This window comes from Entelurus aequoreus, linkage group LG03 (assembly GCF_033978785.1).
Source record: "Entelurus aequoreus isolate RoL-2023_Sb linkage group LG03, RoL_Eaeq_v1.1, whole genome shotgun sequence".
NCBI classification, from domain to species: domain Eukaryota; kingdom Metazoa; phylum Chordata; class Actinopteri; order Syngnathiformes; family Syngnathidae; genus Entelurus; species Entelurus aequoreus.
In genome coordinates this window covers 65,848,532-66,059,761 of record NC_084733.1, presented here as the reverse complement: position 1 = coordinate 66,059,761, position 211,230 = coordinate 65,848,532, and the positions used below count along the sequence as shown (strand labels likewise).

General features: G+C 43.1%; 8 protein-coding genes, 7 non-coding genes and 1 pseudogene across 21 annotated transcripts; 14 read left to right on the top strand and 2 right to left on the bottom strand.

The window, feature by feature from the left end:
- Nucleotides 1-1,519: 1,519 nt before the first annotated feature.
- Nucleotides 1,520-31,722, top strand: LOC133646762 (HEAT repeat-containing protein 5A-like). Its single transcript, XM_062042506.1, has 32 exons — nucleotides 1,520-1,667; nucleotides 1,730-1,980; nucleotides 2,045-2,156; nucleotides 4,596-4,748; nucleotides 4,847-4,946; nucleotides 8,773-8,882; nucleotides 10,842-11,011; nucleotides 11,070-11,224; nucleotides 11,296-11,401; nucleotides 11,466-11,656; nucleotides 12,360-12,519; nucleotides 12,581-12,770; nucleotides 12,839-13,008; nucleotides 19,156-19,300; nucleotides 19,360-19,800; nucleotides 19,871-20,049; nucleotides 20,119-20,187; nucleotides 20,247-20,426; nucleotides 20,483-20,669; nucleotides 21,993-22,097; nucleotides 23,611-23,745; nucleotides 23,813-23,940; nucleotides 23,997-24,144; nucleotides 24,208-24,381; nucleotides 24,440-24,541; nucleotides 24,610-24,696; nucleotides 24,775-24,984; nucleotides 25,309-25,454; nucleotides 29,236-29,343; nucleotides 29,414-29,516; nucleotides 29,592-29,745; nucleotides 31,290-31,722. The coding sequence occupies exons 1-32, from the start codon at nucleotides 1,538-1,540 to the stop codon at nucleotides 31,429-31,431; spliced, it is 4,941 nt and encodes a 1,646-aa protein (XP_061898490.1). The 5' UTR covers nucleotides 1,520-1,537; the 3' UTR covers nucleotides 31,432-31,722.
- A 329-nt stretch (nucleotides 31,723-32,051) lies between these two features.
- Nucleotides 32,052-82,225, top strand: LOC133646757 (E3 ubiquitin-protein ligase HECTD1-like). The gene is given in 43 exon segments (XM_062042496.1): nucleotides 32,052-32,219; nucleotides 44,935-45,071; nucleotides 46,067-46,216; nucleotides 46,272-46,506; nucleotides 46,579-46,806; nucleotides 46,865-47,146; nucleotides 47,206-47,476; nucleotides 67,666-67,742; nucleotides 67,803-67,901; nucleotides 67,970-68,084; nucleotides 68,325-68,499; nucleotides 68,574-68,712; nucleotides 68,779-68,949; nucleotides 69,024-69,246; nucleotides 69,314-69,577; nucleotides 69,651-69,862; nucleotides 69,937-70,083; nucleotides 70,150-70,244; nucleotides 71,625-71,730; nucleotides 71,789-71,923; nucleotides 71,990-72,129; nucleotides 72,191-72,403; nucleotides 73,369-73,479; nucleotides 73,546-73,712; nucleotides 73,775-73,951; nucleotides 75,235-76,167; nucleotides 76,228-76,449; nucleotides 78,245-78,598; nucleotides 78,665-78,735; nucleotides 78,798-78,949; nucleotides 79,024-79,076; nucleotides 79,079-79,342; nucleotides 79,410-79,486; nucleotides 79,551-79,678; nucleotides 79,746-79,947; nucleotides 80,017-80,154; nucleotides 80,230-80,684; nucleotides 80,743-80,901; nucleotides 80,979-81,057; nucleotides 81,121-81,214; nucleotides 81,343-81,493; nucleotides 81,587-81,731; nucleotides 81,787-82,225. Coding segments are annotated over 41 exon segments (7,737 nt in total). The 5' UTR covers nucleotides 32,052-32,219; nucleotides 44,935-45,071; nucleotides 46,067-46,076; the 3' UTR covers nucleotides 81,925-82,225.
- LOC133646761 (AP-4 complex subunit sigma-1-like) lies at nucleotides 82,113-88,666 on the bottom strand. Of its 5 annotated transcripts, none has more exons than XM_062042500.1 (6): nucleotides 88,599-88,666; nucleotides 83,198-83,389; nucleotides 83,040-83,126; nucleotides 82,906-82,974; nucleotides 82,824-82,835; nucleotides 82,113-82,747 (listed from the first exon to the last, which is right to left on the bottom strand). In XM_062042500.1, exons 1-6 carry the CDS (start codon nucleotides 88,662-88,664, stop codon nucleotides 82,619-82,621), a joined length of 555 nt encoding a protein of 184 aa, XP_061898484.1. In that variant the 5' UTR covers nucleotides 88,665-88,666; the 3' UTR covers nucleotides 82,113-82,618. The 5 variants fall into 5 exon arrangements, with proteins under 5 accessions (XP_061898484.1, XP_061898485.1, XP_061898486.1 ...); XM_062042501.1 differs by having other exon boundaries at nucleotides 83,040-83,160; nucleotides 83,283-83,389; XM_062042502.1 differs by lacking the exon at nucleotides 88,599-88,666 and adding an exon at nucleotides 87,118-87,261.
- On the top strand, nucleotides 87,524-96,732 carry LOC133646758 (striatin-3-like). The gene is made up of 16 exons (XM_062042497.1): nucleotides 87,524-87,945; nucleotides 90,633-90,736; nucleotides 90,896-90,969; nucleotides 91,043-91,121; nucleotides 91,187-91,348; nucleotides 91,404-91,530; nucleotides 91,589-91,724; nucleotides 91,782-91,921; nucleotides 91,984-92,162; nucleotides 92,234-92,281; nucleotides 95,092-95,213; nucleotides 95,286-95,453; nucleotides 95,511-95,651; nucleotides 95,735-95,842; nucleotides 95,904-95,990; nucleotides 96,049-96,732. The coding sequence occupies exons 1-16, from the start codon at nucleotides 87,697-87,699 to the stop codon at nucleotides 96,216-96,218; spliced, it is 2,094 nt and encodes a 697-aa protein (XP_061898481.1). The 5' UTR covers nucleotides 87,524-87,696; the 3' UTR covers nucleotides 96,219-96,732.
- LOC133646759 (dynein regulatory complex subunit 2-like) lies at nucleotides 96,501-101,702 on the bottom strand. Of its 2 annotated transcripts, XM_062042499.1 has the most exons (9): nucleotides 101,608-101,702; nucleotides 100,871-101,009; nucleotides 100,634-100,801; nucleotides 98,027-98,196; nucleotides 97,820-97,970; nucleotides 97,589-97,750; nucleotides 97,309-97,527; nucleotides 97,144-97,251; nucleotides 96,501-97,080 (listed from the first exon to the last, which is right to left on the bottom strand). In XM_062042499.1, exons 1-9 carry the CDS (start codon nucleotides 101,700-101,702, stop codon nucleotides 96,793-96,795), a joined length of 1,500 nt encoding a protein of 499 aa, XP_061898483.1. In that variant the 3' UTR covers nucleotides 96,501-96,792. The 2 variants fall into 2 exon arrangements, with proteins under 2 accessions (XP_061898483.1, XP_061898482.1); XM_062042498.1 differs by having other exon boundaries at nucleotides 96,501-97,251.
- Nucleotides 101,703-109,080: 7,378 nt separating this feature from the next.
- LOC133646756 (bromodomain adjacent to zinc finger domain protein 1A-like) lies at nucleotides 109,081-132,539 on the top strand. Its single transcript, XM_062042495.1, has 25 exons — nucleotides 109,081-109,909; nucleotides 110,421-110,699; nucleotides 110,758-110,997; nucleotides 111,062-111,149; nucleotides 111,205-111,327; nucleotides 119,811-119,933; nucleotides 120,987-121,082; nucleotides 121,161-121,299; nucleotides 121,377-121,502; nucleotides 121,590-121,910; nucleotides 121,979-122,144; nucleotides 122,211-122,317; nucleotides 122,381-122,478; nucleotides 122,654-122,892; nucleotides 128,815-129,035; nucleotides 129,103-129,233; nucleotides 129,304-129,607; nucleotides 129,681-129,752; nucleotides 129,835-130,082; nucleotides 130,149-130,312; nucleotides 130,385-130,468; nucleotides 130,538-130,659; nucleotides 130,723-130,904; nucleotides 130,979-131,066; nucleotides 131,927-132,539. Exons 1-25 carry the CDS (start codon nucleotides 109,797-109,799, stop codon nucleotides 132,100-132,102), a joined length of 4,050 nt encoding a protein of 1,349 aa, XP_061898479.1. The 5' UTR covers nucleotides 109,081-109,796; the 3' UTR covers nucleotides 132,103-132,539.
- Nucleotides 132,540-154,391: 21,852 nt separating this feature from the next.
- LOC133645756 (cofilin-2) lies at nucleotides 154,392-171,202 on the top strand. The gene is made up of 4 exons (XM_062040624.1): nucleotides 154,392-154,548; nucleotides 167,453-167,760; nucleotides 170,577-170,653; nucleotides 170,714-171,202. Exons 1-4 carry the CDS (start codon nucleotides 154,546-154,548, stop codon nucleotides 170,824-170,826), a joined length of 501 nt encoding a protein of 166 aa, XP_061896608.1. The 5' UTR covers nucleotides 154,392-154,545; the 3' UTR covers nucleotides 170,827-171,202.
- Nucleotides 171,203-176,912: 5,710 nt separating this feature from the next.
- LOC133646754 (sorting nexin-6) lies at nucleotides 176,913-187,195 on the top strand. Of its 2 annotated transcripts, none has more exons than XM_062042493.1 (14): nucleotides 176,913-177,001; nucleotides 177,191-177,241; nucleotides 180,535-180,639; nucleotides 180,711-180,821; nucleotides 180,886-181,007; nucleotides 181,072-181,195; nucleotides 182,931-183,026; nucleotides 183,099-183,204; nucleotides 185,188-185,263; nucleotides 185,337-185,376; nucleotides 185,447-185,533; nucleotides 186,044-186,203; nucleotides 186,264-186,349; nucleotides 186,409-187,195. In XM_062042493.1, the coding sequence occupies exons 1-14, from the start codon at nucleotides 176,996-176,998 to the stop codon at nucleotides 186,460-186,462; spliced, it is 1,224 nt and encodes a 407-aa protein (XP_061898477.1). In that variant the 5' UTR covers nucleotides 176,913-176,995; the 3' UTR covers nucleotides 186,463-187,195. The 2 variants fall into 2 exon arrangements, with proteins under 2 accessions (XP_061898477.1, XP_061898478.1); XM_062042494.1 differs by having other exon boundaries at nucleotides 176,971-177,001; nucleotides 177,194-177,241.
- Nucleotides 185,768-185,846, top strand: LOC133647552 (small nucleolar RNA SNORD53/SNORD92). The gene has a single exon (XR_009825734.1). It is a non-coding gene; the product is annotated as a small nucleolar RNA SNORD53/SNORD92 (small nucleolar RNA).
- A 137-nt stretch (nucleotides 187,196-187,332) lies between the features above and the next one.
- On the top strand, nucleotides 187,333-208,033 carry LOC133646755 (uncharacterized; annotated as a pseudogene).
- Nucleotides 194,960-195,038, top strand: LOC133647537 (small nucleolar RNA SNORD53/SNORD92). The gene has a single exon (XR_009825719.1). It is a non-coding gene; the product is annotated as a small nucleolar RNA SNORD53/SNORD92 (small nucleolar RNA).
- Nucleotides 198,458-198,536, top strand: LOC133647550 (small nucleolar RNA SNORD53/SNORD92). The gene has a single exon (XR_009825732.1). It is a non-coding gene; the product is annotated as a small nucleolar RNA SNORD53/SNORD92 (small nucleolar RNA).
- LOC133647543 (small nucleolar RNA SNORD53/SNORD92) lies at nucleotides 199,739-199,817 on the top strand. The gene has a single exon (XR_009825725.1). It is a non-coding gene; the product is annotated as a small nucleolar RNA SNORD53/SNORD92 (small nucleolar RNA).
- LOC133647545 (small nucleolar RNA SNORD53/SNORD92) lies at nucleotides 201,727-201,805 on the top strand. The gene has a single exon (XR_009825727.1). It is a non-coding gene; the product is annotated as a small nucleolar RNA SNORD53/SNORD92 (small nucleolar RNA).
- On the top strand, nucleotides 203,002-203,080 carry LOC133647541 (small nucleolar RNA SNORD53/SNORD92). Its single transcript, XR_009825723.1, has one exon. It is a non-coding gene; the product is annotated as a small nucleolar RNA SNORD53/SNORD92 (small nucleolar RNA).
- On the top strand, nucleotides 205,301-205,379 carry LOC133647549 (small nucleolar RNA SNORD53/SNORD92). The gene has a single exon (XR_009825731.1). It is a non-coding gene; the product is annotated as a small nucleolar RNA SNORD53/SNORD92 (small nucleolar RNA).
- Nucleotides 208,034-211,230: the final 3,197 nt, after the last annotated feature.

Here is a 211,230-nt window from a genome sequence, read left to right as displayed (position 1 = left end):
CACCTCAGCGTCAACCATTTTGCTACTTGGCGAATGCTACCATTTAGCATGCTTGTGTTAGCAGGCTAGCTTTTTGGCTAATTTTACAGGTAAATACCTCAGCATCAACTACAAAACCCAAAACCAGTGAAGTTGGCACATTGTGTAAATTATCAATAAAAACAGAATACAATGATTTTCAAATCCTTTTCAACTTATATTCAATTGAATAGACTGCAAAGACAAGATACTTAACGTTCAAATTGGTAAACTTTGTTATTTTTTGCAAATATTAGCTCATTTGGAATTTGATGCCTGCAACATGCTGGTACAAGTGGAAAAAAAGACTTGAGAAAGTTGAGGAATGCTCATCAAACACTTATTTTGAACATCTCACAGGTGAACAGGCTAATTGGGAACAGGTGGGTGCCATGATTGGGTATAAAAGCAGCTTCCATGAAATGCTCAGTCATTTACAAAAAAAGGACGGGGCGAGGGTCACCACTTTGTCAACAAATGCGTGAGCAAATTGTTTAAGAACAACATTTCTCAACCAGCTATTGCATGGAGTTTAGGGATTTCCCCATCTACAGTCCGTAATATCCGTAATATTAAGTTAATGATTTGCAAAAAAAAGAAGTTTCTCAGTTCGAACATTAAATATCTTGTCTTTGCAGTCTATTCAATTTAATATAAGTAGAAAAGGATTTGCAAGTCATTGTATTCTGTTTTTATTTACTATTTACACAATGTGCCAACTTCACTGGTTTTGGGTTTTGTATTTTGCTACTTGGCGAATGCTACCATTTAGCATTCTACTATTATCATGCTAGCTTTGTGCTAATTATACAGGCAAACACCTCAGCGTCAACTATTTTGTTACTTTGCTAATGATGCCATTCAGCATTCCACTATTAGCATGCTAGTTTTTGCGCTAATTTTACAGGTAAACACCTCAGTATCATATATTTTGCGACTTGGCGAATGCTACCACTTAGCATTCTACCATTAGCATACTAGCTTTTTTGCTAATTTTACAGGTAAACACCTTGGCGTCAAATATTTTGTTACTTGGTGAATACGACAACTCAGCATGCCAACGTTGGTATGGTGGCTTAGTTTAGCTAACTTTGTTTTGGTACTTGTATGCTAACATTTTAAACACATTTGCCAGAGTTGGACCTCAGAGCAATATATTTTGGTACTTGATGCATGTTACAGTTAGTATTTTAGCAAGCTTTTTTAGCCAATTTAGCCGGTATACATATGTTTTAGTACTTTACTAATGTTAACTGTTAGCATGCTAACCTTTTTAGCTCATTTCACTGGTATACACCAATGAGTGACATTTTTTGTGACTTGCCGCTGTTTGGCCAGCATGTTTGTTCAAATGATAAAATTGTGTGTGTGTGTGTGTGTGTGTGTGTGTGTGTGTGTGTGTGTGTGTGTGTGTGTGTGTGTGTGTGTGTGTGTGTGTGTGTGTGTGTGTGTGTGTGTGTGTGTGTGTGTGTGTGTGTGTGTGTGTGTGAGAGAAGACGCCGTGTGGACCGATGGAAAGATGGAGGGCAAAGTTGCTTCTGACATCACTTCCTGTCAACACGTGTTGGTCTGCTGCCTTCTGGAATTGGGAGCTCTGATCCAAGGACTGGGCTCCACTGTCGCCCCCCTGTTGAGTGACAGCAGCACAGGTCTGGCTCACACACACACGCACACACACACATCAGTAACGTGTGTGTGTGTGTGTGTGCAGGCGTCCTGGACTCGGTGGTCCCCGTCTTCCTTCACCCCGTTTCCTCAGCTCGTCTGGCCGCCGCCTGGTGCCTGCGCTGTGTTGCCATGGCGATGCCGTCCCTGTGCGCCCCGCTGCTGGATCGCTGCGCAGAGCGGCTGGCGGCGCTGAAGTCTTCCCCCGAGGCCGTGGCCGGCTACGGAGCTGCCGTCGCCGCCCTGGTGGCTGCCGTGCAGCACTGCCCCTTGGGAATACCACATGCCAAGGGCAAGGTGTGCTCACACACACACACACACACACACACACACTGTAACACTATGTTGTGTGTGTGTGTAGATGGTTTTGGATCTCGCTGAGGACTTGCTGCGCTCGGCCTCTCAGAACAGTCGCATCTCTCTACAGAGGACGCAGGCTGGCTGGCTGCTCATCTCCTCTCTCTTCACTCTAGGTACCAGCACGCCATTTTGAAAACACTATTACCAAAAAACCATGAGCTGTGATATAACCGGAAAATGTTACAATATTGACCCTAATAACACAAAGAGTTGTACTTTAAAGTTGCTCAAATAGTCATAAAGACTCATAATTGTTGGTTAGAGACTTATTTCAACACTTTTATGAGTGGGACCCTTTAATGTGATTTAGTGTGCTTTAATTTTTTGTTTTCAAACTCATTGATCAATGTTGTTAAGAATTATTATTGACTTATTTAAGGCTCCAATTACTTCACGTCAAATATTCCACTTTGTAAATGTTTTGGGGTAAACATATTGCAGATTTTGTGTTTTCTGCATTAAAAACAGGTTTTCTTTGAGCAAAAAGGGACAGAAAACATATCTGAAGTTGACTTATAGATATTTAAATCTTGAAAGTAAAGAAAATGTTAATGTATGACTTATTTTTAACACTTTAATGAGTGGGACCCTTTTGGATCCCCAAGACCTTAAGTGTATGTTTTTTAACTGTCATTGTTCAAAAATAAGAATGAATCAAAATCAATGTTATGATTTATTGATTGCCTCACATCAAATATTGCATTTTGAAAAATGTTTGGGGGAAAAATATTGCAGGGTTTGTGTTTTCTCCATTAAAAAACAGGGTTTTTTGGAAAAAGAGATCTGAAGTTGACCCATAAATAAGTGTTAAAAATAAATTTACTTATTTTTAACACTTTTATGAGTGGTACCTTTTTGGATGCCCATGTTTTTTTTAATTGTAATTGTTCAAAAAAAAGACTGAATCAAACTCAATGTTATGAATTATTGACTTATTTAAGGCTCCAATTTCTTCACATCAAATATTCCATTCTGAAATATATTTGGGGAAAATATTGCATATTTTGTGTTTTTGCCAAAAGAAAAAAATCTGTTTTTTTTCTGGGATAAAAGAGGGTATGAAACATTAAATCACTAAAAAAAAAAAACTTTATGGCAACGGCTAGATCTGAAGTTGATCTAAAAATATTTAGGTGTTGAAAGTAAAAAAATATATAATTTATGACTTATTTTTAACACTTATATGAGTAGGACCCTATTGGATCCCCAATACCTTTAGTGTATTTTTTAACTGTCAAAGTTCAAAAATAATAATGACTCAAAACCAATGTTGCTATGATTTACTGACCTATGTAAGGCTTCAATTACTTCAATTCAAACACTCCATTTTGAAAAATATATTTGGGAAAATATTGCATATTTTGTGTTTTTGCCAATAAAACATAGGTTTACTTTGTAAAGGGCATGAAACATAAAATACATTTTAAAAAACTTGATGACAACGGCTAGATCTGAAGTTGATCTATAAATATTTATGTGTTGAAAGTAAAAAAAGTATTAATTTATGACTTATTTTGAACATTTTTATGAGTGGGACCCTATTGGATCTCCTAGACCAGGGGGTGTCAAAGTCAAGTGAATTATCTATGGCCCCCGGGATGATATTTGATTAGTATTAGAATCGGCCCACAGGCCACAGCCGCCTGCTGCTTTTTTTTTGTCAAATTAGTTTTGCTTACAATTTCGTTGTACAATGACAATAAAGATATATTCTATTCTATTCTACTCTTTTGCACGCACCAAAACTCCATCAGTGTTGGCGCTAGGAATTTTCAATTTCCCGGGGACCCCATCAAGTCATAAAAATGGGGTCCCACTTTTTTGTAACCGTTCTGAAAACAAATGATAAATGTATGCATTATCCTTTTATATCTCACATTGTATAGTGTTTTGGAAAAAGGTTGTCATAAACGTTATTTAATTCATTTAAAAAAATAATACAAGAAAACATATTTTTATGCATATGTACATTTATTCAGTTATAATCATTAATTCACTTTCTTCTTTCCTTCATAGATCTAAACTTTACCGCTGCCGGTATTTTTTTCTATATTTTTATTGTAATATTTTCCGAATGTGTTTGTTCTATTTTTGGCCAAAGTAAGACAAAGAAAACAATCTGAAGTTGTCTTTATTTTTTTAGTTTTAATGCCATGATTTTAATAGTCCGGCCCGCATGTGCACCGATTTTCCTCCATGCAGCCCCGGAGCTAAAATGAGTTTGACACCCCTGCCCTAGACATATAGTGTATTTTTTCCTGTCATTGGTGTAAATATAATAATGACTCAAAAGAAACATTATGAAATATGTACCTAACGGTATATAAGGCTTCGACTACTTCACTGCAAATATTCCAATTTAAAAATGGTACATGTTATGTTAATGGTTGGGAAAAAAAACTTATTTTGAACACTATTATCATGTAGACCCTTTTAGGTCCCTGGGACCTTTAATGTTCACCATTTTTCAGTGGAGAAAGTTGGGATACTCTACTGTTGATTTGTCATCTGTTACTTTTTGTTCTGATGATTGTGTGTGTGTGTGTGTCCAGGTGCGACTGTCGTGGAGCAGCATCTGCCACGCCTCCTCCTCCTCTGGCGCTGTGTGTTTCCCGCCTCCCTCAGAGAGCAGGAGATGGAGCTGAGGCGAGGGGACTACTTTACATGGAAGGTTACCCTGGAGGGCCGCGCCGGGGCGCTCTATTGTCAGTGGCTACACTCACACACACACACACACACACACACACACACACACACACGCACACACACGTTGTCTCTGCTGAGTGTGTGTGTGTCCAAGCAGCGATGAGGATGCTGCTGCTGCACTGCAAGGATCTGGCCAGCGATGATGTAATCAAGCGTCTCCACACGCCCGTCTTGTGTGCCGTGGGCCTCCTCCCCAAGTCAGTTTCTCATTGCAAACATTCTCAGAAAAGTCTCAAAGCCCAACATTTGCAGAAAGTACTCCCACATTGGAGTGGGCGTGTGTGCTTAACCACACCTCTGGTCACGCCCTCTCCACGCCATATAAGGCAGGGGGGTCCAAAGTTTTTCCACTGAGGACCACGCACTGAAAAGTCAAAGCATGCGGTGGCCATTTTGATATTTAACATTTTCAAAACCAACACTATATATATATACAGTCGCGGTCAAAAGTTTACATACACTTGTGAAGGACATAATGTCATGGCTGTCTTGAGTTTCCAATAATTTCTACAACTCTTATTTTTTTGTGATAGAGTGATTGGAGCACATACTTGTTTGTCACAGAAAACATTCATGAAGTTTGGTTCTTTTATGAATTTATTATGGGTCTACTGAGAATGTGACCAAATCTGCTTGTTCAAAAGTATACATACAGCAACATACATTCAATTTTGGTGATGTAGAAAAGTTACAATCAAATCAAATTAGCTTCATGGCATGGCCTCTTAACTTCATGTGAGTGATTATGATTGACGGCACCTGTTGACTTCTCTGAGCCCATTTAAATAGGGCTCATGTGATGCAGTCATTAGACTCGGTTACAAATGTGACAATGGGAAAGTCAAAGAAACTCAGCACAGATCTGGAAAAACGAATCATTGACTTGAACAAGTCAGGAAAGTCACTTGGAGCCATTTCAAAGCAGCTTAAGGTCCCAAGAGCAACTGTGCAGACAATTGTTCGTAAGTATAAAGTGCATGGCACAGTTTTGTCACTGCCACGATCAGGAAGAAAACGCAAGCTATCACCTGCGGCTGAGAGAAAATTGGTCAGGATGATCAAGAGTCAACCGAGAACCACCCAAAAGCAGGTCTGCAATGAATTGGAAGCTGCTGGAACACAGGTGTCAGTGTCCACAGTCAAGCATATTTTGCATCTGCTTACCGTCAAGTAAAAAGTTAAAGTTAAAGTACCAATGATTGTCTCACACACACACTAGGTGTGGTAAAATTTGTCCTCTGCATTTGACCCATCCCCTTGTTCACCCCCTGGGAGGTGAGGGTAGCAGTGGGCAGCAGCAGTGCCGCGCCCGGAAATCATTTTTTGGTGATTTAACCCCCAATTCCAACCCTTGATGCTGAGTGCCAAGCAGGGAGGTAATGGGTCCCATTTTTATAGTCTTTGGTATGACTCGGCCAGGGTTTGAACTCACAACCTACGATCTCAGGGCGGACACTCTAACCACTACTGAGTAGCATGTTGGTGGTAGTATTATGCTCTGGGCCTGTTTTACTGCCAATGGAACTGGTGCAATGAAAAAGGAGGATTACCTCCAAATTCTTCAGGACAACCTAAAATCATCAGCCCGGAGGTTGGGTCTTGGGCGCAGTTGGGTGTTCCAACAGGACAATGACCCCAAACACACGTCAAAAGTGATAAAGGAATGGCTAAATCAGGCTAGCATTAAGGTTTTAGAATGGCCTTCCCAAAGTCCTGACTTAAACCCCATTGAGAACATGTGGACAATGCTGAAGAAACAAGTACATGTCAGAAAACCAACAAATTTAGCTGAACTGCACCAATTTTGTCAAGAGGAATGGTCAAAAATTCAACCAGAAGATTGCCAGAAGCTTGTGGATGGCTACCAAAAGTGCCTTATTGCAGTGAAACTTGCCAAGGGACATGTAACCAAATATTAACATTGCTGTATGTATACTTTTGACCCAGCAGATTTGGTCACATTTTCAGTAGACCCATAATAAATTCATAAAAGAACCAAACTTCATGAATGTTTTTTGTGACAAACAAGTATGTGCTCCAATCACTCTATCACAAAAAATAAGAGTTGTAGAAATTATTGGAAATTCAAGACAGCCTTGACATTATGTTCTTTACAAGTGTATGTAAACTTTTGACCACGACTGTATATGTATTTAAATGTGTATATACAGTATGTATATGTGTATGTATATATATATATATATATATATATATATATATATATATATATATATATATATATATATATATATACACATATATATATATATACAGTGGGGCAAAAAAGTATTTAGTCAGCCACCCATTGATTGTCAATGGGTGGCTGACTAAATACTTTTTTGCCCCACTGTGTATATATATATGTATATACATATACATATATATATATACATATACATATGTGTATACTGTATATGTATATATATGTGTATATATATGTATGTGTATATATATATATATATATATATACATACATATACATATGTGTATACTGTATATGTATATATATGTGTGTGTGTATATATATATATATAAATATGTATATGTATATATATGTGTGTGTGTATATATATATATATATATATATATATATATATATATATATATATATATATATATATATATATATGTATACTGTACATGTATATATATGTGTGTGTGTATATATATATATATATATGTATATGTATGTATATATATATATACATATATATATATATATATATATGTGTATACTGTATATGTATATATATGTGTGTGTGTATATATATGTATATATGTGTGTATATATATATGTATGTGTGTATATATATATATATATATATACATATGTGTATACTGTATATGTGTATATATATGTATATAACATATATGTGTGTGTGTATATATATATATATATATATATATATATATATATATATATATATATATATATATATATATATATATATATATATATATATATATATATATATATATATATATATATGTATGTATGTATGTATGTATGTATGTATGTATGTATGTATGTATGTATGTGATTTTTTTTTTAAACCTTTCGTGCTCTCCTCAGGTTTTGTCAGGGAAATCCAGATGGGTCTCATATATTAATTTTTTTAAAAAAAATTTTTCAACACTTCAAATCAACTTTACGTCTGTCGATATACTTTTGTTTTATTTATGTTTTATGCGCTTTTTGTCAAAACCATGTTTTTTTTTTGTCCAAAACCTAAAATGTGCAATATTTTTCGCAAAAAATATTTCAGATAGTGTAATATTTGATGTGAAGTATTTTTTATATTGTTTATTTATGCTCTTTTTGTCAAAGTAAACTTTCTTTTTTTTTTATGGCAAAAACACAAAATATGCAATATTTTCCCCCCTAAGTAAGTGTAATTTTTTGATGTAAAGTACCTTAAATAGATCAATAATTCACAACAAGATTGATTTTAAAATCATTATTATTGTTTTAACAATAACTGTTAAAAAAAATCATACCAAAGGTCTCGGGGATCCAAAAGTGTGTTGAAAATAAATCATATATATACATTTAAATATCTATAGATCAACTTCATATCTATTTGCTGCCATGAAGTATTTTTTATTTTCTTAATGGTTTACACCCTTTATTTTCCTTAGAAAACACAGTTTTCAAAAGCACAAAATATGCTGGAATTTTTCCCCAAATCCTTTCTAAAAATGGATTATTTTATGTGAAATGATTGGGGCCTTGAATATGTCAATCATTCAGAGCAACAATGATTTTGATTCATTATTATTTTTGAGCACTGACAGTTTTAAAGAGATAAACAGCCTGCATGGCAGCTCTGCAACTCTTTATCCTTCCATTTCACCTGTTTGCTCATCTATTCCACTTTTATGGAGTCCTATTTGGAGATGGCGTTAACAAATGAAGCTTGGAGGGGCGGAGCAATGCTGTTTGTTTGCTTCCAGTGCACGTCTGCAAAAAGACAATACACAATATTTTTCCTCGCCACTCATGGACTTTCCCGCCATCTGCAGACTTCCTGCTCTCACGGGGTCCTACGGCGCTTGTGTCGGGGCCTGGACGCTTACTTACCGCCTGCGAGTGTACGAGCTGCTTGCTGTGCTGCCGCCGCACACCTACCAAGGTAAACAACGCCATCAGTCACGTACAGCCACATATAAGACGGAGCTGCCTTTTTATTTACGATCTACGTAAAGGAATATGTGTTTTTTATTGTCATATAAATAAAGGAAAATGCATTTTTTAGATAAATAAAAGGGAAGCTGCATTTAAATTTAAAAAAAATAAAGTACAATGTTTTTTTCATTTAAAAAAAGTAAATAAATAAGGGAAGCTGCGTAATTAAAAAAAATAAAGAAATAGATCAATAAGGGAAGATGCATTTGTTTTTATTTTAAAAAATGAAATAAGGGAGAATGCTTTTTTTAATAATAAAAATAACTCAATAATATTAATATTTTAAAAATAATATATAAATGAGGCTGTTCTTTTTATGTTGAAATACACAAAGGAAGATTCATTTTTATTAAAAAATATAAAAAAGAAGCTGCTTTTTTTTTAATAAAGTAAGCTGCGTTGGTTTTTATTTAAAAATAAATGAATAAAGGAAACTGTTTTTGTTTTTTTAAATAAATATAAGCTGCGTTAAAAATTAAGAAATAGATCCATAAAAGAAGATGCATTTTTCTCATTACTAAAATAAAATAAAGGAAGCTGCTTTTTTAATTTATAAAAATAACTAATTATTTCAAAAATAATAAAGAAAGGTGACTTTTTTTATTAAAAAAATAAAGGAAGTTGTTTTTTTTAAGAAATAAATAAAGGAGGATGCTTTTTTTTTTATAAAGGAAGCTGAAGCTTCTTTTGTATTATTAAAATAAATAAAATAAGCTGCATTGTAAAATATTAAAAAAATTAAAGGAAACTGCGTTTTAATTGAAAATGAATAAGGGTGAACTACATTTTTATCGAAAATAAAAGTAAACAAATATAGTAAAAAATAATAAATGAAGCTGTTTTTTTATTTCTTAAAAAATAAATAGCATAAGATGCTTTTTTTGAATTGAGGAAAATAATAAAAGGAAGCTACATTTTTTTCAATAAAGAATGATGAATTAAAAAAAATAATATTAAAGGAAACTGTTTGATTAATAATAAAAGTAATAAAGAAAGCTGCATTTTTTATTAATGAAAAATATAAACATAAAAAATAAAGGATGGTGCCTTGAAATGCCAAAAATAAATGAAAGGAACTTCTGTAATTTTTTAAGTCCAAGAAAAAATGAATGCATGGATAAATAAAGCAAGCGGTGTTTTAATTGAAAATAAATAAGGGAAACTACATTTTTATTGAAAAAAAATTAAACAAACAAAAAAATATATAACATAAATGAATATGTGTTTTTTTCCAATAAATAAATGAATGATGAATTTTTAAAAATGTATATAAAAAAAAGAAAGAAAGCTGTTTGATTAATTATAAAAAAATAAAGAAAGGTAAATTTTTTATTATTGAAAAATGTAAACATAAAAAATAAAGGAAGGTGTGTTTGAAATGACAAAAATAAATGTATTCTTTAACTCCAAGAAGAAATGATAAATAAAGCAAGCTGTGTTTTAATTGAAAATACATAAGGGAAACTACATTTTTATAAAAAATAATAATAAAACGAACCAAATGAAAATATAATAAATGAAGCTGTTTTTTTTATTTCTTTAAAGAATAAATAGCAGAAGATTCTTTTTTACAATGAAAAATAGAAAAAGGAAGCTACATTTTTTTCCAATAAATAAATGAATGATGAATTTTTAAAAATGAATAAAAAAAGAAAGCTGTTTGATTAATTATAAAAAAATAAAGAAAGCTGCATTTTTTATTATTGAAAAATGTAAACATAAAAAATAAAGGAAGGTGTGTTTGAAATGACAAAAATAAATGTATTCTTTAACTTCAAGAAGAAATGAATGCATGGATAAATAAAGGAAGGTGCTTTATAAATGACAAAAATAAATGTATTGTTCCTAACTCCAAGAAGAAATTAATGCGTGTATAAATAAAGGAAGGTGTGTTTGTGTTTGTCAGAGAGTTTTGGTTTGCTAATGAACCAGCTGGTGTGGAACCTTCTGGCCCAGGAGAACCTCAGCCAGCCCTGCTCAGAGCCCGCCTTTCTGCTGCGCTTCTGTCACCGTGACGACGCGCTGCTGCTGGGCCCCGCCCCCCATGACGGCCAGCACACACACATTGAGGAGCAGGTGACTTGTCAGGTGTGACCTCAGGTGGAGCCTTTGATGACGCGATGGCGTGTCGCAGGTGTACGTGTCTGCCGGCTCGCTGGACAACGACCCCTTTGCCGTGTGCAAGAGGGGCCACCAAGTGCCCTCGCCGCTCCCTCCCGCCGCTGCCCTGACCAGTGCCGCTGCACACCTCTTTGGACTGGTCTTCCCTCACATCATCTCCGCTCAGAGGTCTGGGACCACGGCACAGGTGACTTTGTCCTGGAACTGCAGCTTCATCTCTTCATGGCTTTGTGTTCCAGAGCCAAGATCCTGGAACACTTTCTGGAGACCTTCAAGCAGCTGAAAGGCCAAAGGCAGAAGACGGTCCAGACCCACGTCTGTGCTGCCCTCTGTAGTTTGCTTAGGGTATGACACCTGTTTTCATCTCAGTACCTCCACTCTGGCTGCCAAACACTCCTTGCTCCCTCAGCACCCGCCCAGCAGCCACAGCCTTCTGGGCCCGGAGGAGGCTCGTCTGCCCGTAGTGTCCCTCCTGATGGCGGCGCTGGACAGCCCCAGTCCTCTTCTACGGTGCGTGGCGGCCGAGGGCCTGGCCCGTCTCGTGCAAGTGGTCGGAGACGCCGGCTTCACCGTCTCCGTCTCACTGCTCTGCTTGGACAGGTGGGAGGTCCTTCATGGACGTCACCAGAAACATGCACACAGAAGTCCATTTGGTGCCCTCACAAAAGATCAGCAATCACCAAAATCCCTGACTTAAACAAGCAGGTTGCTACAATAACAAACATGGAAAAAAGTAATGTGACTGTGGTGCGTGTCGACGTGACGGTGGTGCGTGTCGACCTGACGGTGGCGTGTGTCTAAGTGACGTTGGCATGTGTCTAAGTGACGTGGCGTCTGTGGATGTGACACAGCGTGGTGGCTGTGACGCGAAGTGTGTGACTGATGCGACGTGTGTGGCTGTGATGGCGCGCGTGTGGATGTGACGGTAGCGTGTGTGTCTAATTGACGACAGGGCGTGTCTAAGTGGCGGCAGCGCGTGTCTAAGTGACGGTGGCGTGTGTCTAAGTGACGGTGGCGTGTGTCTAAGTGACGGTGGCGTATGTCTAAGTGACGCGGCGCTGTGGATGTGACGGTGGGGCGTGTGGATGTGACGGTGTGGATGTGAGGGTGGCGCGTGTGGATGTGACGGCGGCGCGTGTGGATGTGACGGTGGCGCGTGTGGATGTGACGGCGGCGCGTGTGGATGTGACGGCGGCGCGTGTGGATGTGACGGCGGCGCGTGTCTAAATAATGGCGCTGCGTGTGTGGATGTGACGGCGGTGCGTGTGTGTACATGTAGTTCATGTCCATGTTTTGTATCTAGGCTGAAGACGGCTCGAGATGGCGCGTCCCGCAGTGGCTGCGCTCTGGCTCTAGGGGCGCTGCATCGCTACGTGGGCGGCATCAGCTCACCCCAACATCTGTCCACGTGTTTGGGAGTGCTCTTCACTCTGAGTCAGGACGGCACGTCGCCTGAGGTTCAGGTATGCATGCGCACTGTGTGCGTCACGTGACGTTGTCATGGCAACCAAGTGTTTGTTCCAGACCTGGTCCCTACACAGTCTGGCCCTGGTGGTGGACCTGTCCTGCGGCCTGTACCACGCCCATGCAGACCCGACTTTTGCGCTGGTGCTGCGCCTCTTGCTCCTGGCTCCGCCCACCCACCCCGAGGTTCATGGCAGCCTGGGTCGCTGCCTGCACGCCCTCATCACGTGCCTGGGCCCCGACCTGCAAGGTAGGACACACCCAGCCCACCCATGCCACGCGCAGGAACGTGACGTTGTTGTCGCTGCCTTGTGTCAGGGGAGGGGCCCGCCGTGACGGCGTTACGCTCCAGTTGCACGCTGGCCTGTAGCGCCATGCAGGCCACGCCCCACTGCTTGGTTCAAGCCTCCGCAATCTCCTGCCTGCAGCAGCTGCACATGTTCTGCCCGCAACATCTTCACCTGGTCGGCCTGGTCCCTGCACTATGTGTGAGCATGCACACACGCGTACGTACACGCACGCACGCACACACACACACACACGCACACATGCACACACACTCAAGCGGTAGAAAATGGATGGATGGAAATTTAAAAAATAAATTTTTATTGTTTTGTTGAATCACTTTTTGAAAATTAGGAATCGATTTAAAATCAGGATGAATAAGAATGTATTGATTTTTTTTTTGTGCACCCCAAGATGGCCTAAAAAATTTTTTTTAAAGCCTTATAGGATGGGGTAAAAAAGTCATTTAAAAAAATTAAATAATAGATTTTTAAAAACTCTCAACCCTTTTAAAATCAGGATGAATAGGAATCGTGATTCGGGTGCGAATTGATTTTTTTTGCGCACCTTGAGGAAGTACTGTGCAGTGAAAAACTCAACTAAAATCATGGTGTTGCCATGGAAACATGACTTCCATGTGTTAAAAAAGCCTGTGTGGTGTCTGGTAGGTCAGACTTTGGTGCACAACTTGCAACTAACTCTGCCAAGTACAACACGCTACTAACTCTGTGCCAAGTACAACACGCTACTAACTCTGTGCCAAGTACAACACGCCACTAACTCTGTGCCAAGTACAACACGCTACTAACTCTGTGCCAAGTACAACACACCATTCACTCACACAACTCACTCCGTGCCAAGTACAACACACAATTCACTCACACAACTAACTCTGTGCCAAATACAACACACAATTCACTCACACAACTCACTCTGTGCCAAGTACAACACACAACTCACTCATGTAACTCACTCTGCCAAGCACAACACGCAACTAACTCTGTGCCAAGTACAACACGCAACTAACTCTGTGCCAAGCACAACACACAACTCACTCACGCAACTTACTCTGTGCCAAATATAACATGCAACTAACTCACGCAACTATGTGCCAAGTACAACACACAACTAACTGTGTGCCAAGCACAACACACAACTAACTCACACAACTATCTCTGCCAAATACAACACACAACTAACTCTGTGCCAGGCACCTCACACAACTAACTCACTCAACTAACTATGCCAAGTACAACACACAACTAACTCTGTGCAAAGCACAATAGGCAACTAACTCACACAACTCACTCTGTGCCAAGTACAACACACAACTAACTCACGCAATTAATTAATAAAAATCAATATATAAAGAAAGTGGCATTTTTTAAATTAAAAAATAAAGGAAGCTGCATTTTTTTAAACTACAAACCCCGTTTCCATATGAGTTGGGAATTTGTGTTAGATGTAAATATAAACGGAATACAATAATTTGCAAATCCTTTTCAACCCACATTCAATTGAATGCACTACAAAGACAAGATATTTGATGTTCAAACTCATAAACTTTTTGCAAATAATAATTAACTTAGAATTTAATGGCTGCAACACATGCCAAAGTAGTTGGGAAAGGGCATGTTCACCACTGTGTTACATGGCCTTTCCTTTTAACAACACTCAGTGAACGTTTGGGAACTGAGGAGACACATTTTTTAAGCTTCTCATGTGGAATTCTTTCCCATTCTTGCTTGATGTACAGCTTAAGTTGTTCAACAGTCCGGGGGTCTCCGTTGTGGTATTTTAGGCTTCATAATGCGCCACACATTTTCAATGGGAGACAGGTCTGGACTACAGGCAGGCCAGTCTAGTACCCGCACTCTTTTACTATGAAGCCACGTTGATGTAACACGTGGCTTGGCATTGTCTCGCTGAAATAAGCAGGGGCGTCCATGGTAACGTTGCTTGGATGGCAACATATGTTGCTCCAAAACCTGTATGTACCTTTCAGCATTAATGGCGCCTTCACTTTACCCATGTCTTGGGCAGTAATACACCCCCATACCATCACAGATGCTGGCTTTTCAACTTTGCGCCAATAACAATCCGGATGGTTCTTTTCCTCTTTGGTCCCGGAGAACACAACATCCACAGTTTCCAAAATCAATTTGAAATGTGGACTCGTCAGACCACAGAACACTTTTCCACTTTGTATCAGCGAAGCCGACGGCGTTTCTGGGTGTTGTTGATAAACGGTTTTCGCCTTGCATAGGAGAGTTTTAACTTGCACTTACAGATGTAGCGACCAACTGTAGTTACTGACAGTGGGTTTCTGAAGTGTTCCTGAGCCCATGTGGTGATATCTTTTACACACTGATGTCACTTGGTGATGCAGTACAGCCTGAGGGATCGAAGGTCACGGGCTTAGCTGCTTATGTGCAGTGATTTCTCCAGATTCTCTGAACCCTTTGATGATATTGTGGACCGTAGATGGTGAAATCCCTAAATTCCTTGCAATAGCTGGTTGAGAAAGGTTTTTCTTAAACTGTTCAACAATTTGCTCACACATTTGTTGACAAAGTGGTGACCCTCGCCCCATCCTTGTTTGTGAATGACTGAGCATTTCATGGAATCTACTTTTATACCCAATCATGGCACCCACCTGTTCCCAATATGCCTGTTCACCTGTGGGATGTTCCAAATAAGTGTTTGATGAGCATTCCTCAACTTTATCAGTATTTATTGCCACCTTTCCCGACTTCTTTGTCACGTGTTGCTGGCATCAAATTCTAAAGTTAATGATTATTTGCAAAAAAAAAATGTTTATCAGTTTGAACATCAAATATGTTGTCTTTGTAACATATTCAACTGAATATGGGTTGAAAATGATTTGCAAATCATTGTATTCCGTTTATATTTAACACAATTTCCCAACTCATGTTAAAAGGGGTTTGTATTAAAAATAATAAAATAAAGGTAGCTAAAAAAATTTAACCTATTAAAAATAATAAAGTAAATAAAGAAAGCTGCATTTGTTAAACTATTAAAATAATGAAATAAAAGAAGTTGCATTTTTTGACTAATAAAATGATAAAAATATTTAAAGGAAGTTGCATTATTTTATATTGAAATAATACAATAAATAAAGGAAGCTACATTTTTTAACTATTAAAATAATAAAGTAAATAAAGGAAGCTGTATTTTCTAAACAATTTAAATAATAAAATATTTGGAGGAAGTTGCATTTCTTTAAACTATTACAATAATAAAATAAAGGAATCTGCATTTTTTTAAACTATTAAAATAATAAAATAAATAAAGGAAGCTGCCGTTTTAAAATAATCAAATAAATAAAGGAAGTTGCATTTTTTTAACTATTAAAATATTAAAGGAAGTTGCATTTTTTTGAACTATTAAAATAATAAGATATTTAAAGGAAGTTGCATTTTTCAAACTATTAGATTAAAATAAATAAAGGAAGTTGCATTTTTTAAACTATTAAAATAATAAAATAAATAAAAGAAGTTGCATTTATTTAACTATTAAAATAATAAAATAAAGGTAGTTGCATTTTTAGCCATTAAAATAATAAAATATTTAAAGGAAGTTGCATTTTTTTAACTATTAAAATAATAAAATAAAGGAAGCTGCATTTTATAACTATTAATAAAGTAAATAAAGGAACTTGCTTTTTTTTTAACTATTAAAATAATAAAATATTTAAAGGAAGTTGCTTTTTTTTTTGACTATTGAAATAATAAAATAAAGGAAGTTGCATTTTTTGACTATTAGAATAATACAATCTTTAAAGGAAGTTGCATTTTTTAAACTATTAAAGTAATAAAATAAAAGAAGCTTCATTTTTTTTAACAATTAATATAATAAAATGAATAAAGCAAGTTGCATTTTTTTTACCTATTAATATAATAAAATATATAAAGGATGCTGCATTTTAAACTACTAAAATAAAATAATAAAGGAAGTTGCATTTTTTTAACTATTAAAGTAATAAAATATTTAAAGGAAATTGCATTTTTTAAACTATTAGAATAATAAAATAAAGGAAGGTGCATTTTTTTAATTATTAAAATAATAAAATATAGAAAGCTGCATTTTTTTAAACTATTAAAATAATAAAATAAATAAAGGAAGCTGCATTTTTTTATGCTATTAAAATAATTAAATATTTAAAGGAAGGTGTGTGTTTTTAACTATTAAAATAATAAGATAAATAAAGGAAGCTGCATTTTTTTAACTATTCAAATAATAAAATAAACAAAGGAAGTTGCATTTTTTAACTATTAAAATTATAAAATAAAGAAAGTTGCATTTTTTAACTATTTAAATATTTAAAAGACGTTGCATTTTTTAAACTATTAAAATAAAATAATTAAAGGAAGTTGCATTTTTTAACTATTAAAATAATAAAATATTTAAAGGAAGTTGCGTTTTTTTTTTTAAAACTTTTTCAAATAATAGAATATCTAAAGGGTGTTGCATTTTTTGAACTATTAAAATAATAAAATATTGAAAGGAAGTTGCATTTTTGAACGACTAAAATAATAAAATGAATAAAGGAAGTTGCCTTTTTTAACTATTAAAATAATAAAATAAATAAAGGAAGCTGCATTTTTTAACTTTCAAAATAATAAAATAAATAAAGGAAGTTGCATTTTTTTATACTATTAAAATAATAAAATATATAAAGAAAGTTGGGTTTTTTAACTATTAAAATAATAAAATAAATATAGGAAGCTGCATTTTTTAAAACTCCTAAAATAATAAAATAAACAAAGGAAGTTGTATTTTTTTAACTATTAAAATAATAAAATATTTAAAACACTTTGCGTTTTTTGAACTATTCAATCCAATCCAATCCACTTTATTTATATAGCACATTTAAACAACAAAAATTTTTCCAAAGTGCTACACAACAATATTAAAAACAATATTAAAAACAATATTCAAATATTATCCTTAGCTCCACCAATGACTGAATAAAAACAAAAAATAAATAGATATAAAACCAATATAAAAACAATATAAAAATAAATATGATTAAAAACGATTTTAAAGGGTAAAACCAATTAAACCATTAAATAGAAATCAAAATTTATAAAAAAAACACAGAGGACAGAGGACCACACAACTCACGTAGTGAGTTCTGTGGGAGCAGTTTGAACGTGGAGGAGCAGAGTGTTCCAGAGCTTAGGGCCGACCACAGAGAAGGCCCTGTCTCCCCTGGATTTAAGTCTGGTCTTGAGCACCACGAGCTGAAGCTGGCTCTCGGACCTCAGAGCGTGCGCAGGAGTGTAAATTTGGATGAGGTCCGAGATATACTGAGGGGCCAGTCCATGTAAAGCTTTAAAAACAAACAGCAAGGTTTTAAAATAAAACTAATATTAAAATAATAAAATAAATATAGGAAGCTGCATTTTTCAAAACTACTAAAATAATAAAATAAACAAAGGAAGTTGCATTTTTTAACTATTAAAATAATAAAATATTTAAAAGACGTTGCGTTTTTTAAACTATTCAAATAAAATAAATAAAAGAAGTTGCTTTTCTTAATTATTAAAATAATAAAATAAAGGAAGTTGCATTTTAACTATTTAAAAAATTTAAAGGAAGTTGCATTTTTTTAACTATTAAAATAATAAAATAAATGAAGGAAGTTGCATTTTTAAACTATTAAAATGATAAAATAAATAAAGGAAGCTGCATTTTTAAACTATTAAAATAATAAAATAAATAAAGGAAGTTGCATTTTTTTATACTATTAAAATAATAAAATATTTAAAGGAAGTTGTGTTTTTTTAACTATTAATTAAATAAATAAAGGAAGCTGCAATTTTTTAAACTATTAAAATAATAAAATAAACAAAGGAAGTTGCATTTTTTTTAACTATTAAAATAATACAATATTTAAAAGACGTTGCGTTTTTTAAACTATTCAAACAAAATAAATAAAGGCAGTTGCTTTTTTTAAACTATTAAAATAGTAAAATAAAGGAAGTTGCATTTTAACTATTAAAATAATAAAATATTTAAAGGAAGTTGCTTTTTTTTAACTATTAAAATAAATAAATTAAGCTGCAATTTCTACTCCCACTGATTTGTGGTCATGACACAACGCTAACACTCATTATGTGTGAAAGAATGCACTCAATCCTCTGATCACTGCCACACACTTAGTCCTGTGTGTATGTGAGTGTATTTCTCTCCTGGTGGGACCATGAAAATGTAGACCCCACTACTCCAAATGGTCCTGTGGAGGTCTTCTCTCCAGACTGGAGTGTGTGAAGTGTCGGTCCCCACGAGGACAGTCTGACGTGCGTGTGTGTGTCCCGTGTCAGGCCAACCTGTGCAGCTCCCGTGTGAGTCTGCGGCGGGCGGTGGTGTCCTGTCTGAGGCAGCTGGTCCAGCGAGAGGCGCTGCAGGTGTGTGAGCTGGCTGTGACGCAGGTGAAAGAACTGCAGAGACCAAGCAACACACACCTGGGTGAGACACACACACACAATCCTTGTTTCCCGCAGCGTCAGCATGGTGTGTCCCTGCAGATGTCACCATCAAGGAGGTGGGCCTGGAAGGGGCGCTCGTCTCTCTGCTGGACCAGGAGTCGGATCCAGTGCTCCAGAGGGACATCCGGGAGACTCTGGTCCACATGATGGCATCCAGTGCCACCAGCGGCCGGCTGGCACACTGGCTCAAGCTCTGCAAAGACGTCCTGTCAGCGTCCAACAACTCGTGCACTCATGCAGACCGGGGCACTTTGTCCGGGGCGGACGGAGACGAGGAGGAGGTGGACAACGTCCAAGACGACGACTCGTCCGTCTTCAGTGCCCGACCAGAGTCTGCCGGCCCTTTCAAGGCGCTGCGCTGGTCCACGCGCCGCTTCGCCATGGAGTGTGTGTGTCGCATCGTGGCGCAGTGCCAGAAGGACGATCCCGCCCACTTTGACTTGGCGCTGGCTCAGGCACGCCGCGCCAACGCATCCACGGGTAGGACTGCCGCCTCGTTGGCGTGGTCTGGTCTGTGGACTCTCTTCACCACGCCTCTTTGTCCCCTCAGACTTCCTGGTCCTTCACCTGGGAGATCTGGTCCGCATGGCGTTCATGGCGGCGACAGACCACAGTGACCAGCTACGACTGGCGGGCCTGCACACCCTGCTGGTCATCATCCAACAGTTCTCGGCCATCGCGGAACCCGAGTTCCCCGGTCACGTGATCCTAGAGCAGTACCAGGCCAACGTAAGTAGCGTGCGGGACCGGGGGGCTATGTGACAAAGGGAACTAATGCAGGTGTGTGTGTGTGTGTAGGTGGGAGCTGCTCTCAGACCGGCCTTTGGTCCTGACGCACCTCCTGATGTCACAGCCAAGGCCTGTCAGGTGATCACCAACCTGCCCAGCAGCTAGGCTTTCCGTGCCTGACCTTTGACCCGCTGCAGGTCTGCAGCACCTGGATAGCGAGCGGTGTGGTCAGCGACCACCGTGACCTCAGGCGCGTCCACCAGCTCCTGGCCAGCTCCTTGGCCAAGGTCCAGACCGGCAGCGACCTGTGCAGTCAGGTGTACAATGAGGCCACCGTTACCATGGAAACCCTGGCTGTCCTCAAGGCCTGGGCACAGGTGATGCCACGTCATGTCTTTTGGATTGTGCCGTGCCTGACCTGTGCTCCTGTCAGGTCTACATCGTGGCCGTCCGCAGGAGTGGACGGGAGACGGGCCCGGGTAGGACCGACTCCGAGTCCGGAGGGCCGAGCCTACTGGCACTGGTCCAAGCCGACCTGGCCAAGTTGAGCCGCCTGTGGTTGGCGGCGCTGCAGGACTGCAGTGCCTTGATGCTCCCGCGGGACCACGTGTCTGATACAGGTCGGACGCTTTCCACTGCACGCACTTTGAATTGTCCCCATTCCATATTTTTTTGGCCCCAGATTCCACAGGTTTGCAAGTCAAATGTGTGATATAATGTACGATACGAGCAGTCCTACAGCGCATATACTTGTGTGTGTGATATCATGTGTGAAAAAGGTAGTCCTGCAACGCATTTACTTGTGTGATATCATGTACGATACAAGCAGTCCTGCAGCGTGTTTACTTGTGTGATATCATGTGCGATACAAGCAGTCCTGCAGAGTGTTTACATGTGTGTGATATCAAGTGCGATACAAGCAGTCCTGCAGCCTGTTTACGTGTGTGATATCATGTGCGATACAAATAGTCTTACGGCACCTTACTTGTGTGTGATATCATGTGCGATACAAGCAGTACTGCAGCGTGTTTAATTTGTGAGTAATATCATCGACAATACAAGCAGTCCTGCAGAGTGTTTACTTGTGTGTGATATGTGCGATTCAAGCAGTCCTGCAGCGTGTTTACTTGTGTGTGATATCATGTACGATACAAGCAGTCCTGCAGTGTGTTTACTTGTGTGAGATCATGTGCGATGCAAGCAGTCTTGGAGAGTGTTTGTGTGTGATATCATGTGCGATACAAGAAGATCTGCAGCATGTTTACTTGTGTGGGATATCGTGTGCCATACAAGCAGTCCTGCAGCGTCTTACATGTGTATGATATCATGTGCGATACAAGCACAGTATTTACTTCTGCAAAGCTAGACAGCCAGTAAACATCTAAATTACCTCCAATAAGCACACAATTTCTTCTATTGTACAAAAGTAATTTACAATAGGTAAACGTGCTAAGCTATCAACTATATAGTCATATAGTTTGTAAATGTATGTATATACAGTATATATATATTATTTATGTATTATAGATTTAGGATATACAGGATGTAGTGCGTGATATCATGTGTCATATACAATATAGATGTAGTGAGTGTTATGTACAGTATAGATGTAGTGAGTGATATGATGTACAGTATAGGTCTAGTGAATGATATCACACAGTATAGATGTAGTGAGTGATATCACAAACGGGTATAGATGTAGTGAGTGATATGTATGTCACATGTAATTGTGTATCAGCAGGAGGTTCCTTCTACTCTTCACAAACAGTATAAATGTAGTGAGTGATATCACATACAGTATAAATGTAGTGAGTGATATCATGTACAGTATAGATGTAGTGAGTGATATCATGTACAGTATAGGTGTAGTGAGTGATATCACAAATAGTATAGATGTAGTGAGTGATATCATGTATATGTCACATGTAATTGTGTATCAGCAGGAGGTTCCTTCTACTCTTCACAAACAGCCAACCAGACCAGGACTCACTTCTCCTCCTCATGGGCTACCATCTTGCACGCCACCTCACTCTGGCTCCAAAGCACAGGTCAGCTCTTGCCCCTCATCATCCTCCTTTGTCTCCTCCTCATCATCCTCCATCTTCTCCTCTTTTGTCTCCTCCATCTTCTCCTCCCATACTCCTCCTACTTGTTATTGGCCTTCCAATCCTCCTTCCTCTTCTTCTCCCATCCTCCTCCTCCTTCTTCTTCTTCTCCCATCCTCCTCTTTTTTCTTCTTCGCCACCCCATCCTCCTTCTTCTACTCCCATCCTCCTCCTCCTTCTCCTCCCATTCTCCTCCTTCTCATTTTTCTTCTCCTCCCATCGTCCTCCTCTTCCTTTTTCTCCTTTTTCTTCTACTCCCCGTCATCATCCTCCTCCTTCTTCTTCTCCTCCCACATCCTCCTCCCTATCATCCTATTTTTCCTCCTTCTTCTCCTCCTCATCGTCCTCTTCTTCTTCTCCTCCCCATCATCCTCCTCCTTTTCCTTCTTCTCCTCCTCCCATCTTCCTTCTTCTTCTCCGCCTCCTACCTTCCTCCTCCTTCTTCTCCTCCCATCCTCCTCCTTCTTCTTCTTCTCCCATCCTCCTCCTCTTTCTTCTCCTCCTCCATCCTTGTCCTTTTTCTCCTCCCCATCCTCATCCTTCTCCTCCCATCCCCCTCCTTCTTTTCCTCCCATCCTCTTCCTCCTCTTTCTTCTCTTCCCCATCCTCCCCCTTATTATTCTCCTCCTATCCTCCTTATTCACCACCCATCCCCCTCCTCCTCTTCCTCCTCCTTCTTCTCCTCCTCCCATCCTCCTTCTCCTCCCATCCTCCTCCTTCTCTTTCTTCTCCTCCTCCATCCTTCTCCTTTTTCTCCTCCCCATCCTCATCCTTCTCCTCCCATCCCCCTCCTTCTTTTCCTCCCATCCTCTTCCTCCTCTTTCTCTTTCTTCTCCTCCCCATCCTCCCCCTTATTATTCTCCTCCTATCCTCCTTCTTATTCGCCACCCATCCCCCTCCTCCTCCTCCTTCTTCTTCTCCTCCCATCCTCCTCCTCCTTCTTCCTCTTCTTCTCTACCCATCCCCTCCTCGTCCTCCCTCTTCTTCTCCTCCCATCCTCTTCCTCCTCCTTCTTCCTCTTCTCCACCCCATCCTCCTCTTTCTTCCTCTTCTCCACCCCATCCTCCTTCTCGTCCCTCTCCTTCTTTTCCTCCTCCCATCATCTTCCTCCTCCCCATCCTCCTCCTCCTTCCTCTTCTTCTCCAACCCATCCTCCTTCTTCTCCCCCTCCTTCTTTTCTCCTCACATCCTCCTTCTTCTTCTCCTCCCATCCTCCCCCTTCTCTTTCTTCTCCTCCTCCCACTCCTACTTCTTCTCCTCCCACCCTCCTCTTTCTCCTTCTTCTTTTCCTCCCCATCCTCCTCCTCCCATTATTCTCCTTTTTCTTCTCCACCCCATCCTCCTCCTCCTTCTTCTTCTCCTCTTTCCATCCTCCTCCCCCTGCTGCTCCTTGTCCTCATGCTCCTTGTCTTCCTCCATAGGGACAAGTATTACATGCGTGTCCGGTGTGTTCCAGGTTTCGTGATTTCTGACGACGGCCCCGCTAACCTGTCCAGACCGGTCACGCCTACCTCCATGGGCCACAGCGGCTCGTTGGGCAGGGCCAAGAGTGCGGAGGACATCAACGTGGAGCGCCTGCACCTCATCCTAGGTAAACGTGCCAGGACTTTGACGGGATCCTTTGTTGTCCCTGCTCACGTCGCCTGTGTGTGTGTCAGGTCTCAGCGTGCACTTCCTGTGTTCTCCTCACTCCGAGGAGCAGACAGAGAACATCGCTTCCTGTCTGCAAGGGCTGCAGACGCTGCTGGACGTCCCCTGGACTCGAGCCACGGTGGCCAGAGACCAGGTAGGACACACCTTCATCCACACACAAGAACCTGCTCTCAGTTGGACTTTGTGTAGGTTCTGAGCGTGGAGCTGCTCGGCGTGCTCCATAGGCTGATGGTCACCAGAGAGTCGGTGGCCATCCAGGCGGCCATGTTGGACTTGCTGAGTCAGATCGTGACGTCCACTCAGGAGCACATCAGAGAAAAGCGACACAGTGCAGAAGGTGAGACCTCCTCCATTGGTGTGTCCTTCTAGAAGACCTCATTCAGACAGTCTTGCTCCTCAGTGGATGACGGCGCTTCCGAGAAGGAGACCGTGCCAGAGTTTGGGGAGGGGAGGGACACGGGCGGTCTGATACCCGGACGCTCGCTGGTCTTCGGAGCGTTGGAGATCTGCCTCTGCGTGCTGGTCCGCAAGCTCCCGAGACTCAGTCCCAAACTGTCCGGAAGCCGACCGACAGGTGAGGCACGCCGCTTCTCACCTGTGAACCGTGACAGGATCTGTGAAGGTGTGTCCAGGTCCTGCCGGTACCCCGTGGAGTCTGGATGACGGCGATTGTCACCTGCTGGCGTCTGCCGTGTGTGTCCTGTCTCAGCTGCCGTCCATCTGCTCGCCAGAAGGTGACTACTATGCTGATGATGTCACCGTGCTGACCAGACAATCAAACGCTCTGATGCTTGTCCTGCAGGAAGTGTGTCCATCCTGCCGACCGTCCTCTACCTGCTGCTGGGAGTCCTGCGGGAGTTAGCGCTCCCACCCGCTGGCACGCGCTCCGGTAACAGCCACAGACCCCTTAAGGTGTCCGTCCGACCTGACCCGACCTGTCATGACCTGTAACCATGTCTTCTGCTAGCAGTCCACAGTACAGAAGCACACTTGTGCCCTTTGCCTGAGACCCTGGAGTTGGGCTCAAGGAGCGGACCCTGGCAAGTGGTCCGGGCGCTTCTGCAAGCACTGAAGACGGTGTTGACATCCTCCATGAGTCGCCAGGAGAAGAGCGGCGGGGCTTGGAAAGTGATGCTGCGCTCGGCTCTCAGCACCCTCCTAGACCTGTGGAACACTGGTACACACTCCAGGAGTCATCCAGGAAGACTGGGACTCCATTTGAGTCTTATTTGCATTGCAGTTGCACCTCCAAGACCTTAGATGGCAGTAGCTTTTTTTCATGAAGCTGAATGTGTTATGTTGCACCCTACAAAGTTGTTATACTGTAAGTATTGTGCTTATTAGACAGCCGCTGTTTGATTGTAACATCTGAGATGTAGTTTTCAGGTGTTGAAATCGTCATGTAAATTCACTAATGCTAATAGTAGCCTGTCTATGGCAAATGCTATGTAAATTAGCATCAAGCTAGCAATGAGTGTGTGTGTGTGTGTGTTGCATTCAGGGTCTAGCGGTGTGGATGGTGTCATCCTGCTCACAGCTCTGACTGTCTTCCTGCTGTCAGCTGGTCCAAGTGTTTGTGTGGTGCAGCCCCTGCACGCGCTCACTCTGCAACGCTTCTCCAGCAGCATGGACGCCAAGGACCCGGGGGTCAGTGACCGTGTGTGCACCCAACACCACCCAAGACCACCACCTGCAGCTCCTCCATCAAAACAAGATCTCAAAGGAATCAGCTGACAAGCCAGCTGTGTGCCGGGCTATTGATAGCCTCGGTCTCTGGGCCAGCAAGGCTAGCAAGGGACTCTGGGGACTGCTTGGTCTGTGACCCGGCTGAGGCATAGTCCTTTCTAAAAAACACAATTATCAGGCTGTAAAAGTTTCACAACACCTGATCTAGTCTTTGGCGACACTTAGTTGTTCAAGTCAACATTGCAAAGCCACGGGTCCTGTACTTGATCCCTATTGAACCTTCTCTCACAGGCACACTTCCACTTAAAACACTAGATCACATGGCCTGCACTGAGTTAGTAGATCACATGGCCTGCGCTAAGTTAGTAGATCACGTGACCTGTGTCTAGTTAGTAGATCACATGACCTACACTGAGTTAGTAGATCACATTACCTGTATTGAGTTAGTAGGACACATGACCTATGTTTAGTTAGTAGATCACATGGCCTGCACTGAGTTAGTAGATCACGTGGCCTGCATTGAGTTAGTAGATCACATGGCCTGCGCTGAGTTAGTAGATCACATGGCCTGCGCTGAGTTAGTAGATCACGTGACCTGTGTCGAGTTAGTAGATCACATGACCTACACTGAGTTAGTAGATCACATGACCTACACTGAGTTAGTAGATCACATTACCTGTATTGAGTTAGTAGGACACCTGGCCTAAGTTTAGTTAGTAGATCACATGGCCTGCACTAAGTTAGTAGATCACATTACCTGTGTCGAGTTAGTAGATCACATGACCTGCACTGAGTTAGTACATCACATGGCCTGCACTGAGTTAGTAGATCACATGGCCTGCACTAAGTTAGTAGATCACATGGCCTACACTGAGTTAGTAGATCACATTACCTGTATTGAGTTAGTAGGTCACATGGCCTATGTTTAGTTAGTAGATCATACGGCCTGCGCTAAGTTAGTAGATCACATTACCTGTGTCGAGTTAGTAGATCACATGACCTGCACTGAGTTAGTAGATCACATGACCTGGACTGAGTTAGTAGATCACATGACCTGCACTAAGTTAGTAGATCACATGGCCTGTGTTGAGTTAGTAGATCACATTGCCTGTGTCGAGTTACCTAATCACATGACCTGCACCGAGTTAGTAGATCACGTTGCCTGTGTCGAGTTACTTGATCACATGACCTGCACCGAGTTGGTACAAACCCCGTTTCCATATGAGTTGGGAAATTGTGTTAGATGTAAACATAAACGGAATACAATGATTTGCAAATCCTTTTTGACCCATATTCAATTGAATGCACTACAAAGACAAGATATTTTATGTTCAAACTCATAAACTTTTTTTTTTTTTTGCAAATAATAATTAACTTAGAATTTCATGGCTGCAACACGTGCCAAAGTAGTTGGGGAAGGGCATGTTCACCACTGTGTTACATGGCCTTTCCTTTTAACAACACTCAGTAAACGTTTGGGAACTGAGGAGACACATTTTTGAAGCTTCTCAGGTGGAATTCTTTCCCATTCTTGCTTCTTTCCCATTCTTGCTTGATGTACAGCTTAAGTTGTTCAACAGTCCTGGGGTCTCCGTTGTATTTTAGGCTTCATAACGTGCCACACATTTTCAATGTGAGACAGGTCTGGACTACAGGCAGGCCAGTCTAGTACCCGCACTCTTTTACTATGAAGCCACGTTGATGTAACACGTGGCTTGGCATTGTCTTGCTGAAATAAGCAGGGGCGTCCATGGTTACGTTGCTTGGATGGCAACATATGTTGCTCCAAAACCTGTGTGAACCTTTCAGCATTAATGGTGCCTTCACAGATGTGTAAGTTACCCATGTCTTGGGCACTAATACACCCCCATACCATCACAGATGCTGGCTTTTCAACTTTGCGCCTATAACAATCCGGATGGTTCTTTTCTTCTTTGGTCCGGAGGACACGACGTCCACAGTTTCCAAAAACAATTTGAAATGTGGACTCGTCAGACCACAGAACACTTTTCCACTTTGTATCAGTCCATCTTAGATGAGCTCAGGCCCAGCGAAGCCGACGGTGTTTCTGGGTGTTGTTGATAAACGGTTTTCGCCTTGCATAGGAGAGTTTTAACTTGCACTTACAGATGTAGCGACCAACTGTAGTTACTGACAGTGGGTTTCTAAAGTGTTCCTGAGCCCATGTGGTGATATCCTTTACACACTGATGTCGCTTGTTGATGCAGTACAGCCTGAGGGATTGAAGGTCACGGGTTTAGCTGCTTACGTGCAGTGATTTCTCCAGATTCTCTGAACCCTTTGATGATATTACGGACCGTAGATGGTGAAATCCCTAAATTCCTTGCAATAGCTGGTTGAGAAAGGTTTTTCTTAAACTGTTCAACAATTTGCTCACGCATTTGTTGACAAAGTGGTGACCCTCGCCCCATCCTTGTTTGTGAATGACTGAGCATTTCATGGAATCTACTTTTATACCCAATCATGGCACCCACATGTTCCCAATTGGCCTGTTCACCTGTGGGATGTTCCAAATAAGTGTTTGATGAGCATTCCTCAACTTTATCATTATTTATTGCCACCTTTCCCAACTTCTTTGTCACGTGTTGCTGGCATCAAATTCTAAAGTTAATGATTATTTGCACACACAAAAAAGTTTATCAGTTTGAACATCAAATATGTTGTCTTTGTAGCATATTCAACTGAATATGGGTTGAAAATGATTTGCAAATCATTGTATTCCGTTTATATTTACATCTAACACAATTTCCCAAATCATATGGAAACAGGGTTTGTAGATCACATGACCTGCACTGAGTTAGTATATCACATGACCTGTATTGAGTTAGTAGGTCACATGACCTACGTTTAGTTAGTAGATCACATGGCCTGTGTTGAGTTAGTTGATTACATGACCTGCACCGAGTTAGATCACATGGCCTGTGTCGAGTTAGTTGATCACATGACCTGCATTGAGTTAGTGGATCACATGGCCTGCACTAAGTTAAAACGGTAGATAAGTATTTTGACAAATACACACAAAATATTAGTACAAATGCACATATTTGTACAAAATACACACAATATTTGTACAAATACACACGGTATATGTATACAAACAATGTTAGTACAAATACACAGGGTATATGTTACTACAAATACACACAATATATACATAGTATTTGGTGGTAGTAGGTGTGGTGTGAGCAGAGTGTAGCACCATGAAAGTCTGATGTTCTTCAGGTATATGTTAGTACAAATACACACAATATTAGTACAAATACACACAATATGTGTAAAAATACATGCGGTATATGTTAGTACAAATACACACAAAATGTGTACAATTACACACAATATGTGTACAAATCCACATATGTTAGTACAAATACACACGGTATACGTTAGTACAAATACACACGTTTTGTGTACAAATACACACAATATTAGAAAGTACACACAATATTAGTACAAATACACATTGTGTACAAATACACACCATGTGTACAAATGCACACACTATTAGTACAAGTACACAGGGTATATGTTAGTATCAAAACACAATGTGTGTACAAATACACAAAAAACGTGTACAAATACACAAAATTAATACAAATACACACAATATGAGTAAAAATAAACAATATTAGTACAAATACACACATTGTTAGTACAAATATCCAAAGTATGTGTACAAATACACACAAAATGTGTAGCATCATGAAAGTCTGATGTTCTTCAGGAGGCCACTCGATGTTTCCAGCTGCTGGCGTCACTGTTTGGGGCCCCACAGGAGCAGAGTGTCCCTTACATCCGGGCCCTTGGACCTGGACTGCTGCGGTTTCTGCAGGTACACCACCTCACTGGCCCCTCAGTCAGGACCAGAGTTTGACTGACCGCTCTTCTCGCTTGCTGGCCAGAAGGTGGAGGGGCGGCGACCTGGGTGCCCAGAAGATCTGCAGGTGGTTCTGGAGGGCCTGAGAGCCATGGAGGTTCTGGTGCAGGCGGCCCAAGTGTCCCAGCGTAAGTGGGACCGCATGATCTCAAAGAAGCAGTCGTGGGCTTTTCGGTCCTAACGTGTCTCTGGGTGACCTTCAGGTCCCCCGCTGGTGGCCATTTTGTTTCCTCTACTCATCTCCTTCCTGCTGGATGAGAATGCGCTGTGTTCCGCTGACGCAGCGTCTCGCTCGCTACACCGTGCGGCGCTAAAGGACCTAATGCGCCTTGGACCCCAGCACTCGGACGTCTTCAGGTAAAACTGGATTAGTGTGAATGCTGACGAGACAGAAATGCTAACAGTTAGCACGCTGGCCAGATAGTGTCAAGTCACACATTTATTTAGCTAAACAAGCTAAAAAAGCTTGCATGCTCACAGTAATATGTTAACATGATTACAGTTAGCATTAGTGAAATACGTGAAACAGGCATATACATGCTATAAAGTTAGCATGCTAACTTTAACGTGCTAAAATGCTAACTGTAACATGCATCAAGTACCAAAATACTGTATATTACTCCGATGGCTAGCATTGAAAAGATGCTGTTCAAATGCTAGCCAGCTAATGTTAGCATGCATCAAATACTAAAATATGACAGAGGGCACAAAATTTGCTAAAGAAAAAAAAAGCAAGCATGCTAACAGGTATAATTTGTCAAGTCACAATATATTTGACGCTGCGGTGTATACCTGCAAAATTTGCAAAAAAGCATGCTCTTATTAGAATGCTTGTGATTGACTTAACACGTGTGTACTTGAGGTACACAGTTGTGTGAATGGCATGCTGGCCAGTTAGCGTCACATAACAAAAATAATTAACAAAAACGAGCTAAAAAAGCTAGCATGCTAACAGTATTATGTAAACATGCTAACAATAGCATGCATACAGTTAGCATTAGTGAAATAAGTGAAACTGAGGCATATACATGCTCTATAAAGCTAGTATGCTAACTTTAATGTCCTAAAATGCTAACTGTAACATGCATCAAGTACCAAAATATATTATTCGGATGTGTATATTTGAAAATATGCTTTTCAAATGCCAGCCTGCTAATATTAGCATGCATCAAATACTAAAATATGACTGAGGTGTTTACCTACAAAGTTAGTTTAAAAAAAACTAACAGGTGTAATTTGTCAAGTCACAATATATTTGACGCTGCGGTGTATGCCTGCAAAATTTGCAAAAAAAAGTTAGCATGCTCTTATTAGAATGCTTGCGATTGATTTAACATGTGTGCACTTGAGGTACAAAGTTGTGTGAATGTCAAACTGAAATGCTAACAGTTAGCACGCTGGCCATTTAGCGTCACGGAACAAAAATTATGAACAAAACGAGCTAAAAAAGCTAGCATGCCAACAGTACTATGTAAACATGCTAACAATAGTGTTAAGTTAGCTGCCGTGAAATACCAAAATACATGAATACCTGCTTAAAGTTAGCATGCTAAAATGCTAACTGTAACATGCATCAAGTACCACAATATTTTACTCTGAGGTTGTTTTTTTTTTAATGCTAGAATACTAACGTTAGCATGCAATAAATACCCACATATGTTTATGGTGTATACTTATGAAGTTACTAACAAAAGCTAGCATACTAATGTTAGCATGCTAGCAAGTAACACAATGTATGACGCTGACCTGCACAATAAGCAAAAACACTAGCGTGCTAATATTAGAATGCTAATGATTGTGTGTTCATGTGTCCAAAAAGTGTGTACTTGAAGTACGTTTTAGAGCTTTCTCCATCTTGTCAGCGTGTTTTGCTGTCCTGAGACTTTGTGTCCCTGTGCCAGGTCTCTGGTCTCCACCTATCCTCACCTCAAGTGTCGCCTGGAAGCGGCCCTCAAGGGAACCCAGGAGCGTGCCGCCGATGCTAAAGCTAGCAGCAGCACCAAGTCGTCTCCCAGCATCACCCTCAAAACCAACTTTCTGTAGGCTCATAAATACTTCCATCCATCCATCCATTTTCTACCGCTTATTCCCTTCGGGGTCGCGGGGGGCGCTGGAGCCTATCTCAGCTACAATCGGGCGGAAGGCGGGGTACACCCTGGACAAGTCGCCACCTCATTGCAGGGCCAACACAGATAGACAGACAACATACAACATGTTGTTAATTATGCAGAAATACAATAATATGTTATCTATTAATTATGTATTTGTCATTATGTATTGTACTAATTATGCATAATTACAAGTGTAAATAAAAACAGACATTGGAATTCCTGCAATAAATTGAAAAAGTAAATATTTGTCTTTTTCTTTTGGTTTCTGATCACGTGACAATCTTTCTTATCCGACGTCACGTCCAGACGCTGCCTTCAAGTGCAGTCGGAGAATTTCCCACAGTGTCATTTACATTTGCTGCCTTAAAAGTGAGAAGTTGTTTATATTTTCTTACAAAATCGCAGTCTGGTGAAGTCCGGCTCGTGTGTGGCAGTCTGGGGTATCAAAATGCTTTGAAACGAGGAAGTTGGTGTGTAGAACATTACTCGAGTTGTATGTTTGATATTTCCGGGCTGAAAGGCGGTCTTCGAACGTCACACACTCCATTTCAGGCCCGGTGTGTGTGTTGTTTTCTCCCCGCTGTCCACGCTCACCTTTTTGGACTCCCTCCGGAAAAAATGGACGCCAGCCCCGGTCGTCGGTGGTAGTCGTTGTGCCTTGCTAAGGACCGACATTATCCCGGCTCACACGCACCACACACAGCCTGCCAAACAAAGACGGTGAGTGCATGTTAAACCTGGGCCGCGGCTTGTTGGCGTCGGGCGTCCGGCGCCTGCGTCGAGGCCTCCCGGCTCTCTTGGAACTCGAGTCCCGAGGCTCCAGCAGGAGGCCTCGCGTCTTGTGGGTGGGATTCCGGGTGAAACGTCCATTTAGCACAAACAGGGCGAAAATGGCTCTTTTTATTCATGACTTAATTTATGTGAGATTATTTATGTCGCAGTTGCTAAAAGTGTTAAGTCAGCTTACTGCTAGCTGAGCTAGCATGGTGCTATCAGCAGCTAGCTAGTTTAAGCTATGTATACGTTCGCCACGCTTTTTGTGCCGGATAAAAACAATACAATTTGATAGTTGAGCGTGTTTGATGTGGTTTGTTCAGTCAAGGGTTTTTAAAAATGTCAGCGTGCTGGCGGCCCAGCAGCCTGAGATGCTAACTGCTAAGCGCTTGTGCTGATTATTAATCATAATTATAACAATCACGCTCACCACGTGACACGGACAATAAAAGTCTGCCCGTTTAGCTCGTGGGGTCCACAAAGTGCGTGGCCGCACAATAAAACATGTTTGCAAGTACTTGTTTTGGTTCGGCCGGGGGAGGTCAAAGGTCAACATGGACCTACTTTAATGATTCTTCGAAACAATATTTAGGGGAAAAACAGGGCAGCGTGGCAGTTGAACAACTTTATGTAGTTTGTGTACTAGAAATGTAACTATATGAAAATTAATTGTGTGGTATTGACCTGCCCATAACGTGTATTTATACACACAAACATCTTTTAACCAAGTTGTATTTAAAATAAAACTATACTAAATCAACACACAATATACTTTTTTGGCAGAAGAAACATTAAATATTATTCCCAATGCCTAAGAGCCATATAGGTAAATGTTTATTTTTTACCACTTTAATTTGTAAATGTTTTTTAGACTTAATGCGAGTTCACGTAATGTTAATAAAGTTGTACGCCACTGTTTTATATTACTTTTAGACTTCTTAGAGCACATTTCCCAAAGCAGATATAAACATCTTAAAAACTTTTGTCTCTCTCACTTTTTCTTCCTCTTTCTTTCTTTCTTTCTGTAGCAGCATAAACTTTTCTCCTCTGTACTCAGGGATCCCAAAATAAATCATTAAGTTTTATTTGGTGTTTTAGACAAGTTCATTTTGTTGTTTTTTTTTAATGTAGAGACTGTCTTGTATTCAAGTTAGCATTTAAGCGAGCTAGTGCTCGTCGGTCTGAGTTTATCAATCATGTTTTTTTTTAACCATTTTTATTTATAACGGTAATACTAATCGACAGTTTTACTGTGGGTAGTAATTAGAGATGTCAATAAATGCTTTAAAATGTAATATCGGAAATTATCGGTATCGTTTTTTAAAATTATTAAATCAACATAAAAATCACAAGACACTTACAATTAGTACACCAACCCGAAAAACCTCCCTCCCCCATTTACACTCATTCACAAAAAAGGGTTGTTTCTTTCTGTCATTAATATTCTGGTTCCTACCTCATATATGAATATATAACAATACAGTCTGCAAGGGATACAGTCCGTAAGCACACATGATTGTGCGTGCTGCTGGTCCACTAATAGTACTAACCTTTAACAGTTAATTTTACTCATTTTCATTAATTACTACTTTCTATGTAACTGTTTTTATATTGTTTTACTTTCTTTTTTATTCAAGAAAATGTTTTTAATTTATTTCTTATTTTATTTTATTAATTTAAAAAAAAAAAGGACCTTATCTTCACCATACCTGGTTGTCCAAATTAGGCATAATAATGTGTTAATTCCACGACTGTATATATAGCGGTATCGGTTGATATCGGTATCTGTAATTAAGAGTTGGACAATATCGGATATCGGCAAAAAGCCATTATCGGACATCCCTAGTATTAATACCATTTATTGTTATAGTGTACAACATTTAAAAATGAATTTATTCAGACAGGTCTTGTAAAGATGATTCCCATGATGTATTATTTTTCCTGTCATTTTAAAACCTGTAAAAATGCACAAATTTCCGGTCTGGTCAACTTCAATATTTCTATTTATTTTTTGTAATTGTATTAGTTGTTTTTTTGGCAATTTCTTCAGTACAAAGTAGAGTTTCTACGGGTCATTAAAAGTCATGAAATATTTTTCTTTTCCCTTCAAATTAAGGCTTTAATTTGCATTAAAAGGCATTAGATATTATCAATTGCAAACGGCAACAAAATAGACAACAAAACAAACCACCTGACCCAGTTTTTCAGGGGGGGGTTAAAACTGCTCTTCAAGATGTTCAATATTTATTGAAGTGCAGTTTTTGCAAACAAATATTGAGAGTATTTTATTGACCTGTTATTCACCTTCCAATTACAATAGGAAAGAAATTACAGGTTTATTGCGTTTTGAAAGGTTTACTCATGTAGTCTTTGTGGAGCAAGTACTTGTGGATGGTATTAAGGTCCCAAAACCACTTCTGTGCATCTAGTATTTAGTCTTAGTTCTCTACCTAGCTCAGTATTAAGGTCCCAAAACCACTTCTGTGCATCTAGTACTTAGTTGTAGTTCACTACTTAGTTCACTACTTTATATTATTAATACTGAGGTAGATGTGTTTTTTATATTATAATTAATAATATAAAAAAATAATTATTGCAGTACTAGTACATATATAATTTACATATATTGTACCATGTGTATTCTTGTGTGGTAAACATACTTAGTTATTGCAGTACTAGTACATATATTATTTACGTATATTTTAATATGTATTCTTGTGTGGTAAACAAACTGAGTTATTGCAGTACTAGTACATATATTATTTACATATATTTTACCATGTGTATTCTTGTATGGTAAACATACTTAGTTATTGCAGTACTAGTACATATATTCGGTTTTGGCGCTAGGAATTTTCAAAACTGGGTCCCAGAGACCCCATCAAGTCATAAAAATGGGGTCCCACAGTAAATGTTTGGGGTCCCACTTCTTATAACCGTTTTGAAAACAAATGATAAATGTATGAATCATCCTGTTATAACTCACATTCTATATTATTTTTTGGAAAAAGGTTGTCATAAACGTTATTGTTCATTAAAAAATAATACAAAAGAAAACACATTTTTATGCATACGTAAATTTATTCAGTAATAAACATTCATTCACTTTCTTCTTTCCTTCATGAATCTAAACTTTACCGCTGCCGGTAGTTTTTTCTATATTTGTATTTAATAAGTTGTAGGTGTATTTATTTCAGTATAAAAGTGTAAAACGTTTTTTGCTTCGGTCATCAAATGATGATAATCGTGTGCCAGGGCATACATACATTTATTTAACGCATAAATCTCTAGTGTCTACATCAGGGGTATCAAACGTACGGCCCGAGGGCCGGATCAGGCCCGCGAACAGGTTCAATCCGGCCCGGGAGATGAGTTTGCTAAGTGTAGGATTGAGCTGCATTTTTAAATTACAGAAACTGCTGTTCTAAAAGTGTCCATTGGATGTCACAATAGCAATTCTGTTAGGCAAGCAAATTGTTTATATCGGGGCAAACAAGTATACCAAGCGGTAAAGAGGGGCTGCGGCTCCTCCCCCTTGATCCAATGTAAAAGAAACAGGAGTAAAATTAACAATTGGTAACCTCACTTAAAATGCTGGATGATTACGGAGCCCCTAAAGGGACATGGAGGGAAAAAAATGTTTTGCGAGATCTCGCAAAAGGTTTTATTCCTATGTCAGTGAACCGGAAGTAAAACAGACACATCTGTGGTGAACCGGAGATGAAACCGACAAAGCGATGGAGGAGCCTACCCATCATCCGTGGGAGGAGTTTATTGATTTCTATTTTAGTATTGGCCTAAGACAGGGGTGCTCACACTTTTTCTGCAGGCAAGCTCCTTTTCAATTGATCAAGTCGCGGGGATCTACCTCATTCATATATATAATTTATATTTACTTATTTATGAAGTATATGTTTTTGTTAACAAGTTAAAGGTGTTTAATGATAATGCAAGCATGTTTAACACATATAGTTAATATTGTTAATAAATTAAAGGTGTTTAATGACAATAGAAGAATGTTTAATACATATAGTTAATATTGTTAACAAGTTAAAGGTGTTTAAAGATAATGCAAGCATGTTTAACACAAATAGTTAATAATGTTAACAAGTTAAAGGTGTTTGATGATAATACAAGCATGTTTAACACATATAGTTAATATTGTTAACAAGTTAAAGGTGTTTAAAGATAATACAAGCATGTTTAACACATATAGTTAATATTGTTAACAAGTTAAATGTGTTTAAAGATAATGCAAGCATGTTTAACACATATATATTTCTTTCTTTCATGAAGACAAGAATATAAGTTGGTGTATTACCTGATTCTGATGAATTGCATTGATAGGAATCAGACAGTGGTGCTGATAACGTCCGCATATTCAAATGGAGGAGAAAAAAAGTCCTCCTTTCTGTCCAATACCACATGGAAGTGGTTGGTTTTTGGCATCTTATTTGTCCAGCTTCCGTACTCCTTTGTATACACTTTACAAGAAATACATTGGCGGCAAACTCCGTAGCTTGCTAGCTTGTGCACGCCAGCTTTCTGAGACTCTTATTTTGTTAGCGCAGGCAGCATGAAGCAGAGCTTTTATTGTGCAACTGTGCAGTCGGTCTTTGGAGTTTTGACGACAGGTACGGCGCCAGTCTGTTGAAATAAAAAGAGTTTCTCGCCTTCCTGTCGGTAATTTTTTCTTAATAATGAGCTGGCAGCAGCGTCATCTCAAAAGACCCTCGGGTGCCGTGAATGTCAATCAAGTAACGAAAGTGACGTCATAGTGAAGATTTATGATCGCTCATTTTTAGGACTATTTTTTTTAATGCCTGGCTGCGATCGACTGGTAGATCGCGATCAACGTAATGAGCACCCCTGGCCTAGATATAAAGGCATCAAATCGTATAATGGTCCCACAACAGAGCACAGATGATGGGTAGGCTCCCGCATGCTCCCGCTCCTCCATTGCTGTGTCTGTTTTACTTCCGGTTCACTGACATAGGAAAAAAACATTTTGCGAGATCTCGCAAAAAGTATTGCGAGATCTCGCAAAACATCCATGTCCCTTTAGGGCAGACCTGGGCATTGTGCGGGCCGCATCCGGCCCTTTGCGCATCCCTGTCCGGCCCGCGTGAGGCCAATCATAAATTACAAAATAAATTTCAAAAAGTATCTATGTCGAGTGTGCAATACAACGGTGCTGCTTTTGTTTTGAAACGCGTTATTTGTACAACTTCCGTGTGGACGTATGCGTGTGTGCGATTGTGAGTGAATTGAACGGCGCAATTACAAATGACAAAATAAAGTTTAAAAAACATCTATGTCGTGCGCGCAATACAACTGTGCTGCTTTTATTTTGAAATGTGTTATTTATGCCGTATGTCCGGGGGGAACCTGTGAGTGAAGGTGCATAGAGACAAGTGATGAGACGCTAAAAAAAGAAAAGTTGATGAGGAATGGCGTGTTTCCAACAAGACATGGACTGCCAAGTATTTCTTTACATAAATTAATGGTAAAGCCGTGTGCTTAATGTGTGGTACACAGGTTGCTGTGTTTAAATATCATTTTAATCGCCACTACACGAAGAAACACGAGGGAAAATACCGGAATGTGTCTGATGAAGCGCGCGCAAGGGAGGCTGATGCGTTGATGGTAAAACTGCAAACCCCACAAGGACTTTGTGCCATATTTCACACCCCCAGAGATGCAGCCGTCAGGACAAGTTTCGTAATTTCTCACAAAAGCGCCAGAAAAAGTAAGGCGTTTTCTGACGGAGAGTTTATTAAGGAGTGCTTATTGGACTTTGTTGCGCTGATAATGCCCGGAGACATGGACTGTTTTTCGCTAACTTTGGATGAGAGCTCTGATGCAGTCAATTAAAGAGACAACCACAGGTAATGACTTGCTCACAGAGGTAAATGCGTGTTGGGACAAGCTGGCAGTTGTGACAATCCAATCCACTTTATTTATATAGCACATTTAAACCACAAAATGTTTCCAAAGTGCTGCACAACAATATTAAAAACAATATTCAAATATTATCCTTAGCTCTACCAATGACTGAATAAAAAGAAAAAACAATTACATATAAAACCAATATAAAAAACAATATAAAATAAATATGATTAAAAACTATTTTTAACAACAGATGGTTGTCCAAATCTGATGGGGAAAATGTTGGATAATGCAGGATAAAGTGACCATCAAAAGCAATCTGCTTTTGTATAAAGTTAAGTTAGGTTAAATTAAATTATTATTATTATTATCATCATTATTATTTATCTTACGGTATATCAAAAATAATATTGAGCAAAATCTAATTGAAATATTGTCGTGTGGCCCTCCAGCAGTGCTCGGGTTGCTTATGCGGCCCCCGGTGAAAATTAATTGCCCACCCCTGCTTTAGGGGCTCCGTAGGATGAGACACTGCACGATTGATATAGTTCTGTGAAAATTATTTTCTTCTGTGCAAATTTAAAGAAAGTCAACAATGGGAATGACAAATGAGGTAGTTAACACATAGAAGCGTTTTTATGTATGCTTCATTTTGTTTTTGTTCAATCATAGATGGGCTGCGACTTAAAGTTTAATTGGTTTGTAGAAACACTGAGCTTAAGTCTAATTTCATTGTGTTCTTAATGGTGTTTTTGAAACTGCACCAATGTTTTTCCTCAGAATTTTTGACTAACTTGAAGTGTTTTTTCAAGAGGATTATTGGTGATATGTACATTTTCCGAATGTCCTTGTTCTATTTTGGGCCAAAGTAAAACAAAGAAAACAATCTGAAGTTGTTATAGTTGTATTTTTAAGTTATTATGCCATGGTTTTACCCCTCCGGCCCACGTGGGAATAGATTTTCCTCCATGCGGCCCCTGAGCTAAAATGAGTTTGACACCCCTGGTCTACATCAACTTCAGATCTATCCGTCAATTCTAAGTTTTGGTTGTTGTTTTTTTATGTTGGTTTTGTCTGTTTGTTTTCTGCCCTTTTTGTCAAATAAAACTGTTTTTTATGGCAAACACACAAGATATGCAAAATCTTCCACAAAAAATATTTTTCAAAGTGGAATCTTTGATGTGAAGTAATCAGAGCTTTGGATAGGTCAATAATTCATAAAAACATTAATTTTGATTCAATATTATGTTTTGAGCAATGACAGTTTTAAAGAAAAAAAACAGCTTTGTTTTATTCAACATTGCAACTTTTTCTTAAATTACATTTCACATGTAAGCTTTTTTATTCCACTTTTATTTTTTTGTTTATTTTAATAGTATTTTTAGAATGTGCCAAGGGCCTTTAAAACATTAGCTGCGGGCTGCAAATGGCCTCCGGGCCACACATTTGACACCCCTGCTATAGATAATAAAAAAATAAAATCTGATAAGTCTATCGGTAAAAAGCAGAGCCTGGTGACGCATGCGCGTTTATCATAACGCACAGTCAGCATCTCTGCTTCAGTAAACAATGACGGTGATGACATCACTGTCAGCGATGCGAGCGACACTTGCTAAACTGTCAGCCACTTCTCCAAGAGACTCCTTTTGAACACTCCTCGTACATTAACACTTCAAAAGGCACATATTTGCCCGGTTTGTTGACCTGCAAAGTATGTTTTTGGAGTGGAGGGGTCTGGTCGGGTGCTGGTTAGCTTGAAGCTAACAGCTAGCCTGTCTCTATCCTCGAGTGATGTCGATCCAGCGAGAGATAAAATTGAAGTTTCCATTGACTCACAAAGACTAAAACAACTCATTTACTGGAGTCTTGGCACAGGATGAAGTTAAAAAGGTTGACTTTACACTCACCTTAGCGTTTACCATGAAGTCTTTCTTTTGACATCCCCTCACGGTAAAGTTGTCCCAGTGCAAACTGAGGCAGTATTTGTGATTGATAAACTTTTTGGCGAATCAAAATTTGAGAAATCATACCGGAAAGTAAATTACTTTGAAGACAACCAATAAAAACGGGGTGAAGGCAGGGTCGGTAAAAAAAACGTGCTGGGGACGCGCAGACTTTCAAAAATGTGCGTTCTTTCTGATTTCAGTGCGTAAAAAGATGCAAAAAGTGCATTGCCGCCAACAGTGTATGCTATTTACATATATTTTACCATGTTTTATTCTTGTGTGGTAAACATACTTAGTTATTGCAGTACTAGTACATATATTATTTACATCTTTTTTTCCATGTGTATTCTTGTGGTCTCACTGCTCCCCTCACCTCCCAGGAGGTGATCAAGGGTGATGGGTCAAATGCAGAGAATAATTTAGCCACACCTAGTGTGTGTGTGACAATCATGGTACTTTAATTTTCACTTTAAACATACTTAGTTCTTGCAGTACTAATACATATATTATTTACATATTTTACCATGTGTATCTTGTGTGGTAATCATACTTAGTTATTTCAGTACTAGGACATATATTATTTACATATATTTTACCATGTGTATTCTTGTGTGGTAAACCTACTCAGTTATTGCAGTACTAGTACATATATTATTTACTTATTTTACCATGTGTATTTTCGTGTGGTAAAGATACTTAGTTATTGCAGTACTAGTTAGGGCTGCAACTAACAACTAATTTGATAATCGATTAATCTGTTGATTATTACTTTGATTAATCGATTAATAATCATGTTCCATTCGTCTCCAACGTAATGGCATGTAATGCCAAGGTAGACTTCCGTGGCTACACTTGTCCACACAACAGTACTGAGAGCAATTTTGCTGTGGGTGGCTTCTATGTCAGTTTTCAATGCTTGGAATGTCTGCTTGTATTTCCTCTCCATCAGTTTGGTAAAATGGGTCCTCGAGGGAAGAGTGTAACCAGGGTTGAGGACGTAAATCATTTGTCTAAAACCTTCATCCTCCACCATTGATAGTGGCCTCATGTCAGTTAGCAACATATTCAGGATACCATCAGTCAATGCAGCCGCTTGCTGTGGTGCGCAGACCTTTCTTTGTACGAAGTCGCTAATGCTGGGTTGTTTCTTTCTGAAATGAGAGAAACCATATAATGAACGTACATAGTAGCATCATTTACATGTAACTCAATAGGGTTACATACAGCTGAAAAAATGGTTTGATACTAATAAGTTATCATTAAATGATAAGAAAACTAAATTTATGGTGTTTAGTGGTGCAAGGACAGATTGTGAAGCAAAATTAAAATTAAATATAGTGGAAATTGATAGAGTATGTGAAACTAAATTCTTGGGAATAATAATTGATCATAAATTATGTTGGAAACCGCATATTGAATATATAAAGGGAAAAATATCCAAATCCATTGCTATTCTTTATAAAGTAAGACACATGCTGAATAAGAAAGGTCTGCATATGTTATATTCTTTTATTTTTCCATATTTAACATATTGTGTTGAAGTTTGGGGAAATGTTTATAGAACAAACATAAACCCAATAATTAAACTTCAAAGAAGGGTCATTAGAATAATACACAAAGCGTGATACTATGAACATACCAATCCATTATTTATAAGTTCTAATGTGTTAAAATGTTCAGATATTGTGTTTTTAAAAACAATGGAAATTATGTTTCGAGTAAAGAACAGCCTTCCAGCTTGTGTTCTTAAAGGCCTACTGAAATGAATTTTTTTTATTTAAACGGGGATAGCAGATCCATTCTATGTGTCATACTTGATCATTTCGCGATATTGCCATATTTTTGCTGAAAGGATTTAGTATAGAACGACGGTAAAGTTCGCAACATTTGGTCGCTGATAAAAAAAGCCTTGCCTATACCGGAAGTAGCGTGACGTCACAGGAGGAAGGATTCCTCACAATTCCCCGTTGTTTACAATGGAGCGAGAGAGATTCGGACCGAGAAAGCGACGATTACCCCATTAATTTGAGCGAGGATGAAAGATTCGTGGATGAGGAACGTTAGAGTGAAGAACTAGAGAGGCAGTGCAGGGTGTATCTTTTTTCGCTCTGACCGTAACTTAGGTACAAGGTCTCATTGGATTCCACACACTCTCCTTTTTCTATTGTGGATCACGGATTTGTATTTTAAACCACCTCGGATACTATATCCTCTTGAAAATGAGAGTCGAGAACGCAAAATGGACATTCACAGTGACTTTTATCTCCACGACAATACATCAGCGAAGCTCTTTAGCTACTGAGCTAACGTGATAGCATCTGGCTCAAATGCAGATAGAAACAAAATAAATAAATCTCTGACTGGAAGGATAGACAGAAGATCAACAATACTATTAAACCATGGACATGCCAGCCCTCATCTGCTCATCAACACCCGTGCTCACCTGCGTTCCAGCGATCGACGGCGCGACGAAGGACTTCACCCGATCACAGATGCGGTTGGCGGCTAGCATCGGCTAGCGCGTCTGCTATCCAAGTAAGTACTCCTTGTTGTGTTGCTACATTCAGCCGCTAATACACCGATCCCACCTACAACTTTCTTCTTTGCAATCTCCATTGTTCATTAAACAAATTGCAAAAGATTCACCAACACAGATGTCCAGAATACTGTGGAATTGTTCGATGAAAACAGAGCAGTTTGTATGGTGACACATTGGGTACGAATACTTCCGTTGCCGTCGTGACGTCACGCGCATACATCGTCATACATAGACGTTTCCAACCGGAAGTTTAGCGGGAAATTTAAAATTGCACTTTATAAGTTAACCCGGCCGTATTGGCATGTGTTTCAATGTTAAGATTTCATCATTGATATATAAACTATCAGACTGCGTGGTCGGTAGTAGTGGGTTTCAGTAGGCCTTTAAGTTATTTCAATTAAGAGGAGAAAACTATAATTTACGGGGGATATTGATTTTTGAAATAGGTAAAGTAAGAACGAATATAAAATACAAATGTATTTCAGTTTTAGGAGTTAAATGGTGGAACAAGCTCAGTGATGAGTTGAAGACATGTAGTTCTTTGTTAAGGTTTAAGAAAACCTTGAAAGGTGAAATAATTGACAATTATAAAATATAGTAACAATTACTTTCATCCCATTGATTTTTTGATTTTTTTTTAACGTTGATGTTCCAGGCAATCTTATTTTCAGTGGAGGTATAGGATAGGCAAATATAAGCTTTGGCTTCTGCCTATTCCTTTTTCGGTCATTCTTTTTATTTTGTTTTCTTTTTGTGTGTAAATGTGTATGATTGTTAAAAATGTATAATCTGTACTGTTAAACTGGTCACACTAAATGGTTGATGGTTGATTATATGACCGAAATAAACTTATTTAATTCATTAAGTAATTCATTCATTCATTCAATACATAGCTAGTTGATTTAATTAATAATTTCTGACGTAAAAGGCAAATACGCCACGTTAAAAAATAAATAAATAAATGGACATTGGGGATGCAGCATACACCAATAATAACACAGAAATGTAACTCATCAGAACGCGATCAGATATTGTACATGTTTCTGTTGTGAATAATAAAGGATTCATTTTAGGCTGCCTCTGAATAATACCGTGAAATATTCCAGCACCTTTTATAACGTTTAGTTATACTAAGGCGTCACTCAAATCTAAATAGATTTATATAGCTTTATTGGGCCCGGCTACATTGATCCATTATGAAACCAACCTGAGATACGTTAGGTTTATTTCGAAATTGGTAACCGTGTGTTTTCTCTCTCAAAACGGGGTCAAATCTGCCAGAGACACCTTATCAGCCCCGCGTTGCAACAAAGGGATAACGTTAACGTTACTCACAAAAAAGAGCTGCCGTGCTGAACTCATGAATGCCTGTTGCGACTCAAAACAACACAGAAAAGGAAGTCGTCGCACTCTCCAAAAAGTTTGTAACACTCTGAAAGTTAATACACAACAGTTGCTGCTGCGCTTCCTTTAAGAAATCTCCACGTTAACCAAAGATTAAAAACACAAAGACAGACACAACGGATCAATGTACCCGGACTATGGACTTAAAAAGTTACGTTCCATGAGTTCCCTTCATCCATGGTTCCAACATGTTTCCTCTTCAGGTGCTCCCGACCCGAAGTGATGTTGTACTTCCGTGCCATGCGAGGTCCATGCTGCACATTTTGCAGGAATCGGTCTTCTTTGAAGTCTTTAAAGTAGAGTGTTCCCACACTTTTGACGACTTAGGTCGTACACTTTTCTCCATTGAAGCATTAACCTCCAGATGTTTCTCCGCTGAACTATCGGTACTGCTTTCCTCCGCCATTTTTCGGATGTTCCCAGGCAAAGGACACATCATTGGCTGGCTTACTGCCATCTCATGAGACGTAGCCGCAGCGCATAGATCCAACGAATCGATGACTAAATTAATCACCAACTATTTTTATAATCGATTTAATCGATTAGTTGTTGCAGCCCTAGTACTAGTACACATATTTTACCACGTTTTTATTCCTGTGTTTAATGATTGTTCAATCAACCTCAGATCTACAAATTGCTAATCAATGAAATAAATACAAATGTCAAATAATCAAACTAGGATGTAAATATTGACGGACTCACATGATTGGCTCTTCATTAGGCCAATGAAAAGACAGACTTTGACTTGCTAGAATCTTCTTCAGTGCAAAATCATGACTATGAACTCCTTCAAGGTGAATACATGTGTTGGTAGCATCACAGCTACGCCAGCTAGCCCTTAGCTAGCAGTGTGTGCTGGACTGACAGCGTGTGTCGTTGACAGCTGCTGGATCTTCATGTCCCACAATCCCCTGCAGGAGTGACTCGCCTTCCTGCTTGCTTGGATGAGTCCCACGCCGCCAGCCGAGAGTGAGCACTGATTGGCCGCCAGCCAGACCACGCAGCCCGCCGCCCTCCCAGGTGAGAAGTCTGCAGACCTTCGAGATTACAGGTGTCAAACTCAAGGCCCACGGCCCAGATCTGGCCCACCACGTAATTTTAATAGGCCCACGTCATTATTTAATGTGGTCTGCCATATCATTTTATGTGGCCCACCTCATTATTTATTGTGGTCTGCCAAGTCATTTTATGTGGCCCACCTCATTATTTAAAGTGGTCTGCTACGTCATTTGTATGGCCTACCTCAATACTCAATGTGGTCTGCCACGTCATTTTAGGTGACCCACCTCATTAATGTGGTCTGCTACGTCATTTGTATGGCCTACCTCAATATTCAATGTGGTCTGCCACGTCATTTTATGTGGCCCACGTCATTATTTAATGTGGTCTGCCACCTCATGTTAGGTGGCCCACTTCAATATTTAATGTGGTCTGGCACATCATTTTATGTGGCCCACCTCATTATTTAATGTGGTCTCCCACTTAATTTTAGCTGGCCCACCACGTCATTTTATGTGGCACACCTCATTATTTAATGTGGTCTGCCACATAATTTTATGTGGCCCACCTGCTCATTATTTTGAGTTCTGGCACTTTATTTAACGTGGCCCACCTCATTATTTTGAGTTCTGGCACTTTTATTTAAATTGGCCCACCTCCTTGTTTACTGTGGCCTTTCACATCATTCAATGTAGCCCGCCACGTCTTTCAATGTGGCATGCCACAATGTTTTATGTGGCCCACCACAGTTATTGTGTCCCGCATAGTTATTCTTTGTGGCCCTCGACGTGGCCCGCCACAGGATTTTTTTGTGGCCCGCCTCGTTATTCAACGTGGTCTGCCACACCATTTAATGTGGCCCTTCTAGGGCAGCCATAGTTGTGATGTGGCCCTCCAAAAGGAGTTTTGACACTGGCGTTCTGGAGGTCCTTATGTGTCAGTCTAGTGTACGGACTTTCATCATGTTGTGTAAATAGAGATGATGACGATAACAATTGCAATACTTGTGCGTGCAGGCGAGCCATCATGGCCGACGTGGACCCGGACACCCTGCTGGAGTGGCTCCAGATGGGTCAAGGCGACGAGCGTGATATGCAGCTCATCGCTCTGGAGCAGCTCTGCATGCTGTTGCTCATGTCTGACAACGTGGACCGCTGCTTCGAGACGTAAGTGCGCCTCCGCCTCCGCCTCGAGGTCTACTTCAACCTCGCCTTTTTGCAGGTGTCCTCCCCGGACCTTCCTGCCGGCACTGTGCAAGATCTTCCTGGACGAGAGCGCTCCAGACAACGTGCTGGAAGTGACGGCCCGCGCCATCACCTACTACCTGGACGTGTCTGCGGAATGCACCCGCAGAATCGTGGGCGTGGACGGCGCTATCAAAGCGCTCTGCAGCCGCCTGGTGGTGGTGGAGCTCAACAACAGGACCAGTAGAGACCTAGCCGAGCAGTGTGTCAAGGTTTGGTCGGCAAATGTCACACAATCCCTGCCGCTGCGGGCGGGGTAAGTCATATGACCGTCTTTGTCCTAGGTTCTGGAGTTGATTTGCACCCGTGAATCCGGCGCCGTCTTTGAGGCGGGTGGCCTGAACTGCGTGCTGAGCTTCATCCGAGACAGTGGCCATCTGGTGCACAAAGACACGCTGCATTCAGCCATGGCGGTGGTGTCACGCCTGTGCAGCAAGATGGAGCCCCAGGACTCATCTCTAGAGACCTGCGTGGAGTCTCTCTCCAGTCTCCTCAAGCACGAAGACCACCAGGTAGCCCACATATGACACGTGGCAGTGCGGTTCTTTACGTGCACCCCTTGTGTTTCAGGTGTCAGACGGGGCTCTGCGTTGCTTCGCCTCATTGGCCGACCGCTTCACCCGCCGGGGAGTGGACCCCGCCCCTTTGGCTAAACACGGCCTGGCAGAGGAGCTGCTGTCCCGCATGGCGGCCGCCGGTGGTGTTGCGTCTGGCCCCTCCTCGGCCTGTAAGCCCGGCCGCACGTTGACGGGCTCTGCCCCGTCAGCGCCTGACTCCAAAGTTAGCAACCAGGTGTCCACCATCGTCAGCCTCCTGTCCACACTGTGCAGAGGCTCGCCACTCGTCACGCACGTAGGTCACACACCTCTAAAGCGGTCGTTCCGCCGCTGATCTGTTCCTGCTGTCCGCAGGACCTGCTGCGCTCCGCTCTGCCCAACTCCATGGAGTCTGCTCTGGGAGGGGACGAGCGCTGCGTGCTGGACACCATGCGGCTGGTGGACCTGCTGCTGGTGCTGCTCTTCGAGGGCCGCAAAGCCCTGCCCAAATCCACAGCGGGCTCCTCCAGTCGCATCCCGTGTCTGCGGCGCCTGGACAGCTCGGGAGAAAGATCCCACCGACAGCTCATAGACTGTATCCGCAGCAAAGACACTGACGCCCTCATCGACGCCATCGACACAGGAGGTAAAAGCTGTCGTCATGGCGATGCACGTTGATGGCTAGTAGCTTGTAAACATTCATCACATAATTGTATTGATGTAACAACACAAGTTAATAATGCTACAAATGCTGTAGAGCAGGGCTAGTCAACCCGTGGCACTCGGGGTCGACACCGTAGTGGCCCCTGAGCTCTTGGAGAAATTTTTTTAGCAAGCTCCTGTTGTACAGAGGAACTTGGACCACTTGAAACACTTTGACATTTAACCCTTGCTAGCAAACACTGGGGTCATAATATATGTTAAATGAGGGTGAATAAACACGACGTCTATTCTGGTTCACAACTTTTAATCAACTCCCGCACAGAGGTAAAACCGGAAAACACTCGATCCCCTATTCCCGCCCACAAACACTGTGCATGCGTTAACCCAGTATATGGAGAAACATGTTAACAATCTCCCTATCTTTTATAAATAAAAAAAATTAAATAGCACATGTTTCTTGAGAACAAATACATGTCTTTTTAAACAACAGAAACAATAAAATCAACTTAGGTAAGAACCCATTTTCCTTCACTCAATGCTTTCAAAGGCATCAAGGGTGATACCCCTTTTTTCGTAAGACAGTCAGCCAGTTGAACTTTTTTTGCTGACTAAAGCACTTGTTGTATTTTTCTGTTGTGAATTAGTTCATTGATGCCACTTATATCCAACTGAAGCCTTTTCTCTGTGACCTGTTTTGTTGATCGAAGAGCATCGTAGAGGGAATGATTATCAAGTCACACAAACTAACGCTGGAGCATTTAGACCAGCGATGCCAGTAGTGAGCTCAAAATAAAGGGTGGCAAGAAATACAGCGTTGTCTATTCCATCCGACATGGCAAGAGTCTCTCCAGCAAGGGTGCATCGCACCACTCCTCCAATCCTCTTGGACTGCCAGTAAAGGGGGGAGAGTGTACCTCCTTTTCCCATTAGGGTGATTGTGGTGGATTGTCCGAAGCTTAAGCAGGCAACAAAAGTAGTTTAGTACAACAAATTTATTTACCCATTATCAGAAGTGCAGGTTGAATTAAGTTGTCCGTGCAAACAGACAAAATGTACTCCAGAGCACACAAGACACACACAAGCCAAAATCTCTCTCGAGTCCCGGTCTTCTGCCATTTTTTATATGTCTCTTGTGCGTCACTGTGTTTATCTTGTGCGTCATGATTGTTTTTGTAACATCCTTGGACTCCCCAATCATACCCAAACAACCAAAACATTCTGTAGACAGGTTGGCACGACTTAATATTCACTTTTGTCCCACACCCGGGGACACAGAATACAAGAGAAATCAAATGAGCATACATTCTTGACAGACATGAAATATAGGTCAAAGGTCAGAAATTCTACTACATACCCTCCTTCCAGGGTCCTAAGACCCTGGACCAAAACAATTTCTGACGTAGACCACTAACTTAAATCTCTACCGCAGATAGAGGCAATACGAGGCAAAATTCCGTCTATGACCCTCCTACAGAGCGATCGCTGTTACCAGCCTGCAGTAAAACCATCTCACAGAACACGATTAGTGGCCTACCCTTTGATTTAGTAAAGGAATAACAAATACTTTGATCATGAACATAATTAGATGAATGTATATAGACTTATGACTGTAAGACATTTGCAAAAATATTTTTTCCGGCATTTGCAATGAATGTAGTTACCAATATTGTTAATTACCAATTGATTTTGAACACACAACTGAATTTCGTATGAGTCCATGTTCGATTAGTGCTCGTATAGATGGCTCGGTGGTGCCTCAGGCTGGTGGCCTGCCGACACCTCGTTGGGCTTTTGGCTGCCTTGGTGAAGAAAGAGATCCACTCAAACAGTCTGTCTCTGTCACTAAGAGGGGTGTGGTTCAGTCCATTGGGCAGACTGTTTAATGGCATGTGCGCGCTGGCCGCTTTGGGGAAAATTGAGGTAGAGTTGGAGCTGTGGGGGCTTTGGTGAAGGCTGGGGCAGAGTATGGGGCGTGGGGCTTTGGTCCAGGCCCTCGGCTTGCTTCAAGGCCTCCTCGCTGCTTCGGCACTCCCGACACCTCTTTCCACAGCTGCTGGAGTCCCGACGGACACATTGGCTGGCAACCTTAGTCGTTCTCGTCATCGCTGGCAAGGTGTTGTCTCTCCTCTCGGTTCCTTCCAGTCATGTATCTGGTGTTGGCCCTGGATTGGCTTTGACCGTGCCCCTCTTAGCGAGTGCAAGGGAATCTGGAGTGGCTGCTTTCATCCTCAAATCTGCACAGAGGAACTGGCACACAAATTCTACATTTTGCAAACATACCATTTTGGTCTCATGGTCTTTCCGCCTTCCTAGGAAGCTGCTGGTCCTGGGACTGAGGATGATAGCCTGCTTCCTTAAAATGGGTGCCGTTGTTTGACCTACTCTTTTTGTGGAAACCATGTCGGGATATTAGATAATTCACAAAACATTTAATTACTGAATTGGCACCCTCCTTTGAGGTTGGGGTTGCTTCCGCCAACCACTACAATTGTCAATCTAAATCATTACGTTCCTTTATCCTTGTACCGGATTGATCATATCGATTAAATAAACCCTCAACACGCTCAAACTTGACCCAATCCAAACTCACCTCCCCCCTCTGTCCCTGAAACAGGGACAGTGTTAGTCGTAGTAATAGTAATAGTAATAGTAGTAGTAGTATTAGTAGTTTCAGAAACATCCAAGAAAAAGAAAAGGCAGCTGATAGTCAAGTGCAGCAAGAGAGGACAGGAGGACAGGTCATGTTTGAGGTCACTGTTCGCTTTTGCAATAGTACTTTGATATTTTACAACACCTAGTGAATTATTGTGGCCTCAATAATTCACTAAATAGTTGTATTTAATTTAGTCTATCTATGATAGGACAATGCACAGAAACATTAAGTTCAGAAACAGATATGTTCTGTACCAGATTATATTTAAATAGCTACTTTCCATCTGCAGTCCCTGGCTACCTAAATTAAAGGGATCCAAAAATCAAGCAATAAATTTATGACACTAATTAACCATAATTAATATATACATTCATAATAATCAATAATTAATCAAAAAATAATCATACTGTAGCATTTAATCAATTTTAAGAAAAGTCACCAAATGCCCGTTCATGGACACATACTTAACATACAATACAACCACATGTTATTTACATCATCACACAAAGACAATACATGCTCTTGTTCACATCTGTCATCATTCGTAAAAACAACCAAGATTTTAACAGCCATACCTCACAATTTACAACAAAAATGCTCTCATGGATAAATATACTACACATTAAGTTGATGTGTCAACATAATGCCCCTCTTAGCGACAGAGTGAGCAGCTTTGAATTCTCCAAAGCCACCTTTTAACTTCAAATTTTCTATTACTTTTGTTATAACGGGGAGAAGGCTAATTGGTCTGTACTTGTTGTCTTCTTTATTTCCTGCTTTATGGATTTAATTATAGTAGCAGTTTCTCGACGTGGTAGGGAAAGTGTTTTCCGTTATTGATTTATTTATCAATTGTTGTTATACGAGCAATAATACAATCCTTATACGTTTTTAGGAAGATAGTGTCCAACGCGTATATGTATCTCTAGATCGTGAGTCTGATAATGCAGCGAAGATTTTGTTTAACTTTGTTTCATTTGTTAATTCTAAAATTAGTCCATCCTGAATAAATGACAATTATTTGCACTGATTTTGAGGGACTTTTTATTCAGGGTTTGTACAGACTAGATGAAATGTTCATTAAAATTATTACTTATGTCCAGACTGTCTGCGATAGTAGCGCCATTTAATATCAATTAAATTTGATTGATATTTAATGTTATAGTGTTGTCTCTTGTTTGCGCTCTTCCCGTAAGTTTGTACATGATTTTCCATAACTGTTCTAATGTTCCCTTTTTCAGCTTAGATTAATTCTAAATGAAAGTCAGCCTTAGACTTCCGCATAAACATTGTAACTTTGTTCCTCAATACTTTTAAAATCATACGATCTGTATTTAGACCTGTTATAATTCCTCTTATGAGAGCTGAGTCCCGATGTCTTATTAGAATCCAAATTGTTTTATTAATCCAATGGTATTTTTATTTTAGCACTCTTCTTTCTGGTTTTGTATTAGTGTATTTACAGATGTTCTCTTTGATTTTTGTCATCCAATTGTAATTCTAGTAGGGCTGCTTATCCTTTGTATCATGTAGAAGCCGTTTATAATATCCTTAAGTTTCTTTCTACGTGTTTTATTTAACCAGTCCAGATTAACGTCCCCCATGACGTTACTTCTTTCATACTATGCTGTTTGAGGATGTCTGAAAATGAATCGAGAAAAATGTCTTTCGCTGTGGTCGGTCGGCATACTACAATTACCTTGAAATACATTTCTGAGGAAAATGTGATTTTAATTTCAACATACTCAAATTGATCTACTTTTAATGTTTTCCCTTTCATAAATCATAATTCCTCCCTCCTTTGTCACTCAATCTGTTTTTTCCTGTAATCTTGTACCCCGGGACATTAATTAGAACAAAAGGTGTTGTGGGTTTAAACCATGTCTCCGATAGACAATGTAACCCAGATTAGAGTCTGACAGTAACTGCTGGATTTGTTCAGTATGTTTGTTGTTGTGGAAAGTTTAATGATGCGGACACATTTGTTACTGAATACTTTCTACAGACTTCTGTCTCTAATCAACTTTGTGTATGTACTACAATTATTTGATATGCTTAAATTTTATTTTAGCTCAGCTGTTGTGTAGCTGCTAGCTCCTTGTAGCCTACAGCAGGAGTGTCCAAATTGCAGCAAATAGTTATGTTTTTAACAGACAACCGAAATAATTGAAAATGTGGTATTAGCGTATCGGTCCAATCAGCGGCAGCTAGGCCCTGTTTTAATCATTCGACCTAAATCTTTGGTTTCGTAGGCAGGACAGAGGACAAGGGAACAATGTGGGACAGCAATTGTCCATCTTATACCATGCTAATTGTTGTAAGGATAGTTCACATGAGCGGCCATACCTTGAGTCCCACCATATATAAGAGTCAAGAGGCTCCTATTATGAGTCGTCTAATTGGTGATCATACACTTTGGCGGTTTGGGTGGCAGGGCACACGGACGCACCTCAGTCAGCCAGTGCTAGGACAGTTGGAGCAGTCCCCGTCCTCCATTCGTTCCTGGGAGGCGTCCCCAGTAGTTGTCAGCTGATGTCGTGCTGTCAGGCAACATCAGGAAGTTCCTTCTGTGCGGTATTGAATTGTCAGGGCACAGTTCGTAAGCAGGTCATTACAAGGTGTGTGCAGGTTGACCACAAAGGAATGCTTCAAAGATTGTGTTGAACATTGTCCGTTGACACTTATGTCCAGCAGGGGTCTTTTTGTATCCTGCTGTGGGCGTCCTCTGTCACACCTGTATTTTTTGTGAGCATGTTCTGGCTACAACTTTGGAGCTTGTCTTGTTCAGAGAAGTTGGCAGTCCCCCGGCTGCATAACAGTTTCCACCCTAGCTTGACCTAGGACAACCGCGGCTACCACCCAAGTCCGTCTGTCTGGTTTTACGTTTTGTTGAGGTTTCTTCCCTCCAGAATTTGGAACTCAAAACATGTACACCCATTGTTTTCATATCCTCTCGGTTAGTTCAATTTTGCATATCACGTTTTAAAATCACAGTCTTAACTATCCCATTAAATGTTAATCAATAACCCTAATTCAAAGATTATACGTACTACTTCATGTGTATTTAAGTACCCTTTTAATTCACTTAAAGATTATCTATAAGTTAATTTAAACTATCATTTGTCAATCAGTAGGTTCGAGCAAGCTGTCATGCTTGCACTCTGACCTCCCGCTGTGCGTAATTTTCTCCAAAACAAAAGAATGTTTTTATTCACGTTTCTCCTTATCTTTCAGCTAAATCTTTTAATCTTTTAACTTTTAACGTCCGCACTGTTTATTTTTATTGTCTGCATTTTAATTTTGCTTTTATTTTCTTTCATTTCACTTTGTTGTCTGTGAAACACTTTGAGTCTGCCCTGTGCATGAAAAGCGCCACACAAACAAAGCTATTTATTCTGTCATGCCATTATCTTCTTTTAGCTCAACACCCAGAAGTATGGTGTACTGCAATGTCTAAATAAAAATAAATTACTCCAAATTAAAAATGTCAGACTACACTTTAAAGTTACCCGACTTAAACTTACTTTTATTAAATTAATTTCCAAACTCACCTCCACCACAGCAGACATCTTCCTCAATCCTATCTCAATACTCCCATAAATTAGAAAGGTGTTTCACAATAGTCGTTAAGTAGTTGTTTTGAGTAATAGATCTCAATATGGGGAAATTAATAAGACTAAATTTGCCCTAGTGTTTGAATGTTGTATGTCTATCTATCTGTGTTGGCCCTGTGATGAGGTGGCGACTTGTCCAGGGTGCAAAGTCAAATTGTGAAACAAAAATTAAAGTTGAATCAAGTGGAAATTGACATAGTATATGAACTACATTCTTGAGAATAATAATTGATCATTAATATGTTGGAAGCCGCATATTGAACATATTAAAGAAAAATATCCAAATCCATTGCCATTCGGTATAAAGTAAAACACATGCTGAATAAGAAATGTCTGCACATGTTATATTATTCATTTATTTTTCCATATGTAACATTGTTTTGAAGTTTGGGGAAATGTTTATAGAAGAAATATAGACCCAATACTTAAACTTAAAAGACTCATTTCAATAATACACAAAGCATTATTATTATGATCATACCAATCCATTTTTTCTAAGTCATAATGTGTTAAATGTTCAGATAATTTAATTTTAAAACAATGGCAATTATGTTTCAAGTAAAGAACAACAGCCTTCCAGTTTGTATTCTTAGCTTATTTACATTATGAGGAGACAACTATCATTTACGGGGCATATTGATTTTTGAAATAGGTCTAGTAAAATAAAAATAAAAATACAAATGTATTTCAGTTCTAGGAGTTAAATGATGGACCATCCTCAGTGATGAGCTGAACACTTGTAGTTTTTTGTTATGGTTTAAGAGACCCTTGAAAGTAATTGTTGAACATTATAAAATATAGTAACAATTACTTTTAACGTTGATGTTCCAGGTAATTTAATGTTCAGTGAATGTATAGGATAGGCCAATATAAGCTTTGGCTTCCGCCTATTCCTTTTTCGGTCATTCTTTTTCTTTTCTTTTCTTTCTGTGTGTAAATGTGTATGATTGTTAATATGTCTAATCTGTACTGTTAAACTGCTCACACAAAATGGTTGAAGGTTGATTATAATACCAAAATAAACTTATTTCATCTATTCATTCATTATAGTTTTATTCCATTTTGCATCTAATTATTCCTATTGATTTTATTCCCATTTCACTCAAACAACTAAACAAACAAACAAATAAACAAACTTGCAGCCAACCACAATCAACAGCATACCATTTACGAATACCTTCATTTGTCACTTTCTCATCTTTTCTTCACTTTCGTTTTCCTTTACAAACATCCTGTATCCATCTCTTCCTTACATTTCACACAATGTTTCTATTTTCTGTTCTCCTAGAAACCATTCACGTAACGTAAGGTTATAAACATCCTTTTCCCATATTTTCTCAAACCATCCTCTTCACCCTCAATCTTCCTTCACCTGCTCTCTCTTCCTCTCTCTCTCTCACTCTCTCTCCTTCTCTCACAATACAAACACAATAATCCAAAATAATCAGTCTTATAAAATAATTTTAGCTTTAGATATGATTTAGGGCAGTGGTTTTCAACCTTTTTTCCCAGTAAAATAAAAAAATAAAAAACAGCATAATGTCATCAATTTCTGATTTATTGAATTGTATAACAGTGCACCATATTGCTCATTTGTTGTGGTCTTACTTGACTTATTTGGACAACAACAAAAAAATATAAGAATAACTAAAATGTTTTAAAAATTAAACAAGTGATTAAATTATGATAAATATTTCTAAACGTATAATCAATCATCAACCTTCTTTGAATATTGTAATAGTGATCCATCTGGACTCGTGAACTTAATTCCAAATATTTATTTTGTTGAAGTGTTATTCTATAAATATATTTATAAGGGATTTTTGAATGGTTGCTATTTTTAGAATATTTAAAAATCTTAGGTACCCCCCTTTTTGTCCGAGCGGAAAACACCATACCCTCCTTTGAGAACTACTGATTTAGACTATAAAAAATCCTTTGTCCCACACATCATTAGACTGTACAACTCCTCTTTGGGGGGGCTAGGATGACAGGGAATGCAAAACAATAACAGTACAATACTTTTTCATAACACGGTCGCTAATGCCTAGTTTCTCTTGTTATATTCTTATTTTACTGTTCTGTTTCCATTTATACTCTTATTAGTTACTGTTTACTTTTTACTTCTTCTTCCTGAGGGAACTCTCCTGAAGGAATCAATAACGTGTTATCTGTCTATCTATCTTATCTATTGTTAACCCGAGCACAATTCATGACGTCACGCTCATCTTGCAGACAAGTTATTTCCATTTAGTTTTATTCTCTGGGGACGGCGTGGCGAAGTTGGTAGAGCGGCCGTGCCAGCAATCGGAGGGTTGCTGGTTACTGGGGTTCAATCCCCACCTTCTACCATCCTAGTCACGTCCGTTGTGTCCTTGGGCAAGACACTTCACCCTTGCTCCTGATGGCTGCTGGTTAGCGCCTTGCATGGCAGCTCCCGCCATCAGTGTGTGAATGTGTGTGTGAATGTGGAAATACTGTCAAAGCGCTTTTGAGTACCTTGAAGGTAGAAAATCGCTATACAATTATAACCCATTTATCATTATTTATCATCTACCGTAATTTCCGGACTATAAGCCGCACCTGACTATAAGCCGCACCAGCTAAATTTAGGGGAACATACAGATTGCTCCATATATAAGCCGCACCCGACTATAAGCCGCAGGGTTTTGATGTGTAATTACCGTAGTATATAGGGGTTCCTGCTACCACGGAGGGGATTGTCGGGACAGAGATGACTGTTTGGGAACGCAAAGCGTCCCATTTATTAACAATAAATCTTTCAATCATTCAATCAAACTTTCACATCTTTGACATGGCGAACAGCATTCGTGCAGAGTACAAATAATACAACGGTGCAAAGTAATACAAAGTGCTCACCTGTACGTTATCAAAATAACCAGCCTACCGGTATATGAAAAGTCAGTCTTTAATCATTGTGTCATCGTCTTCCTCCTGCGTACTAAAACCACCGAAATCCTCTTCGTCGGTGTCGGAGAAGAACAGGCCGTAAATAAGCCGCACCCTTGTATAAGCCGCAGGGACCAGAACGAGGGGAAAAAGTAGCGGCTTATAGTCCGGAAATTACGGTACATGTAATTCTACATGCACCAATGTCACATAGAAATTTGCTTTCTTTGTTATTTATTTACATTATTATTTCTGGTTTACTTGCTATCTGTTTACTTAAGTTCTCATATTTTGGTCTGTCTTCCTTCTGATTTAGAATTTGTTTAACGCTTCTCTACGTTTTGTTTTGACTACGGTGCTGAGTCTGGCGTCTCTTATCTGTACTTCTTCAAACTCCATGTAGCACAGATGTTTTTAGATGTTTTAGAATATAAATTTAAATTTTACTTCATCGTGATTATTCTTGAAATAATAAAAATGTCAATATAATTAAATAATCAATTTACCTTTATTAAATTTTATTTTATTTAATGTGTTTGCTATATCATTATTAATTCACAGCTACAATGTGTTCCAACCTATGATGTGCATGTGTGTTTGTCTCAACTTCCACACAGGAACTGGATGGATCAGATAAGCAACAAGGCTGTTCAATACAGTATATTACACACATAATTAATGACTAATGAATTTAACAATGCTTCAATGTCCCAGTCCAAATGTATGTATTGATATTTAAATGTTTATTTATTCATATACAGTATATTTTATTTTTCCTATTATCAAAACCAACCTGTCAGCTCTCTCCTCAGACTGAGTACAGCTGTCCACTGCATATATATATATATATATATATATATATATATATATATATATATATATATATATATATATATATATATATTTATTTCTTTTTAAACCTAGCTCAATGCTAATCTAATCCAATGCTATGCTAACTCAATGCTAACCTAGCTCAATGCTATGCTAACAGTGTCACACCTCTTCGGCCCACGCCTCACGTGCAGCTGTCACTCACACAGCCTCTTCACACACACACATTCCTTATCTAAAAATGTCTCCCAGCAGGGCCTCCTTTTTTATTTTCTTACTGAGTCACATGCACACATCTTTCCCCAAAAAGCAAGAGCCTTCTTGCAAACTATAGTGTCACACAGTTACAATCACCAGCACAGTTAAAAATAAATGCAACAGTCAACTATTTTTCTCCTCCAGAAGCACAGCTGTATCATATCAGAACCTTAATAATAAGAAACATTTATGGACTTCCCTGCTTAGGCTGCTGCCCCCGCGATCCAACATCCGAGAGCGGAATAAGATAATTAAATGGATAGATCATTCACTCATATGTTTTCTGTACATAAACTTTGTCTACTTTCTCACAAGCACACACATTTTAGACAATTTCCCAACTTTTACAGATAGCGGTGCTATGAGAAAAAGCGTGAAGGGAGGGGAGGGGGGATGTTGCGTGAGGGAGGGGGAATACCGAGAGGTATAATGTTTGCCTTTCAGAAGAGGGGAATAGACAATTAGAGGGGAATTAAAACAAATAAGAAAACAGGTGCTACACAAAAGTTATTAAATTATGCATATATCTAAATGTACCAACATAAACTGACTCACTCAATACACACACATTTCAGCATTCATCATTATACACACACATTTATAAATTACAATCCCACCCCATGTCCGGACAAATATAAACAACTTTGCACGCGTGCTTGTGGAATGGCCGTTTATTAACAAACACAGGTCCCTTCATTACTCATACAACGGCGATTAACCCGTTCAGCGGAGCAGCCCCTGGTTTTACTCCCTGACCAATACACGGCAACAGCATAAAAGCACCATAGAGTCACTGATAATCACCCAATGCTCTACAGTCATCATGTTTTGGTCAGTTCCATACAGCTTCACCAAGTTTCACCAAAGCTCTACCATATGCAGCCCGATCTCTACCCGTCTATACTGCAGCAAATTAAACAGAACGTCGTGACAAATACAGCTCAGTTGATCTCCTTTACCGGAGTCACCAAACGGTCACCCAATATGAGGCTTTTCCACCGCTACAGTTTCCACATAGACAGATATGTTGCACATTCATAGACTTCATAAATTTGTGTGGGCCAAATGTCACACCAGTTAGCAAACCCTGCCTTAAATTTAGCTGTATCCAACTCTGGCTAATTCTGATGCACTTGCAGAAAGAAGCCTCCTTTTCCGACAATGAAAAAGGAGGAAGAGGTTAAGAAATGTATTCGTCTCACATAGTCTATGCTTCAAAACACTCCAAACCACCGAAATTCTATTAACAATCCCCTTATAGCTAAAAACAAGAAACCACAAGTTTTCAACAAACACACAGACAAATGATCACATATAAAACAACTCAATCCAACCATAATTTACCCCATTCCAGGTTGTTTTTGGAGAACCTGCTATGCCTATCTTTTATGAAAAAAAAATTTAGTTTTTGTCTTACCGATCCCGTTTCTCTTCAGACAGACAACTTTTACACAGTAAGCAAAATAGCTATTACCTTTTATTAGATGCGCGCGTGCAACCGTTGTCTGCCTGAGAGAGAAGCCGGGAGCGGATGTTGACTTGCAGAGTTCTGGACCATCCTAGTTCGTGACGCCAATTTCTGTGGTGGATTGTCCGAAGCTTAAGCAGGCAACAAAAGTAGTTTAGTACAACAAATTTATTTACCCATTATCAGAAGTGCAGGTTGAATTAAGTTGTCCGTGCAAACAGACAAAATGTACTACAGGGCACACAAGACACACACAAGCCAAAATCTCTCTCGAGTCCCGGTCTTCTGCCATTTTTTATATGTCTCTTGTGCGTAACTGTGTTTATCTCGTGCGTCATGATTGTTTTTGTAACATCCTTGGACTCCCCAATCATACCCAAACAACCAAAACATTCTGTAGACAGGTTGGCACGACTTAATATTCACTTTTGTCCCACACCCGGGGACACAGAAGAGAAATCAAATGAGCATACATTCTTGACAGACATGAAATATAGGTCAAAGGTCAGAAATTCTACTACATGATCAACATGCCCCCTTGTGTACCTCCATCAGGAAGATTTCCTAATGAAGCATCGCTGAATACAGTTAGGTTTAAAGCATCATTTCCCAAATGTTTAAATTTCAAAGTCACTTTTTCAGCTTTCAGTTTACAAACCAACTTTTTAGCATTGTGAATTGATTGCACAGTCGCATTCTTTAGACTAGATACCAGACTACAAGAATCAAACATTACATCAGGTCTTGTCTGTTTTGCAACCCAGAGTATCTGTCCTATTTTCGATCTGAGTTGTTCTTGTTCTGTTTCATTAAGAGGAGCATCTCTTTCTAGAGCACGGACTGGCTGTAAGTGAATCGGGTGCAGACTTTCAATGCAGCTGTGCTGATGCAACTGTACAGAATCATTAACAGTTTCAATATCCATTCCCAAATAGCAGAAATTGTCATGTTCCTCACGTCCCACTTGGAACCCAGACTTTAGTTTAGGGATCACATTTTCTGAAAAGTTTCATGAGCCTGCCCACAGAAAATCATCTATATGACATGCGAGTACACCCGTCACTGTGTTTTCATCATCCAGCCAATAAAATACTGCTGGGTCTACCTGTGACACTTTACCACCTGTGCTCAGCATGATTTCCTTCACCTTGTTGTACCAATAGAGAGATCCATCAGCAAGGCCATACACACACTTCTTCAGTTTCCAAAGAACCCCCATACAGTCAGCTTCTGGGGGAGGATTGACATAAATGTCTCTCGACAACTCCATACACTCTAAAAAGGCAGACTTGATGTCCATAGAATAGACTTTCCAATGATTTTGACAAATTACACTGAGCAATAGCCTTAGCGATTCAGAAGCACATGTTGGTGAATCCTTTTGTAGATTTTTTAAATTAAGTTCTTCAAAACCCCTTGCTACAAGTCTGGCCTTGGGTACAATACCAGTGTCACTTTCTTTGAGACTACAGACTAGGGTTGCAACAACTAATCGATTAAATCGATTAAAATCGATTATAAAAATAGTTGCCGATTAATTTAGTCATCGATTCGTTGGATCTATGCTATGCGCATAAAAAATAAACCTTTATTTATAAACTGCAACATGTACAAACAGCTGAGAAACAATAATCAAAATCAGTATGGTGCCAGTATGCTGGTTTTTTTTCAATAAAATACTGGAAAGGACAGAAATGTAGTTTCTCTTTTATCCGATTATTAATCGAAGTAATAATCGATTATCAAATTAATCGTTAGTTGCAGCCCTACTACAGACCCACCTAGTGGAGATACACTTTTGGCCTGTATTTTCAGTCTCTTTAAAAACATTGTTTTTCCAGCTTTCTATCTCTGCCTGTTTGGCTGCATCAAATGATATGTCTTTTGTTATGAGTACATCAGCCTCCCTGACAGCTGACTCAGTGTTAAGATGTTGTACACATGACATGTCAACAGCCTCTTTTAGTCCAGTACTGCCATCAGGCTCAATATGCTGCACATTATACCAGTTTTTACAGGTTCCCGTGGCTTTACCTGCTCTACTGAGTACTTTAGCCTTACATGTTACACTTGTATCTCTTTTCATGAAAGTTAAAATCTGTCCTGTTTTTAGCTTCACATTAGAAGCAGGGACAGGATTATCACAGGTACTGTGATTCATTTGAGGTGCATTTGTTTGAATGACACCTTCACTCTATAAAATAAGTAAGAGTAAATATAATTCAATTCACTTCACTCATGTTTCCCTCTCCATCACTGTCATGTTCATTTTCACCGGCTGTGTTTTGTTCATTATCTGAGCTACATGAAGCTCTGTGTAAAACATCTGTGTCACTATCATTGGTTATGTTCTCTTCATGTTTTTCACATCCTGCTTCAGTGTGAACATTACTTTGTGTAATTTTCCTGTCATTAATCTGTGTGTGCACTTTAAGTCGTGAGTTATGAACTCTTAACGAGAATACCTCCCTGTCTTACAAACACAACGGTTCCATCTTGATCAATCACCACTCCTGGTCCCTTCCACTCTGCACTATCTCCTCGTTTATAGTAAACCTTTTCTCCTATCTCATATTTTTCATCCGTGTCTCTAAGCTGTTTTCTTAATGCCTTTCTTATCCTCTCTGAACATTCAACTTCAGTGAAAGCCTTCCTTGAGGCATGCGAAGCTGGTATGTGTTCTCCTACTCTTGTGCTCACTGTAGTGCCCTCTATTACAGGCAGCTTATTTACCAATACATTGGGAAGGTTAGGATTTTGACGAAATACCAGTTGATGTGGACTATAACCAATTACACTGTGCATGCAGTTCTTAGCCATTAAGGCCCAGTCCAAGGCAGTGCACCAGTCACAATCCTTTTCCTGTTTAACTTTCTGGACAATGTTTGTGAGCGTCTGATTATGACGTTCCAATAGTCCATTGCTCCATGGACTGTATCCTGCGGTTTTCTTTATTTGGATATTGAAGTTTTCTGCCATGTCCCTGAACTCTTCATTTTTAAATTCTCCTCCGTTGTCACTGAAGAGCCTTTTGGGAGGACCATGGACACTTATCCATATGTGGATGAAAGAGTTGACAATTACAGAAGATTTCTTGGTTTTCACAATATTTCCAGCGCTGAAACGTGTGAAATGGTCCATTATATGTAAATACCAAATGCCTGACTCCAGCTCGTGCAGGTCCACGGCCACCGTTTCATTATATTCCGAAGCTAGAGGCAAACCCACAGCTGCCTTTGGCTTTGTCTTGCTATATCTTTGGCACCTGTCACATTCATCCACAATTTGTTGCAAAATAGTGAGACAGTCCCTGTCTTTGTTCCCTGAACTTTGAATTAGCTTATGCAGGCGATCTGCTGGTGCATGGCCAAATTGTTTGTGAAGTTTTACTCACCAGGAGTGGAATATCGACTTTGACAACTTCTATCTCAATGTTACACTTTGTCCATCCTATTTTAGCAGGTAGACACACTTTTCTGGTGGAATTAATCACATTTCCATCTCCAAAACGAAACTGTCTGTTGCTAGACCTTTCTGTACTTCTGGGGCCGTACTTATCAAGCTTCTTAGAGTGCCATTTTACACTTAAGTCCTGAAAATTTGCGAAATTTAGTCCTACTCTCAAACTTAAGAATAAAAGCTTTTTATCAACGTTCTTAAGTCTAAGAATCACTCCTACTCTCCATGATATTTAAGAGACCTTCAGAGGTGTCTTAAGTGGTTAGGAGTTGCCAGCAGGGGATGGCATTGAGGCGAGAGACGTGCGCGAACGTTCATCTTTGTTTGATGACGAGCAGCTGATCAAACGGTATCGTTTAGACCAGGGGTGGGCAATTAATTTTTACCGGGGGCCGCATGAGCTACCCGAGCACTGCTGGAGGGCCACATCGACAATATTTCAATTAAATTTTGCTCAATATTATTTTTGATATATACCGTAAGATAAATAATAATAATAATAGTAATACTTCAACATAGTGTGTGTAACAGCATTCCATGACTAATATATATAAATTAACATTAATAATAAATGACAGTAAAATAAGCACACGTATGACTGAGGAGTCATAGTGTAACTTTGTGTGGTGTTTGAGTTGTCCGACTTTTTGTGTGGCCTTAAACGCACCAGTGGTTTAGTGCTATGCGTGTTGGTGACAGATGACAAGTTGGTTTTGGCCTGGTTTGTACGGCAGAAAATGACTAGTTTTTCGAGATAGAATTGTTTTACTCATGTTTTTGGTGTGGTTATGTCCAAATATAAACAGTTTTGTTCAATAAAGTGATCGATATAATTCCTGTCCTCGAAGCATCTCGATAGACGTTACAATAATTGAACGGTGTTCAATTGAACGGTGTTGACGAACACCATTAGGGCCGCTTGTTGTCACTGTCACTCAAAGTTGCATTGCAAAATTCCATAGAATAAATATGTTTATTTTGTTTAGAATTCAGATGGGATTTGATTTGGTGCGCGGCATATATACTTGCTGCGCGCAGCGGACGCTTGAGCAGTGCGCAATTGCGCAGGCACGCACCTTAGGTGAGGGGACGTTGCTTTGCAGTTCATGTGTTGTTGAAAACACGGCATTCCTCATCAACTTTTCTCTTTTTGGCGTCTCGGGTGTAAACCGTGCATCACTTGTCGCTGCATGTGCACCTTCACTCGCAGGTTACACACGGACACACGCCCATAAATAATACTTTTCAAAATAAAAGCAGCACAGTTGTATTGCGCGCAGGACATAGATGTTTTTTCAACTTTATTTTGTAATTGCAGTTGTTCACATTCACTCACAATCACGCATACGTCCACACGGAAGTAATACAAATAACGATTTTCAAAACAAAAGCGGCACCGTTGTATTGCACACTCGACATAGATACTTTTTTAAATTTATTTTGTAATTTATAATTGGCCTCACGCGGGCCGGACAGGGACGCACAAAGGGCCGGATGCGGCCCGCGGGCCGCAGAATGCCCAGGTCTGGTTTAGACAGAGCAGGTATTATTTTTGTCACAGATTTAATAATTTTCCATTCCTTGTTGATTTCTGCATGTGGCTGCAGTGGGATAGTATATATAGAGCCACCCACACCAGTTTCAAATTAGTTGCCTAATTAATGAATTGGAAAGAAAATGTTATGAGAGTAGCGTATGTTTGTGCCACACACATACGCTAGGTTACAGCATGTGAGGTGAGTGACGTCAGTGAGTGTGTGGGCGAGAGAAGAGAGGGAGCGGTATTGTGAGTGCGAGCGGGGACTAGTTTGTTTTGTGTTGGATTGGCTGTGTGCAAGCAATCAATAAAGCAAGATTTGCAACTAATCGCCGGACTCATCATTCACTCTAAAGTCGTCCGCTGTGGAGACCCACTGCCGGGTAAAGTGAAGACATCCTGGAGAAGTGTCTCCCCTGCCTCTTTGTTACGGTCTGGGAGCAGGAAGCAGGAAAGGTGCAACAAAAAGAAAATATTTATTTTTGATTCATTGCCAATATTGTTTGTTTGTTTTGTATTATTTTGTAGTTTATTGTCAAAATATACACTCCCATTGTCCACTTAAATATTTCTAAGATATTTCTTTATTCTTAGAAAAGATTCCCTTCCGTGATTGGTCATTTCTATGGACACAGAAATGACGTCACCTAAAATTCCGTTTACGGCACATAGTAATGTCGTAATTCAGCTCTGAGTGTGACACTTAAGATTCAGTCCTACACTTCGCTGAAAGTGTGAGTAAGACACTTGATAACTAACTTTTAAGTGCAGCTTTCAGCGAAGAATTTATTTACTCTTAAGTCAACTCTTAGCAGACTTCTTAGGAGTTATTCTAAGAAGCTTGATAAGTACGGCCCCTGAGCTTATTTACTTGCTTTTCATTGAGATTATCTACATAACTTTCAAGCCACTTTTCTCCACACACTGTGCGAGTGCAGGCGGTGTCTATGATTGCTGAGCCTGCAGCTTCAGTCATAAAAATCTCAGCTTTAGACTGGGGATAATTTGTTAACAGCGTGATATTAACTTCATCCAAATTATAATTTTCAGTCAATTTTACTTGTTCGTGCTTCTTGTGCGGGCAGTCCTTCGCCCAGTGGCAGGTGCTTTGACACACGGCACAACGTGATCGTTTACCGTACTTATCCAGTGGGTTTGTACCCGGTAACGGCGTCACCGATCTTTGTTGTCCACGTTGAAACGGTGTGTTCCGTCTTCCTCTCCATTGTGGCTGTTCTGTGAGGAAAGCTGCGTCCTGGTTCAGTTGTATCTTGCTTGACGAGCCCGTTGTTTTTCCTCCAAATATCCGTTTGAGAGCTGACTTCATTGACGAGAAGCTTAGCTCCGTGTGACGGTCTTTCTCATCGAGGCAGGCTGTGTCAAGAAGTTTAAAGGCTAACACCGCATCAGGGAGTGTCATATTGTACCTTTTCATCCGGTTGTAGCGCTGTTGAAAGTCAATTATATAGTCCACCATTGAAACAGAACTATTTTTGGTGATGCGGTCGAAGTACGTGTACGCTTCGTATGCGCGATCCTTTTCCTCTTTCAGGAAAACGTCATCCAGTTTTGCAAATAATGCCGTCATACCGTTGTCATTGTCCAACTCCTCCGCAGATATCTATTGTGATTTCTCTAGCTCTTCCTTCAAGTCCCAAAGCCACAGCCAGTGCTTGCTTTTTCTTATCGAGTTCTGTAACCCACGTCCAAATGTTAACTTCATTTTTCCAGCACTCATATGGCTTGGACTCGTCAAATCTCGGCGGTATTTTATAGTTTGCAGCCATCCTCAACCATCCTCTGCTACCAATGTTAAAGGCCTACTGAAACCCACTACTACCGACCACGCAGTCTGATAGTTTATATATCAATGATGAAATCTTAACATTGCAAAACATGCCAATACGGCCGGGTTAACTTATAAAGTGCAATTTTAAATTTCCCGGGGAACTTCCGGTTGAAAATGTCTATGTATGAGGACGTTTGCGCGTGACGTCAATGGTTGAAACGGAAGTATTCGGACACATTGTATCACAATACAAACAGCTCTGTTTTCATCGCAAAATTCCACAGTATTCTGGACATCTGTGTTGGTGAATATTTTGCTATTTGTCTAATGAACAATGGAGACTGCAAAGAAGAAAGCTGTAGGTGGGATCGGTGTATTAGCGGCTGGCTGCAGCAACACAACCAGGAGGACTTTGACTTGGATAGCAGACGCGCTATCCGACGCTAGCCGCCGACCGCATCGATGATCGGGTAATGTCCTTCGTCGCGCCGTCGATCGCTGGAACGCAGGTGAGCACGGGTGTTGATGAGCAGATGAGGGCTGGCGTAGGTGGAGCGTTAATGTTTTTAGCATAGCTCTGACGAGGTCCCGTAGCTAAGTTAGCTTCAATGGTGTCGTTAGCAACAGCATTGCTAGGCTTCGAAAGGCGGCACAGCATTAACTGTGTAGTTACAGGTCCAGTGTTTGGTTCGGTGTCTCCTGATAGTAGTATTGTTGATCTTCTGTCTATCCTTCCAGTCAGGGGCTTATTTATTTTGTTTCTACCTGCATTTAAGCACGATGCTATCACGTTAGCTCCGTAGCTAAAGTGCTTCACCGATGTATTGTGGTGGAGATAAAAGTCACTGTGAATGTCCATTTCGCGTTCTCGACGCTCATTTTCAAGAGGATATAGTATCCAAGGTGGTTTAAAATACAAATCCGTGATCCACTATAGAAAAAGGAGAGAGTGTGGAATCCAATGAGTCCTTGTACCTGTTACGGTCAGAGCGAAAAAAGATACGTCCTGCACTGCACTCTAATCCGTCACTCTCATGTTCCTCATCCACAAATCTTTCATCCTGGCTCAAATTAATAGGGAAATCGTCGCTTTCTCGGTCCGAATCGCTCTCGCTGCATTGAAAACAATGGGGAAATGTGAGGAGCCCTTCAACCTGCGACGTCACGCTACTTTCGGGTACAGGCAAGGCTTTTTTTTTTTTATGAGCGACCAAAAGTTGCGAACTTTATCGTCGATGTTCTCTACTAAATCCTTTCTGCAAAAATATGGCAATATCGCGAAACGATCAAGTATGACACATAGAATGGATCTGCTATCCCCGTTTAAATAAAAAAAATTCATTTCAGTGGGCCTTTAAATGAGGGTGAATAAACATGACGTCTATTCTGGTTCACAACTTTTAATCAACTCCCGCACAGAGGTAAAACCGGAAAACACTCGATCCCCTCTTCCCGCCCACAAACGCTGCGCATGCGTTAACCCAGTATATGGAGAAACATGTTAACAATATACACACCTGAGGCGTTCCTCAAGGCAGCGCTTTAAGTCCTCTACTTTTTGTCAGTTATGTGATGAATGGAAGTAGGGTGTTTACTTGAGATACACTAGTGGTGTTCCTCTCTGTTTCATGCTATTTCTTCATGTGCTTTCAGCTTTCGAGGTGAACTTCATGGACGACGTTGGTCAGACGCTGCTCAACTGGGCGTCGGCCTTCGGCACACAGGAAATGGTGAGCGCGCTCCCTGAGAGGTAAAAGTCCAGTGTTGACGTTTGCATCTGTGCTTCTCAGGTGGAGTTCTTGTGCGAGCGGGGTGCTGACGTCAACAGAGGTCAGAGGTCGTCCTCACTACATTACGCCGCCTGTTTCGGACGACCCCAAGTAGCAAAGGTAAGACTTCTGCGTACCCCCTTTGAATCCGCAGCCCGGGCTTGAAATGTGTCTCCTCCTGCCCGCAGACGCTGCTGAGGCATGGCGCCAACCCTGACCTGAGGGATGAGGACGGAAAGACGCCCCTGGACAAGGCCCGGGAGCGGGGCCACAGTGAAGTGGTGGCCATACTGCAGTCTCCTGGTCAGTTGGTGTGCGTGTGAGAGGTGCAGGCAGGTAGTGATACCACAGTGTGTGTGTGTGTGTGTGTGTGTGTGTGTGTGTGTGTGTGTGTGTGTGTGTGTGTGTGTGTGTGTGTGTGTGTGTGTGTGTGTGTGTGTGTGTGTGTGTGTGTGTGTGTGTGTGTGTGTGTGTGTGTGTGTGTGTGTGTGTGTGTGTGTGTGTGTGTGTGTGTGTGTGTGTGTGTGTGTGTGTGTGTGTCAGGAGACTGGATGTGTCCTGTCAACAAAGGTGAGGACAAGAAGAAGAAAGACCTAAACAAGGAGGAAGAAGAAGTAGGCGAGCCCAAAGGAGATCCAGAAATGGCTCCCATCTACCTGAAGAGACTTCTGCCTGTTTTTGCACAAACTTTTCAGCAAACCATGCTGCCTTCTATCAGGTGACCTCACCTGCTCGCTCCTTGGACTCATCTGCACGCTGCTTCGCCTAACTTACCTGCGTGTGTGTGTTTAGGAAAGCCAGTCTGGCTCTGATCCGCAAGATGGTCCACTACAGCAGTGAGCTGCTGCTGAAGGAAGTGTGTGATGGCGAGATGGGTCACAACCTGCCCACGGTCCTGGTGGAGATCAGCGCCACCGTGCTGGACCAGGAAGTAAGTGACCACAAGCCACCTCAGATGTCGCATAGATCCCCAATCAAGTTCCTGCGTGTTTGTCAGGACGATGACGACGGACACCTCCTGGCCCTGCAGATCATCAGAGATCTAGTGGACAAAGGAGGAGATGTCTTCCTGGACCAGCTGGCTCGCTTGGGCGTCATCAACAAAGTGTCCACGCTGGCTGGACCCGTGTCGGACGACGAAAACGAGGACGAGGTCAAACCGGAAAAGGTGTGTGACGGGCTTTCCGATATACAGGTATACGATATCGCGGTATAGCTTTGAATATGACGGTGACCCTGCAGGAGGAGGAGGTGCAGGAGGATGCAAGGGAGGTCCTGCAGGGGAAACCCTACCACTGGCGGGACTGGTCCATCATCAGGGGGCGGGACTGTCTTTACATCTGGTCGGATGCCGCCGCCCTGGAACTTTCAAATGGCTCCAACGGATGGTTCCGCTTCATCCTGGATGGGAAGTTGGCCACCATGTACTCGAGTGGCAGTCCGGAGGGGGGTTCTGACAGCTCCGGTAACACACACAATCACCTCTGCTTTCCCCTTGATGATTACTCACCTCTTGTGTGGCGTGTCTACAGAGTCCCGCAGTGAGTTCCTGGAGAAGCTTCAGCGTGCCAGGAGCCAGGTGAAACCTGTAACGTCCAGTCAGCCCATCCTGTCCAGTCTGGGTGCCACCAAGCTGACCGTGGGTAACTGGTCTCTGACGTGCCTGAAGGACGGCGAGATCGCCATCCACAACTCGGACGGCCAGCAGGCCACCATCTTGAAGGAGGACCTGCCAGGCTTCGTGTTCGAGTCCAACAGAGGAACCAAACACTCGTTCACTGCGGAGACGTCTCTGGGTGAGTGCTTTGATCTCGCCTACGAAGTGGCTCGAGAAGACTTCAACCTTCCGCGCTCTCGCTGTCTCCCTAGGCTCTGAGTTTGTGACAGGATGGACGGGGAAGCGAGGGCGCAAGCTGAAGTCCAAGCTGGAAAAGACCAAACAGAAAGTCAAGAGCATGGCCAGGGAGCTCTATGATGACCACTTCAAAGCTGTGGAGAGCATGCCTAGGGGGGTGGTGGTCACCCTGAGGAACATCTCCACACAGCTGGAGTCCTCCTGGGAGCTGCACACCAATAGACAGGTCTGTACCCACCTCCACCACCGGGGGGCAGTAATAGAGGTCAGGCTTTGACCGGAAGTGCTGTGTGTTGTCAGTGTGTAGAAGGGGAGAACACGTGGAGGGACTTGATGAAGACAGCCCTGGAGAACCTCATTGTGGTGCTGAAAGACGAGAACACTATTTCTCCTTATGAGATGTGCAGCAGTGGTCTGGTACAGGCGCTCTTCACCGTGCTGAACAACGTAAGTCCTCTTCCTCCCTCACACACACACACACTGCCTCTAACACCTCCTCCTGTACATCTTCAGAGCGTGGACCTGGACCTGAAACATGATTGTAAGCCTTTAATGGAGAGGATCAATGTCTTCAAGGCAGCTTTCAGCGAAAATGAAGATGATGAAAGGTGAAAACCTCTTAATTACAGTCAAAGCTGAAAACAGCCATTTATACACCTTGTCTAAAGCGCACACCTGTCCGCTACACGCCTTGTCTAAAGCGCACACCTGTCCACTACACGCCTTGTCTAAAGCGCACACTTGTCCGCTACACGCCTTGTCTAAAGCGCACACCTGTCCACTACACGCCTTGTCTAAAGCGCACACCTGTCCACTAGACGCCTTGTCTAAAGCGCACACCTGTCCACTGCACGCCTTGTCTAAAGCGCACACCTGTCCACTACACGCCTTGTCTAAAGCGCACACCTGTCCATTACACGCCTTGTCTAAAGCGCACACTTGTCCACTACACGCCTTGTCTAAAGCGCACACCTGTCCACTACACGCCTTGTCTAAAGCGCACACCTGTCCACTACACGCCTTGTCTAAAGCGCACACCTGTCCACTGCACGCCTTGTCTAAAGCGCACACCTGTCCACTGCACGCCTTGTCTAAAGCGCACACCTGTCCACTGCACGCCTTGTCTAAAGCGCACACCTGTCCACTGCACGCCTTGTCTAAAGCGCACACCTGTCCACTGCACGCCTTGTCTAAAGCGCACACCTGTCCACTGCACGCCTTGTCTAAAGCGCACACCTGTCCACTGCACGCCTTGTCTAAAGCGCACACCTGTCCACTAGACGCCTTGTCTAAAGCGCACACCTGTCCACTAGACGCCTTGTCTAAAGCGCACACCTGTCCACTAGACGCCTTGTCTAAAGCGCACACCTGTCCACTGCACGCCTTGTCTAAAGCGCACACCTGTCCACTGCACGCCTTGTCTAAAGCGCACACCTGTCCACTGCACGCCTTGTCTAAAGAGCACACCTGTCCACTGCACGCCTTGTCTAAAGCGCACACCTGTCCACTGCACGCCTTGTCTAAAGCGCACACCTGTCCACTGCACGCCTTGTCTAAAGCGCACACCTGTCCACTGCACGCCTTGTCTAAAGCGCACACCTGTCCACTGCACGCCTTGTCTAAAGCGCACACCTGTCCACTGCACGCCTTGTCTAAAGCGCACACCTGTCCACTGCACGCCTTGTCTAAAGCGCACACCTGTCCACTAGACGCCTTGTCTAAAGCGCACACCTGTCCACTGCACGCCTTGTCTAAAGCGCACACCTGTCCACTGCACGCCTTGTCTAAAGCGCACACCTGTCCACTGCACGCCTTGTCTAAAGCGCACACCTGTCCACTGCACGCCTTGTCTAAAGCGCACACCTGTCCACTGCACGCCTTGTCTAAAGCGCACACCTGTCCACTACACACCTTGTCTAAAGCACACACCTGTCTTTGATACACCTTTATACACGTGTGTGCGTGTGTGTGTGTGTGTGCGTGCGCAGTCGACCAGCTATTGCCTTAATCCGTAAACTGATCGCTGTCCTGGAGTCCATCGAGCGCCTTCCCCTGCACCTGTACGACACTCCCGGCTCCTCCTACAACCTCCAGGTGAGTTGCATGTAACTCCCTGGCCGACAGCCTGCTCTTTATTACCGATGTCGCTTAGATCCTGACAAGGAGGCTCCGCTTTCGCCTGGAGCGAGCACCCGGCGAGACGGCTCTGATCGACCGCACGGGGCGCATGCTGAAGATGGAGCCTCTGGCCACCGTGGAGTCATTGGAGCAGTACCTGCTGAAGATGGTCAGCTGAGCGCACCTGTAGACTAATGTCCGACAGTTTGAAACGGGCCGTGTCCTTGTGTCGCAGGTGGCCAAGCAGTGGTACGACTTTGAGCGCTCCTCCTTCGTCTTTGTCAGGAAGCTGCGAGAAGGACAAACCTTCACCTTCAGACACCAACACGACTTTGACGAGAACGGCATCATCTACTGGGTCGGTACCAACGCCAAGTAAGTCCTCTCTTTGTCATCAAGTGTGTGTGCCAACGTGACTCACTCCTGCTGCCTTCAGGACGGCCTATGAGTGGGTCAACCCGGCCGCCTACGGCCTGGTGGTGGTGACGTCATCAGAGGGACGGAACCTCCCTTACGGTCGTTTGGAGGACATCTTGAGTCGGGATAGCTCCGCCCTCAACTGTCACACCAACGACGACAAGAACGCGTGGTTTGCTGTGGACCTGGGCCTGTGGGTCATCCCCTCGGCGTACACGTTGAGACACGCCAGGTTAGGACTGCATTGTGACATACTGTCCTCTCCAAAGTACCAACCGACAAAAAATACATTTTATGTCAAGTGTAGATATCAGTGTTGACTTGTACATGGGTGTCCAAAGTGTGGCCCGGGGCCCATTGGTGGTTTTTAGCTCATTTTTTAACAGCCCAAGGCACAATCATTAGCATTTTAATATTAGCATGCTAGCTTTTTTTGCTAACTTTACAGGTATACACCTTAGCATCAAGTATTTTATTTGACGAATGATACCTGTTAGTATGCTAGGTTTATGAGCTAATTATGTAAGTATTGTTGTGCGCAACCAGTCTTCTCAGGGAATAAAACACACTGGTCACTCCCAAGTTCTTTTGGATGACATGTATGTTGAGTAAAAAGGACCCCCGAGACAGAACAATACTTGGCCAAGTTTTGCTAAAGCTTTAGGAGAGCAGCCCTTACAACGCAATAATATCATCAGCAAGAAGAGGTCTAAAAATAAGACAAAAGGCATTAACTCTTATAGTGAGAAGGCAGGTAATTCAACAGCCTCAACCTCAGTGTCATATTTTGGTATTTCACCAATAGTGATTGTAAGCTTGCTAATTGTTTTAGCAGGTATACACCTCAGTTTTATGTATTTGTCTTAAACGAATGCTAACTGTTAGCATAGTGCTGTCGACATGCTAGCTTTTTCGCTCGTTTTGCTAATTTTTTTTTGCTAACTGTTAACATTTTCGTTCGACTTTGGCTCTTCAGTATTCACACAAAATATCTACCGAAATTGCATTTTTATGTTCTTTGGGGGGGGGATCTCCAATATCTGGTTTTGAAGGTGAAAAGTAGTAAAATGGCCTCCGCATCATTTTAAGAGTTAGTGTGCGGCCCTCAGTCGGTTAGTGTGCGGCCCTCAGTCGAAGGAGTTTGGCCACCCCTGGAATAATGAAGTGAAAGAACAGTAAAATCAAGTCTTCCTGCAGGGGTTATGGTCGCTCTGCGTTGAGGAACTGGGTGTTCCAAGCATCCAAAGATGGTCAGAACTGGGCCACGTTGTACACGCACGTCGACGACTGCAGCCTGAATGAACCCGGGTAATTGATTTATCTAATCTTTTCAGCCCGCCCCCGTCCTCCAGACTTAAACTTTGCGGTGTGCAGGTCAACGGCCACATGGCCTCTGGACCCATCCAAAGACGAGAAACATGGCTGGAGACACATCCGGATCAAGCAAATGGGCAAGAACGCCAGCGCCCAGACCCACTACCTGTCCTTGTCGGGCCTGGAGCTCTACGGCACCGTCACGTCTGTGTGCGAGGACCAGCTCGGTGAGTGCACTCTCGCAGCTCTTCTTGTCGCCGCCACATCCGCTGACTCCACAACCTCCCAGGTAAAGCCGTGAAGGAAGCGGAGGCCAATCTTCGCCGCCAGCGGCGCCTCTTTCGCTCCCAGGTGATGAAGTACATCGTCCCCGGAGCGCGGGTGGTCCGCGGCATCGACTGGAAGTGGCGTGACCAGGATGGCAACCCGGCCGGCGAGGGCACCGTCACTGGAGAGGCCCATAACGGTAAGACGTGCAGAACATGATGGGGGGGGCATGCCCGTGTCACATGATCACATGGAGCCGTTACAGGAAGCCACGCCACTTCGTCGTCGTCTTCTCCAGTCTGGTCCTCTTCCTCAGTGCTGTCATGAATAAGGCTTTGTCACAAATGTTCTCTTTTGTGTGTGTGTGTGTGTGTGTGTGTGTGTGTGTGTGTGTGTGTGTGTGTGTGTGTGTGTGTGTGTGTGTGTGTGTGTGTGTGTGTGTGTGTGTGTGTGTGTGTGTGTGTGTGTGTGTGTGTGTGTGTGTGTGTGTGTGTGTGTGTGTGTGTGTGTGTGTGTGTGTGTGTGTGTGTGTGTGTGTGTGTGTGTGTGTGTGTGTGTGTGTGTGTGTGTGTGTGTGTGTGTGTGTGTGTGTGTGTGTGTGTGTGTGTGTGTGTGTGTGTGTGTGTCCTCCACACTGGACCAAAGCAGCGTCTCATGTCTCCTTACAACTGGGGTGCCCAAACTTCTTTTTCTGACTTACTTTTTTTCCCCCAAAGGACTAGAAAACATAAATGCTAAGGAGCCAAAGCTGAACTGAAATGCTAACAATTTGCACGCTGGCCGGTTAGCGTCATGTAACCGAAGGTATATGAGCAAAATCAGTTCAAAATAGCATGCTTAATTAGCATTATTGAAATACCAAAATATGATGCAGAGGTGTATACCTGTTAAAATGCTAACTTTAACATGCGTCAAGTACCACAATATATTACCCTGGTAAATGTGTTGAAAGTGTATCCAGCTAATTAGCTTTCAACAAGTACAACTATATATTTGCCAAGTAACAAAATATTTGGCGCTGAGGTGTACATGTACCCACTAAATTAGTTAAGAATCTAGCATGCTAACTGTATCTCAAGTACTAAAATACATTACTGAGGTGTGTACCTGAAAAATGTTTAATATGCTAACCTGCTAAAGTTAGCGTGCATTTAGTACCAATATAAAACTGAGGTGTATACCTACAAAATTAGCTTAAAAAAGCTAGTATGCTAACAGATATTCGCCAACTAACAAAATATTTGACGCTAAGGTGTGTAGCTGCAAAACTAGCAAAAAAGTTAGCATGTTAATATTGCCAATGATTATGCTACAGGCTTGCTAAAAAAAATTAGCTACCGGGCGCATTTTGGACACCCCCGATGTCTGGCACGCTTGGTCCAGTGTGCTTCTCCGTCTCCGCCTCTCTCTCGCTGTCGCCGCCTCTCTGCCGGGTCTCTGACATCCATCCGTGCGTCTCCTCCTATCTCTCTGTCCATCCAGGCTGGATTGATGTAACCTGGGATGCCGGTGGCTCTAACTCTTACCGTATGGGCGCCGAAGGGAAGTTTGACCTCAAGCTTGCTCCAGGGTACGACCCTGAGTCGGCTGCCACAGCGCCGTCACCCAAACCTGTCTCATCCGCTGTTTCAGGCCCCGCCTTCTCCACGGTGGGACCCTCCCCGACCCCGGCAGCCAGTGGCGGCACCACCACCACTTCGTCCTCGCAGCAGCAGTCGTGGAGCAGTCTGGTGAAAAATAACTGTCCAGACAAGGGCGGGGCCTTGTCGCTGGGCGGAGCCAGCTCCTCCAGCAGGAAGGGCAGCAGCAGCTCCGTCTGCAGCGTGGCCTCCTCCTCCGACATCAGCCTCAGCTCCTCAGGAGGGCTGCGGCCGGACAAGAGGGTTGAGGGGCTGCTGCTGGACCAGGGCTGCGGGGTGGGCGGAGTCGCGGGAGGCGGGGCGGGCTGCGAGGGCCTGCAGCAGGAACCCATCGTCGTGCTGTCCTCCGCTATGGAGGGCGGCTCCGCGTCCAGCTCGAGCACCATCACCGCAGACGCCCCCGGCGAGGACAGCCGGAACAAAGATCCGTCTGCCGACCCGGCGACCGCCATCTCCATGGGCCTGGTGAGCGTAAGCTCGCCCGACGTCAGCTCGGTGTCCGAGTCCCCGAGCAAGGACGCGCCCTCCCAGAGGCCTTTGTGCTCGGCCGCCAACGCCCGCCTGTCTGTCAGTTCCCTGCTGGCGGCCGGCGCCCCTATGAGCTCCAGCGCTAGCGTGCCCAACCTGTCCTCACGCGAGGCCAGCCTGATGGAGTCCTTTGTGCGCCGCGCTCCCAACATGTCGCGCACCAACGCCACCAACAACATGAACCTGAGCCGCAGCAGCAGCGACAACAACACCAACACGCTGGGCAGGAACGTCCTGAGCACAGCCAGTGAGTCACATGACCGCCGTCATAATCATCACCATCATCACCATATGATCTTTGTTGCAGCGTCTCCGCTCATGGGCGCTCAGAGCTTCCCCAACCTCACCACCACCGGCACTACCTCCACCGTCACCATGTCCACCTCCATCGTCACCAGCAGCAACAACGTCGCCACGGCAACCACCGGCCTGTCGGTGGGACAGTTGCTCAGCAACACCTTGACCACCAGCCTGACGTCCACGTCCAGCGAGAGCGACACGGGGCAGGAGGCAGAGTTTTCTCTCTACGGTGAGTGACGTCCATTTTAGCTGTAAATAACAATAAATAACCTCACGGTTCTGATTCGACATGATTATGCCGACACGCACACAGAAGTCTCGTTGGTGCCCTCAAACAATCAGAAATCACAAAAATCTTAAACTGTAACAAGCATTTTGCGACAATAATAAATGTTTAAAAGAAGTAAAATCCGCTTAGATTTAACATTAACAAAGGAGGAGAAGAAAGGGTGCGTGTGCATGCGTGCGCGCGTTCTTCTCCGTTGTGAAATAAGTCTGCTTTGGCATTTTTTTCTTGAAGTCCGATCTCATCACAATTACAACTTGCTGTGGTAGGAAGCCTGCTTAGTCCATAATTATGACCGCCATTTTTTTGGACTCCACAGCAATTCCCTTCTTCCCACGCTCGTCTGTTTTCTCTTTGAGCGCCACATTGGGTTGTCAAAAAGGACAAACCGGGTCACATAAAAGGCACACACGCTGAAGTGAGGAGTCGTAGAGGGTTGTGCCTCCTCAGCAACAACGCTGCACCCTGCTTTTTGCCTGCAGGCGTGACACAGAATAAATGAATGATTGAAGCGACAAGGTTGGCACACCAAGGCATATTTGGCCCCATCAAAAAGTTCACAAATGGATGAGTTCAGGCAAAAAGAAAGCTTTACATTTTTGATGGATTCTCAAATTAGGGATTGACTTTGAGTTGGAATAAATAAAAATCACAATTTGGATGTGAATCAAATTTTTTTAGCACCAATAATTAGTATAATACAGTAGTAAGTTATTACCTATATTACTACTATATTGTAGTAGTAATTATATTACAACAGTAATTGATATAGTTCCAAGAAAAATAGTTATAAGTCAGTAGTAATATTACATACAATAGTAATAGTAATTGAACTAATGCACTAGAAATAATTAGTATAATACAGTAGTAGTAATTTTACTAATACATTAGTGGTAATTATGATATAGTAGTAGTGATAATTATAATACAAAAGTAATTATACTGTTAGATAGTAGTATATATGTTAGAGTAGTAGTGATAATTATAATGCAGTAGTAGTGATAATTACAATACAGTACTATATTAACTAATACAATAGTATTTGATTGTCGTAGCGATAATAAATATAATACAGTAATAAGTGGTAGTAATTATAATACAGTAGAAATATTTATTTTACACAGTAGTCGTCATACAGTAGTACTACTGTAATTTCTGGTGTATAAGCAGCAACCACTAAATTTTTAAAGATAAAATGAAATGTTTACATATATTAGCGGATCCACGAATCCCTCGAATTCTTCTTCAGTTAAACAGTTTGGCGAATACGGCATCCAACGTCCATCGTCGAAGTCGTCATTAATGGAGTCGCTGCTGCTCTATTCCCGTGTTCTACTGTGTGACTGATCGTCTTAAGTTTAAACTCTGCGTCGTAAGCGTGTCTCTTAATAGGAGACATTTTGGGGTCTTTACATAAACAAACAAATGGAAATCAAAACGGCTCGCGCAGTCATATATCCCAGCATGCACCGCGCGCTTCTTCTTCTTCTACGGGGGCGGCTGCTTACCGTAGTTGCGAGACCTAAACTTTATGAAAATGAAGTTTAGGTTTGTTGTGGCTCAATATTGGTCCATATATAAGGCGCACCGGATTATAAGGCGCACTGTCAGCTTTTGAGAAAATTTGAGGTTTTTAGGTGCGCCTTTATAGTGCGGAAAATACGGTAGCTGCACCGTTTTATAAGGCGCAGGGTACCTGTCTTGTGACTCCATTCTCGCATGCTCTATGCCGCCGCAGACTTCCTGGACAGCTGCCGTGCTAACACGCTATTGGCCGAGCTGGATGACGAAGAGGACCTACCCGAGCCCGACGACGACGACGATGAGAACGAGGACGACAACCAGGAGGACCAGGAGTACGAGGAGGTCCTGGTAAGGACCAGGCTTGTGTTGGCGAGCGCAGCAGAAGCAGGAAATGACGGTGCTTTGCTGCAGGAGGAGGAAGAGTATGAAACCAAAGGAGGTCGCAGGAGGACCTGGGACGACGACTTTGTACTGAAGAGACAGTTTTCGGCCTTGGTCCCCGCCTTTGACCCCCGACCCGGCAGAACCAATGTACAGCAGACCACCGACCTGGAGATCCCTTCCCCAGGTCAGCGCCCAGCCAAACCTTTGAACCCTGAGTCTGGTAACTTGTACTCATTGGCTGTGTCAGCAGGGACCCCACGCTCAGAAGTGCAGGAGGAAGTGGAGTGTGCTCCGTCTCCTCACCTAGCCCTCACGCTCAAGGTAGACCCTCGGATGGGTAACGGAGTTCACCTGTTCATGGAGTAACTGAGAGGTGTGTGCAGGTCGCGGGGCTGGGGACCACGCGGGAGGTGGAGCTTCCTCTGTCCAACTACAAGTCTACCATCTTCTTCTACGTCCAGCGACTGCTGCAGCTCTCCTGCAACGGCGCCGTCAAGACGGACAAGCTGCGCCGCATCTGGGAGCCCACTTACACGTGAGTTGTGCTTACACAGCGCCTGCGGGGGCGGGCGTGTGCGGTGTTGACTTCTGGCTGTTTGTCCTTGGCAGGATCATGTACAGGGAGCAAAAGGATGGGGGCAAGGAGAAAGAGAGCGACAAATTGGTGAGGACTCGCACACGTCTACGAGTATGAAGCCGAGTGTTGATGTGCCGTGTCTGCAGGACTTCTGTGAACACGGCGGTCTGAGTCCCGGCTCGCCCTCGTCCAATCAGAGCAGCGACATCCTGGGCTGCAGCAAGGAGGCGGCGCAGGCCAAGGCGGGCTGCGGTCTGAACGCTTGTGGCGTGGAGGACGTCCTGCAGCTGCTGCGCATCCTCTACGTCATCGGCGGAGACTCCACCTCCAACGCCCGCACGTTGCAGGAGGGTGAGGACCTGCGACGCGCCTCGTCTTCTCCACGCACGTGTCACCACGCCCCTTTTTGTCTGCGCAGACGAGCTGCAGTTCAACGCGGCTCCAGAAGACTTCACCAGCAAGAAGGTCACAACCAAGATCCTTCAGCAGATTGAGGTGTGTCCACGGTCCACTGCCATCTTAGTGCTCCTCTGCTCTTGCCTAACTCTGATTCCCCCAGGAGCCTCTAGCGTTGGCGAGTGGTGCACTTCCTGACTGGTGTGAACAGCTGACGTCCAAGTGTCCTTTCCTCATCCCCTTTGAGACCCGCCAGCTCTTCTTCACCTGCACCGCCTTTGGAGCCTCCAGGTGAGGACCTGATGCCATCATGTGACCGGTCACATGTGACCATCCTTTTGACCCGGCGTGTGGGCAGGGCCATCGTTTGGCTGCAGAACCGGCGTGAGGCCACCATGGAGCGCTCCAGGCCCTCCACCACGGTGCGCCGGGACGACCCCGGAGACTTCAGGGTGGGCCGCCTCAAACACGAGCGCGTCAAGGTGCCGCGGGGAGACGCCATGATGGAGTGGGCTGAGTCCGTCATGCAGGTCCACGCTGACAGGAAGTCTGTGCTGGAGGTGAGCGGTCGCCAGTACAAAAAGCTGTCTGCTTTTTCCTCTGACTCTGGCGTGTAAACGTGCGCTCAGGTGGAGTTTCAGGGCGAGGAAGGAACCGGCCTGGGACCGACACTGGAGTTCTACGCCTTGCTGGCCGCACAGTTTCAGAGGACGTCACTGGGGATCTGGTTGTGTGACGACGACTTTCCGGACGACGAGTCACGACAGGTGAGAAGACACTGGTTTGCATGATTGATGCCAAGAAGGTCTGCACGTGTCCTCACCTCTCAATGTTTGTGTCAGGTGGACTTGGGTGGCGGCTTGAAGCCTCCGGGTTTCTACGTGCAGCGTTCCTGCGGCCTCTTCCCGGCGCCTTTCCCTCAGGACAGCGAGGAGCTGGAGCGCATCACTAAGCTCTTCCACTTCCTGGGCGTGTTCCTGGCCAAGTGCATCCAGGACAACCGATTGGTGGACCTCCCCGTGTCTCAGCCCTTTTTCAAGTTGCTGTGCATGGGGGACATCAAGTCCAACATGAGCAAGCTGCTCTACTCGCCGCGCGGCCATGACGGCGAGCGTCCACCACCGTCGGACGTGCGCTCGGAAGCGTCCACCGAGGAGAGCCAGGATACCTACTCCGTGGGCAGCTTCGACGAGGACTCCAAGTCCGAGTTCATCATGGACCCCCCAAAGCCCAAACCTCCGGCCTGGTACCACGGCATCCTCACCTGGGACGACTTTCAGCTAGTCAACCCCCACAGGTGAGACACTGGCCTGATGGCGGCGCTCGCAGGGTAATAACCGCGCCTCCTCCCGCAGGGCCAGCTTCCTGAAGGAGGTCAAGGAGCTGGTGGTGAAAAGGAGGCAGATCCTGGCCAGCAAAGTTCTGTCCGAGGACGAGAAGAACACCAGACTGCAGGACCTAATGCTGAGGAACCCCATGGGCTCTGGACCCCCACTCAGCATCGAAGACCTGGGGTGAGGAGACACCTGATTGGTGGAGCCCACCAAGAAGGGGGCTGGGCTCGACTCACGCGTCTGTCCTCCATGTCCAGGTTGAACTTCCAGTTCTGTCCGTCTTCCAAAGTCCACGGCTTCTCTGCAGTAGATCTCAAACCCAACGGCGACGACGAGGTAAGACACCGGCTTGGCGTTGAACCTGGTATCCATGGTAACCAGGGTGCTGATGCTGCGTAGATGGTGAACATGGAGAACGCCGAGGACTACGTGGAGTTGATGTTTGACTTCTGCATGCACACGGGCATCCAGAAGCAGATGGAGGCCTTCAGAGGTAAGTGTGTGCGCGCGCGCACACACACACACACACACACACACACACACACACACACACACACACACACACACACACACACACACACACACACAGACACATGTCCTCATGTCCTTGCCGCTCCTCAGAGGGCTTCAATCGAGTGTTCCCCATGGAGAAGTTGAGCTCCTTCAGCCACAGGGAGGTGCAGATGATCCTCTGTGGGAACCAATCACCTTCGTGGACTGCTGATGACATAATCAACTACACCGAGCCAAAGCTGGGTTACACCAGAGACAGGTGACACCACCCTAAGCCCCCCACACCTCCAACCCCCCCAAGGCCGCCGCGTTCTCACCTCTGCCACTATCTAACTCGCGCTTGCGTCCGCAGCCCTGGCTTCCTGCGATTCGTGCGAGTCTTGTGCGGGATGTCGTCGGACGAACGCAAAGCCTTCCTGCAGTTCACCACAGGCTGCTCCACGCTGCCCCCAGGGGGGCTGGCCAATCTGCACCCCCGCCTCACCATCGTCAGAAAGGTAAGGACGCCGTGAGTCTTGTGCGTCTCATCGCTGGCTCCTCCCCCCTTGACAGGTGGATGCCACGGACTCCAGCTACCCGTCGGTCAACACGTGCGTCCACTACCTGAAGCTTCCCGAGTATTCCTCTGAGGACATCATGAGGGAGCGTCTCCTGGCCGCCACCATGGAGAAAGGCTTCCACCTCAACTGAACTGCTGGGGGCAGAGCCTCTTCCTCACAACGTCCACTTCATCCTTCTCACCTATCTGGTGCGTGTGTGTGTGTGTGTGCGTGCTCATTTTCAGTTTGTTTGTGTGTGTGTGTGTGCGTGCGCGGTTGTTTCCAGAGACACAAACACTGGTCATGTGCAAGGCACATCTGAAGAGTCACTTCCTGTATTTTCTTTGTATATTATAAACATTTATTTAACTCAAGTTGCAGTTTCAACTCGACAGATATTTTCAAATGTGTTTGCTCCGACAAAAAAAGATCATTAAAATGTTTGCAAAGTAGCAAGAAGCTGCACTGGTCTTCTTTGGGGGAGGCCACCGGGGGGCGACGAATCCAAACAAGCTTTCCCACTCATGGCACAGAAAAAACACCGAACCCAACACAACCTGCTCACTTAACTTTGTAGATGTTGTCCAAAACGTCCAAGCACAGCACACAATTCAAAATGACACCCATTTAAATCCATTGCAATGCATTATGTGAAAAATGAGAAACACTGATTACAAAACTTTAAGGAGGTCGTCACGTAAGTAAACAAGGTAGGAAGTGAACTTGCACATTAATTATATTAATTATTCAGACTCTGGGAATAAAGGTGTTTGATGTTTTTTGCTGCTAAATTAAGCACAACATTAAGACATGTCGGGCCATCTCTACTGCAAAATAAAAGCACGTCAGCCGTTCGCCATCTTGTCGAGAGCTGTGAGCGGCGCCAGAACGCTGCTCCTGTTGGTCTCCACGATGTGTCCATTCTGGACCATCTCGTCCAGGATGAGGTGGACTCGGTCCAGGTTGAACATGATCTGACACGGACCCGAGTCGAGGAAGGTCAACTGGCATTTTGAGTGACGTGATGGGTCACGTGACAAGGAAGGATACGTCCAGTTCGCTCTGTCGGACACAAAACAGGAAGTCAAAGACGTCCTAGAAAGCTGCCTTCGCCTCATGACTGGAAACTCACCACCCGGCTGAAGTATTTATCCAGAACTTCCACAAAGTTCTGCAGAAGCTCGTAGACTGACAGCTCGTTCTGCGGAGGGCGACACTTTCAGGCTTTGTGCTAAGCTAGGCTAGTAACGAAGACGCGCGGCCCACCTCGTCGTCGGTGACACCTGCTACAATGTAGAGGGCGGCGTACTGGCGGAACACCAGTTTGAAGTCCTTGTACTCCACAAAGGAACACTGGCAAGGAGACAGCGTTACACACAGCATCCACCTGGACAGGAAGTGGGTGTGTCAGGGGTTCACCTCACCTGGTCTCGCCCGCGGCTCAGACAGCAGCGGACCGCGTCAGTCTCCAACGCCGTGCGCTGGCTCAGCTTGAGCGGCTGGTAGTACCTGCATAGACGGGTCTGACCCTGGCGGTTCACCATCAGGATGAAAGTGATCATCCTCCCGCTGGACGTGACCTCACTTCCTGTTAGGCGTCCTGCTTTGCAGTGCTGCTGAGGTTTTGGCCAAGAAACAGAATCCACAATTATATGTTCCAGAAATTTCCAGAGTACGCACAAAATCGCTTTAATGGCTCCAACCAAGAACCTGAAGGCCACAGTACTTCCTTTTGCAAGTGTCACACTCAAGGACACTGCTTTATTTTATCTGGCCCTTCATATCATTTATTGTGGCCCATTACGTCATTTAAGGTGGACCTTCAAATCATTTAACGTGGTCCAACCCCTTCATTTTATCTGGCCCTTTACATCATGAATTGTGGCCCGCCACGTCATTTAAATTAGCCCTTCACATCATTTAAAGGCCTACTGAAACCCACTACTACCGACCACGCAGTCTGATAGTTTATATATCAATGATGAAATCTTAACATTGAAACACATGCCAATACGGCCGGGTTAACTTATAAAGTGCAATTTTAAAATTCCTGCCACACTTCCGGTTGAAAAACTCCTTTGGATATGATTTATGCGCGTGACGTCACAAAATCCACGGAAGTGGTTGGACCCCATCGGACCCGATACAAAAACCTCTTGTTTTCTTCGACAAAATTCCACAGTATTCTGGACATCTGTGTTGGTGAATCTTTTGCAATTTGTTAAATGAACTATGGAGGCTGCAAAGAAGAACATTGTAGGTGGGATCGATCGGTGTCTTAGCGGCTAAGTACAATACTTACAGCAACACAACAAGGACTACTTACCCTGATAGCAGACGCCTAGCCGATGCTTGCGGCCAAAACAACGGATGAAGTCCTTTGTCGCGCCAGCACGGCTGTTGATGGGAAGATGAGGGCTGGCTGGCGTAGGTGGAGCGCTAATGTTTTTATCATAGTTCTGTGAGGTCTTGTTGCTAAGTTGCTAAATTAGCCTTAGCGTCGTTAGCAACAGCATTGTTAAGCCTTACCAGGCTGAGAATGTTTAACCGTGTAGTTACATGTACATGGTTTAATAGTATTGTTGATCTTCTGTCTATCCTTCCAGTCAGGGGTTTATTTCTTTTGTTTCTATCTTCATTTGAGAACGATGCTATCACGTTAGCTCAGTAGCTAAGTGTGTCACCGATGTATTGTCTTGGAGATAAAAGTCACTTTAAATGTCCATTTCGCGTTCTCGACTCTCATTTTCAAGAGGATATAGTATCCGAGGTGGTTTAAAATACAAATCCGTGATCCACAATAGAAAAGGAGAGAGTACATAGTTCTGTGAGGTCCGGTTGCTAAGTTGCTAAATTAGCCTTAGCGTCGTTAGCAACAGCATAGTTAAGCCGTACCAGGCTGAGAATTTTTAACCGTGTAGTTACATGTACATGGTTTAATAGTATTGTTGATCTTCTGTCTATCCTTCCAGTCAGGGTTTTTTTAAATTTTGTTTCTATCTGCATTTGAGAACGATGCTATCACGTTAGCTCAGTAGCTAAGTGTGTCACCGATGTATTGTCTTGGAGATAAAAGTCACTTTAAATGTCCATTTCGCGTGCTCGACTCTCATTTTCAAGAGGATATAGTATCCGAGGTGGTTTAAAATACAAATCCGTGATCCGCAATAGAAAAAGGAGAGAGTGTGGAATCCAATGAGCCAGCTTGTACCTAAGTTACGGTCAGAGCGAAAAAAGATACGTCCATCACTGCCTCTCAAGTCCTTCACTGTAACGTTCCTCATCTACGAATCTTTCATCCTCGCTCAAATTAATGGGGTGATCGTCACTTTCTCGGTCCGAATCTCTCTCGCTCCATTGTAAACAAAGGAAAATTGTGAGGATATTACCTCCTCTGACGTCATGCTACTTCCGGTACAGGCAAGGCTTTTTTTATCAGCGAGCAAAAGTTGCGAACTTTATCGTCGATTTTCTCTACTAAATCCTTTCAGCAAAAATATGGCAATATCGCGAAATGATCAAGTATGACACATAGAATGGATCTGCTATTCCCGTTTAAATTTTTAAAAAAATAATTTCAGTAGGCCTTTAAATTGGTCCTTCACATCATTGTGGATTGCCACATCATTATTGTGGCCTGCCATATCATTTAAGGTGAACCTTCTCATTTAAGGTAGCCCTTCACATCATTTACTGTAGCCCGCTACGTCATTTAAGGTAGCCCTTCAAATAATTAATTGTGGCCCTTCACATCATTTATTGTTGCCCGCCACATCGTTTGAGGCGCTTCACATCATTTAAGGAGGTGCTTCACACCATTTATGGTGGCCCGCCATGTCATTTAATTGGCCCTTCACATCATTGTGCCCTGCCACATCATTTTATGTGGCTCTTCACATTTATTGTGGCCCGCCATATAATTGTATGTGGCCCTTCACATTTAAGGTAGCCCGCCATATAATTTAAGGTGGCTCTTCACATAATTTATTGTGGCCCGCCATATCATTTAATGTGGCTCTTCACATAATTTATTGTGGCCCGCCATATCATTTAATGTGGCTCTTCACATAATTTATCGTGGCCCGTCATATAATTTAATGTGGCCCTTCACATTTATTGTGGCCCACCATATCATTTTATGTGGCCCTTCACATTTAAGGTAGCCCGCTATATAATTTAAGGTGGCTCTTCACATAATTTATTGTGGCCCGCCATATCATTTAAGGTGGCCCTTCACATTATATATGTGGCCTGCCACATCATTAAATGTGGCCCTTTATATTTAATTTGGCCCTTCAGATCATTTTTAGTGGCCCTTTTCATCATTTGTGGTCCACCACATCATTCAAGGTGGCCCATCAAATCATGTATTGTGGCTCGCAGAAGCCTCTAAACGTGTCCGTTTTTTTTTATATCATTTCTTACAAAATGTCTTCTTTCCATTTTGACAGAAAAAAATGTGTGTACTGCATGCACTAACATATATTTTTATCCAATATTGTTTAATGTATCAAATATCATACATTACAAATGTGTTTTGTTAAAATACGTGATAGACTTATAATTTCAAGTTATCCATTAGATTGTACACTGTAAAAAATGTTATGGTAAAAAAACATAACTGGGCTGTTCAGTAAACTGAATTTTACAGTAAATAAAACCTCATGGTTCCGATTGTTTTCATTTACAGTAATACACTGTATAAACAACCATAGATTTTATGATAAAGTGACAGAATCTCATAGTAGAAAGCAGTGGCACTATTTTCCATAAACAGTAATGCACCGTGAAAACAACCAAAGAGATTTTATGGTGAAAAAAAACTGACCACTCTGTTGCCAGAATTTTACCGTAAAAACAGTGGTACTATTCTTACCATTTACAGTGATAGGTTGATTGGCAACACTAAAAAGTGGCCCTAGTGTGTGAGTGTGAATGTTGTCTATCTGGGTTGGCCCTGCGATGAGGTGGCGACTTGTCCAGGGTGTACCCCACCTTCAGCCCGAATGCAGCTGAGATAGGCTCCAGCACCCCCTGCGACCCCGAAAGGGACAAGCGGTAGGAAAAATGGATGGATGGATGGCTGTTGTAAAAAAACACTAAATTATACAATAAAATTGAGCTGCCAGTCTAAATACTTTTGGCAGTACGTCAACAACATAACTATCCAATACATAGGGAAATGTGTAATATCATGAAGTGAATCCTTATACATAGTTATTAAATTACTCAGTATTTCAGGTGGCCCTCTGAGAGCAGCCATCACTGCCGTGTGGCCCTCAATGAAACTGAACATTACCACAACGACGAAGTACCTTGATGGACGCAAACATTGTCAACTTACTGTCCGCCGCAGCTCACAACGGCTCGCTTTATCAGAACGTATCGTTGTTATCGAGAGAGTTACTAAGCTAGCCGAGTGTACTGTTTTGCTAACACGGCACGCCTGCGTATGCCATGATCGCTCTGTCCGGTGCGTTCAAAGTAGAAAAAGAGGAGGACGTTTGTGTATTCACGTATATCACCATAGTAAATGTTTTTTGACGATACACATTTGCTGAGAATAACACTTTGCTTTAATTTGGTAGGCATCGGCACCTTTTACGTGTCGTGTTTAATCGTCGTATCATTGAACCACTTGCGCTCCAGACATGGGAAAGTGAGATGTCCGATTTTTTTCCACCAGTCTTGAACGTGGACGTGCCGTTCCCGGCATGCACCGCGGCGACTTCTCTCCGCTGTGAGGGCGAGCAGTAATGGCGGCCGGGTAGACTCACACAGCAGCAGTAGCGCGTCCGTCGTCAGCTGCACTCACCGCCAGTCTTCCGGGGGGGGCAGCGAGCGTCACACGCGGCCTGAGACCGCCTTACCGAGCCCGGGCAGGGTTGGAGACACGCGTCCCTTCACTTTAGACAAGTCCAACATGGACGAGCACCCCGGCGGAGGCGCCGCTGGACCTCCGCCGCCCCAGCAGCAGCAGCAGCAGTCGGGGGGCACGGCCGGCGCTCATGCGGCTAGCGGTGGGGCGATGCTGGGCTCGCAGCAGTCGGACGAGCTGCCGCGGCCGCAGCAGCAGTACACCATCCCCGGCATCCTGCACTACATCCAGCACGAGTGGGCCCGCTTCGAGATGGAGAGGGCCCACTGGGAAGTGGAGCGGGCCGAACTTCAGGTGAGCTTCTCGGCAACAACATAACCACCATCGTGGAATATGTACCTTTTATTTCAGATATACCATGTTTGTCCAGTCGAATATAGTTTTATACACAAGTGCCATTTAGTTGGTCACGATAGCTTGGAGCTAGCCTAGCCTAGCCTAAACAGCTGGGCCTGTGGATGTTTCGGCGATGTGCGATCGATACTGAGATATCGACAACGCTATTACACACCTTGACGCTCGAGTGTCGACTTTCAACTCAAAATGTCCACACATTAGTTTTGGGGGCGTACAAACTATTTCCCCCAAGGGCCGTTTGCTCTTTTTTACTTACATTTTGACCGTTTTTGTGAGACTATAATCCAAATAATAATATGATTGCCTAACTGCCTTACTGTTACGCATAGTAGTTGTATTTTTTGAAGTTATCAACTAAAAAGTTAGCATTTTATTTTGTATTACCTAACTAAACTTTGTTTATAATTGAAATATATTTAGATTTTACCTAAAGTGTTTCCAATGTCTGCAAACAGAACAGTCAAAAATGTATTTTTTCAAAATCTATTTAAAGACAAAACTTTGTGACTAACTATATTATTAATTAGTGAAAAAATGTCAGCAATTTCTTTCTGTTAGCAAGTTAGCGTCACTAGCATACGCAGACTTACCTGCGCCAAACACACCTGTGCTGTCAAGCTCATCAAACAGTGGTCATTGTGGATCCATGTGTCCATGTTGGATCACGACACACTGGGGGGCAAAGGTCAGCCGCAGTGTAGGGGCGGGGCAACATGATGACATTGCTAAAAGCAGGCCAACCCATAATAAGCGCGTCGCTCGTCATCGCCGAAGCGCCACGCTAATGACGGCGGTGCCGGTGGGTGGAGCCACAAGTGTGTCACATATAGAATATTATTGTAAACAAGCTCACTTCCTGTCAACGCCTCTCCTGTCGCCAAAGCAACCAGCCAAATGGGAGTCATGCCCTCTTCTTAGTCTGTGAGCGTTGCCATGGCGACCGCTCTGTGTGTGTTTATAAATAGTCCGCTGTCATCAGTGTCGTCTTTCACGAGCAGCTGCCGCGTTATACTTTCATTTTGTCCTGAAAATACTTCAGATTCAAACGTTAAAAGTAAGAATTAAACCAAAAAAAAAGACAAATTTTTACTACTTTTATGGGTGGGACCCTTTTGTATCCCCAGGAATTTTTGTGTTTTTTAAAGTGTCATTGCTCAAAAATAATAATGAATGAAAATCAATGTTTTGATTTATTGACATATTTAAGGTTCCAGTTACTTAACATCAAATATTTGAAATATCTTTTGGGGTAAATATTGTATATTTTGTGTTTTTGCCACAAAAAAAATGTTTATTTGACCAAAAACAGCATAAAACACAAAACAATTGTAATTAACGGATAGATCTGAAGTTGATCTAGAGCAGGGGTGTCAAACTCAAATACAGAGTGGGCCAAAATTTAAAACTGAACAAAGCCGCGGGCCAAGGTTGAACAAATTAACCTTTAACGTACTCGAGCTATTGTCACGTCCGCTTTTCATCCGTTCTAACATCGTTCAGACCCAGTCACAAGTTATGTGCGTCTTCTGTACGCACACACGAGCGAATGCAACGCATACTTCATCAACAGCGATACAGGTTACACTGAGGGTGCCAGTATAAAAAACTTTAACACTGTTAGAAATATACGCCACACTGTGAATCCACACCAAACAAGAATGACAAACACATTTCGGGAGAACATCCGCACCGTAGCACAACATAAACACAACAGAACAAATACCCAGAATCCTTTGCAGCACTAACTCTTCCGGGATGCTACAAAATACACCCTCGCTACCACCAACTACCCCCCCCCCCCCACACACACACACACACACACACACACCTTGTAGGGTCCCGGAAGAGTTAGTGCTGCAAAGGGTTCTGGTTTGGTGTGGATTCACAGTGTGGCGTATATTTCTAACTGTTAAAAGATTTTTATTCGGCTACCCTCAGTGTAACCTGTATCGCTGTTGATGAAGTATGCGTTGCATTCTAATGTGTGTGCGTGCAGAAGCCGCACATGTTATGTGACTGGGCCAGCACTCGCTGGGCTGGCTGGCGTTTGGAAGACTCCCGGGAGGATCGGCGGGCCAGCTTTAGTGTTAATTTGATATCGCCAAATTTGGCCCACGGGCTAGAGTTTGACACCCATGATCTAAAGATTCAAACGTTAAAAATAAGAATTTTTTTAAAAGTATGACTAATTTTTACTACTTTTATGGGTGGGACCCTTTTGGATCCCCAGGAATTTTAGTGTTGTTTTTTAAAGTGTCATTGCTCAAAAATATTAATGAATGAAAATCAATGTTATGATTTATTGACATGTTTAAGATTCCAATGACTTCACATCAAATATTTTAAATATTTTTGGGGGTAAATATTGTTAAATTTGTGTTTATGCCATTAAAAAAAACTTTCTTTGGTTTAAAACATAAAAATTCCAACTTTATTTCAACAGATAAATATGAAATTGACTTAGAGATTTAAGAGTAGAATAAAACAATTAATAAATAAATAATATATGACATGTTTTTTAAATTTTTAGGACTGAGACTCTTTTGGGTCCCCGGGAGCCCTAAAGGTTAAAAATAATGTATATTTTTTATTGGTTTTGAAAAATAAAATGTGTGTGTGTGTAGGCAAGGATAGCGTTCCTGCAAGGAGAGAGAAAAGGTCAGGAGAACCTGAAGAATGACCTGGTCAGAAGAATCAAGATGTTGGAATATGCTCTAAAGCAGGAGAGGTGTGTGTGTTTGTGTGTCTGTGTGTGTTGCTGCTAGCATAGCATTGTGTGTATGTAGCTGCTAGCATAGCGTTGTGTGTATGTGTATGTTGCTGCTAGCATAGCATCGTGTGTGTATGTGGCTGCTAGCATAGCATTGTGTGTGTGTGTGACCCACAGAGCCAAGTACCACAAGTTGAAGTACGGAACCGAGTTGAACCAAGGCGACGTGAAGATGCCCAACTTTGAAGCAGGTGACTATTGCATCACTAAAGCCCCGCCCCCTGGCGGTTGCCTCAGTAACTCAGCTGTCGGTGTGACGCGCAGACGGCAAAGACTCTGAGGTGTCGGCGCTGCCCGCCAACAGCCAGCTGACCTGGAAACAGGGACGACAGCTCCTGCGACAGTAAGAACGCATCATGGCACCCCCTGGTGTCCACAGGAAGTGCTGACCTGCGTGTGTGTGCTCAGGTACCTGCAGGAGGTGGGCTACACGGACACCATCTTGGACGTGCGCACTCAGAGGGTCCGCTCCCTGCTAGGCCTCTCGGCATCCGAGCACAACGGTTCTGTGGAGAACAAGAACCTGCAGCACCTCATCAACGGGATGGAACACCGCCAGGACGGCCAGAGGTGAGAGGTCAGATGTCAGAGGTCACAGGCTGTTATAGTGTGTGTGTACGTGTAGGAGTCCAGGAGACGTGTTGGAGACCATAAACTTCCTGGAGAACGCTGAGGACAGCGACGAGGACGATGACGGCGAGCTGCTGGACGACATCGGCGAGGAGAAGCTCGGCCGAGGGCGGAAGACCACGGTGCGTGTGCACCTGCCTTTTCTCACACACCTCCTCCTCACCCTCCCCATCCTCCCAGGTGGCCAACGAGGGCCTGGCGTCAGAGGACGACGCCGACACGGAGGAGGCGCTGAAGGAGTTTGACTTCCTGGTGACGGCGGAGGACGGGGAAGGGGCGGGCGAGGCCCGCAGCTCTGGAGACGGGACAGAGTGGGGTGAGATGAAAGAGTCCTGGTGGACCAATCAGACGCTAACGCTCCTCCCACGCACAGCTGAGCCGCTGCCGTTCCCTGGCGGCGCGGGCAAGTCCTTCCTGATGGGCGGGGCCGACCACGTCCTGGAAAGCGTGCTGGGCTTGGGCGACCTCGCCGACCTCACCGTGGCCAACGACGATGTGGACTTCAGCTACGACGTGAGTGCGATGCGGGCATCCCACGCCCTCACTACACTAACTTCTCCCCCTTCTCCGTCCAGCTGCCGTCCGGTCAGGAGTCGGCCTTCAGGAAGACCTGGACCCCCAAGTACACGCTGCGAAGTCACTTCGACGGCGTCCGAGCGCTTGCCTTCCATCCCGTAGAGCCGTGCCTGGTCACCGTGTCCGAGGATCACACGCTCAAACTGTGGAACCTCACCAAGACCGTCGCCGCCAAAAAGTACTGTTGTGACTCCGCCTCCTGTGCTTCCATTCGGGCTTTTATTGTGAAATATTTGGCTTCTTTTCTAGAAGTGCCTCGCTGGACGTGGAGCCCGTCTACACGTTCAGAGCTCATGTGTATGTATACACGTCCTACATGGCGCCACCGCCTGCACCCAAACTCTTCTGCCTCTACCTAAACGCTTTCGCCGCTTCAGCCTGCACCTCTGTGCTTCTGCCTCCACCTAAAAGCTTTCACCTGCACATAAGCACTTCCGCCTCCACTTCTGTGCTTTCGCCTCTTCCATCTCCACCTAAACTCTTCCGCCGGCACTTCTGTTTTTCCGCCTCCACCGAAGCGCTTCCGCTGCCACTTCTGTTCTTCCGCCTCCACCTAAGTGTTTCTGCCTCTTCGGTCTGCTCCTATGCGCTTCAGCCTCCACCCAAATGCTTCCGCTGGCACCTCTGTTCTTCAGCCTCCACCTAAATGCTTCCGCTGGCACCTCTGTTCTTCTGCCTCCACCTAAATGCTTCCGCCTGCACCTCTGTGCTTCCGCCTCCTCCTAAACACTTTTGCTGCTTCCACCTCCACCTCTGTGCTTCCGCCTCCACCTAAACGCTTCAGTCTCTTCCGCCGGCACCTCTTTGCTTCCGCCTCTTCCGTTCTCCACCTAAGCGCTTTTGCCTCTTCCGTCTGCACCTATGCGCTTCAGCCGCCACTTAAACCCTTCTGCCTGCACCTAAAAGCTTTCGCTGCTTCCGCCGCCACCTCAATGCTTCTGCCTCTTCCGCCTCCACTTAAACGCTTCCACCTCGTCCGCCTCTACCTATGTGCTTCCGCCTGCATCTAAACCCTTTTGCCGCTTCTGCCTGCACCTCTGTGCTTCCGCCTCCAACTAAACACTTCTGCCTCCACTTAAGCACCTCTTCCACTTCCGCCTCATCCGCCGCCACCTAAATGCTTCCGCCTCTACCGGCACATCTGTGCTTCCGCCTCTTCCTAAGTGCTTTTGCCTCTTCCGTCTACACCTATGCGCTTCAGCCTCCACCTAAACGCTTCTGCCTCTTCCGCCTCTACCTATGTGCTTCTGCCTCCATCTAAACGCTTCCGCCTCCACCTAAATACTTCTGCCTCTTCCACCTCTACTTTCGCCGCTTCTGCCTGCACCTCTGTGCTTCCGCCTCCAACTAAACGCTTCTCCCTCTTCCGCCTCGTCCACCGCCATCTAAACGCTTTCGCCGTTTCCGCCTTCACCTCTGTGCTTCCACCTCCACTTAAAAGCTTCTGCCTCTTCCGCTTCCACCTGAGCGCTTCCGCCGGAACTTCTGTGCTTCAACCTCTTCCGCCTCCACCTAAGCGCTTTTGACTCTTCCGTCTGCACCTATGCGCTTCAGCCTCCACTTAAACACCTCCGCTTCCGCCTCGTCCGCCTCCACCTATGTGCTTCCGCCTGCATCTATACGCTTTTGCCGCTTCCGCCTCCACCTAAATGCTCCCACCTCATCTGCCTCCACCTATGTGTTTCTTCCTGCATCTAAACCCTTTCGCCGCTTCTGCCTGCACTTCTCTGCTTCCGCCTCCAACTAAACGCTTCTTCCTCTTCCGCGGCCACCTAAGCGCTTCCGCCGGCACCGCTGTGCTTCCGCCTGCATTTAAACGCTTCTGCCTGCACCTCTGTGCTTCCACCTCCAACTAAACGCTTCTTCCTCGTCCGCCACCACCTAAATGCTTTCGCCGCTTCTGCCTCCACTTAAACGCTTCTGCCTCTTCCACTTTCACCTCATCCGCCTCCACCTATGTGCTTCCAAACCCTTTCGCCGCTTCTGCCTGCATCTCTGTGCTTCCGCCTCCACTTAAGCGCTTCTTCCTCTTCCGCCTCGTCCGCCACCACCTAAATGCTTTTGCCGCTTCCGCCTCCACTTAAATGCTTCTGCCTCTTCCGCTTCCACCTATGTGCTTCCGCCTGCATCTGAACCCTTTCGCCGCTTCTGCCTGCACCTCTGTGCTTCCGCCTCCAACTAAACGCTTCTGCCTCCACTTAAGCACTTCTTCCTCTTCCACCACCACCTAAATGCTTTCACCACTTCCGCCTCCACCTAAGCGCTTCCGCCGGCACCTGTGATTCCGCCTCTTCCGTCTGTACCTATGCACTTCAGCCTCCACCTAAACGCTTTTGCCGCTTCCGCCTCCACCTAAATGCTTCTGCCGCTTCCACTTAAATGCTTCCGCCTCGTCCGACTCCACCTATGTGCTTCCGCCTGCATCTAAACCCTTTAGCCGCTTCTGCCTTCACCTCTGTGCTTCCGCCTCCACTTAAACGCTTCCTCTTCCACCGCCAAATAAACGCTTTCGCCGTTTCCGCCTTCACCTCTGTGATTCCACCTCGTCCGCCTCCACCTTTGTGCTTCCGCCGGCACCTCTGTGCTTCCTCCTCTTCCGCCTCCACCTAAGCGCTTCCGCCGGCACCTCTGTGCTTCCGTCTCTTCCGCCTCTTCTGTCTGCACCTATTTGCTTCAGCCTCCACTTAAACGCTTATGCCTCTTCCGCCTCCACCTAAACGCTTTCGCCGCTTCCGCCTCCACCTAAATTATTCTGCCTCTTCCGCCTCCACTTAAAAGCTTCCGCCTTTGTGCTTCCGTCTGCACCTATGCGCTTCTGCCTCTTCAGCTCCGTCCGCCTCCACTTATGCGCTTCCGCCTGCATCTAAACGCTTTAGCCGCTGTCACCTGCACCTCTGTGCTTCCGCCTTCACCTAAATGCTTGTGCCTCTTCCGCCTCCACTTAAATGCTTCCGCCTCCACTTAAATGCTTCCGCCTGCATGTTAACAATTTCGCCGCTTCCGCCTGCACATAAGCACTTCCGCCTCTACCTAAACGCTTTCGCCCTTTCTGTCTGCACCTCTGTGCTTCCGCCTCCACCTTAACACTGACGTGTGTCGCCCTCTAGGGGTCCCGTGCTGTCCCTGGCCATGACGTCCAGCGGCGAGCAGTGTTTCAGCGGCGGCCTGGACGCCACCATCCAGCGCTGGAACGTTCCCGGCTCCAACGTGGACCCCTACGACACTTACGGTACTCACATGTGCGGTGCTGCCCCCCTCGGGGGAGGCGACTGACAGGTTTGTCTTTCTCTCCACGGCGCAGATGCCGGTGCGCTGGCCGACTCGTGGGCGGGACATGCGGACGCCGTGTGGGGGTTGGCCTACAGCGGCATCAAGAATCGCCTCCTGTCCTGTTCGGCCGACGGAACTGTCAAATTGTGGAACCCTCAGGAGAAGAACCCCTGCATCAGCACTTTCAACGCCAGCAGAGGTGAGGACGTAGCCCCGCCCACGGGGGGCCGGACACTGACCGTGTGTGTGTGTGCAGAACACGGTATCCCGACATCGGTGGACTTCAACGGCTGTGACCCTGCCCACATGGTGGCGTCCTTTGATGGCGGCGATGTGGTTGTGTACGACCTGGAGACTTCCCAGCATGCACTGGTGCTGAAGGGGCAGGGCGAAGGAAGTAAGGACACACACACACACGTTAGGCTTTACAGTCGGTCACGCCCACATGTCTTCTTCACCTCGGCACCGCCCCCTCCCCAGCCCGGCCCGGCTGCCATCATATCTACAAGGTGGTGAGCCATCCCACGCTGCCTGTCACCATCACGGCCCACGAAGACCGCCACATCAAGTTCTTTGACAACAAGTCAGGTAGGTTTTCCGCCACCGTCCCTGCCGCCATTTTGTCTCGCTCTTCGTTGTGTGTGTGCAGGTAAGGTCATCCACACCATGGTGGCTCACCTGGATGCCGTCACCAGTCTGGCCGTGGACCCAAACGGGATCTACCTGATGTCAGGAAGTAAGTGGGGAAAAAGCTGTGGCCAAGGTCTGCTCATTGCTAACGGGCTGTGTTGCAGGTCACGACTGCTCGCTGCGTCTCTGGAATCTGGACTCCAAGACCTGCGCACAGGAGATCACGGCGCACCGCAAGAAGAGTGAGGAGGCCATCTACGATGTAGCCTTCCACCCCTCTAAGGCGTACATCGCCTCAGCCGGCGCCGACGCCCTCGCCAGAGTCTACGTGTAAGAGCGCCGGACGCGGACTCTGGAAATAGCAGACCCGCTCGACACTAAGCCCCTACCCCCCCCCCACCACCAATTAGCTGTTTGTCTTCGGAACGTCCCAACTCGGGGACTTCCTCGGCGGCGTGTGTCAAACTGAGCTCGCCACGGACGCAAACAAAAGATGGCGGCCAACCAAAGGGACTCGGGACTGTGTCATGTGATCGCCTCAGCGAAGCATTTCGGACCTGCCCATCGCTTCCTGTTCACGAGAACTGGTGAAAGAAAGACAAAAGGGGGAGGAGCCTCACTTGCCAGTGAATCTTTTTATTTATTGTTTTTACAACGAAGGCTGTGGCCTGACAAGCTCCGCCCCCTGGGGGAGGAGCCACGCTGCTTTTTTAATGTCCTTATAAGGAAGTTTCCTTTCACCTTGAGTTTTTAACTGAAGCAGCTGACGTTTACGACGTAACGTGTTACTACTACTTCCTGTCGGTGTCCTGCATGATTACAACAATAAAAGTATTTTTTCTAGTCTTCCAACTCAAGTTTCTACTTTGGATTGGCAGGAAGCGGCGCATCTGCAGCGTCTCTTCCTGTCACAGCAGGTGTTTGGCGGCGAGGGCCGCCTCGACGACCGTGGGACGTCCAGCGCCAAAGAGGGGTCTCTGCGTTGTCAGTGCGGATTTGACGAACAGCGGGGCGTGGCTTCCGTGAAGGGCGCCGCCGCCGTTGTCGCCGACCCTCATGTTGTCGAGGCGGCGGCGCAGGAGGAGCCTTAGCTGTTGGTTGTCTCGCCGCAGTGCCTCTTGGTGATTGGCCAGAGCGTCTCGCAGAAGCAGAGCACTGTTAAGGCGGCGAGTCAGTTGACGCACCTCAGGGAACGTCTGCGGGGACGTAGACGGGTTAATGACGCCCTCGCCATGTTGCGACAGGATGTGAGACGTAACTGTTGCTGTTGGCTGCGCTGGCCACTGGCTGTCACTGCCCCCTGGTGATGTCGATAAAGTGTCTTCCAGCTTGTGACACACCATGGCGGCGTGTAGAACCTTCTCGCCCTGCAGAACAAACATGTCAGAAGTCACACACCATCACGGAAACGAGCCTCGACCCACCTTGCCGATCACCATCAGCAGTTTATTGGCGGCGGTGTCGCTTTGGAGCGCGAGGTCTGCAAGCTGCTTCCTCGCAGCCTGGCGTGCTCCGGCCAGGTGATCCCGAAGCTTGCCGGTTTTTTCATTCAATTCCGCCTTCGCTTCCGCCATGCCGCCTGCCTCGCACGCCGTCGATGTCTCGAAGGAGCCGAGCTTGGTCCGCAGGCTGATGACAGCGCTCTGAGAGGAGACAAGTGGCGTCATAAGTTGTCACATGATGCGTCACGTGACGGGTGGCGACCTGCAGCCGCCGCACTCGCTTCACGTCCACGTCGGTCATGTGGACCAGACGCTGGTTCCTGGACATCAGGCCGAGGGCGGAGCCACACGCTTCCGCCTCTTCCTGCATTTGACGACGCTTCTCTGCCAGCTTCTCAGCGTCTGCGCCACGCAGCGCCGCCACCTGGGGGGAGAAGCCGCAGCAGGTGAGCTGACGGCAAGGGCGCCACCCGGGAATGCACGATGGTATTACCCGGTCCTGCTGGGCGCTCCGCCAAGCCGCCATGCTCTCGCCGTACACCTGACGCACGGCGCGCATCACGTCCTGGTGCTGCGAGTCCAACGAGAACGCTGTGTCCTCCAGATGCACCTGCCGCCACTGCGCCTCTTCCGCCGCGTCGCTCCTGCCGATCAGCAGATTGAGCTCTTTCTAACCCGCAGCCCGCCACCGCTGACTCACCTTTCCACCATGAATCTGGCACTAATGCGCCGCAGACTCCCCTCCCAGCGACGCCGCACGAACGCTAACCGCTCGTCCTGCAGGGTTCGCATGCGCTCCCCGTGCTGCAGGTGGCGGCGGCGCAACTGAGCCGACTGCTGCTCCGCCTGCTGCAGGTCACATGTCAAGCTCTGCCGGACAAACAGGAAACGACACCCTGTCAGTAGTAAAGGCGGCAGCGGCGTCACGTTGGTATAGCTCAGTTGGTAGAGCGGCCGTGCCAGCAACTTGAGGGTTCCAGGTTCGATCCCTGCTTCTGCCATCCTAGTCACTGCCGTTGTGTCCTTGGGCAAGACACTTTACCCACCTGCTCCTAGTGCCACCCACACTGGTTTAAAGGCCTACTGAAATGATTTTTTTTTATTTAAATGGGGATAGCAGATCCATTCTTTGTCTTACTTGATCATTTCGCGATAGTGCTATATTTTTGCTGAAAGGATTTAGTAGAGAACATCGACGATAAAGTTTGCAACTTTTGGTCGCTGATAAAAAAAGCCTTGCCTGTACCGGAAGTAGCGTGACGTCAAAGGTTGAAAGGCTCCTCACATTTCCCCATTGTTTTCAATGCAGCGAGAGCGATTCGGACCGAGAAAGCGACGATTACCCCATTAATTTGAGCGAGGATGAAAGATTCCTGGATGAGGAACGTGAGAGTGAAGGACTAGAGTGCAGTGAAGGTCTAGAGTGCAGTGCAGGACGCATGTTTTTTCGCTCTGACCGTAACTTAGGTACAAGCTGGCTCATTGGATTCCACACTCTCTCCTTTTTCTATTGTGGATCACGGATTTGTATTTTAAACCACCTCGGATACTATATCCTCTTGAAAATGAGAGTCGAGAACGCAAAATGGACATTCACAGTGACTTTTATCTCCACGACAATACATCGGCGAAACACTTTAGCTACGGAGCTAACGTGATAGCATCGGGCTTAACTGCATATAGAAACAAAAGAAATAAGCCCCTGACTGGAAGGATAGACAGACAATCAACAATACTATTAAACCATGGACCTGTAAATACACGGTTAATGCTTTCCAGCCTGGCGAAGGTTAAAAATGCTGTTGCTAACGATGCCATTGAAGCTAACTTAGCAACGGGACCTCACAGAGCTATGCTAAAAACATTAGCTATCCACCTACGCCAGCCAGCCCTCATCTGCTCATCAACACCCGTGCTCACCTGCGTTCCAGCGATCGACGGTGCGACGAAAGACTTCACCCGATCACCGATGCGGTCGGCGGCTAGCGTCGGATAGCGCGTCTGCTATCCACCTCAAAGTCCTCCTGTTTGTGTTGCTGCAGCCAGCCGCAATACACCGATCCCACCTACAACTTTCTTTTTTGCAGTCTTCATTGTTCATTAAACAAATTGCAAAAGATTCACCAACACAGATGTCCAGAATACTGTGGAATTTTGAGATGAAAACAGAACTTTTTGTATTGGATTCAATGGAGTCCGAATACTTCCGTTTCAACGATTGACGTCACGCGCATACGTCATCATACATAGACGTTTTCAACCGGAAGTTTAGCGGGAAATTTAAAATTGCACTTTATAAGTTAACCCGGCCGTATTGGCATGTGTTGCAATGTCATACTTGCCAACCCTCCCGTTTTTAGCGGGAGAATCCCGGTATTCAGCGCCTCTCCCAACAACCTCCCGGCAGAGATTTTCTCCCGACAAACTCCCGGTATTCAGCCGGAGCTGGAGGCCACGCCCCCTCCAGCTCAATGCGGACCTGAGACTGAGTGGGGACAGCCTGTTCTCACGTCCGCTTTCCCACAATATAAACAGCTTGCCTGCCCAATGACGTCATAACATCTAGGGCTTTTAGAGAGTAGAGTGCACAACTGCGCACACAACAAGGAGACGAAGCAGAAGAACAAGGAAATTACAGACATGGCGACGCCGTCGACGAGCAAGATGAAGAAATACGCTTGCAAGTTCCAAAACGAATGGAAACAAGAATTTCAGTTCATCCAGGACAGTTCGAAGGGGAAGGTGTACGTTGCCTGTAAATTTTGTAGAACAGACTTCTCCATTGAACACGGTGGCCGAAATGATATACTCATCATGAACGGAGAAGTTAAACAGGACAATACTGCCATCTAATGGATAGCCACCGGAACACTGAAATTCAAGTATTTCTTTTATTTATATGTAAATAAAATAAATATATATATATATAGCTAGAATTCACTGAAAGTCAAGTATTTCATATATATATGTATATATATATATATATATATATATATATATAATACTCGAGTTGGTGAATTCTAGCTGTAAATAACCACGCTCCCCGCCCCCAACCACCCCCCCGCCCTCGACCAAGCCACCCCCCCACCCCCTGACCCCCACCTCCCGATATTGGAGGTCTCAAGGTTGGCAAGTATGTGCAATGTTAAGACTTCATCATTGATATATAAACTATCAGACTGCGTGGTCGGTAGTAGTGGGTTTCAATAGGCCTTTAAATGTAGCTTAGATTATGGGTTTCACTATGTAAAGCGCTTTGAGTCACTAGAGAAAAAGCGCTATATAAATATAATTCACTTCACTTCACCTTGATGACATCATCCAGGCCGTCCAGCTGCCGCTCAAACGTGCGACGCAGGATGATGACATCACGCCGCAGCTCAGCTGATTTTGTCCGACGCAGGACCACTTGCCAGCCGCGCTCCAGCTTCGCCAGGTTGACGGTCGAGTTCCTCTCCTCGCGCTCGACTTTGTCCTGTGCCGCAAAGACACGCCCACTTGAGTCGCGGTTACGGGCGTGACATCACGGCAACGCTGGCTTCACCTTCAGGAAGAGCGTCAGAAGCTCCTCCCTCTTTCTGCCCGTTTCCTGCGGGTCCTTCACTCGCCCACGTTGCTGCTGAAGCTCCTCCTTCTCCTCTGAGGCTCCGCCTCCTCTCTTCACCTTCCTCGGCATCCTCGCTCTGATGGACATTGATTGATTGATTGAAACTTTTATTAGTAGATTGCACAGTACAGTACATATTCCGTAAAATTGACCACTAAATGGTAACACCCGAATAAGTTTTTCAACTTGTTTAAGTCGGGGTCCACGTTAATCAATTCATGGTACAAATATATACTATCAGCATAATTCAGTCATCACACAAGTTAATCATCAGAGTATATACATTGAATTATTTACATTATTTACAATCCGGGGGGTGGGATTTGGAGGGGGTTAGGGGGGGGCGGGGGGGGGGTTAGGTTGGGTTGCTATCAGCACTTCAGTCATCAACAATTATATATCATCTGAGAAATTGACATTGTAACAGTGTAGGTCTGACTTCGTATGATATGTACAGCGAGTGGTGAACATAGTGAGCTGAGAAAGCATAAGAACAAGTATATACATTTGATTATTTACAATCCGGGGAGGTGGGAGGAGGGGGTTAGGCTAGACACTTGATTAGGTACACAGATTAATAATTTCTACATATAAAAATGTATACACACTAATAGATACATCGATTATATCGATCGACGCAAATTGTTCCAAAGTGGAGGGGAAAAGGTGATTACCTGCGCATCAGACACGACGTACACGCGCTTTTTTGCAAGGCTACCACGGTTTGCGCGGCGTTTCCACAGAGACGGCTGCCGAGCACTTCCGCCATTTCGGTATTACCTTCATTGTCGTCCCCTAAATCAGCATCCTGGGTCTATAAAAATATTTTCCTTTTTGACACTAAAACATTCATTTATAAAGACTTGGTGGTTAAAAGTTCATACAAAAAAATATAACGAAAAAGTTTGTTGCAAAATTTAGATTTTAACCGAACATTTTCATGACAAAATAATCCATTTTATGAAGTAACTTTTTTTTCAAACAGTTTTTCATCTTCGTTACGGAGTTGAGAAATTATCTAGTAATATTTTACAAGTAGTTTACCTGTTGGGAAAAAAAAGTGTGCTTTTTTGTCCGCTTTGCGTCATTGTTCCTAGTAGGACTCTTTTCAGCGACGGACTCAACAGACACGACACAGAAATGTGGACTTCATCACAAAATGTACGTAAATATAAAAACATATTGGTAATACGTAGATATATTGTATTTATATGTATTGCTTTATAACTTGTGTGTAGTAACTTCTGACGTACTTTTATAATGCGTGTGGATTTAAGTTTCGTTAATCGACTCAATAACGATTCAATGACTACATTTGACCAGCAGAGGACGACAGCGCTGCGCCTCAGGTTTACGTGTGTTGATTCGGTCAGGTTTATTTGCATTGATAGTGTTTTCATTTCACTCATTTATTTGCTTTTTGTATTATCTGTGTCCGTTTACATTTGTCATGTTTATTTCGTGTTTACACTTTCAGTCTTACAGGTGGAAAAAACTAAATTTTAAAAAGCGAGGAAAATAAAATAAAACTTCTGGTGCTCCTTTTCTACGGAGATGCATTTATGCAACCAAATAAAAAATTCTAATGAAAAAAAAAAGTTTTTTTCTTTGCTCATTTTTTTTGGGTTGCACAACAATCATGTAATATAATTTCATTAATTTATTTTATAATTAGTTAATTAGCATGTATGTTTGTGTGAAGAATCACATGTAAAATGTCAATAGTGGCCTTCATATTACATTGTACTTATTATTAGCCCCTTGTGGCTCTAAAAAAAAAAAATCCCTGGGCTTTTTCTCCTCACATTGTGACCTTTTCTCCATTTTGCTGTTTTTCTTTGCTTCATTTCATTTTTACAATGTGTCGCAGTTAACAAAGAAAACGAAACAAAAAAGATGCCTTTAGCACTTTTGAGTGCAAATCCAACTTTTCTCTTTGGCTTCCTGTCTTGCCACAAATGAGGCTCATCAAAGAAAAAGGCAGTGTCATTGCGGCTGGAACCAATGGCTGTTATTTATTGCAAATTTTGCGTCAAAGTAATTATGTCAATACTATTAACGAACAAAAACACAAAGGTTTGTCTAAGTTTCTTCATTCTTTTTATTAGCCTATTTCCTTACAATTTACGTTATGACGTCAGCAATCCCTTCCCATAAACAAACAAATCAAAATCATTATCAATAATCAAATTTTCAAAGAAGAAAAACAATATATTTTATTTTGTTCAAAACGGTGCAGCTTGATAGCAAATTGTGTGCAGGGATGATGTATATCCAACAAAGGGCGGCATAGTTTCCTTGTATAAAACACAGTTGTGTATCTCCATATACAGGATTTATATCCATGTGCTGCACATGCACATATTTATAGTCTCACATAACTAGAAATGGTTAATAGTATTATTCTGTTACCAGGAATATTTCTAAAAAGCTGATTTTGTTCGAATGAAACCTGATTTTCTGATTTTAAATAGTCAAAACTTGCCTTTTATTGGACAAATTTATTTTGAATTTCTTTATATGAAATACTGGGTATGTGGGCTTGTATTAAGCCTTAGGGAGTAGAACGCCCCTGCCTTACATAGTTCCGGGTCACCCTTGGGCAAGGTGTAGCACCCGAATGCCCCCCCCATCAGGGTTACGATACCCCCCATGAACTACACTAAAAGAGGATGCGTTACCCGGCTCCTCCGGAGCTAGGCCCGGAGGTAGGGCTCGTCAGCGAGCGCCTGGTGGCCGGGCTAGCCACGGAGCCCGGCCGGGCACAGCCCGAAGAAGCTACGTGGACACACCATCTTCTACGCCACGTGGGCCCACCACCCGCGGTCGGAACCAGTGGGGTCGGGTGCGCTGCCAAGTGGATGGCAGTGAAAGTGGAGGCTCCAGACGGACCAATTCAGGGCAGCAGAGGCTGACTTTCGGGACGTGGAACGTCTCTATGCTGGTGGGGAAGGAGCCTGAGCTGGTGCGGGAGGTGGAGCGCTACCGGTTGGATCTGGTGGGGCTTACCTCTACGCATAGCAAGGGCTCTGAAACCACACTCCTGGACAAGGGATGGACCTTGTTCACTTCTGGAGTTGCTCAGGGTGTGAGGGCACAGGCGGGTGTGGGGATACTCGCGAGTCCCCGGCCTAGTGCCTGTACGTTGGAGTTCACCCCGGTGGACAAGAGGGTCGCCTCCCTTCGCCTTAGGGTTGGAGGGGGAAAAACTCTGACTGTTGTTTTTGCGTACGCACCAAACAAGAGTTCAGAGTATTCTTGGATACCTTGCATGGGGTCCTGTATGGGGCGCCGGCAGGGGACTTCAACGCGCACGTGGGCAATGACAGTGATACTTGGACTGGCGTGATTGGGAGGAACGGTCTCCCTGATCTGAACCTGAGTGGTGGATTGTTATTGGACTTCCGTGCTAGTCACGGACTTGCGATAACAAACACCATGTTCAAGCATAAGGATGCTCATAGGTGTACCTGGTACCAGAGCACCCTAGGCCAAAGATCAATGATCGATTTTGTAATCGTATCAGCTGATCTGAGGCCGTATGTTTTGGACACTCGGGTGAAGAGAGGGGCTGAACTGTCAACTGATCACCATCTGGTGGTGAGTTGGGTTAGATGGCGGGGGAAACCTCTGGACAGACCTGGCAAACCCAAGCGTGTAGTGCGGGTGAACTGGGAACGTTTGGAGGAGTCCTCTGTCCGGAAGGACTTCAACTCCCACCTCCGGCGGGACTTCTCTGCCATCCCTGTGGAGGTTGGGGACATTGAACAGGAATGGGCAATGTTCAAAGCCTCTATTGCTAAAGCTGCAGCTGCGAGCTGTGGCCAGAAGGTCTTAGGTGCCTCAAGGGGCGGTAACCCTCGAACACCCTGGTGGACAGTGGTGGTCAGGGAAGCCGTCCGACTGAAGAAGGAGTACTACCGGGGTATGTTATCCCAGGGGACTCCGGAGGCAGTTGCAAGGTACCGACGGGCCCGAAGGGCAGCGGCCGTGGCTGTGGACGAGGCTAAGCAGAGGGTGTGGGAGCAGTTCGGGGAATCCATGGAGAAGGACTATCGGGCGGCTCCAAAGCTGTTCTGGAAGACCATACGGCACCTCAGGAGGGGGAAGCAGGGAACCATCCAAGCTGTGTACGGCAAGGATGGGACTTTGCTGACTTCAAGTGAGGAAGTTGTAGGGCGTTGGAAAGAGCACTTTGAGGAACTCCTGAACCCAAATACATCAGACACACCCTCCCTGATAGGAGCAGGGCCTGAGGATGATGGGGGATCGACGTCGATCTCTCGGAGTGAAGTCACTGAGGTAGTTAGACAACTCCACAGTGGCAAAGCTCCGGGGGTTGACGAGATCCGTCTAGAAATGCTGAAGGCTCTGGGTGTTGATGGGCTGTCTTGGTTGATACGCCTTTTCAACATTGCGTGGAAGTCTGGGACAGTGCCTAGGGAGTGGCAGACTGGGGTGGTGGTTCCCCTTTTCAAAAAGGGGGACCAGAGGGTGTGTGCTAATTACAGGGGTATCACACTACTCAGCCTCCCTGGGAAAGTTTACGCCAAGGTACTGGAAAGGAGAGTCCGGCCGATAGTCGAACCTCAGATTCAAGAGGAGCAATGTGGATTCCGTCCTGGTCGTGGAACAACTGACCAACTCTTTACGCTTGCGGGTATCCCGGAGAGGGCCTGGGAGTATGCCTATCCAGTCTACATGTGTTTTGTGGATTTGGAGAAGGCGTATGACCGGGTCCCCCAGGAGATCTTGTGGGAGGTGCTGAGGGAGTACGGAGTGAGGGGAACCCTGCTGAGGGCCATCCAATCTCTGTACAACCAAAGCGAGAGTTGTGTCCGGGTGCTTGGATGTAAGTCGGATCCGTTTCCAGTGGGGGTTGGTCTCCGCCAGGGCTGCGCTCTGTCACCTATCCTGTTTGTGATTTTCATGGACGGGATTTCTAGGCGGAGTCGTGGCCATGGCGGAGAGGGTATACGTCTCGGGGGGCTAAAGGTTGTGTCACTGCTGTTTGCAGATGATGTGGTCCTGATGGCACCTTCGGTTCGTGACCTTCAGCTCTCACTGGATCGGTTCGCAGCCGAGTGTTCAGCGGCTGGAATGAGGATCAGCATCTCCAAATCTGAGGCCATGGTTCTCAGCAGGAAACCGATGGTTTGTACAGTCCGGGTAGGGGACAGGACTCTGTCCCAGGTGGAGGAGTTTAAGTATCTGGGGGTATTGTTCACGAGTGAGGGAAAGATGGAGAAGGAAATCAGCCGGAGAATCGGAGCAGCTGGGGCAGTATTGCAGTCTCTCTGCCGCACTGTTGTGACGAAACAAGAGCTGAGCCAGAAGGCAAAGCTCTCGGTCTACCGAGTTATCTACATTCCTACTCTCACCTATGGTCATGAAGTGTGGGTCATGACCGAAAGAATAAGATCGCGGATACAAGCGGCCGAAATTAGTTTCCTCAGAAGGGTGGCTGGCATCTCCCTTAGAGATAGGGTGAGAAGTTCAGTCACCCGAGCGAGACTCGGAGTAGAGCCGCTGCTCCTTCGCTTGGAAAGGAGCCAGCTTAGGTGGTTCGGGCATCTCGTGCGGATGCCTCACGAGCGTCTCCCTAGGGAGGTCCTCGTTGCACGTCCCACTGGGAGGAGGCCCCGCGGCAGGCCAAGGACCAGATGGGGGGATTACATCTCCTCTCTGGCCTGGGAACGCTTCGGGATTCCCCAGGAGGAAGTCGCAAATGTTGCTCTGGAGAGGGAAGTCTGGGGGTCTCTGCTGGAGCTGTTGTCCCCGCGACCCGATTCCGGATAAGCGGTTGAAGATGGATGGATGGATATATGAAATACAATATAAATAAATTCAAAATACATTTGTCCAATGAAACAGATCCATTTGTACATAGTTTTTTTTAGAATTATAAATAAAAGCTGATTTATTTTTTCAATTGAACAATTAAACATCAAAATATCAATAACACTTAAAAACTTTTTTTTTTTTTTTTTTAACATTTTTTAATTTCTTTTTAACTAAAAAAGTGACCACAAAAAATCAATACAAGTGTCTTTATTATTTATTTTTAAATGAACGACTGAACAATAATCAATAAAATGTTATTTTTTATTTTATAGAACACAAAAAATTCACTAAACGTTTTTTGTTGATCAATTGAACACACAAATATCAATAAAAGTTTAAGTATCATATTTTTTATTTGTCTTAATTGTACAAAAAACTAAATATTTTTAATTTTTTTCTGTTTTTATTTTCTTTTTTCAATTAATTTACTTTTAATTGAACAAAAAATATCAATACTTTTTTAATACAACAATTTAACACAAAAATATGGATACAAGTTTTTCATTAAAGGCCTACTGAAACCCACTACTACCGACCACGCAGTCTGATAGTTTATATATCAATGATGAAATCTTAACATTATAACACATGCCAATACGGCCGGGTTAACTTATAAAGTGACGTTTTAAATTTGCCGCTAAACTTCCGGTTCGAAACGCCTCTGAGGATGACGTATGCGCGTGACGTAGACCGGCGAACACGGGTATGCCTTCCACATTGAAGCCAATACGAAAAAGCTCTGTTTTCATTTCATAATTCCACAGTATTCTGGACATCTGTGTTCGTGAATCTGTTGCAATCATGTTCATTGCATTATGGAGAAGGAAGCTGAGCAAGCAAAGAAGAAAGTTGTCGGTGCGAAATGGACGTATTTTTCGAACGTAGTCAGCAACAACAGTACACAGCCGGCGCTTCTTTGTTTACATTCCCGGAAGATGCAGTCAAGATGGAAGAACTCGGATAACAGAGACTCTAACCAGGAGGACTTTTGACTTCGATACACAGACGCCTGTAGAGAACTGGGACAACACAGACTCTTACCAGGATTACTTTGATTTGGATGACAAAGACGCAGACATGCTACTGTGAGTATGCAGCTTTGGCTTCTAAACATTTGATCGCTTGACCGTATGTGCGCAACTTTTTTTTGCGTATGTACGTAACTTTTTAAAATTATATAAGCTTTATGAACCTTGGGTTAGGTGAACGGTCTTTCGGGCTGAGTGATTGTGTGTGTTGATCGGGTGTTTGAATTGTATTGGCGTGTTCTATGGAGCTAGCAGCTAGCAGAGGAGCTAGGAGCTAGCGTAACAAACACGCAGGTGTTTTTATGCAGGATTAATTTGTGGCATATTAAATATAAGCCTGGTTGTGTTGTGGCTAATAGAGTATATATATGTCTTGTGTTTATTTACTGTTGTAGTCATTCCCAGCTGAATATCAGGTACCGTGAGTATGCAGCCTTGGCTGCTAAACATTTGACAGCTTGACCGTATGTGCGCGTCACGTACGTAACTTTTTAAAAATATATAAGCTTTATGAACCTTGGGTTAGGTGAACGGTCTTTTGGGCTGAGTGATTGTGTGTGTTGATCAGGTGTTTGAATTGTATTGGCGTGTTCTATGGAGCTAGGAGCTAGCAGAGGAGCTAGGAGCTAGCGTAACAAACACGCAGGTGTTTTTATGCAGGATTAATTTGTGGCATATTAAATATAAGCCTGGTTGTGTTGTGGCTAATAGAGTATATATATGTCTTGTGTTTATTTACTGTTGTAGTCATTCCCAGCTGAATATCAGGTCACCCCCGGCTCTCACAGCATCTTCCCTATCTGAATAGCTTCAACTCCCCACTAGTCCTTCACTTGCACTTTACTCATCCACAAATCTTTCATCCTCGCTCAAATTAATGGGGAAATTGTCGCTTTCTCGGTCCGAATCTCTCTCACTTCATGCGGCCATCATTGTAAACAATAGGGAACTTTGCGTATATGTTCAACTGACTACGTCACGCTACTTCCGGTAGGGGCAAGCCTTTTTTTAATCAGATACCAAAAGTTGCAATCTTTATCGTCGTTGTTCTATACTAAATCCTTTCAGCAAAAATATGGCAATATCGCGAAATGATCAAGTATGACACATAGAATAGATCTGCTATCCCCGTTTAAATAAAAAAAATTCATTTCAGTAGGCCTTTAATAAATATACTTTTAATTTAACACAAAAATATACGTTTTTTAATTATTTTTTATTTATTGAACAATTGATCCCAAAAACGTCAATAAAAGTTTTTTTCTATAATTTTTCTATTTTTATTTTTGAATTGATTATTTAATACTTTCAATTGAACAATTGTACACAACGATAGACTGTTTTTAAATGATTTTCTTTAACGAAGTTGAACACGCATCTTGTAGTCATTTAGTGACGTCATAGCGTTCCGTGTGACGGCCAGCCAATCGCTGCATTGTCTGACTGTTAAGCCCCGCCCATTGAATCATTCTATGCGGTGCGTCGAAAACCAAACCGCGACATTTTGCAAACCTTTCCAAGTAAAGCTTGGCACGGCCACCGTCGTCACAGCTCCAACACTTTAGAGCAAAGAAACGTTTGTCGTCATTTGACGTCATCTAACGGGACCAGACATTACAACGCGGATATTTCCCAGCTTTGTTGCGGTCCGTGAAGTCAACGAAAACTTGGTCAACAAGCCCGCGGTGATCCCGCACAGTCGCTTCGTGTCGCAGATTGTCCTTTTAACACTCGACCAGAACCGGGACCAAGACCGGGACCACGTAAACAAGCTCTACTTTCTTTCAGCGCGAAAAGGTGCGCCCGGTACCGGAAGTTTCTGTTGGGCCGGACCGGAAAAAGGCACATAAAGACAACTCTTTGGTCTCCACGCGGCCGCGGCGTTCGCGCGCCCTAACAAAAGAGATCCCGCGCGACCCGAGGCCGATAGAAAATCCGCTTCGAAAGTCCACTTCCTCGTGTGTTTGTGCTGACTTTTGTTGTTCCGAGCGATGCCGCTCCTCCACAGGAGAACTTTCATCCGACAGGAACCTCCGGCCGACCTGAGCCCGGACGAGGAGGTTTTTCTCTGCCGCACCACGCACGAAGTCTTCCGCAGCTACGAGTACGTCAAGTAGTTCTCACCTGGATCACGTGACCCTGCAACTTCCACACAACTCTGTGTAACAGGTGTTAGCTAAAGTAGCTTTAGCTGTGGTTGTTAGCTTCAATGCTAACAGGCTAAACTTCATTGATTGTGTAACAGGTGTTAGCTAAGCTAGCTTTAGCTGTGGTTGTTAGCTTCAATGCTAACAGGCTAAACTTTATTGATTGTGTAACAGGTGTTAGCTAAGCTAGCTTTAGCTGTGGTTGTTAGCTTCTATGCTAACAGGCTAAACTTCAGTAATTATGTAACAGGTGTTAGCTAAGATAGCTTTAGCTGCCGTTGTTAGCTTCTATGCTAACAGGCTAAACTTCAATGATTGTTTGTGTAACAGGTGCTGGCTAAGCTAGCTTTAGCTGTCGTTGTCAACTTCTATGCTAACAGGCTAAACTTGATTGATTGCGCAATGAATCCAAGATGGAGACTACCTAGTCTTCCTAGCCTCGCCCCCTCACCTGTGCTGTGCCCGCAGTGAGTTCTTCGAGAGGACCATCCTGTGCAACAGTCTGGTGTGGAGCTGCGCCCTAACGGGCCGGGCGGGGCTTACCTACCTGGAGGCGGTGGAGAGTGAGCGGCGAGCCAAGCAGAGCCTGCGCAACTTTCCGCCGGCGTTGATGGCGCCGCTGCTGCATCTGGCGGCGCTAGGCCGGCGCTGCCGGCTGAGCGAGCTCTGCGAGGACGTCCTGGCTTTCGTCAAGGAGCGCTTCTTCGTGGGGGAGACGGTGGACGTGGGCAGACACGACAGCGACAGGTAGCGTCCGCTCATGACCTCTGAATATGCAAATTATGACTAATTATGCGCGCCTCAGGCACGCGTGTGAGATCCTTCAGGTGCTGCCGCCACATCCCGCCAACGGCCGCGGGGAGTCCGCCCAAGTGGGCGGCGCCATCGTCATCAGCGACAGTGACGAGGAGGGCGACGCCTTCCAGGGAGTCGCGGCACATGTGAGCAGGAAGACGCCACTGAGTCCGTCGGCGTTCAAGTACGAGGTCAGGCCCATCAAGGACGCAGGTGCTGCGCCCTTCGCCGTCCGAGCCGATCAGATCAGGTGACACCCACGTGTGATTGGAGGACAGGTGGTGTGGGCGGGGCTTAACGCCAGGTGTGTTCAGTCGCAGAAAGAAGGTGATGTCACGAGAGAGACTGAAGCTGCTCTTCAAGCAACACTGTGAGCCTGCCAACGGAACCATCCGCATCAAGGTGAGAGCTCCGCCTCCTTGCGCCGCCTCCTCTGATGTCACTTCCTGTGCGGCAGACATCCAGCGTGGTCAAGTACCGACTGGCCGAGCATGACTTCTCACACTTCTTCCCCGACGAGCCGCCGCGCTTTCCCTGCAGTCCTGGTGCCAAGGTGCAGGGGCGGGGCTTACCTGCACAGGTGAGAGAAGCTTCCTGGTCACCTGTGTGTGTGTGTAGTGATTGTGTAATGTTGATGCTGTGTGTGTAGTAGGGGTGTAACGGTACACAAAAGTTTCGGTTCGGTACATACCTCGGTTTAGAGGTCACGGTTCGGTTCATTTTCGGTACAGTAAGAAAACAACAAAATATAAATATTTTGGTTATTTATTTACCAAATTTGTAAACAATGGCATACCATACATATACACACATGGTCCATTGCCAGGGTTAATGTGGTCAACATATAAAATAAAAACTAAATAAGATAAGGCTCAGAATGGTTTCATAACAAAAGTTTTCTACATATTAAGTGCTTTTTTTGATTGATTGATTGAGACTTTTATTAGTAGATTGCACATAGGGCTGGGCGATATGGCCTTTTTTTAATATCTTAATATTTTTAGGCCATATTGCGATACACGATATATATCTCGACGTTTTGCCTTAGCCTTGAATTAACACTTGATACAATTGATACACATACCAGTGTTTCCCATAAACTGCCAAGATACCTGTGGCGGTGGGGGCGTGGCTATGGGCGTGGTCACCATGATATCGAGTAATTTGCATAATTTACTACAATGATATGATTTTCTCTAAAAAGGCTCAAAAAATGGATACTTACTAATTAATAACAGTTTTGATTTAAACATCCATCCATCCATCCATTTGACATTATGAATACACAAAAGATAACTACTACAGTATCAAATTAGTATTAGTATCTGAAGCACCGTCTCCATGTGTGTTTATCGACAACAGAGTTATAACCTGGACACGTTAGCTCGTCGGTATGGTAACAGATGACTGTTACTGCGTGCGTCTGCCCCGGCCCCCGAGTCAAACAGCGGCGGTGTTAATGAAGCAGCGTCAGGCTGCTCACCGTCAGTGAAACGCTCGGTGAAATCGCGGATTAACGTTAAATATATGACGAGCCGCGAGCGATGCAGCTATAACCTATCTCACCTGGTAGAGCACCCGCTGCGGCAACCCAGTTCGATCCCACCTGACAGTCTCTTTGCTCCGCGTCAATCCCCCCTCCCCCCGTCTCTCTCCAGCTGTCCTTTCAAAATAAATGCATTCAAATCCCGAAAATAAAAATTAAGAAAATCCGAGTCGTGGCAGACGTAATTCTTTCGTGGCGGGCTGCCACAAATAAATGAATGTGTGGGAAACACTGCATACTGTATACAGTGCTGAATTTTCCCCAGGGATCAATAAAGTACTTTCTATTCTATTCATAATCACAGCAGTATGATGATTCTATGTGTCTACATTAAAACATTCTTGTTCATACTGCATTAATATATGCTACTTTTAAACTTTCAGGCAGAGAAGGAAATCACAACTGAGTCAATTTACCAAAACTGTATTTATTGAACTCTTAAGCAGTGGCACAAACATTCATGTCATTTCCAATAGCGAAAGTGCAAGATTGTCAGAGACATTTTAAAACAAGCTAATTGTGCACTTTTGTGCATGATGTCACTAAGATGACTTATCAAAACAACACTAAATTAAAGTGCACTTTTTGTACAGAACGCCACTACAAAAGTTTAAAAACATGATGTCACACAAGATATTTCAATAAGTGTCAAATAAAATTGAGCTGCATAATAGGAAATCAAATAGTGTACGTCCTTCGCTATGTGGTAGGTTCCTGCGGACATTATCTCCTTATGTCATGGACCCTTTTTTTCATACGGTGTTGATCTGGAAATGTTTGCCTCGGCATTTTGATGGTGTGGGCGTGTGGCACCGAACGGAGATGTTGACATGCAGAGTTTCAAGCACTCTTGATTCTCTAGCGGGTGACTTTTCAAATGATGCTACATATTAGCAGTAATGCTACTTTTTGTAGAAACGCTTTTGCCCCACACTTGACAAATTACGGTTGTCTGTTTGACATATTCCCACTTGAAGCCAAACCACCGCCAGACGATGGACCCCCTGCTGTTTTTCTTGGGAATTAATTCTTCCCTCATTTGTTACCAGATTCGCACCTTCTTTCTCTTGTATTACCAGTCGCACCACAGCTAACTTTAGCCATGCTGCAACCTCTCTGCTGCGCGAGGGCGTACACGTATGTGACGTGTGTAAGAATGTGCGCTTGCTGTCTGAGAAGGAGACACAAGAAAGAGTGGGAAGAGCCTGTCGTGTAATGCCAGCAGCTAAAAGCAACTGCGTGAGAACGTATACTCCGATATCACGATATAGTCAATTTCTATATTGCACAGAGACAAACCCGCGATATATCGCGTATATCGATATATCGCCCAGCCCTAATTGCACAGTACTGTACATATTCCGTACAATTGACCACTAAATGGTAACACCCCAATACGTTTTTCAACTTGTTGAAGTCAGGGTCCATGTTAATCAACATTAAACTGCCTCAAGTTGTTGCTCAGATTAAATACAATTACAAAACTTTTCTTCTACATATAAAAAGTGCAACATTAAACCGTTTCAAGTCAACTCATCCTCAGATTAACTTTTCTTTTCCCCCCAGCCTGGCTAACTTGGCAGTAAGAGGTGGGAGCTGTTTGCTTGTCTTTATCTTTGTTGAAGCGATGTTCACTAGGGGGTGGTGACGCTTCAAATGGGTTAGCATGTTTGACGTATTGGCAGAAGCATGCCTTACCGCTGCTGAACAATGTCGGCAAACCTCCGTCCTCCGCACCGCGCAGCCGAAATGTTCCCAAACGGGAGATCTTAACGAGGCAGGAGGGTCTTCCAGCTCTGGCTTTTATATGTTGTCCTAGCCCGGTCATTGCTAGCATGCCGTGTGTTGTGCCTCAGTGTGCATTGTTTACACAAAGTGCGGTACGCTACTTAATATGTCCGTGTGGAAACTCGTTCGGTACACCTCCGTACCGAACCGGAACCCCCGTACCGAAACGGTTCAATACAAATACACGTACCGTTACACCCCTAGTGTGTAGTGATTGTGTATTGTTGATGCTGTGTGTCTGTGGTGATTGTGTAATGTTGATGTTGTGTGTGTGTGTGTAGTGATTGTGTAATGTTGATGCAGTGTGTAGTGATTGTGTAGTGTTGATGCAGTGTGTAATGATTGTGTAATGTTGATGCAGTGTGTAGTGATTGTGTAGTGTTGATGCAGTGTGTAGTGATTGTGTAATGTTGATGCAGTGTGTAGTGATTGTGTATTGTTGATGATGTGTGTAGTGATTGTGTAATGTTGATGATGTGTGTAGTGATTGTGTATTGTTGATGTGTGTAGTGATTGTGTAATGTTGATACTGTGTGTTTGTGTGTGTGTGTAGTGATTGTGTAATGTAAATAGTGTAGTGATTGTGTATTGTTGATGCTGTGTGTAGGGATTGTGTATTGTTGATACTGTGTGTGTGTAGTGATTTTGTAATGTTGATGCTGAGTTTAATGTTGATGCTGAGTGTATGTGTGAAGTGATTGTGTAATATTGATGAATTATGTAATGTTGATGGTGTGTGTGTGTGTGTGTGTAATGTTGATGACATATTTAGTGATTGTGTAATGTTGATGACATGTGTAGTGATTGTGTAATGTTGATGCTGTGTGTGTAGTAATTGTTTAATGTTGATGTGTGTAGTGATTGTGTGAAAGTTGATGCTGTGTGTGTGTGTGTGTATTGATTGTGTAATGTTGATGCTGTGTGTGTATTGATTGTGAAATGTTGTATCTGTGTGTAGTGATTGTGTAAAGTTGATACAGTGTGTGTGTAGTGATTGTGTAATGTTGATACAGTGTGTGTGTTTGTAGTGATAGCGTAATGTTGATGCTGTGTGTGTTGGGATTGTGTAATGTTGATGGTGTGTGTAGTGAATTTGTAATGTCGATAATGTGTGTGTGTAGTGATTGTTTAATGTTCATGTGTGCAGTGATAGTGTAATGTTGATGCTGTGCAGTGTTTCCCCCAGAAAATTTGTTAGTTAAGGTGGTGTCTCTCCAGGGGGAAGGGGATGGGTGCGTGTAAGGAACAGTGTAACTCGGCCTGTCGCCATCACGTCTCCATCTCATCGATGCCACCGCAGCCTGGGGGGCTATATAGACTACAAACTGCGGTGAAGTAGGCCGGCTTCGTCGCGTGAGGAAGCCTACAATTTTTGGTTGTGTTTTCTGCTCCATATGCTGAATGGCGATATACTATATATATCTCGATATTTTTTCCGTAAATTAAAAACAATACACAAAATAGTCCTAGTTACCTGAGATACTAAGTATGTCATTATTATCATGACTTAGTAAGTCAATATTTTGACTTACTAATTTACTAAGTCAAAGTAATGACAAAATAATGACTTACCGTATTTTCCGCACCATAAGCCGCCCCGTGTTATTAGCCGCACTTTCAATGAATGGCATATTTCAAAACTTTGTTTACCTATTAGCCGCCCCGTGTTATTAGCCGCACCTACGCTGCGCTAAAGGGAATGTCAAAAAGACAGTCAGATAGGTCAGTCAAACTTTAATAATATATTACAAACCAGCGTTCTTACAACTCTGTTCACTCCCAAAATGTAATGTGCAATCACAAAAATAGTAACACTCAAAATAGTGCAGAGCAATAGCAACATCAATAACTCAACGTTGCTCGAACGTTAATGTCACACAACACACAAAATAAACATTTAAAGCTCAGGTTCTGAAGTTATTACTCATCCACAAATCCCTCGAATTCTTCTTCTTCTTCGGTGTGCTTCACTTGTTTTTTGACACCATCTGTGATGTGGACGCGCATGCAGTCGTAGATCAACAGGGACGGAGCTGCGTGAAAAAAGTCACCCGGTCTCTTCGCTCATCTTTTCTTCATCCATCCATCCCTTCGAGTTAGCTTTTATGATGACGCCGGCTGGAAAGTTCTCTTTTGGCAAGGTCTTCCTTTTGAATATCACCATGGGTGGAAGTTTCTGGCCGTTAGCATGGCAAGCTAACGGATATTCACCGTACGTGCTCCCGTTGTATCCACAGTGCGGTTCACATGAATATCAAAAGTCAGTGGAACCTTGTACGCATGTCTCTTAGTAGGAGCCATTTTGTGGTCTTTACAGAAACACACAAATTAAATTAAACGTAATATCCGCACGCTTCTTCTTCTACGGGGGCGGGTGCTCACCTTGGCGGTTGCTTACAGTAGAAGAAGAAGCGCTTCCTCTTCTATGGGGGTGGTTGCTTACCGTAGAAGAAGAAGCGCTTCCTCTTCTACAGGGAAAAAAGATGGCGGCTGTTTACCGAAGTTGCGAGACCTAAACTTTATGAAAATAAATATTAATATTAATCCATATATAAAGCGCACCGGGTTATAAGCCGCACTGTCAGCTTTTGAGAAAATTTGTGGTTTTTAGGTGCGGCTTATGGTGCGGAAAATACGGTACTAAGTCAAAATAATGACTCAAGTCAAATTAATGAATTACCGGTACTGTAAGTATGCGTTTGCAATAAGCGTTTGAAAAAAAGAGTTAAAAGTGGGGCTACATGCTGACATATGCTCAACTCATCATGCTTAATTTATTACAGCATTTGGGAAGCCTGTAGTCGATTTTTATTATGGAAATGTTTTATTTTTATCAACATGTGATAGCAGGAACCATGCCATTCAAAACTAGGCTGCTACATTACTAATGATTAATGTAACTATAGCTGACAAAATAGTACAATAGCAATAGGAGAGACTATTCATCCCTGAACACTATGGAGTTCATTTGGCTTTATGATGCAGTTACATTATTATATCAACTATCAGAGACAGCTTCAGGAAACTCTTCATTTAACATAATGTCCTTTTTTGCTGCTTCAACACAGCTCAATCAACACAGAAAAAGGTAAAGTGAAATAACTTAGTTGTTAACTGTAGGTCAATAATGCTTGTCTTTCTCTCAGACACACACACGCATGCACGCACACACACCGCACAGTGAGCTAACGTTACGCTAAAAGCTAATTAGCCGTCACCTCAAGGAATGCGAGCGAGCTGAGCTGCCGCTTATGTTTATAGAACGTCAACGGGCTCATAGTGATGTTACTAGTAGTTGACTGGGAGAGTTTGCTGCATTATGCTCACCTGCTAAACACCTTTCTACTCACCCCACCGTCTCTCCTCTCTGCCTGTGCTGTGAGCACTGAATCCATGCGCTCTGAATACGCACTGCTGATTGGCTGTTACATGCGCTCTGAATACGCACTGCTGATTGGCTGTTACATGCGCTCTGAATACGCACTGCTGATTGGCTGTTACATGAGTTCTGAATATGCACTGCTACTGTTACCGCTCTGCGTGTAACCAATCAGATGGTTCTGTGGGTGGGACAATGCTGGGTGCTGCAGAGACGTACTGTCATAGGCAGAGGCAGTACGAAGCGTAGCAGCTTGTTAAGACTTTAGTTTAGGCGGTGACTCTTTGTTGTTAAGGCAGCAACAAAGCTCTGCGGGAAACCCTGCTGTGTATGTGTGTGTAGTGATTGTTTAATGTTGATCATGTGTGTAGTGATTGTGTAATGTTGATGCTGTGTATGTGTGTGTAGTGATTGTTTAATGTTGAATCTGTGTGTAGTGATTGTGTAATGTTGCTGTGTGAGCGTAGTGATTGTGTAATGTTGATGATGTGTGTGTGTGTGTGTGTGTGTGTAATGTTGATGCTGTGCGTGTATTGATTGTGTGATGCTGTGTGTGTGTGTGTAGTGATTGTGTAATGTTGACAGTGTCTGTGTGTAATGTTGATGCTGTGTGTGTTGTAATTGTGTAATGTTGATGGTGTGTGTAGTGATTGTGTAATGTCGATAATGTGTGTGTAATGTTGATGCTGTGTGTAGAAGGAAATGTGTAATGTTGATGCTGTGTGTGCGTGTAGTGATTGTGTAATGTTGATGCTGTGTGTAGTGATTGTGTAATGTTGATCATGTGTGTAGTGATTGTTTAATGTTGAATCTGTGTGTGTGTGTAATGTTGATGCTGTGTGTGTAGTGATTGTGTAATGTTAATGCTGTGTGTGTGCGTGTAGTGATTGTGTAATGTTGATGCTGTGTGTGTAGTGATTGTGTAATGTTGATACTGTGTGCGTGTAGTGATTGTGTAATGTTGATACAGTGTGTGTGTGCGTGTAGTGATTGTGTAATGTTGATACAGTGTGTGTGTGTGTGTTGTGATTATGTAATGATGACGGTGTGTGCGTGTAGTGATTGTGTAATGTTGATAATGTGTGTGTAGTGATTGTTTAATGTTGATCATGTGTGTAGTGATTGTGTAATTCTGATTATGTGTGTGTGTAGTTGTGTAATGTTGATGGTGTTTTGTAGTCAATGTGTTGTGTAGTGATGGTGTGGTGTTGATGGTGTTGTGTAGTGATGGTATTGTGTGTGTGTGTTGATGGTGTAGTGTAGTGATGCTGTTGTGTGTTGATGGTGTGGTGTAGTGATGGTGTTGTGTGTAGTGATTGTGTTGTGTTGATGGTGGTGTTTGTGTAGTGGTGTTGTGTTGATAGTGTTGTTTGTGTTGTGATGGTGTTGTTTGTGTAGTGATGGTATTGTGTTAATTGTAGTGTTTGTGTTGTGTTGTGATGGTGTTGTGTAGTGAAGGTGCTGTGGTGATGCTGTTGTGTTGTGTAGTGATGGTTTTGTGTGTTGATGGTGTTGTGTAATGATGGTCTTGTGTAGTGATGGTGTTTGTGTAGTGATGTTTTCTGTTGATGGTGTTTGTGTGTTGGTGTTGTGTGTGTAGTGATGGTGTTGTGTTGATGGTGGTGTTTGTGTGTTGATGGTGTTGTTCGTGTAGTGGTGTTGCATTGATAGTGCTGTGATGGTGTTGTGTTGTGACTGTTGTCATGTTGATGATGTTGTGTAGTAATGGTGTTGTTTGTGTGTTGATGGTGTTGTGTAGTGGTGTTGCATTGATAGTGCTGTGATGGTGTTATGTTGATGGTGTTGTGTTGTGACTGTTGTCGTGTTGATGATGTTGTGTAGTAATGGTGTTGTTTGTGTGTTGATGGTGTTGTGTAGTGATGGTGTTTGTGTGTTGATGTTTTGTATTGTGTAGTGATGGTGTTATTTGTGTAATGATGGTGTTGTTTGTGTAATAATTGTGTTGTCGGTGTGTTGATGGTGTTTGTGTGTTGATAGTGTTGTTTGTGTTGTGATGGTGTTATGTTGATGGTGTTGTGTAGTAAATGAATTGTGTTGATGCTGTTGTATAGTGATGCTGTTGTGTAGTGATGCTGTTTGTGTGTTGATGGTATTGTTTTTGTGTTGATAGTGTTGTTTGTGTGTTGACAATGTTGTTTTTGTGTTGATAATGTTAATTGTGTGTTGATAGTGTTTGTTTGCTGATGGTGTTGTGTTGATGGTGGTGTTTGTGTTTCGATTGTGTTGTTTGTGTAGTGGTGATGTGTTGTGATGGTGTTATGTTAGTGTAGTGAATGTGTTGTGTTGATTGTGTTGTGTAGTGATGGTGTTGTGCGTTGATGGTTTGCAGGCCAGCACGTCACTGCTGAGAGCGGACAAAGAGAAGCTGAAGGAGGAGCAGAGAATAAAGTTTGAGGAGGAGAAGCAGAAGAGGAAAGAGGAGAAGGAGCACAGGAAGCAGCAGAAAGATCAGGTGAGGACTTCAGCTCCATCAGCTCAGCTTTGGGAAGCTTCTAGGTCGGGGGTCGGCAACCCGCGGCTCTAGAGCCGCATACGGCTCTTTAGCGTCGCCCTAGTGGCGCTCTGGAGATTTTTGTATGAAGAATGGAAAAAGATGAGGGGAAAAAAATCAATTTTTTTGTTTTAGTATGGTTTCTGTAGGAGGACAAACATGACACAAACCTCCGTAATTGTTATAAATCACACTGTTTATATTAAATATGCTTCACTGATTCAAGTATTTGGCGAGCGCCGATTTGTCCTACTTATTTTGGCGGTCCTTGAACTCACCGTATAGTCTGTTTACATGCATAACTTTCTCCGACTTTCTAGGACGTGTTTTATGCCACTTCTTTTTCTGTCTCATTTTGTCCACCACACTTTTAACGTTGTACATGAGTGCACAAAGGTGAGTTTTGTTGATGTTATTGACTTGTATGAAGTGCTAATCAGACATATTTGGTCACTGCATGACTGCAAGCTAATAGATGCTAACATGCTATTTAGGCTAGCTATATGTACATATTGCATCATTATGCCTAATTTGTAGCTATATTTGAGCTAATTCAGTTTCCTTTAAGTCCTCTTAATTAAATTTAGATCTCATGACACATGTAATATGGCTTTTAATTTTTTGCGGCTCCAGACAGATTTGTTTTTGTTTTTTTGGTCCAATATGGCTCTTTCAACATTTTGGGTTGCCGACCCCTGTTCTAGGTTGTAGAATGTTTCGGGAAGGTTGTAGAATGATTCGGGAAGGTTGTAGAATGATTCGGGAAGGTTGTAGAATGATTCGGGAAGGTTGTAGAATGATTCGGGAAGGTTGTAGAATGTTTCTGGAAGGTTGTAGAATGTTTCTGGAAGGTGGTAGAATGTTCTGGGAGGTGGTAGAATGTTTCTGGGAGGTGGTAGAATGTTTCTGGGAGGTGGTAGAATGTTTCTGGGAGGTGGTAGAATGTTTCGGGGAGATGGTAGAATGTTTCGGGAAGGTTGTTTGGGACGGTTGTACAATGTCAAATGTTGTCAGGAGCGAGAGAAGCTGAAGGAGGAGAAGAAGAAGTTTGCAGAGCGACTGAAGCTGTGGAACAAACCCAGAGAAGACATGGAGTGTGATGACCTCAAGGTCCCTGAACGCAGCACTTTATTTAAGTCAGTGAAGGCACCACAGAGCTAGCTTCAGTATGTTGTTGTTGTCCTGCAGGACCTTCCCAGTCCTGTCCCTGTGAGGACTCGTCTACCAGCACAGCTATTTGGACAGGCACTGATGGTTCTGGAGTTCCTGCGGGCCTTCGGAGATGACTTTGGACTGAAAGACGAGTTCCCAGACGGAGTTTCTCTCGGTCAGAACTTGTTCCTTCTTCTTCTTCTTTTTCTTCTTCTTCTTCTTTGTTTGTTCTTCAATTGTCTCTTCCTGCAGAGGTTCTTGAGGAGGCCTTGGTGGGTTCTGATCCGGAAGGACCTCTTTGTGAGATGCTCTTCTTCTTCATCACCGCCATCTTTCAGGCTCTGGACGAGGAGCGAGAGGAGCTAAGCAAAGACGAAGGTAACACCTGCCGCTTGGGACGGCGAGGTGTCTGTCTGTGTGTGTGCATTTCTGAATGTGTGTTTGTGTTTGTGTGTGTGTGTACAGATGTGTCAGAAGCTCCCGACTATGACACCGATGGCGCCCACTCAGCCGTCAGCACCGCATCGTCCTCAGCCGCTACGTGGCCTCAGCTCCACCTGGGCCGCAGTCTACAGGAAGTGGACCTGGACAGCTGCACGCTGTCCGAAATCCTCCGCCTCTACATCCTGGCGTCCGGCGCCGACTGTAATCACGGCAGCGCCAAGTTCCGCTACCAGAAACAAGGAGGCTTCACGCTGGCGGACGACCCGTGCGTGGAGCTGTGTCGGGCCCGGCCGGCGCTGATAAGGAGGCTGGCGTGCACGTCGGTCTACGACCTGATGCCAGGTCAGCCGGCGCTCACCTTCGCCGGCGCCAGACTCGTCCGTCTAACGTGTGTGTGTGCACCTAAACAGGTGAGAAGCTGAGCGTCCTGCAGGCGCTGGTGGGCAAGCTGCTGTCCCTGGCGTCCAGCAGGGACCTGATCGAAGACTGCGTGGAAGAGCAGCGCGCTGCCAGGCAAGAACTACGAGAGGTGCGGGCTGAGCAGCACCGGCGCGAGCGCGAGGAGGCAGCACACAGGTAAGCACGCATGCACTGGCTGGCAAGCGCGCCCTGAGCATGACGGACTGCATCCTTTCCCCACAGGGTGCGTCTTCGCAAAGAGGAGCGCCTGCGGGACCAGGAGCAGCGCCTGATGGACAATGAGCAGCGCCTGAAGCTAATGCAGCAGGAAGTGAAGGACCACAACAAAGGTATGGCAGCACCTTGACAGGAAGTGACATCACAGCAAACGCCAGTTTTGATGCCCCTCGCAGCTGAGGACAGGGCTTCGCTGACCACCTCTGACCCCAAAGCCCTGCCATGCCCCCCCACCAGCCTGACTACCGAGGAACGAGAGGAAGAGCAGGAGAAGGTGCGTTAGGTGTCATGTGACTTGTACGTCATTCCTGGGCATGTTCAATATGACACTGATCCAAAGCATTCAGTAGCATTGTTTCACCAATATTAGCCCCTCCCCTTTACCATTGAGGGTGGAAGTGTCCATCACTGCACACTCACAATAGCCCCCCCCCCTCTCCCTCTTGTAGGTTCAAGAGCTACAAGTGCGCATCCAAAAGGCGGCGGCGTGCACAAGCCTGCAGCCGCTGGGCAGGGATCGCCTGTACCGCCGCTACTGGCTCCTCCCCTCGGCCTCAGCACTCCTTGTGGAGGAGGACAACTTTGGCCTGACGGAGGACATGCTGCGGCCCCATCCCAAACACACCCACGACACCGCCGTTGAGATGGAGGACGGCGACCACCACCTGCAGGAGCCTGCAGAAGGAAGGTTAGGAAGGAAGTTTCCGGCTGTTGTTGTTGTTTTTGATTGTCTGTTGTTGTGTCTGATTGTTGTTGTGTCTAACTCGTCTCTAATTGTCTGTTGTTGTGTCTGACTTGTTGTTTCTGATTGTTTTGTGTGGTTGTTGGTTCCAATTTTTTTTTTTGTCTGTTCTTTCTGACTGTTGTGTGATTATTGTCGTTTCTAGTTGTTGGATCCAGTTGTTGTCTGATTATTGTGTAAATGTTCTGTTTTTTGTATTGCGCATTTTTATAGTACACTCTTTTAGTGTATTTACGGTACCTCCCAGCATGCAATGCACTATGCGCGGGCTCCGGTTGTTAGTCGGTTATGTGAACGGCAGTGGCCGGTTTGTTATTGTGTTCCCTGAACTTAAACTCAGTAAAGTATACGTACACAAAGAAGAAGGTTGTCGTCATTGAGTTATCAATGGTAGCAGAGGATGTCTAACAACGCTAACTACAGAGTCCCTCTTGCGTTTGAAGAAAATAAGTCATATGAGAGCTGGAAAAATGAAGTTGAAATGTGGATACGTGTTTCCGACCTCGATAAAGAGAAACAAGCATTAGCTGTTGCTCTATCACTGAGGGGGAGAGCTAGAGATACAGCTTTGGACATACCTGCGGATGATTTGAACAAAGATGATGGGATGAAGACCCTTGTAAAGGCATTGGATAATGTATTCATAAAAGAAGAAAAGGACAGAGCTTATGATGCATACACGGACTCTGACAAGATCTGGAGAGAAAACGTAGTTTCCATGGTGGATTACATCATTCAGTTCGAGCAGAGGTACAACAAAATGCGCAAATTTGACATGGTTCTTCCCGACGCTGTTTTAGCATTCAAGTTGTTAGATACAGCCAGTCTCGATGTTAAAGATAAACAGCTTGCGCTTACAGCTTGTTCAACACTTACATTTGCAAGCATGAAGTCAGCTTTAAAAAGGATTTTTGTAGACAATATGCAGCCGCCCACATGCAGCGGGGGAATTCACATGCGTGAATATGTTGCTTTTTATTTGGATCAAAGAAAAAGATCCATCCATCCATCCATTTTCTACCGCTTATTCCCTTTTGGGGTCGCGGGGGGCGCTGGAGCCTATCTCAGCTACAATCGGGCGGAAGGCGGGGTACACAAAGAAAAAGATACGGAAGGAAATTTTGTTCCCAACCCGACCAAAAGAGGGCGCCATTGACTGGCTCAAACCCACTAGATAGGTACAGCAGGAGGTCAAAGTGTGCAATTTGCCAGAGTACATTTCACTGGGCTAAGGACTGCCCAAATAAGGCTGAACATGTAAAAGTGACGGAGGAAAATGCAGAGACAGAAACAATTGAAGAGTGCAATGTTACATTGTTTTCTAAAGAGTCAGTATCTGATGCTGAAATATTCATGGTAGAATCCTTAGGTTAAGCTTTTAATTGACACTGCATGCACCAGAACAGTCTGTGGTGAAAAATGGCTGGACAATTACATTCATACACTGAAGGAGAGTGACAAGAAAAACATGGAAAATACACAAAGTAGAAGAGCTTTTAAGTTTGGTGATGGACAAGTTCATTCCATAAAAAAAGTAAAAGTCCCAGCTAAAATAGGCCAAACCAGGTGCCACATAGAGACTGAGGTGGTCTCAGTGAACATTCCTTTACTACCAAGTAAAACGTCACTTAAGAGGGCAAAAGCAGTGCTTGACATTGAGAATGATAAAGCCACAATGTTTCAGAAACCAGTGCCTCTTGAGATTACATCCTCAGGACACTACTGTGTAAACATAGTGGACAGAGATTGCACAGTCACCCGTGAGAATGAACCCCAAACTGATGAGGTTCTGGCCATAAGAGATGGCATGAGTAAAGATGAAAAACACAAAGTATTGGTGAAACTTCACAAGCAGTTTGGACATGCCTCCGTTGATAAACTCAAAAAATTACTAATTAGTGCTGGAAGTAATGATGAGAGTGTTACTATTCTGAAGGACACCGTAAGCAGCTGTGAAACATGTCTCAAGTACATGTCTCAACAAGCCCAAACCAAAGCCATCAGTTGGTCTACCAATGGCTTCAACATACAATGAAACTGTGGCATTAAATCTACACGAGCTAGAACCAAATGTGTGGTACCTCCACATGATTGATCACTTCACCAGGTTCAGTGCTGGTAGCATTGTTACCACAAAAAAATCCAGTGAAATTGTGAGGCACTTTATTCTTTCCTGGGTGAGTGTTCATGGAGCCCCATCTAAGATTTTTTGTGACAATGGAGGTGAATTCAATAATGAGGAAATGAGAGACATGGCTGAGAACTTTAATATTGAAGTGAAAACCACTGCTGCCTACAGTCCATGGAGTAATGGAGTGATGGAAATACATAACCAGACCCTTACAGAGATCCTGTTAAAAGTGAAGAAAAGCAGTGTTTGTGACTGGAAAGCAGCCATAGATTGGGCCTTGATGGCAAATAATACAATGCACAATGTGCATGGATTTAGTCCATACCAGCTGGTGTTTGGACAAAACCAGAACCTACCTTCTGTGCTGGTTGATAAACCGCCTGCCCTGGAGGGCACTACCATGAGTAAATGGGTAGGACAGCACATTTCAGCATTACATGAAGCAAGGACAGCGTTTACTGAGGCAGAGTGCTCTGAGAGAATCAGCAGAGCTCTGCGCACACAGCTTCGCAGCACAAATGAATACTACGAAACTGGAGATAAAGTGTACTACAAAAGAATGGACTGCAATGAATGGAGAGGCCCTGGGGTGGTAATTGGACGAGACGGGGTGGTAATATTTGTTAGACATGGAGGCTCCTATGTCCGGGTGCATCGCTGTAGACTACGCAAGGCCACACTTCACTACACTGACACGTCTCGTGACAGCCAAGAAAGCCAGACAGAACTTAATGCAGCCGAATGTGGCATGTTGAAGATCTACCCGATACTGTATCTAGTGATGTAGACTGTGTGCCTGACACAGAGAATGCGACAGGGAGCTCTAATAATGACAGAGACAGCAATGAGCATGATAATGATCCATCCGACAGACAACCTCCTATCATAAGAACAGACCGTAGTATGAATCTAAAGGCAGGACAATTCATTAAGTATGTGGAAAGAGACACTGGAATTTGACACACAGCAAAAGTGCTAGGTTGAGCGGGAAAGGCAACTGTAAAACACAAAAGTACTGGTACAATCTGGAGTACACTGGCACAACAAGGTCAGCTGACCTTTCGCAGGTTGACACACTGCAGATTCAGTCATTGGACAGGGTGGAACAGCCATGATCACGAGGATGTACTTGTTACAAAGGATGTGTCATTTGAATCAGCGAAACTTACTGAAATCAGTAACTGGGAGAAACACGGTGTGTTTGATGAAGTAAAAAACAGGGGACAAAAATGCATTTCCACAAGATGGGTGTGTACACTCAAAGACACACCGACGGCATAGTTCCAAAAGCAAGGCTAGTGGCGAGAGGATTTGAAGAGCTAAACACAAAAGATCTCCCAAAAGACTCGCCAACATGTGCCTCAGAGTCTCTTAGACTACTCATGTCTGTGATATGTCAAAACCGATGGACACCCCACTCTATGGACATTAAGTCAGCATTCCTTCAAGGAAATGAGTTATCCCGAGACATCTATGTTCGTCCACCACCTGAAGCTAAGAGTGAGGGAACTCTATGGAAGCTAAACAAATGTGTTTATGGACTAAATGATGCATCACTGTACTGGTACAATAGGGTTAAAGAAACAATGTTGCAAACTGGAGGAAAGATGTCACAAATTGATCCTGCTATATTTTATTGGTTGGATAAAGGTTGTAATGTGTCTGGGGTGCTTGCTTGTCATGTTGATGATTTCATCTGGGGTGGTTCACAGATTTTCGCAACAACCGTAATCCCTCACCTACAATCTGCCTTTCAAGTGGGCAGAGAAGAACATGACAGCTTTTGCTATGTAGGCATGGAGTACGTCACTGCAAATGGAGTAACATGTATGCATCAAGACAATTACATACAGAATCTCCAGTCAATTCACATGTCTATCTCCAGAGCCATGAGACAGGATGCTCTTTTGACTGAAAGTGAAATTGATGACCTGAGATCAAAAATAGGTGAACTTCTGTGGGTTGCCAGACAAAGTAGACCGGATATTATGTTTGATACATGTGTCCTTGCAGCTATCATAAAACATGCTACTGTGCAGACTTTACATGACCCAAACAAGGTGGTGAAAAAATTGAAATCGGAACAAGTGACACTGAAGTTTCAGAACCTGGGAAAAGACAGTTCTCTAAAGCTAGTAGTGTTCTGCGACGCCTCGCTGGCAAACCTTACAGATGGAGGCAGTCAAGGGGGACATCTCATTCTGCTGATGGGTGAGGAAGGAAGATTCTCACCTGTGTATTGGCAGTCAAAAAAGATCAGGAGAGTCATACGGAGCACTCTTGCTGGAGAAACTCTTGCCCTTGCAGATGCTGTTGACTGTGCCATTTCTTTATCTGACCTTCATGCAGAACTTACCACAGGGAATGTATCACAACATGTCTTACCAATAGTGTGTGTCACTGATAACCACTCCCTTGCAGATGCCATCAAGTCTACTAAGTCAGTGACAGAGAAAAGGCTTCGCCTTGAAATAAGTGGCATCAAAGAACTTCTTCAGAGTAAAAGAATCCAACAGATTCTCTGGGTACCTACAGGAGAGCAGCTAACTGACTCTTTGACAAAACGAGGTGCATCCGCACTTCAGCTCCTAAAGCATACTTGCCAACCCTCCCGTTTTTAGCGGGAGAATCCCGATATTCAGCGACTCTCCCGACAACCTCCCGACAGAGATTTTCTCCCGACAAACTCCCGGTATTCAGCCGGAGCTGGAGGCCACGCCCCAAAAAAAAAAAGTCTGCCGCAGCTGCAATTGGACCTGACCAGCCTCCGGGTACAAGTACTGGAGTATCAATTGCTTGCCAGGGAAGATCTTCCCCAGGAAGCAAGGATTGACCGGTTTTGGGCCATGCTAGGGAGAGATGGAAGATTCCACACTCTCGTGCATTTGATGAAAGCACTTTTGTGCGTGCCACACAGCATTGCATCATCAGAGAGGGTGTTCAGCATGGTTAGAAAAATAGTGACAGAGAATAGAAAGAGGATGGACAATTCAACCCTTAACAAAAGCATTGTACTTTCAAGTACAACAATGAGTAGATGAGTGTTGTGTGTGTGTGTGTGTGTGTGTGTGTGTGTGTGTGTGTGTGTGTGTGTGTGTGTGTGTGTGTGTGTGTGTGTGTGTGTGTGTGTGTGTGTGTGTGTGTGTGTGTGTGTGTGTGTGTGTGTGTGTGTGTGTGTGTGTGTGTGTGTGTGTGTAAATAATACTTGAGTTGGTGAATTCTAGCTGTAAATATACTCTCCTCGTAACCAAGCCCCCCGCCCCAACCACGCCCCCCACCCCCGACCAAAAGGAAAGACAAAGAAAAGTGGGAGATTGTAAATGTTCTGTTTTTTGTATTGCACATTTTTATGGTACACTCTTAGTGTATTTACGGTACCTCCCAGCATGCATTGCGCGGGCTCCGGTTGTTAGTCGGTTATGTAAACGGCAGTGGCCGGTTTGTTATTGTGTTCCCTGAACTTAAACTCAGTAAAGTATATGCACACAAAGAAGAAAGTTGTCGTCATTGAGTTATCAATTGTTTCTTCATTTGTTGTTTTTGTGCGATTGTTGTTGTCCAATTGTTTTGTTTCGATTGTTGTTTCTAATTGATGGTTTTAATTGTAATCTGGTTATTGGTTCTTTATTGTCTGGTTGTTTGCTGATTGTTGTTTTTAACTGAAGGTTCTGATTGTTGTTGGTTTGGATTGTTGCGTCTGATTGTAGTTCTGACCCAAATTATTTTTCTCTCCGTAGCGTTGGCTCAAGCCCCGTCCCCTTGTCCTCCTGTGATTCGCCAGTCAGCCGTCCGAGCCAGTGGTTCTTCTACAGTTCGGTGGAGGAGTTGGACCAGCTGATAGATGCCTTGAACCCGCGAGGTCATCGTGAAAGTGGCCTGAAGGAGGCGCTGCTGCAGGAGCGAGAACATCTGCAGGAAGTGCTGCAGACCTGCGAGCGCAGCAAGTACACCTGTGCAGGTCAGTAAACCGCATGCCGCACTTCACCCCCGCTGGAGCTTCGAACATGCTCGCCATTTCCGTTCAGACGATCCCGAGTCCTCCCGGTCCGTCCCAGAATGCACGGCTGCAGCCCAGACCATAATGGAGGCCAGACTGAGAGACCTGCTGCTGGACTTGGAGGATCGCATCCACCAAGGGAGTCTGGGGACTGTCAAGGTAGACCCGCAACGGCGCACGAGCGGTCTTGGCGTGATGTCACACTGACGTGGCGCTGACTGGCTTGCAGGTGATGGACCGACACGTCTGGCGCTCGGCTTTGGAAGCGGGAAACTACGAGCTGCTGTGTCCTGACCAAAGGACCAACGCACCGGGGGACGCCGTGGAGGTGGACTCCACTCCCAGGTACGAATGCTGCAGAGGGACAGGTGTGCAAAGAGACCAGCTTGTGGACAGGTGTGTCTGTTGGTCCAGACCACAGGTAGACAAGATGGCGGAAGGCGGCCGAGGAAGCAGCACGGTCCAAAGTCTGGCTCAGGCGCTAGCACACGTGGAGCGTGGCATTGAAAGACGCTTCCTCAAACCCCCGCTAGGTGAGTCCGGGACGCCCTGGTCCGGTTTGAAAAACGTTCCTGCTACGCCCAACTATTGCTCCGCCCCCTGCAGGTGAGGAGGACTGTAAGAAAGAACAGAAGACGAAGAAGAGCAAGAAGAGAGACGACGACCAAGCCAGTGAGGGTGAGGACGATCACGTGACCGTCTCTTGTGTCTAGCTGTATCCGCCTAATTGTGTGCGTGTGTACACCTGTGTGCGTATCAGATGGCAGTGACAGCAGTCGTGTGGCCAAGTCGGTGTTGGAGCGATGGAGGGAGTCCCTGCTGTCCTCCTCCAGTCTGTCCCAGGTCTTCCTGCACCTGTCCAGCCTGGAGGTCAGCGTCCTGTGGTCTCGCTCCGTCCTCAACGCTCGCTGCCGAGTGTGCCGGCGTAAAGGAGACGCCGACAACATGCTGCTGTGCGACGCCTGCGACCGAGGACACCACACCCACTGCCTCAGACCCCGCCTCAAGGTGAGGACGCACCAGTCCCGCGACCAATTAGCCCAGCTGACCGTCTGCAACATTCCTCCGCCGCAGTCCGTCCCCGAAGGAGACTGGTTCTGTCCAGACTGTCGGCCCAAGAAGAAATCCGTCCGCCTTCCCTCTCGCCAGCGTCCTTGGCGTGACGAGGAGGAGGAGGAGGAGTCTGAGCAGGAGATACAAGATGACCAAGAGGTCAACAAGGAGGAAGTTGTTGCCAGGTGAGTGCTGATGTCATGCTAGCTGCTAATGCTAGCTGCTTTAGTCTGAAATAGCCAATGGTTCCGCTGCAGTGCCAAGAGAAGTCAGGCCCCGCCCCCTAGAGGCAGGAGCCAGCAGACCACGCCCAAGAACGTGAAAGACGCCACCTCCTCCAAGTTGGTATCAGTTGGAGCCATCCGGCAGCCGTTACCGCAGCCTAAACGTGTGCCATCCTTCTATCGCAGGCCGTTGGACAAGAAGGCCACGCCCCTTACATCCAAGGCCAGCGCCAGCAAAGCCCCGCCCCCCGCCAGCAAGAACCTGGAACACAGCAGCAGAAAGGAGGGTCGCACAAAGACAACGGCAGGTAAAGTTGTGTCTGCTGTTTGAGAACATCATGTCACCTGTCACCCCCTGGCTCCTCCCCCAGACACGTCGCCACCTGCCCAACCCTGCAAGCCCGTCCTCCCGCCCCCCTCGCCATCGTCCAGCCGGCGCTCGTCCGGCAGGAACCACGGCGTCCATGAGCTTTCTGCGTGCGAGCTCCTGATCGTGGAGCTGGTCCGCCACGAGGACAGTTGGCCTTTCATGAAGCTGGTATCCCGCACACAGGTGAGCTTGTTGCCTAGCAACCACTCATTGCCCTGCCATTGCCTCGCCACTTACTGTCTCGCTCTGGTGTGCAGGTGCCAGACTACTATGACATCATCAGCAAGCCCATGGCGCTGAGCACCATCAGAGAGAAGGTCAACAACTGCCAGTACCTCTCCGCAGGTCTGTAGAACATCTGCCAGTTTTGAGCCAGTCTACCTGTGTCTCTGTCGGCCAAGAGGGTAGTTCTTAACCAGTTTACAAATGTCTGTGTATATGGAAGCAGTCTTGAATCAGTCTACCTGTGTCTCTGTCGGCCAAGAGGGTAGTTCTTAAACAGTTTACAAATGTCTGTGTATATGGAAGCAGTTTTTAACCAGTCTACACACGTCTGACTGTCTTGAACCAGTCTACAAATGTCTGTGACTAGTAATAGTTTTACCAGTCTACAAATGTCTGTCCATATAGAAACTGTTTTGAACCAGTCTACCTGTGTCTGTCAGCCAAGGGGTAGTTTTTAACCAGTCTACACATGTCTGTCTTGAACCGTCTACAAATGTCTGTCTATATGGAAGCAGTCTTGAACCAGTCTACCAGTATCTGTCAGCCAAGGGGTAGTTTTTAACCAGTCTACACAGGTCTTTAAGTAATCTTGAACCAGTCTAAAAATGTCTGACTAGTAATAGTTTTACCAGTCTACAAATTCTGTTGATAGGGAAGCAGTCTTGCACCAGTCTACTTGTGGGCCAAGGGGTAGTTTTTATCCAGTCTACAAATGTTTGACTTAAGTAATCTTGAACCAGTCTACAAATCCACATGAAATCTTGTAATTTATGACTTGAGAAAATTGTATCACTTAATTACCACTGCATATTAGCATCCAGGCTAACACATCTGGTCCTATTTTAAAGATGAGATGGTTTCATAGTGTTGCTTTAAATTGTGTGTGTGTGTGTGTGTGTGTGTGTGTGTGTGTGTGTGTGTGTGTGTGTGTGTGTGTGTGTGTGTGTGTGTGTGTGTGTGTGTGTGTGTGTGTGTGTCAGGCGAGTTCATGGCAGACGTGGACTTGATGTTCTCCAACTGTCTTCAGTACAACGCTCGCCACACCAACGAGGCCAAGGCGGGGCTCCGCCTCCAGCAGTTCTTCCACTCGCAGCTCAACAGACTCGGCCTATCAGAGCGTGGCGAGACACCGCCCACCAAGCGATCCCGCCACTGAGGCCGCACGCGCCCCTTGACCCTTAACCCCTAGGCCGTCATTAGAGTACGGGGTACTTGTAAATGTTGACCTTCGACCCTGATAACTTGATGTTCAACATACTTACGGGGTCAAAGGTCACCATTTTGACGGCAAAACCTGACCAAACTACTGATGCGACCTCTGACCTGCGTTCTCAGGGACCAAAGTCAAGAGGATTCTTGCTGCAGGCCATCGTCCATCATTCCAGTGTTTGAGTGTGCTGTCAACCAGCAGCACTACTTCAAAATAAGAGCTCTAATAAGTTATTAGCTGCTTAGCCTAGCTTAGCATGAAGCTGAACACTGTTAGCATATTGCTGTTGTTCATCTCACTAAAATTGTATACTTGCTAGCATTCAAGTTGTTTATTTATTTATGACTCATGTCCTGTTGACAAAATAAAAGATCATCAAAAAACATCTTACTGGATTTATTGATACATTATACACATGTACATATTCCAAATGTATTGTGAGTAGGGATGTCCGATAATGGCTTTTTTGCCGATATTCTGATATTGTCCAACTCTTAATTACCGATGCCGATATCAACTGATACCGATATATATACAGTCGTGGAATAACACATTATGCTTAATTTTGTTGTGATGCTGGATGCATTAAACAACGTAACAAGGTTTACCAAAATAAGAGAATAACTTTAACTCCAGTTATGGAAAGCACTGCCATATTTATTATTGAAGTCACAGTGCATTATTTTTTTTAACATGCCTCAAAACAGCGGCTTGGAATTTGGGACATGCTCTCCCTGAGATAATCCTGATACCCACTACAACTATGGGAAATTCTATACTTTGACTTTTACAAAGAGCATTATTTTTATTTTTTTTTAAACATGCCTCAAAACAACAGGTACAAAAACAATGAAGGCACACAGCTTCAGGCCAGAGTATACTAGAGTAATAAAGTACACAATAACATAGTCCTCCTTGTGCAAGACTGCCTGGTATACTGTATAACAGGAAATTATAAACTGGGCTCAATCTGCCCTGCTCTAACGTATTTGTATGAGTAACAAAAATTTGCTGCAAGCTAGTGGTGAGTGGTTGAAGTGACCTACCAGTCAGCCAGAGCTTCTGAAAGGCTGCGTTGAGATAGGGCATCTCCGCTCACTGCAAGCTGCATAGTGTGCGCCATGGAGGGCAGACTAGCCACACCTAACTCCACTGTAGCTTTAGCCCTGGGGTGGTTTTTGTTGTATTTTTGTTTTTTCTCGGCGGAGTCTTTAAGCGACAACTGTGTGGTACTACTTTTTTTTGGTGTTTGCTTTTCATTCATCTTCCGCTTGTATTCATCGTGTATCTCCTTATGATTCTTGAAGTGGTGGGGGATCTAATTGCTCGTATTAAAGGAAGACGTCTTGGTTCCTCCTCGCATAACCAACTTTTTGCAGTCATTGCAAATTGCCAGTTTTTTATCCATCAGACACTTTAAAATAATCCCAAAACAAAGACATGGTGTCGTTAGTCAGTAACCGAGCGAGCTCGCTTGTTAGCCACGGCTACAGCACCGGCAACAACACAATCTTGTTGTTGTTATGCTCGCGGCGGTTTGATGAGGTCATCAAGCGTCGCCAGTAAACCTCTCATGCTGCAGTCGTCAACTCCTGTGTTGTGTGTGGAAGTGGGGAGAGGGGAGAGGGAAGGGGCAGCTGACTGGGAGACGCAACTGCTCTTCACTTCTCCCTACGTTTACCGTGTTTTACCGTACAGCGGCACTTTAAAAAGTCATTCATTTTACTTTTTGAAACCGATACCGAAAGTTATATGGTTGAAACTGATAATGATGCCAAAAAACATAAAAAAAGATGGGAAGTCCAAAAATGCTTATTTTGAAAATGTAATTGTGTTTACAGGTTATATGCAATCTGTTGTTGTGTTTCCTAATTTGAGTGTACATAAATGAAGGTATGCGTTGCTGAGTCCGACCTGGACATAGTCTAGATTGTATACAAATGCTTATTTTGAAAATGTAATTTTATTTACAGATTATATGCAATCTGTTGTTGAAGTTCACAAATTTTGAGTGTACATAAATGAAGGTGTGTGTTGCTGAGCCCGACCTGGACATAATCTGGACTGGACCTGGTTTTTAAGAACCCTTTAAACCATCTAATTTCATGGACAACCAGGTGTGGTGAATATAAGGTCCTTTTTAAAAAAAAAAATAATAAAATGAGATAAATAAATTAAAAACTTTTTCTTGAATAAAAAAGAAAGTAAAACAATATAAAAACAGTCACATAGAAACTAGTAATTAATGAAAATGAGTACAATTAACTGTTAAGGGTTAGTACTATTAGTGGACCAGCAGCACGCACAATCATGTGTGCTTACGGACTGTATCCCTTGCAGACTATTGATATATATTGATATATATTGTAGGAACCAGAATATTAATAGCAGAAAGAAACAACCCTTTTGTGTGAATGAGTGTAAATGGGGGAGTTTTTTTTGGGGGGGGGGGGGGGGTTGGTGCACTAATTTTAAGTCTATCTTGTGTTTTTTTATGTTAATTTATTTATTTTTTTAAAACAAAAAAAAACGATACAGATAATAAAAAAACGATACCGATAATTTCCGTTCTTACATTTTTAAAGCATTTATCAGCCGATTATATCGGCAGGCCGATATTATCGGACACCTCTAATTGTGAGGTATAGTACTACTGTACATGTGATTTGCATGTACTAGTACTAGTTGTGTATAAGGGCTAGTAGACTTGTACATATTCATAGTGATGGACTAGTATGTACTAGTAGACTTGTACATATTCATAGTGATGGACTAGTATGTACTAGTAGACTTGTACATATTCATAGTGATGGAAATCATTTGCATTTAGTAGACTCACAATTAGCTTGTAGTACTAATCAACTTTATTTTGAAATGCCTACCTTAATCGTTTTGTTTTATGTAAAGTATTTTACCGACTTCCTGTATGAATATTTCAAAAGTAAAAGTATTTTTGATGACTTCCTGTCTGAATATTTCAAAAGTATTTTGATGACTTCCTGTTTGAATTTTCTAAATTAAAAAGGTACACTTGCTGACTTCCTGTCTAAATATTTCAAAAGTAAAATATTTAGATGACTTCCTGTATGAATATTTCAAAAGTAAAGCGTGTTTTAAATGAATTCCTGTATGGATAAGTATTGCAAGATTTACCGTATGAATATGTCAAAAGTAAAGCGTGTTTTAAATGAATTCCTGTATGGATAAGTATTGCAAGATTTACCGTATCAATATTTCAAAAGTAAAAAGTATTTTGCAGACTTGTATGATTGTTTGAAATGTAAAAATAATTTTGCTGACTTCCTGTATGAATAATTAAAAAATAATTTTCCTGACTTCCTGTATAAATATTTTAAATGTAAAAGTATTTTTGCTGACTTCCTGTATGAACATTTGAAATGCAAAGAGTACTTCCCTGACTTTCTATATAATTTTTTTTCAAACGTAAAAGTATTTTCACTGACTGCCTGTATAAATATTTAAAATGTGAAAATTATTTTTTGCTGACTTCCTGTTTGCATATTTCAAATGTAAAAATATTTTTGCTGACTTCCTGTTTGCATATTTCAAATGTAAAAATATTGTTTCTAACTTATTGCATGAATATGTAAAAAGTAAAAAGTATTTTTGCTGACTTCATGTTTGAATATTTAAAAAGTAAAAAGTAGTTTTCTGACTTCCTGTATGAATATTTCAAAAGTAAAAGTATTTTTGCTAACTTCCTGTATCAATATTACGGAGCCCCTAAAGGGACATGGGAGAATTTTATTTTTTATTAAAAAAAATGTTATTTTTATTTTTTTAGACATGTACCTCGTGCGCAAGAGAAAGTTTTTATTAAAAAAAAATTAAAAAATAAATTTTTATTTGTATTTTTTATAAAAAGCACGAGAAACTTTCTCGTGCGCACGATAAAGCATTGGATGCGTGCGCGTGGTTTGAGATGTGTGTTAAAATGGCAGTTCAGGAGTTAATTCGGCTGTATTTCCAACTCGGACTTCACTGTAAGGACTTTGCTGCTTTGCTTGCAAGTCGTCATCGGTATATTGTGTCTGAAAGACATTTAAAAAGAATTATGAAGGCATGTAGTCTGTTTCGGCGCAAAGGATACACCTCTTTGGATCGCGTGGTAGATTTAATTCACCAGTAGTTACAAACAAGTGGCCTGCTGTGTGGATATAGGTGGATGTACACTAAATGCAAGGAGGATGGATTTTACGTCAAGAAAAATTAGGTGCGCTTAATTCTTAAATAACTTGACCCAAGGGGTGTTGAACTCAGAGGAAGGAGACGGCTCCATTGTCGAAACTATTTCGCAAAAGGGCCCAATTATATTTGGCACTTTGACTCTTATGACAAACTGAAACCATTTGGTATCTGTATAAACGGCTGTATTGACGGATTTTCCCGGAAAATTATCTGGATGAATGCATTTACGACCAGCAGTGACCCAAAAATCATTGGAGGCTACTATATGGAGGCATTGAAGAAATTTGGTGGTTGTCCGAGGATTGTCAGAGGCGATCGGGGCACTGAAAATGTTAAGGTCAGAGACTTTCAGCGTTTTCTCCGTCGCAACATTCATGACGGCTCTGGTATTGGCAGCTACATCGAAGGGGCAAGCACAGCAAATCAGCGCATAGAGAGTTGATGGGGTTTCCTCAGAAGAAAATCAATGGAGTTCTACATCTCTATGTTCACTGACCTGAAGGACCGTGGTTTGTTCGGTGGTACATACTTGGACCGAGGTCTAATTCAGTTCTGCTTTATGAGCTTCATTCAGGTAAGCGACAATGCATTGTTTTATCTATTTTCTTTTTTTTTCAGAGTTTTTATTGACTGGCATGCACACACAGGTAATATAACAAGTGCTTCTATTTTTTACAAGCAGTCTGCAGAGAATCTAAACTCCAAATATCCCAGAACAAGCTAGTCAGATTACTTCTAGACCTCCACCCCAGATCCCACCTCACTCCTACCCACTTCTCCAAAGTGGGCTGGCTCAGGGTGGAGGACAGAGTAAAACAACTTGCACTGAGCCTAGTCTATAAATTCCGCTACACCTCGCTCATACCGAAGTACATGTCAAACTACTTCCTTATGGTAAATGACCGCCATAACCACAACACCAGGGGGAGCTCCACAAACCACGTTAAACCCAGATTCCGATCCAACAAAGGTCTTAACTCATTCTCTTTCTATGCCACATCAATGTGGAATGCGCTCCCAACAGGTATAAAAGAAAGGGCATCTCTATCCTCCTTCAAAACCGCAATAAAAGTTCACCTCCAGGCAGCTACAACCCTAAACTAACACCCTCCCCGGATTGTTAATAATCAATTGTAAATAATCAAATGTAGATACTTTTTCTTATGCTTTCTGATCTCTCTCTCTCTCTCTCTCTCTCTCTCTGTCTCTCTCTCTCTCTCTCTCTCTCTCTCTCTCTCTCTCTCTCTCTCTCTCTCTCTCCTACCAAGTCAGAACTACTCTTCAATGTGTGGGATGCACATGTCATCAGACCATCAAAGAATGACAGGGTGCCCAGTGGTCGCCCCCGAATCATGTACATGTTCCCAGAACTCTACACAACTTGTGATTGCATTTCCCCAGTGGAGAGAGCTGATGTACGGTTGTGTCAGAGTAACTGCACATTTTGACCAGCAGTGCCATGTGACACAGACATCTACAACATCTGCAACATTCTGATGGCAGAGTCACAGCTGCATCTTCCAGTTTAAGCTTATCAAGCATTGGATTTGTACCTGCACTTGAGGAATGAGATAACATCTGCTCTCTAATTTGAGATGGATTTTTATTCAGATTATTCAGGGCTACAACATGTCCACACTGACTACACTTGAACAGGGCTGTGCCACAAACATTAAGAACATTTTGCAGCAAAACTGAGGCGCAAATAGGATTGATATGTCACTATATGCACACTGACTACAAAGAGAAACAAGGCAGGACATGAAAGAGGAAATGAACAGAACTGAACAACCATTTCAAATATATTGTACTTGTATTGAACAGGAATTACTTTGTTGAATGATGACAAAAATTCAAAACATCATTCAGAATAACAATTGTATAAAAGATGCCCATGAAAATGTAATAATTGTACGAAAAGGGACATTCACCTATGAGAACAGACCCTGCTGACTTTTCAAAATTATTAAACTTAAACTGTCTTGTGGAAAAAAATTGAATCTCGATGTACTAACATCCATCCATCCATCCATCCATCTTCTTCCGCTTATCCGAGGTCGGGTCGCGGGGGCAGCAGCCTAAGCAGGGAAGCCCAGACTTCCCTCTCCCCAGCCACTTCGTCCAGCTCCTCCCGGGGGATCCCGAGGCGTTCCCAGGCCAGCCAGGAGAGATAGTCTTCCCAACGTGTCCTGGGTCTTCCCCATGGCCTCCTACCGGTCGGACGTGCCCAAAACACCTCCCTAAGGAGGCGTTCGGGTGGCATCCTGACCAGATGCCCGAACCACCTCATCTGGCTCCTCTCGATGTGGAGGAGCAGCGGCTTTACTTTGAGCTCCTCCCGGATGACAGAGCTTCTCACCCTATCTCTAAGGGAGAGCCCCGTCACCCGGCAGAGGAAACTCATTTCGGCCGCTTGTACCCGTGATCTTGTTCTTTCGGTCATGACCCAAAGCTCATGACCATAGGTGAGGATGGGAACGTAGATCGACCGGTAAATCGAGAGATTTGCCTTCCGGCTCAGCTCCTTCTTCACCACAACGGGGCGATACAGCGTCAGCATTACTGAAGACGCCGCACCGATCCGCCTGTCGATCTCACGATCCACTCTTCCCTCACTCGTGAACAAGACTCCGAGGTACTTGAACTCCTCCACTTGGGGCAAGATCTCCTCCCCAACCCGGAGATGGCACTCCACCCTTTTCCGGGCGAGAACCATGGACTCGGACTTGGAGGTGCTGATTCCCATCCCAGTCGCTTCACACTCGGCTGCGAACCGATCCAGTGAGAGCTGAAGATCTTGGCCTGATGAAGCCATCAGGGCCACATCATCTGCAAATAGCAAAGACCTAATCCTGCAGCCACCAAACCAGATACCCTCAACGCCCTGACTGCGCCTAGAAATTCTGTCCATAAAGGTTATGAACAGAATCGGTGACAAAGGGCAGCCTTGGCGGAGTCCAACCCTCACTGGAAACGTGTCCGACTTACTGCCGGCAATGCGGACCAAGCTCTGACACTGATCATACAGGGAGCGGACCGCCACAATAAGACAGTCTGTTACCCCATACTCACATACATATCTCTGAGCACTCCCCACAGGACTTCCCAGGGTACACGGTCGAATGCCTTCTCCAAGTCCACAAAACACATGTAGACTGGTTGGGCAAATTGCCATGCACCCTCAAGGACCCTGCCGAGAGTATAGAGCTGGTCCACAGTTCCACGACCAAATGTACTAACAATTTACAGAAAAAATAAGAAAATAAAACAATTAAAAAAATGTAAACCGTCTCTGTTTTAATAAGAACAATAAATGGAAATCTGTAGAAACAGTTTTACATCAGACAAATGCCAAAATAACCTCAGTGTAGAAGATAGATGTGCTTTCCATTCACTACACAATATCCATTGTGAAGCAGTCGCCAGACAAGACATTATCAAATTATTTGCGGAACTCAGGGTATGTGCTGTAAGTGCATGCTAACTCAAGGTAGATCCTGTGAGAAAAGCGTAAGAAGATCTCCAATTTTCTTTGGTCGATGCTTCTCACATACCGTAGCAGGTGGTTAAAGGCCTACTGAAACCCACTACTACCGACCATGCAGTCTGATAGTTTATATATCAATGATGAAATCTTAACATTGCAACACATGCCAATACGGCCGGGTTAACTTATAAAGTGCAATTTTAAATTTCCCGCTAAACTTCCGGTTCAAAACGCCTTTGGAGGATGACGTATGCGCGTGACGTTGAGAGATCCACGGAAGTGTTTGGACCATATTGGACACAATACACAGAGCTCTGTTTTCTTCGACAAAATTCCACAGTATTCTGGACATCTGTGTTGGTGAATCTTTTGCAAGGAGGCTGCAAAGAAGAACGTTGTAGGTGGGATCGGTGTATGCGGCTGGCTGTAGCAACACAACAAGGAGGACTTTGACTTGGATAGCAGACGCGCTAACGGCGAACTCACCTTGACTTCCTACGTCTCCGGGCCGCCGACCGCATCGTCAAACGCTGGAACGCAGGTGAGCACGGGTGTTGATGAGCGGAGGAGGGCTGGCTGGCGTAGGTGGAGCGCTAATGTTTTTATCATAGCTCTGACGAGGTCCCGTTGTTAAGTTAGCGTCGTTAGCAACAGCGTTGCTAGGCTTCGACAGGCGTCGAATACACATTAACCGTGTATTTACATGTCCAGTGTTTGGTTCGGTGTCTCCTGATAGTAGTATTGTTGATCTTCTGTCTATCCTTCCAGTCAGGGATTTATTTATTTTGTTTCTATCTGCATTTGAGACAGATGCTATCACGTTAGCTCAGTAGCTAAGTGTGTCGCCGATGTATTGTCGTGGAGATAAAAGTCACTCTGAATGTCCATTTCGCGTGCTCGACTCTCATTTTCAAGAGGATATAGTATCCGAGGTGGTTTAAAATACAAATCCGTGATCCACAATAGAAAAAGGAGAGAGTGTGGAATCCAATGAGCCAGCTTGTACCTAAGTTACGGTCAGAGCGAAAAAAGATACGTCCGGCACTGCACTCTAGTCCTTCACTCTAACGTGACTCATCCACAAATCGTTCATCCTCGCTCAAATTAATGGGGTAATCGTCACTTTCTCGCTCCTAATATCTCTCGCTCCATGTAAACAACGGGGAATTGTGAGCAGCACTACCGCTTGTGACGTCACGCTACTTCCGGTAGGGGCAAGGTTTTTTTTATCAGCGAGCAAAAGTTGCGAACTTTATCGTCGATTTTCTCTACTAAATCCTTTCAGCAAAAATATGGCAATATCGCGAAATGATCAGGTATGACACATAGAATGGATCTGCTATTCCCGTTTAAATAAAAAAAATTCATTTCAGTAGGCCTTTAAGAGCAGTCTGCTCTTGTGGATTTAAGCTTTCAAATGGTGGTTTTATCATCTGGGCCACTTTCTTGTTAGTTGGCCTCTTGGATTCATATATCTCCATTATGTTGTCTTTGGTTATGAGCGTTGGCATAGCATTATGAACACTGGAGTGGAAACAGTCAATTATGAACTTTGGCTCTTGAAGAAGAGCTTTGTGTGCCATTGTTAAAATAGCAGCCCGTAAATTGTTTTTAGGGGGAAGGCAGTGTGAGCCCATTCTGGAGTAGACATCAAGTAAGTCCTCCTCAACAGTTTCATCAATGGTACCCTGTAGTGCTTTTTCAAGCGACACACGCTCATTCTCTGAAAGAAATCTGGCAAATGACATCATCAATAGTTCTTCATCCACTGAGCTAACTCCTTTACAACAGGCAAGAACAAAGGCTGGTGACAGTCTGATTGGTAGGATTTTGTGGTCCAGGTATCCTTTCAAGCACACTCTTCCGAGAGCTTGCCATTTCTTCTCAGAATAGTCTGGCCCTAGCCTGGGTACTCGTTCATCTTCTCCCTCACACTGGTCCAAGAAGTGGTCCCAGAATGCGCAGTACGCCTCTCTTGACACTCTTGACACCATCACCGTCCATAGCTTTCTCATTAGTAAACTCCATTCTTAGACTAGCATTCAGTACTTTTGGATCCATGAAGACATTAAGGAAATCATCAACTATGTTTACTCGTCTTAATTTCAAAATAAGGATTTCTTTGTCAAATGGATCTGGTGATGCTGGAAGACAGCTTGATGATACAGGACCATCATTGAATGTAGAATGCTGCAAGATATTTTAAAAAGGTAATTAGGTGTGATTATTGATTGATTAATCCTTTAGTGAACAGAAAAGAATAAAAGATTTTGACAATCAATGTATCAATTAGCATGCAAAAATGATGATAATGGTTTTAGATTTGCCGCTTTTCTATTTTATACTACGATGCATTAAATTGCAAATGAGTTTTGGAATGGTTGGATGAAAAATGAATCTAAAAACATAAGCTTAGGGTGAAAGATCTTCGGATGGTAACGTTACAGTTTTTGTACATTTTATAAATGTAAAATGTAATAATTTTACAGGACTGTAAGACGTTAGTGCTACATTGTACCTGCATGCTGCTCAAGTCATGTGGATTCCAGGGAAGAGTGGTGTCTTGAGTATCACTATCATCACCAACAATGGGTCCAAACTTCACTTCAGAGTCCTCAAGAGATTGTGGAATGGCAGGATTAAGAGGGGAATATGAGACATCACTTAACAACTGGTCTGCATCTTGATTTGGCACAGGCGTTAAACAGTCATCTACAGATCCATGCCTTCTTGTTGACTGCTGAGTATGACTGCCAACATCCTCAGTAGGTCGAGGATGCAGGAGCTCTGTGTTACCCATCTCAGGAGTTGCTGATCTTGACTGGCTGATTGTCTCTCCTCTCTATTGATTATTTAATACAAAAACAAAGAAAACAAACAAATGTATTATTATTTGTGTAATTATTATATTATCTATAGTTTGAATAATCTCATCCAAGCTGCGATGTATATTCTCTGCACCTGAGTAAATGATTTGGTGTATGCATTTTTACTTAATGTATAAATAGTGATAAATGGGTTATACTTGTATAGCGCTTTTCTACCTTCAAGGTACTCAAAGCGCTTTGACAGTATTTCCACATTTAACCAATTTACACACACATTCACACACTGATGGAGGGAGCTGCCATGCAAGGCGCTACCAGCACCCATCAGGAGCAAGGGTGAAGTGTCTTGCCCAAGGACACAACGGACGTGACTAGGATGGTAGAAGGTGGGGATTGAACCCCAGTAACCAGCAACCATCCGATTGCTGGCAGGATTAAACTCAAAGCGTTCGCAGACTCCCATCTTAACTGCAGATTTAAAACTAAAACTAAATTATTGTTTCTTAAAGGCCATTTCTGTGTCCTCATATATTTCACCTGTGATTTATAATAAACATAGCTCCTGTGTCATGCAGATTTAATTTAAATGACACTACAGGAAACTATAACTATAAAAATATGTTTGAATTTTAAAGAATACTGAACATTTTGGTACAATAAAATCTTCAGACAACACAAGTTCTGTACTGTTTAGCACAGACTGGTTCCATAAAAATGCAATACGAGTGATTACTTTTTCATGGTTTTGCTGCATTGAGCCACTTGGAGCTAGATCTAAATCAGAGGAGCTCTCTGGATGATCCACTTGATTGAGTCTCCTGGTCTTGTTCCTCAAGGATCGTATCTTCATTGTCCTAGCCTATAAAAAGGTGAGCAGCAAATTGTGAGCTTATACAGACTTGACATAGAAATAAGACAATAGATTTATCCTAAAAAATAAATGACATCTGTGAAAGTACAAGTCCCATTGAATAGGAGCACAGGTAAGAAAGCAAAGGTGAAACTTATTAAATTGGCTAATATTTGACAACAATAAATATGTATCAACATCATATCCATCATACCTCAGCATATGAGACAGGTGTGGTACACAACCATAATCAGTGTTGACGCTAGGAATTTTCAAAATGGGGTCCCACACTAAATTTTTGGGGTTCCACTTTTTTGTAAGCTTTTTGAAACAAATGATAAATGTATGCATTATCCTGTTATATCTCACATTCTATATTGTGTTTTGGAAAAAGGTTTTTATAAAGGTTATTTAATTCATTAAAAAAATAATACAAAAGAAAACACATTTTAATGCATATGTAAATGTATTCAGTTATAAACATTCATTCACTTTCTTCTTTCCTTCATGGATTCAAACTTTATTTTTTTCTGTATTATTATTTAATAAGTCCTAGGTGTATTTATTTCAGTATAAAAGTGTAAAAACTTTTTTGAATGGGTCATGAAATGATGATAACGGTGTGCCAGGGCATACATACATTTTTTATTTACGCTTAAATCTCTAGAGTCTACATCAACTTCAGATCTATCCCTCAATTCTAAGTTTTTTTAATGTTGTTTTGTTTGTTTGTTTTATGCCCTTTTTGTCAAGGAAAACTATGTTTTTTTATGGCAAACATACATCCATCCATCCATTTTCTACCGCTTGTCCCTTTCCGGATAACGGGGGGTGCTGGAGCCTATCTCAGCTGCCTTGGATAGGTCAATAATTCATAAAAACATTAATTTTCATTCAATATTATGTTTTGAGCAATGACAGTTTTAAAGAAAAAAACAGATTTGTTTTATTAGTCAACATTGCAACTTTTTCTAAATGACATTTCACCTCTAAGATTTTTCATTCCACTTTTGTTATGTTTTTGTTTATTTTAATAGTATTTTTAGAATGTGCCGTGGGCCTTTAAAACATTAGCTGCGGACCGCAAATGGCCTCCGGGCCACACTTTTGACACCCCTGCCATAGATAATAAAAAATTAAATCTGATAAGTCTATGGATAAAAAGCGGAGCCTGGCGACGCATGCAATCAATATAAATGGAATAAATGGCCTGTGTATTGATATCACAAATGTGGCAGAGGATAAATTACCTTCAGTGGCCTTTTCTGTGTTGGCTCGATGTCCGATGATTCATCAGAGCATTGGCGTTGTTAGGCCTATTTTAGGGGGGCTCAAGCCCCCCTAAAATATGCTTAAGCCCCCCTAAATAATTTGGTGTTATATATATATATATTTTTTTTTACAAATACATGCCGACATATTCATTATAAAGTGGCCCGAATATGAGTTTAAATAAATAATCATATAACTTGTCATTATTCACTCAGTTTCCCCCCACTTCATAGCATAAGGCAGGGGTCACCAACGCGGTGCCCGCGGGCACCAGGTCACCCGTAAGGACCAGATGAGTCGCCCACGGGCCTGTTCTAAAAAAAAAAAAAAATAAATAAATAAATAAATAAATTAAAAAAAAAAAAAAAATTTTTTTTTTTTTTTTTTTAAAATTAAATCTACATAGAAAAAACACAAGATACACTTTCAATCAGTGCATAAACCCAAACAACCTCCCCCATGCACACTCATCCACACCCACTCACACAAAAGGGGTTATTTCTTTCTGCTACCAATATTCTGGTTCCCACAACATAGACAACACATCTGCAAGGGACACAGTCCCTGAAGCACACATGATTGTATAGGCTGCTGGTCCACTAACATTTTCATTAATTACTATTTTTTATGTAATTATTTTTATATTGTTTTACTTTCTTTTTTATCCAAGAAAATGTTTTTTATTTATTTATCTTATTTTATTTTATTTTTTTAAAAAAGGGCCTTATCTTCAACAGACCAGGTTGTCAATGAAATTAGATTTGTTTAAAGGGTTTTTTAAACCAGGCCCAGTCCAGATAATGTCCAAGTCGGACTCAGCAACACACACCTTCATTCATGTACACAGAAAAAAATTAGGGAACACAACAGATTGCATATAATTTATAAACAAAATTACATTTTCAAAATAAGCATTTATGTACAGTCCAGATTATGTCCAGGTCACTCAAATGAGGGAACACAACAACAGATATCATATAATCTATAAACATAATTATACTTTCAAAATAAGCCTTTGAGGACTTCTCATCTTTTTTTTAATGTTTTTTGGCATCATTATCGTTTTCAACCATGTAACTTTCTAAAGTTAGAAAATACTGAATAAATGTTTTAAAGAAAGTAATACTAAGTGAATATCTGTTTTTGGCCTTAAAAATAAACATTTTACCGAGTACTATAATTAAATTGACTAAATCATGATTGTCAATGAACTCTCCTAAAATAACAGAAACCACATTAAGCTTCATAAACAAACCAATCCTTAAACACATTTTTTCAACTTCCACCCAAAACAAAGACACAATATGACAATACCAAAACAAATGCAGGGTGGATTCAGGCTCCTGACAACAAAATCGGCAATCATCTGACTCTGTCATATTCCATAATTTTAACATTTTCCCTGTGGGTAAGAAGTTATAAATAATTTTAATTTGAAAATAACGATTTTGCACATCGATAGTGGTTTTATAGATTAGTTTGAATATGGCATCCCATGGCAACGGGCAGTCAAAAAAGTCCTCACATTTTCCATTTGTGTTGTATGAGGCAGCCTTCAAAGATTTCTTTATTAAATAAAAATTATATATTTTTCTATTTATTTTAGTTCCTTTTTGCCAACTACAATTTCTTATTAGAGGTTTACAAACTAATAATTTAGTAGTTCCATAATTAATTATTTGTTTCCATCTTTTCCCAATTACTCCAGTTAGTTGATAAAATGAAAAGCTTGAGCAAGCATCACCATACATAGCTCTAAATTCATCATACTTCATAATTTTACCATTCTCATTGATAATATCATTGACAAAAATGATTCCTCTTTCAAACATATTTTTTCCAAAAGAAAGGCTTTCCATCTATTACAATATTAGAGTTCATCCATATTAACTGCTGCAAAATATCGTCTCTTTTTTCTGGCACATAAAATTGAAAACACCACTATGAGTGGATTGTTTCCTTTATGAACCCCGCCATGTTTCCCAGCAGACTCTCTGGGAGGGGATCACTTGTAAAAAAGGATACCATTTTATTTTGATACAGTACATGTTTTTTGTCCAACAGGACATTTGTGTACCACTCAATGTTTAAATACATCTTTGGAACAATTGATGCTTTTAAAGACAGACACCTAGCTTCAAGGTTGAGAAGTTTCAGGCCCCCATATTCATACTCTTTGTACAAAACCTTTCTTTTAATCTTTTCTGGTTTGCCGTTCCAGACAAAATCGAAGACCCTCCGCTCATAAATCTTAAAAAAGTTTTGTGATGGAGCTGGTAATGACAAAAACAAATAAATAAATTGAGGAATAATTAACGAGTTGGCAATAGACATTTTACCATACAAGGTTAGGGATTTCCCTTTCCATAATTGCATAATTTTGTCCAGCTTTCTTAGTCGATTATCATAATTTACTGAGCCTAGATCTTCCAGATTTTCTGGGACAACAACACCAAGTATGTTAACTGGTCCATCTGTCCACAAAACAGGCACTTTGCATTCCATTCGAAAGGATGTGCCCTTTAGATTTCCGATCCTTAACATTTTACATTTATCATAATTAAGCTTAAGGCCAGATTGCTGTGAAAATATGTCCAAAAGATTAAGAAGGTTCCGCAAACAATGAGGAAAAATCTTATCTTTGTGAATCAGCCTTTTCTGACATGAACTTCATCAAGAACAAACACAGAACACGCCTCACTGATGCACATCTGCAAGACTCACTCAGAGTTGCAGTGTCAAGTTACACACCAGAGTACAACACACTAGTTAACAGTATGCAATGCCAGGCTTCCCACTAACTGACAAAGAAACAAATAACAGATTTGGTGTCCAGTTCAAAGTGTGACATGATTTAAAAATTTGAGAGTTTACTTTTGTATTTTACATGAGTTATTATTTGTACAAACATGGTGCAAAGTAATTCATGACTTGTTAAAAAATGTTAGTGGCTAGCTAGTTAAAATGGGATATTGTGATTTCACAAGACTGTCTTAGAAGTGATCATTTGAAAATGTTCAATTTGAAAAATGTGCACTTAGAGAAAATATAAAAATAAAGTGTTGCATATTGATATTTATCTGTTTCTATATATATTTATTGTGAGAAATCATTAAGATGATCAGTGTTTCCACAAAGATAAATATCATTAATTATTAATAATAACAGAGTTAAAGGTAAATTGAGCAAATTGGCTACTTCTGGCAATGTATTTAAGTGTGTATCTAACTGGTAGCCCTTCGCATTAATCAGTACCCAAGAAGTAGCCCTTGGTTTCAAAAAGGTTGGTGACCCCTGGCGTAAGGTATAGAGAGCCCCTTTAGTGTGTCGGTATCCAATCTATTCCACTTGTTCATATAGAAAATGCCCACATCACTCAAAATCCAGTCCGCATTTTCTCTGCGACCTTGCTTGCGGTCCTTGGACTTGTTCATATAGAAAATGCTCACATTACTCAAAATCCAGTCCGCATTTTCTCTGCGACCTTGCTTGCGGTCCTTTGACTTGTTCATATAGAAAATGCCCACATCACTCAAAATCCAGTCCGCATTTTCTCTGCGACCTTGCTTGCGGTCCTGCAGGTGTACGAAGCACATTAGCACACAGCACTGCAGAACGAGAGCGTGAACGGATGCAAAATGGACATGAGAAACTTTTTCAAGTAAGTAAGTATTCATCACTGCTTGTAGTAAAATGTATTAGCTCCACTTTACACCAGGTCTGTGTTTAACAAAAAGTTACATTCCCGCTCTAAAACAATGCTGCTACTTAGTTAGCTAGTTAGCCTGAAATGCATCAGGAAGGTCCTGGTTATTTATAAAGTTAAATGTGCACTCTTTTTTACCATTTGCTATCTTTGGGGTTACTTCCTTCTGGAGCATCAGCTGTGTTTCTCACTTTACACATGGAGGAGAACAGGAGCTGAGTTCATTCACGTATGACTATCATCAGTAGATAATAATAATAATCCACTCCACAACCCCTATTGACCTGTAGGAGTCAGGGCATAGGAGCACAGAAAGTGAGAGGGGATAGGCCTCTACTGGAAAGGTGAGTAGGAGAATAATGATACATATAAATAAATATTAAAACACATTTTTTTTAAATGGCTTATCGATAAGCCATTTGTTTTATTTATTTCTGGGTGGATCATGTTGACTATTGGTCCTCCTAATTGTCAATCATTCTGGTGATGTTACGTAAGGACATATATATATATATATATATATATATATATATATATATATATATATATATATATATATATATATATATATATATATATATATATATATGTATATATAATTTATATAATAGATTGTATTTTTAATCTACTTTACATTTCATTCCAAATCTCAAAGTGCTACAGAGTTACAACCATTGGCGTTGTTAGGCCTATTTTGGCATTGTAATAAATAAATAAATAAAAAATGGCTTATCGATAAGCCATTTGTTTTATTTTATATATATGTATATATATATATATATATATATATATATATATATATATATATATATATATATATATATATATATATATATATATATATATATATATATATATATATATATATATATATATATATGTCCTTACGTAACATCACTAGAATGATTGATTGACAATTAATAAACAACATCCTCTAGTATACCTTTGGGTCTTTCATATATATATATATATGTATATATATATATATATACATATATATATATATATATATATATATATATATATATATATATATATATATATATATATATATATATATATATATATATATATATTTATAAGAAAAACCCAGACACCATCTTTGTAGTCATTTTTCTCCTGCGTGGACTTCCGTCTTCCTTTACAATGAGTGAAGCTGCACGAAACCTTGTGTCTGCATTTGTAAATAATTTAGTTTTTAAGTTTTGTGTTTCTTGTAGAATCTATATAAAGTAATATACATTAGCCTATTGTTAAAATAATGAAAAAAATATCATTAAATATATTTGTTTTATTGTATTGTTACATTAATAGCTGTTGTATAATTATAGGATGGCTTGTTAAACATTCCATAGGATTTTCAGAGGGAGGAAAAACCAAGACATTTAATATAAAATGTAAAATGAATAAATACATAAAAACAAAAATAAATAAAATGGTTAAAAGCCATCGTCCCGGGGAGCATTTCATTTCGTCCTGTGCATTTTTTTTTACCGTCCCCGGGACGACGGGACTACATTAATCTCAAGCCCTGGAAGTTACATTTTATTGTTTGCATTATTTGTTTCAGCATTGCCCTTTGAAGATGGTCCCTCAGCTCTTTGACAGCTTTGGCTCTTTTTCAGATCAGCAGACGGACTCTAAGTCTTTCTTATTTACAGTATATATAAACATTTTTCATTTCTATTCAGACTTCCATATATATTTAATTTCCTTAACGGCTTGCCATAATATATATATATATATATATATATATATATATATATATATATATATATATATATATATATATATATATATATATATATATATATATATATATATATATATATATATATATATATATATATATATACACATATATATATATATATATATATATACATATATATATATATATATATATATATATATATATATATATATATATATATATATATATACATATATATATATATATATATATATATATATATATATATATATATATATATACATATATATATATATATATACATATATATATATATATATATATATATATATATATATATACATATATATACATATATATATATATATATATATATATATATATATATATATATATATATATATATATATATATATATATATATATATATATATTTATATATATATTAGATATATTATATATTAGATCAATTCCACACAAGTTGGTGGAGTTGTCTCTGAGCAGATACCACGTTCCAGAGAAGATTCGCAATCTCATCCTCGACTATTACAACAACTTTAGTCTGAGGGTGTCCTCTGGCACTTCAACGTCAGATTGGCATCGTCTAGAGAAAGGCATCATCATAGGCTGTACAATCTCTGTGTCCCTGTTTGCACTGGCCATGAATATGCTTGTGAAGTCTGCGGAAGTAGAGTGCAGAGGCCCTCTGTCCAAATCCGGCACCCGGCAACCTCCGATTAGAGCATTCATGGATGATCTCACGGTAACCACAACATCAGTGTCTGGATGCAGATGGCTCCTTCAAGGCCTTGATCGACTCATTAGTTGGGCAAGAATGAGTTTCAAGCCCTCTAAGTCCAGGTCCTTGGTCTTGAGGAAAGGAAAGGTAACCGACCACTTTCGCTTCAGTCTGGCAGACACCCAAATTCCATCTGTGTCAGAAAAGCCAGTGAAGAGCCTGGGCAAGCTCTTCACTGGTGATCTGAAGGATACCGCTGCACGTCAAGCTACCAGCGATAACCTCAACATGTGGCTCTCAGCTGTGGACAAGTCAGGACTTCCTGGGAAGTTCAAGGCCTGGATATATCAGCATGGCATCCTGCCTCGTCTCCTCTGGCCGCTGCTGATGTACGAATTCCCAATGACCATCGTGGAGGGATTTGAGAGGAAGATCAGCTCGTCCCTGCGCAGGTGGCTGGGTCTGCCACGAAGCCTAAGCAGCTTTGCTTTGTTTGGGCACAACACCAAGCTGCAGCTTCCTTTCAGTAGTCTGGCAGAGGAGTTCAAGGTTTCCCGGGCCAGAGAAGTCCTGCTCTACAGAGATTCTGCTGATGGGAAAGTATCTTCAGCAGGTGTGGAGGTCAGAACAGGAAGGAAGTGGCGTGCCCAGGATGCAGTGGAGCGGGCAGAGGCAAGGCTGCGGCACAGCACCCTGGTGGGAACCGTAGCTACTGGTCGGGCTGGGCTGGGTAGCAACACCAAACCAAACTACAGCAGAGCCAGAGGAAAGGAAAAACGAAAGCTTGTCCAAGAGGAGGTTCGCGCCGAGGTGGAGGAGGCTCGCTTCAGCAGAGTGGTGGGAATGAGCAAGCAGGGGGCCTGGACCAAGTGGGAGCACATAGCTGGTCGCAAAATCACCTGGACCGAACTCTGGAAAGCGGAGCCACACCAGTTTAAGTTCTTGGTCCAGTCAGTTTATGATGTCCTCCCAAGCCCTGCTAACCTGTTCACCTGGGGCCTGATAGACGCACCTGTGTGCCAGCTCTGTCAGAAAAGAGGATCATTAGAACACATCCTCAGCTGTTGCTCAAAGGCATTGGGAGATGGCAGGTATCGGTGGCGCCACGACCAGGTCCTGCGGGCAATAGCAGACACCATCTGCACAGGCATCAACACCAGTAAGCGGCAACATCCAACCAAGAGCACAATTGCCTTTGTCCGAGCAGGAGAGAAACCTCAACCCTCCAAGAAGACCCAGGGGGGCCTGCTAACAACAGCAAGGGACTGGCAGCTCTTGGTTGACCTGGGAAGGCAGTTGCGATTCCCAGACATCATCGCAACTACGACACTCCGGCCAGACATGGTCTTGATGTCTGGAACCAGCAAGCAGGTGGTACTCCTTGAGCTAACTGTCCCCTAGGAGGACAGAATGGAGGAAGCTCAGGAAAGGAAGAGGGCGAAGTACGCAGATCTTGTGGCTGACTGCCGGAGGAACGGGTGGAAGGCCCGCTGCGAGCCTATTGAGGTGGACTGCAGGGGTTTTGCAGGCAAGTCCTTACACCGGGTCCTGGGGCTCCTTGGGATTTGTGGACTGCACAGGAGAAGAGCCATAAAAAACATCTTGGAAGCGTCTGAAAAGGCTTCACGTTGGTTCTGGTTGAGGAGGGGGGACGCGTGGCGTAGAGCGCTACCTGGACACAAGTCGAGGTACTGATCACCCTCGGCTGGGTCGCCCGGGTGAGGGTGTTTGATTAAGACCCGAAACACCCTATGACCCCGGGAGAATCACTGATGATGTGTCCAGGTTGCACCATGAGGTGTATTATAGTACTAAACAAATTATCCTGATCCAGATATTACTTTAATTCAAGTAATTAAGTAATATTTCTAGGGCTTGAATTTACAACCATTTTAGTCACATATGTGCCCAAAATGAAATCTGTGCAACTTCAAAATATTTGGGAACAAACAATTATTGTATTGTGAGCGAAAGTCGTGGCATTAGCCTCTATGTTGTGAATGAATAACATAGAGGCTAATGCCATGACTTTCATTGTGTTTCAGTGTATCTTGAAGGATCATGCAAGTAATTGTTTCTTGTTGATGCTGTAAACAAAATGTCACTGTGCAAACCCATGTTTGTTGTTGTACTGAACACAGATTGAAAATAAACCGACTGAAATAATAATAATAACAATGAATAATTTCTAAGTCTTTGTTAGCCATTTGTGAAGTTTTGTGCTTGTGCGCTACGTTTGCTCGCATCCTGTGCATCTCCTGGGGGCTATGTCTCTTAATTTCTGCATGAGGGAGGACTTCACTGTCTCTGCTCCTCTTCCGAATCTTCGTTTGTCACAGTTCTTTGACGGCAAGATGCTCTGAGTGCAAGTCGATCCCCATATCTTTCGATATACTTGCTTAACTCCTTATCTGTCATAATTTCTATGACATTGGTGTCGATATGTAAAAAGCAAAAGGTTTGCTAAATGGTATTTCCTACTGTAAAATAGCAACATTAAAAGTAGGATATTTCTTACTTTATATAAAAGTTAATAAGTATCCTCACCTTGTCTTCTTTTAGTTTGTTGATGACACTTTCAGGTATATTCCGCATTTGAAGGAACATGAATAAATCTACTGTAGCCATCCTTTTTTAATAACAGGGAGCAAAACTGCTGAGCAACGGTAGATTATGGGGGAGGGAACGTCTTTGTTGGAAATAGAGCCGAATTAACTCCTAAACTGCCATTTTAACACACACCTCAAACCACGCACACACATACGCGCACGAGAAACTTTCTCGTGTGCACGAGATACATGTCTAAAAAAAACAAAAAAAACATTATACGTTTTTTTTCCCCCATGTCCCTTTAGGGGCTCCGTAGAATATTTAAAAAGTGAAAAGTATTTTTGCTGACTTCATGTATGACTATTTCAATTGTAAACGTTTTTTGGTGACTTTCTGTATGAACATTTAAAAATCAAAAATTATTTTTCTGACTTTCTGTATGAAAATTTTAAACGTAAAAAATATTATGCTGACTTCCTGTATGAATATTTCAAATGTAAAAATTATTTTGCTGACTTCCTGTATGAATGTTTAAAAAATAATAAATATGTGGTTGACTTCCTGTATGAATGTTTAAAAAGTGAAAAGTATATAATTGACTTTCTGTATGAATGTTTAAAAAGTAAAGTATTTAGTTGACTTCCTGTATGAATCTTTAAAAAGTAAACGTATTTAGGTGACTTCCTGTATAAATCTTTAAAAAGTAAAAGTATTGAGTTGACTTCCTGTATGAATCTTTAAAAAGTAAACGTATTTAGGTGACTTCCTCTATGAATCTTTAAAAAGTAAAAGTATTTAGGTGACTTCCTGTATGAATATTTAAAAAGTAAAGGTATTTAGTTGACTTCCTGTATGAATATGTCAAATGTAAAAAGTATTTTTGTGTGAATGTGTGCCCTTTGACCCGTAGCCCCGCCCTTCACCAGTGACCCCCCCCCCCCCCCCTCCCGCCCCTCCGCGGCCACATTGGTTTTTCTTCCCCCTCCGGCGGATCCTTGTGACGGCGCAGCTTGGCCCACAGTGTCCGGGACAGAATGGTAAGAAGCGGCTTCGACAGGCCGCCAGTCCTGCTGTAGGCAGAGCGGAGCGTGCAGGTTGGGGCTGGTACCGGCGGACCGTTAGGAGGATGATGTTAGCCAGCATGGCCGCCGTTATGTGATCGCTAGCTAACCGCCGCCGCTCGCCGAAACCGTGGTACCGCTTTCCCATTAGGACCCTCTCACGCCGATGTGCTGGAACGGCGCGGTCCCCACCGGCCCGGAGCGACAAAAGGCCTCAGGCCGTGTGTCCCGGGGCAGCCATCTTAGTCCGCAGCCCGGAAAGCACCGTCCAGACCCACACTGACCTGGTTTGGTGTCGGCCTGGACCTGGGCCGGGCCAGACCTGCGGGCAGACCAGAGGCAGATATTAATACCTGCAGACCAGGAATCTTGTCTGTAGTCTAGTCCTACTAGTCCGTGGTCTAAGTCTAGTTTGTGGTCTAATCATAGTCTGTTTTTTTAGTCCCAGTTTGTGGACTATATATTACAATTTGTATTCTAGTCCTACCAGTCTAGGTCTGGTTTGTGGTCTAGTGCTACTTGTCTGTGGCCTAGTGCTAGTCTTGGATTTAGTTTTATTAGTCTGTGGTCTAATCTGTGGTCGAGTTCTAGTGTGTGGACTTGTCCTAGACTGTTTTTTAGTACTAGTCTTTGGGCTAGTCTTACTAGTCTGTGGTGTAGTACTAGTCTTGGGTTTAGTCTTACAAGTCTGTGGTCTAGTACTAGTCTGTAGTCCAGTCATCCTAGTCTGTGGTCTATATATTACAGTTTGTAGTCTAGTCTTACTAGTATGTTGTGTAGTACTAGTATTTGGTCTAGTTTTACTAGTCTGTGGTCTAGTACTAGTCTTTGGTTTAGTCTTACTAGTCTGTGGTCTAGTACTAGTCTTGGGTTTAGTCTTACAAGTCTGTGGTCTAGTACTAGTCTGTAGTCCAGTCATTCTAGTCTGTGGTCTAGTAGTAGTAGTAGTCTGTGGTCTATATATTAGTTTGTAGTCTAGTCCTACTAGTCTGTACTGTGGTACTAGTCTTTGGTCTAGTTTTACTAGTCTTTGGTCTAGTTTTAATAGTATGTGGTCTAGTACTAGTCTTGGGTTTAGTCTTACTAGTCTGTGGTCTAGTAGTAGTAGTCTGTAGGCTAGTACTAGTTTGTGGTCTAGTCTTACTAGTCTGTGGTCTAGTACTAGTATTTGGTCTAGTCATACTAGTCTGTGGTCTAGTACTAGTCTTTGGTCTAGTCATACTAGTCTTTGGTCTAGTATTACTAGTCTTTGGTCTAGTCATTCTAGTCTGTGTTCTAGTAGTAGTATGTGTTCTAGTACTAGTTTGTGGTCTAGTCTTACTAGTAGTCTGTGGTCTAGTACTGGTTTGTGGTCTAGTACTAGTTTGTGGTCCAGGTATAGTTTGTGGTCTAGTCCTATTCTATTTTTGGTCCTAGTTTGGGGTGTATATATTACAGTTTGTAGTCTAGTCCTACTAGTTTGTGGTCTAGTACTAGTCTTTGGTCTAGTCTTACGAGTCTGTGCTCTAGTACTACTTTTGTGGTGTAGTCCTACTAATCTGTGGTCTAGTACTACATAATGGGCTAGTCTTACTGGTATGTAGTTTAGTACTAGTTGCGGTTTATATGTTACAATTTGTAGTCTAGTCCTACTAGGCTGTAACCTAGTCATAGTTTGTGGTCTAGGTCTAGTTTGTGGTCTAGTCCCAGTCTGTTGTCTAGTCAGAGTTTGTGGTCTTGTTAGTACTAGACTGCATTCCAGTACTAAGTCTGTTGTTTGGTTAATTGACTTTTTAAATATCTTCCAAGGTCTAGTCCTTTCTGTGGTGTAGATCGAGTTTGTAGTCCAGACCACTGATTCTCAACTTGTAGTACACCAAATAATCAATGTTACTGTTCAAACTGTGTGTCATCTTACAGTGACTAGAAATATGAAATAAATGTGATAAATAAAACTTTTACCTTGTTTTTAATGATTACTTAGGTCTACTACACTACCGTACTTTAATGTTGTCATTATGGTGGTACATGATGAATACTTACACAACCGTTCAAAAGTTTGGGGTCACATTGAAATGTCCTTATTTTTGAAGGAAAAGCACTGTACTTTTCAATGAAGATAACTTTAAACTAGTCTTAACTTTAAAGAAATACACTCTATACATTGCTAATGTGGTAAATGACTATTCTAGCTGCAAATGTCTGGTTTTTGGTGCAATATCTACATAGGTGTATAGAGGCCCATTTCCAGCAACTATCCCTCCAGTGTTGTAATGGTACAATGTGTTTGCTCATTGGCTCAGAAGGCTAATTGATGATTAGAAAACCCTTGTGCAATCATGTTCACACATCTGAAAACAGTTTAGCTCGTTACAGAAGCTACAAAACTGCCCTTCCTTTGAGCAGATTGAGTTTCTGGAGCATCACATTTGTGGGGTCAATTAAACGCTCAAAATGGCCAGAAAAAGAGAACTTTCATCTGAAACTCGACAGTCTATTCTTGTTCTTAGAAATGAAGGCTATTCCACAAAATTGTTTGGGTGACCCCAAACTTTTGAACGGTAGTGTAGGTCTACTACACTACTGTATTTAATGTTATCATTATGGTGGTACTTAATAATTACTTAGGTCTACTACACTACTGTATTTTAATGTTGTCATTATGGTGGTACTTAATGAATACTTAGGTCTACTACTGTATTTTAATGTTGTCATTATGGTGGTACTTAATGAATACTTAGGTCTACTACACTACTGTATTTTAATGTTGTCATTACGGTGGTACTTGATGAATACTAAGGTCTACTACACTACTATATTTTAATGTTATCATTATAGTGGTACTTAATGAATACTTAGGTCTACTACACTATTGTATTTTAATGTCATTATGGTGAGGCTTGATGAATACTTAGGTCTACTACACTACTGTATGTTAATGTCATTAAGGTGGTACTTGATGAATACTTAGGCCTACTACACTACTGTATTTTAATGTTGGTCATTATGGTGGTACTTAATGAATACTTAGGTCTACTACACTACTGTATTTTAATGTTGTTATTATTGTGGTACTTGATGAATACTAAGGTCTACTACACTACTATATTTTAATGTTATCATTATAGTGGTACTTAATGAATACTTAGGTATACTACACTATTGTATTTTAATGTCATTATGGTGAGACTTGATGAATACTTAGGTCTACTACACTACTGTATTTTAATGTTGTCATTATGGTGGTACTTGGAGAGACAAGTGTTTTCTCAGGTGATACTTGGTGAAAAAAGTTTAAGAACCACTGATCTAGATCCATTATTTAGTCTAGTCTATGTTTGTAGTCTAGTTCCAATATGAACTATAGTCTGTTTGTAGTCTGGATCCAATATGTACTATTGTCTGTTTAATAATAATAATGGTTTAGATTTTATATAGCGCTTTTCTATTATTAGATACTCAAAGCGCTCACAGAGAAGTGAGAACCCATCATTCATTCACACCTGGTGGTGGTAAGCAACATTTGTAGCCACAGCTGCCCTGGGGTAGACTGTTTGTAGTCTAGATCCTCTTTGTAGTATGGTCTGTTTGTAGTCTAGTTCCACATTGTACTATAATTTGTTTGTAGACTAGATCAATATGTACTATAATCTGTTTGTAGACTAGTTCCACTATGTACTATAGTCTGTTTGTAGTCTAGAACCCACTGTTTACTATAGTCTGTTTGTAGTCTAGATCCACTATGTACTATACTCTGTTTGTAGACTAGCTCCACTATGTAGTCTTAGTCTGTTTGTAGACTCGATCCACTATGTACTATAGTCTGTTTGTAGGGTAGAACTACTGTGTACTATAATCTGTTTTAGACTAGATCCACTATGTACAATAGTCTGATTGTAGACTAGATCCACTATGTACTATAGACTGTTTGTAGTCTAAATCTACTATGTACTATTGTTTGTTTGTAGACTAGTTCCCCATAGTCTGTTTGTAGTGTAGGTCCACTATGTACTATAGTCTAGTCTGTTTGTAGACTATATCCACCTTGTACTATAGTCTGTTTGTAGACTAGTTCCAATATGTACTATAGTCTAGTATGTTTATAGACTAGATCCACTATGTACTATAGTCTGTTTGTAGTCTAGTTCCACTTTGTACTATAATTTGTTTGTAGCCTAGTACCAATATGTGCTATAATCTGTTTGTAGACTAGCTCCACTATGTACTACAGTGTGTTTGTAGTCTAGGACCCACTATTTACTATAGTCTGTTTGTAGTCTAGATCCACTATGTACTATAGTCTGTTTGTAGACTAGCTCCACTATGTCGGCTAGTCTGTTTGTATTCTTGATCCACTACGTACTATATTCTGTTTGTAAGGTAGAACTACTTTGTACTTTAGTCTGTCTGTAGTCTAGTTCCACTTGGTACTATAATTTGTTTGTAGCCTAGATCCAATATGTTATATAATATGTTCTATAATCTATTTGTAGACTAGGCCACTACGTACTATAGTCTGTTTGTAGTCTAGGACCCATTATTTACTATAGTGTGTTTGTATTCTAGATCCACTATGTACTATAGTCTGTTTGTAGACTAGCTCCACTATGTAGGCTAGTCTGTTTGTAGACTCAATCCACTATGTACTATAGTCTGTTTGTAGTCTAAATCCACTATGTACTATAGTTTGTTAGTAGTCTAGTTCCCCTATATACTATAGTCTGTTTGTAGTGTAGATCCACTATGTACTATAGTCTAGTCTGTTTGTAGTCTATATCCACTTTGTACTATAGTCTGTTTGTAGACTAGTTCCAATATGTACTATAGTCTAGTATGTTTGTAGACTAGATCCACTATGTACTATGGTCTGTTTGTAGACTAGATCCACCATGTACTATAGGCTAGTCTGTTTGTAGACTAGATCCACTTTGTACTAAAGTCTGTGTGTAGGCTAGATCCACCATGTACTATAGGCTAGTATGTTTGTAGACGATATCCACTTTGTACTAGAGTTTGTTTGTAGCCTAGTTCCACTATATACTATAGTCTGTTTGTAGTCTAGATCCACTATGCACTATAGTCTAGTCTGTTTGTACACTATATAATCCACTTTGTACTATAGTCTGTTTGTAGACTACTTCTAATATATACTATAGTCTAGTCTGTTTGTAGTCTAGATCTAATATGTACTATAGTCTGTTTGTAGACTAGGGCCACTATGTACTGTAGTCTGTTTGTAGACTAGAGCCACTATGTACGATAGTCTGTTTGTATTCTAGATCCATTATGTAGTATAGTCTGTTTGTAAACTTGATCCTCTATGTACTGTAGTCTGTTTGTAGACTAGATCCACTTTGTACTATAGTCTGTTTGTAGACTAGATCCACTATGTACAATAGTCTGTGTAGACTAGATCCACTATGTACATAGTCTGTTTGTAGTTTAGATTCAGTTTGTGCTATAGTTGAGTGTTTGTAGACTAGATCCACTATGTACAATAGTCTGTTTGTAGATTATATCCACTATGTGCTAGGGCTGGGCGATATAGACGAAAATAGATATATTTTTACTTAAACTCGATATTCGATATATATCTCAATATATTTTCCGGCGAAAGTAAACAAATAAAGATATTAATTTTTGAGCGAGATTCAGTGAAATTTAAGTGGATGACAACTGTACTATAAACAGTCAGTGGCACTCTTATTAACCCAGTTAGTCAAGATGGGTATTAACAGCACAGAAAAGAAACTGTTTAAATAGCACAGAATTGCATAACATAAATAATATAGAAACATATTCTTTCTACGTAAAATAAATAACATAGCTGTGCAAATAATACAACATGCATCAAACTCAGATAAAAAATAAATGTGCAGTCAGGCACTTTTTAATTCCCAGTCGATGATGTAATGGACTGTCACACACGTACGGTTCTGGTCAGCGCCAAGTAAGTGACTTGACTTAATTGTGCGGCTATGATCTTCCTCACTCTGGCAGCATTTTTCGTGTGAAATATGCCCGGAAGAGTTTGGATTTGGGCGTGGTAAACAACTCAAATGTATGTTTTATCCAGACTCATATATTTGTCCAAATGTGGCCAAGTAGACGCATTGTGGGTTTCCTGGAAGTCGTCTACATCGCTAAAAAAACATCTAAGGAAGAGAATCCCTCTGCCATCTTCCACTAGTTTTTATAATATATAAATCGCCCGCTTGAATATTCCCTCTTCTCTTCTCTCTTGTCGTCATTTGGGATGTCTGTTGTGATTTCCCTTCCTGGTTCCATGACTTGCCCTATCTTGCTTCTGATTGGCCTAATCTCAACCAATCGTGACTCATCATAGTAAACAACCAACCAATCATGGATATTATTGTACGTAAACCAACCAATCACCATTGATGTTTCCCGTATATTTTGTCCCTTGCCGGTGGAGTTGCACTAGTCCACTTCTTTCTTCCTCCCTCTCTCTTCTTTTGTAGCATGTAGCTTAGCTAACCGCTACATAGGTCAAAAATAGATTAAGTGAATTATATTTATATAGCACTTTTTCTCTAGTGACTCAAAGCGCTTTACATAGTGAAACCCGATATCTAAGTTACATTTAAACCAGTGTGGGTGGCACTGGGAGCAGGTGGGTAAAGTGTCTTGCCCAAGGACACAATGGCAGTGACTAGGATGGCGGAAGCGGGGATCGAATCTGGAACCCTCAAGTTGCTGGCACGGCCACTCTACCAACCGAGCTATACCGATAAACAACGGAAATCGCTACTTGTTTAAAAAGTAGCGAAGTGGAAATGTAGTTAAGCTACGTAGCTTCGATTTTAAGTTAAATATTTTTTAATGTAAAACAGTACTTTTTACCACTGCAGCCGTGAACCAGAATGGATTATCAAAACCCGTACTAATTACGGGAAAACCGTAGTTGTTGGCGAGTCCACAGAAGTTTGAGTTTTACTTACTAGTTGGTGACTGGCACACTGCTGGTGGCACAGTCAGACTCAATATTTACTGTGTTGTTGTTGTGGGTCAGTGCAGTGGGGGGGAGACGACAAGCACGTCTTGGAAGGAGGAAGGGGAGGAGTTTAATAGCTCGTGGAGTGTTGTCGTCTACATCGCTAAAAGAAACATCTAAAGAAGAGAATCCCTCGCCATCATGGACAATCCTGCCCACCCACTCCACCAGACAATTGAGGGACAGCGGAGCTCATACTCCAACAGGCTCCTTCAGCTTTGTTCCCACAGTGTTCGATTCAAGAACTCCTTCATTCATTTCAATACAGCTGTATAATCACTCGCCATACAGCAATAGATGATATCGGTCTATTACCTGACACCTTCTATGTTAGCTACCTCTCTTTGTTTATAATGTATATTTTCTGCTGGATCTACTCTCTATTTAATGCTGCAGCTGTTACATATACTGTAATATTGTACATGGTAATTGTTATATATTGTATATATTATATAAAAATATAATAATATATCAGTATATATCATATAGTCTACTTTATACCTGCATTATCCTTTCCATCCTTACACTTTCCATCCTTTGTAACTGAGCTACTGTGTGGAACAATTTTCCTTGTGGATCATTTAAGTTTGTCTAAGTCTAAGTGGGTAGCTGGGAAGAATCAAGGACCACAACAAATAAGCGGCGTTTGGTCATTTTAATGTGAAATAAATTATATCAATATTACGATAATTTTTTAATTCATATCTTTTTTTAAATATATTGATATAACTTACAAACTCGATATATCGCCAGCCCTACTATGTACTATAGTCTAGTCTGTTTGTAGACTAGATCCACTATGTACTATAATCTGTTTGTATACTAGATCCACTATGTACTATAGTCTAGTCTGTTTGTAGACTAGATCCACTTTGTTCTATAGTCTAGTCTGTCTGTAGTCTAGCTCCACTATATATATAGACTGTTTGTAGACTAGATCCACTATGTACTATAGTCTAGTCTGTTTGTAGACTAGATCCACTATGTATTATAGACTGTGTGTAGACTAGATTCACTCTGTACTATCAATCCGATACCAAGTCGTTACAGGATCATACATTCGTCATATTCAAGGACATGTTTCCTGAGTTTTTAAACATAATATAAAAAATAAAAAAACGAAATAAGATTTTGTGATGCTAAAAAATATCGATGTAATCATAGTAGTATCGACTAGATACGCTCCAGTACTTGGTATCGTTACAGTGGATGTTAGGTGTAGATCCACCAATGGCTTTTGTTTATATTGTAGCATTCGGGAAGTGTTGGTGCTGCAGGAAATTCTGGGAATTTGTTCTGTAGTGTGTATGTTGTGTTGTGGTGCAGATATTCTCCCAAAATGTGTTTGTCATTGTTTTTTAGTGTGGTTTCATTATATGGCACATATTTATGACAGTGTTGGCGATGTTCATATGGCCACCCTTAGTGTGACATGTATGGCTGTTGACTAAGTATGACCTTCATTTACTTGTGTTTAAAGTTAAGGTGATCATCTTTGATCGTTAATGACTGGACATAGTGAATTCTTGTCTTGACTTAGTCAACTATAGACCATTTTTAACACATCCAATATTATGATTCCGGCATGCTGTGGTGTGTAGTGATGCATGTATAGCTATCATTCGTCCTACAGGGATGATGGTTGAAATAGTTGTACTATATTTGTCACCATGTAGACAAGGATTATTGATTTATAAGTAGTTACAACACTGCTGACAGCAGGATAGACACTAGCCGCTAGCTAAAGCACCTCTTCCTGAGGGCATTTCAGTGTTATAACTTCACCTTTATCTTTAGTTATTAAGCCAAAATTTGTCCACTCTCCCTTTTCTGTCTACACACTGTGTCTGCTTGTAAGTACTACTTGATTGTGCACTGCCGAACATGCTCGCCGCGAACATGCTTGTCTGCATGACCTGACGACGACGGGTGGGGGACCGGTACTTTTTAGAGGCGGTATAGTATCAAATATGATTCATTAGTATCGCGGTACTATACTAATATCGGTATACCATACAACCCTACTATGTACTATAGTCTGTTCGTAGTCTAGATCCACTATGTACAATAGTCTAATCTGTTTGTAGCCTAGATCCACGATGTAATATAGTCTAGTCTGTTTGTAGTCTAGATCCACTATGTATTATAGACTGTGTGTAGACTAGATTCACTCTGTACTATCAATCCGATACTAAGTCGTTACAGGATCATACATTGGTCATATTCAAGGATATGTTTCCTGAGTTTATAAACATAATATAAAAAATAAAAAAACGAAATAAGATTTTGTGATGCTAAAAAATATCGATGTAATCATAGAAGTATCGACTAGATACGCTCCAGTACTTGGTATCATTACAGTGGATGTTAGGTGTAGATCCACCAATGGCTTTTGTTTATATTGTAGCGTTCGGGCTATGTGCTATAGTCTATTTGTAGACTAGCTCCAACATTGTACTATAGTCTAGTTCCACTATGTACAATAGTGTTTGTAGTCTAGATCCACTATGTACTATAGTCTAGTCTGTTTGTAGAATAGTTCCACTTTGTTATATAGGCTGTTTGTAGAGTAGATCCAATATGTACTATAGTCTGTTTGTAGTCTAGCTCCACTATGTACTATAGTCTGTTTGTAGGCTAGATCCGCTATATACTATAGTCTAGTCTGTTTGTAGGGTAGATCCACTATGTACTATAGTCTGTTGGTAGTCTAGCTCCACTATGTACCAGAGGTGTGGACTCGAGTCACATGACTTGGACTCGAGTCAGACTCGAGTCATGAATTTGATGACTTTAGACTCGACTTGACAAAATGTAAAGAGACTTGCAACTCGACTTAGACTTTAACATCAATGACTTGTGACTTCACTTGGACTTGAGCCTTTTGACTTGACATGACTTGCTACTTTCCCCAAAACCTAAAGTTTAAAAAGTTATTTGGGAGCGCTCCGTAGCTTTCATTTTGTACGTGTCTGTCTGTCTATCAGCGTGTGTGCTGCCTGTCAGCTGGTGTGCTCTCAGTACAACAGCCAATCAAATTATATCTACATTGTTTTCATCACACAGCATTCAGCCAATCAAATTGCAGGACAACCAATGAACAAGAGTTGTCAAACAACGCGCCAGTGAGAAAGATTTATACCAAAGTTGGTTTCGTTCGGGTATAAAAACTACGACTTGGTCAACAAAAAACGAATTGCCGTATGCAAATCACGCAGTTGGAATATTACAGACGGAGACGCAACAACTTCCAACTTCGTTCGACATTTGAAGTTGCCCAAAGAAGGGTAAGTTTTGAATGTAAGATAACGTTTATTGGCTAAGTAACATGACTTTTATTTGCTGTGTAGTTAAATCAGTGAGGCTGTAAACTCACTGCTAACGTTATAACCATAGACATCTTATAAGTAGACGCAGCATCGAGCGCTACTGCCTACTGGCGCAGACGAGACGCGGGGCCGCCATCTTGGAGTGGTGATCCGCTCCACTCAGTGCAATTCATTTGGCAGGAGCAATGAACTGTCAGCGCATTTAATTCATTTTACCTCACTGAATACCACTAATTTTCACGCGCTTTTTTGTCATACGTGTAGCTATGATAACGGACACATGTTTTATTATTCATAGTTTGCTTAACAGTAATATAATATTCTTATATTCTATAAGTGACCAGACGTCCGAGATCAAAACTGGGAATATAATCCCAGAGAAGGGGGAAAAAACGGTCAGCTATTTTTAAGTTGAAGAAACAATATGATTACGTTATATATACATGCGTATATCCTACATAAACAATGTATGAATACATTAGATATCTATATATCTTATAGACTGTATCTCTGTTGCTGCAGCAGCAGAGAGTTTATTCTGTCTTGACACTTTGTATTGATATTTTGTATTACATTCTTCCCTTAAATGATCATGTTTACAGTGATTGTTATATATGTATTTTTTATGTATGTCGCTTTGGATAAAAGCGTCTGCCAAATACTTAAACATATATAAACACCTGAAAGTCTTTATATCAGCTAAAACCACCAATCTGTTTCACTGGATTCAGAATAAAACCAAATGCTGTCTTACCCAACAATGTTAGTATTTGAATATTGTTACTTGAAGACTTATTCCTGGTTACAATTATACTGTTAAGAAAGTATTGTCTTATATTTTGCCTAAAATGAGAATGCATCATAATCAGTGGCGGCTGGTGAATTTTGTTTTAGGTGGGGCTGAAAGTTTGTAAACCAAACCCCTGTAGGGGCGTCATCCTCCCCCAGAAGATTTATTTGTGATTTTCACATACAAATATTGAAGATCTTTGCTCCTTCTCAACTCTGTGGTAATGTTATTTTCATAAAATACAACCAATAGTACATTAATGTTAAATCTTACTTGTGAAAAGTAATCCCCCGATTCCTATTTTCAACAGTCCGCTCATTTGAGCAGGAAAACGCTGAACACCAGCCCGGCATCTTTGTTTTCTACCTGTCAACTGTCAGTTTAGGCTACTCGCCGGCTCCTCATCACCACTTCAAGATGCAATTTGCTCGCGTCACAGCAACCAATATTGGGTCTACTTATAAGATGTTTATGGTTATAACATCATTTCAAACACGGCAAAATGTTGCGTCCACTGCAGTTTGCTACCTTATTCATACTTTTTGTCAAGTGATTTTTTTAAGCAGGGTTGCATGAGGTACCTACACATAACGTTACGTTAGTCAATGTATCACACACAGTAACATAATGTTAGACGGCGGTCAGCAGCACCGCATATTTTAGCCACCTACAAAAAGACAAACATAGTCAAATAAAGGTCAGTTAAAATGTATACTATATTAAGAATATGTGTACATATTGCATAGAGCCCTGACATCTAAAAAGTACAACTCTGTTCATTGTTATGTTCATGTATTTATGTTTTTCATGTGTACGCACACATAAACACACATACAGTATGAGATGAGATCAATGAGATAAGGTAAGAACAGAATAGAAACTGCTGTGGAACTAGTTACAATGCAATATGCCATGGAAATACAATGTTAACACTTTTGTACAAATAAGTACAGTTGCACTTGTTTTTGCAAATGTGTTTATTCTGTAAAGGAATGAGTTAAATGTTTAAATTTGTTTACACTATTAAAATGACTGGTTAATAGTGCTATTATGAATTGCAATGTCAGTACTATTTTTTTTCCTGCTATTTCAAATGCACATGTTTTAATAAATAAATACAGCGGTTTAAAAGCATACACAATTTGTGTAAAAATATTAGTCTGTGGTTAAAAGGACTTGAAAGGACTCGAAACTCAAAATGCAGGACTTGTGACTTGACTTGAGACTTTCCAGTCTTGACTTTGGACTTGACTCGGACTTGCCTGTCTTGACTCGGGACTTGACTCGAGACTTGAGGGCAAAGACTTGAGACTTACTTGTGACTTGCAAAGCAATGACTTGGTCCCACCTCTGCTATGTACTATAGTCTGTTTGTAGGCTAGATCCACTATATACTATAGACTAGTCTGTTTGTAGACTAGATGCACTATGTACTGTAGCCTGTTTGTAGACTAGATCCACTATGTACTATAGTCTGTTTGTAGTTTAGATCCACTATGTATTATAGTCTGTAGTCTCGTTCCACTATGTACTATAGTCTATTTTTAGTCTAGTCTGTTTGTAGACTACATCCACCATGTACTATAGCCTAGTTTGTTTGTAGATGAGTTCCACTTGTTTCTATAGTCTAGTCTGTTTGTAGACTGGATCCACTATGTACTTTAGTCTGTTTGTAGTTGTGTTAGCGCGCGATGTGTTAGCGCGCGGCATGCTAACACGCTATGTGTTAGCGTGCGGCCTTGCTAACCTGGGCCGTTTGATTGGCAGGCGTCAGGCGTGACCGTGAACGACGAGGTCATCAGGGTGTTCAACGACATGAAGGTGAGGAAGTCGTCCTCCCAAGACGAGGTGAAGAAGAGGAAGAAGGCGGTGCTCTTCCGTCTGAGCGACGACAGGAAGAAGATCATCGTGGAGGAGGGGAAACAGATCCTGGTGGGCGACATCGGCGAGACGGTGGACGACCCCTACGCCTGCTTCGTGAAGCTCCTCCCCCTGGACGACTGCCGATACGGCCTCTACGACGCCACCTATGAGACCAAGGAGTCCAAGAAGGAGGACCTAGTCTTCATCTTCTGGTGCGTTAAAAAGGCAAAGGTCCACTGGAACCTAAAACCTAATTGGAACCACTTTGACTGAAGCCGAACTCAGTTAGAACCACTTTATTAGTTGTTAAACTACTTTAGAACCACTTTGACTGAATTAGAACCTAGTTAGAACCACTTAATAAGTTGTTAACGTACTTTAGAACTACATTGACTAAGCCAGGACCTAGTTAGAACCACTTTGACTAAACCATAACCTAGTTAGAACCATGTTATTAGTTGTTAAACTACTTTAGAACCACATTGACTAAACGAGAACCGAGTTAAAACCATTTTGACTGAACCACAAACTAGTTAGAACCACTTTGATAGTTATTCAACTACTTGTGAACCATTTTGACTAAACTAAATACTAGTTAGAACCACTTTAAAATTGTTAAACTATATTATAACTACTTTGACTAAACCAGAGTCACATTGACAGTTTGATCAGACCATAACCTATTTAGAACCACTTACATACTTGTTAAGCTACTTTAGAACCACATTGACTAAGCCAGGACATAGTCAGAACCACTTTGACTGAACTATAACCTAGTTAGAACCACTTTATTAGTTGTTAAAATCCTTTTGAACCACATTGACTGAACCAGAACCGAGTTAAAACCATTTTGACTGAACCAGAACCTAGTTAGAACCACTTTAATAGCTGTCCAACACCTTTAGAACCATTTTGGCTGAACCAGAATTTAGATAGAACCATTTTAATAGTTTGTAACCCCTTTAGAACCACTTTGATTGAACCAGAACCACTTTGACTAAACCATAACCTAGTTAGAAACACTTTAATAGTTGTTAAACTACATTAGAACCACTTTGACTGAACCTGACCCAGTAATAACCACTTTATTAGTTGTTAAACTACATTAGAACCACTCTGACTGAACCAGAACCCAGTTAGAACCACTTTAATAGTTGTTAAACTACATTATGACCACTTTGATTGAACCTCAACACAGTTAGAACCACTTTAATAGTTGTTAAACTACTCTATAACCATTTTGACTGAGCAACAAAACCTTGTTAGAACAACTTTAATAATTGTTAAACTGCTTTAGAACTACTTTGACTGAACCAGAACCACTTTGACTAAACCAGTACTTAGTTAGAACCACTTTAATAGTTGTTCATCTCCATTAGAACCACTTTGACTGAACCAGAACCCAGTTAGAACCACTTTATTAGTTGTTAAACTACATTAGAACCAATATGACTGAACCATAACCCAGTTAGAACCACTTTAATAGTTGTTAAACTACATTAGAACCACTTTGATTGAACCTCAATCCAGTTGGAACCACTTTAATATTTGTTAAACTACTTTATAACCACTTAAACTGAAACAGAACCCCGTTAAAACCACATTGACTAAATCAGAACTACTTTGACTAAATCAGAAACGAGTTAGAACCCCTTTTATAGTTTTTAAACTAATTTGACAGAAACAGAACCCTGTTTGAACCACTTTAATAATTGTTAAACCATTTTAGAACCACTTTGACTGAACCAGAACCACTTTGACCGTTTGATCAAACCAAAACCTATTTAGAACCACGTACATACTTGTTAAACTACTTTAGAACCAATTTGACAGTTTGATCAAACCATAACCTATTTAGAACCACTTGCATACTTGTTAAGCTACTTTAGAACCACATTGACCAAGCCAGGACATAGTTAGAACTCCTTTGACAATTGTTAAACTACTTTAGAACCACTTTGACTGAACCAGAACCCCTTTAGAACCACTTTGACTGAGCCAGAATCACTTTGACTAAACCATAACCTAGCTAGAACCACTTTAATAGTTGTTAAACTACATTAAAATAACTTTGACTGAACCAGTACCCAGTTAGAACCACTTTAATAGTTGTTAAACTACATTAGAACCACTTTGATTGAACCTCAACCCAGTTAGAACCACATGAATAGTTGTTAAACTACTTTAGAACCACTTTGACTAAATCAGAACCAATTTGACTGAACTAGACTTCTTTAGAACCACTTTGACTGAACCAGAACCCAGTTAGAACCACTTGAATTGTTGTTAAACTACTTTATAACCACTTTAACTGAAACAGAACCCTGTTAGACCCACTTTAATAGTTGTTAAATGACTTTAGAATCACTTTGACTAAATCACAACCACTTTGACTGAACTAGTACTCCTGTAGAACCACTTTAATAGTTGTTATCCTACTTGAGAACCACTCTGACTGAACCAGAACCACATTAGAACCATTTTGACTGAACCAGAACCCCATTAGAACTACGTTGACTAAACTAAAACCCAGGTAAAGGAACTTTAATAGATGTTATGCCACTTGAGAACCACTCTGATGGAACCAGAACCCCATTATAACCACTTTGACTGAACTAGAACCCAGGTAGAACCACTTTAATAGTTGTTATCCTACTTGAAAACCACTCTGACTGTACCAGAACCACATTAGAACCATTTTGACTGAACCAGAACTCCATTAGAACCACTTTGATTAAACTAAAACCCAAGTAAAAGAACTTTAATAGTTGTTATACCACTTGAGAACCACTCTGATAAAACCAGAACCCCGTTATAACCACTTTGACTGAACTAGAACCCAGGTAGAACCAGTTTAATAGTTGTTATTCTACTTGAGAACCACTTTGATGGAACCAGAAGCCCGTTAGAACCACTTTTATTGAACTAGAACTCCTCTAGAACCACTGCGTTGAAAAGGTCTCTCCGCGCTAGCTAGCACACCAATGTCACGCACCGCCATCAACAGGAAGTCTTGTGTTCTCCGCAGGGCTCCGGAGGGCGCTCCTCTCAAGAGCAAGATGATCTACGCCAGCTCCAAAGACGCCATCAAGAAGAAATTTACAGGTGAGGTGGGCGGGCGGGCGAGGGGGCGGAGCCGTGAGTGACGAGGCCGTCTCCCTTCAGGTATCAAACACGAGTGGCAGGTGAACGGGCTGGACGACATCCAGGACCGCAGCACGCTTGCCGAGAAGCTGGGCGGGAACGTGGTGGTGTCGCTGGAGGGGAAGCCGCTGTGATGTCATCGGCCGTGCCATGTGACCCACCTGAACGCCGCCTGCTGTGTGTCACGTCAAGGAACAGCGTCTTTGGGCGCCCTTGTCGCCCTTGCTTTTACCCCCAGATGATCTCATTAACATAAAATATGCAAACTCCTCCCACTTTGCTGCCACATGGCAGGAAGGTTTTGCCAAACATCACAAGGCTTTTTTAAGGACTTTTATTTATATTCTTCTCCTTTGTGGCGCCGGTAGCGCTCGCTCCTCGACGCCTTACGTTCGCTAGTTCCAGTGCGCCTTTATTTTGGAAACACTACAGGAAGCAGAGACGCCTTAACGTGGAACCTTGTTTGTGAGATCACAGGAAGCCACTGCAATAAAACGCCTGTGGCCCCGCCTCCCGCCTTTTCTCTGCCTCCTCCGCACTTCCTTGAACCAATTGTAGACCCGCTCCTTTCAGAGGGACTCAACCAGAACCACCTTGACTGAACCAGAACCCCGTTAGAACCACTTTGACTCAACTAGACCCTAGTTAGAACCACTTTTAGTTGTTAAACTCCTTTAGAACCACTTTGACTGAACCATAACATCATTAGAACTACTTAAGTAGTTGTTTCACTACTTTAGAACCACTTTGACTGAACCAGACCCTAGTTAGAACCACTTTGACTGAACCGTAACCTCATTAGAACCACTTAAGTAGTTGTTTCACTATTTTAGAACCACTTTGACTCAACAGAACTTTAGTTAGTACCACGTAATTAGTTATTAAACTCCTTTAGAACCACTTTGAATGAACTGGAACCCGATTAGAACCCAGTTAGAAACACTTTAAAAGTTGTTCAACTCATTTAGAACCACTGTGACTGAACCACTTTAGTCACGTGACAACCTCTGAGGAAGGCAACAGAAGTGGCCGAAACCATCAGGTACGGAAATAAACGCAGGTCTGGCTATAAGAATAACAAAATCGCCTTTTAGAACCACTTTGACTGAACCACAACTTAGTTAAAACCACTTTAATAGTTGTTAACCTACTTTAAGACCACTTTGACTTAACCAGAATCCCTTTAAAACCATTTTGACTGACCCAGAACTTAGTTAGGACCACTTTAATAGCTGTTAACCTACTTAAAGACCACGTAGACTGAACAGGACCCCTTTAGAACCACTTTGTACGAGAACCTAGTTATAACCACTTTATTAGTTGTTCAACTCATTTAGAACAACTTTGACTGAACCAGAACCCCGTTAGAACCACTTTGAACCAGAACCTAGTTATAACCACTTTATTAGTTGTTCAACTCATTTAGAACAACTTTGACTGAACCAAAACCCCGTTAGAACCACTTTGAACCAGAACCTAGCTAGAACCACTTTAATAGTTGTTCAACTCATTTAGTAACCACTTTGACTGAACCAGAACTTAGAGACACTTTAATAGTTGTTAAACTACTTTAGGCCCACTTTGACTGAACCATAACTTAGTTAGAGCCACATTAATAGTTGTTAACTACTTTAGGCCCACTTGGACTGAACCAGAACCCCTTTATGACCGCTTTGACTGAACCAGAACCACTTTGACTGAACCAGAACTTAGTTAGAGCCACTTTAATAGTTGTTAATCTACTTTAGGACCACTTTGACTGAACCAGAACTTAGTTAGAGCCACTTTAATAGTTGTTAAACTATTTTAGGCCCACTTTGACTGAACCATAACTTAGTTAGAGCCACTTTAATAGTTGTTAACTACTTTAGGCCCACTTGGACTGAACCACAACCCCTTTATGACCGCTTTGACTGAACCAGAACCCCTTTAGAACCACTTTGACTGAACCAGAACTTACTTAGAGCCACTTTAATAGTTGTTAATCTACTTTAGGACCACTTTGACTGAACCACAACCCCTTTAGAACCACTTTGACAAAACCAGAACCAGTTCGAACCACATAGGTCATAGTGAATATCCCTAGAACTACAATTCCAGTACCAGAATCTCTTAGCACCAGGGATTACTTTTGCATGGCTCAAGTCCTGTTTGGACATTCTCCCAACAGCTGAGTCAAGACTTCCTGTCGGAGCGTTGCTACTTCCTGTTAGCTGCACATTCTTGACCTTAGATGGAGTAGGTGTAATAGGAACCAGAAGTGGAGTCCTGTTGGGCTCGCTGGCCTGAGAATGTGATCCTGCTTCTATTTGTGTCCTCGCTCATCACACGCCTGTCAACACGTGTCGGCCAGAACCGACCCGAGGAGAACACTCAACACTGCGTGAAGGATGCACCCAACATTTGAAATAGTACGCTGTTTGACAGTTAGCATCACTGTGGTTAGCAGAGCATCATTGGTGCATTGCCTCACTAGTGTTAGCAAAGCGTTGTGGGGGTTAGCATAAAAAAGTTAAGGTTAAAGTACCAACGATTGTCTCACACACACGAGGTGTGGCGAAATTATTCTCTACATTTGACCCATCACCCTTGTTTACCCCCTGGGAGGTGAGGGGAGCAGTGAGCAGCAGCGGTGGCCACGCTCAGGAATAATTTTTGGTGATTTAACCCCCAATTCCAACGCTTGATACTGACTGCCAAGCAGGGAGGTAATGGGTCCCATTTTTATAGTCTTTGGTATGACTCGGCCGGGGTTTGAACTCAGGGCGGACACTCTAACCACTAGGCCACTGAGTAGGTTAAACACATACTTGCCAACCCTCCCGAATTTTCCGGGAGACTCATGAATTTCAGTGCCTCTCCCGAAAATCTCCCGGGACAACCATTCTCCTGAATTTCTCCCGATTTCCAGACGGACAACAAGGCACGCCCCCTCCAGGTACATGCGGACCTGAGTGAGGACAGCACAGCCTGTCGTCACGTCCGCTTTTCGTCCATATAAACAGCGTGCCGGCCCAGTCACGTTACAACATTTATGGCTTTTGGAGAGTGCACAACTGCACACACAACAAGAAGGAGACGAAGAAGAGACAGTCATGGCGAACACGAGTAAGAAGAAGAAGTACGCTTGCAAGTCATCAGAGAGGGTGTTGAGCATGGTTAGAAAGATAGTGACAGAGAATAGAACTAAACTCACTCCTTTCCTGCAAATTAAATTTCACAGATGCTGCCTATACCTATGCTCCTTCAAAGGCTGTGCTATATATATATATATATATATATATATATATATATATATATATATATATATATATATATATATATATATATATATATATATACATTTAATAAAATTAAATTTAAAAAATATATATATACTGTATATAGGTAGAATTAACTGAAAGTCAAGTATTATATATATATATACATATTTATATGTATATATATATATATATATATTAGGGGTGTGGGAAAAAATCGATTGGAATTCGAATCGCGATTCTCACGTTGTGCGATTCAGAATCGATTCTCATTTTTTAAAAATGTATTTTTTTATCTATTGATTTTTTTTTTTTTTTTTTTTTTTTAAATTAATCAATCCAACAAAACAATACACAGCGATACCATAACAATGTAATCCAATTCCAAAACCAAACCCGACCCAGCAACACTCAGAACTGCAATAAACAGAGCAATTGAGAGGAGACACAAACACGACACAGAACAAACCAAAAGTAGTAAACAAAAATGGATATTATCAACAACAGTATCATTAATAGTTACAATTTCAACACAGCAGTGATTAAAAATCCGTCATTGACATTATCATTAGACATTTATAAAAATAAAAAATGAACAATAGTGTCACAGTGGCTTACACTTGCATCGCATCTCATAAGCTTGACAACACACTGTGTCCAATATTTTCACAAAGATAAAATAAGTCATATTTTTGGTTCATTTAATAGTTAAAACAAATTTACATTATTGCAATCAGTTGATAAAACATTGTCCTTTACAATTATAAACGATTTTTATAAAAATCTACTACTCTGCTTGCATGTCAGCAGACTGGGGTAGATCCTGCTGAAATCCTATGTATTGAATGAATAGAGAATCGTGTTGAATTGGAAACAAATCGATTTTGAATCCAATCGTCACCCCAAGAATCGATATTGAATCGAATCGTGGGACACCCAAAGATTCACAGCCCTAATATATATATATATATATATATATATAAGAAATATTTAAATTTCAGTTAATTCTAGCTATAAATATACTCCTCCCCCTTAACCCCGCCCACCTCAACAAACACCCCCCCAACCTCCCGAATTTGGAATTCTCAAGGTTGGCAAGTATGGGTTAAGTCCGTTAAGATGACTGGTGTTAGCATTGTATCACTGATATTAGCATAGCATCATTGGGGTTAACAGCATTAATAAGGTTAGCATAGCGCAGTGGTTCTCAAACTTTTTTTGTCATCCCCCACTTTGGACAAGGGGGAGTTTTCAAGCCCCACCTGCCCCCATCGCCCCAACAGAACGCTAATGCCAAGCTTAACATTTTCAAATTTATCGAACATCAAGTAACATCAAGTTTTATACATTCAAACTAAATAACATAAAATAAAATCAAGTTCAATAATAAATAAAATAACTGTGCAGCTGTGGTATAACTTGCATCAAGTTCAATATCAAATAAAATAACTTGCATCAATTCAATAATAAATAAAACAAAAGTGTTGTAACTTGCATCAAGTTCAATAATAAATCAAAAAAAGTGTTATAACTTGCATCAAGTTCAATAATAAATCAAAAAAAGTGTTATAACTTGCATCAAGTTCAATAATAAATCAAATAAAAGTGTTATAACTTGCATCAAGTTCAATAATAAATCAAATAACTTGCATCAAGTTCAATAATAAATCAAATAACTTGCATCAAGTTCAATAATAAATAAAACAAAACTGTTATAACTTGTATCAAGTTCAATAATAAATAAAACAAGTGTTATAACTTGCATCAAGTTCAATAATAAATCAAAAAAAGTGTTATAACTTGCATCAAGTTCAATAATAAATCAAATAAAAGTGTTATAACTTGCATCAAGTTCAATAATAAATAAAACAAAAGTGTTATAACTTGCATCAAGTTCAATAATAAATCAAAAAAAGTGTTATAACTTGCATCAAGTTCAATAATAAATGAAAATAAAAGTGCCACTTTGCAATCTTTGCCAAAAAAAGGAGGACAGGGCAAGTGAACATGAGTTTTACAGTACTCCAGCATTAGTGGCTGCAATGAGCCTGTTTTTCACTGCACAGCTTTTCAAATCGGGGTTGCAGGCTTGACACTGCCACTGTTAAAACCTCATTGAATTCGGGGCTGAGCTGCCTTGACGCGAGTGTTTCCCGGTGAATGACACATTGTGTCCAATGCGCATTTGGCGCAACCCTCTTTATTAGAGCCTGCAGCCCGTTTCTTGACTTTGCCATGCGCGCCATCAGAGCAAAAGCCCACACAGTTTTCCCATTTAAGGTCATGTTCTTTGAGGAAACTGTCCATTATCTTGAACAGCTCATCAGCAGTGGCTCTATTTTTTATGTATTTGCAAAACAGCAAATCCTCGCACAGTGACTCGCCATTCACAAAGCTTCCGCTTAGCCCCGCCCCCATTAGTTACTGTTGCTGTCTGTCAAACTTTCGCTCCTACCTAGAAATGTAAAGCATACAGGAAAAATAAGTATTTTACATTTATCTATATAGCGGATTTCACAGACAGAATCACAAAGTGATTTCCAGTGTGTATAGAAAATGAAAGCATAGTAAAAAAAAAATCAAAGAATATAATAATAAAAAAATAAAAAAAATAAAAGTGAAATTTCCTCCCGTTCCTCGCGCCCCACCTGTCATGTCTCTATTCCCCACCAGTGGGGCGCGCCCCACACTTTGAGAAACGCTGGCATAGCGTGATTCAGACAGCAACATGTCAATGTCAGCTGGTCCTGATAAAGTACAGAACTTACAGAAGTATAAATGCATAAAATAAAAGAAATGTAGTTTTGTATACACGCACGGAAATTAAGCACATTAATTTTGGGAGGTTGAGTAAACGTTACTTATTGATTCAAGTTGACTGAGTAAACTTTATGAAGAGAACTTCATCTCCCACAGTTCCCGTGTTCGTCCTGCTGCCCCCTGCTGGTCGCTGAGTGATCTGACGTCATGACGTCACAAACCCGGATGTTTTCGAACGACGTCATGACGTTACACGGCTTCCTGTCTCCACCCGTCGGCAGCCATGATGGTGGGTTCGCCTCTTTTTTTCTCTGCTTTCTTTTGCGCTTCTTCCTGGCGACCCCGCCGGCTCGCCCCGAAAGCCTGCGGGGGTCTGGGCGGTCGCGACGGGGGGTCGGGTTGTCCCACTTCCAGTCTGTGCGTGTGTGTGAGGTGCTAAAAATGACCACTCTCGTGTGCTCTTTGTGTGTGTCCGCAGCAGGAAGGACTGGACGACGGACCAGACTTCCTCTCCGAAGAGGACCGCGGAGTAAGTCCTCATTTCCCGCTTCTTCTCTTCCGTCACTTCGCGGCAACCCGACGTCCGCTGCGGCTTGACAGGCTAACTGCTAAGTAGCTAGCTAGCATCAGCTGCCGCTTGAGCGGAACTGGTTTCCCGGCTGCTCACGTGACGCACCTGTTAGCATTAGCCGATTAGCTCTCAGCTCATTAAAAAATATTATTAGAACACACGAAGCCTCGCGAAGGATGGACCCAATACATGTCCAGGGTGTACCCCGCCTTCCGCCCGAATGCAGCTGAGATAGGCTCCAGAACCCCCCGCGACCCCAAAAAGGGACAAGCGGTAGAAATGGATGGATGGCATTGAGATTAGCATAGCGTCATTGATGTTAGCATAACGTTGTTTTGTATAGCATAGCATATTTGAGGTTAGGATAGCGTCATTGGGGTTAAAATAGAATAGATTGAACTTTATTAAAGTTAAAGTGCCAATGATTGTCACACACACACACCAGGTGTGGCGAAATTATTCTCTGCATTTGACCCATCACCCTTGATCACCCCCTGGGAGGTGAGGGGAGCAGTGAGCAGCAGTGGTGGCCGTGCCCTGGAATCATTTTTGGTGATTTAACCCCCAATTTCAACCCTTGATGTTGAGGGCCAAGCAGGGAGGAAATGGATCCCATTTTCGGCCGGGGTTTGAACTCGCAACCTACCGATCTCAGGGCGGACACTCTAGCCACTGATTGTCATTATATTTGCATATAAGGAGATTAAAGACTCCAATTTAATGTGCGGTAGTGGGAACTAATATGGAGTAAAAATAACTAAATAATAAAATAAATTACATAACAGGCAATAAAGAAAAAAAACTAACAATTGAAATAAACAGACTACTATCCAATAAGAATAATAAGCAATCCTGTACAATATACAAAACACTATAGAAATACAAAATACTGTACAATATACAGAACAAAACAAGAGTACCGGAGTACTAAATAACAATCAGTGTCAGACATATTACACTCAAAGGGTAATATTTTGCTCAGTAGGGTATTAGGGTAGGATATTGTATAGGGGTTTTGATTGATTGATTGAAACTTTTATTAGTAGATTGCACAGTGAAGTACATATTCCGTACAATTGACCACTAAATGGTAACACCCGAATAAGTTTTTCAACTTGTTTAAGTCGGGGTCCACTTAAATTGATTCATGATACAGCTATATACTATTTTCATAATACAGTCATCACACAAGATAATCATCAGAGTATATACATTGAATTATTTACATTATTTACAATGTGTGGGATATGGAGGGGGGGAGTTTAGGTTTGGTTAGTATCAACACTTCAGTCATCAACAATTGCATCATCAGAGAAATGGACATTGGAACAGTGTAGTACTGACTTGGTAGGATATGTACAGCAAGTAGTGGACGGAGAGAGAGAGATCAGAAATTATAAGAAAAAGTGTCTACATTTGATTATCTACATTTGATTATTTACAATCCGAAGAGGTATGATGAGGAAGGGGAAGGGAGGGGAGGGTGTTAGTTTAGGGTTGAAGTTGCCTGTAGGTGTTCTTTTAGTGCGGTTTTGAAGGAGGATAGAGATGCCCTTTCTTTTATACCTGTTGGGAGTGCATTCCATATTGATGTGGTATAGAAAGAGAATGAGTTAAGACCTTTGTTAGATCGGAATCTGGGTTTAATGTGGTTAGTGGGGCTCCCTCTGGTGTTGTGGTTATGGCGGTCATTTACGTTATGGAAGTAGTTTGACATGTACTTCGGTATCAGGGAGGTGTAGCGGATTTTATAGAAAGGGGTGAATTATTTATTATAAGTTAGAGTTCAAGATGGTGACAGCTCTGGGAAAGAAGCTGTCTCTGAGCCTGTTTGTTCTGGCTCTGATGCACCTGTAGCGCCTGCCCGATGATAGCAGGTCGAACAGGTGGAAGTAGGGCTGTGAATCTTTGGGTGTCCCACGATTCGATTCAATATCGATTCTTGGGGTCACGATTTGATTCAAAATCGTATTTTTTCCCAATTCAACACGATTCTCGATTCAAAAACGATTTTTTTTTGCCGATTCAAAAAGATTCTCTATTCATTCAATACATAGGATTTCAGCAGGATCTACCCCATTCTGCTGACATGCAAGCTGAGTAGTAGATTTTTGTAAACATCTTTTATAATTGTAAAGGACAATGTTTTATCAACTGATTGCAATAATGTAAATTTGTTTTAACTATTAAATGAACCAAAAATCTGACTTATTTTATCTTTGTGAAAATATTGGACACAGTGTGTTGTCAAGCTTATGAGATGCGATGCAAGTGTAAGCCACTGTGACACTATTGTTCTTTTTTTTTAAATTTTTTATAAATGTCTAATGATAATGTCAATGAGGGATTTTTAATCACTGCTATGTTGAAATTGTTACTAATATTGATACTGTTGTTGATAATATTCATTTTTGTTTCACTACTTTTGGTTTGTTCTGTGTCGTGTTTGTGTCTCCTCAATTGCTCTGTTTATTGCAGTTCTAAGTGTTGCTGGGTCGGGTTTGGTTTTGGAATTGGATTGCATTGTTATGGTATTGCTGTGTATTGTTTTGTTGGATTGATTAATTAAAAAAAATTAAATAATAATAATAAAAAAAATTTAAAAAATCGATTTTTTAAAAATGAGAATCGATTCTGAATCGCACAACGTGAGAATCGCGATTCGAATTCGAATCGATTTTTTCCCACACCCCTAGGTGGAAGCCAGGGTGTGTGCTGTCCTTGGTGATGCTTTTTGCTCTGTTGAGGCAGCGGGAGTTGTGTAGCATCAATGAGAGTAATTGAGGTTAGCACAGTCTCATTGGTGAGCGAATACCATTACGCAGGTTGTTGTGGCATAATGCGGGATAGCATAGCATCGTTGAGGTTAGCATATTGTTTTGAAGTTAGTATAGTATCATTAGGGTTATGATAGCACCATTGAGGTTAGCGTAGCATCATTGAGATTAGCATAGTGTCATTGTGGTTGAGCATAAATCATTGAGATTAGCATAGCGTCATTGATGTTAGCATAACGTTATTTTGTTTAGCATAGCATATTTGAGGTTAGGATAGCGTCATTGGGGTTCGCATATCCTAGCTAGCTACTGTCTGTCCTTGGTCTCGATGCAAACTGCCGCTTTATTGGAACTGGTTGTGCTCACGTGGCGCTGTTAGCATTAGCCTGATTAGTGCTCAGCTGCGTAACAGCATTGTCTTGCCAGAGGGGAGCAGGTGCATCATGGGAAATGTGTGTGTGTGTGTGTGTGTAGCCCAGGGCGGTCAACGTGGACCTCCAGACGGACGCCACGCTGCAGGTGGACATCTCCGACGCCCTGAGCGAGCGAGACAAGGTGAAGTTCACCGTGCACACCAAGGTGAGACGCCGCCGCCACTTCCTGTTCTTTTTGCGCGCCGCTGACATGCGCTGCGCCGGTGTCGCACACAGAGCACGCTGCCCAACTTCAAGCAAAGCGAGTTCTCAGTGGTCCGCCAGCACGAGGAGTTTATCTGGCTGCACGACTCCTTCGTGGAGAACGAGGACTACGCCGGCTACATCGTGAGTGGGCGCACACGCCTGCCCTCCCACTTCCTGTCAGCTGACCCTCGCTGTCCCCACCCAGATACCGCCCGCCCCACCCAGGCCGGACTTTGACGCCTCCAGAGAGAAGCTGCAGAAGCTGGGCGAAGGCGAAGGTTCCATGACCAAGGAGGAGTTCACCAAGATGAAGCAGGAGCTGGAGGCGTGAGTTCTGCTCACCTGTGCGCTCACACCTTGTCGCCTCACTTCCTGTCATGTGACCCCACAGAGAGTACTTGGCCATCTTTAAAAAGACGGTGGCCATGCACGAGGTCTTTCTGTGTCGAGTAGCGGCGCACCCTGTCCTCCGCAAGGACCTCAACTTCCACGTCTTCCTGGAGTACAACCAGGACGTACGTGACTCCCTCCCCAATGTCGCTCACGTGTGCCTGTCTTGTCAAACGTCGCTCACGTGTGCCTGTCTTGTCAAACGTCGCTCACGTGTGCCTGTCTTGTCAAACGTCGCTCACGTGTGTCTGTATTGTCAAACGTCGCTCATGTGTGTCTGTCTTGTCAAATGTCGCTCACGTGTGTCTGTCTTGTCAAACGTCGCTCACGTGTGTCTGTCTTGTCAAACGTCGCTCACATGTGTCTGTTTTGTCGCTCACGTGTGTCTGTCTTGTCAAACGTCGCTCACGTGTGCCTGTCTTGTCAAACGTCACGCACGTGTGTCTGTTTTGTCGCTCACGTGTGCCTGTTTTGTCAAACGTCGCTCACGTGTCTATCTTGTCGCTCGCGTGTGCCTGTCTTGTCAAACGTCGCTCACGTGTCTATCTTGTCGCTTACGTGTGCCTGTCTTGTCAAACGTCGCTCACGTGTCTATCTTGTCGCTTACGTGTGCCTGTCTTGTCAAACGTCGCTCACGTGTGTCTGTTTTGTCGCTCACGTGTCTATCTTGTCGCTCGCGTGTGCCTGTCTTGTCAAACGTCGCTCACGTGTCTATCTTGTCGCTTACGTGTGCCTGTCTTGTCAAACGTCGCTCACGTGTCTATCTTGTCGCTTACGTGTGCCTGTCTTGTCAAACGTCGCTCACGTGTGTCTGTTTTGTCGCTCACGTGTCTGTCTTGTCAAACGTCGCTCACGTGTGTCTGTTTGTCAAACGTTGCTCACAACAGTGTCTGTTTTGTCAAACGTCGCTCACGTGTGCCTGTCTTGTCAAAGTCGCTCACGTGCATGTCTTGTCGATCACGTGTGTCTGTCTTGTCAAACGTCGCTCACGTGTGTTTGTCTTGTCAAACGTCGCTCACGTGTCTATCTTGTCGCTCGCGTGTGCCTGTTTTGTCAAACGTCGCTCACGTGTCTATCTTGTCGCTCGCGTGTGCCTGTCTTGTCAAACGTCGCTCACGTGTCTATCTTGTCGCTTACGTGTGCCTGTCTTGTCAAACGTCGTTCACGTGTCTATCTTGTCGCTCACGTGTGCCTGTCTTGTCAAACGTTGCTCACGTGTGTCTGTTTTGTTGCTCACGTGTCTGTCTTGTCAAACGTCGCTCATGTGTGTCTGTTTTGTCGCTCACGTGTCTGTCTTGTCAAACGTCGCTCATGTGTGTCTGTTTTGTCGCTCACGTGTCTGTCTTGTCAAACGTTGCTCACGTGTGTCTGTTTTGTCAAACGTCGCTCACGTGTGTCTGTCTTGTCAAAGTCGCTCACGTGCATGTCTTGTCGCTCACGTGTACCTGTCTTGTCAAACGTCGCTCACGTGTCTATCTTGTCGCTCACGTGTGCCTGTCTTGTCAACCGTCGCTCACGTGTCTATCTTGTCGCTCACGTGTGCCTGTCTTGTCAAACGTCGCTCACGTGTCTATCTTGTCGCTCATGTGTGCCTGTCTTGTCAAACGTCGCTCACTTGTGTCTGTCTTGTCAAATGTCGCTCACGTGTGCCTGTCTTGTCAAACGTCGCTAACGTGTGCCTGTCTTGTCAAACGTCGCTAACGTGTGCCTGTCTTGTCAAACGTCGCTAACGTGTGCCTGTCTTGTCAAACGTCGCTCACGTGTCTTATCATGTCGCTCACGTGTGCCTGTCTTGTCAAACGTCGCTCACGTGTGCCTGTCTTGTCAAACGTCACTCACATGTGTCTTGTGGTCTTGCAGCTGAGTGTGCGAGGCAAGAACAAGAAGGAGAAGCTGGAGGACTTCTTCAAGAACGTGGTCAAGTCTGCCGACGGAGTCTTGGTGGCAGGCGTCAAGGTGACATGCTGAAGGTGACGGGGTCACTCGCTTGTGTGAATGTGTGTGTGTGACATGTGTGTGTGTCCTCAGGACGTGGACGACTTCTTCGAGCACGAGAAGACGTTCCTGCTGGAATATCACAACCGAGTCAAAGACGCCTCCGCCAAATCTGACAGAATGATTCGCTCGCACAAGAGTAAGTTTCACCTGCGTGTGTGTGATCATTTGGCGTGTGATCGTGTACGTGTGGCGTGTGATCGCGTACGTGTGGCGTGTGATCGCGTAATCGCTGACATGTGATCGTGTGCATGTGATCGCGTACGTGTGGCGTGTGATCGCGTAATCGCTGACATGTGATCGCGTGGCGTGTGATCGCGTAATGGCTGACATGCGATCGTGTGCATGTGATCGTGTACGTGTGGCGTGTGATCGCGTAATCGCTGACATGTGATCGCGTAATCGCTGACATGTGATCGTGTGGCGTGTGATCTCGTAATCGCTGACATGTGATCGTGTGTGTGTGATCGTGATCATGTACGTGTGGCGTGTGACCGTGTACGCGTGACGTATGACCGTGTGAAGCGTGATCAATCGCGTACGCGTGACGTATGACCGCGTACGTGTGATCACGTACATGTGTGTGTGTGTGACCATGTACGTGTGTGATCGCGTACGTGTGTGACCGTGTACGCATAACCGCGTGACGTGTGATCGATCGCGTACGCGTGATGTATGACCGCGTACGTGTGACTTGTGATTCGCCTACGTGTGATCGGGTACGTGTGATCGCGTACGTGTGACGTGTGATCGCGTACGTGTGATCGTGTATGTGTAACGTATGATCATGTGACATATGATCATTTACATGTGTGTGTGACCGTGTACGTGTGATTGCGTACGTGTGATCGATCGCGTTCGTGTGACGTGTGATCGGGTACGTGTGACGTGTGATCGGGTACGTGTGATCGCGTACATGTGTGTGTGATCCCGTACGTGTGATCCCGTACGTGTGATCGATCGCGTACGCGTGATGTGTGACGTGTGATAACGCCTACGTGTGATCGCGTACGTGTGATCGGGTACGTGTGATCGTGTATGTGTAACGTGTGATCATGTGACATATGATCATGTACATGTGTGTGTGACCGCGTACGTGTGATTGATCGCGTTTGTGTGACGTGTGATCGGGTACGTGTGACGTGTGACCGCGTACGTGTGATCTCGTACGTGTGATCGATCGCGTACGTGTGACGTGTGATCGGGTATGTGTGATTGGGTATGTGTGATCGCGTACGTGTGACGTGTGATCGGGTACGTGTGACGTGTGATCGGGTACGTGTGACGTGTGATCGCGTACGTGTGATTTTGTATGTGTAACGTATGATCATGTGACATATGATCATGTACATGTGTGTGTGACCGTGTGTGTGTGACCGTGTACGTGTGACGTGTGATCGGGTACGTGTGACGTGTGATCACGTACGTGTGATCGTGTATGTGTAACGTATGATCATGTGACATATGATCATGTACATGTGTGTGTACTCGTGTACGTGTGATCGCGTATGTGTGACCGCGTGCATGTGTGTGTGATCGCGTGCATGTGTGCTTGACCGCGTGTGTGTGACCGCGTACGTGTGACGTGTGATCGTGGAAGTGTGATCATGTGAACTGCGATAGAGTATGTGTGACGTACTTGATATCAATATTGATCGGGTATGGGCCCAACGAACTTGACCGGTAATGTCATCCAGCCCTCAAACTTGTGCTGCAAAATGTTGGTGTGATTGTTTATGGTTATGGATGATGATGTGAAATATTATCAAAATGATAACATGTGTGTAGCTGTGTTCATGATCAAAGTCTCCAAGGCCTATCAGAAAGTATCAGTAACAAACGTGTCCGATACATGAGCTCAACTTCATGAATTGTTGTGAGCAAAAAGACAATGACCACTCCACTTCATGATTCATCTAGTTTGTGTGCTATTGTGTGCTTAGCTGTCGTGTAGCTGCCTATAGCCTGGCATGTTTACCCTCTGTAAAATAGAAGAAATGGTGTGTGCTGACTGTTGATTGATGTGACACAACACAACAAATGGAATGAAAGTGTTGAAGCATGCGGGAAGGGGGCGTGTCCTCATGATGACTGACAGCCAATAGTGTTGCCCCTCACTCAGACGCTGCTGACGACATCAACAGGATGGCGTCGTGTCTCTACGCGCTGGGCACGCAGGACTCCAGCGACTTGTGCAAGTGAGAAGAGCGCCGCCGAGGGTTTTTGTGGCGCGCCAGCGCAGCTTTGACCTGTCCCTCTGTGGCGTTTCAGGTTCTTCCTCAAAGTGTCTGAGCTCTTCGAGAAGACCAGGGTAGGCCCTGCGCTCTCAAGTGACTGGCGCCTTGCGCCGCACCCTCGCTGACCGCTGTGTCTCCCCGCAGAAAATCGAGGCGCGGGTCGCGGCCGACGAGGACCTGAAGTTGGCCGACTTGTTGAAATATTACCTGCGGGAGTCTCAGGCCGCAAAGGTGGGTGTGGCTGCGCCTCTCCACCACCTGATGGCGCCACACCACCTGCGAGGGCGGTCCAGTCGGGAGCAGGCGTCGAGGACTGGCATAGGAGACGCCGGAGTAAGGTGGCGCCATCGCCTGATTCCCCCATCCTACCCTCTGGCGTCACTAATGCGAGTCCTCGACGCCTGCCCTTGACCTGTACGACCGACAAAAGATGGCGGGCGTGAGTTGTGGACAGAATGGAATACGAAGGCGTGATGATGCTGAGAAAGTTTCGCTAAAGAGCTGATGTCGTGTGATGTAACCTTTCTCTTGGCTGTCTGACCAAAGTGTGTGAGTGAAGGCCGTCAGTCTGTCTGTGTCGGCCCTGTGATGAGGTGGCGACTTGGTGTGCCCCACCTTCCACCCGAATGCAGCTGAGATAGGCTCCAGCACCCGGAGGGGGTGGTGCCATAAGGCGGGGGCAGCGTCTTAACGTGGTGGGCGCACACCATTCAATGGCGTGACGGTGTCACTCCCCCGCAGGACTTGCTCTACCGCAGGAGTCGAGCGCTTCTGGACTATGAGAGCGCCAACAAGGCTCTGGACAAAGCCCGCGCCAAGAACCGAGATGTCCTGCAGGCGGAGAGCAGCCAGCAGCTGTGCTGTCACAAGTTCGACAAGATCTCCGACTCGGCCAAGCAAGGTGAGCGCCGCCGCCGCCACGGTAGTCCCCGTCTGCTAAGCCTGCTGGGTTTCTATCCAGAGCTCATCGACTTCAAGACCAGGCGAGTGGCGGCGTTCAGGAAGAACCTGGTGGAGCTGGCAGAGTTGGAGCTCAAACACGCCAAGGTACGCCCTGCCCCTCCCGGAGGTGGACACCTTGTCATAGTTGCTCTGTGCGCCTGCAGGGGAACCTCCAGCTGCTGCAGAGCTGCCTGGGGGTCCTGAAGGGGAACACTTAACCACGCCTCCTCCTCGGACACGCCCCTACCCCGCGGGACGAAATAACGCCACCAGGAAGGAACAGGAAGTCTGTCATCGTCATCACTAACCACGCGCTGTCCCGTCCCACGGTCTAATTGGGATCAATCTGCTTCATCTTGTCTTCTGTGCTATTACTTTAGCGGGTTCTTTGGTGTCGCTCAACTTCCTGTGCCACTTCTGCTTCCTGTTCTGATTACTGTCACAGAAAAGAATGGCCACCAATGGTCTCTGTCTTTGTGGGAGGAGCCTCAGTCTCTGCCTTAATGTCGGAATTGTTTCACTCATGTGACCAAAGCTTCCATCCCTGCCAAGATGGCAGCCACTTTTATTAAAAAGTCAAACGGTTTTTTTTTTCACAATAAAACACTTATTTTCCTTTCAAAATGTATGCGTCACTATTTGGTTGACAACTACAAAGTTGCGCAACGACTTTTGGCGCTGAAGACTGCATGTAGAAGCCCTCTACAGCAGCAGGTTGCGGCAGAGAGCTCACTCCGGAAGTCAAGCACATTGGAGTTCCGTGTTGTATTTTCACATTAAACACAACTCTGACTTTTTTTTTTTTTACATGCAATTACCGTAGTAATCTATACTTACATATATATAAGCTATCAGGTTTATGATGTTGTTCCAGGCATGATTTTGCTACGTTATTTACTGATTGACTATGAATGTATATTCCTAAAACTATTAAATCATTGAAAGCAGGAACTGTTGGTAACGTTGTATTATCTGTTGCTGAAAAATTCAATACATTTCTTTCGTTTGTGTATTTCCGACGCGTAATGCGCCTTTATTGTGAAGGCGTAACCGGAAATGACCACGTGACCTCTACTAGCTGAGCAGTTTAACGATCGGCGGGTGCTCCTCGTGCGTCGCTTTCACGCTGCGCGCACACTTTTAGTTAAAATGAGCTCCATAAGGACCGGGGTGAGTATTTGTCTCTTTCAGGCTCTCTACTTTAGACAGAACATTCTGATTTTCTCTCACCTCGTCGAAAATGTTTTGTTCAAATGTGTTAGTGGCGTCCATTCATCTAGCTAGCCAGCTAGCTAGCATGCTGAGTTACATTGAGGCCGGCTAGCACATTGATGCTAATCAGAAACTGAAAGCTACTTTGTTGTGTATAACTTAATATAGTTGAATGAACAAAGGTATTATTTCAATCTATTTTGTTTCGTTTCATTCTGGTAAAAACGTTTCAGCACTGTGGAAAATATATTTTATTTCAAATATAACCGTCATGTCATCAACACAAGCATGGAAAACAAAATTGTAAAATCACATTCACGCTTAACAAGCTCTTAAAATGAAGGTGCAAAAATAAGTAATATGTAAGAATTGTCCAATAAAGTGTAAGATAATAGTGCAGAGTGGTAAAATGTAAACATAGAGACACCTGAGAAGAACTATTCTGCAGGTTTAGAGGCCGGAAGTTACAGCTGTGCTCTAAAGGGTGAGTGTGGCTAAGGTGGTGTGGTATTAGCGCTCTTGCCTTGCATCATTCACAGACCACATTGGTCTGACTACGGTCCTTTTGAAAAAAGAACAAAAAAACTGACAATTTCTTTGCTCTCTGCGGCATTCATTTTGATTTTCTCTTCTCGCCATATTGACATAAACAACTGCCAGACAACCAAACTTGCTAGTTGATACTGTTATCTGATTGGCTGTTAGCGTGTCACTTCCACTGATCAGCGATTACCTCCTGCTAGGGCTGGGCGATATATCGCGGGTTTGTCTGTGCGATATAAAAAATTACTATATCGTCCGTGATATTCAAGTATACGTTCTCAGGCAGTTGCTTTTACCTGCGGGCATTACACTACAGCAGTGGTTCTCAAACTTTTTTTGTCATCCCCCACTTTGGACAAGGGGGAGTTTTCAAGCCCCACCTGCCCCCATCGCCCCAACAGAACGCTAATGCCAAGCTTAACATTTTCAAATTTATCGAACATCAAGTAACATCAAGTTTTATACATTCAAACTAAATAACATAAAATAAAATCAAGTTCAATAATAAATAAAATAACTGTGCAGCTGTGGTATAACTTGCATCAAGTTCGATATCAAATAAAATAACTTGCATCAATTCAATAATAAATAAAACAAAAGTGTTGTAACTTGCATCAAGTTCAATAATAAATCAAAAAAAGTGTTATAACTTGCATCAAGTTCAATGATAAATCAAAAAAAGTGTTATAACTTGCATCAAGTTCAATAATAAATCAAATAAAAGTGTTATAACTTGCATCAAGTTCAATAATAAATCAAATCACTTGCATCGAGTTCAATAATAAATAAAACAAAAGTGTTATAACTTGCATCAAGTTCAATAATAAATAAAACAAGTGTTATAACTTGCATCAAGTTCAATAATAAATCAAAAAAAGTGTTATAACTTGCATCAAGTTCAATAATAAATCAAATAAAAGTGTTATAACTTGCATCAAGTTCAATAATAAATAAAACAAAAGTGTTATAACTTGCATCAAGTTCAATAATAAATCAAAAAAAGTGTTATAACTTGCATCAAGTTCAATAATAAATCAAATAAAAGTGTTATAACTTGCATCAAGTTCAATAATAAATCAAATAACTTGCATCAAGTTCAATAATAAATGAAAATAAAAGTGCCACTTTGCAATCTTTGCCAAAAAAAGGAGGACAGGGCAAGTGAACATGAGTTTTACAGTACTCCAGCATTAGTGGCTGCAATGAGCCTGTTTTGCACTGCACAGCTTTTCAAATCGGGGTTGCAGGCTTGACACTGCCACTGTTAAAACCTCATTGAATTCGGGGCTGAGCTGCCTTGACGCGAGTGTTTCCCGGTGAATGACACATTGTGTCCAATGCGCATTTGGCGCAACCCTCTTTATTAGAGCCTGCAGCCCGTTTCTTGACTTTGCCATGCGCGCCATCAGAGCAAAAGCCCACACAGTTTTCCCATTTAAGGTCGTGTTCTTTGAGGAAACTGTCCATTATCTTGAACAGCTCATCAGCAGTGGCTCTATTTTTTATGTATTTGCAAAACAGCAAATCCTCGCACAGTGACTCGCCATTCACAAAGCTTCCGCTTAGCCCCGCCCCCATTAGTTACTGTTGCTGTCTGTCAAACTTTCGCTCCTACCTAGAAATGTAAAGCATACAGGAAAAATAAGTATTTTACATTTATCTATATAGCGGATTTCACAGACAGAATCACAAAGTGATTTCCAGTGTGTATAGAAAATGAAAGCATAGTAAAAAAAAAAAATCAAAGAATATAATAATAAAAAAATAAAAGTGAAATTTCCTCCCGTTCCTCGCGCCCCACCTGTCATGTCTCTATTCCCCACCAGTGGGGCGCGACCCACACTTTGAGAAACGCTGCACTACAGGCTCTTCTCAGTCTTTCTTGTCTCTCCTTCTCACAGAGACATAAAACAAGCGCACCTTCTTACATACGTCACATACTGTCACGCGTTCAACGTCATACGCCCTCGCGTAGCAGACAGGTAGCGGCATGGTAACGTTAGCTGTGGTGCTAGTGGTAAAACGAGAGAAAGTAGGTGCGAATCAATTAACAAATGAAGGAATAATTAATTCCCAAGCAAAACAGCAGGTTGTCCATCGTCTGGTGGTGGTTTGGCTTCAAGCGTGTAGATAGTGAACAAGTATGCAGCAAAAGCGTTGCTACAAAAAGTAGCACCACTGCCAATGTGTAGCATCATTTGAAAAGTCACCCGCTAGAGAATGAAGACTAGGAGTGCTTGAAACTCCGCATGTCAACATCTCCGTTCGGTGCCACACCAACAAAACGCCCAAGCAACCATTTCCAGATCAACACTGTATGAAAAAAATAGTCAACAACAGAAGGAGATAACGTCCGCAGGAACCTACCACGTAGCGAAGGACATACACTATTTGATTTCCTATTATGCAGCTCATTTTTCTTTTACACTTTTTGAAATATCTTGTGTGACATCATGCACAAAAGTGCACTTTATTTGTTCTTAACTATTGTGGTGGTGTTCTGTACAATAAGTGCACTTTAATTTAGTGTTGTTTTGATTTGTCATCCTAGTGACATCATGCACAAAAGTGCACTAATAGCTTGTTTTCAAATGTCTGACAATCTTGCACTTTCTGTTTTGAAATGACATGAATGTGGCGCTGCTTAAAGGGAAACTTCGGTTTTTTTCAACCTGGGCCCTGTTTTCATAATTTTTTCTGTATATGTGAGTGCTGGATAAAACATTTTTTGAGGTCGCGCCAGTATTGAGCAGGGCAGGCAGCCTCCAGCCCAGCTAACGCTCGTACACAGGGCAACTGGCTCTCGTCAAAATTCGGCCTATAAACATGCATTTTTTTCACACTGACAGGCTCAGATAGTTACAATGAGTGTCCGACAACATACTAGAAAGGAGAAATTAACGTATGTCTCTACCTTTAGCTGGAGATCGCTGTTTGTTGTGAGCTGTGTCCAAATCTCACCACGCTACAAATCTCGTTCCGAAATCTCGCGATAACTCGCGACAAAACACCGGTGGAAAAACAGTTACCTGACTGAGGTGAAGAGAGATGACTGAAGTGATTTTCTGTTGGATTACCGAAGACTGTTATTTTAGTTTTATAGAAAAGTTTGTTTGTTTGTCTGTCATGGCTGAATTTTTGCCTGATGTGGACGACGTGGATGAAATTGCATTTGATTTTGATGGCCGGCCGTATCTATTTGAGCCGGAGTACACAGATGAAGAGCTTCAAGAAATTGAAGAACGGACGAGGAGAGACGGAGTTGGGCAACAGGCAGAGGGCACGGAACCAGCTGCTGCAAGGCTGCGAAACACTGGAAACTGGTGGTGTTCCTGTGGGTGCTGTGTACCTTTGCCTACAGAGGAGGAATGCCTCTGTTGCAGGGAATGGGACCTTTTGCAGCCAGCTGTGTTTGGGGATTACCCAGTGGACGGTACACAACGCTGTGTAACGTCATCAGAGGATTTCCCCTCCTTGATCAACAGGGCAGTGCTAGAGACCTTCTTCCATGTTCCCAAAATTCCACCGGTGTTTTGTCGCGAGTTATCGCGAGATTTCGGAACGAGATTTGTAGCGTGGTGAGATTTGGACACAGCTCACAACAAACAGCGATCTCCAGCTAAAGGTAGAGACATACGTTAATTTCTCCTTTCTAGTATGTTGTCGGACACTCATTGTAACTATCTGAGCCTGTCAGTGTGAAAAAAATGCATGTTTATAGGCCGAATTTTGACGAGAGCCAGTTGCCCTGTGTACGAGCGTTAGCTGGGCTGGAGGCTGCCTGCCCTGCTCAATACTGGCGCGACCTCAAAAAATGTTTTATCCAGCACTCACATATACAGAAAAAATTATGAAAACAGGGCCCAGGTTGAAAAAAACCGAAGTTTCCCTTTAATAATTGTTTAATAAATACAGTTTTGGTAAATTGACTTAATTGTGATTTCCCTCTCTGCATGAAAGTTTAAAATGAGCATATATTAATGCAGTATGAACAAGAATGTTTTAATGTAGAGTGTTAATTCAAGGCTAAGGCAAAATATCGAGATACATGTCGTGTATCGTGACATGGCCTAAAAATATTGAGATATTTTGGCGAAGTTGGTAGAGTGGCCGTGCCAGCAATCGGAGGGTTGCTGGTTACTGGGGTTCAATCCCCACCTTCTACCATCCTAGTCACGTCCGTTGTGTCCTTGGGCAAGACACTTCACCCTTGCTCCTGATGGCTGCTGGTTAGCGCCTCGCATGGCAGCTCCCGCCATCAGTGTGTGAATGTGTGTGTGAATGGGTGAATGTGGAAATACTGTTAAAGCGCTTTGAGTACCTTGAAGGTAGAAAAGCACTATTTATCCCATTTAACCCATTTATCATTTAATTAAAGCTCATGTCGCCCAGCCCTACTTCCTGCCTTTGTTCATGCAACCACCCTTGCTTCCCACCAAGAAGGGAACACAATGACTGAATATTTTATCGAACGCATTTTTGTTGACACTGAATACGTGTCTGTTGTGAAAAATATTGATATTGTTTTATCTCCCCGCCCAGAGTGCTTTTAAAAATATATTGATATCGATAATGTGTCTGTTGCGATGTACATTGTGTATTTTGTACTCTTTTAAATTAAATTTATATCATGGCGCCGATACCAAAATACTGGTATCGGGACAACACTAGTCTATCACGATAAACATTGATATCGTTTTATTACCCAGCCCTGTAAAGATTTTTTAAAAATTGTAATGTGTTACTGATATTAAGTGTCTACAGCGATATAAATATATTGATATCGTTCACCCAGTTCTATAGGCTTTTTTAAAAAAGTGTATTGTTTTGTTGATCTTACGTGTCTTACCACGATATTTTTTGATAGCATTTAATCGCCCAACCCTATAAGGATTCTTAAAAAATGTCTTATTGATAGTGCGTGTCTATTGTGATATAAATATATTGATATCGTTTTATCACCCGGCTTTTGGAAAAACATTTTTAATGTTTTATTGATATCACGTGTCTTACCACGATATAGGACTGGGCGATATGGCCTTTTATTAATGTTTCCATATTTTAAGGCCATGTCACGATACACGATGTATATCTCGATATTTTGCCTTAACCTTGAATGAACACTTGATGCATATAATCACAGCAGTATGATGATTCTATGTGTCTACATTAAAACATTCTTGTTCATACTGCATTAATTTATGCTCATTTTAAACTTTCATGCAGAGAGGGAAATCACAACTAAGTCGATTTAGCAAAACTGTATTTATTAAACAGTTATCAAGCAGTGGCACAAACATTCATGTCATTTCCAAAACAGAAAGTGCAAGATTGTCAGATACATTTTAAAACAAGCTATAAGTGCACTTTTGTGAATGTCACTAAGATGACATATCAAAACAACACTAAATTAAAGTGAATTTTTTGTACAGAATGCCACTACAATAGTTTAAAACAAACAAAGTGCACTTTTGTGCATGATGTCACACAAGATATTTCAATAACTGTCAAATAAAAATGAGCTGCATAATAGGCTTGCAGACGTTATCTCCTTCTGTTGTTGACTTTTTTTTCATACGGTGTTGATCTGGAAATAATTGCTTAGGCATTTTGTCGGTGTGGCACCGGCCGAGATGTTGACATGCAGAGTTTCAAGCACTCTTCATTCTCTAGCGGGTGACTTTTCAAGAGATGCTACATTAGCAGTGCTGCTACTTTTTGTAGCAACGCTTTTGCCACATAAACATATTCCCACTTGAAGCCAAACCACCGCCGGACGATGGATCCCGTGCTGTTTTTCTTGGTAATTAATTCTTCCTCTGTCTGTCTAATTCTTACCAGACTCGCACCTTCTCTCTCTCGTATTACCACTCGCACCTCACCGTTAGCATCGCAGCTAACGTTACCATGTCGCTACTTCTCTGCTCCGTGGGAGCGTGTGACGTTGCACGCGTGACGTATGTAAGAAGGTGCGCTTGTTTAAGTCTCTGTTTGAAGGAGAGACAAGAAAGAGTGGGAAACGCATGCAGTGTAATGCCCGCAGCTAAAAGCAACTGCGTGAGAATGTATACTCGAACATCACGATATAGTCATTTTCTATATCGCACAGAGACAAACCCGCAATATATCGATATATCGCCCAGCCCTACCACGATATATTTTATCGCCCAGCCCAAAAGGATTTAATGAAAAAATTATCATGTTTTATCGATAGACGTGTTAATTGCGATATATATGTTAATATTGTTTGTTAATTGCGATATATTTGTTGATATTGTTTGTTAATTGCGATATGTATATTGATATCAGTTGTGTGTGTCCAGCACAGCCATCGGGATCCGCTGTAAAGACGGTGTGGTGTTTGGCGTGGAGAAGCTGGTCTTGTCCAAACTGTACGAGGAGGGCTCCAACAAGCACATCTTCGACATCGACAGACACGTCGGCATGGTAACCACACACAGGAGGGGGCGAAGCAGCAACAAGCTTGTAACCGTCTGACACCCGCCCAGGCAGTGGCGTGTCCCCTGGCTGACGCGCGCTCGTTGGCGGAAGTGGCCCGGGAGGAGGCGTCCAACTTCAGGTCCAACTACGGACACGACATTCCCCTCAAGGCAAGCCGTTGCAGAGTGGTAACGCCCACCGCTCACGCCGCTTCCTGTCGCCACACAGCACCTGTCGGAGCGTGTGGCCATGTATGTGCACGCCTACACCCTGTACAGCGCCGTGCGACCTTTTGGCTGCAGGTGAGGCTTCCTGGTCACACCTGTTCCCTCCTGATCACACCTGTTCCCTCTTGGTCACACCTGTTGCCACCTGGTCACACCTGTTGTCGCCCACAGCTTCATCCTGGGCTCCCACGACAAAGACGACGACCCGCAGCTCTACATGGTCGACTCTTCCGGTGTCTCTTATGTGAGTCCTGGACACACACACACAATCCCACGCACACACACACACACAATGGCGTGATGATACTGAGAAGGTTTCGCTAGAGAGCTGATGTCATTTGATGTAACTTTTCTCTTGGCTGTCTGACCAAATTGTACCTGTCAACTTGCACAACCACCAACATCCTCATCTTTAACCTGCTGCATCTGTGTGTGTGTGTGTGTGTGTGTCACTTTAGGGCTACTAGGGGTGTGCCATCGGAAAAGCCAAACAAGCTGCCAAGACAGAAATTGAGAAATTGCAGGTGACTGTGTGTGTTTCCGTATTTTTCGGACTATAAGTCGCTCCGGAGTATACGTCGCACCGGCCGAAAATGCACAATAAAGAAGGAAAAACCAAGAATAGACATTTGAAAGGCAATTTAAAATAAATGAAGAATAGTGAACAACAGGCTGAATAAGTGTACGCCATATGACGCATAAATAACCAACTGAGAACGTGCCTGGTATGTTAACGCAACACATCATGGCAAGAGTTATTCAAAAAACTATAACATATAGAACATGCTATACGTTTACCAAACAATCTGTCACTCCCGATCGCTAAATCCGAGGAAATCTTCCTCCCCGGTGTCGCCTCTGGTATGTCCTTTCTTTCTGCTGCTCGATTGCCGTTCTCTGCTGCATATTTCACTACGTCCAGCTTGTAATCTGCAGTATATGATTTCCTTTTCGGTGCCATTTTTGTTCAGTCCTTCTCAGTTTTTATAAGTTACCACCAATGTTGATGTGATCCATTTTAATAGCTACAGCAGTAGCATATAGCAGATAGCATCTCATGACCCACAATGCACTTCTGCCATGACCCTCCCCCGCCGAATTCTTATTGGTTGACGTGTAAGTGACGATTGCTGACGTGTGTGTGACAATTGCTGCCATTTGCTTCGTCTCTTACGCGAATGGGATAAATAATATTATTGGATATTTTACGGTAATGTGTTAATAATTTCACACACAAGTCGCTCCGGAGTATATGTCGCACCCACGGCCAAACTATGAAAAAAACTGTGATTTATAATCCGAAAAATACATTATATTAAATATATATATGTGTTTACATATATTTTTATTTATACGTGTGTGTGTGTGTGTGTGTGTGTGTGTGTGTGTGTGTGTGTGTGTGTGTGTGTGTGTGTGTGTGTGTGTGTGTGTGTGTGTGTGTGTGTGTGTGTGTGTGTGTGTGTGTGTGTGTGAGATGTCATGTAGGGCTGAACGGTTAAAGCAAAAATAATCCCAATGCTTTGGATTGATTTTGTAATCAGGATTGTTCATGAATTAGAAGACATGAATATACCAAGATAACTTGAAATATCATTAAAAACAACAATCAATGAAAACTAGAAAAGTTTGGCAGAAAATTTGATGGGCCACCTATCTGCTCTGAAGCTGTGGGCCGGCGTCGGTTGAAGCTAAATGCAAAATTAGCCTGCTAGCTGTAGCTTGTTATACTGGGAACAGTGGGCATACTGTATTTTTTTAGAGATCTTTTCATGTTAAGTATACTTCTAAGATGATGTCAAGTATCAACATTCAAGATTTGCAGGTTTAAGCAAACAATAGCTAAAATGTTAGCATGCTAACATAGGATGATTTGGCATACTTCTATGATGACATCAAGTATCAAAAATCATGATTTATAAGTTTAAACCAACATTAGCGAAAATGTTAGCATACTAACATGGGATGAGTTTGCATACTTCCATGATGGCATCAAGTATCAAAATTCATAATTGGTAGGTTTAACACGCGAAGTCCCAGAGAAGGGTCAATTGATATTTTTACCTAGAAAACACACAAGAGGGTCATTTGACCCCTAGTCCCCCCTGTGGACACTCCTTTTGTTATGAAAATGTGGCTGTTAGTGGCACACGGCAGGGGGCCACTTGAGCCTGTGTGGGGGAGGGGACCTTACAGCTCAAGCTTTAGTTCTGAGGTAGGTTGTGTGTGTTTTTGCAAGGATCAACAGAATGAAGGGATCAACACTCTGACATTTATTGTTAAAAAAAATACAAAACAAAACATATTTACAAAGAATGAAAAAGCAACTGTTTTCCCAGTTTTGGTGTGGAGGGTTGTTGCAGAAGCAATTGTTATTTTTGTGTGCCAAAAATAGTTTAAAAAAAAAAATTTACAAAGAAAAAAGCATATTTACAAAGAATGAAAAACCATGTCCATGTAAACGTGACTGACATACATTTGAGCAGTCACTCACAATCCTGGCACTGCCATTGCTGCTTTCGGCATTTCCCACATGTATAATTTTTCTGTCTACCTAGACAAACTGCCCCTAACAGCCTCATTACCATAACAAAATGAGTGATTAGTGTATTCGGGAAAAGCGTCGGGCCAAATGACCCCTCTCTGGGTCTTCTAGGTAGACAGAAAAATGCTGGGACTTCTAAACAATAGCTAAAATGTTAGCATGCTAACATGGGATGAGTTGTTCGTGTGATCATGTACATGTGACTTACTTGATATCAATATTGATATGGATATTGATCGGGTATGGCCCCAATGAACTTGACCGGTGATGTCATCCAGCCCTCAAACTTGTGCTGCAAAATGTTGGTGTGATTGTTTGTTGTTATGGATGATGATATAAAATATTATCAAAATGATAAAGTGTGTAGCTGTGTTCATGATCAAAGTCGCCGAGGTCTATCAGAAATTATCAGTAACAAATGTGTCCGCATCATGAGCTCAACTTTTATGAATTGTTGTAAGCAAAAAGACAATCACCACTCCACTTCATGATTCACCATGAGAGGTGTTTCATCTAGCTTGTGTACTATTGTGTGCTTAGCTGTCGTGTAGCTGCCTATAGCCTGGCATATTTACCCTCTGTAAAATAGAAGAAATTGGTGTGCGCTGACTGTTGATTGATGTGACACAACACAACAAAGGTGGACCGGAATGAAAGTGTTGAAGCATGCGGAAAGGGGGCGTATCCTCATGATGACTGACAGCCAATAGTGTTGCCCCTCACTCAGACGCCGCTGACGCCATCCTGTTGATGTCGTCGTGTCTCTACGCGCTGGGCACGCAGGACTCCAGCGACCTGTGCAAGTGAGAAGAGCGCCACCGAGGGTTTTGACCTGTCCCTCTGTGGCGTTTCAGGTTCTTCCTCAAGGTGTCTGAGCTCTTCGAGAAGACCAGGGTAGGCCCCGCGATCTCGTGTGACTGGCGCCTTGCGCCGCTAACCGCTGTGTCTCCCCGCAGAAAATCAAGGCGCAGGTTGCGGCCGACGAGGACCTGAAGTTAGCCGACTTGTTGAAATATTACCTGCGGGAGTCGCAGGCCGCAAAGGTGGGTGTGGCTGCGCCTCGCCCCCACCTGCGAGGGCGGTAGAGTCGGGAGCAGGCGTCGAGGACTGGCATAGGAGACGCCGAAGTATGGTGGCGCCACCGCCTGATGCCCTCTGGCGTCACTAGTGCAAGCCCTCGACGCCTGCCCTTGACCTGTATGACCGACAAAAGATGGCGGGCGTGAGTTGTGGACAGAATGGAAAACAAAGGCGTGATGATGCTGAGAAGGTTTCGCTAAAGAGCTGATGTCGTGTGATGTAACCTTTCTCTTGGCTGTCTGACCAAAGTGTGTGAGTGAATGCTGTCTGTCTGTCTGTCTGTGTGTGTCTGCCCTGTGATGAGGTGGCGACTTGGTGTACGCCACCTTCCGCCTGAATGCAGCTGAGATAGGCTCCAGCACCCCCCGTGACCCCGTAAGGGACAAGCGGTAGAAAATGGATGGATGTTGATATCGTTTAATTGCGAAATATACATGTTGATATCGTTTGTTAATTGTGATATGTGGATATTGTTTGTTAATTGCGATATATTTGTTGATATTGTTTGTTAATTGCGATACATATATTGATATCGTTTGTGTGTGTCCAGCACAGCCATCGGGATCCGCTGTAAAGACGGTGTGGTGTTTGGCTTGGAGAAGCTGGTCTTGTCCAAACTGTACGAGGAGGGCTCCAACAAGCGCATCTTGAACATCGACAGACACGTCGGCATGGTAACCACACACAGGAGGGGGTGAAGGGGACGGCGTGGCGAAGTTGGTAGAGTGGCCGCGCCAGCAATCGGAGGGTTGCTGGTTACTGGGGTTCAATCCCTACCTTCTACTATCCTAGTCATGTCCGTTGTGTCCTTGGGCAAGACACTTCACCCTTGCTCCTGATGGGTGCTGGTTAGCGCCTTGCATGGCAGCTCCCGCCATCAGTGTGTGAATGTGTGTGAATGGGTGAATGTGGAAATACTGTCAAAGCGCTTTGAGTACCTTGAAGGTAGAAAAGCGCTATACAAGTATAACCCATTTATCATTATAAGCAGCAACAAGCTTGTAACCGTCTGACACCCCCCCAGGCAGTGGCGGGTCTCCTGGCTGATGCGCGCTCGTTGGCGGAAGTGGCCCGGGAGGAGGCGTCCAACTTCAGGTCCAACTACGGACACAACATTCCCCTCAAGGCAAGCCGTCGCAGAGTGGTAACGCCCACCTCTCACGCCGCTTCCTGTCGCCACACAGCACCTGTCTGAGCGTGTGGCCATGTACGTGCACGCCTACACCCTGTACAGCGCAGTGCGACCCTTTGGCTGCAAGTGAGGCTTCCTGGTCACACCTGTTCCCTCCTGGTCACACCTGTTGCCACCTGGTCACACCTGTTGTCGCCCACAGCTTCATCCTGGGCTCCCACGACAAAGACGACGACCCGCAGCTCTATAGGGTCGACCCTTCCGGTGTCTCTTATGTGAGTCCTGGACACACACACACACTCAAACACACACACACGATGGCGTGATGATGCTGAGAAGGTTTCGCTAGAGAGCTGATGTCATTTGATGTAACTTTTCTCTTGGCTGTCTGACCAAAGTGTACCTGTCAACTTGCACAACCACCAACATCCTCATCTTTAACCTGCTGCATCTGTGTGTGTTTGTGTCACTTTAGGGCTACTGGGGGTGTGCCATCGGAAAAGCCAAACAAGCTACCAAGACAGAAATTGAGAAATTGCAGGTGACTGTGCGTGTTTATATTAAATACGTATATATATGTATGTATATATATTTTTATTTATGTATATGTATTTGTGTGTGTGTGTGTGTGTGTGTGTGTGTGTGTGTGTGTGTGTGTGTGTGTGTGTGTGTGTGTGTGTGTATTTGTGTGTATTTGTGTGTGTGTGTGATAGATGTCATGTAGCGCTGAACGGTAAAGCAAAAATAATCCCAATGATTTGAATGTATTTTGTATTTAGGATTGTTCATGAATTAGAAGACATTATTGTACCAACACAAGTTTAAATATCATTTAAAACAAAAAGTAAAAAACAACAACCAATGAAAACTAGACAAGTTTGGCAGAACATTTGATGGGCCACCTATCTGTGCTCTGAAGTTGTGGGCCGGCGTCGATTGAAGCTAAATGCAAAATTAGCCTGCAAGCTTTAACTTGTTATACTGGGAACAGTGGGCATACTGTTTTTTTTTTTTTAGAGATCCTTTCATGTTCAAAGTATACTTCTAAGATGGCATCCAGTATCAAAATTCAAGATTTGCAGGTTTAAGCAAACAATAGCTAAAATGTTAGCATGCTAACATAGGATGAGTTAGCATACTTCTATGATGGCATCAAGTATCAAAATTCATGATTGGTAGGTTCAAACAACAATAGCTAACATGGGATGAGTTGTACGTGTGATTGTGTACATGTGACGTACTCGATATCAATACTGATATGGATATTGATCGGGTATGGCCCCAATGAACTAGACCAGTGATGTCAGCCAGCCCTCAAACTTGTGCTGCAAAATGTTGGTGTGATTGTTTGTGGTTATGGATGATGATGTGAAATAACATCAAAATGATAACGTGTGTAGCTGTGTTCATGATCAAAGTTTCCGAGGTCTATCAGAAAGTATGAGTAATAAACGTGTCCGCATCATGAGCTCAACTTTATGAATTGTTGTGAGCCAAAAGACAATGACCACTCCACTTCATGATTCACCATGAGGTGTTTCATCTAGCTTGTGTGCTATTGTGTGCTTAGCTGTCGTGTAGCTGCCTTTAGCCTGGCATGTTTACCCTCTGTAAAATAGAAGACATTGGTGTGCGCTGACTGTTGATTGATGTGACACAACACAACAAATGGAATGAAAGTGTTGAAGCATGCGGAAAGGGGGCGTGTCCTCATGATGACTGACAGCCAATAGTGTTGCCCCTCACTCAGACGCTGCTGACGACATCAACAGGATGGCGTCGTGTCTCTACGCGCTGGGCACGCAGGACTCCAGCGACTTGTGCAAGTGAGAAGAGCGTCGCCGAGGGTTTTGACCTGTCCCTCTGTGGCGTTTCAGGTTCTTCCTCAAGGTGTCCGAGCTCTTCAAGAAGACCAGGGTAGGCCCCGGGCTCTCATGTGAATGGCGCCCTGCGCCACGCCCCCGCTGACCACTATGTCTCCCCGCAGAAAATCGAGGCGCGGGTTGCGGCCGACAAGGACCTGAAGTTGGCCGACAAGGACCTGAAGTTGGCCGACTTGTTGAAATATTACCTGCGGGAGTCACAGGCTGCAAAGGTGGGTGTGACAGCGCCCCGCCACCACCTGCGAGGGCGGTCGAGTCGGGATCAGGCGTCGAGGACTGGCATAGGAGACGCCGGAGTAAGGTGGCGCCACCGCCTGATTCCCCCCCCTCTGGCGTCACTAATGCAAGTCCCCGACGCCTGCCCTTGACCTGTGTGACCGACAAAAGATGGCGGGCGTGAGTTGTGGACAGAATGGAAAACAAAGGCGTGATGATGCTGAGAAGGTTTCGCTAAAGAGCTGATGTCATGTGATGTAACCTTTCTCTTGGCTGTCTGACCAAAGTGTGTGAGTGAATGCTGTCTGTCTGTCTGTCTGTCTGTGTCGGCCCTGTGATGAGGTGGTGACTTGGTGTACCCCACCTTCCGCCTGAATGCAGCTGAGATAGGCTCCAGCACCCCCCGTGACCCCGTAAGGGACAAGCGGTAGAAAATGGATGGATGTTGATATCGTTTAATTGCGAAATATACATGTTGATATCGTTTGTTAATTGTGATATGTGGATATTGTTTGTTAATTGCGATATATTTGTTGATATTGTTTGTTAATTGCGATACATATATTGATATCGTTTGTGTGTGTCCAGCACAGCCATCGGGATCCGCTGTAAAGACGGTGTGGTGTTTGGCTTGGAGAAGCTGGTCTTGTCCAAACTGTACGAGGAGGGCTCCAACAAGCGCATCTTGAACATCGACAGACACGTCGGCATGGTAACCACACACAGGAGGGGGTGAAGGGAACGGCGTGGCGAAGTTGGTAGAGTGGCCGTGCCAGCAATCGGAGGGTTGCTGGTTACTGGGGTTCAATCCCCACCTTCTACCATCCTAGTCATGTCCGTTGTGTCCTTGGGCAAGATACTTCACCCTTGCTCCTGATGGGTGCTGGTTAGCGCCTTGCATGGCAGCTCCCGCCATCAGTGTGTGAATGGGTGAATGTGGAAATACTGTCAAAGCGCTTTGAGTACCTTGAAGGTAGAAAAGCGCTATACAAGTATAACCCATTTATCATTATAAGCAGCAACAAGCTTGTAACCGTCTGACACCCCCCCAGGCAGTGGCGGGTCTCCTGGCTGATGCGCGCTCGTTGGCGGAAGTGGCCCGGGAGGAGGCGTCCAACTTCAGGTCCAACTACGGACACAACATTCCCCTCAAGGCAAGCCGTCGCAGAGTGGTAACGCCCACCTCTCACGCCGCTTCCTGTCGCCACACAGCACCTGTCTGAGCGTGTGGCCATGTACGTGCACGCCTACATCCTGTACAGCGCAGTGCGACCCATTGGCTGCAAGTGAGGCTTCCTGGTCACACCTGTTCCCTCCTGGTCACACCTGTTGCCACCTGGTCACACCTGTTGTCGCCCACAGCTTCATCCTGGGCTCCCACGACAAAGACGACGACCCGCAGCTCTATAGGGTCAACCCTTCCGGTGTCTCTTATGTGAGTCCTGGACACACACACACACACACTCAAACACACACACACGATGGCGTGATGATGCTGAGAAGGTTTCGCTAGAGAGCTGATGTCATTTGATGTAACTTTTCTCTTGGCTGTCTGACCAAAGTGTACCTGTCAACTTGCACAACCACCAACATCCTCATCTTTAACCTGCTGCATCTGTGTGTGTTTGTGTCACTTTAGGGCTACTGGGGGTGTGCCATCGGAAAAGCCAAACAAGCTGCCAAGACAGAAATTGAGAAATTGCAGGTGACTGTGCGTGTTTATATTAAATACGTATATATATATGTATGTATATATATTTTTATTTATGTATATGTATTGTGTGTGTGTGTGTGTGTGTGTGTGTGTGTGTGTGTGTGTGTGTGTGTGTGTGTGTGTGTGTGTGTGTGTGTGTGTGTGTGTGTGTGTGTGTGTGTGTGTGTGTGTGTGTGTGTGTGTGTGTGTGTGTGTGTGTGAGTGTGAGAGAGGTGTCATGTAGGGCTGAACGGTTAAAGCAAAAATAATCCCAATGATTTGGATTCATTTTGTAATCAGGATTGTTCATGAATTAGAAGACATGAATGTACCAACATAACTTGAAATATCATTAAAAACAACAATCAATGAAAACTAGAAAAGTTTGGCAGAAATTGAGAAATTGCAGGTGACTGTGTGTTTATATTAAATATATGTGTGTGTATATATATTTTCATTTATGTATATGTATTTGTGTGTGTGTGTGTGATAGATGTCATGTAGCGCTGAACGGTAAAGCAAAAATAATCCCAATGATTTGAATGTATTTTGTATTTAGGATTGTTCATGAATTAGAAGACATTATTGTACCAACACAAGTTTAAATATCATTTAAAACAAAAAGTAAAAAACAACAACCAATGAAAACTAGACAAGTTTGGCAGAACATTTGATGGGCCACCTATCTGTGCTCTGAAGTTGTGGGCCGGCGTCGATTGAAGCTAAATGCAAAATTAGCCTGCAAGCTTTAACTTGTTATACTGGGAACAGTGGGCATACTGTATTTTTTTTTTTAGAGATCCTTTCATGTTCAAAGTATACTTCTAAGATGGCATCCAGTATCAAAATTCAAGATTTGCAGGTTTAAGCAAACAATAGCTAAAATGTTAGCATGCTAACATAGGATGAGTTAGCATACTTCTATGATGGCATCAAGTATCAAAATTCATGATTGGTAGGTTCAAACAACAATAGCTAACATGGGATGAGTTGTATGTGTGATTGTGTACATGTGACGTACTCGATATCAATACTGATATGGATATTGATCGGGTATGGCCCCAATGAACTAGACCAGTGATGTCAGCCAGCCCTCAAACTTGTGCTGCAAAATGTTGGTGTGATTGTTTGTGGTTATGGATGATGATGTGAAATAACATCAAAATGATAACGTGTGTAGCTGTGTTCATGATCAAAGTTTCCGAGGTCTATCAGAAAGTATGAGTAATAAACGTGTCCGCATCATGAGCTCAACTTTATGAATTGTTGTGAGCCAAAAGACAATGACCACTCCACTTCATGATTCACCATGAGGTGTTTCATCTAGCTTGTGTGCTATTGTGTGCTTAGCTGTCGTGTAGCTGCCTTTAGCCTGGCATGTTTACCCTCTGTAAAATAGAAGACATTGGTGTGCGCTGACTGTTGATTGATGTGACACAACACAACAAATGGAATGAAAGTGTTGAAGCATGCGGAAAGGGGGCGTGTCCTCATGATGACTGACAGCCAATAGTGTTGCCCCTCACTCAGACGCTGCTGACGACATCAACAGGATGGCGTCGTGTCTCTACGCGCTGGGCACGCAGGACTCCAGCGACTTGTGCAAGTGAGAAGAGCGTCGCCGAGGGTTTTGACCTGTCCCTCTGTGGCGTTTCAGGTTCTTCCTCAAGGTGTCCGAGCTCTTCAAGAAGACCAGGGTAGGCCCCGGGCTCTCATGTGAATGGCGCCCTGCGCCACGCCCCCGCTGACCACTATGTCTCCCCGCAGAAAATCGAGGCGCGGGTTGCGGCCGACAAGGACCTGAAGTTGGCCGACAAGGACCTGAAGTTGGCCGACTTGTTGAAATATTACCTGCGGGAGTCACAGGCTGCAAAGGTGGGTGTGACAGCGCCCCGCCACCACCTGCGAGGGCGGTCGAGTCGGGATCAGGCGTCGAGGACTGGCATAGGAGACGCCGGAGTAAGGTGGCGCCACCGCCTGATTCCCCCCCCCCTCTGGCGTCACTAATGCAAGTCCCCGACGCCTGCCCTTGACCTGTGTGACCGACAAAAGATGGCGGGCGTGAGTTGTGGACAGAATGGAACACGAAGGCGTGATGATGCTGAGAAGGTTTCGCTAAAGAGCTGATGTCGTGTGATGTAACCTTTCTCTTGGCTGTCTGACCAAAGTGTGCATGTGTACCGGAGGGGGTGGTGCCATAAGGCGGGGGCAGCGTCTTAACGTGGTGGGCGCACACCATTCGATGGCATGACTGTGTCGCTCCCATCGCAGGACCTGCTCTACCGCAGGAGTCGAGCGCTGCTGGATTACGAGAGCGCCAACAAGGGCTCTGGACAAAGGCCACGCCAAAAACCGAGACATCCTGCAGGCGGAGAGCAGCCAGCAGCTGTGCTGTCACAAGTTCGACAAGATCTCCGACTCCACCAAGCAAGGTGAGCGCCGCCGCCGCCACGGTAGTCCCCGTCTGCTAAGCCTGCTGGGTTTCTCTCCAGAGCTCATCGACTTCAAGACCAGGCGAGTGGCGGCGTTCAGGAAGAACCTGGTGGAGCTGGCAGAGTTGGAGCTCAAACACGCCAAGGTAGACCCCGCCCCTCCCGGAGGTGGACACGTTGTCATAGCTGCAGAGCTTCCTGGGGGTCCTGAAGGGGAACACTTAACCACGACTCCTCCTCGGACACGCCCTACCCCGCTGGACGAAATATTGCCACCAGGAAGGAACAGGAAGTCTGTCATCGTCATCACTAACCACGCGCTGTCCCGTCCCACGGTCTAATCGGGATCAATCTGCTTCATCTTGTCTTCTGTGCTCTTACTTTTGCGGGTTCTTTGGGGTCGCTCAACTTCTTGTGCCACTTCTGCTTCCTGTCTTTTTAGGAGGAGACTCAGTCTATTCCAGGGGCATCACTAGACTTAATACTGTACTGGGGCACACAGATTTCATAGAGAAAAAACAAACAGTTTTTTAAAATATTCAGTCATATCAGACTGTTGTTCTCTAGATCTTTGATTAACCACATGAAATGTACTGCGGTAATGCATTTGACCTACCTGTGCACTTTACTCTTGACTTCCAAACGAGTACTGATAAAAGCAAAAAGACAAATTAATCTTTTTGAACCATTTGTCAAAACTGCAAGAGGGGTAGTTTACACTAACTACGTTGTGTCATCTCTCTGAGGCCCATCAATTTCCTACAAATATGTACGTAGTTCAAAGTCTCCTATCTGCATTTTTCATGGGATTATAAGAATAGCAAAAGCTGCTCTCTTTACAAAGTTATCCCACCCTTCCTTGTGACAAAAAGTCACCTGACCAAAAAGCATTCTGTAAGAAACTGACCGTTTTTTTCCCCCCTAAAAATTGTTTTTTGTTTTTCCTCATATGGGAGGTTTTGTATTTCTGCCATCAATATACAAAATCAAATGACTCAGAAGCAAAAAAAACATGATTCGGACATCATTCGTTGATAGTCAACTCATCAACTTTCATCTCTCCCTCACCTCTTCCAGTACTTTGTTCCACTTTGTCAGGACAGACATTGAAAAATATATTTAAAAAAATCTAATTGCGGCAACAAAACCCGATATTTTTAGCCATCTTTCCGGTGACAAATACAGAATTTGTACTATTTTTTTCTGGGAACAAAACCAGATGCTTTAGCTGTAGCCATTTTTCTGGTGACAAGATTATTTTAGTCAAAGACAAACCGATTAACAAGACAAGTCTACTGTGCTATTTTTCTGTGAAATAAACTTTAACGTGACCCCAAAAAGGGACAAGTGGTAGAAAATGGATGAATGGATTTAAAAATTTGGCTCACGACTTGATAGGGGGGAAAAAATTTCTTCCTGAAGATAGAGCATTTGAAAAGCACTGCGTGGCTTCCTCCCACCTCCAAAAACATGCACCTGGGGATAGGTTGATTGGCAACACTAAAATTGGCCCTCGTGTGTGAATGTCTGTCTGTCTATCTGTGTTGGCCCTGCGATGAGGTGGTGACTTCCGCCCGAATGCGGCTGAGATAGGCTCCAGCGACCCCGAGAGGGACAAGCAGTAGAAAATGGATGGCTGGATGCACCATCCATAGGCTGTATCCATCAACTCACACAAGCTTACGCAAAATCATCATTGTTGCAAAGGTCCTGAGCAGAACCAGCAGACCATAACCAACAATATGTTTCATGCTCACTGGAAATTCCCCCGACAGCTCGAACAGCAAATTAATATGCTTGTCTTGTACAAGGAATAACGTTAACTAACTTAGCATGAACTTAAAACAAGACTTATGTTGCCTAGCTAGCTAGGACTTCACTTACCTCTCTCATTCCTCGCTGATATATCCCTGCTGCGGACGAATATCTTCCTGATATCCATCTAGGAGTTACAATTCGAGTCAAATCAAAATAATATAATTAACAAGCCGTTGTCGGCAAACGTTACCTAACCTGACTCTCGCCAGATCATTGTAGTTGGTGGAGCTCAGTCACATGGACCCCGACTTAAACAAGTTGAAAAACTGATTCAGGTGTTACCATTTAGTGGTCAATTGTACGGAATATCTACTGTATTGTTTCATATAATGTATTCTCTTCCTTTGCAATCTACTAATAAAAGTTTCAATCAGTCAATCACCTACCTCACGCAGTGATTCTCATCGCCTGCCTCTCGCTCGCTCGACTTCAGTTGACACGGAAGTATTAGTCGCTACACGTTAATAAATTACCATATTAATAAGCAATGTGCGCATTGTTTATGTAGCAATCAATGACCATACTAAGTAGTATGTGTGCTGTTGTCTGTGCTGTGTAGACTTAAAACTATGAAGTGTCTTTTTTTTTTTTTTTTTTAATTGGTGAATTTTTTACTGTTGCACTGCAGATCAATCATCATCGGCGGTCACTCGAAGCGAGTATGACGATCCTCTTGGTAGGGGTGTATCCCTTTATGGAGGATGCCTGTGCGTGACTTTGTTTAACGTGGGGAGACTGGTGCACAGACAGTCATCACACGATCCTTGACAGATCCGGGTCAGGGTCCAGTGGCATGGAGTCCAAGACGACTGGGGACCCTTTTCTGCTGCAGCCTACATCCGCCATCCCAGCCGTTGTGACGCTCCATAGGGTTAGCAATCATCCTCCGTCTGTTCTACCGTTGAGGTCTTGGGTTGTTATCTCCCTATAACTGGGCCCACATGGATGTGTGGGTGCCTTCTTCCGCTATCGCAGCCATTGTGGTGGTTCATACATCTACCGTCTTCCGCCTGCTCCGCCGTTGAGGTCTTCACTGTATCCCTGGCTAGGGGGCAGTTAGGTACCGTACTAGTCCTTTGCCAAGGGCCACCTGGGGTAACAGTGATAAAGGGGTTAACCTCCTAGTGCCTCAAGGCCCCATAGAGGAGCCTCCACTGCCGGATGCACTTTAACGTCATGCACGGGACACTGCAGATCAATACTGGGGCACATGCCCCAGTGAAATCTGTCTGACGACGCGCTGAGTCTCTGCTTTAATGTCGGAATTGTTTCACTCATGACCAAAGCTTGCATCCTTGCCAAGATGGCAGCCACTTTTATGGAAAAGTCAATAAACGGTTAGTTTTTTCCCCACAATAAAACACTTGTTTTCCCTTCAAAACGTCTGCGTCACTATTTGGTTGACAACTACAAAGTTGCACAACGACTTTTGGCGCTGAAGACTGCATGTAGAAGCACTCTACAGCAGCAGGTGGCGGCAGAGAGCTCATTCCGGAAGTCAAGCACATTAATGTGAAAATACAACACTGAACTCCAACAACAACTTTGACTTATTTTGCATGCAATTACAGTTGTAATCTATACATTTATATAAACTATCAGGTTATTTGCTACGTTATTTTCTGATTGACTATGAATGTAGTATGCCGTAGTTGAAGCTTAACTTCGAGCCCTGTGGCGATGGGGATGCATCGACGTATCAGGTGTGGACACACTGGTAGCTGCAGATGCAAACCTGCACACAGGTGGCTCAGGATATTGGTCGCTTCTCTTCTGACCGAAGCAGCAGAGAAATTGGGACACCCTGGGCGACTGAGCAGCCCTCTTTAGGAATGCGCTGCTTATTCCCGTAGCCTGGGGAGGGGTCTAGAAAATGTGACCTAAAACATTGCCTGCTTCAATCATCCCGGGCTAGATTACGCTTCTAGCAAGGGTCCAGTTCTACAGCGGTCAAAAAACGTTGAGAAACAAAAACCTGACTTTACTCACCCTCGAAACATGGAACGTACGTACCCCCTTGGACAACTCCAATGCAGACAAGACCTTCCAGGCGTTCAACACTGTGGATATTGCTGCATTGTCCAAGTCGCGTTTGGCTGAAGAAGGCCAACTAATCGAAGCCAACACTGGTTGTACCTTCTTCTGGTGTGGCCGCAACACCGATGAACGCTGTGAAGCCGGTGTTGGATTCGCAGTCAGGACCAACCGTGTTCGTAACATCACAAGACCTTTCAAAAGGTGTAAATAACAGGCTCGTGACAATGCGATTTCCTTTTGGAAAGGACAACTACTGTTATCAGTTGTTATGCTCCAACAATGACCAATCTGGACAAGGTTAAAGACAAGTTTTACCAGGAGTTGGACAACCTCATCTCTAGTGTCCCACACAGCGACAAACTCTTTGTTCTGGGAGATTTCAACGCCCGAGTTGGCACAGACAGTCAAACCCAAGAAGGCACTATAGGCAATCAGGGCCTATATAATTGCATAGCTCACAATTTAATCATCACCAACACAATCTTTTGCCAGGCTAATCACAACAAAACCACCTGGATGCACCCAAGGTCAAAACATTGGCATCTGATAGATTACATCATAACCAGAATGGAGGACAGAAGTGATGTCAAAGTACCAAAGGCTATGTGCGGCGCTGAGTGCTGGACAGATCACAGACTTGTCATCTCCAAACTTGACTTGCAGATGGCTGCCAAACGCCGACCACAAGGGAAGAAAACCCTGAAGCGCATCAATGTGTCAAAACTCAAGAATGAGGAAAAAAGCCACTCAACTTGCCGATGACCTCCATACAAAGCTCAACGACTTGAACTTTGAGGATAACTCTAGAAGATAACTGGGCAAAGTTCAGAGACACCATCTATGCTTCATCGCTCGAGATTCTTGGTCCAACAGAACATAAACACCACGATTGGTTTGATGAGAACCATGAGTAAATTAGCGCCATCTTGAAGGAAAAGAACAGCCTTCATCAAGCCTACATCCAAGATCCACAGTCATCATCTAAGAAAGACGCGTTTTTAAACACCAAACAAATTTACGGAATAAGCAAAACAAATGGCTCAAGGACAAAGCAGCAGAAATTCAGAGATTTGCAGACATGAACGACACCAAACGCTTCTAGTCTCTGAAAGCAGTCTATGATCCTCAAGCTTCTAGAACATCACCTCTTCTGAGTTCTGATGGCTCACCACTGATCACCGACCGTGAGCAGATTCTCGAAAGATGGGCAGAACATTTTGAAATCATCCTCAATCGGCCATTATCCATAAATGACAAGGCTATAAATTGGCTTACACAAGTACATGGATATTGAACCCACTATGCAAGAGATTGTAAAGGCTATCAAACAGCTTTCCTGTGGAAGATTTCCCGGTTCAGATGCTATCCCAGCCAAAATCTACAAAGCTGAAGGAGAATCACTGAAACAGAAACTTCAAGAGCAGTTTGTGTCCTTCTGGAGTCAGGGTTCTCTACCTCAGGAATACAAATATGCATCCATTGTGCACTTGTACAAGAGAAAGGGTAACCGACAGGACTGCAACAACCACAGAGGCATATCCCTCCTTTGTATAACGGGCAAGATCTTGGCAAGAATCCTGTGGAATCGTTTGATCGTGCATCTGGAAGATGGTTTATTGCCAGAGAGTCAGTGTGGTTTTCGGGCTGGAAGAGGAACTGTTGACATGTTCTTTGTGTGAGAAAAGTGTGAAGAGCAGAACCAAGATCTGTACACAACCTTTGTAGACCTG

What these genes read in the sequence shown, in the direction of transcription:
- LOC133646761 (XM_062042500.1), bottom strand. Translation starts at nt 88,664, where the DNA reads ATGGACACATGGATCCACAATGACCACTGTTTGATGAGCTTGACAGCA. An exon ending in CACAGGTGTGTTTGGCGCAG is followed by an intron (nt 83,390 to 88,598) that starts GTAAGTCTGCGT and finishes CCAAAACCTCAG; the next exon opens with CAGCACTGCAAAGCAGGACG. An exon ending in CAGGTGTCACCGACGACGAG is followed by an intron (nt 82,975 to 83,039) that starts GTGGGCCGCGCG and finishes CGCCCTCCGCAG; the next exon opens with AACGAGCTGTCAGTCTACGA.
- LOC133646758 (XM_062042497.1), top strand. Translation starts at nt 87,697, where the DNA reads ATGGACGAGCACCCCGGCGGAGGCGCCGCTGGACCTCCGCCGCCCCAG. An exon ending in TATGCTCTAAAGCAGGAGAG is followed by an intron (nt 90,737 to 90,895) that starts GTGTGTGTGTTT and finishes TGTGACCCACAG; the next exon opens with AGCCAAGTACCACAAGTTGA. An exon ending in GCCGAGGGCGGAAGACCACG is followed by an intron (nt 91,531 to 91,588) that starts GTGCGTGTGCAC and finishes CCATCCTCCCAG; the next exon opens with GTGGCCAACGAGGGCCTGGC.
- LOC133646762 (XM_062042506.1), top strand. Translation starts at nt 1,538, where the DNA reads ATGGAGGGCAAAGTTGCTTCTGACATCACTTCCTGTCAACACGTGTTG. An exon ending in ACACACACATTGAGGAGCAG is followed by an intron (nt 11,012 to 11,069) that starts GTGACTTGTCAG and finishes GGCGTGTCGCAG; the next exon opens with GTGTACGTGTCTGCCGGCTC. An exon ending in GTCCGGAAGCCGACCGACAG is followed by an intron (nt 24,382 to 24,439) that starts GTGAGGCACGCC and finishes AGGTGTGTCCAG; the next exon opens with GTCCTGCCGGTACCCCGTGG.
- LOC133645756 (XM_062040624.1), top strand. An exon ending in GACCTAGTCTTCATCTTCTG is followed by an intron (nt 167,761 to 170,576) that starts GTGCGTTAAAAA and finishes TGTTCTCCGCAG; the next exon opens with GGCTCCGGAGGGCGCTCCTC. An exon ending in CATCAAGAAGAAATTTACAG is followed by an intron (nt 170,654 to 170,713) that starts GTGAGGTGGGCG and finishes GTCTCCCTTCAG; the next exon opens with GTATCAAACACGAGTGGCAG.
- LOC133646756 (XM_062042495.1), top strand. Translation starts at nt 109,797, where the DNA reads ATGCCGCTCCTCCACAGGAGAACTTTCATCCGACAGGAACCTCCGGCC. An exon ending in GGAAGCAGCAGAAAGATCAG is followed by an intron (nt 119,934 to 120,986) that starts GTGAGGACTTCA and finishes AAATGTTGTCAG; the next exon opens with GAGCGAGAGAAGCTGAAGGA. An exon ending in AAGGAGGAAGTTGTTGCCAG is followed by an intron (nt 130,313 to 130,384) that starts GTGAGTGCTGAT and finishes GTTCCGCTGCAG; the next exon opens with TGCCAAGAGAAGTCAGGCCC.
- LOC133646754 (XM_062042493.1), top strand. An exon ending in TCTCCGAAGAGGACCGCGGA is followed by an intron (nt 177,242 to 180,534) that starts GTAAGTCCTCAT and finishes GTGTGTGTGTAG; the next exon opens with CCCAGGGCGGTCAACGTGGA. An exon ending in AGGACTACGCCGGCTACATC is followed by an intron (nt 180,822 to 180,885) that starts GTGAGTGGGCGC and finishes GTCCCCACCCAG; the next exon opens with ATACCGCCCGCCCCACCCAG.
- LOC133646759 (XM_062042498.1), bottom strand. Translation starts at nt 101,702, where the DNA reads ATGGCGGAAGTGCTCGGCAGCCGTCTCTGTGGAAACGCCGCGCAAACC. An exon ending in GCCAGATTCATGGTGGAAAG is followed by an intron (nt 97,971 to 98,026) that starts GTGAGTCAGCGG and finishes GCTGATCGGCAG; the next exon opens with GAGCGACGCGGCGGAAGAGG. An exon ending in AGCGAGTGCGGCGGCTGCAG is followed by an intron (nt 97,528 to 97,588) that starts GTCGCCACCCGT and finishes GTCTCCTCTCAG; the next exon opens with AGCGCTGTCATCAGCCTGCG.